The following is a 288,358-nucleotide window of genomic DNA, read 5'->3' on the forward strand; positions in this document are numbered from 1 at the left end:
ATCTATTGCCATCATCATCTACATCTATCTACCTATCATCTATCTATCTATTATCTATGTGTCATCTCTATCATCATCTATATCTACCTATCACCTCTCTCTCATCTACCTATTTATCAGTTATTTATCCAACCACTTATCCTATTGCTTCTGTTTTCTGGAGAACTCTGATTAATACAGCTACCTTCAAAAACTTTCTGTAAGTCTAAATCTATTGTAAAATAGCTTATTTGAAAAATTTATTTATTCTAACAAAGCAAGTAGTCTTGAGAGGGGCAACAGATAGGTTTAGATTTATTCTGAGGAAAATTTACCCTGAATTCTGTTCCTTTCCTGGGAGATAAAGGATTAAGATGAAACCATCCCAAGGAAAAGCAAGAATTTATGTCAAGATAATCCACTTCCTCTTATTTTCATTCCAAGTTCACAAGTCACTTTCTTATTAAGAAATTGGATTCCCAGCTATTCTGATACTTTATATTCCTACATAGAAGATATATACACACCGGAGACTGGAAAAATTCTCCACAGCGAATAATTACATGATGTTGAGCCACTGGGTCAAGTTTCCAGAGGGAACATGTGGCTGTTCTTATTTGTGCTGCACATCCTTCCCTATCCTCTATTCCCAGAGTGATCCTACAAACCCATTACTGTTTTTTTGCAATATTCCAGCTTCAAGGCCAAGAGTCAAGGCATGCAGAAGAGGGTGAGCCTGGAATATTGTGAGGAAAGCTGACTTGGTCAGGAATCTGGGTCACTGCGTGGCTGTGCCCTGGTCATCTCTGTGACTTGGCAACTCATTCTGCCCTCCTCTGACATTCATTCATTTGTGCAAGTATATAATGGGGGGAAAGGCATTTAGCAACAGAAGTGTAATCAGTGAAGTTGAGTAAAAAACCTGGAAAAAAAAATAGCTAAGCTTCTCCTTAATGAACTTTTCATTATTCTTAATAGTCAACAGAATCTTTCCAACTGGAGTTTTTCCAACTGGCAGAACAGTAATAAGAGATTAATTTTATTTGAAAAATGAGACCAGAAATGAAGCAGAAAGTCAGAGGAGTGCTTTAAATTCTGTCTTCATTGTGTTCTTTAGCTCACACTAGAAAAAGGTTGGGGAAGGAACATGGAATGTGTGAAAAACAGAAGGCTACAGAAAATAAAAATTTTTGACCTCAGTCTCTGGGGTTCTCTCTCTCTCTCTCTCTCTGTCTCTCTCTCTCTCTCTGACACACAAGTTCAAAAAATAAATACGGATAGGTGATAGTGTCAACTAATGGACACAGAACTGAAAGAAATGTTTATAATTCTGACCTCACTGACTCCATAAGATCAGTTCTTTAGTGTTTAATATTGTTTCAGAGTTTGTGCTGTTAAATCAAAAGGTTATCTATATAATACATCTGGTGATATTAATGCAAAAGATCAGGGGTATTCAAAAGACATTTATTCATTATTAATATAGATAATAAAGGATCATTTATGAGGCTTCAGATGAGATTTTTATCATCAAAAGCTTAAAAAGGGAAATTTATTTTTGCTTCAGGACAGCCATGAGAGGTGTCTGTAATGGGAAATGTTAGAATCAACACAAAACTGTCAGATTCACTCTGTTTCTGAAGAGGGCTGACACTTTATAGCAACAGATTAAAATGAAAATAAAATTTTGTGCTTTAAATTTCTATTGACAGGGACTTCTTGATTTACTTTTGGTTTGTCCTTTATCAAGATGTCTTGTTGATGTTCTCTTACATTTGTAGTCTTTGATGGCTTATGTAAGTTGAATCGGGGGTGGGGGGTAGGAATTCAAACTCTACAAAATATTTGCGATTGCTGGTAAATAAACAAAAGACCAAGTTAACTCCAGAATATTTACATACTAATGAGATTACAAGTCCGGCTTTAGCTTTTATTGAACACAAAAAGTAATGAAAGAGGGTGCTTTGAAGATACACTATTTTGGAGGAAGGCAAACCTTGGGAGACTTGAAAGAGTTCTTAGATCTGGAGCATAGTATTGGGATTCCTGTTAGTTTACTCTGTTGGAGACGATCTACATGGAACTTAAATGGGTTTTTGATGGAGTTAACGGGATGTTCAGAATTTCTCTGACCTCAGTTTTTCAAATAAGCACCAACCAACCAAATCTCTAATCAAAGTTATGGTAGAAGACTTACTGGACTTTGATTTTGGAATCCACACAGGTAAGAAATAGAAAACTAAGTAAGGTCTACACAGTATCAGCTGCAGATCATGTGCTCAGGAAATGTTTGTTGAATAAGTGGAGCTGTCCTGTTAGGTCCCGGTGCCACAGTTGGTTATCTTGCACCAAAGGATTGTGGGCATATTTCAAAGGCATTCATTACTAATATACATAACTGAAAACCATGCATGTGGGATTTCAGATGAATTATCTTCATTAATGAAAGAAAAGGGGAGATTTATGGACCTAATTCCCTGGATTATCCTGTTTTCAATATTAGCTAATAATTTCAGGACTAGAAATCAAGTTCAATTCAGTCAAATTACACATTGTTTCAAACCTGCTTCATTAAGATAGGATGAATGCTAAAAAGGAGACTTTTGAGTTGGGTATAGGATTGGTTCTTAACATCCACTCCATCCTTTTCCTAATGATCCCAGGTGTACTGAGGTGCCTGGAAAAATAAAAAGTCCATTTCCTCAACACCTTTGCAGTCATGTTCCAAAGGAGAGTTATGTTTTGATAGTCAGGTAAAAACTTGCCAAACTTAGAAGTTGCAAAACTACTTGTGTTGTTTTTCCCTGGCAAACACAGTCACAGCAGCAATTTGGTTTCTCAGTAGTTCTCAGAGGCCCTGGCCCTCAATCACCAGCTTTGTTGGTTAAGAGAGCCAAGCAGCCAGCATCTCTTGGGGGCTGCAGATGACAGCTGGCAAGGCAAGGTTCTGGAACCACGAACGTAGCGTCAACTCTCTTCTTGTGCTGGTGCGCTTCTGTCTTAGCCATGGAAGAGGCAGCAGTTCCCTTGCTGGGTACAAATTGTCCCTGAAAGTTCAATCTGTTTAATATGTTTTTTCAAGTCTCCCCATGACTGTGTAAGCCAATAACAAGAACAAGCCTTTCTTGTTCAATTTGGCTAACACAGTCTTCCTAATCTTTACCCTTCCAATGTCTTACAATAATTTCCAGATCTCAGGGAACCCCTGTGTTTAAAAATGACAGTCTCTCCAAACACACCAAGATATAACTAACCCTTTCTATTTACTACTGTTCATCAGACTTTCAGAGCGGAAGTGTGGGGAAGACATAGGTCATTCTCTGCACGGTCCACTCAGAGTTTCCAAGCCTTGTTGTTATAAAACAGACAAACAAAATTGTATCTCTAGTTCATGGAGTTATGAGCATGATCTGCAAATTGTAGATATAATAATAGAGTAATAATTGTCAATCTCTTATGACAATAATCTTTTTCTGTGGCCCTCTTTATATTTGGCTAGCTTATTAGTCTACTATTTTACATGATTCCCTTTCACACAAAGTATATCAGCTCTGAATGCAAGTCTACAGCACAGTTACAGGGAACTTCAAATTTGCCTTAAAATTAATCCTTTTTGACATTTTTACCATTCCCAAGTAGATCTAAGAGTCCCGTCAAAAATTTCTGACCTTCAGATGACAGTGAAATGTGGTATATGGTCTATGGTATGGGCAAGGGTATTTTTCCCTCCATAAACTAAAAATGTAATTTGAATAAAAAGTTAATTAATCTTTCCTTTTCAGGAAGGCAAAAAATAAATTTATGCTACATAACTAGCTTAAACCAAAATGGAAATTAATTTTTTCAGTGTTAGGCCTAGTAGATTTAATTTAAATGAAGGTTATACATTGATTTTAACTAATGTTATTTACAATAAAAAAATTCATTGTTAATATTAAATAGTAAACCTAAACCCAAAGCCAAAACAACATGAATAAAAATCTGGCCTAAGATACATATTGGACTCTGAAAAACATTTTTTAAACAAATGACATGATCAGGCTCAAATGTAGGTTAATACATCACAAAAATTTTATATATAAACATTGATTTCTTATAGAAGTTTTTATGTATGTTAAAGTTTTATTTTTGAAAGTAGAAATACAGAATTTACATCTTTAACATGAAACTTGTATTTATGTTTTGTTGTACAATGACTCAGTACTGGATTGAGCTTGAGGTAAACATAAATGGATTTCATTTTTAGTTGAAATGGGATGGTTTCTACCCTTGCTTTTGATATTTATGATATTTTGATATTTATGATATGTAAAAATCTTGTTTACACATGTAAGAAATTGAAAAATATAGCAAAAGATTTCTTCTGAATGGTAGCATCTTCTCCTTTTACAGAAATAGAGAACTGGTCTAGGGAGATGTTGGTAAATCTCCAGTATGAGATACTGGTAAATCTCCAATATTCAATCTTGCAAGTTTACAGATATAGTGATAAACATTGTTAACATACTTAGCACATAAAATTCAGCAATATACAAAAAGAATTATATACCATGAACAAATAGGGTTTATTTCAGGTGTGCAATCCTGGTTCAGTATTTGAAAAATCAATTAGTGGAATCAGTTACAATAAAAGGTAAAGAAGAAAAATCATGAACATATGTGTTGAAGGAAAAGCATTTCACAAAATTCAACACCTATTAATGCTAAAAATCTCAGAAAACTGGGAATAGAGTGGAACTTCTTCAACTTGATAGAAAGCTTTGCAAACATCCTATAGATAGCTTTATATTTACTGGTAAAAGACTGCTTTCCCCCTAAAATCAGAAATAAGGCAAGAATGTTTGCTCTCATCACTCTTATTCAACATAGTTCTGGAAGTTCTAGCCAATGCATTAAGGCATGAAAAGGAAATAAAGGAAATAAGCTGCATTTCTACATTCTGTCAATGAAATGAAATAAAAAATACAAGGCCATTTACAGCTGCTCAAAACAAACAAGCAAAAATAAATTCTTAGATGTAAATTCTCTTGTACAATGTGTATCCTGAAAACTACAAAATGTAGTTAATCAATATAATTGATAAAATAACTGAAACAGGAATAACACAAGGGAATAGCAATCTGAGTAGTAGAAGTGCCAGCTAGAAGAAAGGTAATTTAATCCAATTTCTGTACACTATTTGACTAAATTAAATATTAGCCAACTGAGCATTTGTTAGAAATAAGCTATATATTTGCATATATTTGCAAAAGACATACTAAAAGAATCTCTTTGCTACATCTATGACTTAAACATTGATATTTCAAACCACTTTTTAAAATCTAGCTTTTAAAAACCAGCTGTGAAAGATTCCATATTAGCTAATACAAAACTTGTAGTGCTGGAAATTGTGTAAATTTTTTCACTTCTTGGAAAACAGTCTGTGAATACAGAATTTTATCAATTAACATTGTTTATAAAGTGCAACTTGGATAATATTAATGGCTTGTTTTACAAAATTTTCTAAGAGTTGGCAGCTCAGTTACATTAGGGAGTATATTTGAAATAGCAAAGTTGGACAAGGAGGCTCATAAATCTCTGAAACTCAGAAAGTTTGCATTTACTGCTAGAAGGTGAGAGGAAAACAAAAAGCCACCTAGGCTGCCATCAGAAATTCCCTGGAGAGAAATGTTCTGGGTTAAACATTAGACACTGCAAATATACCCAGGCAACTTGGTGTCCCCTCTCCCACAATCCTTCGCCACTTAGTTTTGCCCCCCCTAACAGGTGGGCTGAAACTGACCTTATTTCAAAAATTCAAACATCCAAACTATGTAATCATGGGATAACTTCTGAGCTTGATCTGTCCAGCTGCTTATAAAGGAGTCTTTTATAATGATACATAGGAATTGTCACTGCTGACCAGGCCAGACGCTAGGCTCAGTCTGCGTTGGCCAGTCTGAGACCAACCAAATGCCAATACAGCCCTACCTTAAAAGGACCTCCACCCATTCATTTTAAGTGCACTGAAATTCATTTTATTTAGTACATCAAGGTAAGACTGTTGACCTGCTACCTGTAAACAGAGACCACTGTTGTTTTTCCAGGGTGCTGATAGATGTAATCTAAATTACACAAACGGTGATCATGGGAAGATGGCGGTGTGAGTAGTTCAGTGGAAATGTCCTCCCCAAAACATATATATTTATGAAAATACAATAAATACAACTATTCCTAAAAGAGACACCAGTGGATGCAGTACAACAGTCAGGATACATTTACATCTGCGAGAACTCAACATCACATGAAAGGGGTAAGACACAAGCCACGGCCAGGCGGGACCCTAATGCTCTCCCACCCCAGAAGCCGGCGGGAAGAAAGGAGTTGGAACGGGGAGGCAGTGAAAGGCCAGGACTGCTAAACAACCAGCTCTAGAAATCTGCACCCAGAGCACAGACACAAGGTGCACGGGGTGCTGGATATTAGAGAAATGGAAAAGCAAAACCTGTGGGCAGGTCACTGCAACTGGCGCCTCTGAGACAAAAGAAAAGCGAGTGCTTTCTGCAAGTCTTAAAGAGACAGGGACTCCACAGCTGGACAAAGTCGTCCTGGCACACTTAGCCAGCAGATGGGAATCCCGGGGAACTTTAGGTGCCCTAAACGCCAGGGAGGCAGCGCAGCTCTGAAGCCCCTGACGGCACTAAGCAGTCTGCCAGTCATTCCTCCAACTGGCGCAGACTGCAACACACTGGCCCAGTAGTGGGAGAATGGCAGCGCACGCCAGGGGCGGCGGTGCTGGAAGGGACCGGGAGCAGATCGCTTGCGCCGGCAGTGCCACGGGGGACTGGGAGAAGCTCATGTGAGCCCACAGTGGTGGCAACTGAACAGCCTGGGTGCAGTTTGCGCATGCCAGTGGCAGTGGCGCCAGAGGAGCCTGGTAGAGGTCCGCATGGGAGAGGTCTGTGCACACCTGCAGCGGTGCTAGAGGGAGCAGCTGAACTCCCAGCAACTAACCGGAATCCCAGCCCAATGCACAGCCGTCTGGGCCAGATCCAAAGACCGCTGCAGGCACACAGCGGCCCTGCAGGGGCACTGGTGTCACAGAGGAGTGCACCTGGTGTGCCTGCCACTCCCCGCAGGGCTCCACGTTGCTCTGACAGAGACCCCACCCATGGCAGCTTAGGGGACTAACCCAGTGGCTGCTGCAGGAGTGCGGGTAACCGACGCAGGCAGCAGAGAAGGGCAAGGCATCCAGCAAGCAGGAAAGGACTTTCTTCTCCCAGCTGACACACATGCAACTTGCCTACAGCCACCACTATCACCTTGAAAAGGCAAAAAAATTTAGTCCAGTCCAAGATAGTTCAGACAACACCTGAGAGAGGATCTGCAGAGACAGACCTAACCAGTCTCCCTGAAAAAGAATTCAAAATAAAAATCATAAACATGCTGACAGAGCTGCAGAGAAATATACAAGACCTAAGGGATGACATCTGGAGGGAGATTACAGAAATGAAATAATCTCTGGAAGCATTTATAAGCACAATGGATAAGATGCAAGAGGCCATTGATGGAATAGAAACCAGAGAGCAGGAGCGCATAGAAGGTGACGCAGAGAGAGACAAAAGGATCTCCAGGAATGAAACAATATTAAGAGAACTGTGTGACCAATCCAAAAGGAACAATACCCGTATTATAGGGGTACCAGAAAAAGAAGAAGTAGAGAGAAAAAGGGAAAGAAAGGGTCTTTGAAGAAATAATTGCTGAGAACTTCCCCAAACTGGGGGAGGAAATAGTTGCTCAGACTACGGAAACACACAGAACTCCCGATAGAAGGGATCCAAAGAGGACAACACCAAGACACATAATAATTAAAATGGCGAAGATCCAGGACAAGAAAAGAGTATTAAAGGCAGCCAGAGAGAGAAAAAAAGTCACCTACAAAGGAAAACCCACCAGGCTCTCATCAGACTTCTCAACAGAAACCTTACAGGCCAGAAGAGAATGGTATGATACATTTAATGCAATGAAACAGAAGGGCCTTGAAGAAAGGATAGTGTATCCAGCACGATTATCATTTAAATATGAAGGAGGGATCAAACAATTCCCAGACAAGCAAAAGTTGAGGGAATTTGCCTCCCACAAACAACCTCTGCAGAGTATCTTAGAGGGACTGCTCTAGATGGGAGCACTCCTAAAAAGAGCACGGAACAAAACACCCAACATATGAAGAATGGAGGAGGAGGAATAAGAAGGGAGAGAAGTAATCATCAGACTGTGTTTATAACAGCTCAATAAGCGAGTTTAGTCAGACAGTAAGGTAGTAAAGAAGCTAACCTTGAACCTTTGGTAACCACGAATCTAAATCATGCAATGGCAATAAGTACATATCTTTCAATAATCACCCTAAATGTAAATGGAATGAATGCACCAATCACATGACACAGAGTAATAGAATGGATAAAAAAGCAAGACCCATCTATATGCTGTTTACAAAAGACTCACCTCAAACCCAAAGACACGCACAGATTAAAAGTCAAGGGATGATAAACTTAGGGGTGCATCTGTCTTTTTCAAACTGGAGTGCTGCATTCTTAGGGTAAATTCCTAGAAGTGGAATTCCTGGGTCAAATGGTATTTCTATTTTGAGCATTTTGAGGAACCTCCATACTGCTTTCCACATTGGTTTAGGGGAGGGCTCTGCAACACAGAGCAGACAAGTAGTGATTTTACAGCATCTTACTACACTGAAGGACAGTGACTGTGAGGGGTATGTGGGGGGACGTGGTGAAGGGGGAGCATAGTAAACATAATGTTCTTCATGTAATTGTAGATAAATGATACCAAAATAAAAAAATTAAAAAAAAAGTCAAGGGATGGAAAAAGATATTTCATGCAAACAAGAGGGAGAAAAAAGCAGGTGTTGCAATACTAGTATCAGAGAAAATAGACTTCAAAATAAAGAAAGTAACAAGAGATAAAGAAGGACACTACATAATATTAAAGGGCTCAGTCCAAAAAGAGGATATAACCATTATAAACATATATGCACCCAATACAGGAGCACTAATATATGTGAAACAAATACTAAAAGAATTAATGGAGGAAATAGAATGCAATGCATTCATTTTTGGAAACTTTAACACACCACTCACTCCAAAGGACAGATTCAGCAGACAGAAAATAAGTAAGGACACAGACGCACTGAAAAACACACTAGAACAGATGGACCTTATAGACATCTATAGAACTTTACATCCAAAAGCAACAGGATACACATTCTTCTAAAGTGCACATGGAACATTCTCCAGAATAGACCACATACTCGGCCACAAAAAGAGCCTCAGTAAATTCAAAAAGATTGAAATCCTACCAACCAACTTTTCAGACCACAAAGGTATAAAAGTAGAAATAAATTGTACAAAGAAAGCAAAAAGGCTCACAAACACATGGAGGTTTAACAACATGCTCCTAAATAATCAATGGATCAACGAGCAAATTAACATGGAGATCCAGCAATATATGGAAACAAATGACAACAACAACACAAAGCCCCAACTTCTGTGGGACACAGCAAAAGCAGTCTTAAGAGGAAAGTATATAGCAATCCAGGCATATTTAAAGAAGGAAGAACAATCCCAAATGAATCGTCTAATATCACAATTATCAAAATTGGAAAAAGAAGAACAAATGAGGCCTAAGGTCAGCAGACGGAGGGACATAATAAAGATCAGAGAAGAAATAAATAAAATTGAGAAGAATAAAACAATAGAAAAAAATCAATGAAACCAAGAGCTGGTTCTTCGAGAAAATAAACAAAATAGATAAGCCTGTAGCCAGACTTATTAAGAGAAAAAGAGAGTCAACAGACATCGACAGAATCAGAAATGTGAAAGGAAATATCACGACGGACCCCACAGAAATACAAAGAATTATTAGAGAATGCTATGAAAACCTATATGCTAACAAGCTGGAAAACCTAGGAGACATGGACAACTTCCTAGAAAAATACAACCTTCCAAGACTGACCCAGAAAGAAACAGAAAATCTAAACAGACCAATTACCAGCAACGTAATTGAATCAGTAATCAAAAAACTACCCAAGAACAAAACCCCCGGGCCAGATGCATTTACCTCAGAATTTTATCAGACATACAGAAAAGACATAATACCCATTCTCCTTTAAGTTTTCCAAAAGATAGAAGAGGAGGGAATACTTCCAAACTCATTCTATGAAGCCAACAGCACCCTAATATCAAAACCAGGCAAAGACCCCACCAAAAAAGAAAACTACAGACCAATATCCCTGATGAACGTAGATGCAAAACTACTCAACAAAATATTAGCCAACTGAATTCAAAAATACATCAAAAGGATCATATGCCATGACCAAGTGGGATTCATCCCAGGGAGCAAAGGATGGTACAACATTCGAAAATCCATCAACATCATCCACCACATCCTCAAAAAGAAGGACAAAAACCACATGATCATCTCCATAGATGCTGAAAAAGATTCGACAAAATTCAACATCCATTCATGATAAAAACTCTCAACAAAATGGGCATAGAGGGCAAGTACCTCAACATAATAAAGGCCATATATGATAAACCCACAGCTAACATCATACTGAACAGTGAGAGGCTGAAAGCTTTTCCTCTGAGATCGGGAACAAGACAGGGTTGCACACTCTCCCCACTGTTATTTAACATAGTACTGGAGGTCCTAGCCACGGCAATTAGACAAAACAAAGAAATACAAGGAATCCAGATTGGTAAAGAAGAAGTCAAACTGTCACTATTTGCAGATGACATGATATTGTACATAAAAATCCCTAAAGACTCCACTCCAAAACTGCTAGAACTAATATTGGAATTCAGCAAAGTTGCAGGATACAAAATTAACACACAGAAATCTGTGGCTTTCCTATACACTAACAATGAACTAACAGAAAGAGAAATCAGGAAAACACTTCCATTCACAATAGCATCAAAAAGAATAAAATACCTAGGAATAAACCTAACCAAGAAAGTGAAAGACCTATACTCTGAAAACTATAAGACCCTCTTAAGAGTAATTAAAGAGGTCTGTAAGGAATGGAAACTCATCCCATGCTCCTGGCTAGGAAGATTTAATATCATCAAAATGGCCATCCTGCCCAAAGCACTATACAGATTCGATGCAATCCCTACCAAATTACCAACAGCATTCTTCAATGAACTGGAACAAATAGTTCAAAAATTCATATGGAACCGCCAAAGACCCCGAATAGCCAAAGCAATCCTGAGAAGGAAGAATAAAGTGGGGGGGGATCCGGCTCCCCAACTTGAAGCTCTACTACAAAGCCACAGTAATCAAGACAATTTGGTACTGGCACAAGAACAGAGCCACAGACCAGTGGAACAGAATAGAGACTCCAAACATTAACCCAAACATATATGGCCAATTAATATATGATAAAGGAACCGTGGACATACAATAGGGAAATGACAGTCTCTTCAACAGATGGTGCTGGTAAAACTGGACAACTACATGAAAGAGAATGATACTGGATCACTGTCTAACCCCATACACAAAAGTAAATTTGAAATGGATCAAAGACCTGAATGTAAGTCATGAAACCATAAAACTCTTAGAAAAAAACATAGGCAAAAATCTCATGGACATAAACATGAGTGACTTCTTCATGAACATATCTCCCCGGGCAAGGGAAACAAAAGCAAAAATGAACAAGTGGGACTATATCAAGCTAAAAAGCTTCTGTACAGCAAAGGACACCATCAATAAAACAAAAAGGTATCCTACAGTATGGGAGAATATATTCATAAATGACAGATCTGAAAGAGGATTGACATCCAAAATGTATAAAGAGCTCACACACCTCAACAAACAAAAAGCAAATAATCCAATTAAAAAATGGGCAGAGGAGAAGAATAGACAGTTCTCTAAAGAAGAAATTCAGATGGCCAACAGAGACATGAAAAAATGCTCCACATCGCTTGCCATCAGAGAAATGCAAATTAAAACCACAATGAGATATCACCTCACACCAGTAAGGATCGCCACCACTGAAAAGACAAACAACCACAAATGTTGGCGAGGTTGTGGAGAAAGGGGACCCCTCCTACACTGCTGGTGGGCATGTAAATTAGTTCAACCATTGTGGAAAGCAGTATGGAGGTTCCTCAGAATGCTCAAAATAGAAATACCATTTGACCCAGGAATTCCACTTCTAGGAATTTACCCTAAGAATGCAGCAGCCCTGTTTGAAAAAGACAGATGCACCCCCTATGTTTATTGCTGCACTATTTACAATAGCCAAGAAGGAAGCAACCTAAGTGTCCATCAGTAGATGAATGGATAAAGAAGAGGTGGTACATATACACAATGGAATATTATTCAGCCATAAGAAGGAACATATCCTACCATTTGCAACAACATGGATGGAGCTAGAGGGTATTATACTCAGTGAAATAAGCCAGGCGGAGAAAGACAAGTATGAAATGATTTTAGTCACCTGTGGAGTATAAGAACAAAGCAAAAATTGAAGGAACAAAACAGCAGCAGGCTCACAGAACCCAAGAATGGACTAACAGTTACGAAAGGGAAAGGGACCTGGGAGGATGGGGTAAGGCGGGGAAAGGGGCATTACTATTCACACAGATAATGTAGGGGCTGGGGGGCACGGGGAAGGCACTATAACACACAGAAGACAAGTAGTGATTCTATAGCATCTTACTGCACTGATGGACAGTGACTGTAATGGACTATGTGGTGGGGACTTGATAATAGGGGTTGTGTAGAAACCATAATGTTGCTCATGTAATTGTATATTAATAACACCAAAAAAAAAATGAGGCTATTCGGGTGGAGCTTTACTCCACTCCAACAGATGTCCTTATGAGAAGATGGGGCCTATGGAGAAACACCAGGTATGTGCATGGCAGACAGAAGACCATGTGAAGGCGCAGCAAGGAGGCAGCCGTCTGCAAGCCAAGGAGAGAGGCCTTGGGCCAGATCAACCCAACCAGCCTGTGGATCTTGGTCCTTAAGCTCCAGAACTCCATGAAAATAAGTTTCTGTAGACTAAGCCACCCAGTCTGTGGACTCCTCTTATAGCAGGGGTGCCTTCTCCCTCCCACCAGTCACCAAGTCCTACCCACCCTACTTCCTAAACATCTCTGCAGTCTACGCTCTGCATACCCATTCAACTGCCCTTGTCTTTTGTGGATGCCTGTAGCAGCCTCTGAGTAGTCCTTCTGCTATCACTTCGCCCCCAAGAATCCAGTCTCCAAAGAGAGGTCAGAGTGCTCATTTAAAAATGGAATCCTTTTCCCTGATCTAAAACCCTTCAATCTCTCAAAGAATAAAATGAGAATTTAATTTGGCAGGCAAACCGAGCATGATCATGAAGGCTGTCAGTCGGGGACGGGCAGCCAATGGGGGCAGATTGCGTAAGCCTGGGGCGGAGTAGTAGCTGCCGGCGCCGCCGCCGCCTTTATTCAAGCATCAGTAGCATCTTGAGCGCTGCAGGGTCACCAGCGGCCGCCGCGCCCTCCGTGCTTCGAGCCGCCGTAGCGTCTGCGCAGCGGGCCGACGGAGACCAGATGATGGGCCCGCGAAGTTCTGGGCCCGCTCTGTGCTTGGCTGCGCCTTCCTCCCGACCTCGCCCCCCAGCCTCGGATCGCCGCGTCGCACCCGCTGGGCTCCCGGCGCCGCACTCGCCCCTTCTCGGCTCTCTCGCGACGGGCGGAGGGCGGCGATCGGCCCGGACTTGGAGCTGCTGGCCCGGCCGGACTTAAGAGACCTCGGCTGAGAAGCGGCTCCCGCTTCCGCGGATCTGCGGTGGAGGGTCCAGAGCGGGCCCCGATTTAGGGGTGAAGACGACAGCGACGGCTCTGCGGGCTGGAAGGTACGTGGCCGCGGGGCGCGGCGGGACCCCTGCCTCCGCCTGAGGGCACGGGGAAACCGGACAAGGGGGCGGCCGTGCGAGTTGCTCGGCGGGCAGCGCGTGGACCGCGGGGCTGGGAAGCGGCCGACGCGGGTGGTGGGCTCGCGGGGCCCGGCCGTGGGCCTGGAGTCGGCGCGCTCCGCCGGAGGGGCTGCCCGGGATGGGAGGGAGCGGAGCAGGTGCGCCCGGGGCGGACGTCCGAGCGGCCGGCGAAGTTCACCGGGGCAGGGGCGGAGGGGCTCGCCGGAGCCGCTGCTCCCCGCTCCCGGCCCGGGTGGGAAGCGCGGCAGCTCTCCGCCCCGCGGCGCGCAGACGGGGTGACCGGTGGGCGTTTTGTCGTGTTTGGATTTTCTCGGCGGGGGCCTCGAGGGCGATGGTCGGGCGGCTGAAGTTCAGGTGTGACGGGCGGCGGGGGAGAGGCCGCCCGGAGGCAGCGCCTTTAAAATAAAACATTTTTTCATGAGGTACCTCTCGTCTGTTTTATTTGGGAATGAAGTTTCTTTACTTTGATCTGGGAACTGACAGGGCATTCTCTTGTATTTAGAAATTCATATTTTTCTGGCATTTCGGTTTGTAATCTGCAGCTGAGTAATTTATAACTAGCCACAGAGATTCTGAGACACGGACCGTGGGTGTAGTCAGAGTAGCGTGAGGGCCTCTGGAAAAAGACCCCTACCAAAACTAGCAAATATTAAAGAATTCAGCAAAGTCAGAGTCACATTAATTCTCTAAAGTAAAATATCAAACTAGGAGTATAAGCATTCTTAAGTGAAGATTAGTTAAAACTAAAAAGGCAGGGGTAACCCGGCCTGGAATGTTTGAACATCCCCCAGATAAGAAAGTAGCTCAGCATAGCCCGTGTCTTCATTGTGTCAATTAAATGAGGCTACTGTAAAATTTACTTTAGCCTGCTAAAAGGCCCAGTTTATCTTTAACTTTGCCCAGATGCCTCTTCCAGCCCCAAATCAAGTACTATATAACCTGTGCAACTAATATGGCAATAAGCCCAGTGACAAACAACAAAGTAAAAGACAGGAAGCATCTCATCTTAAAGATAAGATTGCATTTTAACAGCCAGGAAGTTAACAAGTAAGATACTTTTTTTTTTTTTACTAAGGTATTACTGATACACATTCCTCTGAAGGTTTCACATGAAAAAGCAATGTGGTTAATACATTCATTCACCCATATTATCTAGTCCAGGCCCCTCATACCTCATTGCAGTCACTGTCCATCAGTGTAGTAAGATGCCACAGATTCGCTATTTGCCAAGAAGTAAGAATCTTTATTTTATTTATTTTGGTATCATTAATCTACAGTTACATGAGGAGAGGAACATTATGTTTACCAGACTCCTCCCTTAACCAAGTCCCCCCCACATACCCAATTAGTCACTGTCCGTCAGTGTAGTAAGATGCTTTAAAATCACCCCCTGTCTTCTCTGTGTTGCACAGCCCTCCCTGTGCGTCCCCCCCCCCACATTCCCCACATTATACATGCTAGTTGTAAGGCCCCTTTCTAATCCGCCCCCCTTCTCCCTCCCTTCCCACCCATCCTCCCCAGTCCCTTTCCCTTTGGTAACTGTTAGTTCTTTCTTGGGTTCTGTGATTCTGCTGCTCTTTTGTCCTTCAGTTTTTCCTTTGTTCTTATATTCCACATAGGAGTGAAATCATTTGGTAGTTGTCTTTCTCCGCCTGGCTTATTTCACTGAGCATAAAACCCTCTAGCTCCATCCATGTTGTTGCAAATGGTAGGATTTGTTTTCATTCATGACTGAATAATATTACATTGTGTATATGTACCACCTCTTCTTTATCCATTCATCTACTGATGGACACTTAGGTTGCTTCCATGTCTTGGCTATTTGCTGCTATAAACATAGGGGTGCATCTGTGTTTTCAAATTGGGCTGCTGCATTCTTGGGGGGAAATTCCTAGAAGTGGGATTCCTGGGTCAAATGCTATTTCTATTTTGTGTTTTTTGAGGAACCCCTATACTGCTTTCTACAATGGTTGAACTAATTTACATTACCCCCAGTAGTGTAGGAGGGTTCCCCTTTCTCCACAACCTGGCCAACATTTTTCGTTGTTTGTCTTTTGGGTGGTAGTGATCCTTACTGGTGTGAGGTGATATCTCATTGTGGTTTTAATTTGCATTTCTCTGATGGCAAGCGATGTGGAGCATCTTTCCATGTGTCTGTTGGCCATCTGAATTTCTTCTTTGGAGAACTGTGTCTTCAGCTCCTCTGTTGTCTTTTTTTTTTTTTTTTTTTTTGGTAGTGTCCTAATCTTGTTTTGGTAACTGTGATTTTGGCCTCATAGAAATGAATTTGTAGGCTTTCCTTCCTCTTCAATTTTTGGGAATAGTTTGAGAAGGATAGGTATTAACTCTTACTTCAATGTTTGAGTGAAATTCTCCTGTGAAAACATCTTGGACTTTTGATTGTGTGGAGTTTTTGGTTACTAGTTGTTAGTCTGTTCAGATTTCTATTTTCTCCAGAACAAGTTTTAACATTGCATGAGTCTAGGAACTTATCCATTTTTTTCTAGCGAGCCAAATATATTGCCATATACTTTTACATACTTATCTCTTCAATCTTTTGTATTTCAGTGGTGTCACTTGTAACTTCTCTTTAAATTTCTATTTCTGATTTTGAGTCCTGTCCTTTTTATTTCTTGATAAGTCTAGGTAAGTGTTTGTCTTCAAAGAATCAGTTGTTCGTTTCATTGTTCTTTTACATTTTTTTAAAGTGTTTGTTTCATTTACTTGCACTGTGATTTAATTTTTTTCCTTCTACTTTGTATCTTCTAACTTTTGCCATTGGTCGGGGGCGGGCCTGCGCCGTGGCGCCTCGCGCTCATTGGCTGTGAGGGCCGTCTGTCGGGGACGGGCAGCCACTGGGCTCAGAAAGCGTTAAGTCCGGCGGCTGCGCAGTAGCTGCAGGCGCTGCCGCCGCTGTATTCAACAGTAGTGTCCCGAGCGCCGCTGAGAGAAGCAGTTCCTGCCAGCTCCTCCGTGTTTCGTTTCGGCGGCCCGAGCAGGAGCGGCCCGCCCATCCCTTCCGCGCAGTGGGTCCGCGGAGACCAGATGTTGAGCGTACTCGGCGGCGCCATCCTCTCGGCGCGCATGCGGGGGCGGCAGCGACCTCGCTGCAAGCGTCGTATCTCCGCCTCGCGCCCGCTGGGATCTCGGAGCTGCCTGCACTCGCCCCTTCTTGGCTCTCCCGCGGCGGGCGGCGGGCGGCTGTCAGCATGACCGCAGCGCCGCGCGTGGTGATCATCAGCCCGGACTTTTAGCTGCTGCCCTGGCCGGACTTCAGAGAGCTCGGCGGAGACGCGGCTCCCACTGCCGCGCATCTTCGTTGGAGGGTCCAGATCGTGCCCTACTAAGGAGTGAAGGCGACAGCGACAGCTGTGCGGGTTGGAAGGTATGTGGCCGCGGGGCACAGCGGGAACCCGACGGGGCGCAGGGACCACTGCCTCCGTGTGAAGGTGTCGGGGAGCCGGACGTGGGGGCGACCGTGCACGTTGCTCGGCGGGCAGCTCGTGGCCCGCGGGGCTGGGAAGTGGCCAAAGCGGGTGGTGGGTTCCCGGGGCCGGGGGCCTGGAGTTCGCGCGCTCCGCCGGAGGGGCCGCCTAGGAAGGGAGGGAGCGGAGCAGGTGCGCTCGGTGCAGACGTCCTAGCGGCGGAGGCGCCGGGGAGGGGGGAGTGGGGGCCCCCGCCGGAGCCGCTGCTCCTCCTTCCGGGCCCGGGTGGTGAGGGTGGCTGCTCTCCGCCCCGCGACACGCGTCCGCCCGGGACGGGGCCGCAGGCGGAGGGGACGGGCCGCGCCGCGCAGACGGGAGGCCGGTAAGCGTTTTGCCGTGTGTGGATTTTCTCGGCGGGGTCCTCGACGGCGCGGGCCGGACGGGCTGAGGTTCAAGTGTGACCCGCGGCGGGTCAGAGGCCGCCCATACGCAGCGCCGTTAGAATTAAAATTTTTCACGAGGCACCTCCGTGTGTTTTCTTTGAATGAAGTTTCTTTACTTTGGAACTGTCAGGGCATTTTCTTGTATTTAGAAATTCGTATTTCTCTGTGTTTTCGGTTTGTAATCTGCAGCTGAGTAGTTTATAACTAGCCACAGAGATTCTGAGACAGGGACCGTAGGTGTAGTCAGTAGCGTGAGGGCCTCTGGAAAAAGACCCCTACCAAAACTGGGAAATATTCAACAATTCAGCAAAGTCCGATTCACATGAATTCTCTAACGTAAAATACCAAATTAGGAGTATAAGCATTCCTCAGTGAAGATTAGTTAAAACTAAAAAGCCAGGACTAACGGGGACTGAAATGTATGTTTAAACATTCCCCAGATAAGAAAATACCGCCACATAGCCCACGTCTTCATTGTGTCAATTAAATAAGGCTATTGTAAAATTTACTTCAGACTGCTAAAAGGCCCAGTTTATCTTTAACTTTGCCCAGATGCTGCTTTTCCTCCCACAGCCCCTAATCAAGCAATGTATATTACCCCATCCACAGAGAACGTAGTAAAAGGCAGGAAGCAACCTGTCTTAAAGATAAAATTGCATTTTTTTTTTGAGAGGGCATCTCTCATATTTATTGATCAAATGGTTGTTAACAACAATAAAATTCAGTATGGGGGGGTCAATGCTCAATGTACAATCATTAATCCATCTCAAGCCTAATTCTCGTCAGTCTCCAATCTTCTGAAGCATAACGAACAAGTTCTTACATGGTGAATGAAATCTTACATAGTGAATAAATTCTTACATGGTGAACAGTACAAGGGCATTCATCACAGAAACTTTCGGTTTTGATCACGCATTATGACCTATAAACAATCAGGTCAAATATGAATATTCGTTTGATTTTTGTACTTGATTTATATGTTGATCCCACATTTCTCCCTTTATTATTATTATTATTTTTATTTTTAATAAAATGCTGAAGTGGTAGGTAGATGCAAGATAAAGGTAGAAAACATAGTTTAGTGCTGTAAGAGGGCAAACGTAGATGATCAGATGATCAGGTGTGTGCCTATGGACTAAGTATTAATCCAGGCTAGACAAGGGCAGCAATACATCCACGGATGCAGAAGATTTCTCTCAAAGCAGGGGGGGTGAGGTTCTGAGCCTCACCTCTGTTGATCCCCAGATTCTCACCTGATGGCCCCCCTGCGACTGTGCCTGTCTTAGGTTGTTCCTCCCTTGAGGAATCTTACCCGTCTCTGGCTAACCAGTCATCTTCCGGGGCCATACAGAGAAACGTAAAGTTGGTAAGTGAGAGAGAAGCCATATTGTTTGAAAAGGTTAGCTTTTTACTTCTTTGCAGATTTATGCCCTGTGGCTTCTATGCCCAGCACTTGTCTCGAGGTATCTTTACCACCTGGAGGAATTATGATACTCGGTAAATTCGATATGAGGCACGAATTCTATTTAAGGGTTGTAATTAGGAAGGAAGAAGAAAAGCTATAGATGTAGCATATGGAAGGAAACATGGGAGGATTGATTATTTCTTTGACATATCTTCTTGTAGAGTACCTTAAGTATGTATAGGTTTTAAACTACTAACTAATTTGCACACACATATTAACATAATAGGAATACAGTGACATAAACAAAGCAAATCTATAATTACCATCTATCTCCAGTGAAGCCAAGAAAACCATTTAGGCACCCTAGGCATTTGTGAAAATTTATCTATGATATGATAGATATTGTCCAACTGTACTTGAACAGTCTGAGAAAAATCAGACAAATTAAAGCAGCCCATTTCTGGGATCTGTTCACATCCCATATGTTCTTTTAACCGTAGTTAGTCTATAGTCATGAGATTTTGGAGTGCTACAACTTGCACCCCTCCCAACTCCTGGTTGAGTTCCAACAGTACAGATCCAGTCAAATTCGTTGTCTCACTGTATGCAAATGCCAGCCTAGACATCTCCCTCCTCATTCCTATGGCAACCCCAGGAGAGGGTGGGCTGGATGCAGCCACAACGGCAGCATCGTCCGGATCCCTGTGGAGGCTTTTTGATGATCATCCCCCGGCACGAGTCCTCCAGAGAGTGCTGATGCCGGAAGCTCCTCCTCATATCATATCTTAGTTCATTTTCTGGTATCCAAGCTAGGCCTTGATCTTCTGCATAGAAACAAACAGACCCTTTGCCCACACTTTGACATGCCCTCTATACCACTGTGCAGAACTCATCGGAGGTCAGCACACAGTAACTGCTTTTTTTTTTTTTTTTTATTAAGAGAAAGGAATATTATCAGAAAAGAATACCTCCATAGCTGATCATCTGACACCCTTTAAGTGATCAACATTAAGGATATTTAAAGCATGCGTTGATCTTTGATTTACGAATAGTTTTATCCTATCAAGGAGTAATCCCCCTTTTCTTTCTTTCTTTCTTTTTTTTTTTAATTTTTAATCTACACTTACATGAAGAATACTATGTTTACTATGCTCTCCCCTATATTAGGTCCCCCCTAACAAACACATTATGGTTACGGTCGATCAGCTTAGGAAAATGTTGTAGAGTCACTACTTGTCCTCTCTGTGTTGTGCAGCTCACCCTCACCTTTCTCCCTCCCCTCCATGCATGCTAATCTTAATACCCCCTTCTTCCTTATCCCTCCCTGCCCACCCATCCTCCCCAGTTCCTTTCCCTTTCGTACCTGTTAGTCCATTTTTGGGTTCTGTAATTCCGCTGCTGTTTTGTTCCTTCAGTTTTTCCTTTGTTCCTATTCTCCTCAGATGAGTGAAATCATTTGGTATTTCTCTTTCTCCGCTTGGCTTATTTCACTGAGCATAATACTCTCCAGCTCCATCCGTGTTGCTGCAAATGGTTGGATTTTTCCACTTCTTATGGCTGAGTAGTATTCCATTGTGTATATGTACCACATCATCTTTATCCATTCATCTACCGATGGACATTTCGGTTGCTTCCAATTCTTGGCTATTGTAAATAGTGCTGCGATAAACATAGGGGTGCATCTGTCTTTCTCAAACTTGATTGCTGCGTTCTTAGGGTAAATTCCTAGGAGTGGAATTCCTGGGTCAAATGGTAGGTCTGTTTTGAGCATTTTGATGAACCTCCATACTGCTTTCCACATGGTTGAACTAATTTACATTCCCACCAGCAGTGTAGGAGGGTTCCCCTTTCTCCACAGCCTCGCCAACATTTGTTGTGTTTGTCTTTTGGATGGCAGCTATCCTTACTGGTGTGAGGTGATACGTTATTGTAGTTTTAATTTGCATTTCTCTGATAATTAGTGATGTGGAGCATCTTTTCATGTGTCTGTTGGCCATCTGTATTTCTTTTTTAGAGAACTGTCTGTTCAGTTCCTCTGCCCATTTTTTAATTGGGTTATTTGTTTTTTGTTTGTTGAGGCATGTGAGCTCTTTATATATTCTGGACGTCAAGCCTTTATCGGATCTGTCATTTTCAAATATATTCTCCCTTACTGTAGGGTTCCTTTTTGTTCTATTGATGGTGTCTTTCGCTGTACAGAAGCTTTTCAGCTTAACGTAGTCCCACTTGCTCATTTTTGCTGTTGTTTTCCTTGCCCGGGGAGATATGTTCAAGAAGAGGTCACTCATGTTTATGTCTAAGAGGTTTTTGCCTATGTTTTTTTCCAAGAGTTTAATGGTTTCATGACTTACATTCAGGTCTTTGATCCATTTTGAGTTTACCTTTGTATATGGGGTTAGACAATGGTCCCGTTTCATTCTCCTACACGTAGCTGTCCAGTTTTGCCAACACCATCTGTTGAACAGACTGTCATTTTGCCATTGTATGTCCATGGCTCCTTTATCAAATATTAATTGACCATATTTGTTTGGGTTAATTTCTGGAGTCTCTAATCTGTTCCACTGGTCTGTGGCTCTGTTCTTGTGCCAGTACCAAATTGTTTTGATTACTATGGCTTTGTAGTAGAGCTTGAAGTTGGGGAGTGAGATCCCCCCCTACTTTATTCTTCTTTTTCAGGATTGCTTTGGCTATTCGGGGTCTTTGGTGTTTCCATATGAATTTTTGAATTATTTGTTCCAATTCATTGAAGAATGTTGCTAGTAATTTGAGAGGGATTGCATCAAATCTGTATATTGCTTTGGGCAGGATGGCCATTTTGACGATATTAATTCTTCCTAGCAATGAGCATGGGATGAGTTTTCATTTATTAGTGTCCACTTTAATTTCTCTTAAGAGTGACTTGTAGTTTTCAGAGTATAAGTCTTTCACTTCTTTGGTTAGGTTTATTCCTAGGTATTTTATTCTTTTTGATGTAATGGTGAATGGAATTGTTTTCCTGATTTCTCTTTCTATTGATTCATTGTTAGTGTATAGGAAAGCTACAGATTTCTGTGTGTTAATTTTGTATCCTGCAACTTTACTGTATTCTGATATCAGTTCTAGTAGTTTTGGTGTGGAGTCTTTAGGGTTTTTTATGTACAGTATCATATCATCTGCAAATAGTGACAGTTTATCTTCTTCTTTACCAATCTGGATTCCTTGTATTTCTGTGTTTTGTCTGATTGCCGTGGCTAGGACCTCCAGTACTATGTTAAATAACAGTGGGGAGAGTGGGCATCCCTGTCTGGTTCCCAATCTCAGAGGAAATGATTTCAGCTTCTCACTGTTCAGTATAATGCTGGCTGTGGGTTTATCATATATGGCCTTTATTATGTTAAGGTACTTGCCGTCTATTCCTATTTTGCTGAGAGTTTTTATCATGAATGGATGTTGAATTTTGTCAAATGCTTTTTCAGCATCTATCATGTGGTTTTTGTCTTTCTTTTTGTTGGTGTGGTGGATGATGTTGATGGATTTTCGAATGTTGTACCATCCTTGCATCCCTGGGATGAACCCCACTTGGTCATGGTGTATGATCCTTTTGATATACTGTTGAATTCTGTTTGCTAATATTTGATTGAGTATTTTTGCATCTACATTCATCAGGGATATTGGTCTGTAATTTTCTTTTTTGGTGGGGTCTTTGCCTGGTTTTGGTATTAGGGTGATGTTGGCTTCATAGAGTGAGTTTGGGAGTATTCGTTCTTCTTCTATTTTGTGGAACACTTTAAGGAGAATGGGTATTATGTCTTCCTTGTGTGTCTGATAAAATTCCGAGGTAAATCCATCCGGCCCCGGGGTTTTGTTCTTGGGTAGTTTTTTGATTACCTTTTCAATTTCTTTGCTCGTGATTGGTTTGTTTAACTTTTGTGTTTCTTCCTTGGTCAGTCTTGGGAGGTTGTATTTTTCTAGGAAGTTGTCCATTTCTTCTAGGTTTTCCAGCTTCTTGGCATATAGGTTTTCATAGTAGTCTTTAATAATTCTTTGTATTTCTGTGGAGTCTGTCGTGATTTTTCCATTCTCATTTCTGATTATGTTGATTTGTGTTGATTCTCTTTTTCTCTTAATAAGTTGGGCTAGAGGCTTATCTATTTTGTTTATTTTCTCGAGGAACCAGCTCTTGGTTTTGTTGATTTTTGCTATTGTTTTATTCTTCTCAATTTTGTTTATTTCTTCTCTGATCTTTATTATGTCCCTCCTTCTGCTGACTTTAGGCCTCATTTGTTCTTCTTTTTCCAGTTTTGATAATTCTGATGTTAGACTATTCATTTGGGAGTGTTCTTCCTTCTTCAAGTGTGCCTGGATTGCTATATACTTTCCTCTTAAGACTGCTTTCGCTGCATCCCACAGAAGTTGGGGCTTAGTGTTGTTGTTGTCATTTGTTTCTATATATTCCTTGATCTCTATTTTGATTTGTTCATTGATCCATTGATTATTTAGTAGCATGTTGTTAATCCTCCATGTGTTTGTGAGCCTTTTTGATTTCTTTGTAGAATTTATTTCTACTTTTATACCTTTGTGGTCTGAAAAATTGGTTGGTAGAATTTCAGTATTTTGGAATTTACTGAGGCTCTTTTTGTGAGCTAGTATGTGGTCTATTCTGGAGAATGTTCCATGTGCACTTGAGAAGAATGTATATCCTGTTGCTTTTGGATGTAGAGTTCTATAGATGTCTATTAGGTCCATCTGTTCTAGTGTGTTGTTCAGTGCCTGTGTGTCTTTACTTATTTACTGCCCGGTGGATCTATCCTTTGGGGTGAGTGGTGTGTTGAAGTCTCCTAAAATAAATGCATTGCAGTCTATTTCCCTCTTTAGTTCTGTTAGTATTTGCTTCACATATGCTGGTGCTCCTGTATTGGGTGCATATATATTTAGAATGGTTATATCCTCTTGTTGGACTGAGCCCTTTATCATTATGTAGTATCCTTCTTTTTCTCTTGTTACTTTCTTTGTTTTGAAGTCTATTTTGTCTGATATTAGTACTGCAACCCCTGCTTTCTTCTCACTGTTGTTTGCCTGAAATATGTTTTTCCATCCCTTGACTTTTAGTCTATGCTTATCTTTGGGTTTAAGGTGAGTTTCTTGTAAGCAGCATATAGATGGGTCTTGCTTTTTTATCCATTCTATTACTCTGTGTCTTTTGATTGGTGCATTAAGTCCATTTACATTTAGGGTGACTATTGAGAGATATGTATTTATTGCCAATGCAGGCTTTAGATTCGTGGTTACCAAAGTTTCAAGGTTAGCTTCTTTAGTATCTTACTGCCTAACTTAGCTCGCTTACTGAGCTGTTATATACACTGTCTGGAGATTCTTTTCTTCTCTCCCTTCTTATTCCTCCTCCTCCATTCTTCATATGTTGTGTGTTTTGTTCTGTGCTCTTTTTAGTGATGCTCCCATCTAGAGCAGTCACTGTAGGATGCCCTGTAGAGGTGGTTTGTGGGAAGCAAATTCCCTCAGCTTTTGCTTGTCTGGGAATTGTTTAACCCCGCCATCATATTTAAATCATAGTTGTGCTGGATACAGTATCCTTGGTTCAAGGCCCTTCTGTTTCATTGCATTAAGTATATCATGCCGTTCTCTTCTGGCCTGTAGGATTTCTGTCGAGAAGTCTGATGTTAGCCTGATGGGTTTTCCTTTATAGGTGACCTTTTTCTCTCTAGCTGCCTTTAAAACTCTTTCCTTGTCCTTGATCCTTGCAATTTTAATTACTATGTGTCTTGGTGTTGTTCTTCTTGGATCCTTTCTGTTGGGGGTTCTGTGTAATTCCATGCTCTGTTCGATTATTTCCTCCCCCAGTTTGGGGAAGTTTTCAGCAATTATTTCTTCAAGGAGACTTTCTGTCCCTTTTCCTCTTTCTTCTTCTTCTGGTATCCCTATAATACGAATATTATTCCTTTTGGCTTGGTCACATAGTTCTCTTAGTGTTGTTTCATTCCTGGAGATCCTTTTATCTCTTTCTATGTCAGCTTCTATACGTTCCTGTTCTCTGGCTTCTATTCCTTCAATGGCCTCTTGCATCTTATCCATTCTGCTTATAAATCCTTCCAGGGATTGTTTCACTTCTGTGGTCTCCTTCCTGACATCTGTGATCTCCCTCCGGACTTCATCCCACTGCTCTTGCATTTTTCTCTGCATCTCATCCCATTGCTCTTGCATTTTTCTCTGCATCTTTGTCATCATGTTCATGATTTTTATTATGAATTCTTTTTCAGGAGGACTGGTTAGGTCGGTCTCCTTCTCAGGTGTTGTCTCTGTGATCTTTGTCTGCCTGTAATTTTGCCTTTTCATGGTGATAGAGATAGTTTGCAGAGCTGTTACAAGTGACCGCTGGAAGAGCTTCCCTTCTTGTTGGTTTGTGGCCTTCCTCTCCTGGGAGAATAGCGACCTCTAGTGGCTTGTGCTGGGCAGCTGTGTGCAGACAGGGCTTCTGCTTCCTGCCCAGTTGCTATGGGGTTTATCTCTGCTGTTGCTGTGGGCGTGGCCTGGCTGGGGCTGCTCCTCCAAAATGGTGGAGTCCTGTTGGAGGGGGAGCGGCCGGGGGCTATTTGTCTCCGTAAGGGGCCTCTGTGCTCCCTGCTGCCCAGGGGGTTAGAGTGCCCAGAGATCTCCAGATTCCCTGCCTCTGGTCTAAGTGACCTGTCCTGCCCCTTTAAGACTTCCAAAAAGCACTCTCCAAACCAAACAACAACAGCAACAATGAGAGAGGAAACAGAAAAAAAAAAAAGGAAAAAACACGCGATTTTTTTTTTTGTCCTCAGGCGCCGGTCCCAGGCACCCACTCACTGGTCCTGCTGCCCTGTCTCCCTAGCACCAGGGTCCCTGTCCCTTTAAGGCTTCCAAAAAGCACTCACCAAAAAGAGAAAAAAAAAATAAAGGGAAAAACGCGCGATTTCCTCCGTCCTCTGGCGCCAGTCTCAGGCACCCGCCCATCGGTCCTGCTGCTCTGCCTCCCTAGCACCAGGGTCCCTGTCCCTTTAAGGCTTCCAAAAAGCACTCGCCAAAAAGAGAAAAAAAAAAATAAAGAAAGGGGAAAACGCGTGATTTTCTCGGTCGTCAGGTGCCGGTCTCAGGCACCCGCCCACCGGTCCTGCAGGGAAAAATGCAGGATATTCTTTGTCCTCAGGCGCCAGTCCCAGGCACCCGCTCACCAGTCCCACCACACTGCCTCCCTAGCAACGGGGTCCCTGTCCCTTTAAGGCTTCCAAAAAGCACTCGCCAAAAAAAAAAAAAACCGCTCCGGTTTCTTTCCATCTGCCGGGAGCCGGGGGGTGGGGCGCTCGGGTCCTGTGGGGCCGGGGCTTGTGTCTTACCCCCTTCGCAAGGCGCTGGGTTCTTGCAGGTGTGGATGTGGTCTGGATGTTGTCCTGTGTCCTCTGGTCTCTATTTTAGGAAGATTTTTCTTTGTTATATTTTCATAGCTCTATGTGTTTTTGGGAGGAGATTTCCACTGCTCTACTCATGCCGCCATCCTGGCTCCGCCTCCAAGATTGCATTTTAACATCCAGGAAGTTAAGTGCCCTGTGACTTCATTGTGTCAATTAAATGAGGCTGTTGTAAAATTTACTTAAGCCAGCTAAAAGGCCCAGTTTATCTTTAACTTAGCCCAGATGCTGCTTTTCCTCCTCCAGCCCTTAATCAAGTGATAGATAACCTGGGCAATTAATATGGCAAGTAAGCCCAGCCACAGACAATGTAGTAAAAGGCAGGAAGCATCTCATCTAAAAGATAAGATTGCATTTAACACCCAGGAAGTTAAACCGGTAAGATTCTTTTTTTTTTTTTTTAAGGTGTTATTGATGTACACTCCTGTGAAGGTTTCACATAAAAAATGTGTGGTTACTACATTCACACATACTATCTAGTCCCCCCATCATACCCCACTGCAGTCACTGTCCCATCAGCGTAGTAAGATCCCAGAAGTAATTAAATTGCTCTAACACCTGCAGTTAATTTTGCTCCCATAGTACTATATTTATATAGATTTTTTGGCACTTACTATGTTCAATGTATTATTTCCCAAAGTGTTAAGTAACTACTTTGTCCATTTATATTGCCTTTGTAAGACTTAACATAATGTCTTAAATATGGTAGGCATACTATTAACTAAAATAATTTAATTGAAAATAATATATTGATTAAAACCAACCTCAGCAATTGGAGTATTTGGGGAAGAGGTGTATTTGAATTAGAGAATATGCTTAATTATATAATTATATGTAGTGGTCTTTAAAATACCATAGAATAAATTAAACTAAATAGAATAGTAGGTTTCTATAAAGAGATCTTTAGGGCTCACTTTGATCAATGAACTTTACTTGTGATTAGTTAACAGTTATTCAGTTTGTTTTTCAGACTTTTAAGTAGTTCCTTTAAGGCCGAGTTTTCCAAAGTGCACTCTGAGGAATCCAATCAGTTGGTTCTGTTGAGATGCTTTGGCTACTGCTGGATGCCTTCCTTGCCCCAAAGTACAGCCCTTTATTTGTATTTTACTATACTGGGCTCCTTCCTAAACAAGATTTTATTTAGGAAAGACTCTTCTGATGAAATTGTTTAAAATAATCGCTGAGTGTAAATACTTCAACTTTATCCATATATTTAAGGTTTTCCAAGATCTTACAAAAAGATATTCCCTCTTACTCCTTTATTACCACAAACTGCAGATCAGTAGTTTATAATGAATATGGGACTTGAAAAAGTTAAGCAAATGATATGTAGTGGGCTTTGGGTATAGCAAGTAAGCTGTCTGTTCTCTGAATATTCTGTATCTGAATTTGAATTTTTGAGTTGTTAGAATATCAGAAATTACTGGAATTGGTATACAAATTGTTAGCTAGGCTGAAGAATTTTCTGTATCATGGCTTGTAAATTTTAATATGTGTAAGATTCTGATTCAGTACATGTAGGCTGGGGCTTGAAGTTCTGATTTTCTTAAAAAAAAAAAAAAAGTTTCAGCATTGCTGGACTGTGGGCCACATTTTGAGTAGCAAGGAGCTAGCTGACTTTAAAGCCTATCGCTACATTTTAGGATTGCAGTCTTGGCCCTAGATAGCAGGCTTTCATTATTACAGTAGACATTTCCTTAAACTGCCTGTTTCTCTACAGTCTGATTTATATTTTGTCATTTTAATAGAAAATTTTGGCTGTAGCTCCAGGAGTAAGGCGTGGGGAGCTCCCCTCCAGAAACTAATTCCAGTGAAACCAAAGTAAGTCAAGGGAAAGGGCAGGTTGGGAGAAATCATTGTTAATGCTCACAGCTCCAGGTGTCCTCTCGGCCACTGCACACATGCGCTTTATTTTGTTTGGCTGAGGCTGTTTTAGTTGGTATTGGTATAAGTACTGCTTTTTTTTTTAAGCAATTGTTATTATCATGAATTAACAGCAACTATGTGCCACAGCAGGTTAAGCTGTTAATTTTATCTGTAGCACATGTGAATTGAAAACCTAATTTGTGTAAACAACCAATGAGACAGTTATTTAGCTAAATAGATTATACTCAAAAAGAAATAAATCAATTTTGAGGGTCATTATTTTATTTAAAATATATAATATCAACCATTTTCATAGTCTTGGGCTTTATAGAAAATTATGATAACTAAATCATAGATTTAAATAATAGTTTTTTAAGAAAACTCAGTATTACTTAGTTTTGATAAATGAAAATTAGTAATTAACTTTGTAGACCAGGACAGCAGAGCAGTTTTGGGGGAAAAATTACAATTTTTATCTAAACACATTAGAATAATTTTCATACTGATAGTTATTATGTCAGCCCTACAGTATTTCACTTAATTGTCAGTAGTAGAAATTGCTGGAGGAATTGCATTATTACATACTGCATATATTATTACATTATTGCATATATCAGTAGTATCCAAGTAGGTACTAACATTGCTATGAAAGTTTTCATGTGGAATTTATGTCAGATGTTGCAATTCTGAATAGGAATAAACTTCCTTTGTTTGTTCTGGTAGCATCCATTGATTTTTTTTTTTCTCAAAGATACTTTAATAGTGCTGATAGAAGCAGAACAGTTAGAATTTACATTAAAAATAAATGTGATGAATAAAAAGCACTACACTACATTATAGCCTTGATTTTTCTTTACCAAAGTTCCAAAATCTAAAGGACAAAAATACTGACAAGGTCAAGAAAAAAATGAAAGAAAGAAAAAGAAAATGACATTGAGGTCTTGGTTTAATACATATGTATTCCATCCAGGTGGATGGTTAATTTCATTAGCAAATCTCATTGTTGTGCAATGTCTGTTCTTCTGCAGTAAAATGAATATTGTATTCTCACAGGCTCTGTGTATCTATTTAATGTTGCATTAAATGAATACATACATATTTGTAGCTTTCTTTGGTTTATTCTTTACAGTTTGTCTTTTAAGAAAAAAAAATTGAATTACGTTCTTTTGTTAAATTGGTAAAAGCTTTTCAATTAATATTATAGATGTTTCCTCCGTTCTCTGAAGTAAACAATTTTAAGTGGTTAATATAAAATCATTCTAATTATCCTATAACTTTCTAAATTAATCGAATATAATACTGATTGATTTAAGCTTATAATTAATAATGAGCTTCTTAAGCCTATGCTTTCAATATATTTTTAAAAGGAGTCTTCTTTTAATTGCAAGAAAAATGTTAAACAAGTGTACGTATTATGCCAAATGTAAATGCCGCTACCTTTTGCAGTACTAAAGATTGTATGTTGAGATCACCAAGGTTTGAATTTTCATAAAATAGGAAATTCAGAAATAACAAATTTCAATGGCTACACACTGGAAGAGTTCATTTAATAGTAGAAGAGGTTGCCTGGCTCTGGGTTATGTATATGAGTTCAAATATGGATCAAACTGTATTGGATACCATTGTCATTTCATCTAGTCATTTTGAGGTCTGACAATAATTCACAAAATCTATTTGGTTTTTGGTAGTGTTCTCAAAAGTTGTCCTCACAACTAAAATTCTTCTGACAATCTTGAAAGTAGAAAAGCCTAAGGTTTGATGTAATATGGATTGATTGTATGCCATTTGGAAATTACCTTTGTGGTAAAAAATTGGCCTCTGGCTTACTTGATGAAATCCTAATATCTTACTTATGTTGAATAAGCATGAACTGTTATAACTATGTAGTTGATTAATGTATCATACTAAGTTAATTTGTACTTAGAGCATTTGCGTTTCATTATTCATAGTGGGTAACGTAAAAACTAGGAATCCCAGTAACTACTAAGGGAAATACTAAAATAATTAGAGAGTAATATAGAGCTGAGTCAAGTAGGATGAGAAGGTTATATGGGCCCAAATAGCCAGGCTTTTGAGAGGGGAGCATCCTGAAAGTGATGAGATTCAAACTGCTAATGAGGTAGGAAAGCAACAGGTGTACAACATGACCATAAAGTGGGCGGTAGGAGAATTTAAATTTGGCATCTTTGGGAGACAGAGAAGAGGAAACCCAACTGTAATGGAAGATACAACTTGCTACTGCCTATTTATTAAATATCAGATTGTAGCATTGCTAAATTTTAGTAGTATTAAGTCCATATATATGGTGTATTGAGATGCTGCCATTGTGGACCTTATTTTTTCTTGTACGACAAAATGGGAGATAGGAAATTCTTTTGATACTAATTTTACTGCCTCTTCTCCCCCACCAGTAACGTAAAAATAAAACCTGCCATAAAGTGTGTAAAAGATTCATACTCTAAAAGGAATCTAAATTGGTGTAGACTGAATGGGAAGATATCAGTCTAGAAACTCTTCAGTAAGATTTCTTTACCATTTCTTGGTTAGAAATACCAAATTCAGGAATAAAAATCATCACAGATTGGGCTCCCACTTGCTGAATTAAGCAGGATAATAGAAGGCCCCCTGGAAAAGTAAGACAGGGACTGTTTTAAGTTTTAAACCTTCGGGTAAGATTCCTCAAGGGAGGAACAACCTAAGACAGAGGCACAGTCGCAGGGGGGCCATCAGGTGAGAAATTGGGGATCAACAGAGGTGAGGCTTAGAACCTCATCCCCCCTGTTTTGAGAGAAATCTTCTGCATCTGTGGATGTTTTATTGCCCTTGTCTAGCTTGGATTAAACCATAGTCTACAGGCACACACCTGATCATCTACATTTACTCTCTTACAACACTAAACTATGTTTTCTACCTTTATCTTGCATCTACCTACCACCTCAGCATTTTATTAAAAATAATAATAATAATAAAGGGAGAAATGTGGGATCCACATATAAATCAAGTATAAGAATCAAACGAATATTCATTTTTGACCTGATTGTTTATAGTTCATAATGCGTGATCAAAACCGAAAGTTTCTGTGATGACTGCCCTTGTACTGTTCACCATGTAAGAACTTGTTCGTTATGCTTCAGAAGATTGGAGACTGACGAAAATTAGGCATGGGGTGAATTAATGATTGTGCATTGAGCATTGACTCCCCTATACAGAATTTTATTGTTGTTAGCAACCATTTGATCAATAAATAAGAGAGATGCCCTCTCAAAAAAAAAAAAAAAGGTTTCCTTGAAGTGTTTGGACCTATGTATTAGTGTCATCTTCATCTGACCTGGAGCCACAGTTGTTACCTGCATGACCATTTTACTTACTTATCCATCAGAGGAACCTGAATTTAGAAAATGAAATAGGACTTTGGAATATGAAAATGGACTATGTAACAAATATCCTGAGGATTGTTAGTATTTGTTTAAAGTCCCAGATGAATACCTTCTGGTGTAACTATTTACTAAAATCAACATACTATAAAAAATGTTTCAAAGCTGATAAATGAATACATATAACCCCAGATTAAATTGTAAAAGGTTTACCAGCAAGATGGTTCATTTTCTGGATAACTGTCCTTATGTTATGACCATAGCTGTGTTGAGGAAATGTTAAAAGAAACTTTCATAGGAAATCTATTACTTAATTTATATAAAGATGCTGTTTAGAAAATTACAGTACTGTCCAGTGTCCTGTTATTGAGAAGTATAGAAGAAATTTCTCTTACCTCTGAGCACTAGGAAAAGCTTTGGTGCTTGTTTGTAAATTACTTTGTATATGGAATGAAAATTTTGTAATTAGATCTTGTTTCCCACTTGATGGGTTGCTGAGAAGCTAAGAGCTGAACCACCCACATTTTAGAGTTGTGCAAGGCCTTAGGTGTTTCTGTGGTCCAACTTTACTTTGTGTTTCATCTTTCTTGCATCCTCTTATTTTCCCATTATTCATACTAATTTGTATTTTGAAAGCATTCTATTCTACTACTAATATTTCTGTAAGTTATATTAAATAATTTTGGAGTAAGATAGGATATTAATAACTATGTGAAGCTTATTTATTGCAAGGAGAAGGCGAGCAAATAAGAGGAGGAGCCTTTCTTCTTTCTTGTGTACCCTTCCCGGCATCCTCCCTCCTTTATCTTGCACAAATTTCTTAAGTCATGGAGGACTGAACTCTTCTGTACTTTCTCAGACTTGCAAGGAGGCAGGGAAATCCTTTCTGAAGCTTTTTGCTTGTACAGAGTTACCAGGTATAGTTCGTTAGGCTAAGTGTGCCCTACACGAAAGTGCCTGACTGAGAGAACAAGTAGGGCTAAAATACATCCTAGAGAAGGAAAAGGTGACTTATTCTCATTTGTTGGCTCAGAAAGGGTCTTTTTCTGACTCACAGGGTGATATTATTTGGTTTTTGTCCCTGCCCTTTTGATTGAGTCATAAACTAATACTAAAATTTGATGACTAATGATAAGAGTTACCTTGAATGAAGCAAAAGTTGAAATTTATTTTCTTTACCCATATATTTCTATTCCATTACCCTCTAAATTTGACTCATTGTGTTGAACTAAGATAGTTATGATCTTTGAAATAGTTGAAATAATAATTTTCTAATTTACAATTCTGTTTTGTTATATGCATTACATAATCAAAGCTACCTATTTAGTAAGAATTATATCGAACTTTCTATAAAGGAAATAAGGGTTGTGTTTGCATTCCAGGTAACAATAGGATGTTTGAAGTATTTGATTTGTTCAGCCGGAACTGTTAACTACTTAGTCATAGTTTTCTGAAAATTTGTTATTAATGTATCATCGTAGTAAAGGTGGTGATCAGCAACTTGCATCAAGGTTATTCAAGACTGAATAAATACTCTTTTCAAATGACACACAGTTAAGTGTTTGTAATGAAACCTGCTCTGAGATTCTGTACTCCTGCTACAGTCATATCTACTTGGGTGTTATTTTTGTTGTTACAGATTCTATTGTCATTTTGTTTTCTGTATCAGTACATTAGAATTTTATTTTGCAAACACTAAATATAAACCTGACTAAGTATTTGATTTTTTAATGCTCACAGGTAAATATTTTAAGTTTTGTTTTTCTGAAGTATGAATTTAAAATGATGCCAGGAATAGCTTCTAGTTGTGTGACTTTTTGATTCGTGTAATTGAGATTTTTTTCTTAAAGGTTGCCACATAAAATCAAAGTATCTCATTTTTCTGGAGCTTATCTTAATAAAAAAAATAGGCTTCTTATGCTTTGATTTTTGGTCTCTGATTATTACAACTTAGAAACTTCTACTTTCATCAAGCAGTTGAAATTCAGAGACTTTTTTTATATTTAGGAGGTTTTGAACAGTTGTTCTTCGTTGTTTATTTTTTAACCTTGCTTTGTCTTTACAATTTACTTGCCAGAAGTAATTAATTAATTTTTTAATTTTTATTTTGTTATCATTAATCTACAATTACATGAATTACATTCTGTTTACTAGGGTCCCCCCTTCACCAAGTGCCCCCCACGAACCCCATTATAGTCACTGTCTATAAGCATAGTAAGATGTTGTAGAATCACTACTTGTCTTCTCTGTTGCACAGCCCTCCCCATGCCCCCCTCATATTATACATGCTAATCGTAATACCCCCTTTCTTCCCCCATGCTTATCCCTCCCTTCCCTCCCATTCTCCCCAGTCCCTTTCCCTTTGGTGACTGTTAGTCCATTCTTGGGTTCTGTGATTCTGCTGCCGTTTTGTTCCTTCCGTTTTTGCTTTGTTCTTATACTCCACAGGAGTGAAATCATTTGCTACTTGTCTTTCTCCACCTGGCTTGTTTTAGTGAGCTTATCACCCTGTAGCTCCATCCATGTTGTTGCGAATGGTGGTAGGATTTGTTCTCTTCTTATGGCTGAATGATTCCATAGTGTATATGTACCACCTCTTCTTTATCCATTCATCTCCTGATGGACACTGAGGTTGCTTCCATTTCTTGACTATTGTAAATAGTGCTGCAATCAATATAGGGGTGTATATGTCTCTTTCAAACTGGGCTCCTGCATTCTTAGGGTAAGTTCCTAGGAGAGGTGAGGTATTCCTGGGTCAAATGGTATTTCTGTTTTTTTGGGAACCTCCATACTGCTTTCCACAATCGTTGAACTGACTGACATTCCCACGAGCAGTATAGGAGGGTTCCCTTTTCTCCACATCTTTGCCAACATCTGTTGTTGTCTGTCTTCTGGATGGTGGCCATCCTAACTGGTGTGAGGTGATACCCCAGTGTGGTTTTAATGTGCAGCCAGTTCTCTGATGATCACCGATGTGGAGCATCTTTTCATGTGCCTGTCTGCTACCTGAAATTGCTTCTTGGGAGAAGTGTCTGTTCAGATCCTCTGCCCATTTTGTAATTGGATTATTTGCTTTTTGTGTGTTGAGGTGTGTGAGCTCTTAATGCATGTTTTGGATGGCAACCCCTTATCGGATATGTTATCTATGAATATATTCTCCCATACTGTAGGATGTCTTTTTGTTCTGCTGATGGTGTTCAAACAGAATCTTATACCCTCTGCTATTTCATTCCAATTCTAATTTTTTTTTTCCAGAACACCAACTGACTGAGAAAACTGTTACAAAGAGGAGAAGATGTGATACAGGAACATCGAGCCTAAGATGAGAAGTGAGATGGTGTGGAGACTGGTAGGTAGTATCTTTCCATGTGCTGCTTTCAAGGGTCATAGTGTGAAAAGGTTGCTAAGGAGATAAAGCCCAGGGTGTTGACATCACCTGCTATCGGTGGAGCCACCTAGCCACTAGCCATTAATGGGAAGCTAGCATGCGGCACTGTTTTATCTTTCCTGTGGAGTTAGATATGCGGCATCCCCCATTTGCAGTTCTGTCAGACCCTGTGTGGGACTGTCCTGGCACTGGCAGGGGTGGACCCGAGAGCTCCGCCTTTCCTGCTGGGCTGTTCCAGCATCCCTCTCAGAACAAGGCCTCAGCAGTGCTCTTGGTAGAGAGAGAGAGAGAGAGAATTGTGCTCAAGAGATGGGCACTTTTTTTCTGTAGATCCATGAGCATGTTCCTAATGTTTATTTTGAGATCTGTTTCAGGAAGATTGATTTGAGTCCTGTTACCAGGTTCCTTTGACGGTTCGTATTTGTGGGTGGTGCCCTGGTGCCCTCTAGCTCCCAGAAGATTTACTCTCTGGAGCTGCTCAGCCCTTTGAGGGGATGGCAGGGGTCACAGGGGAGCGGTGGTGGTGCCCTCCCCTGCCGGAAGGAAAGAGGTCCCTCCTGCTTTCCGGCCACAGTGCCCGTCTCCACTGCCAGGGCCAGTTTGTGGAGCACGCAGGGAGAAGCTGCCGTATGTGGGGCCGTCCTCTTGCTGGCCTGGTGCGATGGTGGGGGCCGCCGGTTAGCAAGCCAGTGCCGGCGGGGAGGCAGGCCGTGTATCAGTCACAGCAGGGTAGGGGGCCTTGGAGCTGCGAGGCCAGCCAGAGGGATGGAGCGACTGGAGCTCCCAAAAGTTCTCCCGCCTGCTGGGCAGAGGGCACCCGGGCAGTGTGGCACACCTGTCCTTTCTCCTTAGTGGCAAGCTCTGGAAGCCTTGTCCCTTTATTAGCTGTCTCGCTGTTGGCAAGTCTCTCAGACTGCCTGCCTTTCTTTTGTCCCACAGCGGCCGGATGTGAATCCCTGTGTTGTCTCACAAGTGGCTGGAATCTCAAGTCTCTCGAAGTATTCTGCCTGTCTTGGCTTTCCAACCCCACTGATCCTCCAGAGCGCACCACGTATGGTAGGTTTGTGCTCCCAGAGCACATCTCCAGGGCTGGGTGTTCAGCAGTCCTAGGCCTCCACCCCCCTGCCCGGTTCTGTTTCTCTTCCTCCCTCCTGTGAGCTCGGGTGTGGGAAGGGCTTTGGGGTCCCTCTGGATCCTGGCTTTGTACATCACCCTTCTCCTTGAGGTGACAGCCTGCCGCAGCAGCCTTCTTCCCTGCTGCTCTTCCAGGATTTGGTGTAGTTGTTCTGTTTCCGTATTGTACGTATGTATGTGGTTCTGGGAGGAGCTTTCTGCCTCCCCTCTCATGCCGCCATCTTTAATCCCATCAGTCCATCTTTTTTTTTTTTCAATTTCCCTTGTGTAGGGTACCTTTCCCCACCCCTTTGACTTGTAGTTTGTCTGTGTCCTTGGATCTCAAGTGAATCTCCTTAAGGGAGCATGTAGGTGGTCCTGAGTTTTCATCCCTTCTTTTAACCCTGTGTCTTTTGATTGGAGCATTGAAAGTCTGTCCTTTCATTCTGATAATTGATAGCTGTGTCCTTATTGCACATTTTTAATTTTTTATTTATTTTTTATTTTATCATTAATATACAATTAGATGAAGAAAATTATGTTTACTAGGCTCCCCACTTCAAGTCCTCCTCACAAACCCCATTACAGTCACTGTCCATCAGCGTAGTAAGGTGCTGTCGAATCACTGCTTGTCTTCTCTGTGTTGTACAGCCTTCCCCATGCCCCCCCCAACACATTATACATGTTAATCGTAGTACGTCCTCTTTTTACCCGCCCTTATCCCACCCTTCCCACCCATCCTCCCCAGTCCCTTTCCCTTTGGTAACTGTTAGTCCATTCTTGGGTTCTGTGATTCTGCTGCTGTTTTGTTCCTTCAGTTTTTCTTTGTTCTTATACTCCACATATGAGTGAAATCATTTGGTACTTGTCTTTCTCCACCTGGCTTATTTCACTGAGCATAATATCTTCTAGCTCCATCCATGTTGTTGCAAAGGGTCGGATTTGTTTTCTTCTTATGGCTGCTTATTGCACTTTTTAAACTGGATTTCATTCTTTTTTGTTTGTAGTTTCGCTCTGCTCTTTCATCATTGCTCTCCTGGTTATGAGCAATAGCGTTGTTATAATTGATATGTATCTATATCTATCTGTCATCTATTACCTATCATCTATCTATCTAATCATCTATCTGTCATCTTTCTATCTCTGTCTATCTATGTATCTATCATCTGTCATCATCTTTTTGTCTGCCCATCTCTCCTTATGTACAGAACAGTTAACAACATAGCTTATATGTCACTTCCCTACATTATGCTTCCAAAAATCTTGCAAGGTAACTAGGCTGTAGAAATAGCACTGGATTCAGAGACACTTGCAGGTCAAGTCAGCCGCGTGTGCTTACAAAACCAGTAAACGGTGGAGCAGGGACGTCAGCCCATATCTCTGTCCTCTGTCCTCTTTTACCTCCTTATCACTTGCTGACTGTATTCTATCCACATTCATTGACTAAGTGCTCCCTGAAGACCACAAGTATCCTTCCTCTGGGCCTGTTGTAGACAGAAAACTAAACTTGGTCCTTTGCTCACCACCTTGTTTGAGGGACATTGGCGTCACCGCTGATAGGAGGAGAGACAAAAAGGAACACCAGGTTCTAGACAGGAGCAGTTGGGAGGGAGCAAAGAGTGTGTTGTTGAGTGACGTGTTTGAGTGTCCAAACTTCCCTCTTTATCTAGTTATATACTTCTTTACATGTGTAAACATCATGAAATCTATGGATTTCAAAAGCCCAAACACATATTATTACAGCAATTCAGTTGTTGAGGTGAGAAAAAATGAGAAGGGCTTCACTATACCACTAAATCTATGACTGCATACTGCTAAAACCAAACAAAAAGAATCCACTGTGGCTGGAAGGGCTCTTTTCTACTCACTGTCTCTCTGGGGACTCAAACAGAATCTTTTTTTTTTTTCAGTTTCACTTGTGTAGGGTACCTGTCCCCACCCCTTCAACTTGCAGTTTGTGTCCTTGGATCTCAAGTGAGACTCCTGTAAGGGAGCACGTAGATGATCTTGAGTGAGCGATAGCTTTGTTTAGTATTATGATTTCCTGTCTACCTACCTATCTATTTATCCATCTATCCATTATCTATCTATCTATCTATCTGTCTAATCTAATCTATCATCTATGTATCTAATTAATCTAATCTATAATCTATATGTATGTATATCTATCTAATCTATCAGTTATCTATGTATGTTATCTATTTTCTCAAGTTTCTCAATGTTCTGTCACTAGGTGCACATTCATTTCTTAACCTTCCCAGTTTAGTGTGCAATCTGTTTCCAGTGAGTCCCAGACTAAGACATACGCATACACATACACAGTAATGGCTTAGTGTGATGTCACATTTCCTCCTTGTATTGACCTGCTTCTCTGAAAGTCAGCATTTCTCTTGGATTTTTTATACAAGTTCACATATATGTAAATGGAAAATTCACCACCAATATGCTGTGCTTGAGTGGACAAACTACCTGAGTTTTATTTCCAACTAATTTTTGTGTCTAAAAATCCTATCATTAGCCACTCAAGCAAAGTCATGAATCGAGAAAATTCTTTTGCAGCAAATATTTATTTAAATGCTTAGAGTTACCTCAATGCCAAGGACATACTATCAATAGAAGACTCAGCAAGTATCATATATACTAGTGCAAGTGATGTATGTAAATGATTTCCTTTGATTATCTCAACAACTCTGTGAAGTACATCTATGAATAAGAATTCACCAGAAGAGTTTGAGGTTAGTGATTTTCCCCAAAGTTACCCGAAGCTGTTAAGTGAGAAACCTGGATTTGCACAGAGTGTTTGATTATAAATAGTCTACACTTAACATCTTCAGCCTCTTGTATCCTCCTCCTTTGGAAATTACAGCTTCAGAAGAGTGGCAGATGTTGTTATGCCAATGATTATATCAAATATACCAACAGTTGATTTGGTAACAAGGGTACAAGTGAGCTGAACAGGTGTTTTAGCAATTGTGTAGCAGGAAGAAGCAGTTATGTACTGATGGTACTTAAGCTAAAAAATGAAGGTTAGGAGTTAAGCAGCAGAACAGGGAGTGGAAGAGTATTTCTAATAGAGGAAATCAAGTGGCTACAGGACGTAGAGCAGAAAGAGATGGGGAAGTTTGAGGAAAAGATAGAATGTGGCCAGTTATGGCCTCAAACCTAGGAAGAGCGGGGAAAATAGGCCACAGATTATGTCAGTTTAGATAGAGAAGCTCATATGTGGGTTTCCATGTTGAAAATAATGGGAATTTTTAGCAATTACCTGTGTCATGAAAGAGAAGGATGGGTTTAGGAGTAAGACTCCCAAAATGGGAATTTTTATTAAAAAAAAATAAGTAAATAGATACCTAGGTTACTTTGTAAGGCTCTGCTGTACCACAGTACTACACACTGGATTGTTTAAACCACAGACATGTATCCTCTCACAGTTTGGAGTCTAGAAGTCTGAGAGTGAAGGGTCACCAGCTGGGTTCCTGCTGAGGGCTATGGCCGGGGGTCTGCTCCATGCCTGTCTCCTAGCTTCTGGTGGGTTTTGGCAATACTTGGCTTATACAAGTGTTCCACCATACTCTGTCATGACAGTCACATGCCATTAGGCCTACGTGTATATCTGTGTTCAAACTTCTTTTTTTTTCTTGTTAGTAATCTACAATTACATGAAGAACATTATGTTTACTAGACCCCCGTTCACCAAGTCCCACCCCCACACCCCATTACAGTCACTGTCCATCAGTGTAATAAGATGCTGTAAAATCACTACTCGTCTTCTCTGTGTTGCACAGCCCTCCCCATGCTACCCCCTACATGCTAATTATACATGATAATCGTAATACCTGCCTTCTTAATCCCTGCCCTTATCCCTCCCTTCGCACCCATCCTCCCAAGTCCATTTCCCTTTAGTAACTGTTAGTCCATTCTTGGGTTCTGTGATTCTGCTGCTGTTTTGTTCCTACAGTTTTCCTTTGTTCTTATACTCCACATATGAGTGAAATCATTTGAGACTTGTCTTTCTCCACCTGGCTTATTTCGCTGAGCATAATACCCTCTAGCTCCATCCATGTTGTTGCAAATGGTAGGATCTGTTTTTTTCTTAATGGTTGAGTAATATTCCATTGTGTATATGTGCCACATCTTCTTTATCCATTCATCTACTGATGGACATTTAGGTTGCTTTCATATCTTGGCTATTGTAAATAGTGCAGCGATAAACATAGGGGTGCATCTGTCTTTTTCAAACTGGAGTGCTGCATTCTTAGGGTAAATTCCTAGAAGTGGAATTCTGGGTCAAATGGTATTTCTATTTTGAGAATTCTGAGCAACCTCCATACTGCTTTCCACAATGGTTGAACTAATTTACATTCCCACCAGCCTTGCATTCTTCTTGTTGATGTGGTGGATGATGTTGATGGATTTTTGAATGTTGTACCACCCTTGCATCCCTGGGATGAACCCCACTTGTTCATGGTGTATGATCCTCTTACATTCTCCACAACCTTGCCAACGTTTGTTGTTGTTTGTCTTTTCAATGATGGCGATCCTTACTGGTGTGAAGTGATATCTCCTTGTGGTTTTATTTTGCATTTCTCTGATCATTAGCGATGTGGAATATCTTTTCATGTGCCTGTTAGCCATCTGGATTTCTTCTTCAGAGAACTGTCTATTCAGCTCCTCTGCCCATTTTTTAATTGGATTGTTTGCTTTTTGTTTGTTGAGGTGCATGAGATCTTTATGTATTTTGGATGTCAACCCTTTACAGAACATGTTGTTATGAATATATTCTCCCATACTGTAGGGTGCCTTTTTGTTCTATTGATGGTGTCCTTTGCTGTACAGAAGCTTTTCAGTTGATATAGTCCCACTTGTTCATCTTTGCTTTTGTTTCCCTTACCCGGGGAGATATGTTCATGAAGAAGTCGCTCATGTTTATGTCCAAGAGATTTTTGCCTGTGTTTTTTTCTAGGAGTTGTATGGTTTCATGACTTACATTCAGGTCTTTGATCCATTTCAAATTTACTTTTGTGTATGGGGTTAAACAGTGATCCAGTTTCATTCTCTTACATGTAGCTGTCCAGTTTTGCCAGCACCATCTGTTGAAGTGACTGTCATTTCCCCATTGTTATGTCCATGGCTCCTTCATCCTATATTAATTGATCATGTATGTTTGGGTTAATGTCTGGAGTCTATATTCTGTTCCACTGGTCTTTGGCTCTGTTCTTGTGCCAGTACCAAATTGTCTTGATTACTGTGGCTTTGTATAGTAGAGTTTGCAGTTGGGGAGCGAGATCACCCCTACTTTATTCTTCCTTCTCAGGATTGCTTTGGCTATTAGGGGTCTTTGGTGTTTCCATATGAATTTTTGAACTATTTGTTTCAGTTCCTTGAAGAATGTTGTTGGTAATTTGATACGGATTGCATCAAATCTGTATATTGCTTTAGGCAGGACAGCCATTTTGACGATATTAATTTCTCCTAGCCAAGAGCATGGGATGAGTTTCCATTTGCTAGTGTCCTCTTTAATTTCTCTTAAGAGCATCTTATAGTTTTCAGGGTATAGGTCTTTCATTTCCTTGGTTAGGTTTATTCCTAGGTATTTTGTTCTTTTTGATGCAATTGTGAATGGAATTGTTCTCCTGATTTCTCTTTCTGTTAGTTCATTGTTGTTGTATAGGAAAGCCACAGATTTCTGTGTGTTAATTTTGTATCCTGCAACTTTGCTGAATTCCAGTATTAGTTCTAGTAGTTTTGGAGTGGAGTCTTTATGGTTTTTTATGTACAATATCATGTCATCTGCAAATAGTGACAGTTTGACTTCTTCTTTACCAATCTGGATTCCTTGTATTTCTTTGTTTTGTCTAATTGCTGTGGGTAGGACCTCCAGTACTATGTTGAATAACAGTGGAAAGAGTGAGCATCCCTGTCTTGTTCCCGATCTCAGAGGAAAAGCTTTCAGCTTCTCGCTGTTCAGTATGATGTTAGCTGTGGGTTTGTCATATATGGCCTTTATTATGTTGAGGTACTTGCCGTCTATTCCCATTTTGTTGAGAGTTTTTATCATGAATGGATGTTGACGTCTGTCGAATGCTTTTTCAGCATGTATGGAGATGATATTGTGCTTTTAGTCCTTCTTTTTTGTTGATGTGGTGGATGATGATGGATTTTTGAATGTTGTACCACCCTTGCGTCCCTGGGATGAAGCCCACTTGGTCATGGTGTATGATCCTCTTGATGTATTTTTGAATTCAGTTTGCTAATATTTTGTTGAGTGTTTTTGCATCTACGTTCATCAGGGATATTGGTCTGTAGTTTTCTTTTTTGGTAGGGTCTTTGCCTGGTTTTGGGATTAGGGTGATGTTGGCTTCATAGAATGAGTTTGGGAGTATTCCCTCCTCTTCTATTTTTTGGAAAACTTTAAGGAGAATGGGTATTATGCCTTCCCTGTGTGTCTGATAATATTCCGAGGTAAATCCATCTGGCCCGGGGGTTTTGTTCTTTGGTAGGTTTTGATTACCACTTCAATTTCATTGCTGGTAATTGGTTTGTTTAGATTTTCTGTTTTTGGGTCAGTCTTAGAAAGTTGTATTTTTCTAGGAAGTTGTCCATTTCTCCTAGGTTTCCCAGCTTGTTAGCATATAGGTTTTCATAGTACTCTCTAATAATTCTTTGTTATTTCTGTGGGGTCCGTCGTGATTTCTCCTTTCTCGTTTCTGATTCTGTTGATTTGTGTTGACTCTCTTTTCCTCTTAATAAGTGTGGCTCTAGAGGCTTATCTATTTTGTTTATTTTCTCAAAGAACCAGCTCTTGGTTTCATTGATTTTTGCTATTGTTTTATTCCTCTCAATTTTATTTATTCTCTGATCTTTATTATGTCCCTCCTTCTGCTGACCTTAGGCCTCATTTGTTCTTCTTTTTCCAATTTCAATAATTGTGACATTAGACCATTCATTTGGGATTGTTCTTCCTTCTTTAAATATGCCTGGATTGCTATATACTTTTCTCTTAAGACTGCTTTTGCTGTATCCCACAGTAGTTGGGGCTTTGTGTTGTTGTTGTCATTTGTTTCCATAAATTTCTGGATCTCCATTTTGATTTGGTCATTGATCCATTGATTATTTAAGAGCGTGTTGTTAAGCCTCCATGTGTTTGTGAGCCTTTTTGCTTTCTTTGTACAGTTTATTTCTACAGTTTATTTTATGCCTTTGTAGTCTGAAAAGTTGGTTGGTAGGATTTCAATCTTTTGGAATTTACTGAGGCTCTTTTTGTGGCCTAGTATGTGGTCTATTCTGGAGAATGTTCCATGTGCCCTTGAGAAGAGTGTGTATCCTGTTGCTTTTGGATGTAGAGTTCTGTCGATGTCTATTAGGTCCATCTGTTCTAGTGTGTTGTTTAGTGCCTCCGTGTCGTTACTCATTTTCTGTCCGGTGTATCTATCCTTTGGAGTGAGTGGTGTGTTGAAGTCTCCTAAAATGAATGCATTGCATTCCATTTCCTCCTTTAGTTCTGTTACTATTTGTTTCACATATGCTGGTGCTCTTGTATTGGGTGCATGTATATTTATAATGGTTATATCCTCTTGTTGGACTGACCCCTTTATCATTATGTAATGTCCTTCTTTATCTCTTGTTTCTTTGTTTGATGTCTATTTTGTGTGATACTAGTACTGCACCACCTGCTTTTTTCTCCCTGTTTGGATAGAATATGTTTTTCATCCCTTGACTTTTAGTCTGCATGTCTATGGGTTTGATGTATGTCTCTTGTAAGTAGCATATAGGTGAGTCTTGCTTTTTTTTAATCCATTGTATTACTCTGTCTTTTGATTGGTGCATTCGGTCCATTTACATTTAGGGTGATTGTTTTAAGATATGTACTTACTGCCATTGCAGGCTTTAGATTCATGGTTACCAAAGGTTCAAGGTTAGGTTCTTTAGTATCTTACTGTCTATCTTAACTCGCTTATTGAGATGTTATGAACACTCTCTGGTGATTCTTTATTTCTCTCCCTTGTTATTCCTCCCCCTCCATTCTTTATATATTGCGTTTTTTATTCTGTGCCCCTTTGTGTTTCCTTTGACTGCTTTTGTGGGTAGTTAATTTTATTTTTTCACTTAGTTTGTATTTGGTTGGTCTGCTTTCTTTGCTGTGATTCTATTTTCTCTGGTGATATCTGTTTAGCCTTAGGAGTGCTGCCATCTCGAGCAGTCCCTGTAAAATACCCTATAGAGGTGGTTTGTGGGAGGCAAATTCCCTCAACTTCTACTTGTCTGGGAATTGTTTACTCCCTCCTTCATATTTAAATGATAATCGTGCTGAATACAGTAATCTTGGTTCAAGGCCCTTATGTTTCATTGTATTAAATATGTTGTTATGCCATTCTCTTCTCGCCTGTAAGGTTTCTGTTGAAAAGTCTGAGGATAGCCTGTTGGGATTTCCTTTGTAGGTGCCCTTTGTCCTTGTCTAGCTGCCTTTGAAACTCTCTCCTTGTCCTTGATCTTTTCAGTTTTATTTATTATGTGTCTTGGTGTTGTTTTCCTTGGGTCCCCTCTTTTGGGAGGACTGTGTACTTCCGTGGTCTGTTCAATCATCCCCCCCACCCCCAGTTGGGGGAAGTTTTCAGCAATTACTTCTTCAAATACACTTTCTATTTTTCAGCAATTACTTCTTCAAATACACTTTCTATCCCTTTTTTTCTCTCTTCTTCTGGTACCCCTATAATGTGGATATTGTTCCTTTTGGATTGGTAACATACTTCTCTTAATATTGTTTCATTCCTGCAGATCCTTTTATCTCTCTCTGTGCCAGCTTCTATGCATTCTTGTTCTGTGGTTTCTATTTCATCAATGGCCTTTTGCATCTCATCCATTCTGTTTTCACATCTTTCCAGAGATTGTTTCATTTTTGTAGTCTCCCTCCCTACTTTGTCTGTTAGCTCTTGCATTTTTCTCTGTAGCTCCATCAGCATGGTTATGACCTTTATTTTGAATTCTTTTTCAGGAAGATTGGTTAGGTCTATCTCCCCAAGCGCCTTCTCAGGTTTTGTCTCTGTTAGTCTGGTCTGGATCAAATTCTTCTGACTTCATTGCCATAGAGGTAGTTTTGGGGAGTTGGTGTGTGTATCAGCTGGGAGAACATCCCATCTTGCTAGTTTGTGGCCTTCCTGTCCTGTGAGAACAGCGACCCCTAGTGGCTTGTGCCGGGCAGCTGCACGCAGATGTGGCCTCTAAGTCTGGCCCGAGCTGCTGCTCTCGGTGTAGCCGGCCTCAGGTTGCTCCTCCACTATGGCAGAGCTTTGTCGGAGAGGGAACGGGCCGGAGGCTGTTCATTGCCGTGAGGGGACTCTTAAGTCCTGCTGCCACCCAGGGGATTAGGGCGCCCAGAGTTCCCCGTGATTCCCAGCTGCTGTGTTGAGTGTGCCGGGACGCTTCTGTCCAGCTGTGAGGCCCCTGTCCCTTACAGACTTTCAAAAAGCACTTGCTTTTCTTTTGTCCCAGGGGCGCCAGCTGCACTCACCCACTCGCAGGTTTTACTGTTCTGTTTCCCTAGTGTCCAGCACACCACGCACTGTGTGTCTCTGCTCCCAGTGTGGATGTCTGGGCCTGGGTATTTAGCAGTCCTGGGCTCCCTCTCCCTCCCCGCTCCGCGTCCTCTCCTCCCGCCAAGGAGCTGGGGTGAGGGGCGCACTCGGGTCCCACCGGGCCCTGGTTTGTATCTTACCCCCTTCGTGAGGCGCTACGGTGCCGCACATGTAGATGTAGCCTGGCTGTTGTACTGTATCTTCTGGTCTCTCTTTTAGGAGTAGTTGCATTTGGTGTATTTTCAAAATCTTTATGGTTTTGGGAGGATACTTCTGCCGCCCTACTCACGTCTCCATCTTGAGTGAGTCCCCTCGTGGTTTTAATTTGCATTTGCCTGATGATTAGTGAAGTGATGTGGAGCATCTTTTCATGTGACTGTAAACCATCTGTATGCCCTCTTTGGAAAAATGTCTGTTCAGGTTCTCTGCCCATATTTTAATGGGTTCTTTGTTTTGTGGTATATTTATCCAATATATATTGGATATCCGCCCCTTATCAGATATATCACTTTCAGATATGTTTTTCCTTACAGTACGTTGCCTTTTCATTTTGTTGATGTTGTCCTTTCCTATACAGAAACGTTTTAGATCAATGAGCCTCCTCTTGTTTATTCTTTGTTTAGTTTCCCTTGCCTGGGGAGGTGTGTCGAGAAAAAATTTACTCTTGCTGATTTTCAAGAGATTCATGCCCATCTTTTCTTTAAAAAGCTTTGTGCTTTCATGCCTTTAGGTATTTAATCCATTTTGAATTAAGGTTTGTGCATGATGTTACAGTGATGCAATACCATTCTCCTGCATGTAGGTGTCTGGTTTTCCCAGCACCATTTATTGAAGAGACTGTCTTTTCCCCATTGTATATTCTTGCCTCTTTTGTCATATTTTAACTGACCATATACGTGTGGGTTTATTTCTTAGTTATCTGTTCAGTTCCACTGATTCATATATTCTTGTGTCAGTACCATACTGTTTAATTCACTGCAGCTTTGTAGTATAGCTCTTTACCCCCAGCATTGTTCTTCATTGTCAAGATTTCTTTGACTCTTCAGGGTCTTTTGAGGTTGCATATAAATTTTAGGATCTTTTCCTCTAGTTGAGTGAAAAATGCCATTGGTTTTTTGATAGGGATTGCATTGAATCTATAAGTTGCTTTGGATGATATGGCCATTTTAACAATATTCATTCATCCTATCCAGGAGCGTGGGATAGCCTTGCATTTATTTGTGTCTTCCTCAATTTCTTTCATCAGTGTCTTAGTTTTGAGAGTACAGGACTTTACCTGCCTTGGTTGAATTTTATTCCCAGTGATTTTATCCTTTTTGAGGCAGTCATAAATGGGATTCTTTCTTAAATCTCTTCCTGGTAGTTCATTTGTCTGTGTAAATGTGGCAGATTTTTGCACATTGGTTTTGTTTGTTGTGACTTTTACTGAGTTCATTTATTAATTCTAGTAGTTTTTTGATGCAGTTTTTAGGGTTTTCTCTATACAGTATCATGTCACCTGTAAGTAGGGGAAATTTGACTTCTTCCTTACCAACTTGGATGCCTTTTACTTGTCTGGTTGCCATGGCTGGGACTTTCAGGACTATGTTTAATAAAAGTGGTGACAGTGGGCATTCTTGTCTTGTTTCTGACCTTAGAGGAAAAGCTTTCAGCTTTTTGCAATTCAGTGTGATGGCAGCTGTGAGTTTTTCATATATGGCCTCTGTTATGTTGATCTATGTTCCCTCTATGCACACTTTGTTGAGTTTTTAGCATAAAAGCATGTTGGGTTTTGTGATCCTTTTTAGGACCTATTGTGATGACGATAGTTTTTATCCTTCCTTTTGTTAATGGGATGTGTCACATTGATTTGCAGATATTTCACCCTCTTTGCATCCCTGGAATAAATCTACTTCTTCTTGGTTAATGAATTTGGTAATGTATTTTTTAATTCAGTTTGCTGGTAATTTTTTTGAGGATTTTCACAAATGTGTTCACCAAGGATGGTGGTGTCTTAGTGTTCCTTTTTTGTACTGTTTTTGTTGGATTTGGTATTGGGGTGATGCTGATCTAATAAAAAGGCGTGAAGTTTTCCTTCCTTTTCAAGGTTTAGAAGTGATTTGAGAAAGGTAAATATTAACTGTACTTTAAATCTTTGGTGGAAGTAATTTTGAAAACCATCTGGTCCTTGACTTTGTAAGGATTGTTTTTTTTTTTGTTTTTTTTTTTGTTTTTTTTTGTTTTGATTATCAGTGCTGTTCATTACTGTCAATCTGTCAGTAGAGATTTTCTATTTCTTCTGTCTGGTTCAGTTTTGGAATATTGTGCATTTCCAGGAGCTTTTTATAACAGCTTCTTGCAGTCCTTTGTGTTTCTGTTGTGTCAGTTGTCACTTTCATTTCTGACTTGAGTTGTCTGTGTTCATTTACACATGGCTGTCCTTTTGCCTCGTCTCCATTTGTTGATGGTGGTGAACTCTAAATAAGAAAATGGAAGAATAAACTCTAAAGGCCCTGTTTTCTGTGTGGAAGTGCTTTCATTTCTTTGGTGAGGTCCAAGTTTCTGTAATTTTGTTGGGTCCATTTGTGAACTCTGTTCTATTTCATTTATCTGTGTGTATTTATGTATTTATTTTTATTTTATTCATCAGGAGAAAAGAAGTACAATTGATAGTGTGGCTTGACATTTAAATCAGAAGGTTGCATCTAAACACACTTGCCCAGTAGAAGGGTGAATGACCTGTGGAAACCTCTGGTAGGTGTTTGTTCTAGACATCAACATTAAGACAGCTGGGTTTTTTTAATGGAGGGGTCAAGCACACGTTTGGTTTTGACTGGTAAAGCAGATGATTCAAACTAGTTGAGTTTTAGGTGTTTGAAAATATTCAGGCTAATGAGGACAGGTTTACAGATCAGGTAATACTGTAGAATGGAAAAGCAATTTGTCCACTTAATCTAGTGCAGTTTTATAACTATCTAATATGTAAGTTGCTTGCTTCCTGAAATTGGAGTTACATGCTTGGCAAGTCTGTTATCCACTTGTAGCCAGGAGGATCCTTGTTGTTGGAGCACAGATAACAAACAGGGCAACTAAAAAGACGTGTTCTGTTATTTTTTTTCTAGAAGTTTGGTAGTTAGTTTGATGATTTTTTAATAGCAAGGCAAAATCTAATTTCTCAGTCATCTTCTGGATCCATTAGGATGAAACTGCTGCTTTGGACAGTTACCATGAAGTCTCAGTCAAGGGCTGTCAAGTTCTGTTTCTTCAGTGGTTTCTATCAGGGCAGAGAAGGTGGTGTCAGTGCTTTTGTGGTTAGGAGACTTGTTTGGGGCCATTCTGATGCCGGGGTTCTGTTCACAAAGCCGAAGAATGAGCTTCATAAACACTCAAGGTAGGAGAGCAAGGTACAGGCTTTTATTTAGAGATAAAGTAAAAGGACAGAGCTCCTGGCTCACACCAGGAGGGGACAAGAGAGTCCCTGTGTGTATTCATTTTAAATATGTTCCTTTGATTATTGTAGCTTGAAATTTTAACATTCGAGTTCACCTTTTTCTTTATCATTATATAGATGAACAGGTATTCAAATGAGTTGTCAATTCCTGCAATATAGTGTGGTAAGGTTATTGTTGGGATTACTTGGGGTCTCTAAGTCCATTTGAGGAAAATGGACATCTTAGTAATGGAATTTTGATCATGGACAGTATATCTCAGTTGTTTTGTTTTTTTCTTTCATTGCTGTCAAAAATGTTTCACATGTTTTTCCCCCAGAGATCTACAAGTATTTTGTTGCATTTATATTTGAGCATTTGTATTTTTGCATTTTTTAGTTTTGGTGGATATAAATGATACTGTTTCTTACATATTCCAATCATGTTAATGGTTGACTGAAAATCAGAAATTTTTATGTTCACTTTGATCTTAAGTTTATGGTGTATGTGTAAAATACCATCTGGGCACAGAACATCAGGCTCCATTTCTGTTTGAACTTAACCATGTATTTTCACTGAATAATTATGTATTGGATTTGAGCCCTTTACCAGGACTTCTAAGAAGGGGCCCAACCATCAGTAGGGGCTATGTTTGAGCTATGGGATGCTGAACCTGCCTTTTCTGGCACGCACTGAGCACGTGTGCTCCTCCTGTGCACTCTGGTACGTTTGCTAGAGTGAAGACTTGAGCTTTTGTATCTGCAGGACCCAGGAGGCTGGGCTGCAACTTTGGGATGACTTGGAGCGCAGTCCACCAGGAGGAAAATGCGTCCTGCGTGGGGTCCTGACACCTGCAGATGGGGCTTTGCCATGATTTCTTCTGGATGTTTCTGTAAGGAGTGAGTACAGAACCTGCCATTTTCTATCATATACCTAAATGCTTTTCTTTATTAAATTCTCACATAGTATTGTAACATTTTTTTTACGTGTGTTGCATAAAATTTCTTAGAAAGGTAAATAGGGCTGATTTTATCTATACAAAAAAACTGTTATGAAAGACCAGAATTAGATTATATAATACCTCTAAGGTCTGGGGCATAGTGTGTGCCCAGAAAGAAGAATATTTTGTGAATTTAAAATGCTTTATGGAAGCAGATCAAGTGAGGAATGAGCCAGCTCTTAGAGCTTTGTGCCCTTCTCTGAATCATCTTTAAAGATCGGACCCTGCAATAATTAATGTGCAATGTTCCTCATTCACTGAGGGTTTCTAAGGATTAACTTTATATTGTTCTGTATCATTTTGATTCAGGATTGTTTCTGTAGAGAAATCCCACTTCAGCATCATATACACAGTCATAAAATTCATATAAAGAAATGGGACCAGCCTGTCTTCCCTGCAACCTGAGGCAAAGAGAAAAAAGTCACACCCTAGCAAGTCCCTTCACTCACCTGTATTGTTACTTTTCCAACATTAAAGTGATTGAGATCCACGGAAAAGTGGAAGTTTAAGTACATTAAAATTCAGAACGTTATTGTGAGTTCTACTACTTTATTGATGCCAAACCAGAATTTAGTATGCTTTAATGTCCCTAGCTTTCAAAAAGCTAACTTATCAGTATGTTAATATCCCTTGTAGCTTGTCATTTTCAAACTGGATTATCATTGTGCTTGATGATTTCTCCTGAATTAGTGTTGAACATAATTTTTAAAAATTATCTTCATCTACTAATATGTTCTTTGCCAGACCTCTGTGTGAATGTATTTGTTAAAACATGCATAAATTAACCAAGGGAACATCTATCTATTTTGATACATGATTAGAGTGAGCAGATTTCATGAATCAGGTTTGGAAGATCAAAATATGATGATGTCTTTTCTCTTCATGCCACTTACTGCATGCTGCTTAAAACCATCTAAGGTGAAGTTGTTACCAAATGAAACAAACCTGTTTCCACTCAGCCAACATACAGCAAAGCCAAACACTGACCTGAGCAGTGAAACCAATCCCTGACTTTGAGATGTGGTTTTTTTTGACATTGCGTAAGAAGGTGGGCGTTCCCCAAGCAAGGAGAATGGATAGCTAAAGCTTAAAGCTCTGCACTCACTATTGGCTTCTAAACAAGGGCTTATAAAGGTTATGGGAAAGGGTTGCAGGATGTGTGATGAGCTTGTGGCATTGTTCTGACGGGTCCGTGATGAGGTGACAGGAGACTGTTTGAGGAGTGTTAGCTGTCAGTCTTCTGGCTTCACCGAGGCTAGAGTCCACGTGCTCCTCATTGTCAGGAGGTGGCTCATCTGGTGGAGCCTAAATTCCTGTAAAACAAGTCAAGGATACATGAGTCAAGAGTCTGTCTGTGGCCTTGAGGGGGAAATCAGAGTCCTGGGCCATTTTAGTTTGCTTTATCTTGGTTTGCAAACTCCCATTTTCTTTAATCTGAACGTACACATTCTGATTCCCATACTGTGGGTCATAATTGATGGACCCAGTCTTCTGTATCAATGAGATGTCTGAGGGCCTTTATTAGACAGGGAATGCCTGCACAGCTACTAAACATCGTTAGGACTGAAATCACTGTAACGCTTAAGAGCCAAAACATTGGCTGCTTTTTCCAAATGAGATGCATTTATGGAAAACAGATTTTCTCAGGTTCCAAGTAGAAAATCTGAAGGTACTTCACTTTTGTGTATCTTGGTTTCTGAGATAACAGTGAGATATTTCTAATCTCCTTCCTTTTTTTATGTGCTTCCTTCTTGTAATAATGGAAAATTCAAGTTTCTTTTTAGCATGCTCATTCCTTTACTTTTTTGGTCTATTTTGAGCTTCAGAAAAAAATGTACATAAACCTTGCTTTAGCTTTACATTCCTCTAATATACTTTCTACCTAATGTTCTTTCTTGGTTAGCTAGACGACAGGCATTCTAATAAGCATGAGGAATTACATATTGTCCTGGTTTTTCACTAGAGCTGTTTTTTAACCATTTGCTTATGATTCATATGATCATCTCATCATGATCAATTGCATTAAATTTGAGAGTCTATCTGTGCCAGCGTGCTTCTGAGTTTAGCACTATGTATTTTATGTGTTACAACTCCTGAGGAAGTTTTCTTAATTACTTAAGGAATCTGAAATTTTCTGGACTATTAACGGGTTTTGTTTTAGTTTCTCATCACTATTGTACAGAATCTTTATTTTACAAGGCATGTAAAATAGCATGCTGTAGGTTTTACTTCTTCTGAATTGTTTTCATGGAGGAAGCCTGACACAGATTCACACACAGGGGAAGTAGGTGTACATTCAGGGGATTGTCTGCTGGAATTGTGGACAGTATCTGACCATGGAATTCAGATGCTTTTTACCGATGCTTCTATTAATTCTCATAATGGTTAATTTTCTATGACATTGGAATAATTGAAATTCTCTTAAATATTTAAAGAGTGTATGTATTATATCTCACAATGTAATATTTCAAGTGCACATATTTGTACTAAAGCCAGAAATATTTTCAATTTACTGTTTTTGATTTTCAAATTCATAAAGTATATCCATGTGCTTTATTAAAGTTTTACATTCATACAACATACTTCCAAATTTATATCCTCTCATTGTGTTTTTAAAATCGAGTGAACTATTAATCATGCTGATTGATTAAATTGTCAGTTTTCAGGAGAGTCTTAAAATTGTCAGGAGACACCTAAAATTTATTTCTAGTCTCTCAATTCCACAGTGCTAATTTTCATACAATTTAATAATATTTTGTATCAAGATTTGGATTCAGCACAGTGTATATTCTCCTTTGATATTCCATATATTAACGTTTGAGTCATGTTAACCTGTGTCACAGTGCACCAATAACATGTAGTCCCCTACGGCAGCACAGGGGATGGTCTCTTCATCACATAGCCCACATACCTCTGCACCATAAATTCCCCGCAAGGTCACGTTGCTCCTTCCTGCCGCTTACCCGGTAATTTGTCCTAAGAGAATCCCACCCCAGCAGAGCCGGAGTGGTGATTCTCTCTCTCTCTAGTCCCCTCTCTTCATGTTGCTGGGTCATACCTGCAGGGACAGACTCAGAGCAGTACCACGCAAGAAGCAAAATGACAGCTGAGACCCCAGCTTCCGCCCTCCGTCAGCCTCGTGGAGAGGACTGGATGCAGTAGTTCAGGGGCACCATGGGCCTTAATGGGGGGAGTGGCGGTAAGAGGGAATGCCCTTGTCCCTGTCCTGTGCCCTGTGGCAAGGATTAGAGAATTTTCATAGTAGCCAGGTAAGGAAAGGCATCATGATAGAAAAAGGGGCTTAAAGTTCGCAGTGTTTCCCCAGGCTCCACAAATTATCCTTCACACTGTAGGTACAGTAACATTAATACAATACTCATGTACTGCCTTCTAAATGTTCAGTTTCTTACAAGGTTGATTAGCTTTAGCTTTACAACTTGGTTCATCTCTGGTAAATCAAGCTCTTCATCTGTAACATTTTGCAGTCAGATCGACTTAATGGCATAGTATGAACACAGTCATTTAGAAGAGTGTTTTCAGATAATTTCAGACTTACAGAAAACCTGCAATATCCCTGATATTCCTTCATTCAGATTTTCCAGTGGTCACTGCACCACTATATTTGCACCATCATAGAAAATTGTCCACTGTATTTTTCCAATTAGAGGCACAATTTACCACAGAAATACTACATGACCCACATTAGGAAATTAAAATTGTTGATAATTCTCACCTGCAGACCAGCTTTAAATATCAGCAAGTGCATCAACTATGAGAAAAATATGTCTGCATTCTGGTCCATAGACTTTCTGTCATTTTTATGACCTCAGTTGGGTTAAAGTCCAAAGTTCTCCAACATCATTATGTGTAGGCTCAAGAGTCCTTGTCTTCGGGTTAAAGTCCAAAGTTCTCCAACATCATTATGTGTAGGCTCAAGAGTCCTTGTCTTCTTGGCCTTAGAGGGGAAGCTTTCAATGTTTCACTGCTGAGTATAATGTTTACTGTAGGTTTGTTGTATAGGGACATTATCATGCTGAGGTTGTTCCTTCTCTGCTGTTTCTTGCAGGTTTTTGTGGTGAAAGTATATTGTATTTTGTAGCATGCTTATTCTGACTCTACTGAGATGATGTGATTTTTTTCATTTACTTCTACTAATCTCATATGATTTGCATATTGAACCATCCTTGCCTTCTTGGGATAAGTGTCAGCTGGTCATGTGGGAAATCATTTAATGTGACCTTGAATTTGGTTACCTAATATTTTTAGAAAATGCTCATCTATTTTTTTATTATTTTTTATTAAGGTATCATTGATATATAGTCTTATGAATGTTTCACATGAGCAACAGTGTGGTTACTACATTCCCCCTTATTATCAAGTCCACAACACAAACCCCATTACAGGTGCTGTGCATCAGCATAGTAAGAATTTTGCATCTATTTTCAATAAGAATATTGGTCTGCAGTTGTGTTTTTTCATGACATCCTAATCTGGATTGATACCAGGGTAATGGTGGCCTCATAGCATGAGCTTGGAAGTACTCTGTTTTTTGGAAGATTTTGAGAAAGATTGACATTAATTCGTTAAGAGTTAGGTAGAATTCTCCAGTGAAGCTCTCCAATTACCGGAATCTCTTGTAGAGGAAGTGTTCTCTGTCTTTTTTTTCATTCATTTATTCTTTCATGAAATATTTATTTTAATTTGGTATCATTAATATACAATCACATGAGCAACATTGTGCTTACTAGATTCCCCCCATTATCACATCCCCACCACATACGACCTTACAGTCACTGTCCATCAGCGTACTAAGATGCTGTAGAGTCACTACTTCTCTTCTCTGTGCTATACTGCCTTCCTCGTTTCTCCAACTATGTTATTGGTACTAATCATAATGCCCATTATTCCCCTTCTCCCTACCTTCCCACCCGCTCTCACCAGTCCCTTTCCTTTTGGTAACTATTAGTCCAGTCTTGGGTTCTGTGAGTCTGCTGCTGTTATGTTCCTTTAACTTTTGCTTGGTTATTAACACTGCACAGATGAGTGAAATCATTTGGTACTTGTCTTTCTCGACCTGGCTTATGTCACTGAGCATAATACCCTCTAGCTCCATCCGTGTTGTTGCAAATGGTGGGATTTGCTTCTTTCTTATGGTTGAATAGTATTCTATTGTGTATATGTACCACCTCTTCTTTATCCATTCATCTACTGATGGGCACTTAGTTTGCTTCCCTTTCTTGGCTATTGTAAATAGTGCTGCAATAAACATGGGGGCAGGAGTTGCATATGTCTTTTTGAATGTGAGAATTTGTTTTCTTTGTGTAAATTCCTAGGGGTGGAATTCCCAGGTTACATGATATCTCTATTTTGAGTGTTTTGAGGAACCTCCAATACTACTTTCCACAATGGTTGAACTAATTTACATTCCCACCAGCAGTGTAGGACTGTTCCTCTTTCTCGCCATCCTCGCCAGCATTTGTTGTTCCTAATCTTTTGATGTTGGCCACCCTAACTGGTATGGTGAATACCTTACTGTGGTTTTAATTTGTATTTCCCTGATAATTAGCAATGTGGAGCATCTTTTCACGTGCCTGATTGCCATTTGAATTTCTTCTTTGGAGAAGTGTCTGTTCATATCTTCCGCCTATTTTTTAAAAGGGTTATTTGCTTTTTGGGTGTTCAGGTGTGTGAGTCATTTATTTTGGATGTTCCACCCCTTGTTGGATATGTCATTTACAAATATATTCTCCCATACTGTAGGGTGCATTTTTGTTCTGCTGATGGTATCTATCCTTTGCTGTACAGAAGCTTTTTAACATGATGTAGTCCCATTTGTTCATTTTTTATTTTGTTTCCCTTGCCTGAGGAGGTGAGTTCAGGAAAAAATTGCTCATGTTTATATTCAAGAGATTTTCGCCTATGTGATCTTCTTAAGAGTTTTATGGTTTCATGACTTACATTCAGGCCTTTGATCCATTTTGAGTTTGCTTTTGTGTGTGGGATTAGACAACAATCCAGGTTCATTCTCTTGCATGTAGCTGTCCAGTTTTGCCAACACCAGTTGTTGAAGAGGTTGTCATTTCCCCATTGTGTATCCATGGCTCCTTAATTTTATATTAATTGACCATATATGCTTGGGTTAATATCTGGGTTCTCTAGTCTGTTCCATTGGTCTATGGGTCTGTTCTTGTGCCAGTACCAAATTGTCTTAATTACTGTGGCCTTGTAGTAGAGCTTGAAGTCGGGGAGCATGATCCCCCCAACCCTCCACTTTATTCTTCGTTCTCAGCATTGCTTTGACTATTTGGGTTCCCTATGGTTCCATACAAATTGTAGAACTATTTGAAGACTGCTGTTGGTATTTTGATAGGGATTGCATTGAATCTGTAGATTGCGTTAGGCAAGATGGCCGTTTTGACAGTATTAGTTCTTCGTATCCATGAGCACAGGATGTGTTTCCTTCCATTTGTTGGTATCTTCTTTAATTTCTCTCATGAGTATCTTGTAGTTTCAGAATATATTTCTTTTACTTCTTGGTTAGGTTTATTCCTAGCTATTTTCTTCTTTTTGATGTAAATGTGAAAGGAATTGTTTTCCTGATTTCTATTTCTGCTCATTTATAGTTAGTGTATAGGAATGCAAGAGATTTCTGTGTATTAGTTTTGTATCCTGCAACTTTGCTGAATGCAGATATTAGATCCAGCAGTTTTGAAGTGGATTATTTAGGGCTTTTTATGTACAATATCATGTCATCTGCAAACAACTTCTCCCTTACCAATCTGGATGCCCTTTATTTCTTTGTGGTGTCTAATTGCTGTGGCAAGGACCTCCATAACTCTGTTGAATAAAAGTGAGAAGAGTGGGAATTCTTGTCTTGTTCCCGATCTTAAAAGGAAAGACTTTCAGCTTCTCGCAGTTAAGTATGATGTTGGCCGTGGGTTTGTCATATATGGCCTTTATTATGTTGAGGTACTTGCCCGCTATACCCTTTTTGTTGAGAGTTTGTATCATGAAGGATGTTGAATTTTGTCGAATGCTTTTTCAATGTCCATGGAGATGATCATGTGGTTTTTGTCCTTTTTGTTGCTGGATTTTCTAATATTGTACCATCCTTGAATCCCTGGAAAAAATGCTACTTGATCATGGTGGATGATCTTTTTGAAAATAGTTTTGAATTCGGTTTGCTAATATTTTGTTGAGTATTTTTGCATCTATGCTCATCAGGGATATTGGTGTGTAATTTTTTCTGTGGTGTCTTTGCCTGTTTTTGGTATTAGAGTGATGCTGGTGTCATAGAATGAGTTTGGAAGTGTTCCCTCCTCTTCTACTTTTTGGAAAACTAAGGAGGATGGGTGTTACGTCTTCTTTAAATGTTTCATTAAATTCAGCAGTTTAGGCATCTGATCCAGGGGTTTTGTTCTTTAGGTAGTTTTTTGATTACCAGTTCAGTTTCGTTGCTGGTAATTGGTCTGTTCAGATTTTCTGTTTTTCTTGAGTCAGTCGTGGAAGGTTGTATTTTTCTAGAAAGTTGTCTGTTTCTTCTAGGTTATCCAATTTGTTAGCATATATTTTTTCATAGTATTCTATCATCATTCTTTGTATTTCTGTGGTGCCCATAGTGATTCTTCCTTTATCATTTCTGATTCTGCTTACTTGTGTAGACTCCTTTTTTTCTTGTTATGTCTGGCTAGGGACTTATCTATTTTGTTTATTTTCTCTAAGAAACAGCTCCCACTTCCATTGATTCTTTCTATTGTTTTATCCTTCTCGATTTTATGTATTTGTGCTCTAATTTTATGTCCCCCCTTCTGCTGACTTTTGCCCTCTTTTGTTTTTTTTTCTAGTTTCACTGTGAGTTTAGACTGTTTATATGGGATTGTCCCTCTTTTCTGAGGTAGGCCTGTGTTGCAGTATACTTCCCTCTTAGGACGGCCTTTGCTGAGTCCCACAGAGAGTGTCAGAACAGACTCCTGTAAGTGTCTGGCCAGCTAGGCTGAGGGACGGCAAGAAAAATGGCCCCCCGCAGCCCCTCTTCCCCTGGATACATCTCCAGGATATCCCATCCCTCTGACACACATCCCAGTGTTAATTTATAAATCACATATAATTTAGGTGCTTTGCAAACTGCTGGGTCTCAGATGGGTCATCAGCACTCCCACCCTCCAGGAACAGAGGCCAGGCCTCCGCGAGTCCTCTGGCTGTCCCAGAGTTAAGCACACTGATCCTCAAAGCCAGATGGCTCATCTTCCCGGGGCGGCCCTAGTGTAGGCTTCATCCCCTCACCCCCCCATGCCTGCTCCCTCTCATTCATGGGGGACGGGACAGGACAGGAGATGGGGCTGACCACAGCTCTGCCCTTTTACCCTTCTCAGTGTGGCCTCTTCTCATCATTAGCTATGGAAGTTCTGTTTTGTCTTTAGGTTATTTCCAGAGTGGGTCATATTGTATGTAGTTTCCTAGGTGTGTACATGAGAAGAGGTGATACCAGGGATTTTCTGTTCCACAGTCTTCTCAGAATCCCCTCTGAAGCCTACTTTTCTAGACCTTTATTCCCTCATCTGTAATGTGAAGAATATATAGAGATTTATTAGCAGGCCTCTAAGATCAATTCTCTTTTAGGTATGATTCCAAGTCTTTTTATAAACTAATTACCAGGAAATAAAGGATTCTGAAAGTACACTTACAAATAGAAAGGTGGTTTTTTTAAAAAATGAAGGTAACTTTGTTTTATTTGAGCTATAGTTAAATTTACTGAAAATTGTGTAGCCAGAAATAATTTGGTAAATGATTAATTCACTGAATGACTAACAGACCTAAAACCGTCAGACCAGATACCTTAATCCAGGTTTAAAACATTCACCACAGGTATTTCAGGCAAGGCCTAGAATAGGTACAGTTCCCAGTTCTGAAAACTGTAAGTTCATTCATTCATTTATATAACATTGATCAGTCAGGAAGTACTAGGCATCCCAAATATTAATGTGAGAAATTGACAGTTGCCTACAGATCTGTGAGGAAATACTTGAAGGAAAGGTTTGGTGATACTAAAAGTTAAAGAACAAAACAACAGCAAAAAAAAATCTCTGTAAGTTGGCAAATCATTCAGTGAAAGCTGACTTTTGGTGGATTGCGTTTCCTCATTTACTTATTTACTGCTTTCCCCCCCATTAAACCATCCTGAAGTATATAAACTCAAACAAAAATGGGAGCAACAAAAGGAACATAAAGACAGCAATGATATAAAAGCACAAGTGAGACTTGAGCACACGTCCTATTAAGACCTGAACACGGGCCGGTGGACAGGGGGCTCCGGCTATCAGTGAGACAGGAAGTCCAGTTACTTAGACAGCTCAGTGTCCAGAAGGCACAGTGAACACAGACCAGGTGCTCATGAGACGTTCAGCTATACTTTGGAGTATCATTTATGAAGAGTAACAGGAGTGTTGAAATAGAAACTCATATTTAAATAAAATTTCATAATCTTAAAAAAATTCTGAATAATGGAAACATTCTAAAATCAATTCATTTGAGGTAACTTTTTTAATCTTGAAATACTTGAAAGCAATAAATTTATTTGCCATTTTCCTCAAGTATTTCTCCATCTTCTATCTTAACTTCGTTCAGGAAGAAAACTTCACTACTCTTTCCCTTTTCCATGTTACTGAGAGGCCACTTCAGACCTGCCTGGTCTCCAGTCGGGCTTCTCTCCCTCACATGTAGGCAGTCCTCTCCAAGAAAAGAGCCTCATTATTTACCTGCTTTTCTAGCTCTAATTCTCAGGCCCTAATTCAGACCATCTTTATTTTGTTAAGTGGACATTTGAGACAACTTTCTGTCCCGACCTCTGCATCCTTTTTCAGACTCATCACATACTCAAGGTGAGGTTCTGGGATCGCCTGAGTCAGAGTGACCCGAGTCTGAGGTCCCAGTTAGAGATGCTTGTCCTTTGAGGAGAGGATGCTCTCCAACTTAAACACTGTAGAGAATGTGCCTGTATAGAGTAGGTGCCTCAAGTGTCTTAAGTAGCGGAAACTGTCTTTATGACGACGCATTACAGCCTAATAGTATACTGGTATGTGTTACAGTGTAGAGTGAATTTTACTCATTTACTATGATTATTTCATTCAGTCTGAAAAACATAAACCTTTTTTTTTCTTCTCTCTCACCATAGTATTTATAGAAATGATTTAAATTAGTAACTGTAGAAAAAACTATAATGGTATAAAAGGCTTGATCTGTCCCCATCTCTATCTTCATAGTCATCTTTTTTCTCTTTATCCTGTTTCTTTTAAATCTTAACAAAGATTATTTTCAGGAACCATTTATTATCTTAGTCTTAGAAATTAAAAAAAGAATAAATTCCTTTTCATGCATAATTTCTGAATGATGAAAAAGCATAGGAATCAAATGATATAAATTGTATTTGCTTTTTCTAAGGAAAAGTTTACTGAGAAAAATACTTCTTTTTTTCGTCACCCACAATTCTTTTGAGTGTTCAGTGAATTAAACTTTTAATACAAACTTAAGATTTTCCTAACAATCCAGTTCTCATTTTATGAAATCCTGGAGTCATAGGATAGCCGGTTATATGAAACACCCTTAGAAAGTTTTATTTATAAATGCCAAAAGCAAAATGTAATTGATGTCATTTGTCAGGTGAATTTTGGGCATCAACATAATCTGTTCCTTTTTGGACACAGGTATATTTTCCTAACTGAGTAAAATATAACTATTAAATATTATAACTGGATTTAAAAAAAAGATTGATTGAACCCTTGAAATTCAATCAAAAGCTCTCCATGCTGGTGAATATAAAGCTGTTCTGCTGGCTTCCTTCTTAGAGTTTTATGGTGTAAAAATGCAGTTAGTACAACTGCTGATCCTACTGACTTCATTTGAAATCTCAGCAAAGATTCTGTCCTCAGAATTAATATTTAAAATGGGAATTACTGAAAAGATTTAGTATAGATAATTTTTTGACATGTAGACGCTGAGTATATGCTTTGGTTGTTTCCGTAACCCTGCCATAGCGTCATCTTGACTGTGCTTTCATGCCTGAATATTGTGATCAGTGTCAAGTATAAAAATGTCTTTGTAATAGCAGTGAAGTACATGTAGTGGCTAAGACCCCAGGTTTTAGAGAGAGACAGTCCTGGGTTCAAATCACACATTTCTGTTCCTTATTGCCAGTGTACCTGAGGAAATGATTTAACCTCACTGGGCCTGTGATTCCCTCAATGGTAATATAGGGACAGTAAAACCCACCTTCCTAGGTAAAATGATTATGAAGATTAAAGTAAGCAGTGCATTCAAAATGCCTCTGACAAAGCACGGTGCTTGGACTGTGGGGTGTAACTGTCATCCATAATGGGGGCAAGAGCAGTGCTTGTGTCCATGTCACCCGCCATGTGAGGTCATAATAGGCCATGATTCTGAGCCTGGCACAACAGCATAAAGGGCAGTCAGGACTGCTGGCTCTGGCTGCAGAAGTGCCCAGAGTGGTTGAGGTTGAATCCTGCTTTGATATTCTTTGAAGGAATAAGAAACATTTAAAAAATTTTCTTAAATCTTCACAGGAAAGGAATTCTCTGTCAAAAAAGAAGTATAAGGTAATGTAAAATTGTTTTGGAAAGGTTATTTTGAAAGGATGCTCTTCCTATGTCTGGATATATACTACTTTGGACTCTAAATAAGGTCATGTAACAGTGTATTTGATTTGATTGCCTTACAGAGGACAACCAGCTCTTGATCATTACCTATACACTAAGCAGGCTTATTCCTGTAATACACTAGCCTTATGCTGGTGGCTATTTCCATAAACCTTTTTTTTTCTTTTCTCTCACCATAGTATTTATAGAAATGAATGTGTTACTGAAAGATTTAAATTAGTAACTGTAGAAAGGAGAATTATAATGGTATAAAAGGCTTGCTCTGTCACCATCTCTATCTTCTTAGTCATCTTTTTCCCTTTATCCTGTTTCTTTTAAATCTTAAAGATTATTTTCAGGAACCATTTATTATCTTAGTCTTAGAAATTAAAAAAAGAATAAACTCCTTTTTATGCATGATTTCTGAATGATGAAAAAGCATAGGAATCAAATGATATAAATTGTATTTGCTTTTTCTAAGGAAAAGTTTACTGAGAAAAATACTTTTTTTCGTCACCCACAATTGTTTTGAGTGTTCAGTGAATTAAACTTTTAATACAAGCTTGAGATTTTCTCAACAATCAGTTCTCATTTTATGAAATCCTGGAGTTAGAAGATGGCCCAATACATGAAACGCCCTTAGAAAGTTTTATTTATAGATGCCAAAAGCAAAATGTAAATCGTGTCATTTGTCAGGTGAATTTTGGGCATCAACATAATCTGTTCCTTTTTGGACACAGGTATATTTTCCTAACTGAGTAAAATATAACTATTAAATATTATAACTGGATTTAAAAAAAAGATTGATTGAACCCTTGAAATTCAATCAAAAGCTCTCCATGCTGGTGAATATAAAGCTGTTCTGCTGGCTTCCTTCTTAGAGTTTTATGGTGTAAAAATGCAGTTAGTACAACTGCTGATCCTACTGACTTCATTTGAAATCTCAGCAAAGATTCTGTCCTCAGAATTAATATTTAAAATGGGAATTACTGAAAAGATTTAGTATAGATAATTTTTTGACATGTAGACACGGAGTATATGCTTTGGTTGTTTCCGTAACCCTGCCATAGCGTCATCTTGACTGTGCTTTCATGCCTGAATATTGTGATCAGTGTCAAGTATAAAAATGTCTTTGTAATAGCAGTGAAGTACATGTAGTGGCTAAGACCCCAGGTTTTAGAGAGAGACAGTCCTGGGTTCAAATCACACATTTCTGTTCCTTATTTATTGCCAGTGTACCTCAGGAAATGATTTAACCTCACTGGGCCTGTGATTCCCTCAATGGTAATATAGGGACAGTAAAACCCACCTTCCTAGGTAAAATGATTATGAAGATTAAAGTAAGCAGTGCATTCAAAATGCCTCTGACAAAGCACGGTGCTTGGACTGTGGGGTGTAACTGTCATCCATAATGGGGGCAAGAGCAGTGCTTGTGTCCATGGCACCCACTGTGTGAGGTCATAATAGGCCATGATTCTGAGCCTGGCACAACAGCATAAAGGGCAGTCAGGACTGCTGGCTCTGGCTGCAGAAGTGCCCAGAGTGGTTGAGGTTGAATCCTGCTTTGATATTCTTTGAAGGAATAAGAAACATTTAAAAATTTTTCTTAACCTTCACAGCAAAGGAATTCTCTGTCCAAAAAGAAGTATAAGGTAATCTAAAATTGTTTTAGAAAGGTTATTTTGAAAGGATGCTTTTCCTATGTCTGGACATACTACTTTGGACTCTAAATAAGGTCATGTAACAGTGTATTTGATTTGATTGCCTTACGTAGGACAACCAGCTCTTGATCATTACCTATGCACTAAGCAGGCTTATTCCTGTAATACACTAGCCTTATGCTGGTGTATGTGTTTCCATGAGGAGACTTAAAGTGGGAAATCTGAAATATCACAAAAGTAGACAAAATAATGTACATCATCTACCTATCATCAGCTTTAGAAGTTATCATATGAACAATATTGTTTTACATATATTCCCATCTACTCCTTCTCTTCCATAATTTGATGAAGCAAATCTTAGACGATGTACTTCATCTGTAAGTGTATCTAAAAGATAAGAATTGTTGTTTTCTACAAAAGTATCAGAATACCAAGAATACCATTATCATAATTTAAAATGATAATTTCTTGATATCATCAAATATCAGACATTGTTAAAATTTTCATTGTTTAAATTCTTAACTGTCAGAATTTCCTGGACAGTCTGTCCATTTGAATGAAAATCTAGGTAAGATCCAAACATTGGGCATGTTTGATACATCCCTTAAGGGCCCTTTAATCTTCCCACAGTGTTTTCACTTCTTGAAATTTATTTGTTGAATAAACTAGGTAATTTGTGGGATTTCCTTCAGACTGGATTTTGCCGTGTAGTTTAATATACACAGCCAATGAATTTTCCCCGTTGTTAAGTTATAGTGATTTAATCTAGAGGCTTAATCATTTCCAGGTTTGGTTTTTTTGGGAGGGGGAGGATTAGTTTATAGGTGATGAAGTGAACCTCCATCAAGAGGCTGTCGGTCCAGTTGTCTCCCTTTTTTGGTGATTGGCAACCATTCAAATGTAATGCTTAGGTCCATTAATTCATCAGATACTGCAAAATGCTAATAGTCTGACTCTTACTTTCCTTCTTGATTTTATTAGCTGTGTTTTTTCTGTAAAGAGAATCTTCTGTTTGTTATTTGGATAGCTTCATGTTTGGTTGACCTGATGCTCCTGAGAGCAATCCACAGAGGTGTCATCACTCAACTGATCTTTCCAAATACCTGCCAACTTGACAGTCATTATGGTTCAGAAATGGTGATTAAGATACATGTCTTTATATGTTTATAGGTACAGGTATATATCTGTCAGCGTATTTAAAGTTGAAATCATTAAAGTAAGAATACCAAATATATACCAAAAGCCATGAACAATTATAAATGTAACTTGAATTAGAAACTAAAATTTCTAAAGGTTACAACAGCTTTATAAAAATTAATATGTGCAGGTTTACCTAGAATTTTCTGACATATTGATCACTTGTGTTTATTTTGTTCATAATATTTTATTTCTATAAAATGTTCATTAAAAGGGAATGCAGTGGTGTCCTTTGAAAGAAGAGGATGCCATTCCCCGTGTGAGGGCAATGGACGCTCATGGAGGAAGACCACCGGATCCAGAGGGAGAGCGACCAGGAGAGGGTACCAGCGTGAGCCAGCGCAGCGGTCGGCCTCCTGATGTGGGCGGTGCTGAATCTGTAGGTAACACAGATGCCAAATTGCTAAGACAACTGCAAGCTCAAGGTAGGGAACATGCATCCGTCACTGTAAGAACTGTACTAAAATGTGTTGATTATTTCTACATGTATTTGACATAGGAATGATTGATAACTACTCTCAGTTTCTAACAGGTAGGTAATTGTGTTCAAATAAAATGAGAAAATAAGGAGTCCCACTGATAACTGGAGTTCTTTGATTTAATAAGCGCCTTTCAAGAGTCATACTTGTAAACACATCATACCCTGTGTGTTTAGAATTACAAAGGTAGGTGATGAACTTTTCAGGCTGGAAACTCATTTGAACAGCTCCCAATTCCTTGCGGTGGTACAAGGGAGTAACTCCAAAATATGTGGATCTGTGGAGTAAATTTTCAGTCAGAGAACTCCAATTAGTGGTAAGTTTTAGTTTGGGTTCTTCTGTAGCCTGGACATATAACATTTATTTTCAAAACGCCCAACTAATAAACTTAGGTCAAAAAGTATCTTAAGATCACTAGAGCGTATCATTTATCAAGTACAACGTGCTCAAAGTAACCTCAAATGTGTTCATGATTCAAAATTATCATGAATTATCAACATGAAGTTCCCATGCTATGTCTTACACAGAGAATGCTGACTAAAGTTTGAATTAAGTAGTTACAAGTGTGAAGCCTCTTAAGGCTGTCTCAATATATATATATATATATCAATGTGTTCATGTCTCATATTCATAAGCATATATATATAAATGTATATCAATAAATGCTTGTATCATAAACAATATCAATAAAGGTTTACTAATAAAAACTGACTTAAAAGACTGACAGGATTTTACTACTTCTCATAGTTTTATTTTCGGGAGGGAAAGCTTGACTGACTTCTATTTATTGTATACACCATTATAATACTGACTTCTCTGTAGCTCTGTTTTCATTATAAAACAAGTATGCATGATAAAAGCTCATAGAATATAATGCTTTAAAATAAGACATTGACTCTTACTGACTTGAAAATGAAAGACACTCACAAGGTGGATCATAATTAACAGGTTTTTGGTAGTCTATCCAGAAATGTGTACATACAGTCACAGACACACATTCAAACACATACTTGTGTACACATGCATATGTGATGTTCATATATGTATATGTTCTTTTTGATTTCTAAAATAAATGAACTTACTGGTGTATATACCATTCAGCTTTGTTTTTTTCCACTTAATTTTTCTTGAGCATCTTTCTATACAGCACTTAAAAATCAACCTTACACTTCCAGTGGCTGAATAGTCGGTGAGGCAAGGTATGGCTCTACCACACTTCCCTTACTCAGTCTCCTTTGATGAGTGTTTCAGCTGCTTTCTCATCTTTGCTATCGCAAACAATGCTGCAATAAAAACATTACGCATACCTTCATGCTTTGACAGGTATGGCTATCCACAGTATAAAATTTTAGAGATAGAATCTCTACTCCAAGGGTATGTGCATTTTCAATTTTGGTAGAAAGCAGGCAAATATTGTCTCCAAAGAGGTTGTTCAATTCATACTTCCACCAGTGGCATATAAGTTAACTGCCTGGCCTGTAACTTAATGTCCTGTAAGTTTTTCTCTCCTTTAGTATGTTAATTTAGTACTTTTTGTGTCATTTCATTGGGTTACTATTAAGACTTTTATCTCTCCTAAATAGTTAGTAGAGAAGGTTTAAAAAATGTTAATATATGAAGATATATACATACATGATGAATTTTTAAAATTAGTATTGTCAATAAACCACTGACTTTTCTGAAGAATGTATAATAGTGGGAAGTGTGCATTTTTTACATAAAATAGAAAAGCTTGAAATTAACTGATAACCAAAGCAAGGGATTCTCACGCCTGTTTTGCATGTCTATCACAAGTACCATTCATACTTAGTATTCAAAATGGCAACTTCATATTTGCAAAATTAACTAAATTTTATTTTAACAAAATAGAAGGTAATTACTCAACTTATGCCCAGTGTTTTCTCCCCTTTTAGATTTCAAATTGGTTTGTATTCTATGACGTAGCTCTCCCTTGTATTATATTGCATTTTGTAAATTGTTACCTTTGACCTATGTACATGTTTTTTCTCAACATGTATATCAATATTAAATAGTTAATGTAAGTAAATGTTATTAATATTTACAAGTATGTTTGGTATAATATGCATGTTTCTTGGGAAGGAAAGAAAGTAGAAATGAGTCACCTTATCATCCCTTTTATTCTAAAAGACTTCTACATTAACATTTTGGGGTGTTGTCAGTGGAGATTCTAGAAGTTTCTGTCATTTTATTATCCTAGTTGGACTCATCTAGGCTTGTAAAACGACTTAATTTGAAGGAAGGTCTAGAACAATAAAATAAATGTGGATTTTGAATGTGAAATGAGAGCTCTGTATCAGAGAATATAGATAAGAATCTGGCAGTTTGAATATAAAAAAGACTTTCAAACTGTATAAACAAACTAGCTTGTTAATTGACCAATACTGTTAATATCTCAAATGCTCTAATATATCTAATAATATACCAGTGAATTTTATTGATCATAGAATCTGAAATGCCATTGCTGTACAATGCTTCATTGTTTTAAGATAGGCCACTGCAGAAGGAAAGGGCTGCCAATTGTTAGATACATGCTGGTTTAGACATATTTAAACACTTTATTTCAAAAATAAACTTTTCTTTTTGATATTTAAGAAAGTAATCTCATAAACCAAATAAATGAGATGTTGGTAGTAACTTATTCCTCAGAGCCTGGGTGAAGTTTCTGTGCCTCTTAACTTCTCGTACTTCCTCCATAGTGTGTTTGATTTTTTAACCTATTTTTCCCATCTTCTCTAACTGCTCATAATAAAAAATTTTAAGCTATATGAATTTTTAATGACTTACGAAAATTATGTCTTCCTTGCTAAAGTGAAAAGATAGCGAGTTGAACTTCTTAGTGTTTTTCTGTCCCAAGGGTTTAAAAATAAAAGTTAACTGTGCACCTGTGTAGGGTTTGAAATTGCTGATAATATTCACACACAAATACACACCATATACATTACAGAGTTTCTCAGCTGTCACAGAACATATGGTTACGTCCGTTGTAAAATCTCAAGGCATTTAAATTTTCTTAAAGATTTTTAGGACTAGTAGCATATATAGACCTGGAGTCAGAAAGACTGAGTACACTCTCAAACTTACACTTGCAATCACAACTGCTAACATCCTGTTGGCCAAAGATCACATGTCTGAAGTTAGTATCAAGGGACAAGACAATAAATTTCACTTCTTGATGAAAGGAAGTGCAAAGTCACATTTGCAAGTAACATGGATAAAGGGGGGAGGAATGAAGAATTGGGGCCACTAATTATGTAGATCTCTCCCAGTTTCATACATTTGTCCTTAAAAATAATGAGAACTAGATCGTCCTTAAACCTTGTTGATATTCTGTATTATTTTTATGTAGATTTAGTCCCTCTGTTTCATAAATGAAATTATCACTGGATTCAGAAACTTTACCATTTTTATAGCTGAGTGAAATACTATGTTTGGGGGGGGGGCTTTGTATTCTATTTTGAGTTGTTTTGCTTTATTGTTATTTTTAAGACTGAAGCTAAATCATTCTTTTTACATATTAGCAGCTACTTTCCTCCTAAACAGGGATTATGTGAAATGTGAAAAAAAAATGTACTTAGATTAGCTTCTGTGATGAGGATTAAGAGAAGCATCCTTTTTGTGTGCTTCTGTGTATGGGGCTGTATGTAATGAAAAAGTTGGGCAATTTCTAAAGGAAGTAAGCATGGTACTTTCTGCCAAACTTTTTTTCTACCTGCTATCTAACTTTAAACAATTTTCTTAAAAAGTATGTCCTTTATCATGATGCCATTCACATAGTTAATTGTTTTTAGGTTAACAGTTAGGTAAAGTTGTTAAAACTATTCCTTGAAATTTTGTGTTTTTCAGAAAAAGCCCGACAAGCTGCACAAACAAAGCTTTTGAGAAAACTCCAAAATCAGAAACAGGCTCGCATTGCCAAAGAGGCTAAAAAACAACAAGGTGAGTGAGTTAAACGAAAACATAAACTTGAAGAGTGAGTACTGGGGAGTTCACAGGAGGCTTCTCTTCTTTGTTCCTTTTCTGACGATACCTGTGTTTTGGCTTTTCATCATAGCAATAATGGCTGCTGAGGAGAAGCGACAGCAAAAAGAGCAGATAAAGATTATGAAACAGCAGGTATGTTCATGCACTGAACTGGTTTTATAACAGGTGGTACTTTGGGAGCCTATTTACTTATGTGTATATGTACATTATTCTTATTTCATTTATGAAATAACTTTCATACTTGTTATATATCTTATTTAGAGAGTTGTCATCTACCTTTATTTAAAATTCACCTCAATTTTAAACCAAGTCTCTAAAGAAATGATACCAAACAATACAATGATGTAAGTACTTTTGGTATCCTGATAGACCGAATGTAAATTAACATCTTGAACAACTTTGAAGATTTGGTCCCATTGCTTCTGAATGTTTAAAAATTATCCCCCCAAAATGAGAAAACATTATTTTCGCATATCCGGTGTTTTATCCAGTGCTCTCCTCTGTGTAGTTTTTAAAATTAAATATAGATAGATGAAATAATTTTTTAATTCTTACAGATAAAGCCTACATGGGAATATACTCAACTTCCTCTAAGATGAGAATGTGTAAACTACTCCCCTATCTCCACATACTCATCTATTAAAGCAAAAAGGAAATGGGGGGAAGTACTATTCTTTTAAAAATTTTAAACTTCAAGTAGTTATTTCTGAGTCAGTTGTTACATAGACAAGCTGCTAAATAATGGCTTGGTTTGTTTGTGATGTGGTTATCTCTAATAATGTAATGAATACATTTATTTAAATACTTTCAGTATTGACTAAAGTAGTATGATTAGAGTTGAAGTAGAATTGAGAGAGAATTTAGAATTTGTAGTCACACATGCAGATCATTCGTAGAGTTAAATATCGGCTTTCCTATTTAATAATTTATGACCTTAGATGAATTAGTTAAGCTCTCAGCCTTGATTTCTTCCACTGTAAAAGAAAAACAATTGTATTATGTGAACATTGAATGAATGTAAAGTTTCTACCACAGTGACTGGCACAAAGCAAATGTTTGCTTTCTAAAAGATAGATATAAAACATCAAAACGTTTGATATACTCTCTTACTGTAATTTAATGTAAACTTGAATTCTTTGTTAATTGTAACTGCTAAAGACACTGTAAGGTTGACCTTTAAATATATAGTGTGATGAATATCTTTATTAAAATACTGTAAATACTTACTGCCTACTACAGTATATGTGAAAATAAGTTCATTTGAAGCTGAAATACTGTTGTTTCTGTTACAGTTTTTAATAGTTTATCCTATTTCCAAATGGCTTAAGACCAGTTGTATCCCATTAGCATTTCAAATTAGGCTTTGTGTGACCTAAGCCTACATAGTGTGCTACTCATCAAAAAAAAAATTTGATTTTCCAAGGTTCCAGGAGCAGTAATACAAGTGAACTGATATTAGATGTTGATCAAGATGCTTGTCTGAGACTAGTCTTAGATTACCATCTCACTTACTCCTAATTGCCAGCAAAGTAAATTAAAGTCGTGCAAAGTCTATTTTAAAGTTTGAAGTAGATTTAGAATAAAATAATTAAAATAATAGCATGTGTTTCTCATCCTCGAGATTATTTTTTCTACCTAGTAGGCCAAAAATACCACCCGATAGTGCTCCAGGCAGTTTTCCGGAAGTGTCCAGAGGCATTATTACGAAGCAGGAGCAGAGGCAGTGGGAACTGACCAGGGCTCTGCACTCACTGTTTGACTATAGGGAAAATATTTATTTTCTAGGAGCTTCAATTTTCTCTTAGGTGAAAAGAAGATAATTTCAACTCCTGTATTGTTATTTTTTTAAATGATCAATTAGCTACTTTATATAAAATGCCCAGTTCATTGGATGGATACTCAGTATTATAAGGTGAACACATATCGTAATAATTTATAAATAATGTTTATTTCTGATATTCCTAATGAAAGTACTCCCAATGTACATCTATATAAATCACTCAGACGAAAACAAAGCTCTACACTGGGTGAGTTAAGTCCAAGGTTCTATACCTATTTCTGTGCTTAAGAGAATAATGAATGACTTTTGTTGACTTGATTAAAGATTAAATTCAGAGTATACTTAGGTCTCAAGTTCTAATCTAAATAAATATTTCAAATGTGGATCAAGTGCAGCCTTCTCTAAGACTTGGAAATAAAACAAAAGATACACTTGTATTTTTAGTTTTGGTGAGCTATAATCAAAACCCAGGATCACAATCAGCAAAATCATAGAATGTGATCAGTCTTCTAAAATCACAGCAGAAATTCCAGAAATCTCATTATCCTGTGCTTGATCCCTGCAAGGAATCAATAACATCAATGCAAAAAAATAAATAAAAATGTATTAAAGTATAGCTTCAAAAGGTACAACTAGCATCTGGAAATAGGGGTGGGTATAGTAATATACAGTAGTATAAAATGTGTTGGCTCTGAAAATCCTTGGATAGCTGCAATTTACAAGTAGGCTAATTTACGTGTATTTTTTTAAAACTATCCTCATCAGTGCCAATTTGGGACTTTCAAAGGGATTTATGAATGTAAAATTGTTAACGATGTGCTTATAGCATATGCAATGATTTTTTAAAATGAAAATGTAATGTTATCAAAATTTAGATTGCTGAATTCAAACAATAACTAGTACATAATATTTAGATAACGTGAGCACCACTTATAAGTTATTAGAAATTATTTCTGTATTTGGCTTACTGTAGTTATTGAAAGTAATGTCATTTATCATGTTACGGCAATTGTTAATACATACAATCGTGATGTACTCTGCACTTTTTTAAGCGTTTTTAATTTAATTGTGACAGTGAGAAAAAGAGCAAGTGCCTCACCTGTTTTATGCAAGAGTAGTTGTTTTTTTTTCATGTTCATGCAATGAGTGACAGTAACTCAGTACTAGCCTTAGGTGTCCTGATTTAGACTGTTTTATCCTACTTGTCTGTCGAATATTTATTTCCGAATGAGTATTACTTGTACTTGCAAATATTTATAAAGGCTTGAGTTTAATCAGCTTGGTTTATGTTGTTTGTATATGCTTATTTAGCATTTGTATTTTAAAATTGTTTTGAGACATTTTTATAAAGTCATACCAATTTAAGACAGGTGGCATATATATAATGTTAAGTTAAATAATTAAAATTTATATCCAGCATGGGCACCCTTTGGTAAATCTGTACTTATATCTTTAATTATTTGATTCCACTTAAATACCTTCCACCTAGATATTTAGTTTATTATCTTCAATTGTCATAATTTTTCCTACAGGAAAGAATTAGGAGAATACAACAAATCAGAATGGAAAAAGAACGTCGAGCCCAGCAAATTCTAGAGGTAGAATTCTTAAATTTGATATGATTAAAGTAATATAGTCATGTATTTTAAAGTCTGCAAAATGAAAATTTTATCAGTATGTTCTCTCACTCATACACATTAACATGTCCATCACAAATTATCTGTAATCATAATGCGTAGAATAAGAACCTCTCTGAACCTTACTACGCAGGTTTATCTAATCCTAATAGTAAAAATCCAGGAAATAAGTAAAGGAAAAAAAAGAAAGGGGAAACCTCTCAATAGCCAATATAGTCATAAAGATCATATGCTAAAACTCGTGCTCTCTACTTTTCAAAATGTCATTAAGTCTTATAGTCAGATACCTGCTTTTCATTTAGAAATGAAACATTCCAAAAGTAGAAGTAAATGTTCAATGTGGAAACAGTTTAGCCAGGTCTGTTTTCTGAGTTCTGACAGAACTGGGCTGACAGAATAGGGCTCAAGGACATGCTGGCAACAGCAAAAGGAATAGCTAAAAGACAGCAAGGGAAAATAGGAAAAACAGAAACTCCAAAGCCTAGCAACATCTGTAATCTGGTAGTTAAATAGGAAGCAATTTTCAACACCTTAAGGGCCAAAAGGCATTTCTGTTATCAAACTGTGTAGTATAGTAACTGATGTCAAGAATAACTGCCCGAGTCATCAAGAAAAAGCGAGATTATGTTAAGTGTACTGTGTCTAAGCTATACGTGTATATGTCCAAAATTATCCAAAGTACTTTTGTCCAAAATAAACTTTTTAATGTTGAGAATTATTATAACCCAAACCCTTAGCTGTGCAGGAAACTGTTGCCAGAAAAATTGGCTTATTCCCTGAGGAATGCTGTTAGCTGAGGTTTTCGCAGTTACAGGTTTTTTCCTTCTAAAAATACATACCCATTCTCTTACCCATTTCAAATTAATTTTAAAACCCTCCACATTGAAAATATTAAAGTACATTGGCAATTATTACTAGATAATTATGAAGCTACTAGTTAATGACTTTAAGATTATAAAGCTCAAATTTGATACCATGAGCTTGATATTCAGAGTGTGCTACATTAAAGGTTATATTTCCATAATATTAGGGAAAAAAACCCTTCAATTTAACCACAGTAGGTTAAACCGGGTTTTATGTTTCATTTAAGTTATAAATCTCAAATTTTAAGTATTACAAAAGAATCTTCAAATAAAGTAGAAACGTGCATGTTTAAATGCTACTTATTTGTCCTTTAACCTTTATTGTAAAAATCTATCCCGTTTTTCTAAACTTTCTACAGTTAGCATGTTTTACTTAAAAAAATCAGAGAACAAGCAAAAAATGCCAAAGCATCATTTTTTCTGTAAAGTAACACTCAAATTATTTCAGACTTGTTACAGAGCTTGAAGAAGAAAACCTGACATACTCTTACAATTTATGAATTTTTTTGTATATCTTAATTGTAGTCTATACATTAGAAATGAAATTAGTATGTTAAATGTAACAAATGGGGGGGAAATCTGTAATTGTCTACATACATGTTACATACTGTTTTGTACCTTGCGAGGCATGGAGCTCCATTTTCAAGTCTGAGGTTATATTCAGGTTGTAGTGGTGCTGTTACATGACTTTGAGACCTATTTTATATGCACAGGCTAAAAGGATAAAGAGGGAAGAAGCTGCAAAAGCCAAATTATTGGAGGCTGAGAAACGAAAACAGGTAAATTTAGAGGACAGTCAGAGTTTAGTTTTTTAAATTTATTTTCTTATCCTAAATCCACAACGACATGAAGAACATTATGTTTACTAGGCTCCCCACTTCAACAAAGTCCCACCAAAAATCCCCATTACAGTCACTGTCCATCAGCATAGTAAGATGTTGTAGAATCACTACTTGTCTTCTCTGCGTTGCACAGCCCTCACTGTGCCCTAACCGCACATTATACATGCTAATCGTAATGCCCCCTTTAATTTTCCCCCGCCCTTATCCCTCCCTTCCCATCCGTCCTCCCCAGTCCCTTTCCCTTCGGTAGCTGTGAGTCCATTCTTGGGTTCTGTGATTTTGCTGCTATTTTGTTCCTTCAGTTTTTCTTTGTTCTTATACTCCACATATGAGTGAAATCATTTGGTACTTGTCTTTTTCCGCCTGGCTTATTTCACTGAGCATAATACTCTCTAGATCAATCCATGTTGTTGCAAATGGTAGGATTTGTTTTCTTCTTTTGGCTGAATAATATTTCACTGTGTATATGTACCACCTCTTCTTTATCCATTCATCTACTGATGCACACTTAGGTTGCTTCCATTTCTTAGCTATTGTAAATAGTGCTGCAATAAACATAGGGGTGCATCTGTCTATTTCAAACTGTGCAGCTGCATTCTTAGGACAAATTCTTGAAAGTGGAATTCCTGGGTCAAATGGTATGTCTATTTTGAGCTTCCTGAGGATCCTCCATACTGCTTTCCACAATGTTTGAACTAATTTACATTCCCCCCAGCAGTGTAGGAGGGATCCCATTTCTCCACAACTTTGCCAACATTTGCTGCTGTTTGTCTTTCGCTGGTGGCGATCCTTACTGGTGTGAGGTGATGTCTTATTGTGGTTTTAATTTGCATTTCTCTGATGACAAGCAATGTGGAGCATCTTTTCATGTGTCTGTTTTTCCATCTCAATTTCTTCTTTGGAGAACTGTCTGTTCAGCTTCTGTGCTCATTTTTCAATTGGATTATTCACTTTTTGTTTGTCGAGGTGTGTGAGCTCTTTATATATTTTCAATGTCAACCCTTATCAGATCTGTCATTTATGAACATATTCTCCCATACTGCAGGGTACCTTTCTGTTGTAATAAATGTTTCCTTTGTTGTACAGAAGCTTTTCAGCTTAATATAGCCCCACTTGTTCACTTTTGCTTTTGTTTCCTTTTCCCGGGGAGATATGTTCATGAAGAAGTTGGTCGTGTTTATGTCCAAGAAAGTTTTGCCTATGTTTTATTTTAAGAGGTTTATGGTTTCATGACTTACATTCAGATCTTTGATCCATTCTGCGTTTACTTTTTTGTATGGGGTTAGACAATAATGTGGTTTCTTTCTCTTGCATATAGTTTTCCAATTTTTGAATGCTGTGGTTTTGTAGTAGAGCTTGAAGTTGGGGAGTTGAGATTCCCCCCACTTTATACTTCCTTCTCAGGATTGCTTTGGCTATTTGGGGTCTTTGGTGTTTCCATATGAATTTTTGAACTATTCGTTGCAGTTCATTGAAGAATATTGTTGGTAATTTGGTAGGGCTTGCAACAAGTCTGCTTATTGGTGTGGGGAGGATGGCCATTTCGACGGTATTAATTCTTCCTAGCCAGGAGCAGGGGATTAGTTTTCATTTGCTAGTATCCTCTTTAATTTCTCTTAAGAGAGTCTTACAGTTTTCAGGGTATAGGTCTTTCACTTCCTTGGTTAGGTTTATTCCTAGGTATTTTATTCTTTTTGATGCAGTTGTGAATGGAATTGTTTTCCTGATTTCTCTTTGTGTTAGTTCATTGTTAGTGTATAGGAAAGCACAGATTTCTGTGTGTTAATTTTGTATCCTGCAACTTTGCTGTATTCCGATATCAGTTCCTGTAGTTTTGGAGTGGAGTCTTCAGGGTTTTGTATGTACAATATCATGTCATCGGCCAATAGTGACAGTTTAACCTCTTCTTTACCAGTTTGGATTTCTTGTATTTCTTTGTTTTGTGTAACTGCTGTTAGTAGGACCTCCAATATTATGTTGAATAACAGTGCGGAGAGTTGGCATCCCTGTCTTGTTCCCGATCTTAGAGGAAAAGCTTTCAGCTTCTTGCTGTGAAGTATGATGTTGGCTGTGGGTTTATTGTATATGGCCTTTATTATGTTGAGGTACTTGCCCTCTGTACCCATTTTGCTGAGAGTTTTTATCATGAATGGGTGTTGAATTTTGTCAAATGCTTTTTCAGCATCTATGGAGATAGTCATGTGGTGATGTCCTTTTTGTTTTTGTGGTGGACGATGTTGGTTGATTTTCGAATGTTGTACCATCATTGCATCCCTGGAATGAATCCCACTTGGTCATGGTGTATGATCGTTTTGATGTATTTTTTAATTGGGTTTGCTAATATTTTTTGAGTACTGTTGCATCTCCCTTCATCAGGGATACTCATCTGTAATTTTCTTTTTTAGTGGAGTCTTTGCCTGGTTTTGGTATTAGGGTGATGTTGGCTTCATAGAATGAGTTTGGGAGTATTTCCTTCTCTACTATTTTTTGGAAAACTTTAAGGAGAATGGGTATTATGTCTGCTCTGTATGTCTGATAAAATTCTGAAGTAAATCCATCTGGCCCGGGGGTTTTGTTCCTGGGAAGTTTTTTGATGACCGCTTCAATTTCTTTGCTGGTAATTGGTTTGTTTAATTTCTGTGATTCTTCCTTGGTCAGTCTTGGAAGGTTGTATTTTTCTAAGAAGTCCATTTCTTCTAGGATTTCCAGCTTGTTAGTATGTAGGTTTTCATAGTATTCTCTAATAATTCTTTGTAGTTCTGTGGGGTCCATGGTGATTTTTCCTTTCTCGTTTCCGATGCTGTGGGTGTGTGTTGATTCTCTTTTTCTCTTAGTAAGTGTGGCTAGAGGCTTATGCATTTTGTTTATTTTCTCAAAGAACCAGCGCTTGGTTTCATTGATTTTTGCTATTGTTTTATTCTTCTCAATTTTATTTATTCCTTCTCTAATCTTTATTATGTCCCTCCTTATTCTGACCTTAGTCCTCATTTTTTGTTCTTTTTCCAATTTTGATAATTGTGACATTAGACTATTCATTTGGGGTTGTTCTTCCTTCTTTAAATATGCCTGGGTTGCTATATACTTTCCTCTTAAGACTGCTTTCGCTGCATCCCACAGAAGTTGGGGCTTTGTGCTGTTGTTATTTGTTTCCATATATTGCTTGATCTCTATATTAATATAGTCATTGATCCATTGATTATTTAGGAGCATGTTGTTAAGCCTCCATATGTTTGTGGGCCTTTTTGCTTTCTTTGTACAGTTTGTTCTAGTTTTATTCCTTTGTGGTCTGAGAAGATGGTTGGGTGAATTTCAATCTTTTTGAATTTACTGAGGCTCTTCTTGTGGCCTAGTATGTGGTCTATTCTGCAGAATGTTCTATGTGCACTTGAGAAGACTGTGTATCCTGTTGCTTTTGGATGTAGAGTTCTCTAGATGTCTGTTAGGTCCATCTGTTGTAGTGTGTTGTTCAGTGCCTCTGTGTCCTTACTTATTTTCTGTCTGGTGGATCTATCCTTTGGAGTGAGTGGTGTGTTGAAGTCTCCCAAAATGAATGCATTGCATTCTATTTCCTCCTCTTAGTTTCGTTAGTATTTGTTTCACATATGCTGGTGCTCCTGTATTGGGTGCATATATCTTTATAATGGTTCTATCCTTTTATTGCAGTGACCCCTTTATCATTATGTAATGCCCTTCTTTATCTCTTGTGACTTTCTTTGTTTTTAAGTCTATTTTGTCTGCTACTCGTACTGCCACACCTGCTTTTTTCTCCCTGTTGTTTGCATGGAATATCATTTTCCATCCCTTGACTTTTTGTCTCTGCATGTCTTTGAGTTTGAGGTGGGTCTCTTGTAAGCAAATAGATGGGTCTTGCTTTTTTATCCATTCTGTAACTCTGTGTCTTTTGGTTGGTGCATTCAGTCCATTTACACGTACGGTGATTATTGAAAGATGTCCACTTACCGCCATTGCAGGCTTTAGATTTGTGGTTACCAAAGGTTCAAGGTTAGCTTCTTTAGTATCGTACTGCCTAACTTAACTTGGCTTACTGAGCAACTGTAGACACTGTCTGTTGATTCTTTAATTCTCTCCTTTCTTATTCTTCCTCCTCCATTCTTTATATGTTGGGTGTTTTATTCTCTGCTCTTTTGTGTTTCCTTTAACTGGTTTTGTGTGTAGTTGAGTGTGTTTTTTGCCTTTTGTTAGTATTTGGTTGGTCTGGTTTCTTTGCTGTGATTTTGTTTTCTCTGGTGACATCTGTTTAGCCTTGGTAGTGCTCCCATCTAGAGCTGTCCCTGTACAATACCGTGTAAAGTTGGTTTGTGGGAGGTAATTTCCCTCAACTTTTGCTTGTCTGGGAATTGTTTACTCCCTCCATATTTACATGATAATCGTGCTGGGTCGAGTATTCTTGGTTCAAGGCCCTTCTGTTTCATTGCATTAAATATATCATGCCATTCTCTTCTGGCCTGTAAGGTTTCTGCTGAGAAGTCTGATGATAGCCTGATGGGTTTTCCCTGTAGGTGACCTTTTTCCTCTCTCTAGCTGCCTTTAAAACTATGTCCTTGGCCTTGATCTTTGCCATTTTCATTATTATGTGTCTTGGTGTTGTCCTCTTTGGGTCCCTTACGTTGGGAGTTCTGAGTGCTTCCGTGGTCTGAGCAACTAGTTTCTCCCCCAATTTTGGGGAGTTTTCAGCAGTTATTTCTTCAAGGGCGCTTTCTCTTTTTCTCTCTCTTCTTCTTTTTCTGGTATCCCTATAATGCGAATCTTATTTCGTTTGGAATGGCCACATAGTTCTCTTCATATTCTTTCATTCCTGGACATCCTTTAATCTGTCTCTGTGTCAGCTTGTCTGCGCTCTTGTTCTCTGATTTCTATTCCATTAATGGCCTCTTGCACCTCATCCAGTTTGCTCTTAAGTCCTTCCAGAGATTGTTTTATTTCTGTAATCTCATTCCGAACTTTATCCTTTAGCTTTTGCATATTTCTCCAAAGATCCGTCAGCATAGTCATGACCTTTATTTTGAGTTCTTTTTCAGGGGGATTCGTTAGGTGTATCTCCCCAGGTTCCTTCTCAGGGGAGGATGTCTGGGTTAGTCTGGTCTGTGTCAAATTCTTCTGTCTTTTCATGGCAATAGAGTTAGTTGTGGGGAGGTGGTGTGTATGTCGGCTGGGAGAATGTCCCTTCTTGCTCATTTGTGGCCTTTCTTTTCTGGGAGAACGGTGACCCCTAGTGGCTCGTGCTGTGTAGCTGCCCGCAGACGCGGTTTCTTATTCATGCCTGGTGGTCGTGGAGGGAGCTCTGCTCTGGTGCCGTGCACGTGGCCGGCCTCAGGCTACTGTTCTGCTGTGGCGGAGCTACGTCGAATGGGAAATGGGAGGGAGGCTGTTTATCACCGTGAGGGGCCTCCGAGCTACACTGCCTCCGAGGGGGTTGGGACGTCCTGATCCCAGTTTCTGGGCCGATTGCACTGGGACGCTTCCGTCCGGCTGTGAGGGTCCTGTCCCTTTAAGGCTTTCAAAAAGCACTCCTTTTGTTTGTCCCAGGGGCTCCGGCTGCGTGGACAGCTTGCAGGTTTTACTGTCCCGTTTGTCTAGCATCCAGCTACCCACACACTGTGTCTGCGCTCCTGGTGTGGATGGCTGGGGCTGGGTGTTCAGCAGTCCTGGGCTCCCTCTCCCTCCCCGCTCTGATGCCTCTCCTCCCGTCACGATCTGAGGTGAGGGGCGCTCGTGTTCCCCCGGGCCGCAGCTTGTATCTTACCCGCTTCGCGAGGCGCTGGGTTCTCGCAGGTGTAGATGTATCCTGGTTGTTGTCCTGTATCTTCTGGCCCCTCTTTTAGGGATAGTTGGATTTGTTGTATTTTCAAAAATATGTAGGGTTTTTGGAGGAGATTTTCCCCAGTCTATTCACGCCGCCATCTTCCCTCCTTCCAATGTAATGATTCATAAATAATGCTTATCTCTGCTATTCCTAAAAAAAGCACTACCAAAAATGTATATGTACATCCCTATAAATCACTCAGACTAAAACAAACTCTACACTGGTGAGTTAAGCCCAAGATTCTATACCTATTTCTGTGCTTTAGAGATTAATGAATAACTTTTGTTGACTTGATTAAAGATTAAATTCAGAGTATACTTTGGTCTCAGGTTCTAATCTGAATAAATATTTCAAATATGGATCAAGTGCAACCTTCTCTAAGACTTGGATATAAAACAAAAGATACCTTGTATGTTTATTTTTCGTGAGCTATAATATTCAAAACCTAGGATCACAAACAGCAAAATTACAGAATGTGATCAGTCTTCTAAAATCACAACAGAAATTCCAGAAATCTCATTATCCTGCATTGGATCCCTACAGGGAGTCAATAACATCAATGCAAAAAGAGAAAGAAAAATATTAAAGTATAGCTTCAAAAGGTACAACTAGCATCTGGACGTAGGGGTGGGCATGGTAATATACGGTAGTATAATCCTAGGACAGCTACAGTTTACAAGTAGGGCAATTTAGATGTATTTTTTTAAAACTGTATATCCTCATCAGTGCCAATTTAGCACTTTGAAAGGGATTTATGAATATAAAATTGTTAACGATGTGCTTATAGCATATGCAGTGACTTTTTAAAATGAAAATGTAACATTATCAAAATTTAGATTGCTGAATTCAAACAATAACTAGTACATAACATTTAGATAATGTGAGCACAAATTATAAGTTATTACAAATTCTGTATTTGGCTTACTGTAGTTATTGAAAGTAATGTCATTTATCATGTTACGGCAATTGTTAATACATACAATCGTGATGTACAGTGCACTTTTTAAGCGTTGTTAATTTAATTGTGACAGTGAGAAAAAGAGCAAGTGCCTCACCTGTTTTATGCAAGAGTAGTTGTTTTTTTTCATGTTCATGCAACGAGTGACAGTAATTCAGTATTAGCCTTAGGTGTCCTGATTTAGACTGTTTTATCCTACTTGTCTGTCGAATATTTATTTCCGAATGAGTATTACTTGTACTTGCAAATATTTATAAAGACTTGAGTTTAATCAGCTTGGTTTATGTTGTTTGTATATGCTTATTTAGCATTTGTATTTTAAAATTGTTTTGAGACATTTTTATAAAGTCATACCAATTTAAGACAGGTGGCATATATATAATGTTAAGTTAAATAATTAAAATTTATATCCAGCATGGGCACCCTTTGGTAAATCTGTACTTATATCTTTAATTATTTGATTCCACTTAAATACCTTCCACCTAGATATTTAGTTTATTATCTTCAATTGTCATAATTTTTCCTACAGGAAAGAATTAGGAGAATACAACAAATCAGAATGGAAAAAGAACGTCGAGCCCAGCAAATTCTAGAGGTAGAATTCTTAAATTTGATATGATTAAAGTAATACAGTCATGTATTTTAAAGTCTGCAAAATGAAAATTTTATCAGTATGTTCTCTCACTCATACACATTAACATGTCCATCACAAATTATCTGTAATCATAATGCGTAGAATAAGAACCTCTCTGAATCTTACTACGCAGGTTTATCTAATCCTAATAGTAAAAATCCAGGAAATAAGTAAAGGAAAAAAAAGAAAGGGGAAACCTCTCAATAGCCAATATAGTCATAAAGATCATACGCTAAAACTCAGTTCTTTACTTTTCAAAACGTCATTAAGTCTTATAGTCAGATACCTGCTTTTCATTTAGAAATGAAACATTCCAAAAGTAGAAGTATATGTTCAATGTGGAAACGATTTAGCCAGGTCTGTTTTCTGAGTTCTGACAGAACTGGGCTGACAGAATAGGGCTCAAGAACATACTGGCAACAGCAAAAGGAATTGCTAAAAGACAGCAAGGGAAAATAGGAAAAACAGAAACTCCAAAGCCTAGCAACATCTGTAATCTGGTAGTTAAATAGGAAGCAATTATCAACACCTTAATGGCCAAAAGGCATTTCTTTTACCAAACTCTAGTATAGTAACTGATGTCAAGAATAACTGCCCAAGTCCTCAAGAAAAAGCGAGATTATGTTAAGTGTACTGTGTCTAAGCTGTACGTGTATATGTCTCAAAATTATCCAAAGTACTTTTGTCCAAAATAAGCTTTTTAATGTTGGAAATTATTACAATCCAAACCCTTAGCTGTTCAGGAAACTGTTGCCAGAAAAATTGGCTTATTCCCTGAGGAATGCGGTTAGCTGAGGTTTTCACAGTTACAGGTTTTTTCCTTCTAAAAATATATATACATATTCTCTTACGCATTTCAAATTAATTTTAAAACCCTCCAAATTGAAAATATTAAAGTACATTGGCAATTACTACTAGATAATTATGAAGCTACTAGTTAATGACTTTAAGATTATAAAGCTCAAATTTGATAGCATGAGCTTGATATGCAGAGTGTGCTTCATTAAAGGTTGTATTTCCATTATATTAGGGAAAAAAACCCTTCAATTTAACCACAGTAGGTTAAACTGGGTTTAATGTTTCATTTAAGTTATTTAAGTAAAGGATTTATCTCAAATTTTAAGTATTACAAAAGAATGTTCAAGTAAAGTAGAAACGTGCATGTTTAAATGCTACTTATTTGTCCTTTAACCTTTATTGTTAAAATCTATCCCGTTTTTCTAAACTTCTACAGTGATCGTTTTATTTCAAAAATAAGAAAAAGCAAAAAATGCCATATCATTTTTTCTGTGATTAAGTTTTAAGGTAAAATAACACTCGAATTATTTCAGACTTTTAACAGAGTTTGAAGGAAAAAACCTGACATATACTCTTACGAATTTAAGAATTTTTTTGTATATCTTAATTGTAATCTATCATTAGAAATGAAATTAGTATGTTAAATGTAACAAACTGAGGGGAAATCTGTAATTGCATACATGTTACATACTGTTTTGTACCTTGCGAGGCTTGGAGCTCCATTTTCAAGTCTGAGGTTATTTTCAGGTTGTGGTGCCGTTGCATGACTTTGAGACCTATTTTATATGCACAGGCTAAAACGATAAAGAAGGAAAGAGCTGCAAATGTCAAATTATTGGAGGCTGAGAAACGAAAACAGGTAAATTTAGAGGACAGTCAGAGTTTTTAGTTTTTGAATTTATTTTGTTATCCTTAATCCACAATGTCATGAAGAACATTATGTTCACTAGGTTCCCCCCCTTGACCAAGTCCCCCCCACAAACCCTATTACAGTCAGTGTCCATCAGCGTAGTAAGATGGTGTAGAATCACTACTTTTCTTCTCTGCGTAGCACAGCCCTCCGCATGCCCCCATCCCACATTATGCCTGGTAAACGTAAGGCCGGCTTTCTGTTTGCCTGCCGTTATCCCTCCCTTCCCACCCATCCTCCCCAGTCCCTTTTCCTTTGGTAGCTGTGAGTCCATTCTTGGGTTCTGTGATTGTGCTGCTGTTTTGTTCTTTCGGTTTTTCTTTGTTCTTATACTCCACATGTGAGTGAAATCATTTGGTACTTGTCTTTCTCCGTCTGGCTTATTTCACTGAACATAATATACTCTAGCTCCATCCATGTTGTTGCAAATGGTAGGATTTGTTTTCTTCTTTTGGCTGAATAACATTTCACTGTGTATATGTACCACCTCTTCTTTATTCATCTACTGATGCACACTTAGGTTGCTTCCATTTCTTGGCTATTGTAAAATAGTGCTGCGATAAACATAGGGGTGCATCTGTCTTTTTCAAACTGGGCTGCTGCATTCTTAAGGTAAATTCCCAGAAGTGGAATTCCTGAGTCAAACGGTATGTCTATTTTGAGCTTTCTGAGGAATCTCCATACTGCTTTCTACAATGTTTGAACTAATTTACATTCCCCCCAGCAGTGTAGGAGGGTTCCCCTTCTCCACAACCTCGCCAACATTTATTGTTGTTTGTCTTTTGGATGGTGGGGATCCTTACTGGTGTGAGGTGATATCTGATTTTGGTTTTAATTTGCATTTCTCTGATGACAAGCAATGTGGAGCATCTTTTCATGTGTCTGTTGGCCATCTGAATTTCTTCTTTGGAGAACTGTCTGTTCAGCTCCTGCTCATTTTTTAATTGGATTATTCGCTTTTTGTTTGTTGAGGTGCGTGAACTCTTATATATTATGGATGTCAACCCTTTATCAGATCTGTCATTTATGCATATATTCTCTCATACTGCAGGGTTCCTTTTTTTCTAATGAAGGTGTCCTTTGCTGTACATATGCTTTTCAGCTTGATATAGTCCCACTTGTTCATTTTTGCTTTTGTTTCTCTTGCCCCGAGAGATACTAGGAAGTCGCTCATGTTTATGTCCAAAAGAGTTTTCCCAATGTTTTCATCCAAGAGTTTTATGGTTTTATGACTTAGATTAAGGTCTTTGATCCATTTTGAATCAGCGTGTTATTTTCTTTTAAATAAATGCTGCGATGGTATACCAGTATCAATTTATATTCAAAATAGAAAACTCAAAATGACTATATGAAATAATGTTTAGCACGAATATATGTATGTAAACATGTACTTTTATTGTAAGTGTATATTTGGTTCTTTATATATTGGTTTTTTGTGATGTCTTTAGCTCTTTAAGTAGCAGATCCCCCAACTCAGAAATGCAAAGTGTTGGATAATGCTTTGTACTGTGTAGTGTTTCTCGAGCAGAATGATCTCCCTAAAGCTATTTTGTGTTGTTTATAAGTTTCAAATGGCATCTGAAATCTGATTATGTCCTTAGATTATAACTTTCTCTTTGTTTCAATATTAAAAGGTGAAGCCTATAGAAACAAAAACCTAACTTTATCAGTTATTTACCAGTAATAAAAATAGTTACCTTTTAATTACCGGGATGTTGTTTGAGGGTTTTTTGAGGGGTAAAAAATTGGTTTCATGACTTTGTGATTTCAGATACTTAAAATTTCCTAAATACATCTTGAGTATTATTAACAAATGTGTTTATCTCTGCTTTTGGATACAATGTTTGTGTATAAATGAAAAATTGAAAACATCAATTATGTTTGTCCACGATATAAAATATAAAAAGTAGAGAAAAGACTGGCTATTTAATATTTTCAATGACTACTACTAGTCATTGTACTGTACTACTAGTACAGATGTTGATGTATTTTATTTATGTAGCATTTGTAGAATTAATCATTAATTCATGCTTAAATAAGTTTTATATGCTAAAGCACACCAAATATGTCCGTTAAAGTCAGATGATAATTTCTATAGTCATAAATAAAAAAACAATGTTTAGACCAGTGGGTGAGGAATGTTGAAATGATACAGACTTGAGAGTCAGGGAAAAGGATAAAAATCACTCAAAACTGTGCCTGGCAAATTGTACAGCTGAGAATTGAATAGGTGCATAAAGAAACAGGTGAATAAATTAGTTCTTCTGTCCACTCTAAGTTCACAGTAACATGAGAGACATTAAACAAATAATTGTCCCAGAGTTCAATAAATGCTATATTACGTGGAAGCCAAGAAAGAAATATTAAAGTGCCTGAAGTAGTTGTGGGAAGAGTAGGAAAAAAAAAAAAGGCGTATGTGTTGAGAAGGAGGAGCTGTGAATTCTAAGCAGGGCGGGGATGACATACACAAAGGTACAGCCTGATGACTGAGTCAGGGCCCTTGGGGTGGGAAGACAAGGGGCAGAGGGAGTCAGTTTTCACCTTGTATGAACACCTGTCTTAGCTTTGTTGCTGCTCCTCCGCTTTCTCCTCCTCCTCCTCCATCTTCAGCAGCATCATCACATCATCATCCAAGCAGTGCCTCACACTGTCAGGCTGACTTTTCTCCACCCAGCTGTGTCAGTGTGACTAGGGCCTGGCGAATGCCGGGAGGCTGACCTTGGGTGGGGCTGGGTTGTGACTGTCTATACATGCCATTTGAAGCTGGTTTCTTGAGTCATCTTACACCAGAACCACAGGATTTGCATTAGTCCTATACAGTTCATTAAAATTCACTAAATAAATTAGTGAGTAATTTGACTAAATAATAAATTAAATTAGTGGATAAGTTCACTAAATTCACTGAATTTAGAGACACCATGTTTCCCTTGAAGTATCTGTATTAGTAAACAAAAATGGATGCCTGTCGCCAAGTATTAAAGATCCTACTATTTTCAAAGATTTCTTGGAAATCTCCCTTTTATCCTAAAAATTGACCACACTTTTACCTTCTGTTCCATATTATAGCTATGGTTTTTTAATTGGAAAAAGTACTGCGTATCACTAGTTAAAAATGATGCCCAAGAATACACACGCACGCACACACAGAACACACAGTTGGCCTTTGAACAATGTGACATTAAGGAAACAACTCTGCATATAACACGTGACTCCCCAGAAACTTACCTACTCATAATAGCCTACCATTGACTGGGAAGCTTTACTGAAAACATGAGCAGATCATCAGCCATATTTTATGTTATATGTATTATATGCTGTATTCTCACAATAAAGGTAGAGAAAAGAAAATTTTTTCAAATTATTGCAGATCTCCAAAAAGTTACCAGTGTGTGTATTTTTTTTAAACCTGCATATAAGCGGACCCATGCAGTTCAGGCCTGTGCTGTTCAAGGATCAACTGCAGAAAAATATATACAGTCATAAGATTATTTTGAAATTCAAAGAGTGACAATACTGAAAAGCAAAATAAGTTATTTCTATGCAATCCTAAGTCTGTTGCTAAACCTGCTTGGACAGTTCTGTTCATGGACATAACACAGATCACTTTTTAAATTTTAACTGAAGGTTTTTCAAACATAATAATGGTTAAAGAGACTATGTGGGCATGGTTTTCTTTTTAAGGAAAAAGAACGGTCGAAGCAAGAAAAACGTGATGAGAATAGATTAAAGAAAGAGCTTAAACTAGAGCAACGAAGATTAGAATTAGAAATTGCAAAAGAACTAAAGAAGCCTAATGAAGACATGTGCTTAGCAGACCAAAAGGTAATTTATCATGTAAACCATTTCATTACTAAATTTAATGTTTCCTGTGTTCTCACCTTGTTCGTCTGCCAGAGCTGCCAGTACGAAGGCTTTCCCTTCCAGCTGGGCAGCGGATTTCTGTCTAGGTCAGTGTGCTTCTCCTGGATGGCCGCCAGTAAGTCTACTGACCTCCTGCACTGGGAATGGAAGTTCTAAATAAGTGGTGGAGTGCTGCCAATCTTTTTCGTTGAAATAAAAACACTGTACAAATCTACAAGGGTGAATGATAAACGTAGATAAGATTTCTGTTTCATTTGGTCCTTCCTATATGTTTAGATACAGAAAGATCTACCTTCTCCTCAAACCCCCTTAGATATTTAAATAAATCAGGATTTATAATCTGTAACCTCCTTCAGTGCTTTAGACTTGTTAGCTAACTGTCATTGAGTATGTCGACTACTTTCCAGGCACTGTGCTAAATGTTTTTTATGTATGAATTCTCCCATTTAATCCTCACCACAGTCCTGTTGAAGAGCTATTTATGCCCATTTACAAGTGAGAAACTGACACAAAGAGGTGAAGGAACTTGCCCAAGATGACAGAACTAATAAGTGGCACCTTGGACCCAAACTCCAATTTGTTAAACTCCAGGGTCCATACTGTTTATCACCTTGAAAGCCAAGAAATGTGTCCAGTCAGAGGACCTCATGTATTTTCTCTCCTGTTGTTTTCACAGACGTGTGATGTTGCTAAAATACGTAAAAGTAGAAATTTGGAAAGAGTGAGATAATCATGTTAACTGGCATAATTTACATACTTATTAGAAGAAATCAATTATGTTTGGCTATAGTTAAGATGGTATTTCTAGAAAATCATCAATAATGCATATTTCTGTAATACTGTCAATAATACTATAATTAGTCAATAGCATCTATATAATATGCCATGTTCATCTGATAATACAAAGAATGATTTTCTCTTTTCAGCTTTTTCTAAAGCACTTAATGCAAAAATATCCTAGTGGGGATTTAGTTATAATAATATTTTTACTTAGCACAAATGCTTTTAACTGCAAATAAAAGTATAAATACTAGTTTTAGTAAAACTGGATGTTTAAATTTTCCTACGTCCAGAGAGGGTACATAGGTTTAGTTGACACATTTAGTAGGCTCACAGTGAGCAATTTTTTAAAAATCCTAAATGACCTCTATTTTCTTGAATTTGTTACTTCCGTTTAAATCCATATGCAATAAATCAAATATAGAAGTCCATTTTAAGCCTTACTTTTGTTAGCTTTGTTATATAAATTTTTTAAATCATTTGGTATGTGTATGTCTGATATGGTTCAAGAAAAAAGATTCAGACAGACGGCTTTCAAATGGAACATGTAAGCTTTGTATGCTGTCAGATATTATCCATAGTTCTGTGTTTCCACACAGTATTACTAGAAAAGGTCATTGGATAGTTGTTTCAGTAAGTGCAGGGTGGAGGAACATTGTTTAACAAAGACCAGTGAAATAGAAATATTTAAAAGTTCATTTTTTTCTAATCAAAATTTAAAATACTTTTATTCAGTCTCATTCATGGACCTTATTGCCGTATTTACTTCCTTAATATTCATGACAACTGGTACTACAGTTTTGTCATTAAAATGTTAATATGTGAGCATATTTGAGAAGTAGCAAAAGAGGCTGCTTTCTAATGTTAGTGTTGAAAATCAATATTAGTGTTTTGCTACAAGCCTAGAGAATATTAGTTGCAGTATAACTGGGTTCTTGATAGGATCATGGGTTCTGGTCATGTGGACCAAATAATTTATCTGCATTAATCAGCCAAAGATGGTACCAATCTCCCATCGGCCCATAGATACACGGTAGTTTCTGAGCTACCAAAAAAGCATTAATTATTATTCAGTCTCCATCATTAGAAGAAATTAGTACATGTGCCCTACTTAGTATGTCCATGGCCAAGTACTTTTGAAATGCTTATTTCTTATGTTGCTCCAGTTATGTAACCCATGTTCTATCAATATGTTAATTAAAATTTGTGTTCTTTTTTCAGAATTCTGAGTTCGTATTGAGTTCAACTAAAATTTATTGATGGTTGCTTGGTTTCAAAATCCCGTGCTTAGTACTATGGGGTTGCAGAAATGCCCTCAGGGAATCCACAGTCTAGACGGAAAACCACTGGTAGAATTCAAGAGCAAAGAAAGACAGCAACTTGTTCTATTTCAGAAGATCTGAAGTCATAGCCTTTTTAGTTAATTAGTTTTTTATTTTATTTTTCAGCCTTTGCCAGAGTTGCCTCGTATTCCAGGACTTGTTCTCTCTGGAAGTACGTTTTCAAACTGTCTCATGGTGGTGCAGTTCTTACAAGACTTTGGTAAAGCTTTAGGCTTTAATGTGAGTACTGATATTCCAAACCTCAGTATTCTTCAGGAGGGATTGCTGAATCTAGGGGACAGCATGCGTGAAGTGCAAGACTTGCTTGTGAGGCTCCTGTCAGCTGCTGTGTGTGATCCAGGTCTAATTACAGGATACAAGGTAAAAAAAAAAAAATACAAAAAATTATTTTAATTTGTACCCTCAGTGCACTGAAAACTGGCTTTAGCATATTAGCAGAAGAGTGTATACACTGATCTAGTTTTTTCTGCATCACACAAAGTTAAGTGTAGATTTGCTTTCAGTTGCAAATGGTCCACATCTAGGAAAACCTGGTTCATAAAGCTTAGGGAATGTAGATATTCCCAGATTACTCTTATTTTTCTCTAGCTTCTGGCCAAAACCAAGCAGACTTAAGGAAAGTGATATTCAGCAAAAGAGAATTTATAAATCATAAAGAATTAAAATTTATGTATGCCTTTTGAAATTATGCTGTGTGCTCTCAATCACTGTGAACAATTGAGGCTAATGGCAGCACCTCTAAGATCAGCATGTTAAGACTCTGTACCTCTCAGTGGATACTCAAGAAATTCAAATGGATCATAATTCCAGCTAAGATACACATTTCAGTCAGCTTTGCTGTAGATAATATGATGGAGAGAGAAGTTTCCAGGTGCACCAGTTGCTTGTTCTTCCATTTTCCTATTTAGTATACCAGACAATAAAGTCCATGACACTCTAGAGCTGGAAAAATGCAACAGTAGTGCCCCTGGGCCTCCGGCAACCCGTAGTGATAGAACGTCTAGATAAAGCCTTAGAAAGCTTGAGATAGTTTCTATAGTCAAAGAAAGTATGATATCTACTTATCAGTTCACATACTCTCCTTCCTGCCTGTTAACCAAGGGTCTAAAGAAGGAATAGAAGGACACACGTACTCAAATACCTGTCTATCATCTGTTGTCTATTTTTATCTTCACTTCATTTAACGTGTGAATAAAGCCCTTTTCAATAATATATAGATAATATAATAAAAACATTTTAAAATCTTAATTGTTTTTATGTTCTGTACGGTTAGGATCAATACTGACAAAAATGCCAAACTTTTATAGGCCGAAACAGCTCTTGGAGAACATTTGCTGAATGTTGGTGTGAATCGAGACAATGTTTCCGAGATCTTGCAGATCTTTCTGGAGGCCCGTTGTGGACAGACTGAGCTCACCGAAAGCCTGAGGACCAAGGCCTTCCAGGCCCACACTCCGGCCCAGAAAGCCTCGGCGCTGGCCCTCCTGATCAGCGAGCTTGCCTGCAGCAGGGGGGTGGCCAGGTGAGCCTGGGCCTGGACTTCTCTGGTGCTTCCTTCCTGTTCTCAATTTGTCTAATCGAAATAATTTATATGACAAAGTAACACAAATGACCCATGCAAAATCCAAAGTTACAGAGTAGCATATAGAAAAAAAAAATCACACTTAATCTCACCATTCAGAGATGACTGCTACTACTACTACTACTATTTTAATGTATTTATTGCAGTCTGTTGAAAAGAATATTTGGATATTACTGCATGTTCTTTGCAACCATTTTGTTTACTTAATTCTGTTAATTATTCATATAAGGAAACAAAAATAGTTTTTTCTTACTATGGCACCAGAATGTAGCACCTTTGCAAGAATTCTGCATTTTTTCTTTCTTTGACATCTTTCAGTGATAAATAACTATGTGATTTTCCTTCATAGCCATTAATAGAATTATCCAGCTTTTTATTTTATTATGTGCTAATAACAATTTAATATTAGTTTATTGATGTATTGTACTTTTTAAAAACTTACATTTAAGAGTCAAAGTAAATTTTGCACTCTAGTATTTCAAGTTTTGGTGAACAAATCCATGTTCATCTTGTTCTTTCTATTCATTATTTTACATATTTTAATTATTGTTACTTTTAGTTCTTTTCCTTTCTAGGAAAAGGATCAATCTGTATATTTCAGAGCCATGCTTTTCTACCATTGGTGGACATACTAAGTCTTTCTTCTGTACATCTCTTAGCTGTGATACTGTATTGATATAATTTTTCACTTGTTTTCGCTACTCATTGACATCACTTTTACTTAGCAAGAAATGGCAACAGTTTACTCACCATGTTAACATATTGCATAATGGATTAATTTCTGTCTTGTAATAAATTTTTGCATTGACAGTGAAATTGACAAGAACGCTAATTATATGTCAAACTTGAGGAGAGATCAATGGATGGTAGAAGGTAAACTCCACAAGTAAGTGCTGTTTTATTAAAGTTAGTATACTGTTGCCCATTGTACAAATTCCCCAGTAAAACATAAATGCCAAACACAGAATTTAAAGTTTATTATGTCTAAGAAGTAAAAAAAGGTAAAGCTTAATTAAGATGAATTAAGAAATTAATAAAACCTAGGGTGAGAGTCTGCAATGGACAAAAGTTGTAATTAGAGTCATTGAACATCTTATGCTTCAAACTTAGAAAAAAGTCAGTTTACATTTTTGCTCCCAAAGAAGTGAAGCAATCACATTTTCTAAGATTGTTGTTGGCTATCAAGTTACTTTTGTCATAAGTAGAATCTGCTTAGAACTGCCACTTTTTAAAATTGCTTTCTAATTAAAGTTTGCTTTTGTAGAGTCTAAAATATCCAAATGTATTCAGAATTAAAGCTTAATTAGTTTCCCGCCAGGAAATATAATGCTGAAATTACTCAATTTCTATGTAAGAGGATATTTCTTTGCATAATTTGAACAGAAATTTATTCAGTCTGATAGCATGGGATCAGGAATTATCATTGGTTATTGCTAGAGTTAATTCTTTCAGCTAAGTTTTATTTTTTAAATATATTCTAATTCCAAAGAGATCCAGAATAATTCTTAAAAGTCAATATATTGTGTAATTTCTGGAAACATTTCTTAAATTTCCTTAATTCTAATTTTATTGCCATTGACTTATTACTCACCATAAGGCATTTTTGCTTAAAACTCACATTATTTTCTCAAAAAAGTATGAAGAGGTTTTCTTGTACATCATAATTGTGTTACATTTTAAAGGCTCCGAATCATTTATGCTAAGAAAGCAGGCAAGAGAGACACTTCAGGTGGCATCGATCTTGGAGAAGAGCAGCACGCGGCGGCCACCCCCACAGCAGGACGCAAGCGAAGAAGGAAGGGCGGGGACAGTGACGCTGATGGCAACGAGGAGGAGGAGGAAGCCAAGGAAGACAAAAAAGGAAAGAAAACGCATGTCTGTGAAGATGAGGTAATCAAGTTTAGGTAGATTTTATTACTTGACAAAGTTAACATAACATACTGAAAACAGCAGAATTTGGAGGTCAGGTGGATTTGGGTTTGAATTCCATTTTGACGCTTACTTGCCTCAGTTTCTTCATCTGAAAATGAATATTTATAACAATCACCTCGTAAAGTTTTTTGTGATGGTTTAATAATTGCCCACACATGGGATGGGCTTACACTGAATAAACAAAGTCAAGTTTTTCTTTTTATAGAACATATTGAGAGTTCTTCAAAGAACCATGTAGATGCTTAATTTCAGGTATCCTCTTTCATTCTGGTAAAATACTAACTTGTATGTGTACAATACTTGAAAGTATTGTCACATTTAGTGAAACTGATGTATTTCTCAAGCATCAGTTTATTATGTGCCTCGTTGTGGGCACTTTTGATCAAAGATGAGTAAGGTAGCAAAAGTCCTCTCTCAGTTTGCAGTCTCACTGAGGAAGATTTGCCATAAGAAAATGTAATGTACTACATGTTAACTGCTTTGCTGGTGGTATTTATTTACTCTGTGCTAGGCAGGCGGAAAGGAAGGGCATTGAACCTTTATGAGGAATAGGTCCTCAACAAAGGCTTTCTGGGCCCATTGGCTGAGGCTAAAAGGTGGGCTGGATGTTAACCTGGGGAAGAACCCGTAGAGAAGTGCTCAGGCAGAAAGAACAGCATAAACGGACGTAGAAATCTGAAACCACGATGCACTTTAAGTGACTGACAAGTGCTTCATTGTTATTAGAGAGCCTCCTAGCAACAACTGTGAACTAGGATTTACACTTTTTTGGTAGGAGGAGGCCATTGCTTCCTCTTTGTAAGTAACAGAATGACAGAGTCACACTTGCTTTTTTTAGTGGCTCACTATGGCAGCCCCATGGAAAATAGAAATAGATTTGGGGTAGGGCAAGATCAGAGGTGGGAAGGTCAGTCAGGAGATGTTGCAAGAGTTTAATGAGTTGTAGGGTCCCAAACTAGCCTGATGGTAGTTGGGAAGAAGGAGGAAAAGATTTCAGTAAATACTTAGGAAGAAGAATGAGTAGTATTTGAACTGGTAGGTTGATGGAAGGGTAGGATTCTACCTTGATTCCCAACCATCTGGTTTGGGAGGCTGCATGGTATTCTTGCCATTAACTGAGTTAGAGAAATCAGGAGGAACAGAATAGATGATAGAGGAGGAGGGGAGTGCAGAACAGATACTGGAAGACAAGAAATGATGGTGGGTTTATTTTGGACATCTTAAGTTTGAGGTGCCTATGCAGCAGTTCTGCAGTAAGTTGGATATAAGAATCTGAAAGCCTAAAGATGAGTTTAGTCATGAACATATAGATCTGGAAGTTACTCACACAGACAGTAGTTTAAAATCATGAGGTGGGTGATTTTTGTACAGGGGGATTGGTTTAGGGAACAGAGTAGTAGACTGAAGTTGGAACCCCAGGGGATGTCAGTATTTCAGAAGATCCTGTAGGGCTTCTTGTTGAAGAAGGAGCCATCGTAGAGGTAGGAGATGTCTGTAATGGGTCAAGGATCTCTGAGGCCATCACCAGAATCAGTGACTCACTAGGAAGACTCACACACACATCAGAATCAGCAGAGAGAAAAGGCATGTGAGCCACAGCCCAGAGGAAACCAGACCCACACTGTTAAAGAGTCTTTTCCCAGTGGAGTCACACAGGATGGGCTTAAGTCTCCTAGGAATGAGTTATGACAAGTATAAAACTCCCAGGAGAAAAACGTGTTCAGTATACACCCCATTGTTAGCACAGTTGGGTTCCAGTGAGCCAATCTATCAGCGTGGGAGGAAACCCTCTGAAATCCAAGTTCCCCGACACCAGCCAGGGACCAGCCTTGTACGTGGGCCTTTCAAAGGAGAGCAGTCAGACCTGCAATGTCAACTCTTTTCTACACATGTGGTAGTAGCAAAAATCAAGAAAACTGAACATTTCAAAAAGGAGGGAGTGATAAACAATGTTAATGTAGCAGGAGTCTAGTGTGGTGAGGATCAAAAGTGTCTGTGGGATCGGGCAAGGCAGAGGTCCCTGTGGACCAGTGGCAGCACAGTCGTTAGACGGCTCAGAGCAGAAGCCAGGCAGCGACGGATCGAGAACGATAGAAGGTGAGGTGAGGATGACTTCTGTAAGCATTGTGCCTCAGAGGAAAAGGTGGTTCCTAAAGGGGACAGATAACCAAGGATTACTGAGATGTGAAAGGCTAAATATGATTTCGGGTTGAAGGGAGTCAGTAAGAGAGGGGGTTGAAGATATAAAGAAAATAATCCATGGGGCAAGGTAGATAAACACTACTAAAATTTGTTACTAATTATTTAAATATCATTAATTTCTCTTAAACCACATGTATCATTTAAAGTGACTTTAATTGAATTATAGTTAGATTATAGGGTTTCATTGAGCAAAATCCTGGCAAATGTATATGTTATTAATGTGAGAAAAAGTTTAAAAACTTTTTAAGATAACAATTTTAGGACCTAAGAAGTCAAAATAACATTTCTTTTAAGTGATTTTAGAATTATCTGTTACGATGAAGAACTGGTAGCCACTTATCAATTGCCTTAAAAAATTTAACTATTTAATGAGCCCAATGATAAGATAGCTACATTATTCCTCAAAACAGGTTTAGATTCTTGATTAAAGTTCAGTGAGAGTGCCAGGAATTAAAACTCCCTAGAAGATTAATTTCAGGGAGCCTTTCCGTTGAGACCCGTGTGATCGCTTTCAGTTAGAAGGTCCTGCCCTTGACTAAGTCCATCCCCCTTTGTCTCAAAGATGATTCCCTCTTCTCCACACTCCTCATTCCTTCAGCACATGGAGTCTGTATACCTAAACCTTCGAATTGTGTTGAAACCTACCTGAGCTCTAAGTTCACAAGTTGGCCTGGTAACAGGTTATGTGGATGATTGAACTTTGACACATAGGACACACAATGGCCTCTCTTTTGGTTGGGAAATCATGGAGAACCACGGCAGAGACGAGTTCTTTGTGCCTAGTCTCCTTGCCTTTCTCTCTGACCTTTCAAGTTCTACACATCTTTAAAATTATAAGGACTATTAGTCAAAACTCCTTTGCTTTAAACAAACCTTAGTAGACACTTTACTTCCTTTTCATCTTAGGGAGAGTCTTAGAAACAGCACTAAGTTTATTTGACTGATCCATAGTTACTTTGATGTCTTTTGCAAGTATTTTTTATTACTGTTGCTTGAATTGTATTTTTGTGTAAGCGTCCTATCAAACATTTGCCCTGCAAGTCAAAAGATCACTTTAGAACCATACAGACATGTAATTATGTAATTATCTATTTGAGGGTCATTGGGCTTGTTCTCTTTTAAGGCTTCTTTCCTGAAGTAGAAATTGTGTTACTGTTAGCACAAATAGTGTGCCTAAGTGCCTCTGTAACTTGCTCCCCTAAACTGAATGAAAAGTAGATAAATGATAGCTAATACTAAAGCTTCTTTTCATTTCCTTTTGTTGGGGAGATAACTACTCATCCAGAAATACCTGCTCATGAGTGGTTGGTGGCAGTGTGGCTTTTTAAAAATGCTTCTAGAAAATGAGCACCGGAAACAAATTTTACTTTTTTAAACCTAAGAAGTACCTGCATTTTCTAGATACAATTTTCAGAAAGAGGGAAAGTAACCAGTTTGCACACTGTGTGCCTGGAAGTTTGCTGGTTACTTTCAGATCTGTTCTTCTTAGCCCTCACAGATGCCCCCATGTTACAGAAAATGTTATTATCAATTTACAGTTAAGGAAATAGTCTTAGAAGAGTTAAGTAGTTTGCCCATAGGAAGTAGCGTGGCTAAGATACAAAGAAAATACATGTACCTTTTACTTTATGCTTACCCTCTAAAACATATAATTTGGTGGTGGTTTTCCTATATATTCATTTTCTAGAATGAAACATTTCATGTAATCACCAGTAAAGTACCACTTATGAAATTAGTAATATATATTGTAGGGATTATTTTTCTTCTATAAGCTCAATGTGTTCAAAATATAACTTAACCTTCTTTGCCCTAAAAATGACTTCTTCGGTGAATGGTGCCAGTATTTTTGCAGTCTCCCAGATTTAAACTCTTACCATAATTTACTCCTTCCTCTGTCTCCCTCACCCCTCTCTGCCTCATCCCCATGAGTTACCATGACTTAACAGTTGTAATTAGGTAATACTCTCGTACATCCATGTGCTTTTCTCCGTTTCTGTATCTTTTACCTATGTAAGTCCCACATTCTCCCTCCCTCTTGAATCACTGCAGTGGAATACTAACCAGATTTGACAATGTTAATCCTTTTCCTGCTTCAGGCCATTTTAGGACTATTGCCGTATTATCTTTGTAAGCATAGTTCTCACGTTTAACCTCCCTCCAAGGATCACGTTATTGACCATGGTCAAGCATTTATAGCTCTAGATCGTTTAACCCTGAACTCATCCTTGCCTCATCTCCTGTCTTACCTCTTCATGTACCTTTCATGTCAAGATACATCAGACTCTTTCTGGAATGCCCTGCCCTTTCTCTGATTGATCGAATCCGAACCATTCTTCGGTAGCTAATGAGGACACAACTTCTTCCATGTAGCCTCTCTCGGTAAAGATTCCCACTAAAAGCAATCTCACCCTCTCCTGAACTCCATGACTCTTACATCTCTACCTCTTTTGGGGTCCCTATGGCTTCCTCTGTGTAGTGGTTTTTATTTTCATAGTGTGATGTGCATGTGTCTCCCTACCAGATTATGAGTTTACAAAGAACCGAGAGCTGAGGCTGACTCATGTCCACAGGGCCTATCCTAGTGCTTTGCATATAGGAGGCCTTCATTGAATATCCACTGATTGATTGAATAAATCTTTAAACCGGTAAATGATACTGTATTTTGTCATGTATAGGATGAGGGTGACCAAGCAGCAAGTGTTGAAGAGCTAGAAAAACAGATTGAAAAGCTAGAAAAACAGATTGAAAAGCTGAGTAAAGTAAGCACTTTTCAGATTATAGCTTACATCATTTTTGCAGTGTTTTAAAAATCCACCTTGTATGGGATTCCTTTTTTCTGACTGTTAAATAAAAGCAAGCTTCTTGTAAGTAATTAAAATGGAGAGCTCCAGAAACATTCTCACAGTTAAACCGTAAAAGTTTCTTGCCAATGTTAAAGGCCTCCCTCTTAAGACATGGTACTAACTTAATCAAGAGCTATATTCTTTAGCTCTTTATTTAAATACAAAATATCAATAAATGCATGGTTTTATTTCTTGGAATTCATTACTTTTAAAATTCAGTCAGATTTCATGGTAATAGTTTCAGCATCCTGTGTTTTATTTAACATTAGTGTATTTGTAGGTTTTATTTGCACTGGATCTATAAACTGTATATGTATGTACTTATCATGTAAAACTGAATTTCCGTAGCATTAGTGAAGTATTTCAGGATTAGTATTATGAGATATCTGCATTTTATGTCATTAGATTCATCACACAGTTATTCCAAAATTTAGTCATATGCTGCCTAAGGTTTGCAGCATGAGTATAAAAATAGGCAAATACAGGTATATATGAGTATTATTTGTTACACACTGTAATCATTAGAGTTGAGCCAATTTTCTTTGGCTCAGTGAAACACTTGATCACATTGTTTATTACCAAATATAAGACATGCTTTACTGTAAGATATCTAATAAAACAAAACATTTTTAATCCTTGGCAACAAAACCCTCAAAGTAATTTCTGTCTTTACAACTGTTACTGGAACTGAAGTCAGACGTGTGATATTAGTTCTTTTGCTGCCTTTCTTCAATAGTGAAATCTAGCTGCTCTAAAGCCATGATAAGTATAAAGTCACTTAAATACCAATTTTTAAAGTGCTTAACACCCATAGCATAATTGTATGCATCATTTTTTAACAGCAACAGAGTCAGTACAGAAGGGAGCTCTTTGATGCGTCTCACTCTTTACGTTCGATGATGTTTGGCCAGGATCGTTACAGACGCCAGTACTGGATTTTTCCCCAGTGTGGGGGGATTTTTGTAGAAGGCATGGAGAGCTCTGCAGGTAGGAGCCATTAATCTGTTACAAAGTAATATAACAAACCATACGTTTTAAAACCCTGTTACTCCTTCGATATATTGTGTGCTTCCAGAATCAAATGTGCATTGTGGATAAACATTGTAAAACCTTGTTTTTCATTTCTTTTGAACTCATAATGTCCCTTTCACTGATAAATATTCCTTTCCAGTCCATGATTTTTCTTCTTTTGCTCTTTCTGACATCCACCCATTTAGTGGACACAGATCTTTACCTGTATTGGACTGTGTAGCTGCTGCTCCATTTCTCTTCCTTCCCACTGTCAAATTTTCCAACATGTGCTTTACTCTTTAACCTTTGCAGCAACCATCCATCCTGACGGTAGCCCTGGAGGTAAACTGCCTAAATCTAAGACCCTTAGCATAAGACTCATTCATCTTGAAGTCTTGTATGTGTTTGCAATTTGTGATTACCTTCTTCTCCATTAAACTTCTTACTTTCTTAAGTATTATCACACATCCTTCATGTTCTACCTTTAGACTCTGCTTTTCTGGCTCTGTTTCTGTTAAATTAACTAGCGCAGTACACAGTGCATTTATAGGCCTGGTAAATTGTCTTGAATTGAATGTTTCAGAATACTATGTCTGGGCATTTTCAAATGCTTATATTCTGGTGGGGCCACAGTGCCAAGTCAGTGCTTACATGTAGCCATTGCCCCAGGGTGGTGTTGGGAGGCAAAAACTTCTTTCAACTCGTTTTTTTTTTTTTTTTGAATACTCAGTATGTGCCAGGCATTTCTGGGCACTGGAGGTTCAAAGATAAACAAAACATTAGTCCATGCCATCCATGTAGATGTTTAACAGTCCAATGTAAAGAAGGGACTGATTGATCACAAAGGTGTCTAGAACAGGTACTATATAACAATGTAACTACCCTTGGGGCACAAAGGACAGTTAATAATAATTGAAAATGGTTTAGAATAGTGGCTGGCATGTAAATATTGTTGGCATATAACAAGCAGTGTTACTCTTCTGCACAGTAATTTATTTCTTGTGGATTCAAAGTATATGAAGAATGAGTATAAAATCGTGTATTGGAGTGATGCGTTAAAGTCATGGTCTGCCTTCCCAGGGTACACGTTGCTGATAGAAATAGAATCAGGGAGGGCCCTTAGAGGCTTCAGTTGTGTTTATTTTTAAAGATTGATATGGATGGGTCAAATGTTCATTAAACAGGATAGTGTAGTGAGTTCTTTTTTTAACTGATTGCTTAAAATATTTAATATGGTTGCATAAAACTGATTGCATAAAAATTTAAATATGGAAAACATAAACTAAGTAACTAATAAATCAGTAAGTAAGTGGGACTGTCATACTAGTAAGCCCCTGAATAGCAAAAGAAAACATGAACAGAATGAAAAGGCAATCTACTAAATGGGAAAAAATATATGCAAATCATCTATCTGATAAAGGCCTGATATCCAAAGTATATAAAGAACTCAATAGTAATATGACTCAATAGCAAAATAAACAATCTTAAGATCTCAATAGACATTTTCCCAAAGAAGACACACAGATGGCCACAAGTACCTGAAAAGATGCTCAACATCATTAATTGTCAGGGAAATACAAACTACATTAGATACCGCCTCATCCTGTTTGAGTGGTTCTTATAAAAAAGACAAGAAGTAAGTGTCGGTGAGGATGTGGAGAGAAGGGAGCTCTTGGGTACTGTTGGTGGGAATGTAAATTGTTGCAGCCGCTATTGGAAACAGTATAGAGGTTCCTCAGAAAAGTTAGAACTAGCATATGACCCAGCACTTTCACTTGTGGGTACTTATCCAAACAAATGAAAATGTAAACTCCAAACAGTATCTGCATCCCCATGTTCATTGCAGCTATTTGCAATAGCCAAGATAGGGGACCAACCTAAGTGTCTGTTGGAAGCATAGTAAAGGCTGGAAAGAAAGGGGATTATGTGAAATCGGTGATAGAAAGACTATCTAAAGAATCTGTATACTTAACATCCTTATAAACATCCAAGTTTTTAAAAATAATTTTACATTTTAATGAGAGGTTTAACTGTCTATAAGTAAGAATTTGGATATTAAAGTTAATGACCCCATGAATAGGCTATTAAAATGTATCACCTCTGAAATCCCCTTACTAGTCTCAGACCTAGTGTGGTTGGTCGATCTGTTTGTTTTTGGATATATGAAAGTGATTTTTGAGATACTAGTTCTCAGAATAAATCAAGCACAAATATTAGTACTTCCTTGCTAGCTGGTAACCTGTACAAAATGAAGGAAATTTTCAAGCTTTGTATATATGAATAAATAAATTATGATATCCATATAAGAATATTACACAGCTGATTGAAGGAAAATGTGGTACAGTTCTATGTTTCACCATGGAAAGCAATCTAAGGTATATAGTGAAAATAGTAAAGCCATCCTTTTATTTCATCATCCAAAAAGTATTTATTGAGCCCCAGTTTCATAGCAGCCACCATGTTAGGTAGCTGGGATCCTGTAAAAGCAATATAAACATTGCTCTGCCTTTAAGTAACGTTTGTTGAGTTAAATTGTAGTGTGTGGGTGGGGTATGAAATGAAATATTAAAAAATTAGCAGGTTAATGTGTATAATGGTAAATTCTGCAAAAGAAACATATAGGATGATGATATTCTAAGGTGATAATAAGATGGGGACCGTACTTGAAATAGAGTAATCAGGGAAAACCTTTGTGAATAAGTGTTACCTAATCTGAAACATGAAGGGTAAGGAGCCAGTCAACAAAACAGGATTTCAGGCAGAGGAACACCCAGTGCAAAGGCCCCAAGAAAGGAAATAACTTACCATGTTTGAGAAGCTGAAAAAAGGGAGAAAGGTGAGCAAGGTTAGGAAGGACAAGAGTGGTTTTCAGGAACCAGATCATACAGTGTTGGCGGCCTTGCTTAGGCATTTGCATTTTATCCAAATAAAAATGTTGCCGAAAACAGGAGCATCCCATTTATGTAACAGCACAAACTAATAGTGCATGCATGTAAGATTTCCCAAAGGATGTATGGACATGATTGATTAACCATAGTTACATCTGAAGACTAGAAATAGGAACGGAGGGAGTAGGGCAGGAAAGGGTTACTTTATCCTCTCTTTACTGAATATTTTACTGTGCACATACATCGTTTTTCAAATTAAATAAAGTAGGTTTATATTTTTCTAACACTTCTTATAAATTATTTTTAAAACACTGGTCAAAAATATGGACAAGAAGTTCACAAAGGAGAAATACCTATTATCCTACAGAAAAATATCCAGTCTTATTAATGATCAGAAAAAAATATAGTTTAGATTCTCACCTCCCGGATATTGCCAAAGACAAAAGTTATTGATAGTCTTCAGTTTCATTGAGGGTGTAGGCAAACAGATGCTTTTGGGTAAGACTTTCTGGAGGGCAATTTGACAATATATTTCAAAAACTCTGAAAAGTAATATCTTAGGACTCAGTTGTTTTCTGGAAATATATCCTAAGGAAGAAAATCAGGAGATAAAAAAATCCAAAGACACAGATCTAAGATCATTCATCATTTAAAGCATTGTTTATAATAATGAATAATTGGACCCTATTAATAACTATCAATAGAAGATGGATTTTTTAATGATATATTCCACTGAATATAGTAATTACAATTTATGGTATAGGTATATATTTATTGACATCAGAATATTTAAAGAGTATTATTCAGTAAAACGTACAGTTTGGAAAACTGTAAAATAGGATTTCATGTGTGCATAGAGAATTCCTGGAAAAATTAATACAAAAATGTTAGTAGTAATTTGTGTGTTATGGCTTTTAATATTTTTTATTATTGTAATTTTTTGTGGTTAATTACAAAATTACATAATTTTTTCCAATGAGAGTAACAAGCTAGTCTATAAAAGAAAAAAATGAAGAGTATTAAGTAAGCTAGAGAAATTTGTTAAAAGTATTTATGCATATGACTTGATAAATAGCAATAAATAGAGTATGGTTTGATCTAGAGGAACTGATCTTCGTAATGCTTTTGGATTTTGTAGGGCCGGAAGAAATTGCAAAAGAAAGAAAAAAACTAAGAAAAGCAGAAAGCATCCAGATCAAAGAAATATTTGATACTTCTGACGACACTTTAAATTGTTCAAATCCAGATCATTGTAAGCAAAAGGAAGATCCTAACGAAAAAGATAACACAAATCTAATTCTTCAGAAACCTGGCTCTTTTTCCAAATTATGCAAGCTTTTAGAAGTACCTAAGGTGCCTCCTGGGTCAGATGTAACGCCCCCCAAACCAAACAGCGGTGCAGATGGGTGCGCACTGCCTCACCAGAACAGTGGGAGACACTCACCGGGCAGCATGCAGCCAACGGTGACACAGAACAGCATGGAAAAGACACACTCGAATCTGTTCAGTCCTGGTTCAGGTGGTGCAGGCAAGGTCTACAGTCCTCTCCCCAGTGACCAGTTGTTATTGCCAGGAACACCCTGGGAGGACGCTTCCCTTACCCATGCCGATGCGCCAGCTGCCGCTTCACCAACTCCTCAGGCCCAGCCGCCCTCTAAGTCACCTTCGCCTGCCCCAGCTCCTCTTCTTGGATCATCTCCTCAAAATCCTGTTGGCCTAAACCCGTTTGCTTTATCGGCTCTTCAGGTTAGTGCTACTAATTGTAACTCATTTTTATGTTGCTGTATTTGTCTGAGTCCATGAAAATTTTCACTAAAGGAGAATCAGTCGAATATTTACAATATTATTCCTGCCACAGTTTGAGAACTGAAGAGAGTCGGTATTGTCTGTCACCAGGCTTCATTGGAACTACTGGGTTCTAGGAGTTTAAGTCTAAGGCAAAGCCTTCCTTTATAACTTTGTAACTTGTTACTGTTACAGTACTTCTAAAAGGGTAATTACTTTGGGGAGCAAATAAGATGGAATTTAATGTTGTTGCTATTGTATTTAGTTTTCCTCCAATTGAGGTAAATGAAAATATTTTTTCAGAATTTTAAAAATTTCAGATTCTAAATATTTTTCCTGGCTTCTTAGGTAGTTCTACTTTTAAAATATTTTCTTTTTCCAGATGAAAAGTGGAGTACCTGTGATGGGACTCCAGTTTTGTGGGTGGCCAACGGGCGTGCTTAATTCCAGTATTCCATTCCTACCACCTGTCCCTAGTGTGGGATCAGGGTTGGGACCGTCAGAAGGAAACGCTGATACGTTCTTGACTCCCAGTGTTGGGTCAAACGAAAGTGAGCCTCCAGTACCACAGAACGAAAAAGTCTCTTCGACTCAACCTGCAGCTCTTGAAGTAGCCAAACCAGTATATTATCCTCGTTCAAAGCCCATTCCAGAAGGTGGGTACCTTGAGAGGGTTTGCTGTAGCCACTTAGTTTATTGTATTGTTACAGATCTCTATATTATAGCTGAATCTTTTATGCTTTTATATAGTTATACATTTTTTCATTTGTATCATGCCATTAATTCATATTCTGAATATCTGTAAATGCCCTACATGTTTATCTTGGCTTAGAAATGCAGTTTGGCTGGTGGAGAATTGCTGACCCAGAGGATTTAAAAGCTTTGCTGGAAGTGCTACATCCCAGAGGAATAAGAGAACAGGCATTACAAAAACAAATTCAGAAACACCTGGATTCCATCACTCAAGCCTGCATCGAGAATAAGGATGGTAGGCACCTAAAAGAGATTTCTGCTCTCTTGCTTAGTTATGCGAAGTAATTCTTTTATCTTAAAGCATATTTTAGTATGTCTTAATCTTAAATTTATTACTAATAGGCTTTTTTTTTCCTATTTTGCCCGAAAACAATTTACGTTTTCTTAAATTGGTACTACTTTTGATAGTTTGTTACAACCTACAGACATACTGTTCTGTTTCTTAAGAAGAGTACTTATTCCTCCTTGTGCAAGAGTCAGCTGCCTTGCTTATTCACAAGTGAATTTGAGTGTGTTAAATGTACATGTGTACGTGTTACCCCTGGAATTTCATTCACATTCTGGAAGAAATCATTGAGAGATAAAGTGGATTTTAAAATAAATTTCCTTTCAAATATAGTTACCATTATTGAGTTAAATGAGAATGAAGAAAACCAGGTAACTCGAGATATTGTGGAGCACTGGTCAGTAGAAGAACAAGCAATGGGAGTGGACTTGAGGATTCTTCAGCAGGTAGAAGATCTGGAAAGGAGAGTCGCATCAGCAAGTTTGCAAGTAAAGGTAAAATTGACTTGGAATAAAATCTGTTTTTAGAATAATGGAAGGTAACTAATATTTATTGTATGCCTGATATATGCCAGTTACTGTGCTAAATGTTCTCACTTTGATTAATTTCCCCCATGTTACAGGTAAGGAACAAGTCTCAGAGTAAGTAACCTGTCAGTGGTCATAATATAGTAAGTGGCTAAATGTGGAATCAAACCAGGTCTGTCCTCCCAAGTTCTTCTTACTAAATCTTGCCCACCTCCTCAGTGGCATTAAAAATATCATTTCTGGTCTGCAGTTCTTCACCACAAGCAGGATTTCATAGTTTCAGCCATGATCAATGTAATGGCAAACTACTTCTGCAATGTTTCGTGTATGCCTGGTAATTGTCTTGTATGCAAGCCATGTTATAGAGCCATGTTATATGTTGAACTTTCACTCTATGATTTAAAACTGCTAATTTTAAAATATGTTATGTTGTGATACACATACGCACATCCTATGTATATATGTAAAGTTTTAATTATTTATTGACTGGGCATTACCATGTCACAGCAATGATTGAAACTAAAGGAACAACAAAAGAAAAGCTTCAACTTTGTGCAAAAATTTTTGGTTTTAAAAAGAATATAAATGTCTCTTCTCAATTGATAATGTGATGTCTCTGAGAATAAATGGATGGATGATGAATAAGCATGAGACAGACACTTGAAAAGGCTTAGAAAATGTTTCTGTGTAATTTGATTGAATATTTCATGTTTCACTCAGAATGTGAGACTTGTGCCATGATACTGTCCTACCAATGATTACAAACTAGCTGCATTAACTACTTTAATACTGGCATTCAGAAACTTTGGAGGATCTCATCTCAAAAAGTGTCATTTTTCCAGAGCTAACAAAATGTACCTTTTTTTTACCACATAGTTACCAACTTAGGGAAACAAAAATTTATCATTTACTGAAATTGTGCTAGCAAACTATATGTATCCTCCTCCTGGTACTATAATACAATATAAAAATGCCTCACTTACCTGGCATCTTCAACAAATGAACTCTTTCTTCTACACAAGTTAATTTTCTGGAGAAATAAAAATTATTCTATTTAGTGCCATCATTTTTTAACATGTGTGTTGGATCGCTTAGGTCACTGTTACCCTGCCTTTTCAAATTGAGAATAGAGAGTTTGATTTAAGTTCTCTTGGTGACACCGGATCAATAGTATGAAGACCAATTACTGGGTAATGATTCCCTCAGGGACTGTGAAGAGGTTTTGCCCCTACAGTAAATTAAAAGGCCCTAGTGTGCTTTACCTTTTAAACTACTACATCTGCTTTCCATAGTCTGTCTTCATCATCTCTCACGGTTGGTTGTTACTACTTGCTGGTTTGAATCTGGTTGGTTCTACTGTCCCTGCTTTCCTCCCATAACCATCCCCCTCTGGGTTTAATCTGCCGGTTCTAGGTGGCCGTTGGTTGGGAAAGCAGATCATGGGCTTTTTGAAATTGTATGTAAAGTCGGCGTGGGCCTAATGTTTTCCTGGCGACATACTGAGATCTTGATCTATTGACCTTATCACATTACCGACTGCTTAGATGTTCTTGCCCGTGTGCTCACCAGCTAAGATAAATGAAGTTGGTTTTTTAAGTGAGATGCTCTAGCATCCTATTAATACAGTATTATGGGATTATTATGGATTTTTTAAAGAAATGAATTGTACTTATATTAGTCTTGAGGAATCTAAAACAACAAGTGATGGAAATAACCACAAAACATTTTATTACCATCTATAAAAGATTTAATGATTTTTTATCCTAAAAACAAAATATTTATGTGGTCAGCCCTGGGAACAAGCCATTGTGAAGACATGTTAAGCAGGTGGCCTGGTACTACTTAGGTGCATTCATTTCTATTTTCAATATTGCTGATAATATGGAAATTCTGTTTTATATTTTAGGAAAATCTGCAACAATCTAGTCCTGATCTGTAGAAAGTCTAATTACCCTTCTAGCTCCTGTAAACACAGTTCCTGTGTCTCTCCTTCAGTTTTCTCTTTTATAAGCAGAATAATTCCTTCAGCCATCGGTCCCGTGAAATGGTTTCCAGGTGCACGATTCTCTTCTGATTAAACACCAGTGTCTGTATTCTTAAAATGTACCCCTAACTGTACACAGAGATGCCTGATGTGTTCATGGGACTTTACTTCCCTTAAGCTGGCACTATACTTCTCCTCATGCCAACTTGTACTAGCTTTTTAACATCCGAACCATACCGTTGCCTCACTGAGTATGCATTATTAGAAAAAAAATCCTTCTGCATCTTTCATTGTGCTTTTAAGTGTGTTATATCACATCCAATATTTCTTTGATTGGCTGCTTAAATTTCAAAGCTGAAATTTACATTTATCATTGTTCTATTTTTACTCATTTCATTTGGATATATTTTTCAGCATATGAAACTATTTTTATCACAGTCCTGTCATACAGAATATTAAACTTCCTTCCTAGTTAAGTCATCTGCATATTTAATAGTTGAACCGAGCTGTTCACAAGTATACTAACATGACAAGCCAAATACAGAGAGCCCTTGGACAGTGGCAGTGAGGACCTTCTCTGAGGTGGCAAGCTGTGTCTGTCACAGGGCTTTGCAGACAATTTTCAACCATCCACCTTCTCAAAATCTAATCTAGTCCTCATTTTCTTGTCTTTTGCCTTGAAAAAATCAAGATGTATTACATTTATAGGATTCCCTTGATTTAGCAATTTTGGATCCCTTCCAAAATACAGGACTGAGGTTCATTTGTTATGACATATATGATGCAGTAATGTGCATGTACCCTTTATAAATTCATCCATACTTTCTAAATATGACTATTCTCTTGAGGTAAGAGGAAATATTCTGATATATAAGAAAAATAATTATCTCTAAAGAGATTTAATAGAAAGGATCATGTTCATTCTACTTTTTACTTAATATGCTTTTACAAAGTACCTATTCTACATGAGAGTGGACACCACAAAATTGAATAAAATGTGGTTTCTGCCCTCAGAAAGCATTCCGTATAATAGGGCAATAATACGTGTATACAGCCCTGCAGAATCTAGTAACGGATTGTGAAGACATACAAAGTTGTTCATGAATTCAGGCCAGGAATACCCCGGTTCTGGTGGGGCCAGGGGAAAGGTCAGGGAAGATTGCCTGCAGAAGTCCAGATGGAACGGGCAAAGGCGGGGAGGCTGTGACAGAGAACAAGGGGTGCCGCTGGGAAGAGTCAGTAACTGGGCGGAGCACCAGTGCCAGGAAGCTCATGACATGTTTGTGGTATGACAAGTCACGGAGTTTGACCGCAGGGTAGGAGGCCTGAATGGGAATATGAGCGAAAGAGGGAGATTGAGGTACTTGAATGTCATGGTAAAACTGGACTCTACTAAGCATTAGGAACTCTGAAGGGCTTTGAGCCAAAGGATCATTGTAAGCAAGCTGAATGATAAGACCATTCATTTATTCAATCAACATATATTTTGAGTGTCTAATATTTGCCTTCCCATTGCTGGAGATGAAATGAGTAAAAGTAGACATGGTCCCTGCCCTCAGGGAATTTAGAAGTAGAAAGATATTAATTAAATTATCACAGCAGTATCAAACTGTGACTGCCACAGGTATGGGATATTACATGGTTCTAGGAGAGTCTGTAAGAGAGAGGCTTACCTCCTAAAAGAGGTCAGGGAAGGATTCCCTGAAGAAATAAATTCTCACGTGAGGGCCACAGGATGAGTGGAGTCACTAACGAGGTGCAGAGGAAAGGGGAAAAGCTCTGCAGGCAAATGCAGCAGCTTATGCAGAGCCCCTGAGGCCAGGATGGGCAGTACAAGGGCCTGTTCAGGAGGACTGGCTGAAGGAATGAGAATGAACAGGAGGCACAAAGTCCCTGCTGTCGAGAGACTCCCATTTAAAGGGGCCCGTGAAAGAATAAGCGGTTAGTGTGGAGTCCCTCAGAATACTTTGCTGATCTCCACTCTACCTCTCATAATATCAAAAGTTGTTAAATTTTCTTCTTCAAACTTCTCTTATAACTTTCTAATAATTTTCTTTCTTATTTTTACCTAGCATTAGGAAACAAGGTAAAAACTTTCAGTAATGTAATGATCCTTGAGGTCTGTTGGTGTCGGCTGCTGTATTTTAAGTAAAGGTAACTCACCCGTCAGGCATTTTAAGAGGAAACCATAATAACATTACTCTCTTGATATATAGGGTTGGATGTGTCCAGAACCGGCATCAGAGAGGGAGGACTTGGTCTACTTTGAACATACGTCATTTTCTAACTTGTGCAAGGAGCACGATGGAGAATTTACTGACGAAGAAGAAAGCAGTGCTCATGCCCTAGAGCGGAAGAGTGACAACCCCCTAGATATAGCTGTAACCAGGCTGGCTGAGTTGGAGCGAAACATTGAAAGAAGGTATCTGAAGAGCCCCTTAAGTACCACCATTCAGATCAAACTGGATAATGTGGGCACAGTTACTGGCCCTGCTCCTGCACCATCCACTAGTGGTGATGATGACGGGTAGGTTATTGAAATTAACTTGAAAAACTATTGTGCTTCTTTGCTAATCGGAGCCTATTTTCTCTTGCCTGTTATCTATGTATCTTCTTGTATGTCTGTGATCCACATGGATCATGCTATTTGCGTGGTGCTTTGTAAAAAATGTTTTTTCTTTTGTTATGGGTGTTGATAATCCTGCGAAGTGATCTTTTGTGACTAAGCATTGAGGCACGTAGCCACCATAAGGTTTAGTTTCTTAAACCTTATACTTACTGGCTGTTACATGTTTCATCATCATTGGCTTTTAGTGTGATGATTGTTTCAGTTTCAGTAACCGTAAGTGTGGACATGACCTACTTAATTTTTCTATTATTTCAATGCAGAATTGAAGAGGATATTGCTCCCGGTCTCAGGGTATGGCGACGGGCATTATCAGCAGCTCGCAGTGCTGCACAGGTAGCTCTGTGCATTCAGCAGTTACAGAAATCCATAGCATGGGAAAAATCAATTATGAAAGCTGTGTTTTTACTTAAGAAATACTATAACTAATTTACTCTGTCCTGTTTTTTTCCCAACCTCCAGATTTTTCTTAATTCTACATTTCTTACTGTCAGAATAATGTATGCTGTACGTGAGTTTTAATTCTTAAATGCTGTGTGGTTGGATACTTTCCTCCTTGTTGTGAGCTTTTTGAAGTAATCTATCAAATGTGTTTATCTTTTAATCTCGATTTTTCCTCCTTTAGATATTGTTTATAATGGACTGAAGTTGTCTTCTATGTTCAGTCAGCATGATAGTTAATTATGTTGTTAATCTAATCATAATAGCTGTTAATGTAAATATTCTGAAGTTGTTAATCCCGATATTCTTTTGCTTTTGTAAACATGGCAGTTGCTAACATTACCTGTAGTATACATTCATTGCATCCCTAAAATGTTCCTTATGTTTTTATCAATTTTAATTTTTTTAATACTAAGAAATTCTTAGATAATAAATACAAAATAAGCAGAGAGCTCTTACTTTATCCAATGATATCATGTATTTGCCATGAGATGCAGTTCACATGAAAAGTAGATTTTTTAAGTCTTTTCTCTAATCAAAAAATTTTTTCATCTTCTGTGTTTGAGCCCAGTTAGTCACTATCATGTAGTGACCCCTGCCTGCTTTGTACCAGGCAACAAATATTATGTGTTAAATCATGTCTGTGTCCCTTTTGTCTCTTATCACATAGAGAAATATTTATTGTACATAGACTTGTGAATTGCTTCACCATTTGCTTTTAAATTATAGATTAGCTTTAACATTCAAACATTTGACATTTGTCTGCATGAATGACTAGAAGTAAGATTACTCAACAATAGTCATTCCCCAAAGAAAAGAAGTGATCCTTAAATAATTTAGCATTCTTTCCTTCATTCTCATCTTTGTGCTTATATTACTGAAGGCCTTATTCATTCTATAGAAGTAAATTCGGTTTCTTCTGTATTTTTTCAATTCTTCCTAAAATGTCCACAGAATAGTGAATCTGCAGTTTTCACAATATCCTCAAATTTCGGTCTTTCCCAATGTAGACTAGAATTTACCATGAGTTTTAAGACAGTGTCCAGTTCATCTGGTAGCATTTTTTACCAGGTAAAAATATTTTCTTGTAAAAACTATTAAAATCAGTTTTAAAGTCACGTTAGACAAATGTGTTTGGTGGAGTCTAGGCTATAATGATCAAAAAATATTGAATTCCTACAACACAAGTAAATTTGAATGGTTATTTTTCTCATCCACCAAGAGAATCATCACAATGTGGTCAGTTTTGTTACAACTTTTACACAAAAAAACAAAACTGGTACCAAAAGCTGCTTATTTGTAGTATACTTACTTCCTACAATTTACAGAATTTTTTCTATTTTTGGAAATTCATAACCATTTCCGGATTATTAATACACATTTCTCATTAACACCATCTCTCATAATTCTCTTTCTAATGTTCAATAATACAGTATTTGCTGTGAAACTACCTTAAAAAGAAGGCAGAGTTTCATGTTCAAGATGAATAAGTACATTGTAACCTTTAGTTGGATGTAACAGTGCCTATAAGAATCCTCGTAAGTCCTAGCATGATGTTTAAGTTTCTCAATACCTTTAGAAGTACCCATTTGCCAGGCACCAGCCTTACCAGGAAAGAAGGAGCTGACATAGTTTGCCTCTAGAGAATTTTCTGTCCAGGGTGTTCTTCATATTGTTGTTACTATTAAACAGTAGGCAACATCTACTTTTTTTTACTGTAGCAGCAAAGGAGTTAAAACCAATATTAATACATTTGCTCTAACATATTGTGAGCTATTTACTGTGATTTTCAAAAGTGATATGAGCTTGATATCTGTCACCCTTTCCTAGTAAGTGTCAGAAAATAATTTTATTTTTAAATGAAAAATGTGCGAAGTAAAACAGACTTCATGGTATTTTCAGTATATTTAGAAAACAATTTACTTAATATTCATGAATTAAATTTGTTGTTAGAGGGGTTGAAGTATAACCTTCCAAATGTTTTGCAGTGAGTATTTTTACAATAGAACGTGTAATGATGTAACTCAGTTTTGGAGAAATAATACCATATTTAGTGGTATGGTATTAGGAAGGGTCATAAAATAAAACTGTTGAAACATTAAACTGCAGCTTTTGCTCTTAGTACACATGCCAATTTTAGTATTACATATGTATCTCCTATAGTTGATAGGTATTTACTAAATTGAATAGTTTTGTATTTGCCATTTTGATAAGATTCTTAAGCTATCATTAGTGTACATACTGTTATATAAGACTATTTAGACTTCGTGGATTAAGACTTAGTGTTGTATTGAAGTTAAGTTTGAATAGTTAAGCTATTTTACTTATAAGAATATATGAATACATAACTTTCAATTAGTATAAATAACTTATAGTTTAAGTCTTTTCATTATTTGAAAATACTGGTTGCAGGATATTCTCTACTGTGACAGGGAGTATAAACGAAGTGTCAAAATATATGATGTTACTATTTACCATTTTTTAAAGGCATCTTGAAAGTTTTTACTGTCCACCTTCCCTCCTTTCCCTTTGTGAAACTGGTTATACAGAGTCTGTATGCATGGGAAAAAGCATTGTCTTTACAGATTTAAAAGTTCTTAATGGTATTAGAAATTTCTCAAGAGAGAAATTTTATTTTTAGTTAGAAAATCTATGGCTTCTTAAATTATTTGGTTTAATGTTTATGTAAGTTTTTTTCCCTTAGAAATCATTTTGTAGGGTCCATTTTCTGCATTTGTGTCATCTGTTTGATTTGGTTTGATTTCCCCAAATTTCCTGGGTTGGACATGTTCGATTTTTTAATCAATCACAAATGGGTGGACAATTTTAGTCAAAATATAGGAATATCCTTTTATTACACATAGTTCTGATACTAATACAAGTTTCCTAATTTTGATCTTGAAAATTACTCTTAACTCTTATTTCTTTCTCAGGAGATCATGAGGATGCTAAGATAAGGAAAAAATGAAATGTATTAAAAAATTTACACACCCTATATTAAAGCCATTCATTGCTTTATGGGCTCTAATGTCATGTTAATTATTTCATATGTTAATGTGTACATGCTTCGAAAGTGTGTACAGGCATTCAACCTCTAGCTTTGTTCTTTGCAGTGTACCTGAAATGTGCATTTACCCCAACTGAACTGCTCACCCCATCTGTGTAACTACAGATACATAGATGTGTATGGCTACTGTATATTTGTTAGCAAGCAGAATGTTCATTACTAATATGAATTAGGAATTACGGTGTGTTTAATATTCCAATATCTGTTCTTCATAATAGTATTAATTTTAAATGATTTCATGTATTATAGTACTGCCAGATCTGTCAAAAGGGCGATAATGAAGAACTGCTCCTCCTTTGTGATGGCTGTGACAAGGGCCGTCATACGTGATACAGCTGTAACCTTAGGTCTATGGCAGTACGTATGACGGCCTTGTCACACGTAAGAGGGATCGGAAACTGAACCTTTTAATGGCCAGATCAAAATAGAGTTACAGAGTTTTGTGAGGATTTTTTTGAGATAGAATTCACATAAAATTCACTGTTTAGGTGTGCAATTCAGTGGTTTTTAATATATTCAGTTATATAATGATCACCACTATTTAACTCCAGAACATTTTCATGACCGTAAAAAAGTATCCTTGTACCCATTAGTTGTCACCCTCCCCCTCCTCCCTCAGCCTTTGGCGACCACTAATCTGCCTTCTGTCTCCACGGATTTACCTCTGCTGGTCATTATATATAAACTGAATCATAAAATAGTTTGCCTTTTGTATCTGCCTTCCCTTAGCACAGTAGTTTCAAGTGCTAAAGGGAATGGTCTGGAAAGAAAAGAGGCAATGGGCAGGCGGATGTTTGGGACTGAGTTTATGGAAAGGTAGTTGCTGGTAGTGATGAGGTCAGGCGAGTAAACAGGGAGAAGAGTGCCCGAAGGAGGGAACATCTAGTAAAGAGCCTGGCCCTCAGTTCACGCTGCCCCTTACACTTCTTACTCTTTACTTGATAATTCGGCCAACTCACTTTTTGCTATATTATCATATTGCTTTAACCAATAGGTAGGAGCTTTCACAGTTCTAATTTAAATGTGACTGGCAAGAGACGTAAAATGCATATGATTATCAGACTGCAGTCATACAAAAACCCCTCTCTCGGTGCCATGCTCTAGTGCCCCTCCCTAAGCCAGTTCCCATCTTGTGCCTCAGATCCCACCCCCTTGTTCTCTTCACCTGCATCAGCATCTCCTCCTCCCCCTGGGTTCTTCTCAGCTTCACTTCTCCTGTATCCACTTCCCACATTTCTCTCCTTTCCTTTACAGAATAACTCCTGCTGGACAGCTTTGTTCTGATTCTCTCTGATTTCTCTTCTCCAAGTCACTCTGGGACTCTTTCTAGTCAGATTCTCACCTTCACAGCTTCTCTGAAAGAGCTCCTATCGTGGCCATTCGTCAGTCTGGGGATCAGTGCTTAGGCCTCCCCTGACCCACCCATCAGTTCCAGAGCACACCCTCCTTGAAACCCTGTTTTCACTTGGCTTCTAGTACCATACTTGGTTTTCTTTCTGCCTTTGCTCCTTTTCAGTTTCCTGTGCTGGTTTTCTTACCTTCTTGATCCATAAGCATTGGAGTGCTTTCTTAGCTTCAGGGTTATCATCTGTAAAGTGGGATAGCATCTGCCTGGCGAGGATTTGTAAAGATAAAATAAGGTCACACGTGTAAATATTTTTATGAATTTAAAGTTCCGTGACATGTTTATATTAATGTGTATGGTATTTTAGACTTTTACAAAATAGCAGAGGGTCTCACATGGCATCATATTTACTAAGTTGCCTTCTTATTAATTGATCATCTTTGTCATATATAGTCAACTATACTTAAATAATAACCTTTATTGGTTGTACATGAATTATCTTTTAGTCATAGTCAAGCTATAGAAAGTTTCTCTAATACTTTATGAATTACTAACCAATTAGGGTTTTAAGTCCTGGGGTATCATCTGGTGGCTATAGGAGATTTCTGTTTCGATAAATTTGGTTAAATAGTATTGTGGCTATCTCTCATTCAGGGTATAGACCAGAAGATACAAAGATCTATAACCTCATTCAAGTCCTTCTATGTAAATACAGCTTTCTGAGCCTCTCTCTTCTTCTTAGTTTTTTAAATGTAGTGAATTAGATGTTATATTTCTTGTAGCAATAAAAAATAAACATTCTATTTTGCTTTATAAGGATTTTTAACATTAAATTTTAGAAATATCTTCCTAGTTAATTCATGGTTATTTACAAATTTTTATGCTGTATATTTCTATACACATTATTGTGATTAAGTATTTTTATCCTGTGTGTATGTGCATATTTATGCCAAGATATATACATAGAATCAAAAAGCCTTGTGTGTATGTATACATATTTATACACACTCACAGAGACACACACACACAAGAAGTTTCAAAGTCCAATGCCTATGAAAGCCACACAAATAACACAGAAGAGTTGAGACTGTGGCAAACAGGGAAGTTATGCCCCCATTTAAGTGTCAGTCATCACTCAACTCCTGCCAATTGTTGTCATGTAGACATGTAGGTCCAGTGTTCTAGGATCTACCAATATTTCAAGATTATGGATCTTTATGCATGTCCTCGCAAATGTTAAATGTTGGCAACAAATTTAGAATTTTTACAAGCATTATGAGCCAAACACAGTAACAACACGTGCTGTGGGCTATTTACGGTCTGTAAGCCAGTGCTTTACAACTTCTGATACATAAATGTACAAAAACAAATATGCGATGGTATGTACAATCTGATAGGTCCTGCTTAAGACATACTGAAGGTCCTCTGTGCTTTCTAACAAGTTAGAAAGGGTGCAAGGGAAATATCTGTCTAATAAAGTAATCAGGTAACTGAATAAAAGCTTGTTTTTAAAAGTGTATCTATGTGCACAATCTAATGAAGTAGTCTGACAAGCATCAATAATTAAAGAAAAAGAGACTTTACCACCATTTTGTAACAAAAGTCTTTGGATTCTGTGGTTTAAATTTCATGTTTTCTTACTGTGAGTATTGTTAGAAAATGATCTCAAGTAACATCTTAGTTCAAATAGGAACTAGAAGCTTTAGCTCATTATTCATGAAATGTTCTTTTTATGTAAGACAACTATTCAGTCTAACTTAGTCTTAATTAAATGGACTTTTTCCTCATATATTCAGCATTCTCTTTTCTCTTTGTTTTAATGATTTGGGAGTTCTAAAAGCTCAGTATATTTATGAAAACTCAATCAGATTTTGTTGAGTAAAAATAAACTAAATGGAGAAGAGACTTAGTAAAACATTTTAATTATTTCAATCAGTGACAAGAGGTAGTGATTCTTTGATATGATATGGGAAGGGTGTTAGATTTATAGTTTGCCATATTTTAATCCATTAAAATAACTCCTTAATTATGCATTTAACATCCCAGTAGAGAACCAAATAATTGTAATTGCTTAAAAGCAGTTTTTAAAAAATGTTGCTAAAAGAATCATGAAATCCTCAAGCAAATTGATACAAAATACTCTAAAGAAATGTTTTCCGACAAGTTCAGTTCAAGAATATAGGCAACATTTAATTAGGCCTAGACTGAATATCTAACTCCACATTCTAAGATTTTTTTTTTGAAGATTTCTTAACAGTCTGAGTAAGGAGTAAATAATTTTCTAAAAGAGGATAAATGCTGTTGTAGAGAATCAAAACACAAACCATATATTACCAGTGACCTTGCATATTTCTCTTCTTTGATCTATTATATTCATTGTAACTTTAATTCTCAAAATAGATGTTTATTTCCCAATTTCTAAATTGGAGGATGTTGGGAGGAGGGTGGGTACTCATTGTTACATTGATGTGCTGCCTACAAATTGTTAGACTGCATAAGGGCCACATTGGGGTTCGTTTGTTTTTTTCCATATACTTTCAGAGCTAGAATGACCTTACCAACTGAGTGACTTATCTTCTTCTACAGATAAGCAAACAGAGCCTCACAGATATTTTTTTACAAAGTTCCCTAGCTAATTACTGACAGAGCATAGCTGGCATTCATACACTTTAATTCCAGATATGACCTATTTTGTGCTATTTCTTTATTGTTTTCCCCAAAAACACATCTTTTTTTTTTCTCCTCATCTTTAATAACACTGCTTTGTTCACACCTGGGAACCACAAGTTTCTGGAACTCTCTTCGTAACAGCAAATGCTTTTTTGAGAAAAATAACAGTTCCCAGAAGATTTGACCGTTTATAAAAGACTTTTTTTCCTATTTGACACTTCATGAGCCTTCTTTTATGTTTTGGCTACCTTTTTAATAACCTCCTCAACTTTCTTATTAGTAATCTCTATATTTCTATGTATATTCACCTTTGTTCTTAATTATACTGTGCTCTAAAGGATAGTCTTTAAATTCATTCAATTAGTGACATACAATTCATTCAAAAGAATAGTATCTTTGATTCGTTCAAAGTCTAAAGGAAAACTGCTAAGTTCTGTAGCACCAAACATGGTGCCATGAGATCAACATCTTCAAGTTTTAAGAATCCTTTAGAGTTTTCATGCATCATTAGATTTTAGCCTAGTATTATCGGAGATCAAATTCACAGATCTCTCTTGAAAATAATAAAACTATCAACTTTATGGGTGAGAAAGAGTATTCTTTTTGTTTATTCTGTCAGAGTTTCATAATTTAAAATAATAGAATGTCTATAGACAGTTATTTTCCTATACCTCATATATTATTTTTTTAATTAAAGGCAAGTTCACTGAAAAGGGGCCGCAAAGACAGAAAAAGGAAAATAGAGGAAAACATCTGCGGTACTGGAGTAAAACAAGAAAGCTGTTCTCGTGGAAAGAAACTGAAACAGGACAACTCTGACCTGACGCTTGGCAGGTATTAATTCTGTTCCCCTGTCCTGTATGTTCATAACACCCCATTGTATTTGTTTAAAGACCGTCCACCATATTAAAGGTGACTTTTTGATCGTGTAAATAGGAACTTTCCTATGTAATGTAAACTCTGTACTATAAGTAAACGTATCCTTTCATCTTATTTTATGAATTAATTTGCATTGTCTTTACTTGAAAGAGAATGAAAGCTAAACTTTTACTAAAGGTAGATAACTCTAAAGCATGGATATTGATTTCAAACATTATTTTCTCTAGTACAAGCCTTACTAAAATGCAAACTCGTCTCAATAAAGACATGAAAAAAAGAGAAAGAGAGGAAAACACCTTCAGTAACTTACCAAACCAGCAAAGCTTTAATTCTGTAAAGAAAATGAAGCAAGACCACTCTGACCTGACTCTTTCCAGGTATAATTTTTGTTCCCCTGTCCTGTATATTCCTAACATCCCATTGTATTTGTTTAAAGACCGTCCACCATATTAAAGGTGACTTTTTGATCGTGTAAATAGGAACTTTCCTATGTAATGTAAACTCTGTACTATAAGTAAATGTATCCTTTCATCTTTTTTTATGAATTAATTTGCATTGTCTTTACTTGAAAGAGAATGAAAGCTAAACTTTTACTAAAGGTAGATAACTCTAAAGCATGGATATTGATTTCAAACATTATTTTCTCTAGTACAAGCCTTACTAAAATGCAAACTCGTCTCAATAAAGACATGAAAAAAAGAGAAAGAGAGGAAAACACCTTCAGTAACTTACCAAACCAGCAAAGCTTTAATTCTGTAAAGAAAATGAAGCAAGACCACTCTGACCTGACTCTTTCCAGGTATAATTTTTGTTCCCCTGTCCTGTATATTCCTAACATCCCATTGTATTTGTTTAGAAACCTCCCACCGTACTAAAAGTGACTTTATGACCATTTGTGTAAATAGGAATTTTCCTATGTAATGCCAACTCTGTACTATAAGTTAATGTATTCTTTCATGTGTTTTTATGAATTAATTTGCATTGTCTTTACTTGGAAGAGAATGAAAGCTAAACTTTTACTAAAGGTAGATAACCAAAGCATGGATATTGATTTCAAACATTACTTTCTCTAGTACTCTTACTGAAATGGACAGTCATAAAGATGCACAGCCTTTTGTAGAACTGCCGGAGTGCAGCACATGGAGTCGTCTGCGTTTCCGCCTCAGGAATGGAAGACACGTTTTTATTAAAAGTGTGTAAGCAGCTTTATAATAACATGTCTGATATCTGGGGGTCTCATCAACAAGAAATAAAGTGGTGTTAAACACACACAACACAGAGAACAGTCTTTCAAGAATGATCATTTTCTTTTAAACAAATACAATATCCCTGAAAAAAGGAAAGCTTGGTGTGCATATTGGCTACTTTGGGCTGGTGTTTTCATCACTGGTGGTACATACTCAGCAGGAGCAGCTGTGTAGGAAGTAGTGGGTATGGTATGAAAATGGCAGTTGGTCCAGTAATAATTGTCACTGTACATGTGTGTATCATTTGTTCTGTGACTGACTTGCACTCGAGGTGCCCTAGGTTGAGTATATCCTCAAACCCCTATCACAGTTCTCCTCAAATAACAAAAGTTTTCCTAAGCCTCTGCTACCGCACAATTACGAGTATACACAACATACTTCCATTCAGATGAATGAGGCTTTAACCTTAACCACCATCATTTTAGCCCTGATTGCTCTGTAAGTTATAGAACCCTGACCTACCCTCAAGTTTATATTCCGATTGCCATTCAAGTGGTGATCAATGAATGATGACCAGTGAGTGCTCTACTGTTAGACCCAGGGTATCATCAATTTGAAATAATATGTAGAGAAAAAAGTAATATTTATTTAGTTGTTAACCATAGTGAAAGTCAAGTGAAATTTATCTATGGGTATGAGGATATCTTGAACTCAGAAGAACTAAGTTATCATAAATGCACAATGATCTCTTTTCCTTGTTTCAACCTCAAAATGAAATTTGTTAAAAGCACTAATTTTAAAATGAGGGAATCTAATCTGCCTTTGGTACCTTAAGCACCCCCTCTGTGCTCCTTTTTTCCATTTCTTCCACCCCCAATACCTTTTCAAAAAATTTAAAATCTTATTCATTTAGCCTCTCATTAAATACATCCTCAACAAGGAAATCCGATATCAATCATTTACTCCTTATTGTAAGTTTTATTTGTGAGCTTCTTTCAACGTTATTTATATCTTAAGTATTTCCATTTAAGAAATGAAAGAAGTTTCTGTTGTTAAAATAATTTAATTTCAACTAGAAGTTAAGGGAGATATTTTAAGAGAATCAAAATTTCCAGAGAAATATGACCGTCGTACAACACAGGGAAACTAGTAGAGCCTTATCTACTAGGAATTTCACTAAGATCTCTTAGGCTTGCTTGGGCCATTTTATAACTCTGCCTTTAAAAAAGGACTTTTTTGGTATCACTAATCTACAGGTACATGAAGAACATTATGTTCACTAGGCTCCCCCCTTCACGAAGTCCCCCACACACACCCCTTCACAGTCACTGTCCATCAGCGTAGTAAGATGCTGTAAAATCACTACTTGTCTTCTCTGTTGTACAGCCCTCCCCTTGCACCCCCCCACTACACATGCTAATTGTAAGGCCCCCTTTCTGTTTCCCCACCCATCCTCCCCAGTCCCTTTCCCTTTGGTAACTGTTAGTCTGTTCGTGGGTTCTGTGATTCTGTTGCTGTTTTGTTCCTTCAGTTTTTCTTTGTTCTTATACTCCACATATGAGTGAAATCATTTGGTACTTGTCTTCCTCTGCCTGGCTCATTTCACTGAGCATAATACCCTCTAGCTCCATCCATGTTGTTGCAAATGGTAGGATTTGTTTTCTTCTTATGGCTGAATAATATTCCATTGTGTATATGTACCACATCATCTTTATCCATTCATCTACTGATGGACATTTAGGTTGCTTCCATTTCTTGGCTATTGTAAATAGTGCTGCGATTAAACATAGGTGTGCATCTGTCTTAAAAAAAGACATTTTTTTTTTAAACTTCAACTATATAAAAATTGAGGTAATTCCTCTAATTTTCTTGAGCTCTTCAATTTCTTTCCCCCATATATAGATAGCTTTAATGTCTTTCCAGTCAACCTTTTATATATTTATTTAGCAACATGTATCTTTAAAAATAGGTAGTGTCAAATGCTGGGCATAGAAGCCACAGGGCATAAATCTGTAAAGAAGTACAAAGCTAACCCTTTTGAAAAGAATATTGCTTCTCTCTCACTTACCAACTTTACATTTCCCTGTATGGCCCCGGAAGATGACTGGTTAGCCAGAGACGGGTAAGATTCCTCAAGGGAGGAACAACCTAAGACAGGCACAGTCGCAGGGGGGCCATCAGGTGAGAAATTGGGGATCAACTGGTGAGGCTTAGAACCTCACCCCCCGTTTTGAGAGAAATCTGCATCCGTGGATGTTTTGTTGCCCTTGTCTAGCCTGGATTAATACTTAGTCTATAGGCACAGACCTGATCATCTACATTTGCCCCCTTACAGCACTGTTATGTTTTCTGCCTTTATCTTGCATCTACCTACCACTTCAGCATTTTATTAAAAAAAAGAATAACGGAGAAATGTGGGATTCACATATAAATCAAGTATAAAAATCAAACGAATAATCATATCTGACTTCATTGTTTATAGTTCATGATGCATGGTCAAAACTGAAAGTTTCTGTGATATGACTGCCCTTGCACTGTTCACCATGTAAGAACTTGTTCGTTATGCTTCAGAAGATTGGAGACTGTTGAGAATTAGGCTTGGGGTTGATTAATGAGTGTGCATTGAGTCCCCTATTCAGAATTTTATTGTTAACAACCATTTGATCAATAAATGAGAGATGCCCTCTCAAAAAAAAAAAAAAAGTAGTTTCAGTGCCAAATGATTTCCCTCATTTGTGGAGTATAACAATGAAGCAAAACTGAAGGAACAAAAGACCACCAGACTCCAAGAAGGAGCTAGTGGTTACCAGAGAGGGGAGGGGTGGGAGAGGGGTGGTGGGAAGAGAGGGGAGAAGGGGGATCGAGGGGGTATTATGTTTAGCTACACATGGTGTGGGGGGTCACGGGGAAAATAGTGTAGCACAGAAGGCATATAGTGAATCTGTGGCATCTTACTACCCTACTGGACAGTGACTGCATTGGGGTATGGGGTGGGGGACTTGATACGAGTGAATGTAGTAACCACGTTGTGTTTTCATTTGAAACCTTTATATGAGTATATCAATAACCTTAAAATTTTAAAAAAATAGTGTGAAGAATATATGTACATGGAATGTTTTTAGACTTATCAGTTGCATTATACTATAAACCTCATTCTGTTTTTGTTTCAAGTTGAATAAAATATATAAATCTAGTTAATGACTTTGATGCTGCAAGGTACTCCATCACAGGGATATATCACATGTAACATCCAGGTTTCTCTAGGAATGCAAACTTAAGTTGCCTGCAGGTCCTTGTCACTGCAGTGACTTGTCATACATGTCATATGCAGACTCATGGGTAGAAGCCAGTTTCCAAAATGGTCCCAAATGATTCTCACCTTCTGGTATTCATGCCCTGGTGTAATCCTTTTCCACACTGTCACGGTTAGCCAGGATGACCAGCATAATATGGCAGAGTGACGGCAGGTAAATTCCCAGACTAGGTCATAAAATATGCTGTTGCCTCTACCTTGTTCCCTTGGGTCACTTGGCTCTCAGTAAGACCAACTACGGACAACCAAGAACTGTACCAACTTGGAAGCCATGTGACTGTGGCATTTTAGAAGTGGATCCTTCAGCCCAAGTCAAGCATTTGTTCAGGTAACTGGAGCCCAAGACAACATCTGGACTGCAACTTGCTGAGAGATCCTAAGCCACACAACCCAGAAAAGCTCCTCCTAAGGTTTATTTTATTTTTCAGTATAATTGGCATTCAGTATCCAATGACACGCATATCTCAGACAATGCCGGTTCAGTTCCACAGCACAACAAAGCATCTCAAGCAAGAAAGTGAAATGGATTTTTTGGTTTTCCAGTGCATATAAAAGTTACCTTCACACTATAGTCTCTTAAGTGTGCAAAAGCAACATTATGTCTAAAAGCCTGTGTACATAACTTAAAAAAACTTTATTGCTAAAAAATGCTAGCCATCATCTGAGCTTTCAGTCACTTGTGATCCCAGGTCACCATAACAAATACAATAATAATTTAAAAGTGAAATACCATGAGAATTACCAAAGTGTGACACAAACATGAAGTGAGCAAATACTGCTGGAAAAATGCCAATAGACTTGCTCAACTCAGGACTGCCACAAAACGTCAATGTGTGAAAACCATAGTATCTGCAAAGTGCAATAAAACAAGGTGTGCCCATAGTTTAGGGTGTATATCATAATGCTTCAATGTTTTTATATATTACAAAGTGATCTCCAAATGTCTAGTTACCATCTGTCACCATACAATTATTAGAATATTAGTATATTCCCTCTGCTGAACAGTACATCCTCATGACATGTATATTTTGTAAATGGAAGTTACCTCTTAATCCCTGTCACCTGTTTCACCTACTACCCACTGCTCCCTGCACTGGTAACCAACAGTTTGTTCCTTATATATGAGTCTGTTTTGTTTTACGTTTGTATTGTTTTTTTAGTTTCCACATACAAGTGAAATATGGTATTTGTCTGTGTCTGATTGATTTCACTTACCATATTACACTTTAGGTCCACCCATGCTGTCACAAATGGCAAGGTTCCATTCGTTTCTATTGGTGAGTAATCCTCCTTTGTGTAAATTTATCTTCTTTATCCAATTATCTACTGATGGATAATTCGGTGGCTTCCATATCTTGGCTATTGTAAATAATGCTGCAGTGAACATGGGGGTGCATATCTCTTTGAATTGGTATTTTGGATTTTCTTTTTTTAAGTTTTTGAGGGACTTCCATATTGTCTTCCTTAGTGGCTGCACCAATTTACGTTCCCGCCCACAGTGTACGAGGGTCAGGTGGTATCTCAGTGTGGTTTGGATTTGCTCCTGATGACTAGTGATGTGGAGCATCTTTCCATGGCCCTGTTGGCCATCTGAATTTCTTCTTTGGCCAATGAAGAAATTGGCCCATTCCTCTTCATATCCTCTGCCCATTTTTTAATCGGGTTATTTGCTCTTTGGGTGTTGAGGCTGTAACATTTCCAGAATATCTCGCCTGGCTTTAGTATATCTGCATATCAATAGGCAGTCAGAGGTGGAAAGAAGTATGGCTTTAGTGCATTTGCATCATTCCTCAGGGGTGAAGAGAAGTTCATCTTCATATCCATGTATAATTACCTGGGTAACTGGAGGGCTTATCTGTACCTGAGAGGTGAAAGGGAACCAGGGGTGTTGTGGCTGCTTGAGCAGAAAAGAAAGACGGCCTGGGACTGCAGTTTGTGAGCAATAAACGGGTTTTAAACTTTATTTCTCCATTTAACTGATTTTGGTTTTTAAGGGTATTTTGCCCCGGGATTTCCTTTCCCCAGACTTACCAATGGTCAATATAGTCTTTTGGTATTTAAGCTAACACATTAGAGATCAGCAAGGTGATAATCAGCAGGCAAGTCATTACATGATTAGGGAATTAGACCAAACCTCTGTGACAAACAGATTACAGCTTGACCCGAACATCATAATTTTCTACCACAAACAATCTAACAAATACCATTTCCTATGATAAACATCCCTGTCTTGAGGTGGACACAGTAAGAAAACCCAAACCTTTCAATATTACCTAGAAATTTCTGTCCCAACCAAGGAGAGTTATAAACACATTTTAAAAAATGAAAACATACAAAATAAGTATAGATTCAATTTAAAATACTTAGTACCAGGATATGTACGTGTTTGCTAAATCTCTCGTCTTTCTAAGTGAAGGCTAATGGTTATTAAGTACTTAACAATCTCAAAAGCAATAGCTTCCTCAGAGGCCCCTGCTATTGATATCGTCTCATTTTAACTTTCAAGGCTAAGTTCAAGATACCTGATGCTTATAATTTTCTTAATCCACTTAATGACATAGAGAAGTTTATTTGGATGTGAACATTACATTAGACAGTTTTTGATTATTCAGCTAAATATCAGGTAACATTTCCTCACAGTGGTAATAAGGAGAGTGGAGAGGAAAGTTGGAGTGATGGATACATTATGGCATAGACTGTGGTGATGGTCATGGATGTAGATTTACAACTCAGGCTGTACACATGAAACATGTACAGCTTTCTGTGTGTGTATCAATCACACCTTCATAATGTTTTTGTTTTTTTTTTAAAGAGCCATTTTTAAAAAGGTGCTTGTAAAGTAACAAGGTTTGCTTCACTGAATAGACAAATGGCCTTGCTGGAGGGCTGGAGAGAGGATGTCTAAAACTGCATCCACTTACAAGGGTCAGAACGTACCAGCCCAAGGCTGCATGGCACCAACAAGGGGCCTTGGCCTTATTTCTGGATGCTGGTGACTTAAGAGTCCTCCTTGTTTCTCCCCACCCCTATATACCTGTTGTCACTGGGACCACTGAAATTGGATTTAGGGAGAATTACAATCCTGTTTCCTTCTTATGGCTGAATAATATTCCATTGTGTATACGTACCACATCTTTATCCATTCATCTACTGATGGACACTTAAGTTGCTTCCATATCTTGGCTATTGTAAAAAGTGCTACGATAAACATAGGGGTGCATATATCTTTTTGAATCTGAGAAGTTGTATTCTTTGTGTAAATTCCAAGAAGTGGGATTCCGAGGTCAAATGGTATTTCTGTTTCTAGTTTTTATTGCTTTCCTCAATGGCTGAACTAGTTTACATTCTCACCAGCAGTGTGGGAGGGTTCCCCTTTCTCCACATCCTCACCAGCATTTGTTGTTGTTTGCCTTTTGGATGGTGGCCATCCTTACTGGTGTGAGGTGATACCTCATTGCGGTTTTAATTTGCATTTCCCTGATGATTAGCGACATGGAGCATCTTTTCATGTGCCTGTTGGCCATCTGAATTTCTTCTTTGGAGAACTGTCTCTTCATATCCAATGCCCGTTTGTTAATCAGGTTATTTGCTTTTCAGGTGTTGAGGCGTGTAAGTTCTTTATATATTTTGGGTGTTAACCATGGGTTATTCACTTCTGATGCCCCTGCCACCTCCCACTTCTCTCCTGTCCAGCCCAATACCTTCAGGGAGTGAGGAGTGGGTGCCAGTGGGCATGGCACCCTCTGCTGGGGCCCAGTATCATGAGTTTGCAAATGTAAAATAAAAGAATGAATGAATGAATGAATCTCCGGTATTTTCTTTTTACAATTTAAATTAACATCCTTCCAAATTCATAAAAATAGGGGTGTTTTTAAAATACAAACACCAGGAAAAAGTATTCCACATCTGTTAATTTCTATAATAATACAAAACATTTTTTTCATATTCAAATTGCATTTTATGTCCTTAAATAATATTTTATACATTTGTTCATATAGGCACTGTATTTTTGTTACATTTATTCCTAAGTGTTTCTCCCAATTAAAAAAAAATTCAAACCTACAGAAAAAAGGAACACCTCATTTACCCTTCATCCTGGACTGATCAGTTGTTCACATTTTGCCATATTTGCACACCCTCTCTCTCTTTCTCTTACAAAGCATTTGAAAGTAAGTTTCCAAAACTGGATCACTCCACTCCTAAAAAATTCTGCATGTGCTAAAAGTGTAAGATAAATTTTAGCCAGAATAAGCAGGCAAAGAGAGGCAACAAAGGGCCAGGTAGTTTATTTGAGTGCAACTCCTGGGTGATGTTCCGCGGTCTGGGTATTACAGGCCGGGGAAGTCACACCCGGTCAGGGAGGTGGGGGCTTGTAAGGGGTTAGGTGGGGGAGGAGTGGGCAAGCTATCCTAGGGGGCGTGGAGAGGTATGATTGGCTAAAGGTAACATAATAGACTAGAAACTTTTTTTCCTTCCAAGAGGGAGGAGGCTGACATCCACATCTTAGTTGGCACATCAGAAAGATGGAATTCAGGGAGAGCTGTCCCCTTTCCATATAAGGCACGGACCTTGGGGTCTGGTCTGTTCTCCCTCTATGGCATCTCTCTGTTCTGTTTGCATGTCCTTGTTTTTCCTTCCTCCAGCCTAACATTATACACTTGAAACCAATATAATATTGTATATCAACCATAGTCTAATTTAAAAAAAAAGGGACTTTAACTCTGAGGTAATAATGGGCAGAGGAGGATTTTTAAAAACTCATTTGTGGCATTCTAACACTGCTTTATTTATTAATGTCATAGCTGCAGGAAATGGAATGTCCACTGCTACTAGAACTCCAGTCAGACACTAAATAAACCATGACAAGCCTAGAGATAGAAAGAAAAGTCAAATGTTATAAAAAGAAACCTTGATTATAAAGGAATGCCAGTGATGCCGGGGTTCTTGTTCATGAAGCCAAAGAATGAGCTTCACAAACACTCAAGGTAGGAGAGCAAACTACAGGCTTTTATTGAGAAATAAAGTGAAAGAATAGAGCTCCTGGCTCACACCAGGAGGGGATAAGAGCCCATAGTGGTGCATTGTCTAGGGGGTTTTATAGGCAGTTGAGGATTTTTCGAGAACACGAAAAAAACTTAGGGGTGTGGACTTGCATCACCTGCCCTGTCCTCAAGGTGGGCTGGGTCACAGTCTGATTGCCACGGTTGACAGCAGAGTCACGGGTTATGCTGAACACTCAGACATTCCAGGCCACGTTGGTCCTGGCCTTTTGACCTTTAACTGATCTCACTGAAGATGTCTGTATTCTTAGGCATCTTTCGCTCGAGAATTAGTGTGACCTTGACTTTGCATAACACTTAACAGTTTCAATGGGGACTTTTTTGCCCACTGTTAGGTTGCTCTGACTGTAAATATTCTGTCCTGCTTTTCCCGGAGGACTCACCCTACTCTGACTACACCCACCATCCCTGTCTCAGCAGTATCGTTCCACAGAACTTATTTTCAGCAGAACTTTTTCTTGTTGGAGTCACCTAATTTCCTGCAGAGCATACCACACTCTATAATTGATCTTTGTAATGGCGACCCTAAGGATCCACACTCTTAATTTTTTTTTCTACAGCATCAAGGAAAACTTAAATTATGTTTATTATGATTTCTACCTTCCTCTATCAATCAAAATTCTTGGAAAGTCTTTAAAGTATACTTGGATAATCTATTAATTGCAGTGGAAAATGAGAAAGAGTGCCATCATGAGTAGGCTAAAACTGAGAAATTCTTGAAAGAGAGAAAACAGACAGGGGTCACATTTATAGAGAAACAAGTCTAGAGGGAACCTTCTCCAAAACGGGCAAGAGAGAACTTCTATAAAAGTGTAGGGCACATCCTGGAGGAATAAAGTTACAAGGAGAGGCCCTCAGGGACAATCAGGTGATTCAGGAGCAAGGATGCTTGGAGCAGATGGACCAGTTTCTGCTTGGACTGGAGCAACAGACAACAGTGACCTTTGCTGTAAGGAGAAATCAAAACACTGTTGGTTCTGGGGATCAAGAGACAGGGAAGTTCCCCCAAAGCTAATGAACTTACCTGTAAACTACCAAAATAGTTTTTCTAATACTATTGGAGTAGTATCACCTTCTCCCCCATAGTACTGATCAGCAAGCTTGTATCCATAAACAAAGATCCTCAAAAGCACAGAGAGACAAAACAGAAAATCACTACACATTTGAGGAAACACCCCATGAAAGAAGAAATGTAATAAAAAGAGCTAACACTTAAGGAAGCAGTTAATAGAGCAAGCAGGAAAGCCTCAAAAATGAGTATAATGGTATCCTTAAAAAGATTAAAAAGGCCGTTTGTGATCATTAGAAAGAAATAACACAAGTTCTGGGAAATGAAAAGCAGTTCACGTTCCTCCGCTACCGCCCCCTGCTGCCGCCCGGTGCTCACTGGGGTCATTTGTTGTACATCATCTACTTCTTTTAATGGAGCAGCTGAGGCGGGGCTGGTGCACACCCAGGCCAACAAAAAGCTCCAGGAAGCAGTTAAAAGGCAGAGCGGTTTTTTCAAAATAACATCTGATAGCATTAACCCCCTTTGTATAAAACTGTTTAATGATTTACAGATACTCTGAAGACAACACAAAGTTGTTGGCATAGGCCTGAAGCTGCTGCCTGAGCCAGCTGCTCTCCTCCTCCGTCCGAGCTTGCCGCAGGCTCCTCTCAGCCCCTCTGCCCCTCTGCCCCTCTGCCCCTCACACTCTCTGCTGGGCCTCCCTGTATTGCATCTTCTACCTGCAAAACATTTCTCCTCTTCAGTGAAGTGAGCTTCTACTCTCAGTCCTCAAATCAGTCATACTTAAGAAAAACAGTTCCCTGAGATCTGTATTTGGGTCACACCTTCCTGTTATTTATTCCTGTGTACCTATTTTGAGAACATTTATTAAAGTTTTGCTTTTTAAATATCTACATGACTATAAACATTCAGAGGCTGGCTGTGTATCAGGTCTGTTTTTATTCATCATTATATCCTAGCGTTCACTAGAATACCTTGGTTTTTGTTGGATGAAATAACGAAATAACATTCCAAAATTCCTGTACATTCTCAGAATTAAAACATCCCAGGACTCGACATGTTCCATAATATTAAAAAGTAGCTTTATATATTGAGACATTAAACAGTTTCAAAATCATATATAATACATGTTTGATAAATGATGGTTGCAAAATAACTTTTTCTAATCTCTACTGAAAAACGAGGATGGGAAAGATCATTAGACTGAAGTGGCTTTAACGTATTAGTAGCTCATGTAAGCAAACCAAAACCCAAGCTTCAGGGTTAAGAAATGAAATTCTAAGGATAACCAATCACAAACATCCAAGTGGGCTTTCCCAAATAACACAACCACTTAAGTTATAACCGAAGAATTTCCTTGTTCTCTTTCTGCCTCCTCTATAAAAGTCTTTCCAACAGCTGCTTTTAGTGGAGTGCTCCCAGCCACTTCTAGGCTGTGCTGCCGAATTTGAATGCATTTTTGCTAATTATTATGAGGCAAATATCTTTCTAAGCATATCACAGGTACATTCATTTAATGCCCATAACAGCTTTATGAAGTAATTATGAAAGTTACTTGCATTTTATATATTAAAAATCGAGGTACTCTAAAGTCCACAGATAGCAAGTGGTGGTAGCAAGATTCAGACATGGCAATCTGACACCAGACGGCTTTACCACACTACTAACGGCACGCTTTCCACTGTGCAAGTCATGGCACAGTGGTGGATTGTGCCATCAGTTTAATGGGCTATAACGAGTACTTTTTTAAACAAAAGAAAAGGAAACAATAGATTGTGATGCCAGGGACAGCTTCGTGTGCATGTGGCCTGTGCGGTCTCTGTGGAGGGCCCCTCACCTGGTCAGTACTCTGCTGTCACCACCCAGAAAGTCTTAGTAATTTTGTCTCTAAACTTGGGTTTTGTACGTGAAGCCCAGTGAGACAACAGGCATGCTCTTGAGGAGAGAATACAAGCATGGTAAGCATGCCCATGGTCCCCTGTCACCCCAGTCACACACAGTGTTTGTGGTGTCCCGTGAGTAAAGAGTTCAGGTGGACCCACGATGCATGGGAGTTCGTCAAGACTCAACCTGAGTGCAGGCGAGCACGTGATGTCTGTGAGCAAGAGGCGGTGGAGTCACTGGCGGTCCCTGGAGGCCACACTTTCCACCAAAACCAGATCTTGCCTCAAAGGAAGAAAGAAGGCAGTGGTTTCTAAGAAAGGGGAAAGGCCATGGGTAATCCTGTCCTAGTCTTGCTCACTCTGCTACTGCCCTGTAGTAGTCACTTCTGCTGGAAATGATGACGCAGAAAGAAGGCAATGCAGAGAGGCCCGCGGTCCCTTTTCTTTCTCGTCCTCCCTCACCCGTCTCTTTGCCCAAGGCAGAGCATGATGGCAGAACGTGTGCAATACACAGCTGAGATAGTTTTATACAGTATTTTCACCCTCTAATATTAGTGAGTGAAATGCACGTGCAGGTATGAGCCAAGAAATGCAAATTGTGTAATTTTGGTGATCACACATAGACGTTCAATGTTCTTACACTTTGCATTTGAAACTGGCATTACACAATATAAAGGCAAGTGGTAAAATTCATCTGAAAAAAATATATTTTTATTTAATTTTTCTTTATTTAGAATAGCAATAATAGCAAATAAAAACACCGTGACAAGTCAAGAAAGAGAAAGACCATAAAGAAAGGGAAAAGTGTATATTTTAGGACCTTTAAGAGCACTTTTTTCCTGCTTTTTTGAAGAAAGAGCCCCACATCTTCATTTTGCACTGGATCCTTCAAATTATATAGTCAGACCTGTGCTGTACAACAAAGGGTAACTATTATTTCACAAAACTTGTTTCATGAAATATATAGTAAGCATATGTACTGGATCGCAATGTGGATTTTTATGTACATGGGTCACAAGAAGTTTAAAAACCCTATTTCCTTGCCACCCTGAGAAATAATCAACTTATAAGGGCAACACTGCTTCCTGAATCCTGCTCCCAGTTGTGCTCCAAGCTCCTGTGCCCAGTTTCTAAAGACCCTCATGATTGGGCCTGACTTCAACATTCCAACAACAATCTCACAGCCCTACGACTAGACCCTTCAGGCCAGAGGAAGCACAACGGTTCTGGCTTCCTGCCCTCCCCTCTCGAGCCCCCTCAAGGCACCCGGCTGCTGCCACCCCTGTGCCTTTACTCAGGCAGTCTCTGCACAGTCACAGTGCCTGTCCGTTCTTCCCGTCAAGTGCATCTCAAGGACCACTTCCCCGAAGTCTCACTTCTCTGCAGTATTTCTACTCTCTGTCCCCATAACAGTATACATTATAGACAATGTAGATATTGTCACACAGAGAATATGAGATGGGTTCATCCTCACTTCTCCAAAAGCCCACTGCATGTGACACAGAAGGGCTACACATGGCAGTCAGTACATAGCCAGGAGGGGGAGAAGTCACCTAGTTCTTTCGAATGCCTATGATGCATGCAGAGTGTCCTCCGCACAATTGCACTGTGAAGTAGGTGTTTTTAACCTACTTTATGCATGAGGAACCTGAGGATTAAATGACTTGCCCAAGGCCACCCAGAGACAGGATCAAGGCCCAGGCTTCCCCCTCCATGGTCACAGAGAGAGAGAGGCCCTTGAAAGGACACCCACCTTTGAAGAAGCATCGCCTCCATTAAGGTAGTGATCTGCAAGTCACACAGTTAGGTGAGACTTGGACAACTGTTCCCAGAGGACAGCCACTTTCCTTTTTAATTTCCAGGCTGCCTTCCTAGTTACAGATGAGAAGTAACAAAAAAGGGAATGGTGGGTTGGGGAGGTGGACGGGCATACATGGGAGGGTGAGCAGTTTTGAGATCATTTTAGGGAAACAAAAAGAAAGTACTCTCAAAAATTGTGGAACAGTGGAAGAAATTAGAGTTTGCAAGAACAAAGGAGAACAGAGGGCTGTCGATTCAAAAGACTTTGCTGACTTGGGCATAGAAGACACGCCCGCATGAGTCTGAATCTGGTGTGTGCCTTGGAGGGAGCTGGAGAAATAAAATTCACCTGTTCATGGATGGGAAGTGGGGGAACCTATCTTGAGTTTTTCTTTAAAAATGTTAGCCTATTATTCAATTTTCTACCCATCTTTTAGGGTAATCCTTCCTACAGATGAGTAAAACTATATTTTTCCCTAACTTAGAGTTTCACTGTTGGAATCCTTCCATATAAAAAGCATAATTGCCAAAATAACCACAGGTTTAATACCTGATTATATCAGAAATCCCAGTGGGAATAAAAATGTTAATGCAGGATATGAGTGTAACATGCACTAATGCACAGCATGAGAACATCCTTAAGATTTCATTCTCAGCTCAAAAGTGAAAAGAGATTTAGTTCCAGGGTAAGGAAATTCTGAAAAGCCATCTGTTTACCTTAGATGTTCGTAAGCCTATGTATATTATTATTCATTGAAAGAACAGTTAAAAATAAGGAAAGATAATGAGTTGAGCTACAGATATAATAATAGTATATTCATAAGGCAGGAAAATAAGATAGGATAAAAATAAAATCGATGAAAAAGTTGAATAACTTTAAACAGTGAAATCACAAAGTTCCATCATAAAGCTATTTTTATTCCCAATCATATTTATTTACTGTAATCTTGTCCTTTTTTTTGGGCAAAAGGTGAAATTTTATGGGAAAAAAAGGACTGATTAAATCGTCTATTTTCATTATGGGCATGTGTGTATAAAAAACCAATATACTCAATTCACAGTCACAATATAGGTTAGTCACAGGGATGGTAGTACAGCATGGAGAATATAGTCAATGATTCTGAAACACCTTTTTACTTTGACAGTAACCACACTAGATGGGTAAGGATTTGATAATGTGGGCAAACACTGTTGAACCACACATTGTACATTTGAAACCAACATAAGATTGTGTATCAACAATACTTCAATTAAAAAATGTATCTTGAACTGAGTAAAAACTTAAAAAATCAACATATTCTTTTTCAAAAATAGGTAGCTAAATGAATTTGGCACGTTAATGAATTCCACAGTTGGGTTTAATGGAATCTGACAAACCTCTATTAGAAAACTTTTAGAAAAAGCTTTTAAGCAAAGCCGGAGCCCATAGGCCACTGACACTGTGTCTAGGTGAGCTGCCTTCACCATGAAAGCTAAGCTGAGATCACTCACTCAGCCCACAGTCCACTTCTACATTCAAATGTGTGGCCTGTTCTCAGACGCATTTTAAGCTGCACATCTAACACTAGGGGATGGAACCATGCACAGCGGTCTTGTGGGTCACAAAGGAAGCAGAGGGGAGGCGGGCATCTCCGCACGCCCGTGGGCAGGGCTGACTCTAGGCCAACACAGGAAGCCCTTCATTGCTCCTGCCCAACTCAGCAACCACAAAAGTATCTTTTGTGTACCAAGCATCCTCTCTCACTTTCCCAATTTATGTATGTTGCAAAATACATGGAGGTTGCAACAATTCTGCCTTAACTTTGGAAAGGCCTTTGAATTGCCAGAGATGGTACACACTATCAAATTGGGAACTTAAGAAATAAACGCATATAGAAAAAAATCACATTAAACAATCTATGTAAATGTTTTGCACATCTGACATAGTCCTTGAATTTATGAACCTGCCAAAAGAAACTGGAAGTTGTATTGCATAGGCATCCTGCCAACCAGGCATGTTATAAATTACCCTGTGTCTGAGGATTTGGGCAATACTTTCCAGACTTGCCTATGTAACCACCAAACTGGCACTCAGAAGGGGAAGCAAAACTGACAGAAAATGGTCAAGACTACCATTCATTGAAAGAGTTTAAGAGAAAACATGCTCTTAAACTTCACTGTATTGAGCTTTTCCTCAAATAAGAAGTCAAAGTGAAGAACTGCTATTTCAAATGGATTCAATGACTTTTATCTGACCATCGCCCTTCCTCTTAACATGGAAGGTTGAGACAGTCTGGATCACGTGCAGATGCCCACCCAGCACACACATTCCCACCGACCGTCTCAGGAAAGGAAAGAGAGTGCAGGGAGGTTTCTCCGCGATGGGAAGAGGCAGCAGGGACCCGGCATGGCGTCATCAGAGCTCACTGGGACAAGCCCCAGCCCGGCTCCACCACTTCCAAGCCCATCCGTGAGTTTGTGCATCTATGCCCATGCTCACTGGGCACGAGCTCTGTACCAAGCCCTGCAGCTGCTCTTGGGTGCTGAAGACACAGAGAATAAGACAGGTCTTGCCCTTCAGAGAGGGACGGTGGATGCAAGTCCACACAGCCGCTGTTCCAGGGGCTGACAGATTTCTACTTGGGGCTCACCAGTGCACAGGGGATAGAGCCTCAAACACCCCAAAAGGGCGTGGGGGGTGGGGCCTGAGCTGATGGGAAAGAGCAGAACAAGCTTTTTAAAATGGAACTAAATGTTTATACCATTTCAGTTTGATGTGCAATGGTAATTAGGTTGTCAGTAGGTAACTGCTGAGTGTCTGCTGCCTGATGAACAACTTACCAAGTGTGATGGAACCAGAGCAGGAAGCAGAGGCAATGACCATGTCTGTCCCTGGCCAAGAGAAGTGTGCACACATATGCTGAGTGTACAGAGCAGTGCGCATCTAGACACATGTACTCATGTACAGACATCTCACTGTGAAGAGGGACAGAAAGTCCACAGAGGAGAGCCAAAGACCACAACTGCAAGGTCAGCTGACCACGCTGAATATGCAGCTGGCTCCCCTTCTCAGTGAGTCCCGACACGGGCCAGACAGTCAGGTCATTAAGGCTTCCTTTGAATGGCATGGACCTCCGAGTGTTGACAAGCCCATGATTTACTTAGGTATTCTGTAGATTACATAAGGAGAGCCTTAGGAAGCAGTGCCTATGGGATCTCACACACACACACACACACACACACACACACACACACACACACACACGATAAATGTATTCTGAGATGAAAGCCCTTCGGTAGGGCTGAAATTCCTCTTTCTTTTTTAATTTGACTACCAAATTCAACCTAAAAATTACTCCCCAAAAATCCTGGCAATTAATTTCTTGCATTAAAATCATGTGCTCCCATTAATACCAGAGCCGGAGAGTGTCTAACACCAAATCAAATGCAGCAATTCTCCGAATTCCACTGCACACTGAGAAACATCTACATCTAGTATTTCAGCCGCTTGCCTGTCTCCTACCATACCATTTTCTATTGCTTACAGTCTCAGTCACCAATTAGTCAAGTATTTATTCTTTATCACATGTGTGTTTGTCATTATACAAGGATAAAAAAGTGTAACACATAATAATTGCCTGACAAATAGTTTGCCTTCTAATTGGAAGTGAACATCCACTGACTGACAGACTTTTGATAACTCCCTCCCACCCTCCACCGCCCAGGTACCATGTTAGCATTCAGGATGCAAAGATAAAGAAAATTTTGACAGTCCCCAGCCTCAAACGGATCATGTTCCCAATAAATAACATTTAAACATTATAACATAATGACATTATAATAGCTATCATAATGAAAGTATGTAAAGAGCTAATGAAACCCTAAAAAAAGAGTGATTATTTCTGACTGAGGGCTTAATGAAGATTCATGGAGACTGAACTCTGAGCAGACTCTTGGAAGGACATTCCCCACACATAAGCGTGAGCAACAAAGACCAGAGCAGACCCGGCAAGACACAAACTGTGCAAACGGGGCCCCACTCTGCTGAGTGAGGGGCCGCTGAGGCTTCTAAGGCAGGGTCATGATCATGCCTATCTCAGAAAACCTGTGACAAGAATAGATTAAAGGGAACAAGACAGAAGGCAAAGAACTCATGAGTGGGAATGCTTACACGTAGATAAAATATGGCCTGGGGCAGGGGCAGTGGGGTCTAGCGCTGGAAACCAAGTCCAGGTGTCTGCTGGAAATGGACCAAACATCACGCAGCGGGATGCAGCAAGCAAGACACACAGCTGCAAGAGGACTCAGCTCCTTGGACACGTCAGCGGGTGTACCAGGAGGATGTATCTGGAGAGGATCCACAAAGAAGTTTACTTTAGAAAAGTTTGAAAATCTTGTGACATCAGGGGAGGTATGCAGGAGGCAGCTGGGATGCAGGGCCAACGTTCCAGGGAGAGGTGGAGGCTGGGGACACAGCACAGAGCCTGTGACCTAACTGAGGGACAACTCTGTGACAGAGGGCCGGACAAGACGGCTGATCTTTCTTTTCAGAGTGAGAAGGAACTGAGAGGAAGAGGAGCAAGCTGCAGACAGCAATACCACGGCACCCAGAGGGAGAGCACTGGAGAAGGCGGCAGGGCACCCGCAGACGAGCAGCTGACGCACAGGGCCAGCCAGGCAGGACGCTGCCCGGACACCCTCCTAAAGACAAGCCTCTGCGTGAGACGCCAGTTTGGTGACTCAGTACGTAAATGTGAAAGGTCAAGATAAGAGGGGGCGGGGTTATAAAGTGCTTCCCCAGGCCTTCAGAGTTTGTGCTATGAAAGAGAAAGAAGAGTTAAAAGGAAGAACAGAGAACTGGAGAATTAGGGATCGTCAAGGGACCTAAGTAAAGAGGCCACCCTTGCTGGATTAAAGGGCTGAGGGGTAGTGGGAGATGAAGCAGGACCAGCCGGAAAGGCTACAGGAGAGCCTGCGTCCAGCAGGGATGTTGGCACCGTCCTGGGTCTGGCCATAGCTATGCCCACAGGTCCCATCTTCCAGGAGTTCCCTGCTCTGTACCAAGAAATGACCGTACAGCCCCCAAATTAATCTTGGCAACGTTCTCCATACTAGCTCCTGCCCTGCCAACTGCCTGGCCAGGAAGACAGAATGGCAGAACCGGCCTGCTGGCTTTGCGCTCAGCACAGGCTGCCAAAGACCCCCCCCCCACCCCCAGCCAGTGTGCCAGTCTCCCCTGCCGGCCCGACATTCACAGCTCACTGTCCCCCAGTTAATCTGGCGAAGGGAAGGCAGAATGTTGAAGACATCGGCAGCTTAGCCCTCGGAAATTCTCACTCCCCTGACTATCGGGTGGGAAGGAAGAGATGAAGGCCCCAGACGTCCTCGCTGCTTGAACATGGCCCCCACGCAGTGAGTCTCACACCTGCTGATTCTATCTTAAAAAAGCCAGTGCAAAGCAAGAAAGAACCATGTTCACTTTTTCTCCCACCCTCTTCCTCCTCTTCTGTTTTAATTCATATGTGGGATGTTGGCAAGCTTCGATAATCTTCTTTCACAGCTTTTACTAACATGCATAGCCACAGAATATATGAAAATTATCAGTATCATAAAAAACTGAACCCGATGAAAATAAAGGAATTTAGCTCTTAAATAATTAGGTAAAAAATCAGTCCTGGTTTCTCTCTGGAATCTGGAAGCTCTTCCTACTGCAGATGGGATCAAAAGGTTACAGTGAATTTGAAGAAATGTCTGCACCCAGCTTGGAGAAATTTACACACTGGCTTTTAAATGAAAGCCCTTTTCACAGCACTAACTGGAGACTTTAAGCAGAAGGTGGGGGGGGGGGGTTCATTTTATTTTGTAAGGGAAGTCTAACAGTTGTCAAATGCCTGGGTAGAAGTGGATTATTTTGAGTTTTTCTCAAGCTTTCTGAAATGAAGCTTTTACTGCCTGCAGCGTAATGGCCTTCTTTTCCCATGTAAATGTGGGATCAATCTAGTTTTAAAAAGAAAGATTTTTCTAATGCGTTTTTGGTATTTTTCAAGCTGTGATACAGCTGATAGGGGTTCTTATAAAATGTGAATTACAGGAAATTCATATTTATAAGCTTCTACAAGTAATTTTAGAGTGTTGACTTTTAAACATCTGCTAATGAAGAATTCCAAGACTAGCACCATGCACTAATTTTTAGCATTTCCCATACACACCTCCTGGCCTAACCCAGGCCCTGGTGGATTAATCACAGCTTTAGGACTCCTCAGTGTGGGTATCAATATGTGAGCAGATTCTGGTCACTGTCCCCAAGTGAGGGTGTGGCTCAGAGGCAGACAGTGGCCACACAGGAGGAAGGGTTCGTGGGTCACAGTCCCTTGAGGGAGGTCCACAGCAGCCACACGCTGGCGGTTTGGCCATCGCACACTTCTTAAGTTCCCTGTTTTGGGCTGTTAATTTTCCCTGGAGAAACACCAGCGATTATAGCATCGTGAAGTCGGCACGTGGTGGAAACATACAAACAGGTTTTCCTTTGCTCTTTCTGTATTTCGGACTGTTGCTGTAACTGATCACCAATCTCTGGGGCATAAAACAACACACACTCATTACCACACAGCTCTGGAGGTCCAAGTGTGACGTGTGTCTCACCAGGCTGAAATCGAGGTGCTGGCAGAGATGCATTCCTTTCTGGAGGCCCCTGGGGAGAACCTACCGGCCTACCCCCCTGAGCTCCTGGGGCCCCTCTGCATTCCATGGCTACGGAGCCCTTCTATCCTCAAAGCCAACAACACCACCTCTTACAATGAGTCACTTACAGTGTCATCTCTCTGGTGTGGCCTCCTCCCTCTCCCACATTTAGGGGACCCCTAAGGAGACACTGGACCCACCAAGGTAGTTCAGGTCAACCAAGAGCAACCTCGATTCCCCCTTGCCTTGTGACATGACATTGTCGCAGGTCCTGGGCACTAGGGTGTGGATCTCTGGGGACCATTCTTCTGCCTACCACATTCCCACTAAATCATTCAGGTCAACAGCTAAAGGTTTTCAAGTCATTTTTAAGGTAAGTCAGCTAGTCACGTAGAAAGACTGATTTCATCTGTAGGAGCCATCTCTTTGTGACACATTCTAATATGATTTGAAAAAATCCCAAACACTTATGACCATGTTTTTACACACCCTGCAAATAAAGGTGTGTGAATGTGACAATGTTCTGGTGTGTCATCTTATACTCATGTCTTAGGAACCAAACAACTACAGAAATGAGTCCCCATGTGACTCACACCCGCCCAACCTCAGGACTGTAGGAGAAATGAGAGGGTGCCAATCCCAAACGCCACCGCCAGCCAACTCCCAGTCACCCACTTCCTCTGTGAGAGGGTTTGGGCATGAGCTCCCAGGCCCCTGAACCAGCTGACCACTTGGACCAAACTCCTTCTCCCTCCCTGAACTGCAAGGGGTTATTAGCACTTTTCCCCCAACTCTGACATCCCAAAAGTAAACAAACAACTCTTGTGAGATATTTCTAAAGGATTTTACTGTTAGGAACTTGAGAAATAGTTTTGCAAAAATCTTTCATTAATCCAAAATGTTTATTGAGCACCTATTGTGTGTCTGGCCTTGCTCTAAGCACCAGGAAGACAGAGGCAAACATCTTCGGCCTCACGGGGCTTGAGGGGTGGGAGACGCATTGGAGAAGACAGCCAACGTGCTAAACGGGATGACACCACATAGTGCCACGAAGTCCTGGCAGAAGAGTGCAATTTAAGTCGAGTGGTGAGGGTAGGGCTCACTGAAAAATAACATTTAAATGAAGACTTGAAAAGCATGAGGAATAGAGGCAAAACCAAGATGGCGGCATGAGTAGGACAGTAGGAATCTCCTCCCAAAAATATATATATTTTTGAAAATACAACAAATACAACTATCCCTAAAAGAGAGACCAGAAGACACAGGACAACAGCCAGACTACATCCACACCCACAAGAACCCAGCGCCTGGCGAAGGGGGTAAGATACAAGCCGCGGCCCGGTGGGACCCGAGCGCCCCTCCCCCCAGCTCCCAGTGGGAGGAGAGGAGTCGGAGCGGGGAGGGAGAGGGAGCCCAGGACTGCTAAACACCCAGCCCCAGCCATCCGGACCAGAGCGCAGACACAGTGCGTGGGGTGCCGGAAACTAGGGAAACAGGACAGTAAGACCTGTGAGCAGGTCCCCGCAGCTGGCACCCTGGGACAAAGAAAAGCGAGTGCTTTTTGAAAGTCTTAAAGGGACAGGGACTCCACAGCTGGATGGAAGCATCCCGGGTCACAGTCCAGCAGCTGGGAATCCCGGGGAACTCCGGGCACACTAACCCCGTGGGCAGCAGCTCTGAGAACCCTCACAGTGGTAAACAGCCCCCCGTTCATTACCCCTCTGGGGCCCTGCCATAGCAGAGCAGCAGCCTGAGGCTGACTACACCCACAGCAAGGGAGCTTCCTCCAAACCAGCCGGCAAGACACAGAGACCCAGTCTACACGCACTTGCCCAAAACAAGCCACTAGGGGTCGCCCTTGTCCCAGTAAAGAAAGGCCAGGAGCAAGTGGAAAGGGTCTAGGCTCTCCCACCTGACAGACGAGTCAATAGCATACCACTTCATCTATCAACATGAAAAGGCAAAAAAATTTGATCCAGACCAGACTAACTCAGACATCTAGCACATCTTCCCCTGAGAAGGAATCTGGGGAGATAGATTTAACCAATCTTCCTGAAAAAGAATTCAAAACAAAAGTCATAACCATGCTGATGGACTTGCAGAGAAATATGCAAGAACTAAGGAGGGAGAATACAGAAATAAAACAAGCTCTGGAAGGACTTCAAAGCAGAATGGACGAGATGCAAGAGACCATTAATGGACTAGAAAACAGAGAACAGAAACGCAGAGAAGCTGATGCAGAGAGAGATAAAAGGATCTCCATGAATGTAAGAATATTAGGAGAACTGTGTGACCAATTGAAATGGAACAATATTTGCATCATAGGAGTACCAGAAGAAGAAGAGAGAGAGAAAGGGATAGAAAGTGTCTTTGAAGAAATAATTGCTTAAAACTTCCCCAAACTAGGGGAGGAAATGGCCTCTCAGACCACAGAAGCACACAGAACTCCCATGACAAGGGACCCAAGGAGGGCAACACCAAGACACATAATAATTAAAATGGCAAAGATCACAGACAAGCACAGAGTATTAAAGGCAGCCAGAGAGAAAAAAAGGTCACCTACAAAGGAAAACCCATCAGGCTATCATCAGACTTCTCAACAGAAACCTTAGAGGCCAGAAGAGAATGGCATGATATATTTAATGCAATGAAACAGAAGGGCCTTGAACCAAGAATACTGTATCCAGCACGATTATCATTTAAATATGAAGGAGGGATTAAACAATTCCCAGACAAGCAAAAGTTGAGGGAATTTGCCTCCCACAAACCACCTCTACAGGGTGTCTTAGAGGGACTGCTCTAGATGGGAACACTCCTAAAAAGAGCACAGAACAAAACACCCAACATGTGAAGAATGGAGGAGGAGGAATAAGAAGGGAGAGAAATAAAGAATCATCAGACCGGTTTTATAATAGCTCAATAAGCGAGTTAAGTTAGACAGTAGATAGTAAAGAAGCTAACCTTGAACCTTTGGTAACCACAAACTTAAAGCCTCCAATGGCAGTAAGTACATATCTTTCAATAATCACCCTAAATGGAAATGGATGGAATACACCAATCAAAAGACACAGAGTAATAGAATGGGTAAAAAAGCAAGACCCATCTATATCCTGCTTACAAGAAACTCACCTCAAACCCAAAGACATGCACAGATTAAAAGTCAAGGGATGGAAAAAGATATTTCATGCAAACAACAGAGAGAAAAAAGCAAGTATTGCAATACTAGTATCAGACAAAATAGACTTCAAAACAAAGAAAATAACAAGAGATAAAGAAGGACATTACATAATGATAAAGGGCTCAGTCCAACAAGAGGATATAACCATTATAATTATATATACACCCAATACAGGAGCACCAACATATGTGAAACAAAATACTAACAGAATTAAAGGAGGAAATAGAATGCAATGCATTCATTTTGGGACACTTCAACACACCACTCACCCAAAGGACAGATCCACCAAACAGAATATTAGTAAAGACACAGAGGCACTGAACAACACACTAGAACAGATGGACCTAATAGACATCTATAGAACTCGACATCCAAAAGCAACAGGATACACATTCTTCTCAAGTGCATATGGAACATTCTCCAGAATAGACCACATACTAGGCCACAAAAAGAGCCTCAGTAAATTCAAAAAGATTGGAATCCTACCAACCAACTTCGCAGACCACAGAGGTATAAAACTCAAAATAAATTGTACAAAGACAGTGCTCCAGGTTACAGTCACATTACAGCGGACGGTACCTGGTAGACAGACAAACACCATTTGGAGCTGAACATGAGAAATCAACCTGTAGCAGCTGCTTTGGCAGTCACGAGTTGTCTCTCTAGCTTAACACAGTACCTTCTAGGCAGCCAGTGCTCAGTAAGTAGTTGCTAAGTGTGAATGAATGAAGGGAGTTCTGGAAAAAAGTTGTTTGCTTCCTCTGGCCACGGAGAGCCCAGCGAGGCTTCCTCGGTCTCTGGGGAAGCTTCCCAGTCTGAAGCGCCAAAAACACGACTGTTCTGGGCAGTCCAGTCCTCAGAGTTCTCCCTGAGCTGATTCTTTTTTTAGGTCCAATGTGTTTTCAAGGGGACATAAACCCAGTAAGCAAGGTATCCTATCTGATCACAACAGCTGTCAGACTTCCCCAGAAAAGCTCTGATAAAACGGCCCACCCCTACTGCAAACAGTATGAGGCTTTATACTGGGGAGCACTGCTGTGTTCCTGTCTAGAATAACCCCACCAGCCTCACAGTTAGCTCCACGTACAGCTGAGGGAGGTCCTGTTTCCTGGACCTTTGTCTGATTCCCTCTGTAATGAATTCACTCTTTTTACCCTAAATCTCAGCCTGTGTGTTAGGTGGCGTGTTTGCTTGGTTGCTCTCTCTGTTTCAATCACCAGGGCTTCATAAAAATGCCAAATATCCATCACCTGTGCCGCTGTTTGCTGCCGGACCACCTGATGAACTTACTGTCACCTGCCGCAAATGTGCACCTCCTTCCCCTGTGAGACCAGAACTGGACAGTGTCAGGCACCTTCCAACGGTGCAGGGGGTGGCCGGCCAACACAGGCACATGTCAGCTTCCCCTCTCAAAGGTATCGGAAAGAAATAGCCAGGGGAGGAGGCTTAACTAGAAATCTACTCCTTCCTTCCAGAAGTGTTGGTGTACATTCAGGAAAGCAAGCAGTAGTGGTGAGAAGTCCAAACCAAGTTCATTTAGCATGTCAATTACGAGAAAATTCTTTTTTTTACAGGGTCACTAGTTTGTTAGATGAAGAAAACAACACACAGAGTATCAGCATTTCCACATACAATTAATTAATGGATTTTCTGTGTATATGATGGTAAAATTTGGCTGGGAAATAAGATGATTATGTGGATTTAAGTGAATTCATTCATGCATTATTTTATTCAACAAATATTTACTGAGTATCTACTAAAGACTATATCAAATGCAAATCATACCAAAATGAGCGAGCCACAGAACCCACCTCTATCCAGCCCACTATCTGTGAGGGATTAACAGAAAATGGAAGAGGTCTGCACAAAGGTATACAGACGAAGTCTCATGAGCCCGCCTCGGATACGAGCAGGAGGCGGACTCCATGAGACGGCTTGGAGAACAGTGTAGGAGAGAAGCACACATAAGCTGAACCTCAGCAGCAAGTCAGCTCTCAGGTCTGGTGGCAGTCCAGGCGGGGAGGATTCCAGACAGAGCGGCATGGAGGAAACCACAAGCTGTCTGCTGTTCTGAAAGCTTCAAGCCAGTTTAGGGAGTGTTGGAAGATGATGCAAAGAGAGTCCGGCCATGAACTGGAGTGCCATGCTGAGGACCTCAGGCTTTGCCCTATAGATGTCAGGGAGCCACTGGAGGGTTCTAAGCATGTGAACCACACTTAATCAAATTTTGTTTCAGAGAGATGGCTCTGGAAATGAGCACAGAGCAGAATTCAGGGGCAAAAGGCCAGAAGAACAGTGATCAGGAGGCTGCTGTTGCCCATCAGGAGCAAAGGAGGACCCAGCCGGGGACTGGAGGAGAGATGAGAATCAGGGCGCTTTCCTGACATTCAGTGAGTAAGATCTGCAGACTGTGGGGAACAGCTGGGAATAGGTGGCAAGGGAAGGCAGAAGTCAAGATTGTGCTTAGATTTCAGGAGAGGTGGATAGTGTCAAGGACACTGTCAAGATAGAAAGTTTTAGGTGTTGACAATAGTTAATTTTAAGAATGTTGGGTATAAGGTCTTTGAACCTCCTAAAATGCTCTTCAGGGTCCAGGTGTCAGTTTGAAGAACAGCCTCTCTAATTGATCCCTAGTTGCTTCAATAAACTTATCAAAATAATTGGATACCACATGGATAGTACACTGCCAAATATCCACATTATGGTAAGATGGAAAAAAATAAATAATAACAAAATCAAGACCCAAAACAATCCTGACAGGCTGAAATATGGATCAACAAAACTAAACTTAATAGGAAAACATGAATCCTGTATTATAGGAAGATGTGATGACTTGACAGCTGTTCATATGAAAATGAATGGAAATTTTAATAGCAAGTAAATGTAATATAATTTATACTGAGTCTAAAAACATGGTCCACTCAAAATAATATGTAATATACTTTTTAGAAATTTTTCAGATTGAGGTGGGCCACAAAACCCTCAGTTCCATCAAAATATTTCAGTGGCCACCACAGTCTCTGAGGAAGGAAAGCGTGGTGGGTAGACCTCTCTACCTGCCCAGAAAACTCTTTGATTAGAAAAAAATCCCTGTTTGTTATATAAAGTGGCCTTTAAAATTTCCTTTAATAAAAGTTTTCCACTTCCAAGACCACTGATTATAACCCTAGGGTATAATCATCCACAGTAAATCCTGTATAAGTCAGATCACATCTTGGATGTTTTGCTCAGTTCATATTAAGGTGGCACTAACATGCCCAAAAGTTTGCAGGTAGGATGTGAACAGGCTGGGAGGATCCAGAAATCCTCCTCGCTGAGGAATGGCTGGAAGAGTCAGGGGTGTTTCAGCTGGAGAAAGACTGAGATGAACATCAACACTGTGTCCAAATGTGTAAAGGGCTATCAAAGGGGTGTCCTGCTCTCCACGAAGCCCACCTGATGGCTTCATCAGGAGCAGAGTGCAGACTGCAACGGGCCAACTCGGGAAGAGACTAATCACATTCAGAGTAACAGATGCAGCTGTCCCCCGAGGACTGCGCTCCCTGAAGACATGCAGGCAGTTCTATCTGCTGGAGGAAAGGCTATTAGCTTTAGCAGCCATGTTCCGCACTTCCGGAGTAAAAGGCACGCATGATCCAACTACATTCTCACTTGGTGCTTCGACTCTGTGCCAGACTGCTTCCCCAGTGTGTTCACTTCGCAAGTTTCAAGCATTCACGTCAGAACAGGACCATTCTCAAACGTGAATAAGGCCTGGTTACAGCCCTCAAGCAGCTCACGGTCTAGTGGAGGAGGCAGATCTGTGAACAAATTACTGCCGCACATGTGATGAATACAACCAGGGGGAGGACCAGCTGCCGGGCGGCCTGGGTGAGGAGACACAGGAACAGCTTCCCTCTCGCCCGAGTCCCTGACAGACATGCCTTCCTCCCTGGGACCAACACCTTATTTCCAACTGGAGGTGGATCTCCTAGGCCTACGCCTCACCTCGTCTTCCTCTGTGATCCTGGTTTGCCCTGACTGTTGTAGGCACCAACTGGGATCACTGCCTGGTTCGCAGGGACAGCCAGTGTGTAGGTGCTGGAGAGGAAGAAAACAAGCCGCAAAGCAGCACATTCAGACACACACGTGAGTGCACAGAGATTCAGGGACAGATGTGACGTAGTTAGAATGCATGAAAATTATATATGGCATTGTTTACAGGCTAAAGAGTCAAAATATTTTAGAATCAATGAACAGTGGCACCGATCAGTTAGGAGATCATACACAGCGCGTGAGGCTGTTGACCACAGCAAGAAATACCAGTGGAAAAATCAGTCCTGAGTATGGTCAGATGCTTTTTCTAATTCACTCTAAAAATTAATTATCATCCTTGAATCCTCAGTGGCTTCAAGGGTGTACATCAGAAAGCAGAAGAGGTTAGAGGTAGTCATTGAACATTGAGTTTTTCTGATTATAAGAATCATGCAATTTATCTCCTACTAATTGAACTGTAAAGTTTTTTTCCATGGGTTTTGGGCTAAATTTTAAATTGGTGGACTTTCATGAAATTATTTGGTCACTGAGGTAAAAATAGGCCTGTTCACTCATACTGCTTTTCAAGCTATTTCCACAAACTAATTTACTTAGTGGGCCTCAGTATTAGAAAATCACTCATGTTATTATTTTAATTACTAGGCATTTTGGAATGAACAGCTTGCAGACCAGGGAACTAATCAATCTCAAGATCAAGGAGATCCAAAGAGGCCATCAGTGCCCCATGGCCACACACAGGCCGGGCTGGCAGAACGTGCTGAAGGGTGCCATGCTGCAGGCAGAGGCAGAGACAGCCCCACGGGGAAGGACCAGGTGAGGCTGGGGGGCAGACTCAGACCCCTGTGCTGCTCAGAGTTTAGGGTGTTCATAAAGCTTCCACTGCCAAAAGCAGCAGGAGCAAGTTAATTTTAATCAAGAGAATGGGGAGGAAATTGAAAGGTTATATAGCAAGACGGCAGACTCCTACCTGACCACACCTGTTTGTGTCAGGTCGGAATGTCCACAGAGTGCTTGATGTTGGCATCAGGGTGACCAGGAGCAGTGACAGTGATCCCCAAAGCTTCCTCGGTGAAATCACTTTCCAGTAGTTGGGGGATTCAATCACTTGTCAACCCCTATAATGGAGTACAGGCTGAACCGGTTTGTAAGACCTGTGACCTTCAAGCAGCTGGGACTGGAAAGGCAGCAGTTCACAGCTACGCATTGGGTAGGACTAACCAGGATAAGCATTTAAGGGGAAAGACGGCTCTTGTGTTTTATGTTGTTCTCTTAACAAGTCTTTCCAAAACTATGACCAAAAAGGAGAGAAAAAACTGTGAGTCCTAATAATACTCATGCATAAAGAAAGGAATGAAATCCTGCCAGTTGTGACAACATGGATGGACCTGGAGGATACCATGCTGAGTGAGAGAAGTCAGGCCGAGAGACAAATATCGCATAATTTCTATTATATGTGGAACCTAAAAAACAAAAGAAACAGAGCAGAGAGACTCATAAACACAGAGCACAGACCTGTGGTTTCCACAGGGGAGCAGTGTGGGGGACGGCTGAACTAAGTGAAGGGGAGAAAGAGGCACAAAGTTCCAATCACAACATGAATTAGTTACAGGGATGAGTGTACAGCACAGGGAATACAGTCAGTCATGTTCTAGTACCTTTGTATGTTGACAAGTGGTAACTAGTGGTGAGCACTCAGTGATGTATACATAACTGTCCAATCACTAAGCTGTACACCTGGGACCATTGTAATGTTGTATCCTTAACTCTATCTCAACAAATAAATGAATAACTGTGAGTCCTAAACGTTTACAATGCCATCACTTGAACACGGAGCCTCCAGAAGGACAGGACGTTCCATGCCATGTGCCCTAAGATGGGACCGTGTCTCCAGAGCAGGTCTCATGCACAAGCCACAAAGGGGCACTTGCTAGTGTTCCCTGTGATTCTATGGAGGTCCTCGATGACGAGTGAGAATTAAAAAGCTTAGAGACAAAATAAGCAATGAATCATATTTAAAAAATACATGTATCTTCTGGAATTTTAAAATAATTTCTAAAATATTCCCTAAATGCAAAAACTCTAGAGCAAAAATAAATAATGAACAAAACTATTTTTCCATAGTCATGAAAAGTTCACGGCAGAGTATCTGAATATCTTTTGGCAGTGTTTTCAAGGCCTTACAGAGCGCTCAGCAACAATGGCAAAGAGCATATCCAAACAGGCCACGTCCCACCAAGCTCTTCAGACCTGTGGTTCTACTTCACGCCTTTCTAAATGTTAAAGCTTTATTCCGAAAGGAGAGGAGGATATGGGAGTGCACTTTATATTTTACCAGCTTTACAAATGGAAAATGTACAGTTTTCTCAAAAAGAAATGACCCAAATAGCAAATTCACAGTTTGCTATTATTTAATGGTACACGTATCATCTGAAAAATAAAATCCTCACTCCTTAGCCAGGTCGCCAGGCCCTTGTGAGTTCGAAGCTGGGCCTCCTCCTCCAGCTTTGAGTCATCCCACCCCATCCCAAGCAAGCCCCCACCCAGCTCCCACCCCACTGTGTCCACGCCTGCCTCAGAGCAAACGCTGGTTCTCTGCCTGGAATATCTTTCCTCGTTCGGCTCCTTGGAGAAGGTTTGTTATTTCAGCCTCAGCGCCAGGGTCTCCCTGTCCTCAGCCACCCCAGCAGAGCAGAGCCTCATTTGGCACCAACCACAGCACGGGAGCCGCACTGACTTTCCACAGGAGGCCCTGAGCTCCTTGAAGATGGACACTGCTCCTTGTCCACCCAGCGCGGAGCATGACGGAGGCAGGCGGGTGGTGAATGATGACTGACTGCATGTTCTCTACTGAGAAGGCGCTGGACACGGCCAGTCAAGACAGCCTGGGGTCTCTTCTCTGAAGCGTGTCCTCAGCCCAAACACAGAGACATGAGAGTAAACAGGAGACAGCTGGGCTCAAACAAGCTAGACCTCTCAGAAAGCTAGCGCGGAATGGAGATGAGAGCGGCCAGCAGGCTGGGCCCCCAGGCGCATGAGTTTTGACTGGAGAGAGAACAGCGCACGAGGCCCAGCTGCAGGGAGCCGAGTCTCACCCACGAGTGACAGGGGCCAAAGCCAGGCCTGCCTCTGTTTAACCCAGGCTCTGCCACCAGCTCTCTGTGATCCCAGGCAAGTTACTGAGCCTGCCTGTGCCTCGGTTTCCTCCCCTGTCAGATGAGGCTAAAAAGTCCCACCTCTTGGGGTTATTAGGACTAATGAGTTAATGTATCTAAAATGTTCAGGACAACACCTGGCACTTAACAAGTATGAGATACTATGTTATTCTAATTGTTATTGTTTTTATTGTTCTGCTCGTTGTTAAGTGAATAGCCAACCTAATCCCTCTGCTTATTGCTGCCAGGTGCTCCAGGTTATAAGGGGCTGAGGCTAGTTTAGGAGGAAGGCCTGTGGTCATGAGCTGAACCAAGCTGCCTCTGGATCCATGACAGCTACTGCCATGAGCTGGAAGTCCTACGGCACAGGAATCCCAGACTGTGGAGGGTAAGTGTGGTTCTGCCTGCAGGGTCGGATAAAGAGGTAGAGGCCACGCAGAACCACAGGAGTGGGAGCTGGGGCTTGAGCGGGCAGGGGAGAGCGCCCGGGAGAGGGGCAGGGAGAGACAGAGAAGAGGCAGAGCCTAAAGATGAAACAGTAAGTCCTCACCCCCTGCTTGATAGTTTGGCTGAAGGTTTACCTCCAATCACAACCCCCGTTTTTCATTTCTGAACTTAATACTTGTGACGAATATGGACAAGGCTCATTATGCAACCTCCTGCTAAAGAGAACTCACTGTATATAGATACACACACACATATAATACATATATATACATAGTATGGTATATACAGTATCATCCAAAAGATCTCTGACAGACAACCCAGATTTCTGCCCTAGAAACAGTTGCCACAGCAGAAAAAGTTCACCTCAGAAAGTAAAATCCAGAAACCTTCAAAATGAATAGATCATGTTGCTTAATTGCAAATAATTAAAGATCTACTTCCATTCCCAACATCATTAAAGGAAAATTCAGAAGTGGTGGCTTCCTGGGCTTACTTCTAACAGTCCAAATGAAAAAAGCATAAAACAGTTTGGAACCAAGAAGTCTAATCAAAAGACTTATTTAAAAAGAAGTATGTGAGATTGGTATAAAAATGAATCACAGGTGGTGGTACAGGACAGAACACTTGCGCACCGTGAGGTTCCCTGGGAGGAGCAAAAGCCGTCCTGACCTTTAACCTGATGCCACAGGCCCGCCTTCACTATCTGGCTGACTCAGGGTCACTGTGTCCAGTGAGGACACCAGATTCTGCACCTGGAGCGCCAGGGTAGCCACCTGTAAGTATGAGCCTGAAGCTGGTCTCCCCTGCTTCCAGCTGCCCTCGCTGTGCCTTCTCCTGCATTTCCTCTCTGTCCCTGTCCCTGGAGACCAATGCTCCTTACCTTCCACCCGCAGCTCCTGGCAGCTCCCTCACTGGCAGTCGCTCCCCGTCCCAAACCATTACTTCCTCCACTAGCAAACACAATAAAATCCTCAGGCCAACTTAGGTAGGTGAAACTTAAAGTAACATGTGGACGGTGGTAAAACATACTCTCTCCTGCTACAAACTCAGGAATTTGCGGATAAAATGTAAAGGTAATACTTATACTCATAGCCAAGCTCAAAAGAAAGGGCAGTGCCAGCTACTTTAATCGAACAAGGGTATCTCAGCGCTTCAAGGGGAGATGGACAGACTCGGGCTCTCAGAGCTAGGAGCTAGAATCCCAATGTCCATAAGGTGAAGGGCTGGAACCAAGACTGCCGCATAAAACTGGGACCATTCTAGGGGATTCCAGTCTCTGAAATGTGGACGTTAAAACTGCACTGCACCAGAAAGCAGCATAAAGCACGGCATCTCCCTGGGGTCCTTGAGAAATCAAAACTCCAACCATGCACTATGAAAAAGGCTGTAAATTCTCCACTTACAAGTAATGAAGACCTCTCCAGCTAAGAAACTAACCATAAAACTGGTCCAAAAGCAGAGAAATTCCCACATCCTCAGAAGAAGCAAATGCAAAGCACCTTCCTCAATCCTAGGCACGTAGGAGTGTCCCAGTGAAACAAGCTTCCTGTTGAAGATCAGCCCACCATCAAAATTTACAAATGAAATACAGAACCTGGCCACCATGAGGGAGAGTCAGGAGACACAACTAACAAGGAAAATAAGCACTCCCAAGGGCAACAGAACAATTTTAAGAGAGACTATTTAAAAGTGCATAAATGTATAATCTTTTGCCATTCCAACAATACTCAACTGAATATCCCCGAAGATATATTTTTGGGCACATGTGTGATTTATCTATGGGATCAGTTTGCAGAAGTAGAATTACTAGGCCAAATATCTTCTTTAATAATAATTTTTAAAAAGTACCTTCAAATGATTAGAGAAATAGAAGGGACTAGAACAATACTGAAAGACAAGAATAAACAAAAACTGGAAGATCTGGAAAATGATCAAATAGAACTTCTAGAAATGAAAAAACAATGTCATGAAAATCTAAAACTCAATCACCGATTAAATACCAAATAGACTGAACAGATTATCCCAGATGAAGAAAGTATTAGTGATCTGAAAGACAGATCTAAAGAAGTCACCAGAATGGAACATGGACAAAACACTAAAAATCACAAGAGATCAAATTCCATCGAGCCAAAAGAAAGCAAGTTGAATATTTTTCCGTAAAAAAATTACTTCAGGAAATTATGTAATCTGTTTAGTCTCCAAGGACTATTATTTTTTTTAAAACTTCATTATTCCAAATGACTAGATTTTTAGTGGTGAAATTTTAGAGTAAATAAATTTCCTAACCCCATTTAAGTTACATGTCATCTAACAGATACTCACTTAGAACATCATTATAAGATAATGTCATAGATAAGGATGGTAAGTTTTAACTTGGTAAATGGGAGAGAGACAGTTTGGGGGTTTTGCTTTTTGCTTTTTGTAAGTTAATTCTTATCTTTTCTAACACCCATACATATGCCTCCTCTTGCTTTCCTTCATGGAGCACATACAGTGAAGTGAAAACGAACTGTTGTGAAATGAGTCCCATTTTCTAATTTTCATTATAAAATCAGAAACATATATCCATAGAAAAAATTAACCCGAAAAAGAGTTGAAAACATCTGATAAAACAGCTTAAGCTGGTCTCAATATATGTAAAGGGAATCAGCTATTGTTATGTTCTGAAGAATCCTACGAAAAACCACATGAAAATATCTTTTTCAGCCATTGGCTACTACTTAGAATTACATTAAAATTATTCTGGCAAATGGCCGTAACTCTGGGAAACCAAACACTAAGACATTATTATTTGTAACTCGGGATAGTCCTTACAGCATGCAATTTTATGGGAGGGGAAGGGGCAAGAGGTGGCTTGAGGGCTCTAGTCGCCTAAAGAAGGGGTGCCTACAGATAGGGTACACTGAGGAAGGGGAACACAGCTTGAAAGAGAGGAAGGAGAATGCTCCAAAATTCCAAATAAAACTCCATGCAGTCACTCATAAATTATGCTGGGCTCTCATCAAGTAAGGACTGGTTTATACATCATCATAACACACAAAAAGAAACTGACTGAAGGGAGGGCAGCGTGGAATGCAGGTCCAGCAATGGGCATTGGAGCCTGAGTAGTGTGTTTTGAAACTCAGCTCTGCCCCTAAGGAGCTGCGTGATTCCAAGTATATTTTTTAACCTGTCTTTAAGCTCGGTTTCCATATTGGGAGGTTGGAAATAAAATACCAGCAGTGAGTGGGTGGAGCCAGGATGGCGGCATGAGTGGACCAGTGGAAATCTCCTCCCAAAAACACATAGATCTATGAAAATATAACAAAGAAAACTCTTTCTAAAATAGAGACCAGAGGACACAGGACAACATCCAGACCACATCCACACCTGCAAGAACCCAGCGCCTTGCGAAGGGGGAGAGGAAGGCAACAAACCAACAAGAAGGGAAGCTCTTCCAGCGGTCACTCGTACCAGCTCTGCAAACTATCTCTATCACCATGAAAAGGCAAAACTACAGGCACACAAAGATCACAGAGACAACACCTGAGAAGGAGACAGACCTAACCACCCCTCCTGAAAAAGAATTCAAAATAAAAATCATGAACATGCTGACAGAGATGCAGAGAAAAATGCAAGAGCACTGGGATGAAGTCCGGAGGGAGAACACAAATGTCAGGAAGGAGATCACAGAGGTGAAACAATCCCTGGAAGGATTTATAAGCAGAATGGATAAGATGCAAGAGGCCATTGAAGGAATAGAAGCCAGAGAGCAGGAACGTATAGAAGCTGACATAGAGAGAGAGATAAAAAGATCTCCAGGAATGAAACAACACTAAGAGACCTATGTGACCAATACAAAAGGAATAATATTCGTATTATAGGGGTACCAGAAGAAGAAGAAACAGGAAAAGGGATAGAAAGTTTCTTTGAAGAAATAATTGTTGAAAACTTCCCCAAACTGGGGGAGGAAATAATCGAACAGACCATGGAATTACACAGAACCCCCAACAGAAAGGATCCAAGGAGGACAACACCAAGACACATAGTAATTAAAATGGCAAGGATCAAGGACAAGGAAAGAGTTTTAAAGGCAGCTAGAGAGAAAAAGGTCACCTATAAAGGAAAACCCATCAGGCTAACATCAGACTTCTCGACAGAAACCCTACAGGCCAGAAGAGAATGGCATGATATACTTAATGCAATGAAACAGAAGGGCCTTGAACCAAGGATACTGTATCCAGCACGACTATCATTTAAATATGATGGTGGGATTAAACAATTCCCAGACAAGCAAAAGCTGAGGGAATTTGCTTCCCACAAACCACCTCTACAGGACATCCTTCAGGGACTGCTCTAGATGGGAGCACCCCTAAAAAGAGCACAGAACAAAACACACAACATGTGAAGAATGGAGGAGGAGGAATAAGAAGGGAGAGAAGAAAAGAATCTCCAGAAAGTGTATATAACAGCTCAATAAGCGAGCTAAGTTAGGCAGTAAGATACTAAAGAAGCTAATCTTGAACCTTTGGTAACCACGAATCTAAATCCTGCAATGGCAATAAGTACATATCTCTCAATAGTAACCCTAAACGTAAATGGAATTAATGCACCAATCAAAAGACAGAGTAATAGAATGGATAAAAAAGCAAGACCCATCTATATGCTGCTTACAAGAAACTCACCTTAAACCCAAAGACAAGCATAGACTAAAAGTCAAGGGATGGAAAAACATATTTCAGGCAAACAACAGTGAGAAGAAAGCAGGGGTTGCAGTACTAATATTACAAAAAATAGACTTCAAAACAAAGAAAGTAACAAGAGATAAAGAAGGATACTACATAATGATAAAGGGCTCAGTCCAACAAGAGGATATAACCATTCTAAATATATATGCACCCAATACAGGAGCACCAGCATATGTGAAGCAAATACTAACAGAACTAAAGAGGGAAATAGACTGCAATGCATTCATTGTAGGAGACTTCAACACACCACTCACCCCAAAGAATAGATCCACTGGGCAGAAAATAAGTAAGGACACACAGGCACTGAACAACACACTAGAACAGATGGACCTTATAGACATCTATAGAACTCTACATCCAAAAGCAACAGGATATACATTCTTCTCAAGTGCACATGGAACATTCTCCAGAATAGACCACATACTAGCTCACAAAAAGAGCCTCAGTAAATTCCAAAATATTGAAATTCTACCAACCAATTTTTCAGACCACAAAGGTATAAAAGTAGAAATAAATTCTACAAAGAAAACAAAAAGGCTCACAAACACATGGAGGCTTAACAACATGCTACTGAATAATCAATGGATCAATGAACAAATCAAAATAGAGATCAAGGAATATATAGAAACAAATGACAACAACAACACTAAGCCCCAACTTCTGTGGGATGCAGCGAAAGCAGTCTTAAGAGGAAAGTATACAGCAATCCAGACACACTTGAAGAAGGAAGAACAATCCCAAATGAATAGTCTAACATCACAATTATCGAAACTAGAAAAAGAAGAACAAATGAGGCCTAAAGTCAGCAGAAGGAGGGACATAAAGATCAGAGAAGAAATAAACAAAATTGAGAAGAATAAAACAATAGCAAAAATCAACAAAACCAAGAGCTGGTTCTTTGAGAAAATAAACAAAACAGATAAGCCTATAGCCCAACTTATTAAGAGAAAAAGAGAATCAACACAAATCAACATAATCAGAAATGAGAATGGAAAAATCATGACAGACTCCACAGAAATACAAACAATTATTAAAGACTATTATGAAAACCTATATGCCAACAAGCTGGAAAACCTAGAAGAAATGGACAACTTCCTAGAAAAGTACAACCTCCCAAGACTGAACAAGGAAGAAACACAAAAGTTAAACAAACCAATTACGAGCAAAGAAATTGAAACAGTAATCAAAAAACTACCCAAGAACAGAACCCCGGGGCCGGATGGATTTACCTCGGAATTTTATCAGACACACAAAGAAGACATAATACCAATTCTCCTTAGTGTGTTCCAAAAAATAGAAGAAGAGGGAATACTCCCAAACTCATTATATGAAGCCAACATCACCTTAATACCAAAACCAGGCAAAGACCCCACCAAAAAAGAAAATTACAGACCAATATCCCTGATGAATGTAGATGCAAAAATACTCAATAAAATGTTAGCAAACAGAATTCAACAGTATATCAAAAGGATCATACACCATGACCAAGTGGGGTTCATCCCAGGGATGCAAGGATGGTACAACATTCGAAAATCCATCAACATCATCCACCACATCAACAAAAAGAAAGACAAAAACCACATGATCATCTCCATAGATGCTGAAAAAGCATTTGACAAAATTCAACATCCATTCATGATAAAAACTCTCAGCAAAATGGGAATAGAGGGCAAGTACCTCAACATAATAAAGGCCATATATGATAAACCCACAGCCAGCATTATACTGAACAGCGAGAAGCTGAAAGCATTTCCTCTGAGATCGGGAACCAGACAGGGATGCCCACTCTCCCCACTGTTATTTAACATAGTACTGGAGGTCCTAGCCACGGCAATCAGACAAAACAAAGAAATACAAGGAATCCAGATTGGTAAAGAAGAAGTTAAACTGTCACTATTTGCAGATGATATGATACTGTACATAAAAAACCCTAAAGACTCCACTCCAAAACTACTAGAACTGATATCGGAATACAGCAAAGTTGCAGGATACAAAATTAACACACAGAAATCTGTAGCTTTCCTATACACTAACAATGAACCAATAGAAAGAGAAATCAGGAAAACAATTCCATTCACCATTGCATCAAAAAGAATAAAATACCTAGGAATAAACCTAACCAAAGAAGTGAAACACTTATACTCTGAAAACTACAAGTCACTTTTAAGAGAAATTAAAGGGGACACTAATCAATGGAAACTCATCCCATGCTCATGGCTAGGAAGAATTAATATCATCAAAATGGCCATCCTGCCCAAAGCAATATACAGATGTGATGCAATCCCTATCAAATTACCAGCAACATTCTTCAATGAATTGGAACAAATAATTCAAAAATTCATATGGAAACACCAAAGACCCCGAATAGTCAAAGCAATCCTGAGAAAGAAGAATAAAGTAGGGGGGGATCTCACTCCCCAACTTCAAGCTCTACTACAAAGCCACAGTAATCAAGACAATTTGTCACAAGAACAGAGCCGCAGACCAGTGGAACAAAATAGAGACTCCAAACATTAACCCAAACATATATGGTCAATTAATATTTGATAAAGGAGCCATGGACATACAATGGCAAAATGACAGTCTCTTCAACAGATGGTGCTGGCAAAACTGGACAGCTACATGTAGGAGAATGAAACTGGACCATTGTCTAACCCCATATACAAAGGTAAACTCAAAATGGGTCAAAGACCTGAATGTAAGTCATAAAACCATTAAACTCTTGGAAAAAAACATAGGCAAAAACCTCTTAGACATAAACATGAGTGACCTCTTCTTGAACATATCTCCCCGGGCAAGGAAAACAACAGCAAAAATGAGCAAGTGGGACAACATTAAGATGAAAAGCTTCTGTACAGCGAAAGACACCATCAATAGAACAAAAAGGAACCCTACAGTATGGGAGAATATATTTGAAAATGACAGATCCAATAAAGGCTTGACGTCCAGAATATATAAAGAGCTCACATGCCTCAACAAACAAAAAACAAATAACCCAATTAAAAAATGGGCAGAGGAACTGAACAGACAGTTCTCTAAAAAGGAAATACAGATGGCCAACAGACACATGAAAAGATGCTCCACATCGCTAATTATCAGAGAAATGCAAATTAAAACTACAATGAGGTATCACCTCACACCAGTAAGGATAGCTGCCATCCAAAAGACAAACAACAACAAATGTTGGCGAGGCTGTGGAGAAAGGGGAACCCTCCTACACTGCTGGTGGGAATGTAAATTAGTTCAACCATTGTGGAAAGCAGTATGGAGGTTCATCAAAATGCTCAAAACAGACCTACCATTTGACCCAGGAATTCCACTCCTAGGAATTTACCCTAAGAACGCAGCAATCAAGTTTGAGAAAGACAGATGCACCCCTATGTTTATCACAGCAATATTTACAATAGCCAAGAATTGGAAGCAACCTAAATGTCCATCAGTAGATGAATGGATAAAGAAGATGTGGTATATATACACAATGGAATACTACTCAGCTATAAGAAGTGGAAAAATCCAACCATTTGCAGCAACATGGATGGAGCTGGAGAGTATTATGCTCAGTGAAATAAACCAAGCGGAGAAAGAGAAATACCAAATGATTTCACTCATCTGAGGAGTATAAGAACAAAGGAAAAACTGAAGGAACAAAACAGCAGCGGAATTAGAGAACCCAAAAATGGACTAACAGGTACCAAAGGGAAAGGAACTGGGGAGGATGGGTGGGCAGGGAGGGATAAGGGGTGGGGGGAGAAGAAGGGGAGTATTAAGATTAGCATGCATGGGGGGAGGGAAGGCTGCACAACACAGAGAGGACAAGTAGTGACTCTACAACATTTTGCTAAGCTGATGGACAGTAACCGTAATGTGGTTGTTAGGGGGGACCTGATATAGGGGAGAGCATAGTAAACATAGTATTCTTCATGTAAGTGTAGATTAAAGATAAAAAAAAAAAAAGAAAAAAGAAAAGGGGGATTACTCCTTGATAGGATAAAACTATTGGTAAATCAAAGATCAACGCATGCTTTAAATATCCTTAATGTTGATCACTTAAAGAGTGTCAGATGATCAGCTATGGAGGTACTCTTTACTGATAATATTCCTTTCTCTTAATTAAAAAAAAAAAAAGCAGTTCCTGTGTGCTGACCTCCAATGATTTCTGCACAGTGGTATAGAGGGCATGTCATAGTGTGGGCAAAGGGTCTGTTTGTTTCTATGCAGAAGATCAAGGCCTAGCTTGGATACCCAGAAAATGAACTAAGGTATGATATGAGGAGGAGCTTCCGGCATCAGCACTCTCTGGAGGACTCGTGCCGGGGGATGATCATCAAAAAGCCTCCACAGGGATCTGGGCGATGCTGCGGTTGTGGCTGCATCCACCCCACCGTTTCCTGGACTTGCCATTGGAATGAGGAGGGAGATGTTTAGGCTGGCATGTGCATACAGTGAGACAACGAATTTGACCGGATCTGTACTGTTGGAACTCAGCCAGGAGTTGGGAGGGGTGCAAGTTGTAGCACTCCAAAATCTTATGACTAAAGACTATCTACGGTTAAAAGAACATATGGGATGTGAACTGATCCCAGAAATGGGCTGCTTTAATTTGTCTGATTTCTCTCAGACTGTTCAAGTACAGTTGGACAATATCCATCATATCATAGACAAATTTTCACAAATGCCTAGGGTGCCTAAATGGTTTTCTTGGCTTCACTGGAGATGGATGGTAATTGTAGATTTGCTTTGTTTATGTCACCATATTCCTATTATGTTAATATGTGTGTGCAAATTAGTTAGTAGTTTAAAACCTATACATAATTAAGTTACTCTACAAGAAGATATGTCAAAGAAATAATCAATCCTCCCATGTTTTCTTCCATATGCTACCTCTATAGCTTTTCTTCTTCCTTCCTAATTACAACCCTTAAATAGAATTCGTGCCTCATATCGAATTTACCGAGTATCATAATTCCTCCAGGTGGTAAAGATACCTCGAGACAAGTGCTGGGCATAGAAGCCACAGGGCATAAATCTGCAAAGAAGTAAAAAGCTAACCTTTTCAAACAATATGGCTTCTCTCTCACTTACCAACTTTACATCTCCCTGTATGGCCCCGGAAGATGACTGGTTAGCCAGAGACGGGTAAGATTCCTCAAGGGAGGAACAACCTAAAACAGGCACAGTCGCAGGGGGGCCATCAGGTGAGAATTTGGGGATCAACAGAGGTGAGGCTCAGAACCTCACCCCCCCTGCTTTGAGAGAAATCTTCTGCATCCGTGGATGTCTTGCTGCCCTTGTCTAGCCTGGATTAATACTTAGTCCATAGGCACACACCTGATAATCTACATTTGCCCTCTTACAGCACTAAACTATGTTTTCTACCTTTATCTTGCATCTACCTACCACTTCAGCATTTTATTAAAAATAAAAATAATAATAATAATAAAGAGAGAAATGTGGGATCAACATATAAATCAAGTATAAAAATCAAACGAATATTCATATTTGACCTGATTGTTTATAGTTCATAATGCGTGATCAAAACCGAAAGTTTCTGTGATGAATGCCCTTGTAGTGTTCATCATATAAGAATTTATTCACTATGTAAGAATTCGTTCACCATGTTAAGAACTTGTTCGTTATGCTTCAGAAGATTGGAGACTGACAAGAATTAGGCTTGAGATGGATTAATGATTGTACATTGAGCATTGACCCCCCCTATACTGAATTTTATTGTTGTTAACAACCATTTGATCAATAAATATGAGAGATGCCCTCTCAAAAAAAAAAAAAAAACAAATTCACAATGACATAATATTCAAAGCACAGCAAGGTAAAAGATTTCTTTTTAGCTTAAGAATGACTCAAAAGTGACATGTCATTAAAAATTTGTTCAAATCTACAGAATGTACACCAGAGTAAGCCCTAATGTAAAGTATGGACTTTGGGTGATTATGATGTATCAATGCAGGTTCATCAGTTATAACAGATGTACCACTCTACTGGGGTATGTATGAGAAGGCCATGCATGTGTAGGGGTAGGTAGGAGGGCACATGGAAAATCTCTGTACGTTCTGCTCAATTCTGCTGTGAACCAAAAATTGCTCTAAAATATAATGTCTAACTAAAAAAACTACTAAAAAAAGTAACCCAAAATATAACATACCCACCATAAGTAACACCTTCCTTGGGAAACTCTTATGAATAAATAAACATGTATTTAAATAAAATGTCCATATTGCCAAATCTTCTTATCTTAAAAAACAAAATGCCCATCAAGTCTCATCAAATTCTGACCATTGAATCAATTTCCCAGTATACCACAAATTTTTAAACTATTAGCATTCTGGTTTAATTTTCTCTTTATTGTACTTATAGAATGTTTCTAAAAATTAGACAATCCTAAAAATTCTGAACATATAATGTTAAACTTCACAGTTCTTAACTTTATTCTGAAATAATTATTTGCAAAGGACCCTTTATCTTACAGGCTGAACAAGACTTGAATCATTTTAAAGGCATTCATGAGTAAGCCTGCATGTGTTTCCCTGATGCTATGCTAAAGAGAATAATATGACCCACACGGAGTTAAAAAATAACCAATTAACCAAACCCAAGATTACTCTTAGAAATTACTGGAATGACCACTAACCAAGCTTTGAAAAAAAATTTTTTTTATTTGTCTTTCTTCTGTATTCCTTGTTATCTTTTAATATACCATGCTTACTATTTCATTATTGTCATTTTTATTCATTTAGTTTTCCAAAATGGGTTTTAGTTACCAAACTAATCCAGGCAATGGAATGTAAAATTTCCAGTAAGAATGCAGAACAGCTCGAAGTGTGTGCATACTAATGCAAGATGAAAGTCAGCAATCCTGAGTATGCAGGGGCAGTCCATGTGGGCAGAGGGCAGCTTCCACCAGCATTTAAACAAGTGTTTTACTCCCCAGGACTCCCACTGAAGGATGCGCCAGCAAGTACATGATCTACATTCAGTCTTTCATAAATACTAAGACGCTATGAGCCCACTTAGAGTTGGTAAGGTAAGGGCCACTGATATTTTGAGTGACTGTTAGTTTGCACCAACACGCACTGGCTCTGTGCTCCATGCTGAGGATTCTGTGCTGAAGAGGACAGATGGGGGCCTCCATGCCCAGTGAGCTTACGTGTGGGTGGAATGCAGGGGTGAGAGGCAGTAAAGAGAAAAGGGAGGAATACAGTACCACAGCATTACTCAGAAGCACTGGATTGCAAGTCAGCTCCAAGCCCTAGAAGCTCGCCTCCTCATTGACTTACCTGAGGCAGGTCACTTCACGTACCTGGGCAGCCTCATATACTCCACTACAGGGTAAGAGAACTGAATTTTTATAATCTCCCAACTCCCTTCAAAATTTCACATTCTCCAAAAGTAGTGAAGTGTTTTTAAAGTTCAACTTGAACAAAAATAAAAGCTTTTAAAATGACTAAAATTACGATCTTGCTAACCCTAAAATTATGATCTTGCTAACCCTAAATGTCAAAGAATTGCTAAGGCAATTGCGATCTTTATCATTTGGAACACAACATCATTAAGTACATCAAATAGGATCCAGTACAGGAATCCTCTCATAACTGTTAGAAAAATAATATAAAATTGACTCGGTCAACTAGGTTTTTTTACAAAATTAGATATAAGCTTTAGTATCAAGTGCTTACTAGGTGCCACATCTGCAACCACATGCTTCACAAGGCAAATACGATAGTAATTAAATTTGATTAACAAGAGCCAATGTTCTTAAAAAGCCCCATAGACCAGAAACACTCCCTGACATGGTTACAACACTTCATACTGCTCATGCTGACTCACACTGTCCTGAAGGGCTTACAGGCAGTTCCCACATATGGCAACCTTAACCAGAACTACTGGGCATGCTAGTGCACAGTGCTTGAGACCTTCCAAAAAATTTTTTTGTTTTTTCTTGTAGTAGAACTAAAAGCTAAATTAAAAAATTCACGCATGTTTCCCTCTCAAATTAATCCAGCCTCAAAAGTTCATGTCCTCTTTGCCCATTTTTGTATAACAACTATACTACTCTGATAGAAATACTGGTGAAATACACTTTAAGGCCAGGGTTTCAAAATATAAAATGGTACATATCTATCTATGCTTTTTCTAAATACCCAACCCCACAAATCATCCCAGATGTTTTTGTAGTTCCTTAGTAAAGTACTTTGGAATAAAGGAATTGCCCAGGAATCAAGTCAGCTCACCAGCCACCAGCAATCATTGCAGCAATTGAGGACACAAACATGCACCCCAACACAGAGAAGAAAGCAGGACTTTCACAGGTGACACTCCTCCTCCAAAGGTAAAGGCAGGTCCTAAGAGGCACCCCACATTCTGAAATACGAAGCTTTCTGCAGTAAAATCCTACACACTTTTCAGGGGTTGTTCACGTTGAGCCCAGAGGGTCCACTCATTCAATGACAATCTATCAGTTGTCATTGATCTACTATGTGCCAGGCACTGGAGTAAGTGTTGAATGTTTGTTGGCAAACAAGTCAAAATCTCTGCCCTCACAAAGCCCAAAGAAAAAGAGAGAGAGTCAAAATTAAGAAATCAATCCCCCAAAATACATAATTACAAATTATGAAAAGTGCTCTGAAGAAACTGAACCAGTTGTGAGATAAGACAGATGAGTAAAGCCTATAAAGAAAGAGCAAGCCAGGCATGCCTCAGACTGGAAAGGACAGCGTGACAGCTGCAGGCAGCAGGTGAGAGGCAAGAACTAGCTGGCAGGCATAGTGCAGGGACCTCATAAACCAGGCAAGGAAGGCTGGATTGAGCCTAAGTATAATTAAACTCCACTGCAGATTTTTGCAAAGATCATTCTGGCTGCTCGATGGAGAATAGATTGGAGAAAGCAAGCCTGGAAACAAGAGGGCCAAAAAGGAGGCGACTAAGTTACCCAAGTGAGAGATGTCTGTGGCTCTTCCTAGGGGACGAAAGAGGAGAGAGAGAAAAGCAGATAGATCTGAGATGTATACTAGAGACAGAAATTAGAACTCACTAGAAGAAAGAGCTCAAGGAGTCGGGCAAAGGGCAGTGCTACTTGTGAGAAGAGAAGAAAAGAGAAGCTTGCACTGGCTGTACAATCAAGAGTTTAGCTGTGGACATTGCATGAGAGATGCCTATGAGACCTCCAGGTAGAGCTGTCATCCAAGCAGGCAGGCTGCAGCTCATGGAAGAAGTCAGCGCTAGTGATGGTACATAACGCCTGAGACTGAATGAGCACACAAAAGAAGGGAGCAGAAAGCAAAGAGAAGGGCTCAGGACACAACCCTTGGGGTTGAGTAATGGAGGAGAAAAAATTTCAGACATGATAGGAGAAAACAGGACAGAGAAGTAAGAGGTGAACCAAGAGACTGCTGTGTTCCAGAAGCTGAGAGAGAAGGATCAGCTGCTAGGAAACAGATCCAGGCGAGGGCAGGAAAATCCCTGGTGGATCGGTCGACACGGACACCCTTGGAGAGCGTGAGGAGAGCACTGTGAGGGGAACGGGGAGACCCTCTGGACGGGAGTCACAGACTGGAAAAGGAGGTACAGAGATGGAGAGGGCTCTTTCTGCTTAGTATTATTCACCTCTGTAGGAAACCCACAATAAGTTCAGGACAAGCCCCTTACCATATATGCTACAGCAGGACATGCAAGGCATTTAGGACAGGGATGAGGATTTCCAGCCTCCCGTGCAGGAGAGAAGAAGCTAAACTCAAGACTCTAAGCAAGGACAGACCTCCAAGGTCAAACAAGCACATGGTCAATTAGGAGGGGCTGGACCCTAACCAAGAGACGACTCCCATGGGACTCTGTGGGCCAGGAGGGGCACAGAGTAGGTCAACGGGGCAAAGGAGGGGGAAGAATGGGCCCAAAGAAAGCAAAGCACCTCATCTGCAGCTGCGCATCAGGCCGGGGCATCTGGTGTGCGTGGTGACCTGCAAAACCCGTATCCAGTGACCACCCCACTCTTGTTTCCAGAGAGACTGCTTGAACCAGTCCAACAAACAAGAGACGCACACACCAAAGCAGTGCCAAATGCAGAGTGCCTTAAGGAAAGCTCAACTTCCACATTTTCTTGAGAATATTAAAAACACTTTCTTCCAGTCTAGGAACTTTGAGCCAAACTACATTACTGATATCATTTTAAACCAATATTTTATTCAAAACCCTGTAGAATTATGTATACAGAGGCATAAAATGTGCCATGTAGGTCCTTTGACACAGAGTCTCTCACCAATTTATCCTGGCAAATTAATTCAAAAGTAGAAAAATGCTATATACCTAAAGATTTTGACTAGAATAATACATGTCAAAATGATGGAAATTACCCAAATACAAATGTATTAAATAATGTATGGCATCAACTAAATAAAACAGCATGTATTTACTATCAAAAATGATCACAAAGACTATGGAAATGTAAAAAAAGTAAATAAGAGAAACATAAGTGAAACAATGAAAAAACTTTGTATAAAATATGTCTTCTATGATTACAACTCTGTATACATGTATATATACAAAACTTGACTAAATAAAAAATAAAAAGTCCTTTTTCTATAGCAAAAATACCACATACATACACACACAAATACAGACAAACATACAGATGGAGAAAAAGTGGAAGAGAGTTTGTAGAAATGATAAAAATGCAATATGATTGCTTGAATGATGGGCTTAGGCACAAAATAGTTGTTTTTTTTCTTATTCTAAACTATTATGTTGATAATTAGTTTTTAAACTATAATTTTAAGAACTAATTTTAGCAGGGTGGTTTTGGTCATAAATAAACAAATAGACCAGTGCACAGGCTATAAAGCCCAGAAATAGTCAAAAGTAAGACGATGGGCGATTTAATATATGATCTCAAATAATTGCGGCAAATGATGCTGAGACAACTGGATAGCCTCAGTATCTTTGGAAAAAGATAAAATTAGATCTGTATCTCATACCACAGACAAGAAAGAGTAAACTCCAAATAGAAAAGTGATACAAAAATACAAAAGTGAAAATGAATCATACAAGTACTAAAAGAAAACATGGGTAAATTCCTTTTAAACCTTGGTGTAGAAAAAGTGGTGTGTAATTATATAATAATTCCAATAAAAACTGTTAAGCTTGACTAGATAAAAATTTTAAAAATCATTTTCCATAAGCAAAAGACAACAAACTAGGAGAAAATATTTGTAACATATACTACAGACAAAGCACTATCTTTAATATGTAAAGAACTATAAAAAAAATTAAAAACAGGACCAAAAACCTGAAAGAAAAATGGAGAAAAGACATCAACAGGGAATTCACAAAAACAAACAAAAAACCTAAAAATAAAGCTTGAACATATGAAAAATGTTCAAAGTTATAATTAGGCAAATGCAAAGTAAACAACAAGATATGATTTCTCACCTACTAGATCATGAGAAAATTTAAAAGCATGACAATACATTTTGTTTCCCAGGCTGTGGAGCCAGGTCCTTGCATACAGTGATGATGGGAATGCAAGCTGACCCAGAACTTCCAGAGGGGAATCTGGCAGTATCTAACAAACCTAAACACTCCCTTATCTTTTGACATAGCAGTTCTACTTCTAAGAATCTACTCTGAACATATGCTCCCAACAATACAGAAACACATATGTACAAGGTTATTCACTGTAGTATTGTTTGTAATTGCAAATTATTAGCAACAGCCTGAATGAACCATGTGTGTGAGAATGCTTGAGGAAAGTATGATGCAGCCATACCATGAAGTGCTCTGAAGCTGAAATAAAGAATGAGAAAGATCATTACCAATATGGAGAGATTCCCAGGACATATAGCAAAGTGACAAAGTGAAAAACAGCAAAGTGACAAAGAATACCTATAGTGCGAACCCTTCATGTAGGAAAGAAAGGAATAAAAAATGTGTGCATGTGCATCTGGTAAAGATCACCACCATCCAAAAGACAAACAACAAATGTTGGCGAGGTTGTGGAGAAAGGGGAACCCTCCTACACTGCTGGTGGGAATGTAAATTAGTTCAACCATTGTGGAAAGCAGTATGGAGGTTCCTCAAAAAGCTCAAAATAGAAATACCATTTGACCCAGGAATCCCACTTCTAGGAATTCACCCTAAGAATGCAGCAGCCCAATTTGAAAAAGACAGATGCACCCCTATATTTATTGCAGTACTATTTACAATAGCCAAGACATGGAAGCAACCTAAGTGTGCATCAGTAGATGAATGGATAAAGAAGATGTGGTACATATACACAATGGAATATTATTCAGCCATAAGAAGAAAACAAATCCTACAATTTGCAACAACATGGATGGAGCTAGAGGGTATTATGCTCAGTGAAATAAACCAGGTGGAGAAAGACAAGTACCAAATGATTTTACTCATCTGTGGAGTATAAGAACAAAGGAAAAACTGAAGGAACAAAACAGCAGCAGAATCACAGAACCCAAGAAAGGACTAACAGTTACCAAAGGGAAAGGGACTGGGGAGGATGGGTGGGAAGGGAGGGAGGAGGTGGGGGAAGAAGAAAGGGGGCCTTACGATTAGCATGTATAATGTGGGGGGGGCACGGGGAGGGCTGTGCAACACAGAGAAGACAAGTACTGATTTTACAGCATCTTACTACACTGATGGACGGTGACTAATGGGGTCTGTGGGGGGGACTTGGTGAAGGTGGAAGTCTAGCAAACATAATGTTCCTCAAGTAATTGTAGGTTAATGATACCAAAGTAAAAAATAAATTAAAAAATAAATAGAAATGTGTGTGTGTATCTGGTCATTTATGGAAAAGGGTAAGAAAAGGAGAGGAAAGATAAACTATAAGCTAGAAAGAATTGTTTCTTCTTAGGGAATGGAGAGTAACTGAGTGGAAAGAATGAAGGACTAGAAACTAAATAGTAGGGAAGGAGGTGGGGGGACACTTCTCTCAGTATACCTTTCTGTACAGCTTACAACTTCTAGGGCCATGGCATATTACTAAAACCAACCCTGATACGGGGGAACCCAAAATAGACCACAAACAGCAACACTTAAGTCTAACTGTATCACAAACACCTAACACAACCACCCTGTAGGGGTGAAGAAGGAAAACAGTAAGTAACTTGAAATATAGTATTTTTACTCCATACTGGATGAATAAGGATAAAAAGAGCTACACAAATACTGACTCTATTTAATTGTCTCATAGGAGTATGGGTTGGCAATTCTAAAACTATTTTATGCTTACATGAAAATTGAACAAATACACAAGCACACTGTAAATAAAGACAGTGGGGATGCTCACTGTTAGAGAAAGAAGTTACAATAAGGAATGGGGAAGGCTAGAATGAACTCTCTGGTGCTGACATGCAACTGGAGGTATCAGTATGAACTCGGTTGTTTACATATACATTTGAACATTTGAACATATATACAGATGGATCGATTAAGAAATAAATATAGATGGTTGTATTTGCATACATACATATGCTTTCAACCTTTATCTACTGAGAGGGCCTGAGAGCCATGAGATCTCAGTAGCAAAGAGCACCTCTAATGCCCAGCTGTTGGTTTCTGCATACCACTCTCCAGTAAAAAGGATTAGCATTCTTTAGAGAAACAATCGATTGAAATGCTAGAGAAGACAAAAATGAGACTGGAACATCTTGTGGTGCTAGAAAGTAATGAAATGCTCAAAAAATGGAAACACCATGTCAAAAGGATACAAAATCTACTTGAAAGAGTCCCCAGTGGCGAAAACGGAAAATTCAATGAATAATGATGGTATTGATTTTAACCCAGAGAATATCCTCTATGAGTCTATACTGATACAAAAAAATGATTAAATGAATGAATGGATGGATGGATGGAAGAGAAAAGGTAACTATTCTGTACAGGAGAATCCCAATTAATCATGTAGAAGGAAGAATGGAAACAGATCATTAGGTAAACACCATAGTAAGTAGCTGTTACAGTCAAGAACCACCCACGGATGATAAGATTTGTGGGTGAAACCTTGAATGATGAGAAACAGTATATTTGCAGTCTCAAAGTATCTCCCCACAACATAGTTAATTACAAAGAAAAAAACCAGTGACTTCCCAGTGGAGAAATGTGGCAGAAACAAAAGTGGCCAAAGCTAGTATCACGGTAAGAAAACATATCAACACCATGTCCTCGAGGGAAAAACACAAGTTAAAAGGACTCATTCTCCCTGATGAAATTAAGAGATTTTCCTCCCCACCCTTTAATTAGAACATTTACTTAAAAAAAAAAAAAAACTTTCATTGCAAGGAATTCCTCCTCTCTTTGAAATATATGTAGTGTTTTTGAAAATCAGATACCCTCTTGTTAACTTTACAATGTCTTTTTCCAAGGACCTAGAATATAAATAACAGGGGAGACAGGACCCCTACTCCCCAGTTTCTGTGGAGATGGGAGCCTGACCTCTGTGGACGTGCTCCTCCAAGTGGCAAAACTACTTCCTGTCATAGTTCATGTACCTTCTGGATAAAGCCAATTAGCTAACAGAACGGTTACCCAATTACCAACTGAATTTAGGATGGATTATGTGTGATAAATGGTGCTTTCAAGTCCTACCTGAAGACTAGCTACTTTTTATCTTGGCAACGAGTATGTAGTGGCTGCATCTTCCTGGCTATATAAAAGAAGTAAATTTCTGTCTTTGCAGTCTCTTAGTGGACTGCCTGTAATGTGCATCATATTCTTGTTTAATGTTTATTCAATAATAAAAGTGCTTTCTATTTACTGCCTTCGTGGAGAGGATCTGTGGAAGAGGAGAAGATTGCATTTTCTATTACATTTCCACCACAGAGCCTTCCTGCACGGTGCGCTGTGCAAGTCACGACATCATCTCCTGATAGTCTTGACAAAAAGGTAAATAACTTCAATCCAATCACAAGATGGCATCAGGAAAACCCAAGTGGAAGGACATTTTACAAAATAATTCAGCTCCAAAATTGTCAAGGTCATGAAAATCTGAGGCATGGTAGCAGGTTAGTAGAAACTAAGGAGCCATGACAAGTGAATGCAGTGGGAGACCCTCTACTGGATCTGGGACCAGAAAAAAGACATTAGTGGGAAAACCAACAAAATCTGGGTAAGACCTGTAACTTAGGTGATCACATCAATTTTGATTTTCTGTTTTCAGTTACTACACTACAGTCATGTTAGATGTGAACACGAAGCTGGGGGAAGTAAAGTATACAAGGAATTCTATTATTTGGCAACGTTTGTCAAAAATTATGTCAAAATAAAAAGTTGAGCATAATGTTTGATACCCCTCATAACAACTAAAAATAGTGACACACAGGCCCCCCCTGCCTGGTCTTCACATCCCTTGCCCTGTCTTCTCCCAATAATAAGCCACAACTTAAAATGTAATAACAAAGAAAAAAACATGCTTCCTGAGAAAACCAACAAGTCCTCATCTGTAAACAGATAGAGCTTAAGTGCTGTATCATGTGACTGCATTTTTGTTTGTTCAGTTTCAAAGAAACTTTACCCTTTATTACTGTCAAGCCAAGAGACAAGCTGAAAAAAAAATCGTCCAGCTGAATTTGACCCTAAATTATTACTTGTACCACTAAAACAGAGAAGAAAACAGTTCCCTCTCCAAGCTCAGTCATGGGTTTTATCACTAATACACAAAGCAGGGAGTCTCTTTTCACATGCCAGGCTTACTAGCTCAGAATAATGAGAAACAATGGTTTTTTTGTTAACCAGTGAACCTAGCCTAATTGGGAAAATATTTGCATTCCCTTAGGGTAGAACTAGGTCCAAAAAAAAAACCACCTTCATACCAAGACTACACCATCCAGGAGGTCAAAGCACATGATGTAGATAGAGAAGAATGTTCAAAGCTCAGTGAGGTTTTTTCCATTACTTAGAAGCATAAGAAAACCTCAAAAAGTAACAGTCCAAGACTGGACGGCACAGTGACCCACCCTCCCACCTGCCGTAAGTCATTGGCCTACTGTGCGCTGATCTCCAGCCTACCTGCGTGAAACGCACACACCTGAGAACAGCGAATGCGACGGGAGTACCGCCCTGTAAGGAAAACACACGAAGAAATGAAACCTGTTCCTGTTCAGCCCACTAAGGTCAAACAGCTGCAAAAACAAACACCTTACAACATTTCGTCTCTAATTTGTAAACAACTGTTAACAGGAAAATCAAAGTTTGTTTCCTCTTAGTCCCACTTCTTCCTATTTCTATTCCTTCACTATCTGGGTTACTTGGGTCAGAGTAGCTCATGAAAGAGCCTTGACACTTTTGCATCTCAAGTGTTTAGACTAAACCAAAGAAGACAAATCAAATGCTGGAATTCACATCGAATGCAGTTCATTTTGCTCCCCATCTACCTTTCACAGGGAAAGACTAGGAATTAGGAGGATCCTTTAAGACAATCTCCCCTCTTGGAATAACCCAAAACCAGAAACCCCAGAGCCACCTGGTTCAAACTCAAACAGTCTGGGAGCAAGAGGAACACTTCTTCACATAAGACCCCTTTTCCTTTCAAATGAAGGCACGCACTTGCAGGCCACCGTCCTTAATTACCCATGAACCTTTCTGCATCACGGTAAATAGGCAGATCATAAAGCCCTCCCGGCAATGGCAAAAGCAGCGTGGCACCCTGTGGGAGAATTCTGAAGCTCTGAGGCCTCAACCAACCATCCACCTCGGAAGGCCAGCAGGCCTTGGCCCCCACTCGCAGAGACAGTGAGATCCTGCCCTGTGCTGAGGCTGGACGTCCCCCACGCCCTGAAGAATCACAAGGGAGACTGTCGTTCCCACTTCTACAAGATGACTTTGCAGAGAATGAGCCACAGGTGTCATTCACATCAGCGCCATGTCCCAGGACAGGAGTTCTCAACACATGTGCTCTGCAAAACTTTCTCTATAACTCCAAAGTACATTTAGCAAGTGGAATGGATTTTTATTATTTTTTAAAATAAGTTACTAGAGAAAATTCAGGGAATTTTTCTCACTGTCTTTTCTTTGTCACAGCATTCACATCTCAGCCTGTGGTAGGGTTTACCCCTTAGCATCGTAATAGCAAGACCTATTTACAAAAACCAAATGCCCACAGCCAGTGCCAGATGAGACACACTGTGCCATGTGTCTCATTTTTAAATAAAATTGAGTAAACTGAAAACTGTCTTTCAGTCTCAGAAGCTCCTTATACCTACTTCCATAATATTTACCTGTCATTATTCCAGACCTCCCTTCCCCCTCCCATGTTGAATCACAGACCACATACCAGTACTTTTGGTCAAATTTCACATAAAGTTCTAAAACCAGAAAAAAAAAGGGGGGGTGTCGGGGAGAGGAGGGAGAGAGGAAGGGAGGGAGAGAAGGAAGGAAGGAAGGAAGGAAGGAAGGAAGGAAGGAAGGAAGGAAGGAAGGAAGGAAGGAAGGAAGGAAGGGAGGAAGGGAGGGAGGGAGGGAGGGAGAGAAGGAAGGAAGGAAGGAAGGAAGGAAGGAAGGAAGGAAGGAAGGAAGGAAGGAAGGAAGGAAGGAAGGAAGGAAGGAAGGGAGGGAGGGAGGGAGGGAGGGAGGGAGGGAGGGAGGGAAGGAAGGAAGGAAGGAAGGAAGGAAGGAAGGAAGGAAGGAAGGAAGGAAGGAAGGGAGGGAGGGAGGGAGGGAGGGAGGGAGGGAGAGAAGGAAGGAAGGAAGGAAGGAAGGAAGGAAGGAAGGAAGGAAGGAAGGAAGGAAGGAAGGGAGGAAGGGAGGGAGGGAGGGAGGGAGAGAAGGAAGGAAGGAAGGAAGGAAGGAAGGAAGGAGGAAGGAAGGAAGGAGGAAGGAAGGAAGGAAGGAAGGGAGGGAGGGAGGGAGGGAGGGAGAGAAGGAAGGAAGGAAGGAAGGAAGGAAGGAAGGAAGGAAGGAAGGAAGGAAGGAAGGAAGGAAGGAAGGAAGGAAGGAAGGAAGGAAAATTTTTGCTCTGGTCACCTAAAGGAGTTGAAGACGCATATTTACCTATGCATAACTGCAATTTCGTTAGTATGCACATGTACAGAAATTTCCAAGTCTCCCTGTTGATGGAGAAGAGAACGGATAAGGATAATCAAAACACACTGGCTAATCCAAAAGTCATTTAAAGTCAAAATTCATTAAATCAGCATTTTGTCTATATATTTACTATCTTCCTTTTCAACTCAAGCTAATGTTAAAACAGGTCTTCATCTTTAGAACACATCAACCAACAAAAAGACATCCCCTCGTTGCTCCCAGGATAGCAGAAAATCAGCCCAAATTTTAAAATTTACTACAGATGATCCATAAAATTAGAAATTACACAAAGATTAAGAGCTGGCTGGCATATATCTTAGCTATACAGGAAACAGAAGATACAGAAAAGAAGCCAAAATTTATTCAGCAGGGGAAAAAAAGCCCCATTATTATTCATTTCAATAAAAACTAAGAATGAGAAAAAAAACAAAGAAACCAAGAATGTATGAAGCACTTTCACCTACAGCCTCAATTAAGCCATACCTTGCTGTCCTTGGGTTTTGGTATTTGGTGACTGCTGGCTCCTCAGACAAACGGCTCGCTCTGTGAGCCCAGGCTGTGTTGCAGCCAGCCCCATTCCCCCAGAGCAGCCCAGGGCCTGGCACACTGCACACGACCACAACACGTGTGTGGAGCCCCCCATCGGCCATGAGCAAGTCAGCCAGGACTCCTGGACTATCAGAGCTTGCAAGTAGCTGGAGTCTGATGAGCTGAGATGAATGGCACTGGACTCCAGTGCCATGGGATAAGGTATTATTGTCATCCCCAATTCACAGCTGGTGAAACTGAGGCCATAGGAAACACAGCCCAGGACTTTGGACTATAAATTCTGAGATCTTTCTTTCTACTGTACATAAACATTTTATTTTAACTTCTATGGTCACTTTCTGTACTAACCTATCTACATAAAACTCATCACTTCTAATAGCTTCAGTCTTTAGCAACTGACAGTATATGATGTGTCTGAATTTTAATATATATAATCAGTTTTCACTGCTGCAATCCACTTTTAATTAATCTCAACATAAACTTATAATGAAGAAATGGGGTGTTACTAACAAAATTAACATTCTTTAAATAAAATCATTTTTTAAAGCCTAGCAAATGTGTTAATTTTTCTTTCCCTTTGCATGTATTGGTCTCTGCTTAGTACATATTTAGCTTATTTTCACACTTTAATGCCTAACATTCATTAGTCTCCAACAGATGGCTAAAGTGGCACACACAAGGAAATGGGGTCTAGTCCAGATTAATGAGCTTCCATTTCCAAGGAACAAATAAAGACTACTTTCTGCGTGAAGTATAAATTACCTGATGATGAGCAAGAATAGTTTGTGTGTCTAAAGATGTGTGATAAATGTTATTTGTTCAAGAACCAAAGAGGAACATTTCTTCCAGAGCAGACATCCCCATATCTTTGGAAACTGGGCAAGCTTTCCTGCTCAGGTCACAGGGTGACTCTAAATCCCTTGCCTATTGGTACTGAGCTGTCAACAACTGAGGGTTTTAAGATGGATTCCCCTGTGTAGATTCACCTTCACAGTTATTAGATCTCAAGATAATAAAGAGTTTAGATTCCTGTAAAATACACTATATGCGATATTAAACTGGCTGTGCTTTGGACATCTGATCATGCAACATTCTGAATTCAACTAACTAAGGCCTTAACTTGTATCTGAATTATCTTAGGGCAGAGAGGGAATCTGTATAGTTTGAACGTTCCAAGAATTGAGAATCTCTGCTGCAGGGTCTTGATTCAGCCAAAGGGAATTTCTGTCGAGTTTGGGGCCCACAGCCTCTCACAGCCAAGAGGTCAGCTGCCCCATCTAGTGACCACCACAGCTATGACATCTGATGCTGGTATGTCCTTGTTCGTGGCATTTTCACCTTGTCCCCAACATGTCTACTGACCGACCAATTTCTCAAGACCCAGCTCCGCTCTGAAGTGCCCTTTCTCTGCTTCCCTTGTCATGTAATATTAGTGGCATTCCCCTTGGGACAGTCATTAACACTGGGCTTAAACACTCTGGCACACCTACCCTATTTTACCACTATTTGTATGTGCATCATCTATCATTCTTGCTAGACAACAAGCTAATTCCTAGATAGGTAAGGGCTACACATTTCTTATTTTTCATCCCAATCAGCCAGTTCAGCATCTGACACATGGTAGATATTCACTTTCTATTTCTTGATAACTACAGCACCAAGACAGATACAACTTTTTCCAGTTTCCAATGTACTTTAGGTCCTAGAAGCAGGATTAAAACCAGGCCTATTTAAGCTCCAAAATCCATATTCTTTCCAGTATGTCATGATGTCTCTCCATGGTAAACTGCTAAACACAGGAATTCAAATAAAAACAGAGGGGCGTTCCCTACTGATGGAAGTATATAAATTAAGGTTTGAAGAGATAATTCAGGCTAAATAGGCTTAGTTACCCAGGATGTATGTAGATGTGTAGTAAGCAGGGAAACATATACAGAATAATAACAGAATTTAAGGACAAAGTTTACCATCATTCCCTCTGCATGTAAGATAGGCTTCTTGGAAAGCCTTTATCAAGTTGGTTTGTTTTTCTCAGCATGAAGTATCATATTAAGAAGAAAAACAAGTTTAATGAAATCTTCTATTGACTTAGGTTTGTTGAAAAATCAGTTGGAAAAAATACCACTGCATTTCAACTTCATTTCAACTCCTCATTTCTATCCTGTCATCTCCAAATTATAAAGGCAAGGTAAAGAGAATGTGATAACCTGGAACTAAGGACACACTGGATGGAGACAGACAGACAGACAAGCTAGGCAAAACCTGTCACTAGTCATCTACTGTTCCAAACAGAATGGGAAATGGGAGAGAGCGCCCTTCTATCACCCCCAGATTGGAACCAACCCATTTCCATGATTAATCTAGGTTTTATTACAAGTGGCCTAGCTTACTTTGTGCCTTAATTACATTCAATACAAATCATGCAAAATCCATAAGATGACACAAAACCAATCCCACACTGAGTCTTCCTGCACTAGCACTATGTTATTTTCTACCTGCATTTATAATGCCAAAATGAAGATGTGAATTAATAAAATGTATGAGAGCTTGTTCGTGTTCACATTTCCATGCTGCTGCTTCCCAAGTAATTGTAGTGCTCACATAACAAAATACAGAAGGAAAAAAAGCAAATTTATTTAAGAAAGCAAGTCTCTTACAGTCTCCCGGATATGGTGGAAAAAACGGCTACTTTAACCTTCAAATAGAAAAGAAGGACACTTCATCTTGTGTTAGTCCCTCCCAACTAAAGCCTTAGTGAACACACTGCCAAGGACTCAAGGACTGAAATCATTATTCTTTCTAAATTCCACTAAGCATCTTCAGAATGCCTGCACCCCAGTCAGCAATGACCATGCGCTGGAGGCCCATTCTGTCCGTAGGGCTGTCAAGCCAGTTCTGGGCTGAGCCCTCATGGTACCACCTCCACTACCAGCACTCAGAAGAGCAACCGTGTTTGTGCAGCTGGCTGCTGCAATTAGGTTTCCAGGTTACCAACTACCAAACAACACTGGGTCAAATGTAATTTCTAGACATACTGTTCCAAAGCCTCTAAAACCTGCCGTACAAATCAAAAGGTAAATTGAAATCTTCACACCCATAGAGTGTACAACAATAAATAAAAATAAAAGGCCACGCTGTATAAACAGTATTGTTTGGGGAAACTTGACCTAAAAAGTCATCCTTTCTAAGCTTCAAAGGAGGAGAAATTTGACATCCTCAAGTACCTGAAAATTTGCCTTTTAAAATGGACCACCACAAATTATCTCATAAACTGGCTTTGCTAGTGTGCAAGGCAGCCTTTTTACTTGATTTCAACACTGGTCCACCTCCTTCCAGATCACTGCGGGCAGACAGGATCCCACCACTCAAGAGGGACAGGGAGAATCTGTGAGGAAACATCAGAGCACCACAGCTGCTGAAGGCAAAGGAAACAGGATCCACAAGGAAGGATGTTTTAAATGGTGACAGGTCAGTGTGGATAAAAGAAAGCTAGGCTGTGCGTTAATCTTACTTTTCTACCCAGGATGAACCCCGTTCCCGGCACAAAGGTGCCTGGCTCTGTTCCCAAAAAGCTTAAATGCAGATTTATAAACTACGTATTTATCATTAAAATGAATTACAATGAAAAGCAATTGAGGCTCTCTCTCTGCAAATGCCGTATTTGGAGACATAGGAATGCTGACACAGATGGCAAACACTGGACCTTCCTTGTTGTTTCTGGTACGACACAGACACACATCAGCAAACACCGGCTCACCTTCTTGTGAGCCCAGCTCTTTTGACGTCTCCCCTTCTTTTACTCCAATCACTACTGTGGTCTCACCCATTCTATAAAATCTTTCCCACCTGAGGACAGGAAGAGCGTTCTCTCTGGTAACACGTAATTCCCAGGGCTCTCCCTTCCCTCGCAGCCTTATAACAAGCTTTTATGCAATGTTAATAAATCCAAGCCTTAGTTTAATGGTTTCCAACTTGTCTTGCGCCTTTACAGCACCACATGTCACACATTACATGCCTCCTCTGATGAGCAACCTGGCACAGTAGCACGATGACCTTATAACAAAAGAAAACAGCAGACCTGCCCCAGTTTGAAAGAGACATATGCACCCCTATGTTTATCACAGCACTATTTACAATAGCCAAGACATGGAAGCAACCTAAGTGTCCATCCGTAGATGAATGGATAAAGAAGATGTGGTACATATACACAATGGAAGATTATTCAGCCATAAGAAGACAACAAATCCTACCATTTGCAACAACATGGATGGAACTAGAGGATATTAGCTCGGTGAAATAAGCCAGGCAGAGGAAGACAAGTACCAAATGATTCCACTCATCTGTGGAGTATAAGAACAAAGTAAAAACTGAAGGGACAAAACAGCAGCAGACTCACAGAACCCAAGAAACAACTAACAGTTACCAAAGGGAAAAGAACTGGGAAGGATGGGTGGGAAGTGAGGGATAAGGAGGGAAAGGGGGCATTATGATTAGTGCACATAATGTTGGGGGGGCACGGGGAAGGCAGTATAGCACAGAGAAGACAAGTGGTGATTCTATAGCATCTTACTATGCTGATGGACAATGACTGTAATAGGATGTGGTGGGAACTTGATTATGGGGGGAGTCTAGTAACCATAATGCTGCTCATGTAATTGTATATTAATGATACAAAAAAAAATTAAGCAAGCAAGTTATTAAACAATTGTATTTAGAATTAACCTTTCTATATTAAATCTAAATACATATATTTGTATATAATATTTAGACATATCTAGAAATATCTAGTTGTAAAATTTTTAGCCATATCTGGACATATCTAAATGCTTTTCAGTATTTTTGTCATAATTATATGAAGTGTTTCTTTTAGATTATCTGCATCTTGAATGTTCGATTTTATCAAGACTAAGTGTTACATGTTAGTAATGTTTCTATTGGGTCCAATTGACAAATTATATTGCAGAATCTCAATTAAATGGCTCCTTCTGGTTCTTTCCCTTGTATTGGCAATATTCTACAGGACAGGAAAAAGGTCCCAGAGCAGAGTGGTGCTTCCTCAGCAACCAGAAAACCAAGAATGAGAAAGTGTTTATGGATTAGAATGAACCAATTAATTATATAGTGTAGTTAAACCTGAAAGCAATTAAGTGAAAAATCCATTCTTCATTTTGGGATGCTACAGGATAAGATACAGAAAGAAGGAGAGCCTCTGTGCTAAACCAAAAAGTCATCATCAAACACACCCAAACCTGAAGGTGTGCAAAACCATGTCTAAACGCTGGAAGTGAAACAAATTCCTGGTGTAGAAGACTGCATTTCCTAAAAATGGCCACAGCAGTGTTTCTGACCCACTTCCTTCTCCCGAGTCTTGCCACCTGCCCCCCTCCCTACTCTCCCACCCTTCTCTTTCACTCACTCAGCACTCATCCTGGGAAGCCACCACCATTCTGTGAAGAAGCCAAATCTGGCTCCCCACAGGGAGAGACCCCACGGGACAGGGAAGCGGAGGAGGAACTGAGGCACAGCTGACAGCACGCGTCAGCCACCAGCAACCACGTGAGCAAACAAGCCCTCAACAGATCCGAGCCTACAGCTCTCAAAGCTGCATCTCGGGCTCCAGGCATCACGGAGCAGAGAAAAACCATCCCTGCTACGCCCTCCCTGAATTCCTGACACACAGCGTCCATAAGCAAAATAAATCATTGCCTTATGCTACTAGATTTGGGGTAATTTACTGTGCACCCTGAATAACTGGAATGCCTTGTTTAAAAAACAATCATAAGAAGTTAAATATGAAGGAAACAGAAGTATTTAAAGCAAAAACTGACTACAGCCATTTTCATATACCAAGAAAGTAGCATGATTACTATTCATTAAATAAATAATTCTGTGTGCCAGGCACTGTGTTTGATGCCTGGGGTGGTTCCCTGAGGAGTATAAGCAGGCACGACACCTGACATCCTAGAGTTCACAGTCTAAGGGGAGAGATACATTTCAATCCACTACTTCACCTCACAAAGGTGAGTTCATTCATAACAAGTGCTAAAAAAGAGAAAGGCCCCATGTGCACCAACAGTTGGGGACGAGGTCCAGTCAGGACGGTCAGAGAGGGCGTGCCTGCGGAAGTGGCGTTTGGCTGGGGTAAGTGTGAGCGAAAGAGGCAGAGGGAGGAATGGGGAAGGATGGGCCAAATGCAGTGAACAGCCAAAGGCAAAAGCCCCAAGATAAGAGCTCCAAGAGGTGCACCGTGAGCCAAAGGCCGGCAGTCCCACAGCACCGTGTCCGCTGCATTCTTTTCTTCCAGGCAATCCAAAGTCTTCTCCAGGTTCAGGTGAGAGAAAAACAGACTCCACCTCTTACTGTGGGAGTGGTAATGGCAGAGAACATAAAGCAAAGGAAGTGGTGGAAGAGTGGGTCTGGAAGGGTATGAGGCACAGGATGGCACCATTCAGATTTTACTGACCACCACCAAAGCAAGGACTACATCTTACGCTGCAACCTGATTCATGCACACATACACACACACACTTATTCAAAATCACCATTTCACAAAACAGGACATAGCCCTTGCTACCAAATGGCAATCTAATATTGTCTATTTTATTTTTGTATATATTTGTCACAACTAAATTGACTTTCAACATACTAAAGCATCATGACCTGATGTTTGGAAAACACCAACCTATGGCATTATGGGCTATATTAAGGCATTTATCTCTATGTCAAGACAAATAGAAGTCACTGAAGATTTTAAAACCTTAATATTTGAAGAACAACTCAAAGATTTAATAACACAAAAAAGTTTATGTTATGCTATTTTACTTACTGATATATTTCCTTTTTCATGTATTTATGTAATGATGATCTCAACCATTTGTAAAACACCTACTCTACGGTCACTCCAGGGAGAAGGATTGATAAGTATCACCTAGCATCTGCAGAGGGCTTTACAGTCAATGGGGCACTTAAATGTGTGCATCCTCTCCTTTTGGCCACAGTCTGCAAAAGCAGCCAGTATGATGTCTTAATCCATTTACCAGCTACTCGATTCATATGAGCCTTATTACCATCAGAAGCAATGTGGTAAAACTTCAATTCATTGAGTTCCACCAATATAAGTGGCACAGTGCCAGGAACTTAGTATACATCTACATGTTTTTAATCTTCACAACAGTTCTTTTAAGAAGGCATTATTATTTTCATATTGCAGCTGAAGAATGTGAAGTCCATAGAGATCAAGTGACTTATACCCTGAGATACTTGCGGGGTGGGAGGGGCAATGCAGTTTGCAGTTGGTCTCCAACACACGGTGCATGCCCTCTTCCCTTCCTCCAATCCTACAAAGTTGCTTTGTTTGCCTAGTAACTTGGTAGATGTTACTCAAGCCATCTGGTCAGAAATGCTAAAGAAACAAAATGGCCTTTTGACAGTAAACATCATGAAAATAAAAATAAATAATTCATGATTCTTGACTCAATACCTCTTTCTCTAAACTCTTTGCACTCTGTAGTAAATTTCCATGCAAAAATATCTTTAGTTTCCGTGAGAGTCCTTTTATAAGAAGACACGTAAAAGCCACTTCAAGTGCTGTATTGGAAACATTCAACAGAAACATCCTCTCCTATGGGGAATTTTAGCGAAGGCAAAAAGAAGGTCAATAGAAAATACAACTAAAATAACTCTAGGCAAGGATGGCTTGTTAAAGAAGAACATTAAGGAAATGAAAGAAAACTGTGCCCCTTTTGGATTCAATTCCTAATTTAAGTCTTCCTTTATATATCTTCTCCTTCCTATCATCATTAAATCAAAGCATAAATAAATAAAACCCTTCACCCTCAAAATGCCCTTTCAAGAACAAGAAGACATCCAATGATCATCTCCATTTAATTTTGTCAGCTCAGTAGAAAATGCTTCTCTCTGCACTAACTCACAATATATCAACACACAGTCCCTCCTGACTGAGGTTTGCAAGACCATGACTTAGTCACCAATTTCCTCCTCTGTAAAATGGGATGAAAACAATCCCTACTTCATAAGGTTGTTGTGAAGATTAAATCAGGTAGTATTTGTAAAGTGCCTAAACCCTACTACGCACAAAGTAAAGAAATACACACTCATGCACACTCACACACACTCAGTTACACATTCATGGTGAGGTTTGGTTTCAGACATCTTCCAGCATTTGGATTGACTCGATGTTCAGACAGTTAAAACTTCAAATATTTCTGCCGCTGTTATCTAAGAACAAACATTTTCCCTGTATCAATGGATCCAGCTGCCCAAGACAGAAATTCAAGAATTGTCCTGGAAATCTTCCTTCATTATTTCCACATCCACTGGTCACTAAGTCCTGCCTTTCAAAGCTGACCCTTCTGCCATTTCCACAGCCTCTCCCATCACAAGTACCAGAGTCATGCCCATCACGTGGTCTTCTGGCGGTCAAAGTTGCTGCAGCAGCAAGAGTGATAATATCAATTCCCTGCTGAAACCCCTTCCATAACTTCCAATCGGTTTCAGAGAAAGTCAAAACACCTAAAAGCCTTGGTCCCTTTCTGATGCCTCCATCCTCCCCTCACATCCCAATGCTTTCCCACGCTTCAGCCAAACAGGATCTGTGCAAGGCTGTGAATGTGCCATGCGCTCCTTCATCTGCAGACATGCACACATGCTGCTGCCTTTGCCTGGAACCCTCTTCCTCCCCATCTGCCTGGCTGAAATCTACTCATCCCCGCTAGGTCTCCACTCAAATGCCACTTCTTCCAGGAAGCTTCTGGAGATTCCCCTAGCCTGTGGAGCTGCCCCTTGGGCACCTGTGCCACTGTACTGCCCCTAGACAGCGTGCTTCATTATGATGGCTTATCTGTTCACCTGCCTTCCCACTAGACCACAAGCTTCACCAAGGCTGTGACCTTGTCTGGCTTCCTCACCACCGTAAACCCAATTAGCATGAAGCCTGGCACATAAATCCGAGCTCAAAACTTTTTTGATGAAAAAATGTGTGATATTAATATTTTCTTACCAAAAAGAGCCATAAATTTGTGATTAGTGACATTTCCTTGAGCTCCAAACCCTCCCACATGAAAACATGCCTAAAATAAGAGCAGAGACAGAGCAATTCACCTCCAGACTCCCCTTTCCCAGATACCGCAAACAAAGCCATCTACCGTAATCCTTTAGGAGCACCTAAAATGGTAGAGAAAGAATGCCATTGTGATTTCTAATTCTGTCCATATGCTCAGAGTAATCACATGGTGCCTGGGACACACAAGCTAAACTAACATTACTACAGAGTAAAATGCAGACCTCTAATGAAGGCTGTTATTTCCAGGATGAACATATTTACAATAACCATTGGACAGGAACTCCTGACACCCAGTCCAGTGCACACCACTCCACTGACTTGACTCGTGTCACACAGAACACAGGGAATTCCCAAACTGATGGGGAACCACAATTTGAACATGGTTGTATATAAGCAATTGAATTAGGGGAGTGGAGGAAGGGAAGGGAGTTTAGAAATAAGTAAGAGTCACTAAGTAATAATGCTGAAAATCCTGAAGGGCAGATCACATTGCCCATTCTTCATCACATACATATACACCCACGCAAATGCATTTAGATGGACTGATAGGTGAGAAGAACCAAGTTAATCAATATAATTGATAAAATAATTGAAACAGGAATAACACAAGGGAATAGCAATCTGATTAGCAGAAGTGCCAGCTAGAAGAAAGGTAATTTAATCCAATTTCTGTACACTATTTGACTAAATTAAATATTAGCCAACTGAGCATTTGTGAGAAATAAGCTATATATTTACATATATTTGCAAAAGACATACTAAAAGAATCTCTTTGCTGTATCTATGATGTAAAGATTGATATTTCAAACCACTTTTTAAAATCTAGCTTTTAAAAACCAGCTGTGGAAGTTTCCATATTAGCTAATGCAAAACTTGTAGTGCTGGAAATTGAGTTAATTTTTTCACTTCTAGGAAAACAGTCTGTGAATACAGAATTTTATCAATTAACATTTAGTTTATAAAATGCAACTTGGATAATATTATAATGGCTTGTTTTATAAAATTTTCTAAGAGTTGGCAGCTCAGTTACATAGGATGTATATTTGAAATAGCAAAGATGGACAAGGAGTCTCATAAATCTCTGAAACTCAGAAAATTTGCATTTACCGCTAGAAGGTGAGAGGAAAACAACAAAGCCGCCTAGGCTGCCATCAGAAATTCCCTGGAGAGAAATGTTCCGAGTTAAACATTAGACACTGCAAATACACCCAGGCAGCTTGGTGTCCCCTCTCCCACAATTCTTCGCCACTTAAGTTTTGCCCCCCACTAACAGGTGGGCTGAAACTGACCTTATTTCAAAAATTCAAACATCCAAACTATGTAATCATGGGGTAACTTCTGACCTTGATCTGTTCGGCTGCTTATAAAGGAGTCTTTTATAATGATACATAGGAATTGTCACTGCTGACCAGGCCAGGCGCTAGGCTCAGTCTGCGTAGGCCAGGCTGAGACCAACCAAACGCCAATACAGCCCTACCTTAAAAGGACCTCCACCGTCCATTTTAAGCACACTGAAATTCATTTTATTTAGTACATCAAGGTAAGACTGCTGACCTGCTACCTGTAAACAGAGACCACTGTTGTTTTTCCAGGGTGCTGACAGATGTAAGCTAAATTACACAAACGCTCTCGCCAGCCAGTGACTTACGCACCACCACACTTGAGAGGACAGCCGGACGGCTGGAGGCCAGACTGGGGTCTGCGTCCCAGCAGAACCAAGAGGCCCGTGGGGTGAGCCCAGATCCTCCTTCCTTGGCAAGGTGTTCTTAACATGCTTTCCCAGGAAATAGCTAAGGATTTCTTGCTACTCTGTCCTACTCTGGGTCTTTGAAACAGTTTCCACAAGTTAGGCATTTAACAAACACATACACACACACAGAATTTGTTCTAAATTAAAGGGAAATAAAAGTGAAAGTGCCTAAACTGACAAGTTTTTACATCCTGATGAAAAATCATGTTATTACAGATAACTTTATATGCTTATTTCTTATTACTGAAACTCCTCTGAGTCTCACTTCCCTTATTCCTTTAAGGTATTGCCCCTCTTGGGTTTTCTTTTTCTGGATTTACAATGATGAGAAAAACTGCAGCAGCTCTTCGAACAGCTGCCAGATGTGTGCTGGGGCTGGGCTGCCAAAAGCTCCAGATGCAAGAGCCACCCTCCAAAACAGGAAGGGCCTCCAAACTCACCACTTTCATGGTGTTGCTTCAATTGTTGCTCTTTAAAAATTCTGCCTGGAAATGCCAGCAAATCACAGCCGCACCACTCATTTACACTGAGGAACTCTGAAACTGGAGAAAATCACAGCGGGAGGCACCACACAGGGACTGCAGGGGGACCCCAGCTGGTTTGCCCCACTCGCTGACTCCCTGAGGGAAGGTGGGGCCTGGCACCGGTCCTCAGGCTCCGTGGGAGGCTCTTGCAGCAGCAGTCCAACCCTCAGAGCCTTGGACTGCCGGGCGCTTTGGGATTAAAGCCCATCTCAGTTCAGCTCCACCATCTTGGTATACAACTGAAATATGCATGTCAGAAGAATCTATTTATGTTTAGAAATAGAAAGAGGCGTGGCACTTTCAATAAATGTTTAGTAGTTCCACCATTTAAAAAGTTTTTTTTTTCTCAATCTGACCTAAGTTCTTCAACCTTCACACCACAGCTTAATGTGTTTCCCCCTCTTTGGTACCCAGCTCTGACAGAAAAGAGCTAATCCCCATTTTCTTTATAAGCACTGAAGCCAATTATTAATTAAGTCTATAATTTTCTTCCCTTGGACTAATAATCTCTGTTTTTCAATCTTCTTATTCTTCTTTGTGTATCTTATCACTCAAACCTCTTTCCAGAGTCCTCCTACAATTACCTTGTTGTCATTTCTGATAGACACATAGTATCTTTTTATATCTGTATGGCTAGAATCTAGCCCACTGCCTGGCAACCAGCAGGCTCATGAGAAATATTCTTGAGAAAATGTGAAAGATGAGCATCATTCAATAAATGGTTGAGCAAAATTTATGTCTTCATTGGCTACACGTTGCTATTTATTTAGCATATATTCCTACTATTCCTACTCTGTGGAAATAATTATATTTCCATCATGAACAGTCCCTTTGACTTCACCAGAAAACTCAATAAGTTCATGCTAATGATTATCCTTAATATGTATTTATTTTATTATAGTAGGTACATAAATATACATCAACCAAAACCTTGCTACACCTTGGCAGAATTTCAAATCATGTTTCATTCTTAAAATTTCATCTTTTATATTTCAAATCCCACGCAGTATGAGAACAAGATCTTCTCTCTTCATAGATTTTGCTGTTTGAGTTGCCAAAGGACATTATTTTAGTGGGTACTTTAGTGAAACTTCCTAGTGAGAATGGTTTGATACTTCATTTAAGTAGGATGCTTAATCATACAAATTTAGTTAGCAACTTGTTTTAGTAGATACTTTTTTCTATTTTTTTATTATAAGGTTTTTTCTAAATGTTTGTTAAATTTGTTTGCTTAGAACAGCTTTTTACTATAAAAATCTAATACATATGTCATATAATTTCATAAATGTTCAATTTCCTAAATTCATATTGAAATGCCAAATAAAGAATACAAGATGTTTAGAACAAATGCCATGGCACATGTTAATGGACAAACTAAAATCAACCATTTTGCTTTTGATCAGAGCTGATAAGGATTATCAATGGATATTCTTTATTACACCAATATTTCCCAGGCTAACATAAATACTTCTTTCTCATTCTTATTCAAATACACACACACGGCTCAATACTGAGAAATAGGTCAAATTAGAAAGTGTGAGTGAGAAATGAAATACATCCAGTTGTTCTCCAACAGGAAGCTCTGTCTTCACAGGGCTTGGGCAGGGCCACACTCGTGTGAGACCCACCACGACCACTGCTGTGAACTGGCTGTCCTTAAAAGAATGCTTCTCACTTAGCAGTTACTTTAGAGAGGAGGGGGAAAGGTAGAAAATAAAAGATTAGGGATGATCTTAAATTGGAAGAATTCACAAAAGTTGTTTTATTTTCTTCCGTTCTTAAGTAAATGAGTAAAACTGACTAACATAATCTGCTAATCTTCCCTTAAATTAAAGAAAGAAGTATTCAGGAGTTTAGCTTTTTAAGTAGTTCCCCCTTTGAGCCCAGAATTCCCAGGCTAAAGATTAGTGAGTCAAACCACACAGCCCCATGCCTTCCTGCAGGAAGGTTAATAATTACACCCAATTTCAAGTCTAGAATCCCATTCCCAACCAAAAGCCTTTAGGCAGCAGATCCCATGGTATGTTTCATTAGAGACTATGCCTGATGATTAAGCTGAAATGTGAATCTTTATCACGATACTGAAAACCATAAAGACACTCGCCAGAGTCACGGACTGGGGCACCGCCCGCGCTCCCGCAGGCTCTACAAACGCAGAGACAGGGGGGGTTTCAAAAGACCCCTTCCTGTCTCCCCTCCTCCCAGGGCACTCCTGCTGGGCCCCCACTACAAAGAAACCCGGTTCATCCGAATCCTCCTACCCGAACCCACCCACGAAGTGAGGAAGGTGTACTAGCGAGTGCTCAGTGCGAGGGCCCGGCCAGCCGGAGGGCCCCGCTGCCCGGGAAGGGGCTGACTGGCCGGCTCTGTGGGGCCCGGAGGGCGCAGTCAGCTCGGGGCCTGAGTAGGGCAGGCCTGGCCCACCGCCCTCTCCCACGGGCAGTTGCACTCTCGTCCGGTGCCCCAGCAGGCAAGTGAGGGGCAGATAAGAAAAGGGGGGAACCAAACAGACCCTTGACTTTTTAAGGTATAAATGGAAGGGAGGGGGTAAAAATTACATTTTCTGATGACCCTGAAAATACAGGTTAGCAAGAGACAAGGAACAAAACAAAGCTCTGAACTGTTCTGTGTTAGAAATCAATGCAATCTTGGGGCAGAGGTAGAACAGAGCCTGATGGGGAAAAAGAGACAGGAGGCAAGAAGCGAAGCCAGAGGCTGGGCCTGAACGGGCATCCCAGGCCACGGTGTCTGGCGGCAAGTTCTAGGCTGCTGAACCTCGTACACAACCTACAAAGTGTGCTCCATGTTTACAAATCACAGGTGAACTTCACCACACACACGTATGTGAATGGAGTATTTGGGAGGACATCAGTGAAAGGATTTCACCCCAGAGTTGACAGGGTCTTAGACACAGCCTGTAGAACAAGACAGTCGATAACACACCTAATATTTTGGAAGCGGAAGCTCAGAAGTGAGCATGAGATAATAGTCACTGCAGGAATTCACAGACATCTTGGGAAGAAGGTGGATATTAAAAAGGGAAAGCAATAGAGTTCAAGCCAAATATCCTAATCATAGAGAAATGGATAAGGTGTTCATAACTCCAGGAAATGGAACTAATTTTTCCAGGAATTAGGTGTTTATTCTCCTCAAAAATGTCCCATTGTTCTCTGACCCATTATTGATAATAAAGTTCAAAAACTGTTTACCCCTCAATAGGAAGGCTCTTAAACTCAGAAATATACATATTCTACACAAAGATCAGTGTTCACAGAGTCAATACAGAGGTACAGATGCTGGGCAGGCTGAGTGGCAGTGACTCCATGAGGACAGGGCCATGCTGTGCGGTTCTCGGGTGGTGGCACGATGTCTGGCCCAGAGCAGGCACACAGTAAGTCCCTGTGAGTGAAAACATCCATCTAATATGGCTCCAAACTATCCTAGATGTACAATAAATGTATCACACAAAGGTTTAACCACAACTAATTTTATCCCTGAAACAAAACTTAAATAGGCAGTGACCATGACGACGTCTAAGTTATTTGAGACAAATGTGAAATGTAGAATAACCAGGCATGCATGAGGCAAACAGACATCTCCCTTAACTGTCGGTTAGGAATATTCAAAATAGCAGAGAATTATAACTACTAGCAGTCTGCTAATGCTAGAATTAGCAGGTCTCCTAGAGACTCGTGATGTGAGACCAGTCTGTTGCACATGTTAAGCCCCATCAGCCAAAGGCTACTGGGACCTGTAACAACCTTGTCCAACAGAAGCAGAGGTACTGGCTTGGCTGCAGCAAGGTGACGCCTGCTGAGAAAGAGAGAGGAGGGACATGTTGTTTGAAAGGTTTGGGTTCTCTCTGAAGGATTCCGAGGAGGGGCTAAGAGAAGCAGGTTCAGTTCTGGATTGACTGAAATTTGAAATGAGATTAGGAGAGTAAGTGGGGATTAACTAAGGCTTGTTCTGAGGTGAGGGAAGTTTAGTAAAATAAGGGAACAGCAAAGCAGGTCTGGGTCTCTGCAGGAAGAAAGCAACAATCACTGAAGAGGTGCCCTACGGCCAGTGACAGCTGCTGGGCTGGGAGAGGCATGGCTCTCTGTGAGCCCTATGCCCGACTCACGGTGGGGCTGCCTCTGCCTTCTCCATCCAAGCTGATTTTCACTCTCTGTCAGAGGCTCTTACAGAGAGTTAAGTATTAAATAATCCCCCTTAATTAAGTTGTAGAAAGGGACATTCTCAAAACCCTAATCAAGGAGAAAGAGGCCAAAAATAAAATATTCTATTATATTTAAAATCATTTTAAACTGGCTGACCCACAATTCTAACCCCTTCTGCAGTTCCTCAGACCTCCAAGCATACCTCTGGCCCAGTCCATGTGCCCTGGAAAATGGTATTTCCCATCTCCTCCCCTAGATCCTAAACTCCTGGAGAGAAAGAGCCGTGAATTATTCACCTATGTCTGGCGCCCCACCAATGCCCAGCACATCCAAAGCGCTCTGTAGCCAAGCTAACTGCTTGTCCCTTCTGTATATGCGTACCCAGGCCTGTTACCCAATCAAACAGACTTTGCACTCTAAGTAACTATTTAAGAAAGTCCTAATGAGACAGGGACCATAGATGTAGTCAGAATAGAATGAGGGCCTCTGCAGGGGGCAGGGCGGGATATTTGCAGTCAGAGCAATGTAACTACATGCAAGGAAACCCCCCCTGCTAAAACTCTTATGTTAAACATTGAGCTCTAGAATCATTCTTCAGTGAAATCAGTTAATGTTCCCCAGATAAAGAAGAGTAGCACATGTTTTATTATGCTAATCAGTTGTAACCATGTGTAAGGTTCACTATAGCATGCTAAAAGGCCCAGGCCTATGTGCTGTCTTTCCTCCTTCGGATCTGACAAAGTCATTTTGCAACTGAGCAACTAACTTAGCTGCAGACCCCGCTGTAGACAGCATAGTAAAAGGCAAGAAGCATTCCATCTTAAAGATATGATTGCATTTTAACACCCAGGAAGTTCAAGAGGCAAAATTCTTTAGCAAGTAGACAATACCTCAGCCCACCTTGGGGGCTGGGCAGGCAGCCTTTTGATATGCTCCCAGACCAAGGCACCGGTGTCCCAGAGAGAAATCAAGGCAGGAAATTCCTTACAGTTAATTTTTAATATTCAGGGTCCACTTAACAAGTCCCCACCCCTAAGTTTTTTCATGTTCTCGAAAAATCCTCAACTACCTATAAAACCCCCTAGACAATGCACTGCTACGGACTCTCTTGTTCCCTCCTGGCATGAGCCGGGAGCTCTGTCCTTTCACTTTATCTCTAAATAAAAGCCTGTACCTTGCTTTCCTACCTTGACTGTTTGTGAAGCTCCGCAAACAAGAACCCTGGCATCACTAATCTGAAGGATTCACTACACTTAATGAGATGTGGGCCTGGGGGCGATCAAAGAGATTTACCACTCAAGGTCAGAGAGGAAAAACCCAGTTAGGAGATGGCTTTGCCTCAACATGATAAAGCCAAAGGCACCTTGAAATGAGCAGCTCAACACAAACGCAACCGAATCCCAACAAATCAAATCATTCATATGTGGTCCTGGAGATGCTAAATGCATCTGTCTCTTCAGCCAGATTGCAACTCCTCGGGGAGAAGCTCTGCACATCCTGTTCATTTCTGCACTCCGGCACTCTGCCTGAGCGGGACGGTGTAGGTGCCCAATCACATGGAAGCCAAGTGGATATGGTGGGGAAACAAGGAAGACTCACGCAGTGAGAGGGCACTGCCCGCTGGTGAGGAGGAGAGGCACCCCACGAGCAGATCAGAGGTGCCCAGGGCATGAGAACAGAAGACTCCCACGGACTGTCACCACAGAGGGAGGGAGGAAGCAGGTAAGTCAACATGGAAAACAGAAGCACAGAGGAGACCTGAAAAGGGCCTGGGCGGGGAGGAGGATGGAAGCAGAGAGGCCCAGAAAGACGTACATAAGGAGACGAGTTGCCATGGTCAGAGGGCAAGACACCATCTCCACTGATGCGGGGAGGGCAGGAAGAGATGAAAACAGGTGCCCCGGCTGACTGCGGAAGGGAGGCTCGGGTGCCAGGGGCATCTGGGAGGCCTCTGCCCGGTCATCCGTGAAAACAAGACCCGGGTGTGAGGCAAGGAAGTGGAAACCACTGTGTCTGGGTTATTAACTATCTAAAAAGCATCCATGTTATATGATGGACTTCAGTGAGGTGCTCTGGGAAAAGGAAATTTGCCAGAGTCCCAGCACCCCCTGGCTGGGTTTCCTATCACGTGTAGAAACAGCCACAGCGGTGAGGACCTGATGCTACACAGTCTACACAACCCCATCGCCCTGCAAAGGTCTTTCTATAGTAACATGTACTGGGGAAAATCAGAACTGACATATTTCAAGTAATTAGGGTAACCAAATCATGTGCACTGGCTTTTATATGTAGCCCAACACTGAAAACTCAAGCAGTATGAAATGAGCTCAGATTCAAGGGAATGCCTCCTGTTTTGATGAAGATGTCATTTTAATCATCCTTCTGACTGAAGCATCTTTGAATAAATGATGTTTGTGCTACTACCACATAGAAACTTCCCCATGAGACAACTCTAAGCCCTCCAATTCTGTATTCATGTCCTAAACCCACTTCAAAATTAATTCTGTGAGGTCCAAGAATATGTTCTCTACGAAGAATAGCAGTCACCGACAGTATATAACTGAGTGTACTTCTCAGTACACTTGAACGGTGACAAGAAATCACCACCTCAGATCAAGAAACTAGCATCTGTGATTTTTCTGAGAGGCCAGTATCCACACATCTGTTCTCAAATTTTGAACATAGTCCTCTGACTTACAAACGTGTTGGAATTCTACAAGTTTGTTTGTAAATCAGTTGTGGAAAGGGAAGAGGTATTTCTCCACAGTAAAAATTACCCAGACAATAGTTAGGTTCTCAGGGCAGCCCTCCAAAACATTTTTAACTTGTGCTGTACCTAAAACAACAGCAATAATACTGTAGAACCAAAAGATAAAGAGGTATCTCTGTAGGGAAGTACATTCAGATTCCCTTTTGGGATGCCAGGAACCCAAAACTCCCCCTTTCTGGTAATGAGAGTAGGGGCTACCTTTGCTCAAAGAAGGCTTCACATGTAGTCATGGTGTGGACTTTGAGGAGGAGGGTCTCTTTGTTGAAGATCAAGGGAAGCGAATACACTTCTCATCTAGACTGGGAGGGAAAATTGGGGAGGAAAAAAGTGGGAGACATGGCTTCAGGAAGCAGGTGGGAACGGGGGCTTCGGTGGGCAAGGGAAGTGCCGAAGAGCATGGACAGGCAGTCTCCTACCACCTCCTCCCATCTCCTTGGTATCCCCAAATTTTCTCTACTTCTTTCTTTTTAATCCCCTTTGAAAGGTTTTGAGGGGAATGACTAAGAAGAAATGAAAGGCTATAGCAGGGTTTATGCAGTAACGTAAGGGAGAAGATAAGGGGAGGGAATTACCAGTAGGAAAAAAAGTGGGAGAGATGCACCCCTCTAGCCACCGCAAAGGGCCAGGTTTTTCCCTGCATTCATGTGTCCATATATCAGAACTACGTGTGGCTCCTGAGTAGGCCTCAAGTAAAGAGAAAACAATAGCTACTGCTCCAAGGTGGAATTAAAATAGCAAATTAAATTAACTGGAGTCCTTGTGAATGTTTCCTTGGTTAAAGATAACCTTAATGAGAGAAAAAAGCAATCAGAGAAACTTATTGCACACCTGTTGCACTTTGCTAGCACAATGTCTTCATCAAAAACACCAGAATCCAAAGTAAATATGTTCATATTCCTTAGGAATTTACACATCCCAAATTCTATCATAGAAAGTCAGTTTCAACCACCAACTTCAAGTAAGGTTGCCAGCTTCAAACAGTTGTGTATCCTTCAAACAAAATTGTTACCCAGAACTAATTCACCAATGCAATGTCCCTTTTCCTATTTGCTCTAGATATTAACCAGTGGTTATAATTTAGCTGAAACATAAGCGCCACCTGAAACATTCATACCTTTGCCTACATTAAGCTATAAATCTTAGCACCTTCATGAATAATCAATTTGACACACATAGAAAATAAAAAACACAAACAAGAATATCAATTATTTTAAATAGCTGGGATTAGCACCTCTTTCCACAAATTATCCAAATGAAGAATTTGACCTCACATTCTTCTAAATACTGGACAATTCTTACAGTTTTTTTCTAGAGACCTAGTTGGTCCTATTGGGCATAAACACAATGCAGGAGAGGTGAGCCGCCTCTCCAAATGAACAAAAAAGTCTTTTTTTGCCAGCCGGTTTTTCACTGGCAGAACACTCATTTGTTTATGTGGGGTCAAAATGAGGAGAAGGGAGTCTGGGCTGGTGAACACAACCCCAGTCTGGGTTAGCTACGATGTTTCCTTCCGTCTCACTGCCTCACGTCCAGTGACTGCCTTAACTTTGTTCTTGTCTATTTTTCATCCACAAACTATATGTCCTGCAGAATATCTGAAAATTCCACTAGGGATTCAGAAGCTATGTGGAATGAAGTGTTCTGAATATCCACTCCCCATCTTCCCACGTGCTCTTGGGACTGTGTTCAGGTGAGCTTCAGTGCAAGTAAAAATCGAGGTGCTGTCCTGATATCACGTGCGAATCCGACAGGCTCCTCTGCAGGCCTCAGGGGCAGGCAGGGTGAGCCTGGCTACTGTAAACACTGTGCTGTCAGAGGCAATAAATTAGGAAAGGGATTGTTTTTGGTAAAGATGGGGGTCACAGCACCCAGAATCTCTTCCCACTTGACAAGGAAAATTCCTATGGATTTCAACCAGGGCACTAGAAAATGGGGAAGTAGGAACATACTGTGTCTACTTCCTACATGTCTTAAGACACCTGCTCAGTCTCTGTCGCTGATAATGATGCAAAGAAAGGATTATCTTTGCCTCAAAACCTATAATGTCCCATTTGTATATTAAACAACTTATCTCATTATTACAATGTCATCCAAATCTCTAAGACACACCATAAGAAACACAAAAACGGCACTCATTTATTTGAACCTTCAAATAATTATTTGCATTACCTCTGAATTGACTTCCATTGGTCTTTTCTTGATTTCTCCTATGTCCAAGTAACTGGGGGAAAACAAAACAAAAAAACAGTAAGGGTTTCTTTTACTGCCTTTGAGTCAGTCATATAAATGTTTTTCAAAAGTATTAAAAAGTAAAGTAAGCCATAGTAAGCACTTAAGCCTAAAACAAAAAATCAGGAGCTAGTAATTAAAAGCAATTATGGTAGAAACTGCTTCCAGTGTCACCAAGAGCTGACACATCTGCTCTAAACTTCAATGACCCTAAAATCATAGAAATACATAATTCTATTGGGGAACATTTCCCGCCCCCCCCCCAATGGTTAACACCTACTATATGGTATTTCTACTTCTTATGTCAATTTGGAAGTAAGGAGTGGTTTGTGCGTAAAGATACTTAACAGCTCCATTAATCACAGGCTTTAGGTCAAAGTCCTGAGTACCTGTATTAGAATAACAACTGTGAAAGGCTGGGAGATCTTTTTCCCTATGAGAGCACTTTAATGATACAGAAATGCAGAAATGCTCAGCCATATGGGATGGTTTAGGCATCAGTTCAGCTGAGCCAGATGGGGTGAACTAGTTAACCTCTGGAGACCCCTATTATTCCATCATTAATTGCTACAGATGTTAACTAGTGATCGTTCTTTAGCTATAGTATAAGCACAACCGGAAAACGTTATACTTCTGTCAACTTCAACCTGCAAATCCATCACTGTGATCCAGTTCCACTGTGCTTCATACACAGAAGGTGCTACATAAATGTTTTAATATAAAAAATAAGTATAAATCTAGCACTTAATTATGACCATGAATAGAATGGTCTCTAGAATTCTCTGCTATAAAATAAAGGTTTAATAGCTACCTGTGGTTTAATTGTGGTTTCAAAACTATTAGAAAAAGGCTGAGCAAAGGAAATTGAAGAAATTGATCGTTTTCATTTGAAAAATATTTTTCACCATTGCCATCTTCCCCAACAACATTTAGGTTCTAAAGGACATGGATTACCCTCAGTATCTTTTGGGCTTTCTTTTGTTTTTGCCAGTTGCTTCATCTGTTACATCGTGAAACTAAACAACTGCTAAGCTCAGATACATTCAGCACTTAAATCTTCATGACTTTCATCATTATAACCGTAATACTACTACTTTACCACAAATAAACTGTTCATCTGTCAGCGTGGAAAACTAACCATGGAAACTGTTATAACAAACTTAATTTTCTGTGTGTGAGAATTCAAAGCAAAAATAGCCATGCAAATCTCCCATACATAAGGAGTGATTTCAAGTGTACTTTCTGTTTGGTTTGGAACCGTACCTGTTTTTTTCTTTCAATTGATAGTGCCAAATAAAAGAGAAAACGAATTCCTAAACAGAGTGAGCCTACAATTTTGGAGCCATTAATAGTCTCTGAAGCAGGTTTCCATTCCCATGAAATTGCTTTATATGAAAATTAGTCAATAAAAAAATCAATAAAGCAAATGATGAAAGGAACCGGACACAGAGATGCTTTCCATTCACATAACATTTTGGTGTTTATAGAACACGTTCACATCCATACCATTTACGTTCTACAGCACTGTGAGGCAGGAATTTCTGTATTAAGAAACTAACTAGCTGAGTCAAGTGCTGGTGCAAGGATAGGGAGATAACAAACATTGCTGCTTTAAGAAAGTTTCAAGTCTCTTGGTTTTCAGTTTTCAGTTCTAAGTTTCTCCGAAGTACACCTTCTCATTTAGTTCCTTTCTAAAATTAGAGAACTCACACTAAAGGAAGTTTAAGGGAAGGGAAAAATAAATCCAAATACAGCCTTCAACTCCCACAAAAGGAATGTTTGGTGTAGCAAAAGGCAAGACGAATAGAACTCAGCTTAAATTTAAGAAAGGAAGGGTGTGACGGGCTTTAGTGATATTCGGAAAAAAATTTTCTACGCAGTTAAAATCGGAATTCACAGGCATAGATTTCATGGTGAAGATATTTTTTGCTATCCTGAAGCCCAAGCTGAGTTTTAATTAAACTTTTATATTCAAAACCATGGAATACTGAGTTACCACGGGATCCAGCAATTCTCTCCTAAGTATATACCCAAGAGAAATGAAAAGCTACAGACAGGTGCTCACAGCAGCATTATTCGCAACGGCCGAGAAGAAGCAGGCCAGGCACCCACCGACTGGAAGCGGTACGTCCGCAGGGGCACGATTAGCAGTGAAGGCGGAGCACTGAGCCCCCTGCTACCCCACGGACCCGGCTTGGGAAACGCTACGCTAAGTGGAAGAAGCCCCACACGTTGTAGGATTCCACGCCGGCCAGTGTCCAGCACTCAGATGCATGCACCGCGGGCGAGCGGTCAGCAGGGGCGGGAGAAGGGGAAGTGGGAGGCACCGCGTCCTTTTGGGGGATGAACGTTGTCCTGCTAGCCTACGGTGCTGGCTGCACAGCTCTGTGAATACACTGAAACCACTGAGATGGGTGAGGTTCTATCATGGGAAACACACCTGGGTAAAGCTGCAAAACAACCCTGCGGAGTATTAAATTCCACCTGTCCTACCGCCCCCGTCCAGAAGTATCTCCGACTGAGCTCCCCTAACTTCCGCGGGCTGCAGCTGAACTGCTGCTTTGCACCCTAGGTCACCAGGGGCGAGCACCCCGCTGCCGCCCGACGGAATCCCGTCTGTTCTCCTCAGCGCCCGCGGCGGCCTGCGCGCTCACGGGGCCCGCGGTCCGCGCGCCTCCGAGCGTCACCCGGAGGATGCCGGGCCTCCGAGGCGCTTCAGCCGTCAGGCCGGGTCCGCGCGCGGGGCGGCCGGGAAGGGGCGGAGAAGGCCGCGCAGCCGGGCCACCGCCGTCCCGCGGGGTCCCGTCCCCGCTGCCGGTCGCCAGGCCCTCCGCCGAGCGCGCCCTGGGCGGCGGCGCCCGCCCTCACCTGTGCTTCTTGAAGGCCTCCCGGCCCCCAGCCACGTAGCTGGCTGGCCCCGCTCTGGACCTGCTCCAGCCTCCGGACGCGGTGCCCGGCCCGCGGGGTGTAGAGGTTCCGCACGGGCCCGAAGGGCGCCCGGACGCCGCGCGTCGCCTCCCGCAGCAGGGCGTCGAAGCTGCAGCCCTTCTCACGGAGCACCACGCGGCGCCCGGCGAAGAACGGGTTCCCGTTGCGGTACACCAGCACGCCGTTCACGGCCGGCTGCGCCTGCAGGCTGGGTCTGGCGCGGGCGCCGCTCATCCTCCCTGCGGACCGCGGCCGTCTCCTGCACCGACCTGCGAAGCCAGCCCCCGGGAGAAGCGGGGCAACGGCCGCAGCCACGGAGACCGGCCTGCAGGGCCCGCCCTTCCCGGCTTCGCCCGCGCAGCCAATCAGCGCTCTGGGCGCGGCGGGGAGCCGGGGTAGCCGCCGTCGGCGCGCGGGGCTCAAAGCGCGGGGGCGGGGGGCGCTGCGCTCGGGCGGGCGCCCGCCAAGGGTAAACCGGGAGAAGCGCTAGATTCACACGTTACGCTTGCGTCAGTGTTTCCAGACCTTGATTCCTTTCCCTCTGGCTCCCCGAATTAAAGCAATGAAGATCTGGCTGGAATTGCCCAGTTTATGCTCTGCGGAAAGATCACAGCCTAACGAACAGACGGGGCAGCCGAGCGTCAGGGCCCCTCGCCCGCCCCGAGCCCTGCTCTGCGGGCTCCGCCAGCGGGCCGGTTCTCTGGGCTTTGCCCGCCCCGGCCGGGACCAGCGGCGAGGAGGCTGGGGGGCCTCGGAGCGCTGCTGGGCGGAGGGGGGCCCGAGAAGGTCGGGGAGACGCGGAGAGCTCGGGCGGCACGCTTCGCTCTTTCCTCTGACGGGCACAGGCGAAAATTCCCTCCTGGTTCCCGGTGATTCCAGGACTGGCTTCATCACCACGTGCACCCGTCTGAAGGACATTGCGATCTGGGGCAGAGACATTTTTATTAAGTTTACTTACTAATTCATCAGTGCCTTGAAATGTAAGTTTGCAAAAGATCAAAGAGAAGAGACTAATACAGAGGGAAGAGAGAGGTGGGAAATTTTGGGAGTTCGTTGTGCAGAGCACACAGGCCAAGGGCATGGATGGGGAAAGAACTGTAGCAAATACGCCACCCCGTAGTTGAGCCAGAATACCTGTTTTGCAGGGTGGAAGGCAGAAAATCAAGCCATCCCCACACCACCCAACTCCCTTGCCTCCTGGCCGGGCCCAATACAAAATGATAAGGTGTGGCTCCTTGCTCAGAAATTAAAGAGCTTACTTAGTAAAAATATTTGTTCTATACAGTCCCACATATCTAAGGAGTTAAGAGCTAATACAAAGCACAGTTTCCTACCTTAGCTGATTTATTGCCATTTAGAGTGTGAGATGAGTAATCACAATTTCCTAAAATAACAAACATTGAACCTTCTTTTGTTTTTGTATTGCTTCCTGTCATAAACTCCAAAGAAACCTATAGCTACTTATCTTTAAATTCTACGTGAACCAAACATTACATTTCTCTAGCTTACTATTTACTTTCTCTGAAAAACATATGATTTCATGTTAAGAGATTTGATATCAGTGAGAAACTTTGCAGTTCACTAGGGTGTGATCTGCAAGCCTAACAGCAAAATTGCAAGTGCAGAGGCCGAGAGAAGGGGCGCTGGGAGAATTCACCCAGGGAGCTGCTGTTCAGTCTGCACTACCAGAGGGAATATGATCTTGCCTGGATCTTCCAGCACTCAGTTTCATGATAAAGGCAGGCATTTAATAAATATTTGTTAAGTGGATTAATCTGAGAGTGGGTGGTACAGACATGAGGGAGGAAGGAACAAGGGAGGCACCTATAGGACTGAATGATGTTCCCAGCATTGTGTTAGATACTGTGGGATACATGTGTGGTTTGCTAAATGTCCTGAATTACCCTCCTTCTAAAACAATAAAAAATGCTGGATTAAAAAACGTTTAAATCTTTTCTTTTTAAACACATTGCCAATTTCACAAGAATGAAAAGAATTCAGAAAAGTCGAAAGATGAGTAAAAACAGAAATCTTGGGAGGTAAGTAAGCCCAGAAATGAACTTTAACCTAAATATACGTGCTGATGCCCTGGTGACCTAGAACTGTTGTGCTAATAGCTAAGAGGTGGGTGTAGGGCATCCCCCAGACAGCAGGCTAGGAGGAATACCCGGGTGAATCTGGAACCTCAGAGTTACGCCATAGATGTAACAGCAAACAAGAACTGACCCTCTTCACAGAGCAAGGACAGCAGGGAGACATGCTTATTTTAATTTGTGCTAAAAGCAAAAATGGAAGGGAGGGATTAGGGAATTTCCCCCTGATAATGCCTAATCACACAGTTCACTCCCAGGTAGCCACTGAACCTAATAACTCAATAGATAATATATCTACTAGACAACCTAATAACCCAATAGATCTTCTGAATCTAAAAAAAAATGTAAAGCAGAGGATTAAATTTACAGTAATCTGGCTTGGAAATTCTCTCAGATGACAAATCCTATCTGGGGGAACATAACTTCTACTCAGTCTATAAATAATTTCGGCAGATAATGTTCCAAGGAACATGGACTCACAGTCAAAAACCATAAAACTTACAAGAAAACAGGCCGTGAATGAGAGCCTGAACACACAATAGAGAAAAGGATCTCAAAGATTTAAGATACTGAAATTACACAGAACATAAAATAATTACATGTAGTATGTTTAAAGAAATAAAATGATTGAAAATATGAGTAAGGAACAATAGATTTTAAAAATGAACAAATTAAAATATATATACAAGATAGGATGTCTAGAAATGAAAAACATAATAATTTAAAAACTCCATGGAGAAGCTAAATAGCAGATTATTCACATCCACAGACAGTTACTGAACTAGAAAACATATTCGAAAAAGTTATACAGCACAGCCAGATGAACAAATAAAAAATATCAAAGAAAGTTTGGAGGCTAAAGTAAGACTACCATATCTCTAATCAAACTCCCAGAAGGAGAAATAGATATAACAGAGCAGAGGCGTTATTTGAAGAGTTTTCTAGAATTGTTGAAAAGTACGAGTCCTCATATTCAGTCAATGAACTTATAGCAGGAGAAAATCAAAGAATCACCACCTGCATACATTGAAGTGAATCTGCCATTAAAATATACAAAAAGATGATCCTAAAAGCAGCTAGTGGGAAAGAACAAATTATCTACAAAGGAAAGACAATTAGATTAATGGCAGATTTCTCAAAAGCAACAATAAAAATTAGAAGACATTAGAATAAGATCTTCAACGTGTTGAGAAAACAATTGTAAATGTGGAATTTGAACCTAGAAGAATGTTCTTTCTCAAGAATTAGTGCAAATTAAGAACATTTGCCAACAATAGCAATCCACTAAAGAAAGTTCTCAAGAACTTAGTTTAGTCATATAAATTGATCTTGAATAATAGTAGAAAAGCAAAAGGGAATGATGGACACAGACATTGTTGACTATGTGGCAAATGCTTTGAATCACTACATGAAATAATAACACCTAGTGTGGGATTTATGATACAGTTAGAACAAAAATACTAGAAAATAATAGCGTGAAATGGGGGAGAGAATGATCAAAGTTTAAGTATAAGAATACTTTGTTTTTGTGAAAGAAGGTAAAATACCATGATAACTTGAGATATTGTTGAGAATGTATGTTAAAATATCTATGGTGTTGGATGGAGCTAGAGGCTATTATGCTCAGTGAAATAAGCCAGGTGGAGAAAGACAAGTATCCAATGATTTCACTCATCTGTGGAGTATAGGAACAAAGCAAAAACTGAAGGAACAAAACAGCAGCAGACTCACAGAAACCCAAGAATGGAGTAACAGTTACCAAAGTGAAAGGGACCTGGGAGGATGTGTGGGAAGGGAGGGATAAGCAGGGAAAAGGGGCATTATGATTAGCACACATAATGTAGGGGGGTGGTGCATGGGGAAGGTAGAATAACACAGAGAAGACAAGTGGTGATTCTATAGCATCTTACCATGCTGATGGAAAGTGACTGTAATGGGGTATGGGGTGGGGACTTAATAATGGGGGAGTCTAGTAACCATAATGTTGCTCATGTAATTGCACATTAATGATACCAAAATTAAATAAATAAATAAATAAAATATCTATGGTAACCACTTAAAAAATAGACATGCTGAATAGAACTTACAAACTGAGACATGGAGAGAAGTGGAATGAGGAAAAAGAAAAAGAATATTAATCTGAAAGAAAAAGAATTTTCATATAATATGACATAATAAGCACAAAATTATGTGATTAAAAATAAATCCAGTTAAATCGGTAACCACAGTACAAGAAATTAAATAAATGCATCACATAAAGAAAAAGGTTGTCAGACAAGGGAACAAAAACAAACTTCAGCTCTATATTATTTACAAGGGACACACAAAAACTAAAGGGCAAGGAAGCTACTACTTCATGCCCACAAAGACAGTTAAGATAGTTCAAAAAAACAACATCAGGAACAGAAAAAATAGGTGTTGATAAGGATGTGGAGAATTTAAAACCCCCATACATTTCTGGTGGGAATGTAAAATGGGACAGCCTCTTTGGAAAACAATTTGGCAGTTACTCAGAAAGTTAGAGATAGTATACCATATGACCCAGAAATTCCATTTCTATCTAGGTATATAGCCAAGAGAATTGAAAACATTTATAGAAAAATGTGTACAGTATGTTCATAAAAGCATTATTTATAACAGCCAAAAAGTGAAAACAACCCCATCAACTGATGAATGGATACACGACAAAGATGTTATACCCATAGTGTGAAATATTATTCAGTCATACAAAGGAATGAAGTATTGATACATCCTACATGGATAAACCTTGAAAACATTATAAGTGAAAGAAGCAGACACAGAAGGTCACATATTGTATGGTTCCTTTTATATGAAATGTCTAGAACAGGTAAATACATAGAGACAGAAAGTAGATTAGTGTTTACCATAGGATGCGCGAAGGGGAAATTGGGAAGTAAAGGGTTTCTTTCTGGGGTTTTGGAATTGTTCTGCAATTAGTGCTGATGCTTGTACAATACTGTGAATACATTAAAAATCACTGAATTTAAGATGGCTAAAATAGCGAATTTTATGTTATTAAGAACTGTACCTGCTCAGACAGGCCCGTCTGCTGGGGGTCTGTGGCGAAGGACAGAGGTGCAGGGCAAGTCAGGGAGGCAGCCTGACAGGAGCCCAGCGTCCCCTTCTGAGGATTTGAATGGGAGACCATCGCTCCCTGAGGCACTTAGCAATCTTGGGGAGTCCAGGGTTTATGTTCTGCTCTATCAGAAATGGCCCACAGTAATTGGAGATGCCCTCTGTCTTCTAGAGCTTAATTTTATGGAAGCCGGAATTCCCTGACAAGGTGAATGTGGGCCCCCCACCGCCTTCTCACTGTGACTCGGCATCTGGATGGGGACTTCCCTGAAGCTCCCCTCCCGTGGAATGAGACTAGAAAACCTGAAAACCATAAGCCCAGAGGCCCCATTAGAATGCAGTGAGCTGGGAATACAGCTTTGCCCCAAAGGGAGTATTCCTACACCTGAGGGCCTCTGAGACGAGGTCACTCACAGTCTCTTGCTCACCGTGGTCCCCAGAGTCACGCCCAGGTGAGCAGGGCAGGCCAATCATGCTGGGTTCAGTACAAAAGACCACTTCTTTCATCTTGAGGGACAAGGAAGCTATGTGGCCAGCTGTGACGTGCAATATGACTGGAGATAAAAATGCTGCTCTTTGCATGAAATGCTTTGCGTATTGCTGGGTCTTTCTTGCCATGAGCTCTCAGCTACACGTTCCCGTCACCAGAAGGGCTTTAATAACCCTGGATAAAGCATTCCCTCATCACTGTCACAGCACCTGTTCTACCTCCTGCCTGTAGCACTTGCCACTCCTTAGGGTGTCCAGGAGGTGGGACACTATTTGTCACCACTCTGAAGTGCTTACACCATGCTGGCACAAAGCGAGTGAATGAGCACTCCATGTGTGCGTGTGGAAGGAGAGAGAAAAAGGGGTAGGAGAGAGGAAGGAGGGAAGGCCAGGCACGATGGAGAAGGCACGGGGCACGGGAAGCAAGGGTCCTGGTGTGGGTCTCGGCGACAGCCACGGTGGGACTCTCATCTATGTGAGCAATGCGGCCGGCCTGTTAGATGGCTGCACCAGGAAGGTGCTTTTATGAGGACTAAGGCATTCCTGGTAGAAAAACTCATGGAGTAAGAGAAGCAAATGTGGTCCCAGCAGGGAAGGCCGGGGGTGGGGATGGGCTCCCAGAAGGGAGGCCTCTCTCACGAGTTGGCTCCAGCCCCGAGGAGCATGGCCGTCCACAAAGCCTGAAGGAACCACTCTGCGGTAAATTCTGCAGACGCCCTTCTCTCACGCCATGCACAAAATGCGAATGGGCGGCGGGGGGCAAGAGAAGAAGCCTCCGCAGCCCAGAGAGCCAGGGCGGGGCACGAGGCGCCTGTCAGAGCCACACCCGTGCGAGAGCGCATTCCCTGGGGAGCCCTGGAAGTGCCTGGGGCGCTTCCAGCGGGTGGGCACACTTTCACCCCGTGGGAAGCGCGGGCCTGCCGAGCGGCGCCTTACTGACCTCGGCCGGCATTGCGCTCTGGCCTCATACGGCCGGGAAATACGGGGCTGAGCCGTGACACGGAGCGAGAGGGGATATGCGGATAAACAGAGTCCAGTGACGCTGAAAAGACAAGTCGGGGACTATTTTAACCGTCAGTGGGCTTTTTCAGGCTGAGAAAACAACCCTGCATTAGGCAGTTTCATGCAGGGACGCTGAGACGCAGCGTCACGACTCCGACGGCCCCACCAACTCGCCGCCCGGAGCCCCCGGAGCAAGAGGCGGGACTGGGATGACACCCTTTGACCAGTACAGCCACTTGTAAACCATGGAAACCCTCAGAGGGATTCAGCAGCGCCCCCTGCCTTCAGGAGGCATTTAACTAGCCCCCTGGAGGATTCCTGACTCTAGACAATTATTTCACAGTAAGGAAGAAAAAATTGCCTGAGGTTTCCTAGTACAGTCGAATTCACTGGAGTCAATAAACATGTCAGACGGTCCGTGTAGCTGCCACTGAGAAGACACAAAACTTTGCTCTTGAAGGACGCTCTTTTCCCCACACGAAATTGTATACAGGTGCAACCAGGAGCCACGTATTCCAGGTGACAGAGAGTGTGACCTCTTAAATAGCCTCACTCAATAAGTATTGGTAATGATACACTTTCATTATGAGAGAAATGAAGGAAAGTGCTGAGTACAGATATATCTAAAAATGCAAGCACATTGCAATGCATTCAGCAAATTATTTAAACCTTAGTAAAGATTCAAATCTGTTTCACAAAAATGGTATCAAAACTGATTTTAACTTGCTTCACTGAAAGTATCACTGCACTTCAAAATAGACTGATTGTGTTGTTTTGTTTATGCATGATACTCATAACCTCGTTTTGAATCATAGCTCCATGGGTCTTTGTGGATAAAATGAGAGTTCCTGTGGTCCAGATTCTCACCTGGCTGTGGTTGACTAGCTCACTGCACACCTGTGGGCAATACATGACTGTTGACTCTATAAAAAGAACTCCACCCAGTACTGTGGGCATGACACAGAGGCAGGGCTGCAAGGCTGCAGGAGAGCAGAGCAGAGGCTGGAGTGGTGGCAGCACCGAGGACAGAGGCCCAGAGGACGGCTGTGCAGGATGACTGTGCAGAGAGGCCCGGAGGATGGCTGTGTGGGGATGACTGTGCAGACAGAGGGACCCAGAGGATGGCTGTGAGGACAGAGGGGCCCAGAGGACGGCTGTGCAGACAGAGGGTCCCAGAGGCAGAGACCGGCTTGTGGCATGCAGACTCACTCTGAGTGAACGGGATTTTAGTGACTGACCTGCCACCTGGAAATAAAGTTGGGTATAACCCTTTCACCCCAAGAACGTTTTGCTATCCATTTCTTTGGTCACACTGAATCCATAGCAAACTTGCCCAGGGCTGAAACCCATTGGCAAGACAGTCTTGTTACTTAACTGTTCTCAGCCTTAGTTTTCTCATCCACAAAATGAGCAACAAAACTCAACCCATGGAGGACTGGAGAGATCATGAATGTATAATGTTTGGAGAAATGCCTGGAATACACTATGCACCAAATAAATGTCTTTTTTAAAAGGTAAATCTTCCTTCCTTTGTGCAGATGAGCGTGGTCAATCCTAGGTGTTACACATGCAGGGACTGGCCAGGCTCAGCAGGGACCACACAGCAGAGGGAAGCCAGCCCTGCCTGAGATAGGCACTGTGGGTGCTCAGCCCAGACCCTCTTGTGTCCCAGCAATCCTGTGTGCATCCCACACCTGGCGTCTGTGTGCCACACCTGTCATTCTTCATAGGGAGCCTTCAGGCCACAGGAGTGGCACCATCTGAACTGGCAAAGAGCAGAGTTCCTGGGGGTTCATCTTTCTCTCCCAACCTCCAACCACCTCCATCCCTCACCTACCCATTGTTCCTCGCCCTGTGCCTGCCCGGGGCAAGGGGGTGAAAGCCCAGGTCCCTTGCTTTAGGTTGAGCTGATTCTAAGGCACAAACTCCAGGCACACATCAGAGCTCCCCTGTGGAGACAGGTAGAAGCTGCCTGGCATCACGCCCTTACCTGGTGTCGGTCCCTCCCTGCTTCTGACCCGCAGACAAGGGAGGAAACGCAATGAGATATCGAAGATCTGAAAGGACCAGCCAGGGTACTCAAGGCATAATGGCGCAAGAGTGGTCCTGAGAGGGCACCCTTCATATTTATTGAGGAAATACATTTTAACAACAATAGAATTCTGTGTGGGGGACTTAATTAACTAACTGTAAACTTAATCCTCATGATGTCTTACAAGGTATTGAAACAATAGCAAGGGCAATTAGGTCACAGAAACTGTTTTGGTCTTGTTTGTTCTGTTCCTGATCACTTATCCGGAATTACAGGAAAAATAATCAAGTCATATATTCTAAGGCACAAACTCCAGGCAGTACACATCAGAGCTCCCCTGTGGAGTCAGGTGGAAGCTGCCTGGCATCTTCCAAACCAAAATACATTTGATTTCTATACTTGGTTTCTATATTAATCCCACACCTGGCTCCTTACCAGTCACCCTGAGAGCCCTTCTGTAAAAAGGCCCTCCATGCAACCTATGAGCCTGCCCATTTTGACTCTGATCTCCAGTCCTGGACCTCAGCTACCTGCATAATGCATTCATTCATTCATCATTCAACCATTAGCAAGTACTAGCCCAGAAGCCTCTCTGGGCAAAGCACTATTTCTTGTTTATACGGTAATACTAGCTGATATTCTGCCTTCCTTCCACCCATCTCCATCCTCTGCTTCCCTCTCTTGTACTTCCCAGTACTCAACTGGATACCCTGGAATGAAAGGAGGAAGGGAGAGGACAAGAGAAGAAAGAAAAAGGAGGAAAGAAAGGTTTGTTTTCAACTGAGATCAAGTAGATCTTGGGAAGACACGCACACGCACACCCATTAGCACTCCCTCATTCTCCTCTCACCTGCAGTAGAACTCAACAAGTTAGGACCAGGGAGTGGTCAGTTTCTCTTCAGGTGTAAGTGGCCTCCAATCCAATTCTCAGCAAAGGTGGGGGCTAAAGGAAAGTTTATCTTTGGTGCCTCCCCATCTCAAATTTCTGCCCCATTTTCACCTAATGGCACAGGCTCTTCACTGTCTTCTAACCTTCACCAAAGGAACTTCTTTTTTTTTTTTGAAGGCCAGAAGTAGAAAGCCCTCCAGAGGTATGACAAGGCTTCTGGATCCCCCTGAATTCTTATAGGAATTTGGAAGTATTTTCAAAAGATTTCCTTGGCTATTATTTCAGGAACTGACATTTAAGAACTACAGTATGTCCTAGTACATATGTGAGAGGCACTTCATTTTAAATCAGAGAAACTAGTGGTTAGAGGAGTGGGATCTAAAGTCCAACTTCAGATGCCCTGGATCCTGGTTCTGCACATGGGGCATGTTCCTGACCCTCTCAATGCCCACAGTCCTTTCATCTGTAAAATAGGAGGGACACTAGTACCAATTTCATACGGTATCGGGAGAAGTAAAGGAGATAATACCTGTAGTGCATTTAGCACAGGTAATTATAAATAGTAGTGCTTCTTATATTTTTGAAAGACTGCCTATTCTTTTTCTAATTCCTGTATCATAAAAAACCTTCAATTTACCAATTTCTCATATTCTAAAACATCTTTTTCTGTATAAGAAAAAAACTATAAAAAATACATGATGATAATACTCTGAGGCCAACATAGTCTAAATGTAGATAAAATATTATAATTTACATTTTAAAAGAAGAGAACAGCCTCTGTTTCTGCAGCAAGAAGGTGTGATGGACAGACCACTCTTACAGACTATCCACACTTGCATCGCATTAGTCTGCTCAGCGGCCGTGACAAGCCGCTCCACCTGGGCGGCTTCAACGACAGAAACGGATGTCTCACTGCTCTGCAGGCTGGAAGCTGGGCACCGAGTTCCGTGGGGCTGCTCTCTCCGGAGGCCTCCCCCGTGGCTGCGGGTGCCTGTCTTCTCCCTGCGTCCTCACACAGCCTTCCCTCCATGCGTGTCTGTGTCCTAATCTCTCGTTATGACGCCAGCCATAACTTTTAACTTAATCGCCCTATTACAGACCTCGCTCCAAATAGAGTCCCATTCTGAGATACCGGGGGTTGGGGTGCCAACAGATGAATGTTGAGGGGTTCAAAAATCAGCTCATAATATCCATTCTGTGATTCCAGGAGTGCCAATTCTAGCCTATCACCACCCCTTCAGTTCACACTTAGTTTGCTCTAAAGAGCTTCTGGTTTATGCCTAGTAGTTATACCCATTTCCTTCCTTCAGGGAAAGTGCATAGGCCTGTAGATCTTAGAGTGGAATGAAGCTGAGTTAATGTGGTGAATGAAAAGCACTACTAACCTTCCAAGTTGGAAGAGTCTGTGAACGACGGCTCAGCCGCAGGAGGAGCGCTGCAGAAGGCAGGACTACAGTGAGCGACAGTCCTGCTCCTCGGCTTGTTTCAGTGTGTCAGTGGGTGATATGAATCCTTTGTATGATTGATTTGTCGTCACCTCATTTACTACAGGTTCTGGGAACTGAAGAAGAAGTCAGCCTTGCTCTACTTTACAGAATACCAGCAGCCCCGTGAGAACTGATCCGTTATAACAGTGAGGACTAGAGCAAAGATCTTGGCTTTTTAAATGACTTTTGCTATAGTGGGAGGTCTAAGAAGTTGTTAGGCTAACTCTACTGCCTGCACGACAGTTGGAAGTCGATGGGAAAAGTAAAAATTTTCTTTGAATAATTCTATTTATGGCACAGTTTACTGTATCTCACGAGGACTTTGTTGTGGTACTTTGATTCTTTGAACAGAAAAGCTATTGAAAACAAAGCAGTGCCTCCTCCGTGGTGATTTAAGAGTCCAGCAAAAAAGCTTTCAGATGAAAAACAGTCCGAGAGAAAAATCTTTCACAAAACCAGGCAATCTAAGCACAAAGTCCTTCCAACACTTCAGGCAAGTCTCCATTCCCTTCACTTACAATTAAATCATTTCTGCCACTCTCTGCAGGAGCAAGATTTTCTTCTATTTCAAATCGGTAAGATCAGCGCTCATTTTGTTTGGCTTGAATCTACAGACTGGCAGATGCCTCAGGGATGATTTTACTGTGCCTAAGTTTTGTTTTTTCTAGTGTCTCAGCTCTCATTTAGATGCATAACCACTAAATAAACACATATAATTATCTTATTTATATAACTCAGAAGCAGTGCTTATAAAATAAATTAAGTCAAAGCCTAGTAAGGGATTAATTTACCACTGCCCCAAGATTTCAAGGTACTCTGGATCCATGACTGGGCTTCCTGCCTACCCAAGTTAGCATCAGACGCTATTAACCTGAGACAGAATAATGCAGAGCTGAGGTTGCTGGTTTTTGTTGGTACCCGGTAATGATCAGACTTGGAGCCCTAGCGCAATGCGATGGAGCGGGACTAGGTCTGTGTCCAATATTTCAGGGGCTGCCTCATTTTTTCACACTACTGACAGGCAAGACCTTAATTCTATATAAACTCAGAACAAAATTTTCTTTTCTTTCCATTTTTTTAAATTCCTAAATTAAAATCTCTATCCTTCAGCACCAGAGTGTGCTCAGATTATGGCTCTGGCTCCATCACCATTAAAAGGCTACTGCTGGGAAAATTGTGTACATCCAGTTTGGACAACCAATTTTTAATAAGTGCTTTGGAGAATTTTCCTCAATTCACTGACAGCTACTGAGGTGAGACAATGCTGTCTCTCAGCACAGGGGAGGTCTTGGCTTTGTTTTGTTCAGGGTAAAAGCTCTTAACCATAGTGAATTATAATGAGTAGAGACTTTGATGAAGGAAACTACCCCTGCTGGAACACCTAAGGGACAAGTTAACCATTACGGAACAATTGGGCAGGATATCATGTTACTTACTGGTTCACTTCAGTTTAGTTTCTAGATGAATGGAAGGAATTCTTTGTGGGAACTGTGGTATTCTGATGTCATTGAAAGTCTGGAAATTTTAATTTAAAAATTTGCATCAGTCAATAAGACTATGGCTAGCATAGGAGGTAGTATTATTGAGCCTATAAGTGCCCTAATATTTTGTACTCAAATATATGGATTTCTAACTCAATTATAAACTAACTACAGAAGTCTCAGTAACTGCACAGTGTAACATTTTTCAGCCCCAATTTGATCATTTCCCAGTGACATTTCCAAATGGTACAGTAACACTACACAGATGTAGACTTGAAAGCACTTTCTAAAATATATGTGAACGAATGAAATGACTTTCAGACCATTTAGGTTAAAATGCAGTAAAACTTTACCTAATAAGAACATAGCCAGAACACCCTGAACTCTGATTTTTCACGTGATTAACTCAACTTTAATCTGAAAGAGACAAATGACAGAACAAGTTAACATCATCAGGAACTTACTCAGGCCAGAGGAGGAAGAGAGGAAGAAAGAAAGAAATCACTGCCACATGACATTTATTCTCAGATACACTGTTCTTCTATCATCTTTACATCTCTGAAATCAGGTTGCTTTACAAAGAAGCCTTAAAACACCCGATCGCCCTCGACCAGGCACTGTGCTGAGCGAGCAGGTGAGGCCCTGGCCATTCCTTTGACCTCGTCACCACACGTGCTGAGACATGTGCAAGGTCAGTGCCTCGTATGTTAGTTCAGTTGACTTTTAAAATTACTTTTAAGATTACACAATGAATTACGATTAACATGTATATTGTGTGGGGGGCACGGGGAGGGTCTGTACAACACAGAGAAGACAAGTAGTGATTTTACAGCATCTTACTATGCTGATGAACAGTGACTGTGAAGGGGTATTTGGGGGGGACTTGGTGAAGGGGGGAGCCTAGTAAACATAATGTTCTTCATGTAATTGTAGATTAATGATACCAAAAAAAAAAAAAGATTACACAATGATTTGAAAGAAAAAAGCTTTAGGAATGTCTTAACCAATATTTTGATGACATTTTCCCATTTATGTACAAGAATGTTATACAATAAAATCTATGTCTAAATAAGTCTAAGATAGAACTTTCAATAAGTATAAATTTAAAAAAAATCTAGTTGTAAGAAAGCCATTGTGTCATTGAGTTTTTTTCCTTTGTTAGGGGTACACAAAACACTGGTGCATCCTGTAACCACAAGCCTCTTGCACTGGAACAAGCAGTGTCATCTCGGTGCGTAGGCCAGTCCTAATAAACCTCTCCCACCATGTGCAGCAGGGATTATCCCCGCAGGCCGAAGCCCTGGGTGCCACCATCATTTCTCCAGCCCCAGCACCAGGAAGTTTCCCAGTGGAAGAGGAACAAAGACAGTCGCTGCCTTCTCAGGATCCAACCATCATCTTTTACTCTCATTAGCCAAATTGGATTTTGAGATATTATGAGAATCAAAAGTAAGTTTACCTGGTGTAAAATTTAATTAAGAGTCATAAAATTACATTTAGTATACATTTAAAATTGATATGTTTATGAACAGCAAAGATTCATTTGCTGTCATAGAAAAGAATAGTATAGTTTAAAAACACTGTCAATAAGAAGGGTTGAAACAAAGATGAGGTCTAGCTAACTACACATCAGCTAAATTGAACACATTCCCTGTACTTTCTCATAAACTTCAATTATGCCATCCTGTATTATAATTCGGACCCTATGGACCTTTCCTTAGATGCCTAGGGTTATGTTTGAAATGTATGGATGCATCTTGATCAATTTTAAAACTTCACTTCTGTGTCTGACAAACTGGAAAAAGTCTAGAACATTTCCAACCTTCCTGAAAGAGTGAAATTAAATTCTTCTCACATCATCCTAGGTAATTCATAACTTAACATAGCTTCCAATTGTGTTTGCAGAGGGAATAGAAAGTGCAGAGGCATATCCTATGATAAGCTTGGTTTTTAAAAGAGCAAATGATAAAACTGAATAAATAGCACACATGTCCTGTAATGTTTTACTCTATTTAACTCCCCTCAGTCTAAATTACTTTAAACTAATTTTGTATTAAATTTGCTGTTACCATTCTTGGCTGTTATACAATAAATTCAAGCATATTACAGTTTGAAGTGCATGTATACTTATTTTTAAAATCATACAGATGTACCCTTATTAAAACTTACCATCATTACAAGTCAAAATCTTAAACATTTTGACATAAGCTAAATCTTCATAAAAAGCAAAAAAATGCTGCCTTCTATGTGACACCTTCTCAATATACATGTAGAGAGTATATAAGTTTGAGATCACACCAGTCATCAGATGTCACTATACAGCACGTGTTTTATTCAAAGTAGAGTCTGTTATTTTTAACACTTTATTCTGAGACATTTTTTTAGAATAGCTTTGCAATGCAGCAATCTCATCTCCAGGTGCCTCTTCACAAATCATTACTGATCAAAAATCACACGTGAAAAGTTAAGTGCAGTGGCAGATAGGCACAAGCTTAGATTACTAGGATGCCCGTGTGGTCAGGGTCTCAAAGGATAATCTAGTCATGATGGTTAATTTTATGTGTCAGCTTGACTGTGCCACGAACTGACCAGATTAAACATTATTTCTGGGTGTCTGTGAGGATGTTTCCAGATGAAATTAGCAGTTGCATAATAAACTTGGTAAAGTAAATCTTTGTCCTCAATGTGGGTGGGCATCATCCAATCTGTTGAGGGCCTGATTAGGAAAAAAGCAGAGGAATTCACCACTTTTCTAACTGCCTCTCTACTGGATAATGTTTCACCTCATCTTCTGCTCTCAGGCTGAAATGTATGTCATCGGTTCCCGTTTCTCAGGCCTCAAATCAAACAGAATCAGACTCCTGGCTTCCCCGGGTCTCCGCCTGCAGAGAGCAGATAGTGGGACATCTCAGCCTTCACACTGATGTTGGTTCTGCTTCTCTGGAAAATCCTGGCTAACATATTAGCTGTGTTTCTGATTTCTAGATTAGGAAAACTCCACATCATTTAAGCCTGACAAGCATGTGTTAAAATAGTTAATAAATAAATAAGCAAGCACAGGAATAGTGCCCCCTCCAGTGGTCAAACTCCTTGAAACTTTTCAAACATGGGAAAGCTGTCTTGTAAGCCCTGGGTGGATCCTAGGCCCAGGTCCCAGAAAAGCTCCCTTACCGTTGTAGGTGCTGTGTGTAAACAGGAACATGATTTTAGAAGCTGGGCTTCTGGTTTGGGATAATGGACACAACTAAATCAGGACACATGTTTTTAAGTTGTGAAAACATAAAAAAAGGTAAAATTCAGTGCTGGTGTCTTAACATTAGATTTGCACTTTTTAATGCCTACCAGGTGTGAAGAAAATGCCTATTAACATTTAAAGTGATACATCTCATAAAGGGAAAAAAATGGTCTTGGGGTTTGAGGATTTTTATTATTATTATAAATAAAATACAGTGGTTCTCAACCAGGATGGATTTTTTTCCCCTGAGAGTGGGAAAGCTTAGAGACATTTTTGGTTATCTCAGCATGGGGCAGGGGCTACTGGCACCTGAGGGAAGTCCCTCAACACGAAGATGTCCCGCTTCAACATATCCTCCAGTCCAAAATGTCCACAAAGTTAAGGTTGAATAACCCTGACTTAAGAATGTACTCTAATCCTTTTCATTTATATGTAGTATATAAACCTTCAACTTGTAAGCAGTATTTATTAAACGTAAAAGCAAATGCATTTTCTTAAAATTCCATCAGTAAAGTCAGAAACTCAGGAAGGATGATTCTTACGAACTCAATCTCATGTTCACCACTTTCTTCTGGATTATACATTTTCTGATTATACATAAAGTGATATATTTATGATGTTTAGCCATTGTTTTGCTAAATACAAAATATATTTGGGTGTTTGGGTAGATAGCCAATAAGAGATACATTTTGTCCCTTGGAGAAATACTAGGAGATGAAGTTTAAATTTATTCCAGGTGGGTCTGAAATATTTCCATTAGAAAAACACACCTGCTTGTGACAGGTGCATTGAAAGCAGAGAAAAGGAGAGAACAGATTGACTGTGGTCCAGTCATCCCTCTGGTGACCAAGGAAAAGCAATTCTCTTAGGACCAGGATCCCCAGCCTGGGATCCCTGAATCCTTAGGCTGCATGAAAATAAGAAAAGTCTGAAAGCTATTTTCAACTTATTAGAAGTGATCTAATAAGAATTGAACACTTCTTCATAAGAAAATGTATTAGACTCACTAAAATGAAAACTTCAGCATGTAAACACTTATTACATACAAATTCATTTTATTACACTCTGATGTAATGTAGGAATTTCTAGATCCTCTGGAAAAATAATGCAAGGAGTCCTTTGTGGTTAAATAAAACGTTGGAAACTGGTGCCCTGAGGAAACCCAGCAGTGATATGAGTATGAAAAGTAAAACCATACACAGTATTGCAGGACTTTCTCTCCCACTTACTACTGTCTTGCCAATGGGTTTCAGACCTGGGCAAGTTCTCTATGGATTCAATGTGACCAAAGAAATTGACAGGAAAACGTTCTTTGGGGTGAAAGGGTTTATTACCCGGCTTGTTCTCCCTGTGGTAGATGGAGCACTAGCATCTCTGACTCTGCCCAGAGCACTGGGCCGAGCTCACTGTATAGAGCAATAATAGCTTATTGCCTAAAGGAGTGGAAGCGGTAGCCTAGCAACAGGCCAGTGACATCATGAGGTGGTTTAAGTTCAGTGAGGATCCTGGCCATAGGAACCCCAACCTCCCCACACTTCTTGCGGGACTTAGTCCAGCACTTGGTATATAAGGAAAAACTGTAAATATTTGGCTTAAGCCAGAACTTTTAAAAGGAGTAGAATCTCCTCAGCTTCAAAATCGTGGTGACTGGACAACTGAGGAACTGTGGGCTGAACCACAGACCCGTCCCTGAGAGCCCACATTTGCTCTCACCAAGGGGACCTCAGGGCTGCTTCCTTGAGGAGCGCCATGAAGATGGGCCCTGCAGTGGCACCAGGTCCCTTTGCCCGAGTCCTCCCCCAGCCGAGTCAGACACAGCTTCCAGAGCAGCCCTGCCATTTACCAGGCGTTGCTCCTCTCCAGGCCCGTGCCTGCTGAGAACCAAGGGCCCGCCCCTCGGTCTCCTTCACCGGCACCTCCCCCACCCTTCTAGTGTAGTGCAGGTGCTGTGCCCTGCACACTGCTGTGTGGACCCTTCTCTCCCCTCTCTCTAATAGCCACCCTAAGCAACCCCCTGCCCTCCCACAGCCTTACTTACTAGCTATATGTGGAAACTCCAACATTAACATGATGTGTAGCTAGACTTTCTTCCTAGCTCCAGACCAAGGTATCTGTTTATTCACTTGGATATTTACTTTGCAACCCCAAACTCAATGGGTCCAAAACAGAGTTCCCAATCTTTCCCCTGAACTCTCTTTTACTCCAGGCTTCCTTAACTCAGAACATAGCACCATAATTCACCACTTTGCTTCTCTGGGTTTTATCTTTGCCTTTTGTTATTGAATGAATTGTGTCAAAAAATTATTTTGACTCCCTAACTCCAAGTATCTCAGAATGTGACTATATGTGAAGATAGGGTGTTTAAAGAGGTAATTAAGTTAAAAATGAGGCCATTTGGGGAACCCTCCTACACTGCTGATGGGAATGTAAATTAGTTTAAGCATTGTGGAAAGCATTATGGAGGTTCCTCAAAAAACACAAAATGGAAATACCATTTGACCCGGGAATTCTACTCCTAGGAATTTACCCTAAGAATGCAGCATCCCAGTTTAAGAAACACATATGCACCCCTATGTTTATCGCAGCACTATTTACAGAAGCCAAGAAGGAAGCAATCTACGTGTCCATCAGTAGATGAATGGATAAAGAAGAGGTGGTACATATACACAATGGAATATCATTCAGCCATAAGAAGGAACAAATCCTACCATTTGCAACAACATGGATGGAGCTAGAGTATATTATGCTCAGTGAAATAAACCAGGTGGAGAAAGACAAGTACCAAATGATTTCACTCACATGTGGAGTATAAGAACAAAGAAAAACTGAAAGAACAAAACAGCAGCACAATCACAGAACCCAAGAATGGACTAACAGATACCAAAGGGAAAGGGACTGGGGAGGATGGGTGGGAAGGGAGGGATAAGGGGGGAAAAGGGGCATTACGATTCACACACATAATTTAGGGGCTGGGGAGCACGGGGAAGGCACTATAACACACAGAAGACAAGTAGTGATTCTATAGCATCGTACTATGCTGATGGACAGTGACTGTAATGGAGTATGTGGTGGGGACTTGATAATAGGGGGAGTGTAGAAACCATAATGTTGCTCATGTAATTGTACATTAATAATACCAAAAAAAATGAGGCTATTCAGGTGGAGCTTTACTCCACTCCAAGAGATGTCCTTATGAGAAGTGGGGCCTATGGAGGAACACCAGGTATGTGCATAACAGACAGAAGACCATGTGAAGGCGCAGCAAGGAGGCAGCCGTCTGCAAGCCAAGGAGAGAGGTCTTAGGCCAGACCAACCCTGTCAGCCTGTGGATCTTGGTCCTTAAGCTCCAGAACTCCATGAAAATAAGTTTCTGTAGACTAAGCCATGCAGTCTGTGGACTCCTGTTATAGCAGGGCTGCCTTCTCCCTCCCACCAGTCACCAAGTCCTACCCACCCTACTTCCTAAACATCTCTGCAGTCTATGCTCTGCATACGCATTCAACTGCCCTCATCCAGCACCCCATCAAATCTTCTGTGGACGCTTGTAGCAGCCTCCCAATAGTCCTTCTGCCCCCAAGAATCCAGTCTTGACAGAGAGGCCAGAGTGCTCATTTAAAAATGGAATCCTTTCCCTGATCTAAAACCCTTCAATCTCTCAAAGAATAAAATCAGAACTTAATTTGGCAGACAAGCCGAGCATGATCCAGCTGCTGCCCACCCCTCTGACCTCAGAATCATGTCAACCTCTTATCTTCCATCAGACACAACCACCTCTGATAGTTTTTCCAATGACTAAGAACACCATTCTTACCACCCATTTTTTTTCCCTTGTTGGAAAATTTTCTCCTCCCCTCCTCCCCTTTTGGCTAATGTTCATGCATCTTTTGGGCCTTGGCCATGCTCTTACCTCCTGGGAGAGGCTTTCACCAACCCCCCTCTGCTGTCCTCCCAGCTCTTCTGAGTCTGGGGAGAACCGTGCACTGGTTTTCATAGTGCTCCTCATGAGTGAGATTAAACATATATCTGTATGATGTTTTCATGTCTACCTCTGATATGTGAGCCCCGTAGGCTGAGTGTCACAGTGCTCGCTCTCTCTCTCTCTCTCTCTCTCTCTCTCTCTCTCTCTCTCTCTCTTTAAATTCCCACAGCCAAATACAGAGCCTGGCACATATTTGTGGAAAGGATGATGAATAACCAGAACACACGATTACTTCTAATAAATGCATCTGGGACTCCAAAGGAAGAGGATTTACTTTCTCTAATAGCCCAAAATACGTTGAGAGAGGGCTTTGGTTTAAATTCTGAAGTCACATACTGAACAGCCATGAAAACCAGAATTTACAGCAAGTTAAGCTATAAGAAGATAAAACTATATGTCTTATTTGCTTTTGATCCATATCACTGTATTTCCTAACACTGTAAAATTATTTTGTACCTTAGATGACTACAGTATACACCATCCATTAAGAGAGAGTAGAGCTTAGTTGGAATAAGGGGTTTGAGGATACCAGTGAAGATTTAAAGTGGGTATCAGGGAGAAATTAGAAGGGACTGAGAGAGATCAAGTAAGGTAACTGGCTGGCAGAACTGACAGCAGAGCTGGGGTCACTTATTTTATGGGCTCCAATCAACTAGAACTTAAGATGCATAAAGGCAGTGTATGGATTTCCCGAGGCACCATAGCAAAGTGCTATAATCTGAGTGACTTCAAATGACAGAACATTATTCTTTCACAGCTCTGGACTCTAGAAACCAACATCGAAGTGTCAGCAAGCCACACATTCCCTGAATGCTCTAGAGGAGAAAACTTCCCTGTCTTTGTCTGCTTCTGGTGATTCCCGGTTTCCCCATGTTGTGACAGAATGGCCCCAATCTGTGCCACTGTCTTCACATATTCTTCCATCCAGGTCTGTGTGCCTAAGTCTTCCTCTCCTTTCTGCTAAAGGTATTAGTCCTGAAATTAGGTCAGTCCCTAAATCCCAGATGATTTCATCTTGAGATCCTTGACTAGTTGTATCTACAAAGACTATACTTTCAAAAAAGGTCACATTCTGAGGTTCTAGGTGAGTATAAATTTGGGAGGCCACTATTCAGTTACTGATTGGTATTATCCCCTTATCAGATACATTATTTGCAAACACATTCTCACATTCACTAGGTTGTCTTCTCACATTGTTGATGGCTTCCTTTGCTGTGAGGAAGCGTTTTAGTTTGGTGTAGTCTCACTGGTTTATTTTTGCTTTTTGTTCTCCTTGCTTGGGAGACATACCTAGAAACAAATTCTATTGCCAATGTTCAAGAGTTTACTGCCCATGCTTTCTTCTAGGAGTTTTATGGTTTCTGGTCTTATTTTAGGTCTTTAAACCAGTTGGAGTTTACTTTGTGTATGGTGTAAGACAGCAGTGCAGTTTCATTCCATTGTATAAGGCTGTCTTGTTCTCCCGGCACCATTTTTGGAGACTGTCTTTTCAACATTGCATATTTTTGCTTCTTTGTCATATATTAACTGACCATATAAGTGTAGGTTTATTTCTGAGCCATCTATCCTATTCCACTGACCTGTGTCTATTTTTGTGCCAGTACCTACTCTTTGATTACTGCAGCTATACAGTACAGTTTGAAGTCAGGGAGCATGGTCCCTCTCTCTTTATTGTTCTTTCTCAAGATTTCTTTGGCTATTCGGGGTCCTTTGCAGTTCTGTACACATTTCACGTTTATGTCTCTAGTGTTGTAAAAAAATGCCATTGGTATTTGATAGGGATTGCATTGCATCTGTAGATTGCTTGGGGGTATTATGGTCATTTTAACCATATCGATTATTCCCGCCCATGAGCATGGAATATCTTTTTACGTATTTGTGTCATCTTCAGTTTCTTTCATCAGTGTCTCATAGTTTTCCTTGGTTAGATTTATGTCTAAGAACTTCATTCTTTTGGATACATTTGTAAATGGGATTGGTTTGTTAATTTCTGTTTTGGGTAGTTTATTTTTTTGTACATAGAAATGCAACATTTTTCTGTATAATGACTTTACATCTTGCAATGTTAGTGAGCTCATTTCTTCTGTTAATTTTTTGGAGTTTTAGATTTTTTAAATAAGAGTATCATGTCATCGGCAAAGGCTGACAATTTTACTTCTTAACAATCTGGATGCCTTTTATTTCTTTTTCTTGTCATTTTCTGTGGCTAGGACTTTCCAGTACTATGGTGAATAAAAGTGGTGATACTGGACATCCTTGAATTGTTCCTGATTTGAGAGAAAAAGCTGTCAGCTTTTCACCATGGACTATGATATTCGCTGTGGGTTTGTCATATAAGGCCTTTTTTATGTTGATATAGGTTCCTTCTATACCAACTTTGGTGAGATGTTTTATCATGAGTGGATACGAATTTTGTCAGATCCTCTTTCAGCATGTATTGAGATGTTTGTATAGTTTTTTTCCTTCCTTTGGTTAACACAGTGTTTGCATGTATTAATTTGCTGGTAGTGAGCCATCTTTGCATCCCTAGAATAAATCCTATTTGGTTTGGTGATTGATCCTTTAATGTATTTTTGAATGTAGCTTGCTAATATTTTGTTGAGGATTTTTACAACTATGCTTTTCAGGAATATTGGTGGGTAGTTGTCTTTTTTTTTTTTTTTTTTGGTAGTGTCCTAATCTTGTTTTGGTAACAGTGTGATTTTGGCCTCATAGAAATGAATTTGTAAGCTTTCCTTCCTCTTCAATTTTTGGGAATAGTTTGAGAAGGATAGGTATTAACTCTTATTTCAATGTTTGAGTGGAATTCTCCTATGAAAACATCTTGGACTTCTGATTGTGTCTAGTTTTTGATTACTGATTCAATTGGTTACTAGTTGTTAGTCTGTTCAGATTTCTATTTTCTCCAGAACAGGTTTTAACATCGCATGAGTCCAGGAACTTATCCATTTCTTCTAGGGTGTCAAATTTATTGCCATATAATTTTTCATACTTATCTTTTCAATCCTTTGTATTTCAGTGGTGTCACTTGTAACTTCTCTTTAAATTTCTATTTCTGATTTTGAGTCCTGTCCTTTTTATTCCTTGAAAAGTCTATGCAAATGTTTACTCATTTTGTTTGTCTTCAAAGAATCAGTTCTTAGTTTCATTGTTTTTTTACATTTTTTTTTAGTGTTTATTTCATATACTTGCACTGTGATTTAATTTTTTTCCTTATATTTTGTGTCTTCTAACTTTTGCCATTGGTCGGGGGCGGGTCTTCGTCGTGGCACTTCGCGCTCATTGGCCTTGAGGGCCGTCTTTCCGGGACGGGTAGCCTTTGGGCGCAGAACGCGTAAGTCCGGCGGTTGCGCAGTAACCGCAGGCGCCGCCGCCGTTATATTCAACAGTAGTGGCCCGTGCGTCGCTGAGAGAAGCAGTTCCTGCCGTGCTTCGTTTCGCCGGCCTCGGCAGGAGCTGCCCGCGCCGTCGCTTCCGCGCAGTGGGCCCGCGGAGAGTAGATGTTGCGCGTGCTCGGCGGCGCCATTCTCTCGGCGCGCACGCGGGGGCGGCACCGACCTCGCTCCCAGCTTCGTATCTCCGCCTCGCGCGCGGTGGGATCTCGGCGCTGCCTGCACTCGCCCCTTCTTGGCTCTCCCGCGGCGGGCGGAGGGCGGCTGTCAACATGGCCGCAGCGCCGCGCGTGGTGGAGATCAGCCCGGACTTGGAGCCGCTGCCCTGGCCGGACTAAAGAGAGCTCGGCGGAGAAGCGGCTCCCACTAACGCGCATCTTCGTTGGAGGGTCCAGATCGTGCCCTACGAAGGGGTGAAGGCGACAGCGACAGCTGTGCGGGTTGGAAGGTACGTGGCCGCGGGGTGCAGCGGGAACCCGACGGGGCGCGGGAACCACTGCCTCCGCGTGAAGGTGTCGGGGAGCCGGACGTGGGGGCGGCCGTGCACGTTGCTGGGCGGGCAGCTCGTGGCCCGTGGGGCCGGGAAGCGGCCAACGCGGTTGGTGGGTTCGCGGGGCCCGGCCGGGGGCCTGGAGTCCGCGCGCTCCGCTGGAGGGGCCGCCCGGGAAGGGAGGGAGCGGAGCAGGTGCGCCCGGGGCAGACGTCCGAGCGGCCGGCGAAGTTCGCCCGGGCGGGGGAAGAGGGGGCGCGCCGGAGCCGCTGCCCCTCCTTCCGGGCCCGGGTGGTGAGGGTGGCTGCTCTCCGCCCCGCGACACGCGTCCTCCCGGGACGGGGCCGCAGGCGGAGGGGACGGGCCGCGCCGCGCAGACGGGAGGCCGGTCAGCGTTTTGCCGTGTGTGGATTTTCTCGGCGGGGTCCTCGACGGCGCGGGCCGGACGGGCTGAGGTTCAAGTGTGACCCGCGGCGGGTGAGAGGCCGCCCCTAAGCAGCGCCTTTAGAATTAAAATTTTTCACGAGGCACCTCCCGTGTGTTTTTTTTGAATGAAGTTTCTTTACTTTGGAACTGTCAGGGCATTTTCTTGTATTTAGGAATTCATATCTTTCTGTCTTTTCGGTTTGTAATCTGCAGCTGAGTAATTTATAACTAGCCACAGAGATTCTGAGACAGGGACCGTGGGTGTAGTCAGAGTAGCGTGAGGGCCTCTGGAAAAAGACCCCTACCAAAACTCGCAAATATTAAACAATTCAGCAAAGTGAGATTCACATTAATTTTCTACAGTAAAATACCAAATTAGGAGTATAAGCATTCTTCAGTGAAGATTAGTTAAAACTACTAAAAAGTCAGGAGTAACCCGGACTGGAATGTATGTTTAAACATCCCCCAGATAAGAAAATTATCTCCACATAGCCCATGTCTTCATTGTGTCAATTAAATGAGGCTGTTGTGAAATTTTAGCCCACTGAAAGGCCCAGTTTATCTTTAACTTCGCCCAGATGCTGCTTTTCCGCCTCCAGCCCTTAATCAAGTGATATAACCTGGGCAATTAATACGGCAAGTAAGGCCACCCACAGACAATGTAGTAAAAGGTAGGAAGCATCTCATCTAAAAGATAAGATTGCATTTTAACACCCAGGAAGTTAAACTGGTAAGATTCTTTTTTTTTTTTTAAGGTGTTATTGATGTACACTCCTGTGAAGGTTTCACATAAAAAAACTGAGGTTACTACATTCACACATACTATCTAGTCCCCCCCGCACATTGTACCCCACTGCAGTCACTGTCCATCAGTGTAGTAAGATGCCACAGATTGACTATTTGCCAAGAGGTAATTAAATTGCTCTAACACCTGCAGTTAATTTTGCTCCCATAGTACTATATTTATATAGATTTTTTGGCACTTACTATGTTCAATGTATTGTTATCTTCCCAAGGTGTTAAGTAGACTTCTTTGTCCATTTATATTGCCTTTGTAAAACTTAACATAGTGTCTTTCTTATATATGGTAGGCATACATTAACTAAAATAATTTAATTGAAAATAATATATTGATTAAAACTAACCTCAGCAATTGGACTAGTTTGGGAAGAGATCAATTTGAATTAGAAAAGATGCTTAATTATATAATTATATGTAGTCTTTAAAACACCATAGAATAAATTAAACTAAATAAAATAGTAGGTTTCTATAAAGAGATCTTTAGGGCTCACTTTAATCAACAATGAACTTTACTTGTAATTAGTGTAACAGTTATTCAGTTTATTTTTTTAGACTTAAGGAGCTCCTTTAAGGCAGAGTTTTCCAAAGTGCACTCTGAGGAATCCAATCAGTTAGTTCTGTTGAGATGCTTTGGCTACTGCTGGATGCCTTCCCTGCCCCAAAGCACAGCCCTTTATTTATATTTTACTATACTGGGCTCCTTCCTAAACAAGATTTTATTTAGGAAAGACTCTTCTGATGAAATTGTTTAAAATAATCGCTGAGTGTAAATACTTCAACTTTATCCATATATTTAAGGTTTTCCAAGATCTTACAAAAAGATATTCCCTCTTACTCCTTTATTACCACAAACTGCAGATCAGTAGTTTATAATGAATATGGGACTTGAAAAAGTTAAGCGAATGATATGTAGTGGGCTTTGGGTATAGCAAGTAAGCTGTCTGTTCTCTGAATATTCTTTATCTGAATTTGAATTTTTGAGTTGTTAGAATATCAGAAATTACTGGAATTGGTATACAAATTGTTAGGTAGGCTGAAGAATTTTCTATATCATGGCTTGTAAATTTTAATATGTGTAAGATTCTGATTCAGTACATGTAGACGGGGCTTGAAATTCTGATTTTCTTAAAAAAAAAAAGAAAAAGCAGTTTCAGCTTTGCTGGACTGTGGGCCACATTTTGAGTAGCAAGGAGCTAGCTGACTTTCCAAAGCCTATCACCACATTTTAGGACTGCAGTCTTGGCCCTAGATAGCAGGCTTTCATTATTACAATAGACATTTGCTTAAACTGCCTGTTTCTCTACAGTCTGATTTATATTTTTCCATTTTAATAGAAATTTTTGGCTGTAGCTCCAGGAGTAGGGGGTGGGAGGTTCCCCTCCAGAAACAAATTCCAGTGAAACAAAAGTCAGTCAAAGGAAAGGGCAGGTTGGGAGAAATCATTGTTACTGCTCACAGCTCCAGGTGTCCTCTCGGCCACTGCACACATGTGCTTAATTTTGTTTGGCTGAGACTGTTTTAGTTGGTGTAAGTACTGCTTTTTTTTAAAGCTATTGTTATTATCATGAATTAACAGCAGTTATATGCCACAGCAGGTTAAGCTGTTAATTTTATCTGTAGCACATGTGAATTGAAAACCTAATTTGTGTAACCAACCAATGAGACAGTTATTTAGCTAAATAGCTTATACTCAAAAAGAAATAAATCAGTTTTGAGGGTCATTAATTATTTTATTTAAAATATATAATATCAACCATTTTCATAGTCTTTTGGGCTTTTATAGAAAACTATGATAACTAAATCATAGATTTAAATAATAGTTTTTTAAGAAAACTCTCAGAATTTAGTTTTGATAAATGGAAATTAGTAATTAACTTTGTAGACCAGGACAGCAGAGCAGTTTTGGGGAAAAATTACAATTTTTATCTAGACACATTAGAATAATTTTCATACTGATAGTTATTATATCAGCCTTACAGTATTTCACTTAATAATTGTCAGTAGAAATTGCTGGAGAAATTACATTATTATAAAAGTGGCTTTTAAATATATTATATTCATATTCCTTATCAAGTAGGTCCTAACATCGCTAGAAAAGTTTTCATGTGGAATTTGTGTCAGATGTTGCAATCCTGAGTAGGAATAAACTTCCGTTGTTTCTTCTGGTAGCATCCATTGTTTTTTTTTTTTGTCTCAGAGATACTTTAATAGCGCTGCTAGAAGCAGAACAGTTGGAATTTACATTAAAAATAAATGTGATGAATAAAAAGCACTACACTACATTATAGCCTTGATTTTTCTTTACCAAAGTTCCAAAATCTAAAGGACAAAAATACTGACAAGGTCAAGAAAAAAATGAAAGAAAGAAAAAGAAAATGACACTGAGGTCTTGGTTTGATACATATGTATTCCATCTAGGTTGATGGTTGATTTCATTAGCAAATCTCAGTGTTGTGCAATGTCTGTTCTTTTGCAGCAAAATGAATATTGCATTCTCACAGGCTCTGTGTATGTATTTAATGTTGCATTAAATGAATATGTACGTATTTGTAGCTTTCTTTGGTTTATTCTTTACAGTTTGTCTTTTAAGAAAAAGAAAAACTGAATTACGTTCTTTCTCTTGTTAAATTGGTAAAAGCTTTTCAATTTCTATTAGATATGTTTCCTAATTTCTCTGAAGTAAACAACTTTAAGTGGTTAATATAAAATCATTCTAATTTCCTATGACTTTCTAAATTAATAGAATATAATACTGATTGATTTAAGCTTATAATTAATACTGAGCTTAAGCATGTGCTTTCCAATATATTTTTAAATGTAGGAGTGTTTTTTTAATTGCAAGAAAAATGTTAAACAAGTGTACATATTATGCCAAATGTATGCGCTACCTTTTGCAGTACTAAAGATTGTATGTTGAGATCACTAAGGTTTGAATTTTCATAAAACAGGAAATTCAGAAATAACAAATTTCAGTGGCTACACACTGGAAGAGTTCATGTAATAGTAGAAGAGGTTGCCTGACTCTGGGTTATGTATATGAGTTCAAATATGGATCAAACTATATTGGATACCACTGTCATGTAATCTAGTCATTTTGAGGTCTGACAGTAATTCACAAAATCTATTTGGTGTTTGGTAGTGTTCTCAAAAGTTGTCCTCACAACTAAAATTCTTCTGACCATCTTGAAAGTAGAAAAGCCTAAGGTTTGATGTAGTATGGGTTGATTGTATGCCATTTGGAAATAACCTTTGTGGTAAAAAATTGGCCTCTGGCTTACTTGATGAAATCCTAATAAATATCTTAGTTATGTTGAACAACCATAAACTGTTACAAGTATGTAGTTGATTAATGCATCATGTTAAGTTAATTTGTACTTATTGCATTTCATTATTCATAGTGGTAATGTAAAAACTAGGAATTCCAGTGTCTAGTAAGGGAAATACTAAAATAGAGAGTAATATAGAGCTAAATCAAGTAGGATTGGAAAGGTTATGTGGGCCCATATAGCCAGGCTTTTGAGAGAGGAGCATCCTGAAAGTGATGAGATTCAAACTGATAATGAGGTAGGAAAACAACGGGGTACTACAACATGACCATAAAGTGGGCGGTAGGTGAATATAAATTTGGCATCTTTGGGAGACAGAGAAAAGGAAACCCAACTGTAATGGAAGATACAATTTGCTACTGCCTATTTATTAAATATCAGATTGTAGTGTTAGGGTCCAGGAACTCAGGGTTTTCCCGAGAGAACAAAGCACACAGGCATGGAGATGTAAGTACAGGCAAAGTCTTTATTCAGCCAGCAAGCTGGGGTCGACAGCACCTCCCCTGACACGCAGGCCGAGTCCGAGCTGCCGACCCCCAGGCAACTTTAGGTATTGCTTATATAGGATTTTCACAGCCGTTACACCGAAGCCCGCGCATTTCTACAACCAATAATTTTAAAACACATTGTATATTGTAACCTTTTAGGGAACACTCCAGTTGCCTGACCGCTTCAATTGTTATCTCTTGCTTACCCAAGCATGTCTATGTGACTTATCACGGATCACGCCCCCAGGCTGTTGCCCACTTCTAGTTATCTAACTTAAAGCAGGCGCATTTCTAAGCTTAGCCTCGGGTTGTTTATTCAAAACTGGGTGGCCCATGCTTTAGGCAGTTAGGTTAAATGTTATTAGTCCTTTTTCCTGACTCTTGATGCCCTCTGCCCTCCTTTACAGTAGCATTGCTAAATTTTAGTAGTGTTAAGTCCAGATATATGGTATATTGAGATGCTGCCATTGTGGACCTTATTTTTTCTTGTATGACAAAATGGGAGATAGGAAATTCTTTTGATACTAATTTTACTGTCTTTTCTCCCCCACCAGTAACGTAAAAATAAAACCTGCCACAAAGTGTGTAAAAATTCATACTCTAAAATGAATCTAAATTGGTGTAGACTGAATGGGAAGATATGAATCTAGAAACTCTTAAGTTAGATTTCGTTACCATTTCTTGGTTAGAAGTACCAAATTGAGGAATAAAAATCATCACAGATTGGGCTCCCACTTGCTGAATTAAGCAGGGTAATAGAAGGCCCCCTGGAAAAGTAAGACAGGGACTGTTTTAAGTTTTAAAAAGAGGTGTCCTTGAAGTGTTTGGACCTATGTATTAGTGTCGTCTTCGTCTGACCTGGAGCCACAGTTGTCGCTTGCATGACCATTTTACTTTCTCATCCATCAGAAGAACCTGAATTTAGAAAATGAAATAGGACTTTGGAATATGAAAATGGACTATGTAACAAATATCCTAAGGATTGTTACTAGTTGTTTAAAGTCCCAGATGAATACCTTCTGTTGTAACTATTTACTAAAAGCAACACACTATAAAAAATGTTTCAAAGCCAATAAATGAATACATATAACCCCAGAATAACTTATAGAAGGTTTACCAGCAAGATGGTTCATTTTTTGGATAACTTTCCTTATGTAATGACCCTAGCTGTGTATAGGAAGTGTTAAAAGAAACTTTCATAGGGAATCTATTACTTAATTTATATAAAGATGCTATTTAGAAAACTACAGTACTGTCCAGTGTCCCGTTATTGAAAAGTATAGAAGAAATTTCTCTTACCTCTGAGCACTAGGAAAAGCTCTGGTGCTTGTTTGTAAATTACTTTGTATATGGAATGCAAATTTTGTAATTAGATCTTGTTTCCCACTTGATGGGTTGCTGAGAAGCTAAGAGCTGAACCACCCACATTTTAGAGTTGTGCAAGGCCTTAGGTGTTTCTGTGGTCCAACTTACCTTGTGTTTCATCTTTCTTGCATCCTCTTATTTTCCCTTTATTCATACTAATTTGTATTTTGAAAGCATTCTATTCTACTAATATTTCTGTAAGTTACATTAAATAATTTTGGAGTAAGATGGGATATAAATAACTATGTGAAGCTTATTTATTGCAAGGAGAAGGTGAGCAAATAAGAGGAGGAGCCTTTCTTCTTCCTTGTGTTCCCTTCCCGGCATCCTCCCTCCTTCATCTTGCACGAATTTCTTAAGTCATGGAGGACTGAACTCTTCTGTACTTTCTCAGACTTGCAAGGAGGCAGGGAAATCCTTTCTGAAGCTTTTTGCTTGTACAGAGTTACCAGGTATAGTTTGTTAGGCTAAGTGTGCCCTACACGAAAGTGCCTGTGCCTGACGGAGAGAACAAGTAGGGCTAAAATACATCCTAGAGAAGGAAAAGGTGACTTATTCTCATTTGCTGGCTCAGAAAGGGTCTTTTTCTAACTGACAGGGTGATATTATTTGGTTTTTGTCCCTGTCCTTTTGATTGAGTTATAAACTAATACTAAAATTTGATGACTAATGATAAGTTACCTTGAATGAAGCAAAATTCCAAATTTATTTTCTTCACCTGTATATTTCTATTCCATTACCCTCTAAATTTGACCCATTGTGTTTAACTAAGATAGTCATGATCTTTGAAATAGTTGAAATAATAATTTTCTAATTTAAAATTTTGTTTTGCTACATGCATTACATAATCAAAGCTACCTATTTAGTAAGAATTATATCGAATTTTCTATAAAGGAAATAGGGTTGTGTTTGCATTCCAGGTAACAATAGGATGTTTGAAGTATTTGATTTGTTCAGCTGAAACTGTTAACTACTTAGTCACAGTTTTCTGAAAATTTGTTATTAATGTATCATCATAGTAAAGGTGGTGATTAGCAACTTGCATCAAGGTTATTCAAGACTGAATAAATACTCTTTTCAAATGACACACAGTTAAGTGTTTGTAATGAAACCTGGTCTGAGATTCTGTACTCCTGCTACAGTCTACTTGGGTGTTATTTTTGTTGTTACTGATTTTATTGTCATTTTGTTTTCTGTATCAGTACATTAGAATTTTATTTTGCAAACACTAAATATAAACCTATGTATTTGATTTATTAATGCTCACAGGCAAATATTTTAAGTTTTGTTTTTCTGAAGTATAAATTTAAAATGATGCCAGGAATAGCTTCTAGTTGTGTGACTTTTTGATTCGTGTAATTGAGATTTTTTTCTTAAAGATTGCCACATAAAATCAAAGTATCTCATTTTTCAGGAGCTTATCTTAAAAAAATAGGCTTCTTTTGCTTTGATTTTTAGTCTCTGATTACAACTTAGAAACTTCTACTTAGATCAAGCAGTTGAAATTCAGAGACTTTTTTTATATTTAGGAGGTTTTGAACAGTTGTTCTTTGTTGTTTATTTTTAGACCTTGCTTTGTCTTTACAATTTACTTGCCAGAAGTAATTAATTAATTTTTTATTTTTTATTTTGTTATCATTAATCTACAATTACATGAATTACATTCTGTTTACTAGGGTCCCCCCTTCACCAAGTGCCCCCCACGAACCCCATTATAGTCACTGTCTATAAGCGTAGTAAGATGTTGTAGAATCACTACTTGTCTTCTCTGTTGCACAGCCCTCCCCATGCCCCCCTCATATTATACATGCTAATCGTAATACCCCCTTTCTTCCCCCACGCTTATCCCTCCCTTCTCTCGCATTCTCCCCAATCCCTTTCCCTTTGGTAACTGTTAGTCCATTCTTGGGTTCTGTGATTCTGCTGCTGTTTTGTTCCTTCTGTTTTTGCTTTGTTCTTATACTCCACAGGAGTGAAATCATTCGCTACTTGTCTTTCTCCACCTGGCTTGTTTTAGTGAGCTTATCACCCTGTAGCTCCATCCATGTTGTTGTGAATGGTGGTAGGATTTGTTTTCTTATGGCTGAATGATATTCCATAGTGTATATGTACCACCTCTTCTTTATCCATTCATCTCCTGATGGACACTTAGGTTGCTTCCATTTCTTGGCTATTGTAAATAGTGCTGCGATCAACATAGGGGTGCATCTGTCTTTTTCAAACTGGAGTGCTGCATTCTTAGGGTAAATTCCTACAAGTGGAATTCCTGGGTTAAATGGTATTTCTATTTTGAGAACTCTAAGCAAACTCCATGCTGCTCTCCACAATGGTTGAACTAATTTACATTCCCACCAGCAGTGTAGGAGGATACCCCTTTCTCCACAATGGAGAACCTTGCCAACATTTGTTGTTGTTTGTCTTTTCAATGATGGTGATCCTTACTGGTGTGAGGTGATATCTCATTGTGGTTTTAATTTGCATTTCTCTGATGGTTAGTGATGTGGAGCATCTTTTCATGTGCCTGTTGGCCATCTGGATTTCTTCTTTAGAGAACTGTCTATTCAGCTCCACTGCCCATTTTTTAATTGCATTATTTGCTTTTTGTGTGTTGAGGTGCATGAGATCTTTATATATTTTGGATGTCAACCCTTTACAGGGTTTGTCATTATGAATATATTCTCCCATACTGTAAGGTACCTTTTTGTTCTATTGATGGTGTCCTTTGCTGTACAGAAGCTTTTCAGCTTGATATAGTTCCACTTGTTCATTTTTGCTTTTGTTTCCCTTACCCGGCAAGATATGTTCATGAAGAAGTTGCTCAAGTTTATGTCCAAGAGATTTCTGCCTGTGGTTTTTTCTAGGAGTTTTATGGTTTCATGACTTACATTCAGGTCTTTGATCCATTTCGAATTTACTTTTGTGTATGGGGTTAGACACTGATCCAGTGTCATTCTCTTACATGTAGCTGTCCAGTTTTGCCAGCACCATCTGTTGAAGAAACTGTCATTTCCCCATTGTTATGCCCATGGCTCCTTTATTGTTCAATATGATCAATATTAATTGATCATATATGTTTGGGTTAATGTCTGGAGTCTGTATTCTGTCCCACTGGTCTGTGGCTCTGTTCTTGTCCAGTAGCAAATTCTCTTGATTACTGTGGCTTTGTAGTAGAGTTTGAAGTTGGGGAGTGAGATCCCTCCCACTTCATTCTTCCTTCTCAGGATTGCTTTGGCTATTCGTGGTCTTTGGTGTTTCCATATGAATTTTTGAATTATTTGTTCCAATTCATTGAAGAATGTTGCTAGTAATTTGAGAGGGATTGCATCAAATCTGTATATTGCTTTGGGCAGGATGGCCATTTTGACGATATTAATTCTTCCTAGCCATGAGCATGGGATGAGTATCCATTTATTAGTGTCCCCTTTAATTTCTCTTAAGAGTGACTTGTAGTTTTCAGAGTATAAGTCTTTCACTTCTTTGGTTAGGTTTATTCCTAGGTATTTTATTCTTTTTGATGCAATGGTGAATGGAATTGTTTTCCTGATTTCTCTTTCTATTGGTTCATTGTTAGTGTATAGGAAAGCTACAGATTTCTGTGTGTTAATTTTGTATCCTGCAACTTTGCTGTATTCCGATATCAGTTCTAGTAGTTTTGGAGTGGAGTCTTTAGGGTTTTTTATGTACAGTATCATATCATCTGCAAATAGTGAGAGTTTAACTTCTTCTTTACCAATCTGGATTCCTTATTTCTTTATTTTGCCTAATTGCTGTGGCTAGGGCCTCCAGTACTATGTTGAATAACAGTGGGGAGAGTGGGCATCCCTGTCTGGTTCCCGATCTCAGAGGAAATGCTTTCAGCTTCTCGCTGTTCAATATGATGTTAGGTGTGGGTTTGTCATATATGGCCTTTATTATGTTGTGGTACTTGCCCATTTTGCTGAGAATTTTTATCATGTATGGATGTTGAATTTTGTCAAATGCTTTTTCAGCATCTATGGAGATGATCATGTGGTTTTTGTCTTTGTTTTTGTTGATGTGGTGGATGATGTTGATGGATTTTCTAATGTTGTACCATCCTTGCATCCCTGGGATGAATCCCACTTGGTCATGGTGTATGATCCTTTTGATATACTGTTGAATTCTGTTTGCTAATATTTTGTTGAGTATTTTTGCATCTGCATTCATCGGGGATATTGGTCTGTAGTTTTCTTTTTTGGTGGGGTCTTTGCCTGGTTTTGGTATTAGGATGATGTTGGCTTCATAGAATGAGTTTGGGAGTATTCCCTCCTCCTCTATTTTTTTGGAAAACTTTAAGGAGAATGGGTATTATGTCTTCTCTGTGTGTTTGATAACATTCCGAGGTAAATCCGTCCGGCCGAGGTGCTTTGTTCTTGGGTAGTTTTTTGATTATCGTTTCAATTTCTTTGCTCGTAATTGGTTTGTTTAACTTTTGTGTTTCTTCCTTGGTCAGTCTTGGAAGGTTGTATTTTTCTAGGAAGTTGTCCATTTCTTCTAGGTTTTCCAGCTTGTTGGCATATAGGTTTTCATAGTAGTCTTTAATAATTCTTTGTATTTCTGTGGAGTCTGTCGTGATTATTCCGTTCTCATTTCTGATGCTGTTTATTTGTGTTGATTCCCTTTTTCTCTTAATAAGTTTGGCTAGAGGCTTATCTATTTTTTTTATTTTCTCAAAGAACCAGCTCTTGTTCTCGTTGATTTTTGCTATTGTTTTATTCTTCTCAATTTGTTTATTTCTTCTCTGATCTTTATTATGTCCCTCCTTCTGCTGACTTCAGGCCTCATTTGTTCTTCTTTTTCCAGTTTCGATAATTGTGATGTTAGACTATTCATTTGGGATTGTTCTTCCTTCTTCAACTGTGCCTGGATCGCTATATACTTTCCTCTTAAGAGTGCTTTCGCTGCATCCCACAGAAGTTGGGGCTTTGTGTTGTTGTTGTCATTTGTTTCTATATATTCCTTGATCTCTATTTTGATTTGTTCATTGATCCTTTGATTATTTAGAAGCATGTTATTAAGCCTCCATGTGTTTGTGAGCCTTTTTGTTTTCTTTGTAGAATTTATTTCTAGTTTTATACCTTTGTGGTCTGAAAAATTGGTTGGTAGAATTTCAGTATTTTTGAAAATACTAAGGATCTTTTTGTGGGCTAGTATGTGGTCTATTCTGGAGAATGTTCCATGTGCACTTGAGAAGAATGTATATCCTGTTGCTTTTGGATGTAGAGTTCTATAGATGTCTATTAGGTCCATCTGTTCTAGTGTGTTGTTCAGTGCCTGTGTGTCTTTACTTATTTTCTGCCCGGTGGATCTATCCTTTGGGGTGAGTGGTGTGTTGAAGTCTCCTACAATGAATGCATTGCAGTCTATTTCCCTCTTTAGTTCTGTTAGTATTTGCTTCACATATGCTGGTGCTCCTGTATTGGGTGCATATATATTTAGAATGGTTATATCCTCTTGTTGGACTGAGCCCTTTATCATTATGTAGTGGCCTTCTTTATCTCTTGTTACTTTCTTTGTTTTGAAGTCTATTTTGTCTGATATTAGTACTGCAACCCCTGCTTTCTTCTCACTGTTGTTTGCCTGAAATATGTTTTTCCATCCCTTGACTTTTAGTCTATGCTTATCTTTGGGTTTAAGGTGAGTTTCTTGTAAGCAGCATATAGATGGGTCTTGCTTTTTTATCCATTCTATTACTCTGTGTCTTTTGATTGGTGCATTAAGTCCATTTACATTTAGGGTGACTATTGAGAGATATGTACTTATTGCCATTGCAGGCTTTAGATTCGTGGTTACCAAAGGTTCAAGGTTAGCTTCTTTAGTATCTTACTGCCTCACTTAGCTCGCTTATTGAGCTGTTATATACACTGTCTGGAGATTCTTTTCTTCTCTCCCTTCTTATTCCTCCTCCTCCATTCTTCACATGTTGTGTGTTTTGTTCTGTGCTCTTTTTAGGAGTGCTCCCATCTAGAGCAGTCCCTGTAAGATGCCCTGTAGAGGTGGTTTGTGGGAAGCAAATTCCCTCAGCTTTTGCTTGTCTGGGACTTGTTTAATCCTGCCATCATATTTAAATAATAGTCGTGCTGGATACAGTATCCTTGGTTCAAGGCCCTTCTGTTTCATTGCATTAAATATATCATGCCATTCTCTTCTGGCCTGTAGGGTTTCTGTCAAGAAGTCTGATGTTAGCCTGATGGGTTTTCCTTTATAGGTGACCTTTTTCTCTCTAGCTGCTTTTAAAACTCTTTCCTTGTCCTTGATCTTTGCCATTTTAATTATTATGTTTCTTGGTGTTGTCCTTGGATCCTTTCTGTTAGGGGTTCTGTGTATTTCCGTGGTCTGTTTGATTATTTCCTCCCCCAGTTTGGGGAAGTTTTCAGCAATTATTTCTTCCAAGATACTTTCCATCCCTTTTCCTCTCTCTTCTTCTTCTGGTACCCCTATAATACGGATATTGTTCCTTTTGGATTGGTCATATAGTTCTCTTAATATTGTTTCATTTCTGGAGATCCTTTTATTTCTCTCTATGTCAGGTTCTGTGCGTTCCTGTTCTCTGGTTTCAGTTCCATCAATGGCCTCTTGCATCTTATTCATTCTGCTTATAAATCCTTCCAGAGTTTGTTTCATTTCTGTGATCTCCTTTCTGGCATCTGTTACCTCCCTCCGGACTTCATCCCATTTCTCTTGTATATTTCTCTGCATCTCTGTCAGCATGTTTATGATTTTTATTTTGAATTCTTTGTCAGGAAGACTGGTTAGGTCTGTCTCCTTCTCTGGTGTCTCTGTGATCTTGTTTTGCCTATAATTTTGTCTTTTCATGGTGATAGGAGTAGTTTGCCGATCTGGGACTAGTGACGGCTGGAAGAACTTCCCTTCTTGTTTTGTGGCCTTCCTCTCCTGGGAGAATAGCGACCTCTAGTGGCTTGTGCTGGGTAGCTGCATGCAGACAGGGTTTCTGCTTCCTGCCCGGCGCTATGGAGTTTATCTCTGCTGTTGCCATGGGCATGGCCTGGCTCTGGGTGCAGCTCCAAAGTGGTGGAGTTGTGTTGGAGTGGGAACGGCCGGGATGCTATTTATCTCTGTTAAGGGGCCTCCGTGCTCCCTGCAGCCCAAGGGATTAGAGTGCCCAGAGATCCCGGGATTCCCTACCTCTGGACTAGGTGTCCCACCGTGCCCCTTTAAAACTTCCAAAAAGCACCCGCTAAAACAAAACAACCACCACAAAAAAAAAAGGCTGCTCGTTTTCCTTTATTCTCTGGCGCCAGCCTCGCGCACCCACTCACCGGACTTGCTGCCCTGTTTTCCTAGTATTGGGGTCCCTATCCCTTTAAGACTTAAAAAAAGTGCTCTCCAAAACAAAACAACAAAAACAAAAAGTGGCCGCTTGCATTTCTTTTGTTCTCTGGCGCCGGTCTCCGATACCCACTCGCCGGTCTTGCTGCCCTGTTTCCCTAGTATTGGGGTCCCTGTCCTTTTAAGACTTCCAAAAAGCACTCACCACAACAAAACAACAACAAAAAAAAGATGTGCGCTCGCTTTTCTTTTGTCCTCTGGCGTCAGCCTCCGGTTCCCGCTCACCATTCTTGCTGCCCTGTTTCCCTAGTATCCAGGTCCCCACGCATGCACTGTGTCTGCGCTCTGGTCCAGATGGCTGGGGCTGGGTTTTCAGCAGTCCTGGGCTCCTTCTCCCTCCCGCTCTGACTCCTCTCTTCCCGCCGGGAGCTGGAGGGAGGGGCGCTTGGGTCCCGCGGGGCTGGGGCTTGTATCTTCTCCCGTTCACGAGGCGCTGGGTTCTCGCAGGTCTGGATGTGGTCTGGATGGTGTCCTGTGTCCTCTGGTCTCTATTTAGGAAGAGTTGTCTGTGTTATATTTTCATAGATATATGTGGTTTTGGGAGGAGATTCCGCTGCTCTACTCACGCCGCCATCCTCTCTAGGAGCTTTTTATAACAACAGCCTCTTGCAGTCCTTTGTGTTTCTGTTGTGTCAGTTGTAGCTTTTCTTTCATTTCTGACTTGAGTTGTCTGTGTTCATTTACACATGGCCGTCCTTTTGCCTCATCTCCATTTGTTGATGGTGGTGAACTCTAAGTAAGAAAATGGAAGAATAAAGTCTAAAGGCCCCGTTTTCTGTGTGGAAGTGCTTTCATTTCTTTGGCGAGGTTCAAGTTTCTCTAATTTGTTGGGTCCATTTGTGAACTCTCTGTTCTATTTCATATTTGTGTGTATTCATTTATTTTATTTTTATTTTATTCATCAGGAGAAAAGAAGTGTAATTTAGAGTGTGGCTTGACATTTAAATCAGAAGTTTCATCTAAACACACCTGCCCAATAGAAGGGTGAATGACCTGGGGAAACCTCTGGTAGTGTTTCCTCTAGACATCAACATCAAGACAGCTGGGTTTTTTAAATGGAGGGTGTCAAGCACACATTTGGTTTTTTTTTTTTTTTTTTTTTGAGAGGGCATCTCTCATATTTATTGATCAAATGGTTGTTAACAACAATAAAATTCAGTATAGGGGGGTCAATGCTCAATGTACAATCATTAATCCATCTCAAGCCTAATTCTCGTCAGTCTCCAATCTTCTGAAGCATAACGAACAAGTTCTTACATGGTGAACGAATTCTTACAGAGTGAATAAATTCTTACATGGTGAACAGTACAAGGGCATTCATCACAGAAACTTTCGGTTTTGATCATGCAATATGACCTATAAACCATCAGGTCAAATATGAATATTCATTTGATTTTTGTACTTGATTTATATGTTGATCCCACATTTCTCCTATTATTATTATTATTTTTATTTTTAATAAAATGCTGAAGTGGTAGGTAGATGCAAGATAAAGGTAGAAAACATAGTTTAGTGCTGTAAGGCGGCAAATATAGATGATCAGATGATCAGGTGTGTGCCTATGGACTAAGTATTAATCCAGGCTAGATAAGGGCAGCAAGACATCCACGGATGCAGAAGATTTCTCTCAAAGCAGGGGGGGTGAGGTTCTGAGCCTCACCTCTGTTGATCCCCAAATTCTCACCTGATGGCCCCCCTGCGACTGTGCCTGTCTTAGGTTGTTCCTCCCTTGAGGAATCTTACCCGTCTCTGGCTAACCAGTCATCTTCCGGGGCCATACAGGGAAATGTAAAGTTGGTAAGTGAGAGAGAAGCCATATTGTTTGCAAAGGTTAGCTTTTTACTTCTTTGCAGATTTATGCCCTGTGGCTTCTATGCCCAGCACTTGTCTCGAGGTATCTTTACCACCTGGAGGAATTATGATACTCGGTAAATTCGATATGAGGCACGAATTCTATTTAAGGTTTGTAATTAGGAAGGAAGAAGAAAAGCTATAGATGTAGCATATGAAGGAAACTTGGGAGGATTGATTATTTCTTTGACATATCTTCTTGTATAGTACCTTAAGTATGTATAGGTTTTAAACTACTAACTAATTTGCACACACATATTAACATAATAGGAATACGGTGACATAAACAAAGCAAATCTATAATTACCAGCCATCTCCAGTGAAGCCAAGAAAACCATTTAGGCACCCTAGGCATTTGTGAAAATTTATCTATGATATGATGGATATTGTCCAACTGTACTTGAACCATCAGACAAATTAAAGCAGCCCATTTCTGGGATCTGTTCACATCCCATATGTTCTTTTAACCGTAGTTAGTCTATAGTCATGAGATTTTGGAGTGCTACAACTTGCACCCCTCCCAACTCCTGGTTGAGTTCCAACAGTACAGATCCAGTCAAATTCGTTGTCTCACTGTATGCAAATGCCAGCCTAGACATCTCCCTCCTCATTCCTATAGCAACCCCAGGACACGGTGGGCTGGATGCAGCCACAACCGCAGCATCGTCCGGATCCCTGTGGAGGCTTTTTGATGATCATCCCCCCGCACGAGTCCTCCAGAGAGTGCTGATGCCGGAAGCTCCTCCTCATATCATATCTTAGTTCATTTTCTGGTATCCAAGCTAGGCCTTGATCTTCTGCATAGAAACAAACAGACCCTTTGTCCACACTTTGACATGCCCTCTATACCACTGTGCAGAACTCATCGGAGGTCAGCACACAGTAACTGCTTTTTTTTTTTTTTTTATTAAGAGAAAGGAATATTATCTGAAAAGAATACCTCCATAGCTGATCATCTGACACCCTTTAAGTGATCAACATTAAGGATATTTAAAGCATGCGTTGATCTTTGATTTACGAATAGTTTTATCCTATCAAGGAGTAATCCCCCTTTTCTTTCTTTTTTTTTAAATTTTTAATCTACACTTACATGAAGAATACTATGTTTACTATGCTCTCCCCTATATTAGGTCCCCCCTAACAAACACATTATGGTTACGGTCCATCAGCTTAGCAAAATGTTGTAGAGTCACTACTTGTCCTCTCTGTGTTGTGCAGCCCACCCTCCCCTTTCTCCCTCCCCCCCATGCATGCTAATCTTAATACCCCCTTCTTCTTCCTTATCCCTCCCTGCCCACCCATCCTCCCCAGTTCCTTTCCCTTTCGTACCTGTTAGTCCATTTTTGGGTTCTGTAATTCCGCTGCTGTTTTGTTCCTTCAGTTTTTCCTTTGTTCCTATTCTCCTCAGATGAGTGAAATCATTTGGTATTTCTCTTTCTCCGCTTGGCTTATTTCACTGAGCATAATACTCTCCAGCTCCATCCGTGTTGCTGCAAATGGTTGGATTTTTCCACTTCTTATGGCTGAGTAGTATTCCATTGTGTATATGTACCACATCATCTTTATCCATTCATCTACCGATGGACATTTAGGTTGCTTCCAATTCTTGGCTATTGTAAATAGTGCTGCGATAAACATAGGGGTGCATCTGTCTTTCTCAAACTTGATTGCTGCGTTCTTAGGGTAAATTCCTAGGAGTGGAATTCCTGGGTCAAATGGTAGGTCTGTTTTGAGCATTTTGATGAACCTCCATACTGCTTTCCACATGGTTGAACTAATTTACATTCCCACCAGCAGTGTAGGAGGGTTCCCCTTTCTCCACAGCCTCGCCAACATTTGTTGTTGTTTGTCTTTTGGATGGCAGCTATCCTTACTGGTGTGAGGTGATACGTCATTGTAGTTTTAATTTGCATTTCTCTGATAATTAGTGATGTGGAGCATCTTTTCATGTGTCTGTTGGCCATCTGTATTTCTTTTTTAGAAAACTGTTCTGTTCCTCTGCCCATTTTTTAATTGGGTTATTTGTTTTTTGTTTGTTGAGGCATGTGAGCTCTTTATATATTCTGGACGTCTAGCCTTTATCGGATCTGTCATTTTCAAATATATTCTCCCTTACTGTAGGGTTCCTTTTTGTTCTATTGATGTTGTCTTTCGCTGTACAGAAGCTTTTCAGCTTAATGTAGTCCCACTTGCTCATTTTTGCTGTTGTTTTCCTTGCCCGGGGAGATATGTTCAAGAAGAGTTCACTCATGTTTATGTCTAAGAGGTTTTTGCCTATGTTTTTTTCCAAGAGTTTAATGGTTGCATGACTTACATTCAGGTCTTTGATCCATTTTGAGTTTACCTTTGTATATGGGGTTAGACAATGGTCCCGTTTCATTCTCCTACACGTAGCTGTCCAGTTTTGCCAACACCATCTGTTGAACAGACTGTCATTTTGCCATTGTATGTCCATGGCTCCTTTATCAAATATTAATTGACCATATTTGTTTGGGTTAATTTCTGGAGTCTCTAATCTGTTCCACTGGTCTGTGGCTCTGTTCTTGTGCCAGTACCAAATTGTTTTGATTACTATGGCTTTGTAGTAGAGCTTGAAGTTGGGGAGTGAGATCCCCCCCTACTTTATTCTTCTTTTTCAGGATTGCTTTGGCTATTCGGGGTCTTTGGTGTTTCCATATGAATTTTTGAATTATTTGTTCCAATTCATTGAAGAATGTTGCTAGTAATTTGAGAGGGATTGCATCAAATCTGTATATTGCTTTGGGCAGGATGGCCATTTTGACGATATTAATTCTTCCTAGCAATGAGCATGGGATGAGTTTTCATTTATTAGTGTCCACTTTAATTTCTCTTAAGAGTGACTTGTAGTTTTCAGAGTATAAGTCTTTCACTTCTTTGGTTAGGTTTATTCCTAGGTATTTTATTATTTTTGATGTAATGGTGAATGGAATTGTTTTCCTGATTTCTCTTTCTATTGATTTATTGTTAGTGTATAGGAAAGCTACAGATTTCTGTGTGTTAATTTTGTATCCTGCAACTTTACTGTATTCCGATATCAGTTCTAGTAGTTTTGGAGTGGAGTCTTTAGGGTTTTTTATGTACAGTATCATATCTTCTGCAAATAGTGACAGTTTATCTTCTTCTTTACCAATCTGGATTCCTTGTATTTCTGTGTTTTGTCTGATTGCCGTGGCTAGGACCTCCAGTACTATGTTAAATAACAGTGGGGAGAGTGGGCATCCCTGTCTGGTTCCCGATCTCAGTGGAAATGCTTTCAGCTTCTCGCTGTTCAGTATAATGCTGGCTGTGGGTTTATCATATATGGCCTTTATTATGTTGAGGTACTTGCCCTCTATTCCCATTTTGCTGAGAGTTTTTATCATGAATGGATGTTGAATTTTGTCAAATGCTTTTTCAGCATCTATGGAGATGATCATGTGGTTTTTGTCTTTCTTTTTGATGATGTGGTGGATGATGTTGATGGATTTTCGAATGTTGTACCATCCTTGCATCCCTGGGATGAACCCCACTTGGTCATGGTGTATGATCCTTTTGATATACTGTTGAATTCTGTTTGCTAATATTTGATTGAGTATTTTTGCATCTACATTCATCAGGGATATTGGTCTGTAATTTTCTTTTTTGGTGGGGTCTTTGCCTGGTTTTGGTATTAGGGTGATGTTGGCTTCATAGAGTGAGTTTGGGAGTATTCGTTCTTCTTCTATTTTGTGGAACACTTTAAGGAGAATGGGTATTATGTCTTCCTTGTGTGTCTGATAAAATTCCGAGGTAAATCCATCCGGCCCCGGGGTTTTGTTCTTGGGTAGTTTTTTGATTACCTTTTCAATTTCTTTGCTCGTGATTGGTTTGTTTAACTTTTGTGTTTCTTCCTTGGTCAGTCTTGGGAGGTTGTATTTTTCTAGGAAGTTGTCCATTTCTTCTAGGTTTTCCAGCTTCTTGGCATATAGGTTTTCATAGTAGTCTTTAATAATTCTTTGTATTTCTGTGGAGTCTGTCGTGATTTTTCCATTCTCATTTCTGATTATGTTGATTTGTGTTGATTCTGTTTTTCTCTTAATAAGTTGGGCTAGAGGCTTATCTATTTTGTTTATTTTCTCGAGGAACCAGCTCTTGGTTTTGTTGATTTTTGCTATTGTTTTATTCTTCTCAATTTTGTTTATTTCTTCTCTGATCTTTATTATGTCCCTCCTTCTGCTGACTTTAGGCCTCATTTGTTCTTCTTTTTCCAGTTTTGATAATTCTGATGTTAGACTATTCATTTGGGAGTGTTCTTCCTTCTTCAAGTGTGCCTGGATTGCTATATACTTTCCTCTTAAGACTGCTTTCGCTGCATCCCACAGAAGTTGGGGCTTAGTGTTGTTGTTGTCATTTGTTTCTATATATTCCTTGATCTCTATTTTGATTTGTTCATTGATCCATTGATTATTTAGTAGCATGTTGTTAATCCTCCATGTGTTTGTGAGCCTTTTTGATTTCTTTGTAGAATTTATTTCTACTTTTATACCTTTGTGGTTTGAAAAATTGGTTGGTAGAATTTCAGTATTTTGGAATTTACTGAGGCTCTTTTTGTGAGCTAGTATGTGATCTATTCTGGAGAATGTTCCATGTGCACTTGAGAAGAATGTATATCCTGTTGCTTTTGGATGTAGAGTTCTATAGATGTCTATTAGGTCCATCTGTTCTAGTGTGTTGTTCAGTGCCTGTGTGTCTTTACTTATTTTCTGCCCGGTGGATCTATCCTTTGGGATGAGTGGTGTGTTGAAGTCTCCTAAAATAAATGCATTGCAGTCTATTTCCCTCTTTAGTTCTGTTAGTATTTGCTTCACATATGCTGGTGCTCCTGTATTGGGTCCATATATATTTAGAATGGTTATATCCTCTTGTTGGACTGAGCCCTTTATCATTATGTAGTATCCTTCTTTTTCTCTTGTTACTTTCTTTGTTTTGAAGTCTATTTTGTCTGATATTAGTACTGCAACCCCTGCTTTCTTCTCACTGTTGTTTGTCTGAAATATGTTTTTCCATCCCTTGACTTTTAGTCTATGCTTATCTTTGGGTTTAAGGTGAGTTTCTTGTAAGCAGCATATAGATGGGTCTTGCTTTTTTATCCATTCTATTACTCTGTGTCTTTTGATTGGTGCATTAAGTCCATTTACATTTAGGGTGACTATTGAGAGATATGTATTTATTGCCAATGCAGGCTTTAGATTTGTGGTTACCAAAGTTTCAAGGTTAGCTTCTTTAGTATCTTACTGCCTAACTTAGCTCGCTTACTGAGCTGTTATATACACTGTCTGGAGATTCTTTTCTTCTCTCCCTTCTTATTCCTCCTCCTCCATTCTTCATATGTTGTGTGTTTTGTTCTGTGCTCTTTTTAGTGGTGCTCCCATCTAGAGCAGTTACTGTAGGATGCCCTGTAGAGGTGGTTTGTGGGAAGCAAATTCCCTCAGCTTTTGCTTGTCTGGGAATTGTTTAACCCCGCCATCATATTTAAGTCATAGTCGTGCTGGATATAGTATCCTTGGTTCAAGGCCCTTCTGTTTCATTGCATTAAGTATATCATGCCGTTCTCTTCTGGCCTGTAGGATTTCTGTCGAGAAGTCTGATGTTAGCCTGATGGGTTTTCCTTTATAGGTGACCTTTTTCTCTCTATCTGCCTTTAAAACTCTTTCCTTGTCCTTGATCCTTGCCATTTTAATTACTATGTGTCTTGGTGTTGTTCTTCTTGGATCCTTTCTGTTGGGGGTTCTGTGTAATTCCATGCTCTGTTCGATTATTTCCTCCCCCAGTTTGGGGAAGTTTTCAGCAATTATTTCTTCAAGGAGACTTTCTGTCCCTTTTCCTCTTTCTTCTTCTTCTGGTATCCCTATAATACGAATATTATTCCTTTTGGCTTGGTCACATAGTTCTCTTAGTGTTGTTTCATTCCTGGAGATCCTTTTATCTCTCTCTATGTCAGCTTCTATACGTTCCTGTTCTCTGGCTTCTATTCCTTCAATGGCCTCTTGCATCTTATCCATTCTGCTAATAAATCCTTCCAGGGATTGTTTCACTTCTGTGGTCTCCTTCCTGACATCTGTGATTTCCCTCCAGACTTCATCCCACTGCTCTTGCATTTTTCTCTGCATCTCATCCCATTGCTCTTGCATTTTTCTCTGCATCTCTGTCAGCATGTTCATGATTTTTATTTTGAATTCTTTTTCAGGAGGACTGGTTAGGTCTGTCTCCTTCTCAGGTGTTGTCTCTGTGATCTTTGTCTGCTTGTAATTTTGCCTTTTCATGGTGATAGAGATAGTTTGCAGAGCTGTTACAAGTGACCGCTGGAAGAGCTTCCCTTCTTGTTGGTTTGTGGCCTTCCTCTCCTGGGAGAATAGCGACCTCTAGTGGCTTGTGCTGGGCAGCTGTGTGCAGACAGGGCTTCTGCTTCCTGCCCAGTTGCTATGGGGTTTATGTCGGCTATTGCTGTGGGCGTGGCCTGGCTGGGGCTGCTCCTCCAAAATGGTAGAGTCCCGTTGGTGGGGGAGTGGCCGAGGGGCTATTTATCTCTGTAAGGGGCCTCTCTGCTCCCTGCTGCCCAGGGGGTTAGAGTGCCCAGAGATCTCTAAATTCCCTGCCTCTGGTCTAAGTGACCTGTCCTGCACCTTTAAGACTTCCAAAAAGCACTCTCCAAACCAAACAACAACAGCAACAATGAGAGAGGGAACAGAAAAAAAAAAAATGAAAAAACGCGATTTTTTATTGTCCTCAGGCGCCGGTCCCAGGCACGCACTCACTGGTCCTGCTGCCCTGTCTCCCTAGCACCAGGTTCCCTGTCCCTTTAAGGCTTCCAAAAAGCACTCACGAAAAAGAGAAAAAAAAAATAAAGGGAAAAACGCACGATTTCCTCCGTCCTCAGGCGCCGGTCTCAGCACCCGCCCACTGGTCCTGCTGCTCTGCCTCCCTAGCACCAGGGTCCCTGTCCCTTTAAGGCTTCCAAAAAGCACTCGCCAAAAAGAGAAAAAAATAAATAAAGGGGAAAACGCGTGATTTCCTCGGTCGTCAGGCGCCAGTCTCAGGCACCCGCCCACCGGTCCTGCAGGGAAAAATGCGGGATATTCTTTGTCCTCAGGCGCCGGTCCCAGGGACCCGCTCACCGGTCCCGCCACACTGCCTCCCTAGCAACGGTGTCCCTGTCCCTTTAAGGCTTCCAAAAAGCACTCGCCAAAAAAAAAAAAAAAAAACGGCTCCAGTTTCTTTCCATCCGCCGGGAGCCGGGGGGAGGGGCGCTCGGGTCCTGTGGGGCCGGGGCTTGTATCTTACCCCCTTGGCAAGGCGCTGGGTTCTTGCAGGTGTGGATGTGGTCTGGATGTTGTCCTGTGTCCTCTGGTCTCTATTTTAGGAAGATTTTTCTTTGTTATATTTTCATAGCTCTATGTGTTTTTGGGAGGAGATTTCCACTGCTCTACTCACGCCGCCATCCTGGCTCCGCCTCCAAGATTGCATTTTAACATCCAGGAAGTTAAATGCCCTGTGACTTCATTGTGTCAATTAAATGAGGCTGTTGTAAAATTTACTTAAGCCAGCTAAAAGGCCCAGTTTATCTTTAACTTAGCCCAGATGCTGCTTTTCCTCCTCCAGCCCTTAATCAAGTGATAGATAACCTGGGCAATTAATATGGCAAGTAAGCCCAGCCACAGACAATGTAGTAAAAGGCAGGAAGCATCTCATCTAAAAGATAAGATTGCATTTAACACCCAGGAAGTTAAACCGGTAAGATTCTTTTTTTTTTTTAAGGTGTTATTGATGTACACTCCTGTGAAGGTTTCACATAAAAAAAGTGTGGTTACTACATTCACACATACTATCTAGTCCCCCCATCATACCCCACTGCAGTCACTGTCCCATCAGCGTAGTAAGATCCCAGAAGTAATTAAATTGCTCTAACACCTGCAGTTAATTTTGCTCCCATAGTACTATATTTATATAGATTTTTTGGCACTTACTATGTTCAATGTATTATCTTCCCAAAGTGTTAAGTAACTACTTTGTCCATTTATATTGCCTTTGTAAAACTTAACATAATGTCTTAAATATGGTAGGCATACTATTAACTAAAATAATTTAATTGAAAATAATATATTGATTAAAACCAACCTCAGCAATTGGAGTATTTGGGGAAGAGGTCTATTTGAATTAGAGAATATGCTTAATTATATAATTATATGTAGTGGTCTTTAAAACACCATAGAATAAATTAAACTAAATAGAATAGTAGGTTTCTATAAAGAGATCTTTAGGGCTCACTTTGATCAATGAACTTTACTTGTGATTAGTTAACAGTTATTCAGTTTGTTTTTCAGACTTTTAAGTAGTTCCTTTAAGGCCGAGTTTTCCAAAGTGCACTCTGAGGAATCCAATCAGTTGGTTCTGTTGAGATGCTTTGGCTACTGCTGGATGCCTTCCTTGCCCCAAAGTACAGCCCTTTATTTGTATTTTACTATACTGGGCTCCTTCCTAAACAAGATTTTATTTAGGAAAGACTCTTCTGATGAAATTGTTTAAAATAATCGCTGAGTGTAAATACTTCAACTTTATCCATATATTTAAGGTTTTCCAAGATCTTACAAAAAGATATTCCCTCTTACTCCTTTATTACCACAAACTGCAGATCAGTAGTTTATAATGAATATGGGACTTGAAAAAGTTAAGCAAATGATATGTAGTGGGCTTTGGGTATAGCAAGTAAGCTGTCTGTTCTCTGAATATTCTGTATCTGAATTTGAATTTTTGAGTTGTTAGAATATCAGAAATTACTGGAATTGGTATACAAATTGTTAGCTAGGCTGAAGAATTTTCTGTATCATGGCTTGTAAATTTTAATATGTGTAAGATTCTGATTCAGTACATGTAGGCTGGGGCTTGAAGTTCTGATTTTCTTAAAAAAAAAAAAAAGTTTCAGCATTGCTGGACTGTGGGCCACATTTTGACTAGCAAGGAGCTAGCTGACTTTAAAGCCTATCGCTACATTTTAGGATTGCAGTCTTGGCCCTAGATAGCAGGCTTTCATTATTACAGTAGACATTTCCTTAAACTGCCTGTTTCTCTACAGTCTGATTTATATTTTGTCATTTTAATAGAAAATTTTGGCTGTAGCTCCAGGAGTAAGGCGTGGGGAGCTCCCCTCCAGAAACTAATTCCAGTGAAACCAAAGTAAGTCAAGGGAAAGGGCAGGTTGGGAGAAATCATTGTTAATGCTCACAGCTCCAGGTGTCCTCTCGGCCACTGCACACATGCGCTTTATTTTGTTTGGCTGAGGCTGTTTTAGTTGGTATTGGTATAAGTACTGCTTTTTTTTTTAAGCAATTGTTATTATCATGAATTAACAGCAACTATGTGCCACAGCAGGTTAAGCTGTTAATTTTATCTGTAGCACATGTGAATTGAAAACCTAATTTGTGTAAACAACCAATGAGACAGTTATTTAGCTAAATAGATTATACTCAAAAAGAAAGAAATCAGTTTTGAGGGTCATTATTTTATTTAAAATATATAATATCAACCATTTTCATAGTCTTGGGCTTTATAGAAAATTATGATAACTAAATCATAGATTTAAATAATAGTTTTTTAAGAAAACTCAGTATTACTAGTTTTGATAAATGAAAATTAGTAATTAACTTTGTAGACCAGGACAGCAGAGCAGTTTTGGGGGAAAAATTACACTTTTTATCTAAACACATTAGAATAATTTTCATACTGATAGTTATTATGTCAGCCCTACAGTATTTCACTTAATTGTCAGTAGTAGAAATTGCTGGAGGAATTGCATTATTACATGCTGCATATATTATTACATTATTGCATGTATCAGTAGTATCCAAGTAGGTACTAACATTGCTATAAAAGTTTTCATGTGGAGTTTATGTCAGATGTTGCAATTCTGAGTAGGAATAAACTTCCTTTGTTCTGGTAGCATCCATTGATTTTTTTTTTCTCAAAGATACTTTAATAGTGCTGATAGAAGTAGAACAGTTAGAATTTACATTAAAAATAAATGTGATGAATAGAAAGCACTACACTACATTATAGCCTTGATTTTTCTTTACCAAAGTTCCAAAATCTAAAGGACAAAAATACTGACAAGGTCAAGAAAAAAATGAAAGAAAGAAAAAGAAAATGACACCGAGGTCTTGGTTTAATACATATGTATTCCATCCAGGTGGATGGTTAATTTCATTAGCAAATCTCATTGTTGTGCAATGTCTGTTCTTCTGCAGTAAAATGAATATTGCATTCTCACAGGCTCTGTGTATCTATTTAATGTTGCATTAAATGAATACATACATATTTGTAGCTTTCTTTGGTTTATTCTTTACAGTTTGTCTTTTAAGAAAAAAAAATTGAATTACGTTCTTTTGTTAAGTTGGTAAAAGCTTTTCAATTAATATTATAGATGTTTCCTCCGTTCTCTGAAGTAAACAATTTTAAGTGGTTAATATAAAATCATTCTAATTATCCTATAACTTTCTAAATTAATCGAATATAATACTGATTGATTTAAGCTTATAATTAATAATGAGCTTCTTAAGCCTATGCTTTCAATATATTTTTAAAAGGAGTGTTCTTTTAATTGCAAGAAAAATGTTAAACAAGTGTACGTATTATGCCAAATGTAAATGCCACTACCTTTTGCAGTACTAAAGATTGTATGTTGAGATCACTAAGGTTTGAATTTTCATAAAATAGGAAATTCAGAAATAACAAATTTCAGTGGCTACACACTGGAAGAGTTCATTTAATAGTAGAAGAGGTTGCCTGGCTCTGGGTTATGTATATGAGTTCAAATATGGATCAAACTGTATTGGATACCATTGTCATTTCATCTAGTCATTTTGAGGTCTGACAATAATTCACAAAATCTATTTGGTTTTTGGTAGTGTTCTCAAAAGTTGTCCTCACAACTAAAATTCTTCTGACAATCTTGAAAGTAGAAAAGCCTAAGGTTTGATGTAATATGGATTGATTGTATGCCATTTGGAAATTACCTTTGTGGTAAAAAATTGGCCTCTGGCTTACTTGATGAAATCCTAGTATCTTACTTATGTTGAATAAGCATAAACTGTTATAAGTATGTAGTTGATTAACGTATCATACTAAGTTAATTTGTACTTAGAGCATTTGCGTTTCATTATTCATAGTGGGTAACGTAAAAACTAGGAATCCCAGTAACTACTAAGGGAAATACTAAAATAATTAGAGAGTAATATAGAGCTGAGTCAAGTAGGATGAGAAGGTTATATGGGCCCAAATAGCCAGGCTTTTGAGAGAGGAGCATCCTGAAAGTGATGAGATTCAAACTGCTAATGAGGTAGGAAAGCAACGGGTGTACAACATGACCATAAAGTGGGCAGTAGGAGAATTTAAATTTGGCATCTTTGGGAGACAGAGAAGAGGAAACCCAACTGTAATGGAAGATACAACTTGCTACTGCCTATTTATTAAATATCAGATTGTAGCATTGCTAAATTTTAGTAGTATTAAGTCCATATATATGGTGTATTGAGATGCTGCCATTGTGGACCTTATTTTTTCTTGTATGACAAAATGGGAGATAGGAAATTCTTTTGATACTAATTTTACTGCCTTTTCTCCCCCACCAGTAACGTAAAAATAAAACCTGCCATAAAGTGTGTAAAAGATTCATACTCTAAAAGGAATCTAAATTGGTGTAGACTGAATGGGAAGATATCAGTCTAGAAACTCTTCAGTAAGATTTCTTTACCATTTCTTGGTTAGAAATACCAAATTGAGGAATAAAAATCATCACAGATTGGGCTCCCACTTGCTGAATTAAGCAGGATAATAGAAGGCCCCCTGGAAAAGTAAGACAGGGACTGTTTTAAGTTTTAAATCTTCGGGTAAGATTCCTCAAGGGAGGTACAACCTAAGACAGGCACAGTCGCAGGGGGGCCATCAGGTGAGAAATTGGGGATCAACAGAGGTGAGGCTTAGAACCTCATCCCCCCTGTTTTGAGAGAAGTCTTCTGCATCCGTGGATGTTTTATTGCCCTTGTCTAGCTTGGATTAAACCATAGTCTACAGGCACACACCTGATCATCTACATTTGCTCTCTTACAACACTAAACTATGTTTTCTACCTTTATCTTGCATCTACCTACCACCTCAGCATTTTATTAAAAATAATAATAATAATAAATGGAGAAATGTGGGATCCACATATAAATCAAGTATAAGAATCAAATGAATATTCATTTTTGACCTGATTGTTTATAGTTCATAATGCGTGATCAAAACCGAAAGTTTCTGTGATGACTGCCCTTGTACTGTTCACCATGTAAGAACTTGTTCATTATGCTTGAGAAGATTGGAGACTGACGAAAATTAGGCATGGGGTGGATTAATGATTGTGCATTGAACATTGACTCCCCTATACAGAATTTTATTGTTGTTAGCAACCATTTGATCAATAAATATGAGAGATGCCCTCTCAAAAAAAAAAAAGGTCTCCTTGAAGTGTTTGGACCTATGTATTAGTGTCATCTTCATCTGACCTGGAGCCACAGTTGTCACCTGCATGACCATTTTACTTACTTATCCATCTGAGGAACCTGAATTTAGAAAATGAAATAGGACTTTGGAATATGAAAATGGACTATATAACAAATATCCTGAGGATTGTTAGTATTTGTTTAAAGTCCCAGATGAATACCTTCTGGTGTAACTATTTACTAAAATCAACATACTATAAAAAATGTTTCAAAGCTGATAAATGAATACATATAACCCCAGATTAAATCGTAAAAGGTTTACCAGCAAGATGGTTCATTTTCTGGATAACTGTCCTTATGTTATGACCATAGCTGTGTTGAGGAAATGTTAAAAGAAACTTTCATAGGAAATCTATTACTTAATTTATATAAAGATGCTGTTTAGAAAATTACAGTACTGTCCAGTGTCCTGTTATTGAGAAGTATAGAAGAAATTTCTCTTACCTCTGAGCACTAGGAAAAGCTTTGGTGCTTGTTTGTAAATTACTTTGTATATGGAATGAAAATTTTGTAATTAGATCTTGTTTCCCACTTGATGGGTTGCTGAGAAGCCAAGAGCTGAACTACCCACATTTTAGAGTTGTGCAAGGCCTTAGGTGTTTCTGTGGTCCAACTTTACCTTGTGTTTCATCTTTCTTGCATCCTCTTATTTTCCCTTTATTCATACTAATTTGTATTTTGAAAGCATTCTATTCTACTACTAATATTTCTGTAAGTTATATTAAATAATTTTGGAGTAAGATAGGATATTAATAACTATGTGAAGCTTATTTATTGCAAGGGGAAGGCGAGCAAATAAGAGGAGGAGCCTTTCTTCTTTCTTGTGTACCCTTCCCGGCATCCTCCCTCCTTTATCTTGCACAAATTTCTTAAGTCATGGAGGACTGAACTCTTCTGTGCTTTCTCAGATGTGCAAGGAGGCAGGGAAATCCTTTCTGAGGCTTTTTGCTTGTACAGAGTTACCAGGTATAGTTCGTTAGGCTAAGTGTGCCCTACACGAAAGTGCCTGACTGAGAGAACAAGTAGGGCTAAAATACATCCTAGAGAAGGAAAAGGTGACTTATTCTCATTTGTTGGCTCAGAAAGAGTCTTTTTCTAACTCACAGGATGATATTATTTGGTTTTTGTCCCTGCCCTTTTGATTGAGTCATAAACTAATACTAAAATTTGATGACTAATGATGAGTTACCTTGAATGAAGCAAAAATTCAAATTTATTGTCTTCAGCCATATATTTCTATTCCATTACCCTCTAAATTTGACTCATTGTGTTGAACTAAGATAGTTATGATCTTTGAAATAGTTGAAATAATAATTTTCTAATTTACAATTCTGTTTTGTTATATGCATTACATAATCAAAGCTACCTATTTAATAAGAATTATATCGAACTTTCTATAAAGGAAATAAGGGTTGTGTTTGCATTCCAAGTAACAATAGGATGTTTGAAGTATTTGATTTGTTCAGCTGGAACTGTTAACTACTTAGTCATAGTTTTCTGAAAATTTTGTTATTAATGTATCATCGTAGTAAAGGTGGTGATCAGCAACTTGCATTATTCAAGACTGAATAAATACTCTTTTCAAATGACACACAGTTAAGTGTTTGTAATGAAACCTGCTCTGAGATTCTGTACTCCTGCTACAGTCATATCTACTTGGGTGTTATTTTTGTTGTTACAGATTTTATTGTCATTTTGTTTTCTGTATCAGTACATTAGAATTTTATTTTGCAAACACTAAATATAAACCTAAGTATTTGATTTATTAATGCTCACAGGTAAATATTTTAAGTTTTGTTTTTCTGAAGTATGAATTTAAAATGATGCCAGGAATAGCTTCTAGTTGTGTGACTTTTTGATTCGTGTAATTCAGATTTTTTTCTTAAAGGTTGCCACATAAAATCAAAGTATCTCATTTTTCTGGAGCTTATCTTAATAAAAAAATAGGCTTCTTATGCTTTGATTTTTGGTCTCTGATTACAACTTAGAAACTTCTACTTTCATCAAGCAGTTGAAATTCAGAGACTTTTTTTATATTTAGGAGGTTTTGAACAGTTGTTCTTCGTTGTTTATTTTTTAACCTTGCTTTGTCTTTACAATTTACTTGCCAGAAGTAATTAATTAATTTTTTAATTTTTATTTTGTTATCATTAATCTACAATTACATGAATTACATTTCTGTTTATTAGGGTCCCCCCTTCACCAAATGCCCCCCACGAACCCCATTATAGTCACTGTCTATAAGCGTAGTAAGATGTTGTAGAATCACTACTTGTCTTCTCTGTTGCACAGCCCTCCCCATGCCCCCCTCATATTATACATGCTACTCGTAAAACCCCCTTTCTTCCCCCACACTTATCCCTCCCTTCCCTCCCATTCTCCCCAGTCCCTTTCCCTTTGGTAACTGTTAGTCCATTCTTGGGTTCTGTGATTCTGCTACTGTTTTGTTCCTTCCGTTTTTGCTTTGTTCTTATACTCCACAGGAGTGAAATCATTTGCTACTTGTCTTTCTCCACCTGGCTTGTTTTAGTGAGCTTATCACCCTGTAGCTCCATCCATGTTGTTGCGAATGGTGGTAGGATTTGTTTTCTTCTTATGGCTGAATGATATTCCATAGTGTCTATGTACCACCTCTTCTTTATCCATTCATCTCCTGATGGACACTGAGGTTGCTTCCATTTCTTGGCTATTGTAAATAGTGCTGCGATCAACATAGGGGTGTATATGTCTCTTTCAAACTGGGCTCCTGCATTCTTAGGGTAAGTTCCTAGGAGAGGTGAGGTATTCCTGGGTCAAATGGTATTTCTGTTTTTTTGGGAACCTCCATACTGCTTCCACAATGGTTGAACTGACTGACATTCCCACCAGCAGTATAGGAGGGTTCCCTTTTCTCCACATCTTTGCCAACATCTGTTGTTGTCTGTCTTCTGGATGGCGGCCATCCTAACTGGTGTGAGGTGATACCCCAGTGTGGTTTTAATGTGCAGTCAGTTCTCTGATGATCAGCGATGTGGAGCATCTTTTCATGTGCCTGTCTGACACCTGAAATTGCTTCTTGGGAGAAGTGTCTGTTCAGATCCTCTGCCCATTTTGTAATTGGATTATTTGCTTTTTGTGTGTTGAGGTGTGTGAGCTCTTAATGCATATTTTGGATGGCAACCCCTTATCGGATATGTTATCTATGAATATATTCTCCCATACTGTAGGATGTCTTTTTGTTCTGCTGATGGTGTTCAAACAGAATCTTATGCCCTCTGCCATTTCATTCCAATTCTAATTTTTTTTTTCCAGAACACCAACTGGACTGAGAAAACTTTTACAAAGAGGAGAAGATGTGATACAGGAACATCGAGCCTAAGATGAGAAGTGAGATGGTGTGGAGACTGGTAGGTAGTATCTTTCCATGTGCTGCTTTCAAGGGTCATAGTGAAAAAAGGTTGCTAAGGAGATAAAGCCCAGGGTGTTGACATCACCTGGTATCGGTGAAGCGACCTAGCCACTAGCCATTAATGGGAAGGCTAGCATGCGGCACTGTTTTATCTTTCCTGTGGAGTTAGATATGCGGCATCCCCCATTTGCAGTTCTGTCAGACCCTGTGTGGGGCTGTCCTGGCACCAACAGGGGTGGACCCGAGAGCTCCACCTTTCCTGCTGGGCTGTTCCAGCATCCGTCTCAGAACAAGGCCTCAGCAGTGCTCCTGGTAGAGAGAGAGAGAGAATTGTGCTCAAGAGATGGGCACTTTTTTTCTGTAGCTCCATGAGCATGTTCCTGATGTTTATTTTGAGATCTGTTTCAGTAAGATTGATTTGAGTCCTGTTACCAGGTTCCTTTGACGGTTCGTATTTGTAGGTGGTGCCCTGGTGCCCTCTAGCTCCCAGAAGATTTACTCTCTGGAGCTGCTCAGGCCTTTGGGGGGATGGCAGGGGTCACAGGGGAGCGGTGGTGGTGCCCTCCCCTGCCACGAGGAAAGAGGTCCCTCCTGCTTCCCGGCCACAGTGCCCGTCTCCACTGCCAGGGCCAGTTTGTGGAGCATGCAGGGAGAAGCTGCCGTATGTGTGGCCGTCCTCTCGCTGGCCTGGTGCGATGGTGGGGGCCGCCAGTTAGCAATCCAGTGCCGGCGGGGAGGCAGGCCATGTATGAGTCACAGCAGGGTAGGGGGCCTCGGAGCTGCGAGGCCAGCCAGAGGGATGGAGCGACTGGAGCTCCGAAAAGTTCTCCCGCCTGCTGGGCAGAGGGCACCCGGGCAGTTTGGCACACCTGTCCTTTCTCCTTAGTGGCAAGCTCTGGAAGCCTTGTCCCTTTAGCAGCTGTCTCGCTGTTGGCAAGTCTCTCAGACTGCCTGCCTTTCTTTTGTCCCACAGCGGCCGGATGTGAATTCCTGTGTTGTCTCACAAGTGGCTGGAATCTCAAGTCTCTCGAAGTATTCTGCCTGTCTTGGCTTTCCAACCCCACTGATCCTCCAGAGCGCACCACCTATGGTAGGTTTGTGCTCCCAGAGCACATCTCCAGGGCTGGGTGTTCAGCAGTCCTAGGCCTCCACCCCCCTGCCCGGTTCTGTTTCTCTTCCTCCCTCCTGTGAGCTCGGGTGTGGGAAGGGCTTTGGGGTCCCTCTGGATCCTGGCTTTGTACATCACCCTTCTCCTTGAGGTGACAGCCTGCCGCAGCATCCTTCTTCCCTGCTGCTCTTCCAGGATTTGGTGTAGTTGTTCTGTTTCCGTATTGTACGTATGTATGTGGTTCTGGGAGGAGCTTTCTGCCTCCCCTCTCATGCCACCATCTTTAATCCCATCAGTCCATCTTTTTTTTTTTTCAATTTCCCTTGTGTAGGGTACCTTTCCCCACCCCTTTGACTTGTAGTTTGTCTGTGTCCTTGGATCTCAAGTGAATCTCCTTAAGGGAGCATGTAGGTGGTCCTGAGTTTTCATCCCTTCTTTTAACCCTGTGTCTTTTGATTGGAGCATTGAAAGTCTGTCCTTTCATTCTGATAATTGATAGCTGTGTCCTTATTGCACATTTTTAATTTTTTATTTATTTTTTATTTTGTTATCATTAATATACAATTAGATGAAGAAAATTATGTTTACTAGGCTCCCCCCTTCAAGTCCTCCTCACAAACCCCATTACAGTCACTGTCCATCAGCGTAGTAAGGTGCTGTAGAATCACTGCTTGTCTTCTCTGTGTTGTACAGCCTTCCCCATGCCCCCCGCAACACATTATACATGTTAATCGTAGCACGTCCTCTTTTTACCTGCCCTTATCCCACCCTTCCCACCCATCCTCCCCAGTCCCTTTCCCTTTGGTAACTGTTAGTCCATTCTTGGGTTCTGTGATTCTGCTGCTGTTTTGTTCCTTCAGTTTTTCTTTGTTCTTATACTCCACATATGAGTGAAATCATTTGGTACTTGTCTTTCTCCACCTGGCTTATTTCACTGAGCATAATACCCTCTAGCTCCATCCATATTGTTGCAAATGGTAGGATTTGTTTTCTTCTTATGGCTGCTTATTGTACTTATTTAACTGGATTTCATTCTTTTTTGTTTGTAGTTTCGCTCTGCTCTTTCATCATTACTCTCCTGGTTATGAGCAATAGCTTTGTTATAATTGATATGTATCTATATCTATCTGTCATCTATTACCTGTCATCTATCTATCTAATCATCTATCTGTCATCTTTCTATCTCTATCTATCTATCTGTGTATCTATCATCTGTCATCATCTTTTTGTCTGCCCATCTCTCCTTATGTACAGAACAGTTAACAACATAGCTTATATGTCACTTCCCTACATTATGCTTCCAAAAATCTTGCAAGGTAACTAGGCTGTAGAAATAGCACTGGATTCAGAGACACTTGCAGGTCAAGTCAGCCGCGTGTGCTTACAAAACCAGTAAATGGTGGAGCAGGGACGTTAGCCCATATCTCTGTCCTCGGTCCTCTTTTACCTCCTTATCACTTGCTGACTGTATTCTATCCACATTCATTGACTAAGTGCTCCCTGAAGACCACAAGTATCCTTCCTCTGGGCCTGTTGTAGACAGAAAACTAAACTTGGTCCTTTGCTCACCACCTTGTTTGAGGGACATTGGCGTCACTGCTGATAGGAGGAGAGACAAAAAGGAACACCAAGTTCTAGACAGGAGCAGTTGGGAGGGAGCAAAGAGTGTGTTGTTGAGTGACGTGTTTGAGTGTCCAAACTTCCCTCTTTATCTAGTTATATACTTCTTTACATGTGTAAACATCATGAAATCTACGGATTTCAAAAGCCCAAACACATATTATTACAGCAATTCAGTTGTTGAGATGAGAAAAAATGAGAAGGGCCTCACTATACCACTGAATCTATGACTGCATACTGCTAAAACCAAACAAAAAGAATCCACTGTGGCTGGAAGGGCTCTTTTCTACTCACTGTCTCTCTAGGGACTCAAACAGAATCCTTTTTTTTTTTCAGTTTCACTTGTGTAGGGTACCTGTCCCCACCCCTTCAACTTGTAGTTTGTGTCCTTGGATCTCAAGCGAGTCTCCTGTAAGGGAGCACGTAGATGATCTTGAGTGAGCGATAACTTTGTTTAGTATTATGATTTCCTGTCTACCTACCTATCTATTTATCCATCTATCCATTATCTATCTATCTGTCTATCTGTCTATCTATCTAATTATCTATCTATCTATCTAATCTAATCTATCATCTATGTATCTAATTAATCTAATCTATAATCTATATGTATGTATATCTATCTAATCTATCAGTTATCTATGTATGTTATCTATTTTCTCAAGTTTCTCAATGTTCTGTCACTAGGTGCACATTCATTTCTTAACCTTCCCAGTTTAGTGTGCAATCTGTTTCCAGTGAGTCCCAGACTAAGACATACGCATACACATACACAGTAATGGCTTAGTGTGATGTCACATTTCCTCCTTGTATTGACCTGCTTCTCTGAAAGTCAGCATTTCTCTTGGATTTTTTATACAAGTTCACATATATGTAAATGGAAAATTCACCACCAATATGCTGTGCTTGAGTGGACAAACTACCTGAGTTTTATTTCCAACTAATTTTTGTGTCTAAAAATCCTATCATTAGCCACTCAAGCAAAGTAATGAATCGAGAAAATTCTTTTGCAGCAAATATTTATTTAAATGCTTAGAGTTACCTCAATGCCAAGGACATACTATCAATAGAAGACTCAGCAAGTATCATATATACTAGTGCAAGTGATGTATGTAAATGATTTCCTTTGATTATCTCAACAACTCTGTGAAGTACATCTATGAATAAGAATTCACCAGAAGAGTTTGAGGTTAGTGATTTTCCCCAAAGTTACCCGAAGCTGTTAAGTGAGAAACCTGGATTTGCACAGAGTGTTTGATTATAAATAGTCTACACTTAACATCTTCAGCCTCTTGTATCCTCCTCCTTTGGAAATTACAGCTTCAGAAGAGTGGCAGATGTTGTTATGCCAATGATTATATCAAATATACCAACAGTTGATTTGGTAACAAGGGTACAAGTGAGCTGAACAGGTGTTTTAGCAATTGTATAGCAGGAAGAAGCAGTTATGTACTGATGGTACTTAAGCTAAAAAATGAAGGTTAGGAGGTAAGCAGCAGAACAGGGAGTGGAAGAGTATTTCTAATAGAGGAAATCAAGTGGCTACAGGACGTAGAGCAGAAAGAGATGGGGAAATTTGAGGAAAAGATAGAATGTGGCCAGTTATGGCCTAAAACCTAGGAAGAGCGGGGAAAATAGGCCACAGATTATGTCAGTTTAGATAGAGAAGCTCATATGTGGGTTTCCATGTTGAAAATAATGGGAATTTTTAGCAATTACCTGTGTCATGAAAGAGAAGGATGGGTTTAGGAGTAAGACTCCCAAAATGGGAATTTTTATTAAAAAAATAAGTAAATAGATACCTAGGTTACTTTGTAAGGCTCTGCTGTACCACAGTACTACACACTGGATTGTTTAAACCACAGACATGTATCCTCTCACAGTTTGGAGTCTAGAAGTCTGAGAGTGAAGGGTCACCAGCTGGGTTCCTGCTGAGGGCTATGGCCGGGGGTCTGCTCCATGCCTCTCTCCTAGCTTCTGGTGGGTTTTGGAAATACTTGGCTTATGCAAGTGTTCCCCCATACTCTGTCATGATAGTCACATGCCATTAGGCCTACGTGTATATCTGTGTTCAAACTTCTTTTTTTTTCTTGTTAGTAATCTACAATTACATGAAGAACATTATGTTTACTAGACCCCCGTTCACCAAGTCCCACCCCCACACCCCATTACAGTCACTGTCCATCAGTGTAACAAGATGCTGTAAAATCACTACTCGTCTTCTCTGTGTTGCACAGCCCTCCCCATGCTACCCCCTACATGCTAATTATACATGATAATTGTAATACCCGCCTTCTTAATCCCTGCCCTTATCCCTCCCTTCGCACCCATACTCCCTAGTCCGTTTCCCTTTAGTAACTGTTAGTGCATTCTTGGGTTCTGTGATTCTGCTGCTGTTTTGTTCCTTCAGTTTTCCTTTGTTCTTATACTCCACATATGAGTGAAATCATTTGGGACTTGTCTTTCTCTGCCTGGCTTATTTCGCTGAGCATAATACCCTCTAGCTCCATCCATGTTGTTGCAAATGGTAGGATCTGATTTTTTCTTAATGGTTGAGTAATATTCCATTGTGTATATGTGCCACATCTTCTTTATCCATTCATCTACTGATGGACATTTAGGTTGCTTTCATATCTTGGCTATTGTAAATAGTGCAGCGATAAACATAGGGGTGCATCTGTCTTTTTCAAACTGGAGTGCTGCATTCTTAGGGTAAATTCCTAGAAGTGGAATTCTGGGTCAAATGGTATTTCTATTTTGAGAATTCTGAGCAACCTCCATACTGCTTTCCACAATGGTTGAACTAATTTACATTCCCACCAGCCTTGCATTCTTCTTGTTGATGTGGTGGATGATGTTGATGGATTTTTGAATGTTGTACCACCCTTGCATCCCTGGGATGAACCCCACTTGGTCATGGTGTATGATCCTCTTACATTCTCCACAACCTTGCCAACGTTTGTTGTTGTTTGTCTTTTCAATGATGGCGATGCTTACTGGTGTGAAGTGATATCTCCTTGTGGTTTTATTTTGCATTTCTCTGATCATTAGCGATGTGTAGTATCTTTTCATGTGCCTGTTAGCCATCTGGATTTCTTCTTCAGAGAACTGTCTATTCAGCTCCTCTGCCCATTTTTTAATTGGATTGTTTGCTTTTTGTTTGTTGAGGTGCATTAGATCTTTATGTATTTTGGATGTCAACCCTTTACAGAACATGTTGTTATGAATATATTCTCCCATACTGTAGGGTGCCTTTTTGTTTTATTGATGGTGTCCTTTGCTGTACAGAAGCTTTTCAGTTGATATAGTCCCACTTGTTCATTTTTGCTTTTGTTTCCCTTACCTGGGGAGTTATGTTCATGAAGAAGTCGCTCATGTTTATGTCCAAGAGATTTTTGCCTGTGTTTTTTTCTAGGAGTTTTATGGTTTCATGACTTACATTCAGGTCTTTGATCCATTTCAAATTTACTTTTGTGTATGGGCTTAAACAGTGATCCAGTTTCATTCTCTTACATGTAGCTGTCCAGTTTTGCCAGCACCATCTGTTGAAGAGACTGTCATTTTCCCCATTGTTATGTCCATGGCTCCTTCATCCTATATTAATTGATCATGTATGTTTGGGTTAATGTCTGGAGTCTGTATTCTGTTCCACTGGTCTGTGGCTCTGTTCTTGTGCCAGTACCAAATTGTCTTGATTACTGTGGCTTTGTATAGTAGAGTTTGCAGTTGGGGAGTGAGATCACCCCTACTTTATTCTTCCTTCTCAGGATTGCTTTGGCTATTAGGGGTCTTTGGTGTTTCCATATGAATTTTTGAACTATTTGTTCCAGTTCATTGAAGAATGTTGTTGGTAATTTGATAGGGATTGCATCAAATCTGTATATTGCTTTAGGCAGGACAGCCATTTTGACGATATTAATTTCTCCTAGCCAAGAGCAGGGGATGAGTTTCCATTTGCTAGTGTCCTCTTTAATTTCTCTTAAGAGTGTCTTATAGTTTTCAGGCTATAGGTCTTTCATTTCCTTAGTTAGGTTTATTCCTAGGTATTTTGTTCTTTTTGATGCAATTGTGAATGGAATTGTTCTTCTGATTTCTCTTTCTGTTAGTTCATTGTTGTTGTATAGGAAAGCCACAGATTTGTGTGTGTTAATTTTGTATCCTGCAACTTTGCTGAATTCCAGTATTAGTTCTAGTAGTTTTGGAGTGGAGTCTTTAGGGTTTTTTATGTACAATATCATGTCATCCGCAAATAATGACAGATTGACTTCTTCTTTACCAATCTGGATTCCTTGTATTTCTTTGTTTTGTCTAATTGCTGTGGGTAGGACCTCCAGTACTATGTTGAATAACAGTGGAAAGAGTGAGCATCCCTGTCTTGTTCCCGATCTCAGAGGAAAAGCTTTCAGCTTCTCGCTGTTCAGTATGATGTTAGCTGTGGGTTTGTCATATATGGCCTTTATTATGTTGAGGTACTTGCCCTCTATTCCCATTTTGAGAGTTTTTATCATGAATGGATGTTGACTTCTGTCGAATGCTTTTTCAGCATGTATGGAGATGATATTGTGCTTTTTGTCCTTCTTTTTTGTTGATGTGGTGGATGATGATGGATTTTTGAATGTTGTACCACCCTTGCGTCCCTGGGATAAATCCCACTTGGTCATGGTGTATGATCCTCTTGATGTATTTTTGAATTCAGTTTGCTAATATTTTGTTGAGTGTTTTTGCATCTACGTTCATCAGGGATATTGGTCTGTAGTTTTCTTTTTTGGTGGGGTCTTTGCCTGGTTTTGGGATTAGGGTGATGTTGGCTTCATAGAATGAGTTTGGGAGTATTCCCTCCTCTTCTGTTTTTTGGAGAACTTTAAGGAGAATGGGTATTATGTCTTCCTTGTGTGTCTGATAATATTCCGAGAGAAATCCATCTGGTCCGGGGGTTTTGTTCTTTGGTAGTGTTTTGATTACCGCTTCAATTTCATTGCTGGTAATTGGTTTGTTTAGATTTTCTGTTTTTGGGTCAGTCTTGGAAGGTTGTATTTTTCTAGGAAGTTGTCCATTTCTCCTAGGTTTCCCAGCTTGTTAGCATATAGGTGTTCATAGTACTCTCTAATAATTCTTTGTTATTTCTGTGGGGTCCGTCGTGATTTCTCCTTTCTCGTTTCTGATTCTGTTGATTTGTGTTGACTCTCTTTTCCTCTTAATAAGTCTGGCTCTAGAGGCTTATCTATTTTGTTTATTTTCTCGAAGAACCAGCTATTGGTTTAATTGATTTTTGCTATTGTTTTATTCCTCTCAATTTTATTTATTCTCTGATCTTTATTATGTCCCTCCTTCTGCTGACCTTAGGCCTCATTTGTTCTTCTTTTTCCAATTTCAATAATTGTGACATTTTGATTTGGTCATTGATCCATTGATTATTTAAGAGTGTGTTGTTAAGCCTCCATGTGTGTGTCAGCCTTTTTGCTTTCTTTGTACAGTTTATTTCTAGTTTTCTGCCTTTGTGGTCTGAAAAGTTGGTTGGGAGGATTTCAATCTTTTGGAATTTACTGAGGCTCTTTTTGTGGCCTGGTATGTGGTCTATTCTGGAGAATGTTCCATGTGCCCTTGAGAAGAATGTGTATCCTGTTGCTTTTGGATGTAGAGTTCTGTAGATGTCTATTAGGTCCATCTGTTCTAGTGTGTTGTTTAGTGCCTCCGTGTCCTTACTCATTTTCTGTCCGGTGTATCTATCCTTTGGAGTGAGTGGTGTGTTGAAGTCTCCTAAAATGTATGCATTGCATTCCATTTCCTCCTTTAGCTCTGTTACTATTTGTTTCACGTATGCTGGTGCTCTTGTATTGGGTGCATGTATATTTATAATGGTTATATCCTCTTGTTGGACTGACCCCTTTATCATTATGTAATGTCCTTCTTTATCTCTTGTTTCTTTGTTTGATGTCTATTTTGTCTGATACTAGTACTGCAACACCTGCTTTTTTCTCCCTGTTTGGATAGAATATGTTTTTCATCCCTTGACTTTTAGTCTGCATGTCTATGGGTTTGATGTATGTCTCTTGTAAGTAGCATATAGATGAGTCTTGCTTTTTTTTTTATCCATTGTATTACTCTGTCTTTTGATTGGTGCATTCGGTCCATTTACATTTAGGGTGATTGTTTTAAGATACGTACTTACTGCCATTGCAGGCTTTAGATTCATGGTTACCAAAGGTTCAAGGTTAGGTTCTTTAGTATCTTACTGTCTATCTTAACTCACTTATTGAGATGTTATGAACACTCTCTGGTGATTCTTTATTTCTCTCCCTTGTTATTCCTCTCCCACCATTCTTTATATATTGCGTTTTTTATTCTGTGCCCCTTTGTGTTTCCTTTGACTGCTTTTGTGGGTAGTTGATTTTATTTTTTCACTTAGTTTGTATTTGGTTGGTCTGCTTTCTTTGCTGTGATTCTATTTTCTCTGGTGATATCTGTTTAGCCTTAGGAGTGCTGCCATCTTGAGCAGTCCCTCTAAAATACCCTGTAGAGGTGGTTTGTGGGAGGCAAATTCCCTCAACTTCTACTTGTCTGGGAATTGTTTACTCCCTCCTTCATATTTGAATGATAATCGTGCTGAATACAGTAATCTTGGTTCAAGGCCCTTCTGTTTCATTGTATTAAATATATTATGCCATTCTCTTCTCGCCTGTAAGGTTTCTGTTGAAAAGTCTGAGGATAGCCTGTTGGGATTTCCTTTGTAGGTGCCCTTTGTCCTTGTCTAGCTGCCTTTGAAACTCTCTCCTTGTCCTTGATCTTTTCAGTTTTATTTATTATGTGTCTTGGTGGTGTTGTCCTTGGGTCCCCTGTTTTGGGAGGACTGTGTACTTCCATGGTCTGATCAATCATTCCACCCCCCCCACCCACCCCCAGTTGGGGGAAGTTTTCAGCAATTACTTCTTCAAATACCCTTTCTATCCCTTTTTCTCTCTCTTCTTCTGGTACCCCTATAATGTGGATATTGTTCCTTTTGGATTGGTAAAATACTTCTCTTAATATTGTTTCATTCCTGGAGATCCTTTTATCTCTCTCTGTGCCAGCTTCTATGCATTCTTGTTCTGTGGTTTCTATTTCATCAATGGCCTTTTGCATCTCATCCATTCTGTTTTCACATCTTTCCAGAGGTTGTTTCATTTTTGTAGTCTCCCTCCCTACTTTGTCTGTTAGCTCTTGCATTTTTCTCTGTAGCTCCATCAGCATGGTTATGACCTTTATTTTGAATTCTTTTTCAGGAAGATTGGTTAGATCTATCTCCCCAAGCGCCTTCTCAGGTTTTGTCTCTGTTAGTCTGGTCTGGATCAAATTCTTCTGACTTCATTGCCATAGAGGTAGTTTTGGGGAGTTGGTGCGTGTATCAGCTGGGAGAACATCCCGTCTTGCTAGTTTGTGGCCTTCCTGTCCTGTGAGAACAGCGACCCCTAGTGGCTTGTGCCGGGCAGCTGCACGCAGATGTGGCCTCTAAGTCTGGCTCGAGCGGCTGCTCTCGGTGTAGCCGGCCTCAGGTTGCTGCTCCACTATGGCAGAGCTTCACCGGAGGGGGAACGGACCGGAGGCTGTTCATTGCCCTGAGGGGACTCTTAAGTCCTGCTGCCACCCAGGGGATTAGGGTGCCCAGAGTTCCCCGTGATTCCCAGCTGCTGTGCTGAGCATGCCGGGACGCTTCTGTCCAGCTGTGAGGCCCCTGTCCCTTACAGACTTTCAAAAAGCACTTGCTTTTCTTTTGTCCCAGGGGCGCCAGCTGCACTCACCCACTCGCAGGTTTTACTGTTCTGTTTCCCTAGTGTCCAGCACACCACGCACTGTGTGTCTCTGCTCCCAGTGTGGATGTCTGGGCCTGGGTATTTAGGAAACCTGGGCTCCCTCTCCCTCCCCGCTCCGCCTCCTCTCCTCCCGCCAAGGAGCTGGGGTGAGGGGCTCACTCGGGTCCCACCGGGCCCTGGTTTGTATCTTACCCCCTTCGTGAGGTGCTACGGTGCCGCACATGTAGATGTAGCCTGGCTGTTGTACTGTATCTTCTGGTCTCTCTTTTAGGAGTAGTTGCATTTGGTGTATTTTCAAAATCTTTATGGTTTTGGGAGGATACTTCTGCCGCCCTACTCACGTCTCCATCTTGAGTGAGTCCCCTCGTGGTTTTAATTTGCATTTGGCTAATGGTTAGTGAAGTGATGTGGAGCATCTTTTCATGTGACTGTAAACCATCTGTATGCCCTCTTTGGAAAAATGTCTGTTCAGGTTCTCTGCCCATATTTTAATGGGTTCTTTGTTTTGTGGTATATTTATCCAATATATATTGGATATCCGCCCCTTATCAGATATATCACTTTCAGATATGTTTTTCCTTACAGTACGTTGCCTTTTCATTTTGTTGATGTTGTCCTTTCCTATACAGAAATGTTTTAGATCGATGAGCCTCCTCTTGTTTATTCTTTCTTTTGTTTCCTTTGCCTGGGGAGGTGTGTCGAGAAAAAATTTACTCTTGCTGATTTTCAAGAGATTCATGCCCATCTTTTCTTTAAAAAGCTTTGTGCTTTCATGCCTTTAGGTATTTAATCCATTTTGAATTAAGGTTTGTGCATGATGTTAGAGTGATGCAATACCATTCTCCTGCATGTAGGTGTCTGGTTTTCCCAGCACCATTTATTGAAGAGACTGTCTTTTCCCCATTGTATATTCTCGCCTCTTTTGTCATATTTTAACTGACCATATATGTGTGGGTTTATTTCTTAGTTATTTGTTCAGTTCCATTGATTCATATATTCTTGTGTCAGTACCATACTGTTTAATTCACTGCAGCTTTGTAGTATAGCTCTTTACCCCCAGCATTGTTCTTCATTGTCAAGATTTCTTTGACTCTTCAGGGTCTTTTGAGGTTGCATATAAATTTTAGGATCTTTTCCTCTAGTTGAGTGAAAAATGCCATTGGTTTTTTGATAGGGATTGCATTGAATCTATAAGTTGCTTCGGATGATATGGCCATTTTAACAATATTCATTCATCCTATCCAGGAGCATGGGATAGCCTTGCATTTATTTGTGTCTTCCTAAGTTTCTTTCATCAGTGTCTTAGTTTTGAGAGTACAGGACTTTATCTGCCTTGGTTGAATTTTATTCCCAGTGATTTTATCCTTTTTGATGCAGTCATAAATGGGATTCTTTCTTAAATCTCTTCCTGGTAGTTCATTTGTCTGTGTAAATGTGGCAGATTTTTGCACATTGGTTTTGTTTGCTGTGACTTTTACTGAGTTCATTTATTAATTCTAGTAGTTTTTGATGCAGTTTTTAGGGTTTTCTCTATACAGTATCATGTCACCTGTAAGTAGGGGAAATTTGACTTCTTCCTTACCAACTTGGATGCCTTTTACTTGTCTGGTTGCCGTGGCTGGGACTTTCAGGACTATGTTTAATAAAAGTGGTGACAGTGGGCATTCTTGTCTTGTTTCTGACCTTAGAGGAAAAGCTTTCAGCTTTTTGCAATTCATTGTGATGGCAGCTGTGAGTTTGTCATATATGGCCTCTGTTATGTTGATGTATGTTCCCTCTATGCACACTTTGTTGAGTTTTTAGCATAAAAGCATGTTGGGTTTTGTGATCCTTTTTAGGACCTATTGTGATGACGATAGTTTTTATCCTTCCTTTTGTTAATGGGATGTGTCACATTGATTTGCAGATATTTCACCCTCTTTGCATCCCTGGAATAAATCTACTTCTTCTTGGTTAATGAATTTGGTAATGTATTTTTTAATTCAGTTTGCTGGTAATTTTTTTGAGGATTTTCACAAATGTGTTCACCAAGGATGGTGGTGTCTTAGTGTTCCTTTTTTGTACTGTTTTTGTTGGATTTGGTATTGGGGTGATGCTGATCTAATAAAAAGGCGTGAAGTTTTCCTTCCTTTTCAAGGTTTAGAAGTGACTTGAGAAAGGTAAATATTAACTGTACTTTAAATCTTTGGTGGAAGTAATTTTGAAAACCATCTGGTCCTTGACTTTGTAAGGATTGGTTTTTTTTTTGTTTTTTTTGTTTTGATTATCAGTGCAGTTCATTACGGTCAATCTGTCAGTAGAGATTTTCTATTTCTTCTGTCTGGTTCAGTTTTGGAATATTGTGCATTTCCAGGAGCTTTTTATAACAGCTTCTTGCAGTCCTTTGTGTTTCTGTTGTGTCAGTTGTCACTTCCATTTCTGACTTGAGTTGTCTGTGTTCATTTACACATGGCCGTCCTTTTGCCTCATCTCCATTTGTTGATGGTGGTGAACTCTAAATAAGAAAATGGAAGAATAAACTCTAAAGGCCCTGTTTTCTGTGTGGAAGTGCTTTCATTTCCTTGGCGAGGTTCAAGTTTCTGTAATTTTGTTGGGTCCATTTGTGAACTCTATTCTATTTCATTTATCTGTGTGTATTTATGTATTTATTTTTATTTTATTCATCAGGAGAAAAGAAGTGCAATTGATAGTGTGGCTTGACATTTAAATCAGAAGGTTTCATCTAAACACACTTGCCCAGTAGAAGGGTGAATGACCTGTGGAAACCTCTGGTAGGTGTTTGTTCTAGACATCAACATCAAGACAGCTGGGTTTTTTAAATGGAGGGGTCAAGCACACGTTTGGTTTTGACTGGTAAAGCAGATGATTCGAACTAGTTGAGTTTTAGGTGTTTGAAAATATTCAGGCTAATGAGGACAGGTTTACAGATCAGGTAATACTGTAGAATGGAAATACAATTTGTTCACTTAATCTAGTGCAGTTTTATAACTATCTAATATGTAAGTTGCTTGCCTCCTGAAATTGGAGTTACATGCTTGGCAAGTCTGTTATCCACTTGTATCCAGGAGGATCCTTGTTGTTGGAGCACAGATAACAAACAGGGCAACTAATAAGACGTGTTCTGTTATTTTTTTTCTAGAAGTTTGGTAGTTAGTTTGATGATTTTTTAATAGCAAGGCAAAATCTAATTTCTCAGTCATCTTCTGGATCCATTAGAATGAAACTGCTGCTTTGGACAGTTACCATGAAGTCTCAGTCAAGGGCTGTCAAGTTCTGTTTCTTCAGTGGTTTCTATCAGGGCAGAGAAGGTGGTGTCAGTGCTTTTGTGGTTAGGAGACTTGTTTTGGGTCATTCTGATGCCAGGGTTCTGTTCACAAAGCCAAAGAATGAGCTTCATAAACACTCAGGGTAGGAGAGCAAGGTACAGGCTTTTATTTAGAGATAAAGCAAAAGGACAGAGCTCCTGGCTCACACCAGGAGGGGACAAGAGAGTCCCTGTGTGTATTCATTTTAAATATGTTCCTTTGATTATTGTAGCTTGAAATTTTAACATTCGAGTTCACCTTTTTCTTTATCATTATATAGATGAACAGGTATTCAAATGAGTTGTCAATTCCTGCAATATAGTGTGGTAAGGTTATTGTTGGGATTACTTGGGGTCTCTAAGTCCATTTGAGGAAAATGGACATCTTAGTAATGGAATTTTGATCATGGACAGTATATCTCAGTTGTATTGTTTTTTTCTTTCATTGCTGTCAAAAATGTTTCACATGTTTTTCCCCAGAGATCTACAAGTATTTTGTTGCATTTATATTTGAGCATTTGTATTTTTGCATTTTTTAGTTTTGGTGTATATAAATGATACTGTTTCTTACATATTCCAATCATGTTAATGGTTGACTGAAAATCAGAAAATTTTATGTTCACTTTGATCTTAAGTTTATGGTATATGTGTAAAATCCCATCTGGGCACAGAACATCAGGCTCCATTTCTGTTTGAACTTAACCATGTATTTTCACAGAATAATCATGTATTGGATTTGAGCCCTTTACCAGGACTTCTAAGAAGGGGCCCAACCATCAGTAGTGGCTCTGTTTGAGCTATGGGATGCTGAACCTGCCTTTTCTGGCACGCACTGAGCACGTGTGCTCCTCCTGTGCACTCTGGTACGTTTGCTAGAGTGAAGACTTGAGCTTTTGTATCTGCAGGACCCAGGAGGCTGGGCTGCAACTTTGGGATGACTTGGCGCGCAGTCCACCAGGAGGAAAATGCGTCCTGCGTGGGGTCTGACACCTGCAGATGGGGCTTTGCCATGATTTCTTCTGGATGTTTCTGTAAGGAGTGAGTACAGAACCTGCCATTTTCTATCATATACCTAAATGCTTTCTTTATTAACTTCTCACATAGTATTGTAACATTTTTTTTTACGTGTGTTGCATAAAATTTCTTAGAAAGGTAAATAGGGCTGATTTTATCTATACAATAAAACTGTTACGAAAGACCAGAATTAGATTATATAATACCTCCAAGGTCTGGGGCATAGTGTGTGCCCAGAAAGAAGAATATTTTGTGAATTTAAAATGCTTTATGGAAGCAGATCAAGTGAGGAATGAGCCAGCTCTTAGAGCTTTGTGCCCTTCTGTGAATCATCTTTAAAGATCGGACCCTGCAATAATTAATGTGCAATGTTCCTCATTCACTGAGGGTTTCTAAGGATTAACTTTATATTGTTCTGTATCATTTTGATTCAGGATTGTTTCTGTAGAGAAATCCCACTTCAGCATCATATACACAGTCATAAAATTCATATCAAGAAATGGGACCAGCCTGTCTTCCCTGCAACCTGAGGCAAAGAGAAAAAAGTCACACCCTAGCAAGTCCCTTCACTCACCTGTATTGTTACTTTTCCAACATTAAAGTGATTGAGATCCACGGAAAAGTGGAAGTTTAAGTAGATTAAAATTCAGAACATTATTTTGAGTTCTACTACTTTATTGATGCCAAACCAGAATTTAGTATGCTTTAATGTCCCTAGCTTTCAAAAAGCTAACTTAATCAGTATGTTAATATCCCTTGTAGCTTGTCATTTTCAAACTGGATTATCATTGTGCTTGATGATTTCTCCTGAATTAGTGTTGAACATAATTTTTAAAAATTATCTTCATCTACTAATATGTTCTTTGCCAGACCTCTGTGTGAATGTATTTGTTAAAACATGCATAAATTAACTAAGGGAACATCTATCTATTTTGATACATGATTAGAGTGAGAAGATTTCATGAATCAGGTTTGGAAGATCAAAATATGATGATGTCTTTTCTCTTCATGCCACTTACTGCATGCTGCTTAAAACCATCTAAGGTGAAGTTGTTACCAAATGAAACAAACCTGTTTCCACTCAGCCAACACACAGCAAAGCCAAACACTGACCTGAGCAGTGAAACCAATCCCTGACTTTGAGATGTGGTTTTTTTTGACATTGGGTAAGAAGGTGGGCGTTCCCCAAGCAAGGAGAATGGATAGCTAAAGCTTAAAGCCCTGAACTCACTATTGGCTTCTAAACAAGGGCTTATAAAGGTTATGGGAAAGGGTTGCAGGATGTGTGATGAGCTTGTGGCATTGTTCTGACGGGTCCGTGATGAGGTGACAGGGGACTGTTTGAGGAGTGTTAGCTGTCAGCCTTCTGGCTTCACTGAGGCTAGAGTCCACGTGCTCCTCATTGTCAGGAGGTGGCTCATCTGGTGGAGCCTAAATTCCTGTAAAACAAGTCAAGGATACATGAGTCAAGAGTCTGTCTGTGGCCTTGAGGGGGAAATCAGAGTCCTGGGCCATTTTAGTTTGCTGTATCTTGGTTTGCAAACTCCCATTTTCTTTAATCTGAACATACACATTCTGATTCCCATACTGTGGGTCATAATTGATGGACCCAGTCTTCTGTATCAATGAGATGTCTGAGGGCCTTTATTAGACAGGGAATGCCTGCACAGGTACAAAACATCTTTAGGACTGAAATCACTGCAACGCTTAAGAGCCAAAACATTGGCTGCTTTTTCCAAATGAGATGCATTTATGGAAAACAGATTTTCTCAGGTTCCAAGTAGAAAATCTGAAGGTACTTCACTTTTGTGTATCTTGGTTTCTGAGATAACAGTGAGATGTTTCTAATCTCCTTCCTTTTTTTATGTGCTTCCTTCTTGTAGTAATGGAAAATTCAAGTTTCTTTTTAGCATGCTCATTCCTTTACTTTTTTGGTCTATTTTGAGCTTCAGAAAAAAATGTACATAAACCTTGCTTTAGCTTTACATTCCTCTAATATACTTTCTACCTAATGTTCTTTCTTGGTTAGCTAGACGACAGGCATTCTAATAAGCATGAGGAATTACATATTGTCCTGGTTTTTCACTAGAGCTGTTTTTTAACCATTTGCTTATGATTCATATGATCATCTCATCATGATCAATTGCATTAAATTTGAGAGTCTATCTGTGCCAGCGTGCTTCTGAGTTTAGCACTATGTATTTTATGTGTTACAACTCCTGAGGAAGTTTTCTTAATTACTTAAGGAATCTGAAATTTTCTGGACTATTAACGGGATTTGTTTTAGTTTCTCATAACTGTTGTACAGAATCTTTATTTTACAAGGCATGTAAAATAGCATGCTGTAGGTTTTACTTCTTCTGAATTGTTTTCATGGAGGAAGCCTGACACAGATTCACACACAGGGGAAGTAGGTGTACATTCAGGGGATTGTCTGCTGGAATTGTGGACAGTATCTGACCATGGAATTCAGATGCTTTTTACCAATGCTTCTATTAATTCTCATAATGGTTAATTTTCTATGACATTGGAATAATTGAAATTCTCTTAAATATTTAAAGAGTGTATGTATTATATCTCACAATGTAATATTTCAAGTGCACATATTTGTACTAAAGCCAGAAATATTTTCAATTTACTGTTTTTGATTTTCAAATTCATAAAGTATATCCATGTGCTTTATTAAAGTTTTACATTCATACAACATACTTCCAAATTTATATCCTCTCATTGTGTTTTTAAAAACGAGTGAACTAATAATCATGCTGATTGATTAAATTGTCAGTTTTCAGGAGAGTCTTAAAATTGTCAGGAGACACCTAAAATTTATTTCTAGTCTCTCAATTCCACAGTGCTAATTTTCATACAATTTAATAATATTTTGTATCAAGATTTGGATTCAGCACAGTGTATATTCTCCTTTGATATTCCATATATTAACGTTGGAGTCATGTTAACCTGTGTCACAGTGCGCCAATAACATGTAGTCCCCTACGGCAGCACAGGGGATGGTCTCTTCATCACATAGCCCACATACCTCTGCACCATAAATTCCCCGCAAGGTCACGTTGCTCCTTCCTGCCGCTTACCCGGTAATTTGTCCTAAGAGAATCCCACCCCAGCAGAGCCGGAGTGGTGATTCTCTCTCTCTAGTCCCCTCTCTTCATGTTGCTGGGTCATACCTGCAGGGACAGACTCAGAGCAGTACCACGCAAGAAGCAAAATGACAGCTGAGACCCCAGCTTCCGCCCTCTGTCAGCCTCGTGGAGAGGACTGGATGCAGTAGTTCAGGGGCGCCATGGGCCTTAATGGGGGGAGTGGCGGTAAGAGGGAATGCCCTTGTCCCTGTCCTGTGCCCTGTGGCAAGGATTAGAGAATTTTCATAGTAGCCAGGTAACGAAAGGCATCATGATAGAAAAAGGGGCTTAAAGTTCGCAGTGTTTCCCCAGGCTCCACAAATTATCCTTCACACTGTAGGTACAGTAACATTAATACAATACTCATGTACTGCCTTCTAAATGTTCAGTTTCTTACAAGGTTGATTAGCTTTAGCTTTACAACTTGGTTCATCTCTGGTAAATCAAGCTCTTCATCTGTAACATTTTGCAGTCAGATCGACTTAATGGCATAGTATGAACACAGTCATTTAGAAGAGTATTTTCAGATAATTTCAGACTTACAGAAAACCTGCAATATCCCTGATATTCCTTCATTCAGATTTTCCAGTGGTCACTGCACCACTATATTTGCACCATCATAGAAAATTGTCCACTGTATTTTTCCAATTAGAGGCACAATTTACCACAGAAATACTACATGACCCACATTAGGAAATTAAAATTGTTGATAATTCTCACCTGCAGACCAGCTTTAAATATCAGCAAGTGCATCAACTATGAGAAAAATATGTCTGCATTCTGGTCCATAGGCTTTCTGTCATTTTTATGACCTCAGTTGGGTTAAAGTCCAAAGTTCTCCAACATCATTATGTGTAGGCTCAAGAGTCCTTGTCTTCGGGTTAAAGTCCAAAGTTCTCCAACATCATTATGTGTAGGCTCAAGAGTCCTTGTCTTCGGGTTAAAGTCCAAAGTTCTCCAACATCATTATGTGTAGGCTCAAGAGTCCTTGTCTTCTTGGCCTTAGAGGGGAAGCTTTCAATGTTTCACTGCTGAGTATAATGTTTACTGTAGGTTTGTTGTATAGGGACATTATCATGCTGAGGTTGTTCCTTCTCTGCTGTTTCTTGCAGGTTTTTGTGGTGAAAGTATATTGTATTTTGTAGCATGCTTATTCTGACTCTACTGAGATGATGTGATTTTTTTCATTTACTTCTACTAATCTCATATGATTTGCATATTGAACCATCTTTGCCTCCTTGGGATAAGTGTCAGCTGGTCATGTGGGAAATCATTTAATGTGACCTTGAATTTGGTTTACTAATATTTTTAGAAAATGCTCATCTATTTTATTATTATTATTTTTTATTAAGGTATCATTGATATATAGTCTTATGAATGTTTCACATGAGCAACAGTGTGGTTACTACATTCCCCCTTATTATCAAGTCCACAACACAAACCCCATTACAGGCACTGTGCATCAGCATAATAAGAATTTTGCATCTATTTTCAATAAGAATATTGGTCTGCAGTTGTGTTTTTTCATGGCATCCTAATCTGGATTGATACCAGGGTAATGGTGGCCTCATAGCATGAGCTTGGAAGTACTCTGTTTTTTGGAAGATTTTGAGAAAGATTGACATTAATTCGTTAAGAGTTAGGTAGAATTCTCCAGTGAAGCTCTCCAATTACCGGAATCTCTTGTAGAGGAAGTGTTCTCTGTCTTTTTTTTCATTCATTTATTCTTTCATGAAATATTTATTTATTTTATTTTGGTATCATTAATATACAATCACATGAGCAACATTGTGCTTACTAGGTTCCCTCCATTATCACATCCCCACCACATACCACATTACAGTCACTGTCCATCAGCGTACTAAGATGCTGTAGAGTCACTACTTCTCTTCTCTGTGCTATACTGCCTTCCTCGTTTCCCCGACTGTGTTATGGGTACTAATCGTAATGCCCATTATTCCCCTTCTCCCTACCTTCCCACCCACTCTCACCAGTCCCTTTCCCTTTGGTACCTGTTAGTCCAGTCTTGGGTTCTGTGAGTCTGCTGCTGTTATGTTCCTTCAATTTTTGCTTGGTTGTTAACACTGCACAGATGAGTGAAATCATTTGGTACTTGTCTTTCTCGACCTGGCTTATGTCACTGAGCATAATACCCTCTAGCTCCATTGTGTTGTTGCAAATGGTGGGATTTGCATCTTTCTTGTGGTTGAATAGTATTCTATTGTGTATATGTACCACCTCTTCTTTATCCATTCATCTACTGATGGGCACTTAGTTTGCTTCCCTTTCTTGGCTATTGTAAATAGTGCTGCAATAAACATGGGGGCAGGAGTTGCATATGTCTTTTTGAATGTGAGAATTTGTTTTCTTTGTGTAAATTCCTAGGGGTGGAATTCCCAGGTTACATGGTATCTCTATTTTGAGTGTTTTGAGGAACCTCCAATACTACTTTCCACAATGGTTGAACTAATTTACATTCCCACCAGCAGTGTAGGACTGTTCCTCTTTCTCGCCATCCTTGCCAGCATTTGTTGTTCCTAATCTTTTGATGTTGGCCACCCTAACTGGTATGGTGAATACCTTACTGTGGTTTTAATTTGTATTTCCCTGATAATTAGCAATGTGGAGCATCTTTTCATGTGCCTGATTGCCATTTGAATTTCTTCTTTGGAGAAGTGTCTGTTCATATCTTCCGCCTATTTTTTAAAAGGGTTACTTGCTTTTTGGGTGTTGAGGTGTGTGAGTCATGTATTTTGGATGTTAACCCCTTGTCGGATATGTCATTTATAAATATATTCTCCCATACTGTAGGATGCATTTTTGTTCTGCTGATGGTATCTATCCTTTGCTGTACAGAAGCTTTTTAACATGATGTAGTCCCATTTGTTCATTTTTTATTTTGTTTCCCTTGCCTGAGGAGGTGAGTTCAGGAAAAAATTGCTCATGTTTATATTCAAGAGATTTTCGCCTATGTGATCTTCTTAAGAGTTTTATGGTTTCATGACTTACATTCAGGCCTTTGATCCATTTTGAGTTTGCTTTTGTGTATGGGATTAGACAACAATCCAGGTTCATTCTCTTGCATGTAGCTGTCCAGTTTTGCCAACACCAGTTGTTGAAGAGGTTGTCATTTCCCCATTGTGTATCCATGGCTCCTTAATTTTATATTAATTGACCATATATGCTTGGGTTAAAATCTGGGTTCTCTAGTCTCTTCCACTGGTCTATGGGTCTGTTCTTGTGCCAGTACCAAATTGTCTTAATTACTGTGGCCTTGTAGTAGCGTTTGACGTCAGGGAGCATGATCCCCCCAACCCTCCACTTTATTCTTCGTTCTCAGGATTGCTTTGACTATTTGGGTTCCCTATGGTTCCATACAAATTGTAGAACTATTTGAAGAATGCTGTTGGTATTTTGATAGGGATTGCATTGAATCTGTAGATTGCGTTAGGCAAGATGGCCATTTTGACAGTATTAGTTCTTCGTATCCATGAGCACAGGATGTGTTTCCTTCCATTTGTTGGTATCTTCTTTAATTTCTCTCATGAGTATCTTGTAGTTTCAGAATATATGTCTTTTACTTCTTGGTTAGGTTTATTCCTAGGTATTTTCTTCTTTTTGATGTAAATGTGAAAGGAATTGTTTTCCTGATTTCTATTTCTGCTCATTTATAGTTAGTGTATAGGAATGCAAGAGATTTCTGTGTATTAGTTTTGTATCCTGCAACTTTGCTGAATGCAGATATTAGATCCAGCAGTTTTGAAGTGGATTATTTAGGGCTTTTTATGTACAATATCATGTCATCTGCAAACAACTTCTCCCTTACCAATCTGGATGCCCTTTATTTCTTTGTGGTGTCTAATTGCTGTGGCAAGGACCTCCATAACTCTGTTGAATAAAAGTGAGAAGAGTGGGAATTCTTGTCTTGTTCCCGATCTTAAAAGGAAAGACTTTCAGCTTCTCGCAGTTAAGTATGATGTTGGCCGTGGGTTTGTCATATATGGCCTTTATTATGTTGAGGTACTTGCCCGCTATACCCTTTTTGTTGAGAGTTTGTATCATGAAGGATGTTGAATTTTGTCGAATGCTTTTTCAATGTCCATGGAGATGATCATGTGGTTTTTGTCCTTTTTGTTGCTGGATTTTCTAATATTGTACCATCCATGAATCCCTGGAATAAATGCTACTTGATCATGGTGGATGATCTTTTTGAAAATAGTTTTGAATTCGGTTTGCTAATATTTTGTTGAGTATTTTTGCATCTATGTTCATCAGGGATATTGGTGTGTAATTTTTTCTGTGGTGTCTTTGCCTGGTTTTGGTATTAGAGTGATGCTGGTGTCACAGAATGAGTTTGGAAGTGTTCCCTCCTCTTCTACTTTTTGGAAAACTAAGGAGGATGGCTGTTAGGTCGTCTTTAAATGTTTCATTAAATTCAGCAGTTTAGGCATCTGATCCAGGGGTTTTGTTCTTTAGGTAGTTTTTTGATTACCAGTTCAGTTTCATTGCTGGTAATTGGTCTGTTCAGATTATCTGTTTTTCTTGAGTCAGTCATGGAAGGTTGTATTTTTCTAGAAAGTTGTCTGTTTCTTCTAGGTTATCCAATTTGTTAGCATATATTTTTTCATAGTATTCTATCATCATTCTTTGTATTGCTGTGGTGCCCATAGTGATTCTTCCTTTATCATTTCTGATTCTGCTTACTTGTGTAGACTCCTTTTTTTCTTGTTATGTCTGGCTAGGGACTTACCTATTTTGTTTATTTTCTCTAAGAAACAGCTCCCACTTCCATTGATTCTTTCTATTGTTTTATCCTTCTCGATTTTATGTATTTGTGCTCTAATTTTATGTCCCCCCTCCTGCTGACTTTGGCCCTCATTTGTTCTTTTTCTAGTTTCACTGTGAGTTTAGACTGTTTATATGGGATTGTCCCTCTTTTCTGAGGTAGGCCTGTGTTGCAGTATACTTCCCTCTTAGGACAGCCTTTGCTGAGTCCCACAGAGAGTATCAGAACAGACTCCTGTAAGTGTCTGGCCAGCTAGGCTGAGGGATGACAAGAAAAATGGCCCCCCGCAGCCCCTCTTCCCCTCCAGGATATCCCATCCCTCTGACACACATCCCAGTGTTAATTTATAAATCACATATAATTTAGGTGCTTTGCAAACTGCTGGGTCTCAGATGGGTCATCAGCACTCCCACCCTCCAGGAACAGAGGCCAGGCCTCCGCAAGTCCTCTGGCTGTCCCAGAGTTAAGCACACTGATCCTCAAAGCCAGATGGCTTGTCTTCCCGGGGCGGCCCTGGTGAAGGCTTCATCCCCTCACCCCCCCCATGCCTGCTCCCTCTCATTCATGGGGGACGGGACAGGACAGGAGATGGGGCTGACCACAGCTCTGCCCTTTTACCCTTCTCAGTGTGGCCTCTTCTCGTCATTAGCTATGGAAGTTCTGTTTTGTCTTTAGGTTATTTCCAGAGTGGGTCACATTGCATGTAGTTTCCTAGGTGTGTACATGAGAAGAGGTGATCCCAGGGATTTTCTGTTCCACCGTCTTCTCAGAATCCCCTCTGAAGCCTACTTTTCTAGGCCTTAATTCCCTCATCTGCAATGTGAAGAATATATATAGATTTATTAGCAGGCCTTTTAAATCAATTCTCTTTTAGGTATGAGTCCAAGTCTTTTTATAAACTAATTACCAGGAAATAAAGGATTCTGAAAGTACACTTACAAATAGGTGGTTTTTTAAAAAAAGAAGGTAACTTTGTTTTATTTGAGCTATAGTTAAATTTACTGAAAATTGTTTAGCCAGAAATAATTTGGTAAATGATTAATTCACTGAATGACTAACAGACCTAAAACCGTCAGACCAGATACCTTAATCCAGGTAAACATTCACCACAGGTATTTAAAACATTCACCACAGGTATTTCAGGCAAGGCCTAGAATAGGTACAGTTCCCAGTTCTGAAAAATGTAAGTTCATTCATTCATTTATATAACATTGATCAGTCAGGAAGTACTAGACATCCCAAATATTAATGTGAGAGATTGACAGTTGCCTAGGACTGCAGATCTGTGAGGAAATACTTGAAGCAAAGGTTTGGTGATACTAAAAGTTAAAGAACAAAACAACAGCAAAAAAAAATCTCAGTAAGTTGGCAAATCATTCAGTGAAAGCTGACTTTTGGTGGATTGGATTTCCTCATTTACTTATTTACTGCTTTCCCCCCCATTAAACCATCCTGAAGTATATAAACTCAAACAAAAATGGGAGCAACAAAAGGAACGTAAAGACAGCGATGATATAAAAGCACAAGTGAGACTTGAGCACACGTCCTATTAAGACCTGAACACGGGCCGGTGGACAGGGGACTCTGGCCTGTCAGTGAGACAGGAAGTCCAGTTACTTAGACAGCTCAGTGTCCAAAAGGCCCAGTGAACACAGACCAGGTGCTCATGAGACGTTCAGCTATACTTGGGAGTATCATTTATGAAGAGTAACAGGAGTGTTGAAATAGAAAGTCATATTTAAATATAATTTCATAATCTTAAAAAAATTCTGAATAATGGAAACATTCTAAAATCAATTCATTTGAGGTAATTTTTTTAATCTTGGAATACTTGAAAGCAATAAATTTATTTGCCATTTTCCTCAAGTATTTCTCCATGTTCTATCTTAACTTCGTTCAGGAAGAAAACTTTACTACTCTTTCCCTTTTCCATGTTACTGAGAGGCCACTTGAGACCTGCCTGGTCTCCAGTCGGGCTTCTCTCCCTCACATGCAGGCAGTCCTCTCCAAGAAAAGAGCCTCATTATTTACCTGCTTTTCTAGCTCTAATTCTCAGGCCCTAATTCAGACCATCTTTATTTTGTTAAGTGGACATTTGAGACAACTTTCTGTCCCGACCTCTGCATCCTTTTTCAGACTCATCACATACTCAAGGTGAGGTTCTGGGATCGCCTGAGTCAGAGTGACCCGAGTCTGAGGTCCCAGTTAGAGATGCTTGTCCTTTGAGGAGAGGACGCTCTCCAACTTAAACGCTGTAGAGAATGTGCCTGTATAGAGTAGGTGACTCAAGTGTCTTAAGTAGCGGAAACTGTCTTTATGATGACGCACTACAGCCTAATAGTATACTGGTATGTGTTACAGTGTAGAGTGAATTTTACTCATTTACTATGATTATTTCATTCAGTCTGAAAAACATAAACCTTTTTTTTTTCTTCTCTCTCACCATAGTATTTATAGAAATGAATGTGTTACTGCTAATGATTTAAATTAGTAACTGTAGAAGAACTATAATGGTATAAAAGGCTTGATCTGTCCCCATCTCTATCTTCATAGTCATCTTTTTTCTCTTTATCCTGTTTCTTTTAAATCTTAAGAAAGATTATTTTCAGGAACCATTTACTATCTTAGTCTTAGAAATTAAAAAAAGAATAAATTCCTTTTCATGCATAATTTCTGAATGATGAAAAAGCATAGGAATCAAATGATATAAATTGTATTTGCTTTTTCTAAGGAAAAGTTTACTGAGAAAAATACTTCTTTTTTTCGTCACCCACAATTGTTTTGAGTGTTCAGTGAATTAAACTTTTAATACAAACTTGAGATTTTCCTAACAATCCAGTTCTCATTTTAAGAAATCCTGGAGTCAGAGGATAGCCGGTTACATGAAACACCGTTAGAAAGTTTTATTTATAAATGCCAAAAGCAAAATGTAATTGATGTCATTTGTCAGGTGAATTTTGGGCATCCACATAATCTGTTCCTTTTTGGACACAGGTATATTTTCCTAACTGAGTAAAATATAACTATTAAATATTATAACTGGATTTAAAAAAAAGATTGATTGAACCCTTGAAATTCAATCAAAAGCTCCCCATGCTGGTGAATATAAAGCTGTTCTGCTGGCTTCCTTCTTAGAATTTTATGGTGTAAAAATGCAGTTAGTACAACTGCTGATCCTACTGACTTAATTTGAAATCTCAGCAAAGATTCTGTCCTCAGAATTAATATTTAAAATGGGAATTACTGAAAAGATTTAGTATAGATAATTTTTTGACATGTAGACACGGAGTATATGCATTGGTTGTTTCCGTAACCCTGCCATAGCGTCATCTTGACTGTGCTTTCATGCCTGAATATTGTGATCAGTGTCAAGTATGAAAATGTCTTTGTAATAGCAGTGAAGTACATGTAGTGGCTAAGACCCCAGGTTTTAGAGAGAGACAGTCCTGGGTTCAAATCACACATTTCTGTTCCTTATTGCCAGTGTACCTCAGGAAATGATTTAACCTCACTGGGCCTGTGATTCCCTCAATGGTAATATAGGGACAGTAAAACCCACCTTCCTAGGTAAAATGATTATGAAGATTAAAGTAAACAGTGCATTCAAAATGCCTCTGACAAAGCACGGTGCTTGGACTGTGGGGTGTAACTGTCATCCATGATGGGGGCAAGAGCAGTGCTTGTGTCCATGGCACCCACTGTGTGAGGTCATAATAGGCCATGATTCTGAGCCTGGCACCACAGCATAAAGGGCAGTCAGGACTGCTGGCTCTGGCTGCAGAAGTGCCCAGAGTGGTTGAGGTTGAATCCTGCTTTGATATTCTTTGAAGGAATAAGAAACATTTAAAAATTTTTCTTAACCTTCACAGCAAAGGAATTCTCTGTCAAAAAAGAAGTATAAGGTAATGTAAAATTGTTTTAGAAAGGTTATTTTGAAAGGATGCTTTTCCTATGTCTGGATATACTACTTTGGACTCTAAATAAGGTCATGTAACAGTGTATTTGATTTGATTGCCTTACAGAGGACAACCAGCTCTTGATCATTACCTATGCACTAAGCAGGCTTATTCCTGTAATACACTAGCCTTATGCTGGTGTCTGTTTCCATAAAGCTTTTTTTTTCTTTTCTCTCACCATAGTATTTATAGAAGTGAATGTGTTACTGAAAGATTTAAATTAGTAACTGTAGAAAGGAGAATTATAATGTTATAAAAGGCTTGCTCTGTCACCATCTCTGTCTTCTTAGTCATCTTTTTCCCTTTATCCTGTTTCTTTTAAATCTTAAAGATTATTTTCAGGAACCGTTTACTATCTTAGTCTTAGAAATTAAAAAAAGAATAAACTCCTTTTTATGCATGATTTCTGAATGATGAAAAAGCATAGGAATCAAATGATATAAATTGTATTTGCTTTTTCTAAGGAAAAGTTTACTGAGAAAAATACTTCTTTTCGTCACCCACAATTGTTTTGAGTGTTCAGTGAATTAAACTTTTAATACAAGCTTGAGATTTTCTTAACAATCAGTTCTCATTTTATGAAATCCTGGAGTTAGAAGATGGCCCAATACATGAAACGCCCTTAGAAAGTTTTATTTATAGATGCCAAAAGCAAAATGTAAATGATGTCATTTGTCAGGTGAATTTTGGACATCAACATAACCTGTTCCTTTTTGGACACAGGTATATTTTCCTAACTGAGTAAAATATAACTATTAAATACTATAACTGGATTTTAAAAAAAGATTAATTGATTGAACCCTTGAAATTCAATCAAAAGCTCTCCATGCTGGTGAACATAAAGCTGTTCTGCTGGCTTCCTTCTTAGAGTTTTATGGTGTAAAAATGCAGTTAGTACAACTGCTGATCCTACTGACTTCATTTGAAATCTCAGCAAAAATTGTGTCCTCAGAATTAATATTTAAAATGGGAATTACTGAAAAGATTTAGTATAGATAATTTTTTGACATGTAGACACAGAGTATATGCTTTGGTTGTTTCCGTAACACTGCCATAGCGTCATCTTGACTGTGCTTTCATGCCTGAATATTGTGATAGTGTCAAGTATGAAAATGTCTTTGTAATAGCAGTGAAGTACATGTAGTGGCTAAGACCCCAGGTTTTAGAGAGAGACAGTCCTGGGTTCAAATCACACATTTCTGTTCCTTATTTATTGCCAGTGTACCTCAGGAAATGATTTAACCTCACTGGGCCTGTGATTCCCTCAATGGTAATATAGGGACAGTAAAACCCACCTTCCTAGGTAAAATGATTATGAAGATTAAAGTAAACAGTGCATTCAAAATGCCTCTGACAAAGCACGGTGCTTGGACTGTGGGGTGTAACTGTCATCCATGATGGGGGCAAGAGCAGTGCTTGTGTCCATGGCACCCACTGTGTGAGGTCATAATAGGCCATGATTCTGAGCCTGGCACCACAGCATAAAGGGCAGTCAGGACTGCTGGCTCTGGCTGCAGAAGTGCCCAGAGTGGTTGAGGTTGAATCCTGCTTTGATATTCTTTGAAGGAATAAGAAACATTTAAAAATTTTTCTTAACCTTCACAGCAAAGGAATTCTCTGTCAAAAAAGAAGTATAAGGTAATGTAAAATTGTTTTAGAAAGGTTATTTTGAAAGGATGCTTTTCCTATGTCTGGACATACTACTTTGGACTCTAAATAAGGTCATGTAACAGTGTATTTGATTTGATTGCCTTACGTAGGACAACCAGCTCTTGATCATTACCTATGCACTAAGCAGGCTTATTCCTGTAATACACTAGCCTTATGCTGGTGTATGTGTTGCCATGAGGAGACTTAAAGTGGGAAATCTGAAATATCACAAAAGTAGACAAAATAATGTACATCATGTACCTATCATCAGCTTTAGAATTTATCATATGAACAATATTGTTTTACATATATTCCCATCTACTCCTTCTCTTCCATAATTTGATGAAGCAAATCTTAGACGACGTACTTCATCTGTAAGTGTATCTAAAAGATAAGAATTGTTGTTTCCTACAAAAGTATCAGAATACCAAGAATACCATTATCATAATTTAAAATGATAATTTCTTGATATCATCAAATATCAGACATTGTTAAAATTTTCATTGTTTAAATTCTTAACTGTCAGAATTTCCTGGACAGTTTGTCTATTTGAATGAAAATCTAGGTAAGATCCAAACATTAGGCATGTTTGATACATCCCTTAAGGGCCCTTTAATCTTCCCACAGTGTTTTCACTTCTTGAAATTTATTTGTTGAATAAACTAGGTAATTTGTGGGATTTCCTTCAGACTGGATTTTGCCGTGTAGTTTAATATACACAGCCAATGAATTTTCCCCGTTGTTAAGTTATAGTGATTTAATCTAGAGGCTTAATCATTTCCAGGTTTGTTTTTTTTGGGAGGGGGAGGATTAGTTTATAGGTGATGAAGTGAACCTCCATCAAGAGGCTGTCGGTCCATTTGTCTCCCTTTTTTGGTGATTGGCAACCATTCAAATGTAATGCTTTGGTCCATTAATTCATCAGATATTGCAAAATGCTAATAGTCTGACTCTTACTTTCCTTCTTGATTTTATGAGCTGTGTTTTTTCTGTGAAGAGAATCTTTTGTTTGTTATTTGGATAGCTTCATGTTTGGTTGACCTGATGCTCCTGAGAGCAATCCACAGAGGTGTCATCACTCAACTGATCTTTCCAAATACCTGCCAACTTGACCGTCATTATGGTTCAGAAATGGTGATTAAGATATATGTCTTTATATGTTTATAGGTACAGGTATATATCTGTCAGTGTATTTAAAGTTGAAATCATTAAAGTAAGAATACCAAATATATACCAAAAGCCATGAACAATTATAAATGTAACTTGAATTAGAAACTAAAATTTCTAAAGGTTACAACAGCTTTATAAAAATTAATATGTGCAGGTTTACCTAGAATTTTCTGACATATTGATCACTTGTGTTTATTTTGTTCATAATATTTTATTTCTATAAAATGTTCATTAAAAGGGTATGCAGTGGTGTCCTTTGAAAGAAGAGGACGCCATTCCCCGTGTGAGGGCAATGGATGCTCATGGAGGAAGACCACCGGATCCAGAGGGAGAGCGACCAGGAGAGGGTACCAGCGTGAGCCAGCGCAGCGGTCGGCCTCCTGATGTGGGCGGTGCTGAATCTGTAGGTAACACAGATGCCAAATTGCTAAGACAACTGCAAGCTCAAGGTAGGGAACATGCATCCATCACTGTAAGAACTGTACTAAAATGTGTTGATTATTTCTACATGTATTTGACATAGGAATGATTGATAACTACTCTCAGTTTCTAAAAGGTAGGTAATTGTGTTCAAATAAAATGAGAAATAAGGAGTCCCACTGATAACTGGAGTTCTTTGATTTAATAAGCGCCTTTCAAGAGTCATACTCGTAAACACATCATACCCTGTGTGTTTAGAATTACAAAGGTAGGTGATGAACTTTTCAGGCTGGAAACTCATTTGAACAGCTCCCAATTCCTTGTGGTTTTACAAGGGAGTAACTCCAAAATATGTGGATCTGTGGAGTAAATTTTCAGTCAGAGAACTTCAATTAGTGGTAAGTTTTAGTTTGAGTTCTTCTGTAGCCTGGACATATAACATTTATTTTCAAAATGCCCAACTAATAAACTTAGATCAAAAAGTATCTTAAGATCACTAGAGAGTATCATTTATCAAGTACATGCTCAAAGTAACCTCAAATGTGTTCATGATTCAAAATTATCATGAATTATCAACTTGAAGTTCCCATGCTATGTCTCACACACAGAATGCTGACTAAAATAAAATAGTTCTGCTATGAAGTTTGAATTAAGTAGTTACAACTGTGAAGCCTCTTAAGGCTGTCTCAATATATATCAATGTGTTCATGTCTTATATTCATAAGCATATATATATAAATGTATATCAATACATGCTTGTATCATAAACATAATATCAATAAAGGTTTACTAATAAAAACTGACTTAAAAGACTTACAGGATTTTACTACTCATAGTTTTATTTTTGGGAGGGAAAGCTTGACTGACTTCTATTTATTGTATACACCATTATAATACTGACTTCTCTATAGCTCTGTTTTCATTATAAAACAAGTATGCATGATAAAAGCTCATAGAATATAATGCTTTAAAATAAGACATTGACTCTCACTGACTTCAAAATAAAAGACACTCACAAGTTGGATCATAATTAACAGATTTTTGGTAGTCTATCCAGAAGTGTGTACATACAGTCACTGACACACATTCAAACACATACTTATGTGTACACATGCATATGTGATGTTCATATATGTATATGTTCTTTTTGATTTCTAAAATAAATGAACTGACTGGTGTATATACCATTCAGCTTTGTTTTTTTCCACTTAATTTTTCTTGAGCATCTTTCTATACAGCACTTAAAAATCAACCTTACACTTCCAGTGGCTGAATAGTCGGTGAGGCAAGGTATGGCTCTACCACACTTCCCTTACTCAGTCTCCTTTGGTGAGTGTTTCAGCTGCTTCCTCACCTTTGCTGTCGCAAACAATGCTGCAATAAAAACATTACACATATCTTCATGCTTTGACAGGTATGGCTATCCACAGTATAAAATTTTAGAGATAGAATCTCTACTCCAAGGGTATGTGCATTTTCAATTTTGGTAGAAAGCAGGCAAATATTGTCTCCAAAGAGGTTGTTCCAATTCATACTTCCACCAGTGGCATATAAGTTAACTGCCTGGCCTGTAACTTAATGTCCTGTAAGTTTTTCTCTCCTTTAGTATGTTAATTTAGTACTTTTTGTGTTATTTCATTGGGTTACTATTAAGACTTTAATCTCTCCTAAATAGTTACTAGAGAAGGTTTAAAAAATGTTAATATATGAAGATATATACATACATGATGAATTTTTAAAATTAGTATTGTCAATAAACCACTGACTTTTCTGAAGAATGTATAATAGTGGGAAGTGTGCATTTTTTACATAAAATAGAAAAGCTTGAAATTAACTGATAAGCAAAGCAAGGGATTTTCACGCCTGTTTTGCATGTCTATCACAAGTACCATTCATACTTAGTATTCAAAATGGCAACTTCATATTTGCAAAATTAACTAAATTTTATTTTAACAAAATAGAAGGTAATTACTGAACTTTTGCCCAGTGTTTTCTCCCCTTTTAGATTTCAGATTGGTTTGTATTCTATGATGTAACTCTCCCTTGTATTATATTGCATTTTGTAAATTGTTACCTTTGACCTATGTACATGTTTTTTCTCAACATGTATATAAATATTAAAAAGTCAATGTAAGTAAATGTTATTAATATTTACAAGTATGTTTGGTATAATATGCATGTTCTTTCTTGGGAAGGAAAGAAAGTAGAAATGAGTCACCTTATCACCCCTTTTATTCTAAAAGACTTCTACATTAACACTTTGGGGTGTTGTCAGTGCAGATTCTAGAAGTTTCTGTCATATTTTATTATCCTAGTTGGACTCATCTAGGCTTATAAAACGACTTAATTTGAAGGAAGGTCTAGAACAATAAAATAAATGTGGATTTTGAATGTGAAATGAGAGCTCTGTATCTTCTCAGAGAATATAGATAAGAATCTGACAGTTTGAATATAAAAAAGACTTTCAAACTGTATAAACAAACTAGCTTGTTAATTGACCAATACTGTTAATATCTGAAATGCTCTAATATATCTAATAATATACCAGTCAATTTTATTGATCATAGAATCTGGAATGCCATTGGTGTACAATGCTTCATTGTTTTAAGATAGGCCACTGCAGAAGGAAAGGGCTGCCAATTGTTAGATACATGCTGGTTTAGACATATTTCAACACTTTATTTCAAAAATAAACTTTTCTTTTTGATATTTAAGAAAGTAATCTCCTAAACCATAAAAGATATTTGTCAAGTTCACATTTCAAAAGTTAGTCATAACAGATAATATTCAACAATCATAAACCAAATAAATGAGATGTTGGTAGTAGCTTATTCCTCAGAGCCTGGGTGAAGTTTCGGTGCCTCTTAACTTCTCGTACTTCCTCCATAGTGTGCGTGATTTTTTAACCTATTTTTCCCATCTTCTCTAACTCCTCATAATAAAAAATTTTAAGCTATATGAATTTTTAATGTCTTATGAAAATTATGTCTTCCTTGCTAAAGTGAAAAGATAGCGAGTTGAACTTCTTAGTGTTTTTCTGTTCCAAGGGTTTAAAAATAAAAGTTAACTGTGCACCTGTGTAGGGTTTGAAATTGCTGATATATTCACACACAAATACACACCATATACATTACAGAGTTTCTCAGCTGTCACAGAACATATGGTTAAGTCCTTTTTAAAATCTCAAGGCATTTAAATTTTCTTAAAGATTTTTAGGACTAGTAGCATATATAGACCTGGAGTCAGAAAGATGTGGGTTTATATCTTGGCTCTGCAATTTAACCTCTGTGAGCCTTAGTTATTTCATTTGTAACCTGGGTGTAATGTTGCATATCCTATAAGGTTGTTATGAAGATTAAACAAGATCATGTAAATTTAATATGGCAGTTCAATAAATGGTGGAAATTATTAGTAGAGTTCAAGTGATTTGGGTTTTAGTCAAGTATATTCATTACTAGTGAGAATATAATATATAGGTTTCTTAAAACTCTTCATCTGTTACAAAATTTAAAGCAATATCTAATGTTAAGTACTTTAGAGTGATTCTGTAAGTGATATTATGATAGACCACTTTTATAGTTAGAAGTATTCTGACCAAGTTTGCCAGCAGAAGAAAGCATGACATTACAAGCTTTCTGTATCAGTCACCTATTGCCACAGTAATGCTAGGAAACAAGCACCCGCAAAACCTCAATGGTGAACAATGCCACGTAGTAATTGGTTAGGCTGATAGAGTCCACTGGAGGTAAGGTAGGCAGCTCTACTGATCTTACCTGGCTTTGTTCACGTGTGTGGAGTCAGCTGACTTCCTGTGTTCCAGCCTCTGGCAGCGTAGCCTTAACATGTCCTGATAATAAAGGTCAAGACAGCAGAGTGGAACTACACTTGGACTAGTACAGAGTACACTCTCAAACTTACACTTGCAGTCACAGCTGCTAACATCCTGTTAGCCAAAGATCACATGTCTGAAGTTAGTATCAAGGGACAAGACAGTAAATTTCACTTCTTGATGAAAGGAACTGCAAAGTCACATTTGCAAGTAACATGGATAAAGGGGGGAACAATGAAGAATTGGGGCCACTAATTATGTAGATCTCTCCCAGTTTTATACATTTGTCCTTAAAAATAATGAGAACTAGATCGTCCTTAAACCTTGTTGATATTCTGTATTATTTTTATGTAGATTTAGTCCCTCTGTTTCATAAATGAAATTATCACTGGATTCAGAAACTTTACCATTTTTATAGCTGAGTGAAATACTATGTTTGGTGGGGGGGGCTTTGTATTCTATTTTGAGTTCTTTTGCTTTATTGTTATTTTTAAGACTGAAGCTAAATCATTCTTTTTACATATTAGCAGCTACTTTCCTCCTAAACAGGGATTATGTGAAATGTGAAAAAAAATGTACTTAAATTAGCTTCTATGATGAGGATTAAGAGAAGCATCCTTTTTGTGTGCTTCTGTGTATGGGGCTGTATGTGATGAAAAAGTTGGGCACTTTCTAAAGGAAGTAAGCATGGTACTTTCTGCCACACCATTTTTCTACCTGGTATCTAACTTTAAACAATTTTCTTAAAAAGTATGTCCTTTATCATGATGCCATTCACATAGTTAACTGTTTTTAGGTTAACAGTTAAGTAAAATTGTTAAAAGTATTCCTTCAAATTTTGTGTTTCAGAAAAAGCCCGACAAGCTGCACAAATAAGGCTTTTGAGAAAACTCCAAAAGCAGGAACAGGCTCGCATTGCCAAAGAAGCTAAAAAACAACAAGGTGAGTGAGTTAAACGAAAACATAAACTTGAAGAGTGAGTACTGGGGAGTTCACAGGAGGCTTCTCTTCTTTGTTCCTTTTCTGACGATACCTGTGTTTTGGCTTTTCATCATAGCAATAATGGCTGCTGAGGAGAAGCGACAGCAAAAAGAGCAGATAAAGATTATGAAACAACAGGTATGTTCATGCACTGAACTGGTTTTATAACAGGTGATACTTTGGGAGTCGATTTACTTATGTGTATATGTACATTATTCTTATTTGATTTATGAAATAACTTTCATACTTGTTATATATCTTATTTAGAGAGTTGTCATCTACCTTTATTTAAAATTCACCTCTATTTTAAACCAAGTCTCTAAAGAAATGATACTAAACAATACAATTATGTAAGTACTTTTAGTATCCTGATAGACTGAATATAAATTAACATCTTGAAGAACTTTGAAGATTTGGTCCCATTGCTTCTGAATGATTAAAAATTATCCCCCGAAAATGAGAAAGCATTATTTTCGCATATCCAGTGTTTATCCAGTGCTCTCCTCTGTGTAGTTTTTAAAATTAAATATAGATAGATGAAATAATTTTTTAATTCTTACAGATAAAGCCTACATGGGAATATACTCAACTTCCTCTAAGATGAGAATGTGTAAACTACTCTCCTATCTCCACATACTCATCTATTAAAGCAAAAAGGAAATGGGGGGGAGTACTATTCTTTTAAAAATTTTAAACTGCAAGTAGTTATTTCTGAGTCAGTTGTTATATAGACAAGCTGCTAAATAATGGCTTGGTTTGTTTGTGATGTGGTTATCTCTAATAATGTAATGAATACATTTATTTAAATACTTTCAGTATTGACTAAAGTAGTATGATTAGAGTTGAAGTAGAATTGAGAGAGAATTTAGAATTTGTAGTCACGCATGCAGGTCATTTGTAAAGTTAAATGTCGGCTTTCCTATTTAATAATTTATGACCTTAGATGAATTAGTTAACCTCTCAGCCTTGATTTCCTCCACTGTAAAAGAAAAACAATTGTATTATGTGAACATTGAATGAATGTAAAGTGCCTACCACAGTGACTGGCACAAAGCAATGCTTGCTTTCTAAAAGATAGATATAAAACATCAAAACATTTGGTATACTCTCTTACTGTAATTTAATGTAAACTTGAATTCTTTGTTAATTGTAACTGCTAAAGACACTGTAAGGTTGACTTTAAAATATATAGTGTGATGAATATATTTATTAAAATACTGTAAATATTTACTGCCTACTACAGTATATGTGAAAATAAGTTCATTTGAAGCTGAAATACTGTTGTTTCTGTTACAGTTTTTAATAGTTTATCCTATTTCCAAATGGCTTGAGACCAGTTGTATCCCATTAGCATTTCAAATTAGGCTTTGTGTGACCTAAGCCTACATAGTGTGCTACTCATCAAAAAAAAAAATTGATTTTCCAAGGTTCCAGGAGCAGTAATACAAGTGAAGTGATATT

The 288,358-nt window shown here is 39.6% G+C and overlaps 3 protein-coding genes across 7 annotated transcripts in view; 2 read left to right on the forward strand and 1 right to left on the reverse strand.

The window, feature by feature from the left end:
• Nucleotides 1-17,205: 17,205 nt before the first annotated feature.
• LOC140846847 (bromodomain adjacent to zinc finger domain protein 2B-like) lies at nt 17,206-119,638 on the forward strand. Its single transcript, XM_073224893.1, has 28 exons — nt 17,206-17,333; nt 35,141-35,234; nt 36,213-36,329; nt 50,131-50,264; nt 65,086-65,296; nt 69,215-69,307; nt 69,423-69,484; nt 72,665-72,730; nt 74,346-74,411; nt 81,786-81,851; nt 83,482-83,547; nt 87,280-87,420; nt 89,688-89,942; nt 90,890-91,104; nt 91,976-92,050; nt 92,847-93,054; nt 97,974-98,057; nt 98,984-99,128; nt 103,179-103,786; nt 104,208-104,481; nt 104,658-104,813; nt 105,198-105,358; nt 109,592-109,902; nt 110,265-110,400; nt 118,222-118,358; nt 118,631-118,780; nt 119,053-119,202; nt 119,477-119,638. Exons 5-28 carry the CDS (start codon nt 65,089-65,091, stop codon nt 119,601-119,603), a joined length of 3,960 nt encoding a protein of 1,319 aa, XP_073080994.1. The 5' UTR covers nt 17,206-17,333; nt 35,141-35,234; nt 36,213-36,329; nt 50,131-50,264; nt 65,086-65,088; the 3' UTR covers nt 119,604-119,638.
• On the reverse strand, nt 83,292-197,877 carry LOC118967922 (doublecortin domain-containing protein 2-like). 4 transcript variants are annotated; one of them, XM_073224902.1, is made up of 5 exons: nt 196,829-197,877; nt 193,901-193,952; nt 170,884-170,934; nt 115,048-115,120; nt 105,206-105,319 (listed from the first exon to the last, which is right to left on the reverse strand). In XM_073224902.1, exons 1-5 carry the CDS (start codon nt 197,120-197,122, stop codon nt 105,304-105,306), a joined length of 486 nt encoding a protein of 161 aa, XP_073081003.1. In that variant the 5' UTR covers nt 197,123-197,877; the 3' UTR covers nt 105,206-105,303. The 4 variants fall into 4 exon arrangements, with proteins under 4 accessions (XP_073081002.1, XP_073081003.1, XP_073081004.1 ...); XM_073224903.1 differs by lacking the exon at nt 170,884-170,934 and having other exon boundaries at nt 196,829-197,876; XM_073224901.1 differs by lacking the exons at nt 105,206-105,319; nt 115,048-115,120; nt 170,884-170,934 and adding an exon at nt 83,292-83,482.
• A 22,055-nt stretch (nt 197,878-219,932) lies between these two features.
• Nucleotides 219,933-288,358, forward strand: part of LOC140846848 (bromodomain adjacent to zinc finger domain protein 2B-like) — a 134,063-nt gene continuing 65,637 nt past the window's right edge. The window contains exons 1-7 of one of the 2 annotated variants that reach the window (XM_073224894.1): nt 219,933-220,511; nt 252,039-252,133; nt 253,109-253,225; nt 266,860-266,992; nt 281,906-282,116; nt 286,766-286,858; nt 286,974-287,035. In XM_073224894.1, the coding sequence (XP_073080995.1) occupies nt 281,909-282,116; nt 286,766-286,858; nt 286,974-287,035 (363 nt within the window). In that variant the 5' untranslated portion in view covers nt 219,933-220,511; nt 252,039-252,133; nt 253,109-253,225; nt 266,860-266,992; nt 281,906-281,908. The remainder of the gene's footprint in view (nt 220,512-252,038; nt 252,134-253,108; nt 253,226-266,859; nt 266,993-281,905; nt 282,117-286,765; nt 286,859-286,973; nt 287,036-288,358) is intronic. The other variant, XM_073224895.1, reaches the window with a different exon arrangement.

This window comes from Manis javanica, chromosome 16, assembly GCF_040802235.1.
Source record: "Manis javanica isolate MJ-LG chromosome 16, MJ_LKY, whole genome shotgun sequence".
Taxonomy (NCBI): Eukaryota; Metazoa; Chordata; class Mammalia; order Pholidota; family Manidae; genus Manis; species Manis javanica.

What these genes read in the sequence shown, in the direction of transcription:
- LOC140846847 (XM_073224893.1), top strand. Translation starts at nt 65,089, where the DNA reads ATGCAGTGGTGTCCTTTGAAAGAAGAGGATGCCATTCCCCGTGTGAGG. An exon ending in TAAAGATTATGAAACAGCAG is followed by an intron (nt 69,485 to 72,664) that starts GTATGTTCATGC and finishes TTTTTCCTACAG; the next exon opens with GAAAGAATTAGGAGAATACA. An exon ending in AGATTGAAAAGCTGAGTAAA is followed by an intron (nt 98,058 to 98,983) that starts GTAAGCACTTTT and finishes ATTTTTTAACAG; the next exon opens with CAACAGAGTCAGTACAGAAG.
- LOC118967922 (XM_073224901.1), bottom strand. Translation starts at nt 197,122, where the DNA reads ATGAGCGGCGCCCGCGCCAGACCCAGCCTGCAGGCGCAGCCGGCCGTG. An exon ending in GAGGCCTTCAAGAAGCACAG is followed by an intron (nt 193,953 to 196,828) that starts GTGAGGGCGGGC and finishes GTTTTCCCCCAG; the next exon opens with TTACTTGGACATAGGAGAAA. An exon ending in CAATGGAAGTCAATTCAGAG is followed by an intron (nt 83,483 to 193,900) that starts GTAATGCAAATA and finishes TTATCGTTTTAG; the next exon opens with CCTGTGCATATAAAATAGGT.